At 49.6% G+C, this 285,978-nt stretch overlaps 3 protein-coding genes and 1 long non-coding RNA gene across 10 annotated transcripts; 3 read left to right on the top strand and 1 right to left on the bottom strand.

Moving 5' to 3' along the window:
- The first annotated feature begins 6,214 nt into the window (after nt 1-6,214).
- RBM12 (RNA binding motif protein 12) lies at nt 6,215-23,614 on the top strand. Its single transcript, XM_039499421.1, has 3 exons — nt 6,215-6,342; nt 9,931-10,013; nt 17,152-23,614. Exon 3 carries the CDS (start codon nt 17,174-17,176, stop codon nt 19,808-19,810), a length of 2,637 nt encoding a protein of 878 aa, XP_039355355.1. The 5' UTR covers nt 6,215-6,342; nt 9,931-10,013; nt 17,152-17,173; the 3' UTR covers nt 19,811-23,614.
- On the top strand, nt 6,221-104,059 carry CPNE1 (copine 1). Of its 5 annotated transcripts, XM_039499426.1 has the most exons (17): nt 47,142-47,186; nt 48,690-48,732; nt 52,714-52,842; nt 54,079-54,258; nt 72,325-72,399; nt 72,673-72,744; nt 86,446-86,529; nt 87,772-87,861; nt 92,126-92,224; nt 92,912-92,998; nt 93,077-93,136; nt 93,835-93,968; nt 96,221-96,275; nt 96,358-96,409; nt 97,767-97,900; nt 99,706-99,942; nt 103,106-104,059. In XM_039499426.1, exons 3-17 carry the CDS (start codon nt 52,714-52,716, stop codon nt 103,220-103,222), a joined length of 1,605 nt encoding a protein of 534 aa, XP_039355360.1. In that variant the 5' UTR covers nt 47,142-47,186; nt 48,690-48,732; the 3' UTR covers nt 103,223-104,059. The 5 variants fall into 5 exon arrangements, with proteins under 5 accessions (XP_039355357.1, XP_039355359.1, XP_039355358.1 ...); XM_039499423.1 differs by lacking the exons at nt 47,142-47,186; nt 48,690-48,732 and adding an exon at nt 6,221-6,342; XM_039499425.1 differs by lacking the exons at nt 47,142-47,186; nt 48,690-48,732 and adding an exon at nt 17,167-17,294.
- LOC120381251 lies at nt 36,366-47,704 on the bottom strand. Its single transcript, XR_005587988.1, has 2 exons — nt 46,736-47,704; nt 36,366-36,818 (listed from the first exon to the last, which is right to left on the bottom strand). It is a non-coding gene; the product is annotated as an uncharacterized LOC120381251 (long non-coding RNA).
- Nucleotides 104,060-153,824: 49,765 nt separating the features above from the next.
- LOC120381247 (fer-1-like protein 4) lies at nt 153,825-273,109 on the top strand. Of its 3 annotated transcripts, XM_039499416.1 has the most exons (45): nt 153,825-153,837; nt 156,482-156,537; nt 162,939-163,027; nt 164,754-164,853; nt 176,603-176,694; nt 177,432-177,473; nt 177,605-177,760; nt 178,313-178,373; nt 179,571-179,702; nt 182,353-182,415; nt 186,828-186,912; nt 191,064-191,223; nt 191,447-191,630; nt 192,555-192,741; nt 193,242-193,621; nt 196,870-196,978; nt 197,897-198,095; nt 200,286-200,406; nt 201,548-201,648; nt 204,340-204,427; nt 206,983-207,099; nt 211,439-211,591; nt 212,276-212,459; nt 213,333-213,457; nt 214,346-214,480; nt 217,536-217,709; nt 218,020-218,136; nt 220,320-220,481; nt 221,000-221,168; nt 223,105-223,208; nt 239,812-239,943; nt 241,067-241,115; nt 242,251-242,357; nt 242,934-243,065; nt 245,021-245,131; nt 245,716-245,843; nt 247,047-247,217; nt 250,403-250,557; nt 251,804-251,982; nt 261,624-261,709; nt 262,522-262,620; nt 263,653-263,894; nt 266,640-266,926; nt 268,687-268,787; nt 271,374-273,109. In XM_039499416.1, exons 3-45 carry the CDS (start codon nt 162,972-162,974, stop codon nt 271,552-271,554), a joined length of 5,916 nt encoding a protein of 1,971 aa, XP_039355350.1. In that variant the 5' UTR covers nt 153,825-153,837; nt 156,482-156,537; nt 162,939-162,971; the 3' UTR covers nt 271,555-273,109. The 3 variants fall into 3 exon arrangements, with proteins under 3 accessions (XP_039355350.1, XP_039355349.1, XP_039355351.1); XM_039499415.1 differs by lacking the exons at nt 153,825-153,837; nt 156,482-156,537 and adding an exon at nt 160,896-160,980; XM_039499417.1 differs by lacking the exons at nt 153,825-153,837; nt 156,482-156,537; nt 162,939-163,027; nt 164,754-164,853 and adding an exon at nt 173,566-173,698 and having other exon boundaries at nt 271,374-273,108.
- Nucleotides 273,110-285,978: the final 12,869 nt, after the last annotated feature.

Genomic DNA, 285,978 nt, shown 5'->3' with positions numbered 1-285,978 from the left:
ACACTCGGATACTTGCACATTCTGCACAGATAACAAGGAACAGGCTGACCCATCCTAAAGATGGGCAAAAGGATAATATGATGGATAGCGTTGTTTTGTTCGAACCAACATGTACAAGGTGAGAGACGGCACCTTTCAGCGTAGAGGGGTTGTATCTTGCTACATAGAGGGTTTGCACCTCAATACGTCAGGAGTGATGTGTAACTTGTTTGTATAAGAATTCACCCGAGGAGTTGTCTTTGTCCAGCCTAGGGGGCAGTGGAGAGTCCCGCCACTGACTCAGCCGGTCCATTGTCAGGGGCACATATTCATAGTACGCCCTGTAGAGTCTGCTGAAAACTATTACTGTGCTTCGTTTGACAATAATCCTGGCCGGGTGCCTTCGTATCTTATTGGAGTCTGTGGTCATTGGGGGTTCTCTCGGGGTCTGCTGTGCCAGCTATCTGCGCAGAGCCGGGGCAGCACACTGAGGGAACACACACACACACGCAGCTGACTGTTATCAACAGTGAATAGAGTAGAGCACCACACCGGTGACGTCTGACAACACCCCCCACCTACAGGAGCAGCTCTCATTGGCTGGGGCAGGGTAGGGGATTAACTAGCACGCAGAGCAGATGGCTGTTGAGGAGTCATGGCACATGCCTCTCCTGCTGCTGCTGGCCCTCTTCTCCTTGCGCTCTTCCTGTGGCTGGGCTCGAGCTGTGGCATATGCCCTGTGGCAAACTGCAGTCTGTCGCCCCATTGCAGGCACCCAGAAGTTGGAGGTATATATCCGTCTCCGAGTGCTGGGAATGGGGCTGCACTCCCATACCCCCTCACTGCATCCCTCCACATCCCAACCCCCCCGCATCCCCAACCCCCCGTGCTCCCCTCCCCCTCCCGGCATCCTCCCCGGCCCACCCCCCAGCACTCCATCCCTGCATCCCTTCCCGTCCCAACCCCCAGCATCCCCATCCCCTCACTGCATCCCTCCCCATCCCAACCCCACATCCCTATTGCTGCATTCCTCCCCATCCCAACCCCCAGCATCCCCATCCCCTCGCTGCATCCCTCCCCCATCCTCACCTACCCATCCTAGCACCCCTTACAGCGCTCTCTTACCCATCCTCTCTGCCTCCCAGAGCTGCCACCTACATGTCCCTCACCCCCCACAGCCCTGCACCCCATTCATCTCCATACACTGCTGCATTCCCATTATGTCCCTGTACACCCCTGTGCCCCCCTGTGATCGGGCAGCCAAACCCCCAAAAGCTGGTGGATATTCTAATACCTAGATTCACCAGGCCAGCATAAAACAGCTTCTTTATTACCTTACTGGTTACTCAGATGTCCAAAAACGACACAGTTCCCTTAAAGTGATCCAGCCTCAGGCTCCATCCAGGTAACAACGTCAAATATGATGAACATTTTTGTAAATCTTATTTCATCATATAAAAGAAAAGGTCCTACCAATCCCAAAGGATCGGACACGTTACCTCCCAGGTTAACGAATGTTTCAGATCTTACCCAAATAAACGCTACCACCAATTCTTATTAACTACAATCTAAAGGTTTATTTATAGAAAGAAAGAAGGAAAGGTGAGAGTTAAAATTGGTTAAAGGAATCAATTACAGTAATGGCAAAGTTATTGGCTCAGGCTTGTAGCAGTGATGGAATAAACTGCTGGCTTAAGTCAAGTCTCTGGAGTACATCCACGGCTGGGATGGGTCATTCAGTCCATTGTTTAGAGCTTCAGTTTGTAGCAAAGTTTCTCCAGAGGTAAGAAGCAGGATTGAAGACAAAATGGAGACGATGCAGCTGCCTTTTATAGTCTTTTGCCATGCGGCCTGTGCTTCCTTTGTTTCAAACAAAAAGCTGCCCAGCACATGGCTTGGAGGCCTTAGAGTTCTGTCCATAGACATGCCCCTGAATGCCTTGCTGAGTCATGAGGTAGATGTATCTGCCTTCTCTCAATGGGTCAGTTGTATAGCTGATGGTCCTTAATGGGCCATCAAGTAGGCTAGGTAGAGCTGACCTGTCTGGGGATGACACCCAGAAGCATAGCACAATTTTGAAATACAGACATACATACAAAGCTATAACTCATCAAACAAAGGGGATACAAACACATAAATGAGATTATCATATCTGGCAAGTTATAACATTTTTGCAGATACCTTACATGGCATATCTGGCATAACACATTACAATTTTACAATATTAATATTCATAATATCCTCATGTCCCCCAGATTCCATAGTGTCACACCCCCACATCCTCATGCACCTGTAGCCTTCTGCCTCCCGATCCACCCCACATACTCCCCATGCTCCCTCCTCTCTCCTTCACTGCCCCCTCTCACTCCCACCCTGCTCTCGTCCTTGACATCTTTCCCTCCTCATCCTTTCTCTTCCACGCCCCCCCACATCTTTTCCCCTCCTCCCTTCCCGACTGGGTGTGTCTGTGTTGGAAAGTGTGTGCATGCATGCATTGTATGTAAGAGACTGTATGTCTTTGTGTAGGGGTGTGTGTGTATTGCCGCATGGGTATATACCTGTGTGAATACAATTTGTAGTCTAACTCTTTGACTTTAATTCCTTTTCGTGGCTCGCACACAAAAAAATTAATGACATAAAATATGTGTATTCATTTCATAACAAATTTTTAAAAGAGAGGGGATCTCTAAGATAAATGTATTATTTCTTAAAAAGTGGTGATGGTTGTTGACTAGTAATTGCAGAAGAGCCAATGTATCATACATTTCTCCCCACCTTTGTCTAGCTACATTATAAACTCTTTCTCGCAGACTCTCTTTTTATGTGTATGTCCAGCATCTATCACCCTGGAGCCCTGATCTTAGGTGGGGTCTCTAGGCATTAAACAATAATTATAATTGGGTTATGTACTACTCTATGGAAGTATATGTGTCAGTACATGAATACATGTGTGTATCTGCATGTAGGTGTGGGCGTCAGTTTCTACAGATTTATTTATATAGGGATATGGACAGGTGTGCATTTCTGTGGTTGTGCTCTATGGATTTGTATTTGGGCTTCAGGGGTGGGCCTTTAATGGAAAGAATAATGAAAACCTTTGTGAAATTTCATTTTTTTAAATTACCCTTTTTGACTATTTCACTGCCAGCTCTAGCATCCTGTAACAAATAAAACCTGAAATTAGCATAATACATCTGTCAAAACAATAAATATGCCTGTTAGGGCCTTGCAGTGAAAATGAGCATGAGAGCGAGGGCGGGGGAGAGCAAGCAATGGAGGGAAGAGGGATGGAGTGAGCAGGGGGGCCAGGCCTCAGGAAGGGGCAGGGCAGTGGGCAGGACAAGGATATTTGGTTTTCTGGAATTAGAAAGTTGGCAACCATACAATTGGCCGGGGCTCTTGGGCCCATAGGATAATCTGCCCCTGCTTGCCCTCTCATGGGCGGCAGGTTTGTAGAAATTTTGGTGGTGCCCAGAACCCGCCCCTGCCCAAACTCCGCCCCCCCAATTGCCCAAGGCTCTGGGAGGAGGTCTAGGGTGCAGGCGCTGGGAGGGAGTTTGGGGGAGGGAGGGGGTGCAGGGGTGGGGCTGAGGATGAGAGGTTTGGGGTGTGGGAGGGGGCTCAGGGGGAGGGCAGAGGGGTGGGGTGAGGGCTCTGGGGTGGGGCTGGGGATGAGGGGTTCATGATGCAGGAGGGGGCTCAGGATTGGGGCAGACAGGGTGCGGGACGATGAGAGGTTTGGGCTGTGGGAGGGGGCTCAGGACTATGGCAGAGGGTTCGGGTGTGGGGTGAGGGCTGTGGGGTGGGGCTCAGGATGAGGGGTTCATTATGCAGGAGGGGGCTCAGGGTTGGGGCAGACAGGGTGCAGGGGATGAGGGCTGGGGCTGGGGATGAGGGGTTTGGGGGGTGGGAGGGGCTCAGGCGAGAGTAGGAGTGTGGGGTGAGGGCTCTGGCTGGGAGGGGGGGGAGGGGTTTGGGGTGTTGGCGGGGCTCAGGGCTAGGGCAGAGGGTTGGAGTGCAGGGGGGTGTGAGGGCTCTGTCTGGGGCTGGAGATGAGGGGTTTGGGGTGCTGGAGGGGGCTCAGGGCTAAGGCAGAGGGTGGGAATGAGGGCTCTGGCTGGGACTGGGGATAAGGCGTTTGGGGAGTTGGAGGGGCTCAGGGCTAAGGCAGAGGGTTAGGGTGCGGGGGGGTGAAAGCTCTGGCTGGGGGCTCTGGGGTGGGGCTGGGCTGGGGATGAGTTTGGGGTGCAGGCAGGCTGCTCTAGGTTTGAGGCCAGAGACGAGGACTCACCCCAGCCCTTTCCCTGCCAGCAGCAGCGAGCTCTGGGGTAGGGACCCCCTTTCCCGCCGCCTCTTCCCGCCCCCCAGCAGCACACTCACCCCCACCACTGTCACTGCATGTGCTCGTAGGGCCCCTCTCAGGTCCAGGAATCTCCCTCGCCTCCCCCATGGGTGCCGGGGGTTGCTGCGTGCACCTCCTCCACTGCTGTTGCCCCTGACTGTAGCCTCACTGGGGGTGGGGGATGGGGCTGCCTCCTTGCCCAGCATGGGGCAGGAGTGGTGACTGGAGGGAGGGAGGCTGTGCTGCTGGAGGGTCCCGCCAGAAAAGAGAAGGGTCTGAGGAGGAAGGGCCAGTCTGCCCTGGCAGTCGATATGGGGGGTACTAGGACTCTGCGGCAGCAATTGCTGCAGGGAGGCAGCATGGAGCTGCACGGAAGAGGCAGGGACGCTCTGCTCCCTTTGGGGCCTGGGGATATGCACGGGGCCAACAAAGGAGTCCGGGGGACACTTGGGGGAGGCAGGCAACATTGGTGGAGCTGGGCCCCTGGGCTCTGAATATTGCTGGTGCCCAGACACCACGTGGGTATATAACTTGCCGCCCATGCTCCCAGCTGATGTGGTACTGGGGAGGTGAATGGAGAGCAAGGGGACTGTCTCCTGTACGCTCAGTACTTGCACGCGCTGGTATGTGGGCAGTGAAGAGAAGAATCAGGAGAAAGCAGTCTGATCCAAAGGCAGTGATGAAGAGCTGGGTCTTCGGGGGGGGGGGAGGGGTGACAAGTGGGAAGACTTGGCCAAGGGGAGGTAGCAAGGGGGAAAAGTAGAACAGTACTATGGAGATCTGTTGTTGGCGGCCCATACCCCGGTTGGGGTGACGGGCATGAATGAATGAATGATTGCCCTGCCCCAAGGCCCTGCCTACTGCTCACTTCATCCACTCCTCCCTTTGTCGCTCACTCTCCCCACCCTCACTCACGCGCTCATTTTCACCAGGCTGGCTCAGGGGACTGGGGTGCTGGAGGGGGCTCTGGGCTGGGGAACTGAGTTGTTTAGAGTATGTGAGAGCGCTCCAGGCTGAGGCAGGGGGTTGGGGTGTGAGAGGAGGTACAGGCTCTGGGCTGCGGGTTCTGGGGTGGGGCCAGAAATAAGGTGGTCAGGGTGCAGGAGGGGGCTCTGGGCTGGGACTGAGTGGTTCAGAGGGCAGGAGGGGGCTCAGGGTGGTGGTGGGGGCTCAGTGTTGCAGGCTCCAGGCATTGCTTACCTCAAGGAACTCCTAGAAGCAGCATGTCCACCCCCCAATTCCTACACAGAGGTACAGCCAGGCGGCTCTGCACACTGCCCCATCCACAGGTGCCACCCCCACAATTGGTAGCATGTGGGGCTCCCTGGCTGCCCCTACACATAGAAGCCAGAGGCGGGACATGGTGCTACTTCCTGGGAGCTATGCAGCACCGGCAGCTGAACACAGTGGCCCAGTCAGCAGTGCTGACCAGAGCCGCCAGAGTCCTTTTTCTAGTGGGTATTCTGGTCGAACACAGGACACACTATCTGCACCTGCCTGGCACGGCACCGTGCTCGCCTCTCGCAGGGTTGCACAGCTGGAAGGGGGCACAGCTGGCAGGTGGAGTTTTGGGGCACCTGGCTCCGTGACAGGAGGGCTGCAGGTCGTTCCGCCGGCCGGGGATCTTGGCTACGAGGCCCGAGCGCCAGGACGGGGAAAAGCAGCAGCAAGTCGCGCGATGAACATCATTGTCAGCGCCCCGCCCTGCGCGCTGCTGCAGGGCAGCAGGTTCCCTGTGGCCGAGGAGGAGCCAGCTGCGCCGCGCGCCATATAGGCCCGCCCACTCTGCAGCAGGGCAGAGGCGGCGCGCGCGACAGGTCGTCACCAAAGCTCCGCCCCGCCCCCCTCTCTGTTAGGCCCCGCCCCCTCTCCTGAAGCCTCGCCCCCTCCCTCGCGGCGGCGCCTCAGCTGCGGCGGCCATTTTGTGGCGCTGCTCGGTCGGTGGCGCTGGGCTCGCGCGGGGAGCGGGGCCCGGGCGGCGATTAGGTCCTTTCTAACCCTTTTTCCGTACAGATTCCTCGGTAAGAAACCGGCAGCGTCCGGGCCGGGCCCGGCCCCCTCCCCGCGCGGCTGGGCCCTGTGTCGGGGGGAGGCCGGGCCCGCCACGGAGCGTGTCCTCCCAGCCGCACAAAGGGGGGAGGGGCAGGGACTGGGCTGAGGAGGCCCCGGGGCGCGGGCCCCAGCGTGCCCGTGCCTCCGCCCTCGTTCGCAGGGCTCCGTTGTCGCCCGGGGCCTTAAATACCGGCGCCGCTCACGGCCCCGCTGCGGCCCGGAGCGCCCCGCTGCGGCCGCTCCCCGGGGGCAGAGCCTGGCCTTTGCGCGGCTCATGCGAGTTGCGCGGAGTAGGCGGTGCGCTCGGGTGGGCGTGGAGTGCCCGTGGTCGCGGAGCCGTGTTTTCTTCTCGCAGACAGTCCGGCGGCTTCCGCCCCTTTGTGCTCCGGGCTGCTGAATGTGAGCCCCGGCGCGGGGCTTTGGCTCCAGGGGCCTTGGAGCGGAGGATGGGAAACAGGAGTGAGCTGGATACTGACTCGCCTTTAACGTGCCAGCGTCTTGGGGCGCTTTGCAGAAATGAGCGACGGCTCCCTCAGTGCGTGCAACGAGTGTTCTGCTGCGACAGTGACAACAAATTAACGTCAAGCTTGTATGCCTTGGGAGGGGGCAGAAATAAAAGCAATGGCACGATTAAGGTTGTGATGTTGATGTTTGTACCCTCGTAGGCCATCTGGATACAAGGTGTAAACACAACACTGCTTACTTGGTGAGCTGACTACAGCATCTGTGGCAATCAAATTCTCCTTTGCGGTTCACATTGTTTCACCAGTTGGTGTGTGTCAGAGGATCCTGGCATGCCTTCACTCTAATTCCTTCTGGTTTGAATAGATCCACTTCTCAATAATAGGAAATACAACTAATCATTACAGCCTCTCTTAGAGAGACAGTTGGGTTATCCACTGTTGATAGTGGACAGGAAGAATTGTGGGCATCTTTCAGTGAGAGGGCCTGGAGGTTGCCTCTTTGCTCTTAGCTTTACAAGAAGCCTTTTGCTCTTTTCCAAAGTGAATATGCGGCCATGATGAAAAAGGAAGCTGTGCTGGAAAAAAATATAAAATGTGTTTGTATCATTTTTTCCCCTGGAAAATGCGTAGGAAGGAGGAGTTGGCAAAAGTGAAGTTTAAATAGGATAAAATGCCCTTATCACTAACATAAGGAATGTAACTGTATGAAAGGTGTTTATGTAAACTGGTGTTACTTTAATCATAACTGCAGATTGGTGATGTACTCAGAACTACTGTAGCTTTTTCTTAGGTGCTGTAGACTATAGGAAAATGTGCTTCAAAATGGGTCCTAAGAAGAATGCATCTGGATCCTGTGTTAATACAGGAGGTTGGACTAGATAATCTCAGTTGTCCCTTCTGATGTTGGAATCTGAAACATGAATCTATTCTCTGAATTTTCCTCTTTCTTGGGGGGAGAAAATATCTTGGTTCTTGCTGTATTACCTTGTGTCCTTAGCTTGTGTATCGCTTCAAGCTTCCCTTCCCAACTCTCACTGCTGGGGTTAGAGAAGTAGATCAGTGCACCTTTTTCCACCTTTAGAGAACCTCGTTGCTTATTTTCACTTGTGATCTAAATTGGGTCTCATCCTAGTCTCTAGTGGATATTTGTCTACAGTGCAAAACCAATGGGGAATGTGGCAGAATTTGATTTTTTTTCAGGAAAGGCATAAATCTAGAATTATGGGGTGATTCAGATCACAATTGTCAGTTCTGTATGGAAAAGCAGTATCTGCTTCTTTCTTCATTTGGTTGTTTATGTAGGTAACACCCTTGTGAGCACCAAATTCACATGAGAGAATGTCTCTGTGACAGTGTAATGTGGTCTTTTAAATGTTCTGATTCAAGATCTAGAAAATAACTTAGATTTGTCTAAACAAATCATGATGTTGGTTAATGGTAAATGAATTATGCTGGATGGGTACAATGGAAAGTTCAAACATGGTAGACTATTTGAAGAACGCTATTGGGTTTTGCATACTATAATGTGGTATTTTGTAGGATAATGTATCTTTGGCACAATATTACTTTAGCCTATTTTTATTAGATTTAGGTTTCTAGATAAGTGTACACAACTAGAATGCTTTTTGGTCTGTATAGTGGAAACGTTCTGAATTATCTGGAATTTCTTGGTAAAATGTTGCTTCTGTATGAAAGATCTATTCCAAATCTATACTTAAATAGATAAATATTTGTGTGAAAGCTGTCCTTCAGGTTATGTCATATCTTTTTGTATTGGAAATTACTTTTTGAAACTGGCTACTCTTTGGAGCAAATAGCAGATTCCTAATTTGGGGTTGTCTGGTCTTGAGTCCTCTTTTTTTTTTTTTTAAATAAAAAAGCATGGCTCTGTTTTGGAGATGAGTATATTTGTCATTTTAATGAAAAGTCTAACTTGCGGGACTTCAGTTTACATATTTTTCTCACTTGTAATTTTGCTGTTGGTGTCTTGTTTCCTGAAGGTTTTTGAATGTGACTGGTTTGTTTTAATCTTTTGATAGTGAATTCTTCTAGATTATATGCAGTACATTTAACACCAGTTTGTGGATGCATGTCAATACTAAATGTTTACAGCAGATGCCCCCAGTGGTCCAACTTCATGAGAAAAGGGCAACTAATTCATATTTTTTCAGATGACCTGTTTCTCAATTTTTTCTTAATATATTTTTCTATAGGTACCTTCCAGAGAGCCAAGAGTATAGTGTGAGGTGGTCTGTTAGGTAATGGAATAGTTAATGCATGTGTTTGTTTTTTTTCCAGATGTAGACACAAGCATTTCCAGTAAAAACACATAGCTTTTTTGCTCACTCTTGTGATCCCTGGAATAGAAATGTAATAATCTTGAGTACAAAGAATGACTGGGATCTGACTCTTGTATTGCATGTTAGATTAGGGCTGTAGACTGCAAACAAAAAGGCATGGGTTCCCATAGTACAGCATGTGAAAGTGCGAGTTTTCCAAAGATGAGACTTCGATGTGTGTCTTAGCTCAAAAGGTTTTGCTGGTTCTTGGAAGGATGTTGATATGTGTAGTTAAGTATTTCTCAGTAGCAGCATAAAGTACTGTTTTGCTTAGGTGGGGATAGGAAAGTGCAGAATTAAAAAGCAATTGACTTGATAGTGTTAGTAACAAATGGTTTGGGTAAGGTTTTATTATTCAGTATCAGGATTTGATTCTGCATTGTGAGTTTTGGGGGTCAAGGGTGTGACCCTTGCTTTCTAACGATACATTGACTAATTCGGGAATCTGGAAAGGGAAAAAAAACCCTGGAGATGTTAAATACTGTGTAATGAGTGTCTTCTGGCTTTTAATTTGTATGTATTCTTATGAGTTAAAATTTGGTAACAAAGTATAATTAAGCAAGTGCAATTATCAAAATGTAAGAGATTAACAAGTGTTTAAATTTTTTGCACACTTAGTCTTGTGGTTGCTATATGATGCAGTGCTTTGTGGTGGTCTCAGACCTGAACTTTCTTAATATACAGTTCGTTGTGGACTGTTACTGCTGTTGTGTTGCCTGAATTGATTTTTGCCTCCATTTATTCTTTATTGCAGTCTAAAAGTTGGTTTTAATTGGTTGCCCACAGGATTGGCTTGGCTTCTGCTACTTATTAAGAAAAAAACAGCAGTCTCTGCAGGTAAGAGATTTTTGACATGAAGATTTCTTTTTATGCTTATTGACTACATGTTAAGAATATTTCTTAACAATTATGTGGAATATATGAATTGGTATCAAAATATTTTGGTCAGTAAAAATTGCGCGCGCACACAGTTTGGATTTTTTGGCTCTGATTCCCACTGGTAATCGTTGTTATGGCAGTGTTGTCCTTGTAAATGACTTTTCTGCCAAATTCTGAAGTAGTGCTGTTTTATCAGCATATGGTAGCTTTGAATACTCTCTCCAACCAGTCTCCACTGTTTGTAAATGTAGGTATTTGCTGCAGGCAATAGTTCTGCATGTTCCTAAAAGCTATAGATATCAATGTGTAAAATATATACTATTTGGGTTCTTATAACTAGGATTTGCAGAGAGCTCGGATATATTTATTTCTGAGAAGGTATTTAGGCTTTCTTAATGTAATAGGTGAATGCTAGTCCTTGCAAAAAAGTCTGCCACCTGCCCAGTTCTAGCTATAATTAGTCCCCCTAACACTTCTCGAGCTAGATACCTTCAATCCTTCCTTGAGCATCAATGCTGTTCTGCCTTCTAGACTCTGTTCAAGGATTGCCAAACATGTGCATGTGTTGGTGATGGTATTGTAGATTAACACTCAGCAGGGACTAGGTAGAGCCTTCCAAACTTGTGTTTATACCTGTGAACTATATGTAAATTCAGAGGTTAGTCCAGTACCCTTCTCTGTTCAACACTTTTTACATATGGCCTTAAATTACTTACTATTTTCTATGTACCCAGTTTTTGTTAATCTTCCTGAAAGTTGCACATTGTGAGTGTATAACACTGACAAATACTGTCCTCTTATGGGTTGCACACTTATGATAATAGCAATTATTTTTTAAACTGGAAATAGAAATAATTGTCTATCAAGATAGACTTTAAGGCCAGAAGGGACCATCGTGATCATCTAGTCTGACCTCCTGCACACTGCAGGCTACAGGACCTCACCCACCCACTCCTGGAATAGACCCCTAACCTCTAGCTGAGTTACTGATGTCCTCAAATCCTGGTTTAAAGACTGTTACAGAGAATCCACCATTTACAGTAGTTTAAACCTGCAAGCGACCCGTGCCCCATGCAGAAGATGAAGGTGAAAACCCTCCAGGGTCTCTGCCAATCTGACCCAGGGAAAAATTCCTTCCTGACCCCAAATATGGCTATCAGTTAGACCCTGAGCATGTGGGTGAGACCCACCAGCTGGACACCTGGGAAAGAATTACCTGGAGTAACTCAGAGCCCTCCCCATGTAGTGTCCCATCACCGGCCGTTGGAAGTTTTTAATTGAAATGATTTCTTAATTTTAATTTAAACTAGATTTTTATTTGCATGTGGATAATTATTCACTTTCCATTTTTAGTCATAAATTGCTAAAGTGGATTTTATATTTTTTTAATTTAGTAGAATTTCAGATTTTACATAGATGCATCATACTTAAAATGCCCATCTGTACTGCAAAAGTCAGGATGAGGGGATGGATTCATTGTCAGCCTTACAGTGAGAAAAACATAACCCTGAACACAATCGATAAGCCCCACACTATATTTGCAACCATCACCTTTCAGTATTGACCTGGAAAGTAGAAATGCTTTAACCAGGCCGTGCTGCTCCATCACGTTTTGTAGTTTGAATCAATGGGATTTATGCATCTAAATCACTTAGGTGCTTTTGAAAATCCCACCCTTAAGAGCTTAAGTATAGGCTCCTATTTTTTGTGAATTTGGGCCTGAGAGTGGTTTTAGGAGTTTATAATTTTGTTACAGTGAAATTCTAAAATGTTAATATAAATGTTGAAGTCGTTTTGTTTTGAAATGACAGCTGTTATGCATCTTAATAAGCTTTTATCAAAAATACAGTTTTAACCCCTGATGTTGCAAGCACTTATGGACATGCTTTACTTCAAGCATGAGTAGTCTCGTTGAGTCAAAGCGTCTAGCCATTTAAGTAAAGTTCGATTACCTGTTAAGTGTTGTATGATCAGGACCTTAATTTTCAATATTTTAATTTGGTACCTATAGCAGTTTTGTAAAATTCAAATAAGGTATCCTACCAGGAGTGATTTTAAAAAAAAATTCTACTGCATTTATGATTGTAATTTTAAATTACAGAGAGTTTATTCTCTGTAATACATAAGTCTTACTTTTCATCCTTAGGTTTCACAGCTGCCTAAGGGGTTGGAATACCTGACTCCCATTAAAATTAAAGGGAACTGGGAATCTGAATCCCAGTCCATCTAAATAGGTGACTTTGAAAATATCAAGCTAAAGTAAAACTTGTTAAATTAACAGATTATTAGGCAACTAGACAAATTCTGGCCTGTGGGCCAGATTCAGGATAATAAATGTAATTGTCTGACATCCATAAAACATTAGGTCTTCAGAATGGAAACCATAATTTAAAAAAAAAAAAAAAGCTTCAGGCTTATAGTTGCAGTGATAAGCTTCCAAATAGGATACAGCACTGTCTTAACTTGAAATGACAGTTCTAAGAGGTCTGAACCTCCTCAGTCATCTCAATGACATGCTATCTCTGAAACCTACCAATGATTACTTAAGGATCAGATTATAAAGTAGGTATGCAAAAGTGGAGCATTTGAAACAAATTTTTAATTTTCTGATTCAGTTACTGCATTTGAACATGCAACTAGAGTAACTGCATACACACATGAGAAAATAGAGACGCCCACAAATGTGATTTTATATATATATAATATATATTTATTTATTTTAATGATCTGATGTCAATTGTAATTCTGTGAATCACAGGTAGTTATAACCATAATGAAGTGGCCCTTGGTGTAATAAAAATGCTCTCTCTCCACAGAATGAGTTTGTCACTCTTGTGCTCTTTTTTAAATATCTGGTGAGAAATTTAGCTTGGATTCTAAATACATCCTTAAATCTTCCACTGTTTTGGAGAAATTAAAATATATATACTGCACCAAAATATGCAATTACTAACCACTTAAAGTTGTTTAAGTAAAAAACCCATCCATACCACCTCTTTGTGTAAACATTTTTATTTATCAATAGTTAATGCTCTTATCTGTTATTGTGACACTCCTGGTGTATGCTTGAGGAAGTCATTATGAAAAAGTCAATGTTTTCCATTTGACAAAGGATAAAATAAGTAGTGGAAAAACATGTGTGATTTGAGGGTACATGGGTAAAAATAATACAAATATCTAAATTTAATCTCTTTATGCAGCAGATAATGCTGAGGACTTAATGTCTCTTAATATTTTAACGTTTAAAAGTTGGAGTTCCTGAATACCTTAGTTGGCTGTATTAAATGATTTTCAAATCTAATCAGTACTGTAACATGGACACTCTTGGACCCTAGCTTTTTAAAAATAGTTTCCTGTTAAATATTTGTAATTTTGGCACGTATTTAAAAGCATCAGGTCCCTCTAATATGAATATTATCCTGTGACGTGACCCACAAATTCCCTGTTTTATAACAGTTCAGTAATGCTGCTTTCCTTAAATTTGTAAGGATTTTCATTATAAATCACTAGTTTTGGAGATCTGTAGCCTTATTTAAGGATTGGTCAAATTTATGTTTCCTTAAAATTATATAAATAACACTTCCCTTTTTAAAACAGAGAACAAAAATGTTTTAAATGCTAACAAACTATTGTAGAAATCCTAGCAGTTTTTGAGTAATACAGGGTTTGACAAATGGTTTACTTCTATGATGTAAACACTTCTGCTGTTCAGAAGAAAATTACACCATTACCCTTGAAAAATGGTTGAGAAAACGCATTTAATTTTCAGATTTTTTTACTATAAACTTAAACATATTGTAAGACTTCTAGAAAGTATTGAAATGAGACCAGAATGGCCAAACTAAACACATTCCAAAACTTTTTAAAATATATTTTACCAAAAGTCTGGAAAGAGATTTACTTTTAAAAAATACTCACTTGAAAGGTGGTGTATATACCTTCCTTTACAATTACACTTGGTATTTCTGTGGAAGAAAGTGTTCCCTTACTGGTAAAATACCAGTATGTTTTCATGTGTTCCACTTTATTTAGATCACGTTTTCTGTTGCCATAGCAGTTTCAGTCCCTTCAATCTAGGAAATTCTGGTAGCAAAATGTAACCAAAGCTATAGCAGCAGCACAGCAGATAGTGTACCAGTATAGTAGCTAGGGCACTGTTTGTTGCAGGTAATTGATATTTCTGCTGTTGCCTTTAAGGAGACAGGAAGCAGAGGGGGCTAATGCCTACTAGGAATGGGCCAAAGCCTACATAATGTTAAAATCCATTGCTGATGGTGATTAGGAGAGGAAAAGGGCAGACTGCAGAATGCTTCAAAGGATAGAAATGTTCCTTCTCCAGTTAGCGTGAAACACAGACTGCTAGAGAGCATAAACTTAGGTGCCTTTCATCTGTTGGCCATAATGCACAGGACTGCTCATTTCCCCCAAAATGGTGGTAGCTGCCTGTTTTACCTGAATATTTAGTTCAACCAGGTGTCAGTGTGGATAATCTTTGAATTTTCTGTAACAGTGCACAGCAATATTACTAACAGTTCAGAACAGGAATTAGAGAACAAAGTCTTCATCAAAACTGCTGGGGGAACTTAGGGAAGCAAATGTAACGGAGTTTGAATTTTACTTGTACACTGAGAAATAATGCTTTTAGTGTGGCAGAAAGTGCTGTGGGATTTTATGATCACAATTGGTCAGGACTTTAGTTTTATATCCAACTTTGGTGTGACATCTTTGGTAGCACATTGCCTCCTAATGCTGCAGTAGCCCATCTTGTTTGTAATTAATTCCCTTATGAATATCTAACACCACTTACTGTGGCATACAGGAGTTTTCAGAGGTCTTCATTCAAGTATTGAATGGGTTTTCATTGCTTAATGAGGGAGCTAATGGGATTCTAGGGGAGGAGAGGATCAGGTGAAGGATGATGCTGGTAACTACCCAGGACAAGAAACTGACTTCTGAATTGGAATTGGGCTAGGCTTGGCAAATCTTAAAGCACTGAAACCTTATCCTCCTGCTAAGTGTGTGTTCAGGTTAGGAAAGAACTTCAGGAAAACGTAAGGTGTTTGAGATTAGCTAATTCTGACCTAAACTTTTTCCTGGTGTATACACAGGTTAACTCCTTTTATCTAGAGTTAGCAGACTGAGGTCAAACCTAAACTTCCTCTGTGGTTGACCTCAACTAGTTAAATTGAGGTTAACATATTTTACTTGTGGCCCTTGTCTGGAGATTTAAGGTAAAAATGTAAGCAAAAAATGTAAGCATGTCCTAGCTTATATGCTAACTATCATTCTAAGTCTAGTTTAGACAAGACACTCTTACACTTGCAAAACTGAGTAGAGACAAGGAAACCTAGCTATAATGCATGTTAACATCACACCTTTATATATCCTAGGGCCTTTTGTCTATAGTAGCAAAATAGTTAGGGTTAACTAATAAGCATTAGCCAACTCCAACCTAACCTTGATCTCTCTTCCTAATCAAGGCAAAAACCCTAGCACAGGGTTACATTTCACTGTGTAGCCTGTACCACCCTCAGTGGGGTGGGAAGGGTGACCACTTCTAAGCAGTGGTGACAGTTCAGACTGTCCCTCACTATCAGTATGGTTCACAGCCTGCATTGTGGCCCCATCCTTCTCCAGCTGGTATATGAGTTATGGCCCACAGTGAGAGGTAGAAATCTGTTTCTCTTTGCCACTGCCACAGACCTTTAGCTCTAAGGTCCAGAATAGATTAGGAAAATAATGTTTTTAAAACATTCATACTGTTTTTAAATACCATTTATCTTGTGTAGGTTAGGAGGTGAACTTCCTGTCTACAGTAGATTGTTAGGCACCATTTTAAAATGCTTTATTTCCCTAGTCTGGATGGGCCTAAAGGGAGAAGGAAGGATGGAAATGGCTATAGATTTAGGCCAAGTTTATTAACAAATGAGTTAGGCCTCTAAATCCAGAGCTAGTTTTTAAAAAAGTGGCGAGCACAGAGTATTCCTATTGAAGTCAGTGGAAACTATTGAAAACTTAGAAAATGTAAAGCCATTGAGTTAGTGGGGCTGACTTTAGGCACTCATTTTTGAGAATCTTGGCCCTAAGGTTTACATAATTACAGTCACCTGGGATACCATATAGCTGTGCCCATGCCCTGGTTCTGATCCACAGATTATTAGGCCTTGCTCAGGCTTTGCCTTTAGGCAGCAAGTGAAAGTTGGGAAAATACTGTTTATAACTAGTTTCAAATATTGGAGTTTGCAGTGCTGGGGCACGTTCCATTAATAAAGTGTATTTGGAAGCATATTGTTCATACTGGGGTAATGCTCAAAGGTCCTGTTAGGATTGGGACCCTATTTTGGTAGGTACTGCATTAACACAGAGGAAGATAGTCCTTGTCCCAAAGAACTTAACCTCCCCCTCCCCTCTTGTTTTTGGGGTAGGGGGTGATAAATGTGCTGTCAAGAAACACAGTAAAAAGAAATTGAAAACTGTGATTAAAAATTTGACCAAGCTAAATTTAAGGCTATGATCAATTCCAACTAATTTCCTTTCCCTCTCTGTTTGTAAAGATTTTGTATTTAAGATCTGTGCAAAAGAGAAGGTCTTAAACTTTATTCGGTAGTATTGCACTTTTTCTGTTCAGTCGGAGCACGAGTATTTTAAGTATACAAAAGTGTCTTATTGTTTCAGTAGTCTTCCAATATTCAAGGTGTGCGGTATGTTTTTTGCATGTGACCACTGAAGTTCAGTTGCTTAGCTGAAACATTAATTTTTTGTACATTCCACTAAATATTGAACCATCTGAAGTAATAGTTCCGATTTAACCTCACTCTTGGTTTTTGTATTGACACTTGTTTGGGTCTCAGGCTGACTTTTCTTTAAAATCTTGATTTAACAGATTATTTTGGATTTTTTTGGTGCAAACCTTGAGTTAATCTTGTGTTGCAAATGCTTAATATTTTATTTGAATAAAAGTCTAGAACTTAAACATGCTTTAATTTTCAAGATGTCTTTAGGAGTGTGTAAACAATGTAGTAGATGGTGTCTGTAGGTAAATACGTGGTATCATAAACAGTAGTCTGACATAGCCGTTGCCTTTTCTCATCTGCAGGTGTGTGTTGTTTCAGCGCAGCATGGCTGTGGTCATCCGCTTGCAAGGTCTCCCGATTGTGGCGGGGACCATGGACATTCGCCACTTCTTCTCTGGATTGACCATTCCTGATGGGGGCGTGCATATTGTAGGGGGTGAACTGGGTGAGGCTTTCATCGTTTTTGCCACTGATGAAGATGCAAGGCTTGGTATGATGCGCACAGGTGGTACCATTAAAGGGTCAAAAGTAACGCTGTTGCTGAGCAGTAAAACTGAAATGCAAAACATGATAGAACTTAGTCGTAGGCGTTTTGAAACTGCCAATTTAGACATGCCACCAGCAAACGCTAGCAGGTCTGGACCACCGCCTAGTTCTGGAATGAGTGGTAGGGTAAACTTACCTACGACAGCACCTAATTTTAACAATCCTTCTCCTAGTGTAGTAACTGCAGCTACTTCTGTGCATGAAAGCAACAAAAACATACCCACATTCTCAACTGCCAGTATGGGAACGGCACCTCCAAATCTTGGAGCTACCTTTGGTAGCCCAACGTTTAGCTCAACTATACCTAGCACAGCATCCCCTATGAACACAGTACCACCCCCACCAATTCCTCCTATCCCATCTATGCCATCTTTGCCACCAATGCCTTCTATTCCCCCCATACCTGTCCCGCCTCCTGTACCTACGCTGCCCCCTGTTCCCCCTGTACCACCAATACCCCCTGTTCCTCCTGTACCACCAATGACACCTATGCCTCCTATGTCAGGAATGCCTCCTATGAATCCTCCACCTATAGCACCTTTGCCTACTGGAATGAATGGGTCTGGAACAGCAATGAGTATGAACAGTGGCTTGAATCCATTGTTTATGGGTCCTATGAATCCTGTAAATCCTATTCAGATGAATTCTCAAAGTGGTGTGAAACCCCATTCTATCAACCCAGATGACTTGTATGTCAGTGTTCATGGAATGCCCTTTTCTGCAACAGAATCTGATGTGAAAGACTTTTTCCATGGGCTCCGTGTGGATGCAGTACATATGCTGAAGGATCACTTAGGCCGAAATAATGGAAATGGACTAGTTAAGTTTTTCTCTCCTCAAGATACTTTTGAAGCACTGAAGCGAAACAGAATGCTGATGATTCAGCGCTATGTTGAAGTTAGTCCTGCAACAGAGAGACAGTGGGTGTCTGCTGGAGGCCATATAACTTTCAAGCAAACCATGGGTCCTACTGGACAAACCCATCCTCCGCAGACGCTTTCTAGGTCCAAATCTCCTAGTGGACAGAAAAGGTCACGGTCAAGATCTCCTCATGAGCAGGGTTTCTGTGTTTATTTGAAAGGTCTTCCCTTTGAATCAGAGAACAAACATGTGATAGATTTCTTTAAAAAGTTAGATATTGTTGAAGACAGTATTTATATAGCTTATGGACCCAATGGGAAAGCAATTGGTGAAGGCTTTGTTGAGTTCAGGAATGAAGCTGACTACAAGGCAGCTTTGTGTCATCATAAACAGTACATAGGGAACCGTTTCATTCAAGTTCATCCCATAACCAAAAAGGGTATGTTAGAAAAGATAGACATGATTCGGAAAAGATTGCAGAACTTCAGCTATGATCAGAGAGAGGTCATGATGAATACTGAGGGAGAAACAGGCCCGCCAAAGTTGTGTGCACATATATCAAATATTCCATACAATATTACAAAAATGGAAATCCTTCAGTTTCTAGAGGGACTGTCAGTGGAAGAAAACTCTGTACAAATTCTTGTTGATAACAATGGGCAAGGTTTAGGACAAGCACTGGTTCAGTTCAAAACAGAAGATGATGCTCGTAAGTCAGAGCGCCTCCACCGTAAAAAGCTGAATGGAAGAGATGTTATTTTACGTGTAATCACCCTAGAAGAAATGAGAGAAATTGAGAGAAATCCACCATCCCAAGGGAAAAAGTTGCTGAAAATGCCAATGCAAGGGAATGCGGCAATGCCAGGAGTGCAAAATGCTGGTGGGGATGAGCGTTCCTTTATGGGTGGTAACTCAAAAGATGCAAATAATGGCCCTCCATTTAATTTTCCCAGTAATTTTAGTGGGTCTAACACATTTGGTCCCCCTCTTCCACCACCAGGAATGGGTGGCTTTGGTGATTCTAGACCAGGAATGCCTTCAGTTGGAACTAGTGGTTTACCTGGTGCTGGTATTGATGTCCCAGGTTTTGGGAGTGGTCCTAGTAATCTGAGTGGACCATCAGGTTTTGGAGGGGGATCTCAAAACTTTGGGAATGGGCCTGGTAATTTAGGTGGGCCTCCTAGCTTTGGTAGTGGCCCTCCTGGTATTGCAGGTGGTCTTGGACATTTAAGTGGACCTCCAGGGTTTGGACCTGGACCAGGAAACTTGCATATTAGCGGACCCCCTGGTTTTGGAACAGGTTCTGGAAAGCCAGGGCCAACTGTCATTAAAGTGCAAAACATGCCTTTTACGGTATCAGTGGATGAAATTTTGGATTTCTTTTATGGTTACCAAGTGATCCCAGGTTCCGTGTGCTTAAAATACAATGAAAAAGGTATGCCCACAGGAGAAGCAATGGTTGCATTTGAGTCTCGTGATGAAGCAATGGCAGCTGTTGTTGATCTAAATGACAGACCTATAGGTTCGAGAAAAGTCAAACTTGTTTTAGGGTAGCCGTTCATATAACATGTTTGTAGAATAGATATTCATAGTGCTGTGATTAATTCATCCAGATTGTTTTTATAGTATTTCCAGGGTAGAACCTGTGGATTGTTTAAATTGCAAACAAACTTGTTTTGAGAAGGCAGAGCACTGGTTTAACCATTTACAGAAGAATCACTGCAAGGATAAAGTGTGCAGTGAATTTCCCAGTACGGCTGTGTGGAGAAGAAAGACAGATTCTTATTCACCAATAGAAAAAGTTTGCTAAAGCTAAATTGGCCCCATAATGCTTATCAAGGAATCTAGATTGGTTTTATGTAGTTTTGGATTAGGGAAGTAGTTACGTATTAAGATGAAGTCAGTGAGTGGGTGCTATTGCAAGCCACTGTAAAACAAGTTAGCCATTCCTAGATTTGGTTAAAAGCTGGCTGAATTTGCTTTGTTACAGGTCAAAGCTTTGTTTAAAATCTTGAATTTACTTTGCAACTGAATGAATTCTCAGTGTACACAGATTAACTGTTTTGTGTATGTACCTTTATTGTTTTTCAAAGGTTCTTGCTGTATGTGAACAGTCAATTATGCACATTGCTGATGTGTCTACCAAACTAATTCCTATGCATATGAGCAGAACTGTTCTGTAAAATTCAAGCTGTTCTTTGTGGAATAACCTTTAGTTATTTTTATTGTTGCATTTAAAACTGTGCAGAATAAGACTTTTGCCACATAAGTGTAGGTATAACCTCAAATATATTGAGTTGACTGTTTACTTAAAATTGAATTATAAAGTTGATGCCATACAAGCAACAACTAGAAAACACTCATCATTGTTTAAGTAGCTTGATTTGTTAGGATTACATAAATCAGTTGGGATAGGATCTTCAGCACTAGTTTGGATATTTAATGTTGTAGTTCTCACATCTCTGGAACTACTCACATGGAATGTCGCATTTAAGAGAACCAAAGGGATTAATATTACTAGAATATTGGAGTCCAGTCAAAGTTTTAAGAATAGTGTAAAACATATATGAAAGAAATTTTTGAAATTACCAGCTACTCTGAATATTGCTATGAGACACTTCAGAGAGTAAATTTTATTTCCCCCCAAAAAACCTTGAATCTATTTTCATTGAGGAGTTGTGTATTTTTTCAATAAAGTTATGTTTAATTCCAATTCTGTAAAGAATTGCCATTTTCCTTACTGTCCAGTAAAGCCTTTAATGGAGAATAGAGAATCAGAAAGCAATTTTACAAAAGAGTGAAAAGTAGAACTCACAGTTTGTCTACACTTAGCTTATAATAAATTCAGACTCTTCTCTTGGTCTGAAAATCCCACTATTCCCTGCAAATCATTGTACTTAAACACAGCAGTCTATAAACTATTCTGTTTGTTGGTTGAAGAAAAATGGTGCCTTTTAGTGTTGCATATCATGGAACACTGAAGTATGTAGCCTGGCATAATTTAGAGGTGCAAGTGGCAACAGTTTTATTCATGTGGTGTATAGGAGAGATTTGAAAGCCTGTGCAACACTACATCCTGAGAGGATTTCACAGTACAGGATTTTTGGAAGGATTGTATAAAGGTGTACTACAATAAAGAGGCGGTTGCATTACACAGATGCTTTTGTAATTCATGAGTATAAATTTTTTTTGACAGATCACTAGGTGGTGCTCTGACTTTGGAAAAGTGATGTGATTGTATATACTGTTTAAAATTAAGCCTCCTGTTAATAAAACTGTCTCTGAAAATTCATGTTATGCATTTTAACAGTCTTTGGGGATATTGTTTCAACAGCAGATTTTTTTTTTTCCTCCTTGAAAGGCTGAAAGTTCTGTTACTGATGTCAGAAAGATGGGATATTTGAATAGGAGACAAGTCTTTCAGTTTATTTTTTTTATTTTGCTCTGTTCTTAAAACAGTACATTTTTATTAAAATTTCATATTATATTGCAGTTATTATTTGGGTGCTGTTTCTTCATATTTCATACTAGAATAAAAATATTGAAAAGGAAAACCTGCCTTCATTGTTCACAGAATTAATTGAATTAAGAATTTATTAGTATGTGGCTTGCAGAAACTGGTGGTAACTGTATTTCAAGCTTGAATGAATCACAACAAAGCATTTCTTGTTGTGAAATGTAATTAAACTACTGCAATCTGGAATTTGATTCCTTGTGTATCTAAGATTTAATACAGTGCTGTGTATCTTGCTCCTCTTGGTATTTGGGTGTGGGATTTTTGGTATACCTTTCAAAATACTCTAGATATTGCTGTGAAACATGCTTGTACACATGTTCCTTCAGACTTTCTAACAAGTTGCAGGTTTGTGTTGGAAATCTTTCATTTTCTGTTTATTTTTAATTTTCTGTATGGTCTAAAAGATTTGTAAAGCTGTTTCATAAGTTGTGCATTTGTAAATGCTTTAATTCTGTTTTCAAAAATTTATGTAAATGTGTTGTATTTGGAAGAGGAACTTTCTAATGAAGGGTTTGAGTTTTCTTTTCTGCATCTTGCCAAACAGCTGATACGCTCATTGTCCTTTAGTGTAATGGGTTAGTAAATATATCTCTGTAAAATATATACTTGTAAGTATATCTGTGGATTTCTCCATAAATATTAAGAAATCCTATTCGCCTAGAGAGTTTTAAGGTATATTTTGTATATACACTGTAGTTGTGCACTTTTACAATAGTTAAATATATTAATTTCTTAAAGCTAGTGTAAAGTATGCGTTGGGCTAAAATTAGTTGAAAACATCAGTCATACACCAAGTTGCCATAGCAACTTTTTCATGTTAGACAAACTCCTAAGCTGTTAAAATCAAAGTAATAAAAAATTAGGATACCATTTATCCATAATTTAAATGTCATACAGAAAAAATTCAGAGCTTACAGGTGTAAGGTAGCTAGCAACAGTAAGACGTTAGTAGATGGTGGTGGCAGCCTAGCAGACGTTGGTTATTAAAAGTAGGTGCTGCTTGTCAGTTACCTTGGCTAATTTGAAACTGTAAAAACAGAAGTTATTAGTCTGAAGGGTCTAAACATCTGTGTCCCTTCAACTTGTAAAATTATCACTCAGAAAAAATGATCATGTGTAAAAATATGGCAGTTAATGAGAAAATATGAATCTTGGGCTTATTAGTAAACAAGTTCAACAGTGTGTAATATTTTTATTAACACCTTATTTAAAAAGAGGCTTATAATTGACAGGGAAGAATTGTTACTATCAGGTGCCACCATGATATTAAATCTCAGTTTTTTTTCCTGTTTTTAAAGTAGTCTTATTTAATAAACATGTTAAAAAATAAAGCTGCTGCTTTTAATACTCCAAGAAAGAATGTTTCCTTGCACAACAAATCATATTTTGGGAAAGCTAAGACTTTATTAATAGAGGAATACTGTCATTTTAAAAATCTAAATATTAGTGATTGGGGTTCTGTTGGTTTAGAAAATTGAAGGTTATGTCCTTTTCAGTAAAATAAGAGCAAGAGTACCCTTTTCATAATAAGTTTACACACACAAATGTCCATCCTCAGAGTTTATTTGGAGCAAGGAGGGATATGGATAAACCAACAAGATTTTATGCCAGATTACACTGAGCTCTTGAGAGAATTCCACAAATAGACCAAGAGTTTTGCTTGATTTTGGCTGCAGTTTAGAACTCACCTGTGTTCTCCTAAGAACATGTGAAAAAAAATCTTGTCCAATAGCTGTTATGTATATTTCTGTGGGATGTTTTTTGTAGAATAGGGAATGGAGTTCTTAACAAAGGAGGAGTTCATCTCAGTTACCATAATAAACACTTTTATTAATTCCATATCAATTCTGATTTATTTGGTTTTAAATTCTGTGTTGGAGTTTGCTCTCTGATTTCTTAAAGTAAATGATTGTAGCACATGTCAGATCCCAGAATCAAAGGACTTCACTTTTTTATACAAATCTGGAATTTAGTGTAGGTGGAAGTCTGTAGTCTATATGTCCTGCAGTAAGATTGATTGCTTGATTCTAGTTAATTATTTTTAGTGAGATTCAGTAGCTGGACTGACATCTGGGAAACATTTTATATTTAAACTCAAAAGATGCTGTCAGACTGAGATTTTTTTAAATTGACTTTTCTAAAGTATTTGCTTACCCTTTAGATAATATGTATGTGATTTAAAAACGGGTTTTCTGCTCTCCTGCTTGTTTATTGGGGCGGAGCTTTCAGAAAGGGAAAGTGTGTAAGTCTGAGAACAAGGCCCTCTTTCTCCCCCACCCCCTTGCAAGCTCCTGCCTGCTGCCTCTTCATTTTGTTTAGCTGCTACTGGAAAAAAATCTTGCAGAGCCTTGAAGAGTAGTGATGGGGACCTCATATGCACAGAGCAGTGCTTGATGTCATACTAGTGCATGAAAAGGGAGTACAACTAGCCATCAGCAAAACAGGGAAAGTGGCTGTACGCTAAATGGTGTCATGCACAAAGTGAAACTTGAAAACTTTTTTCTAATTATTTCTAGTTATAAGACTTTTCCATTTTAGGTAGGCACAAAATTGTAAAATAGTTTTCAAGTTACCCTTTAAAGATTTTTCCCTCAAAATGAAAAATCTTTATCAGTTGCTAGTATTCTCTCCATAAATGAGTTTTGTATCTCTTCTCCTGCACTGTTCCTGGTGTCTGCTCTGGTGAGTGTGCTGTAGCTCCTTTCCATAGAAATGATTTTCCTGGCTCAGTAGGTCTCAAGGGTTTATTTTTCCCCCAAATGGAAAAGGGCCTGAAATTTCCATGTTCTGGGGAATACTTCCCACTCGCTGCGTCTGGATGTTCTTGGCTCAGGTCTTCCGTCATTTTGAGTCTGAATATTGAATTGTCTGGTAATGATAGTTTTATAAGCTTGCCTCTCCTTTGTTTTAATGCACTTCGCTCTCTCACTGCTCCAGAGTGTCTCAACATATGGTTCATGTGTGTCAAAATGGATGGTTTAGCCTACACCCTTTATTTTCTACATTTGCAAAGTTGTCTGTGCAGGCTCCTGTATGTAGTTACCTTCATTTTTAATGGGCACAGTCCCAGTGGGTCAATGTTGTGTATGTTTGTTTTTCTTTTGCAGGAGGGAGGGGAATGAAACAAGGTAGCTGTTTCTAGGGACGTTACAGCATCATAGATCTGAATTTAAATTTGCTTGTTTTCTCTGCTTTCAAATTGTAGCATGTCCTCATGTTGTATATGAAATGGTCCTTAAGTGCAAATGTAGTTCCCAGATGTTTCCCAAATTTACTAAAATAAGCTTTGGAACCCGGTAAAGAAGATTGACTTGCACCAACTCAATTTTTATAACCCTCCAGTTGAATACCCACTTGAAAGTGAAAAGATGGTTTTATGTTTTCCCCCTTTGGAAACGTATTTTCCTCATTTCTTATTACCTATAAACTACTGTGGCCTTTCCTCACTTCATCATTTGTATATTAGTTCACTACAGAGTTACTACAGCTCTGGGAATAGGGTTTAATGAGTGTTCTCCTGGCTGACTCCAAGGCTGTGCAGCACAGAACTGTGTAAGGAAGACGATGGATGAAAAGTACAATATCTTTGTAGTCTCTACAATGGGAGGTGTGTAGGATCTGTCATATAATGCAGTAAATACAGGAATCTTCTACCAAAGCACTCTTGCTTTTCACGCTTTGCCTTTTGGACCTATCACTATAGAATATATATAAATGGTGACTTGAAAACTTCATGATACAGCTGTTCTCCACATCAGTAGAAACCCAATATTCAACCAAAATTGAAGGCAGGTTTGGGTGGAAACTGAAAGTACAATCTAAGTCTATAATAGTTAAAACAAAACCAGACAAACAAAACTTCTTTGGCTAATTGAGTGAAATTTTGAACTGTGACCACCACCACCCCCTCCCCCTGGTCAAGTTTTTTTCTCGTTTTCAGGTACTTATAAGGCTCTCCTTGCTATAATATCTATTTCCTGATCTTTTAACTTTTAATCAGGACTGTTCCATAGTTGCTGTAATTTGCTCCAGAATCTAAGCTTTTATTTCAGAAATGTTTCTAGCTCTTGTGGATAGTTTAACTAAAGCAATGTTCCCTGCTTTGAAACAATACATACGAAGGGTGTGCAGTGCCCATATTCATTTCAGTGGGAGGTTTAACTGAACTGTAAAGATGACAACCTGTCTTCATTATTTCACTGATTATTTTGGCAGAAACCTCCAGGTACTGTGTCTCATGATACCAGTGTGTTCCATTCTATACATTTGAGGTAGGCAAAAGCCACAACTGTGCCCCTATCTGACAATTACTACAGAGATATGCACTGGCAATTAAAAAACACTGCTGTACAATGAAAGCTGAATGTCGTGATGGGACAGCATTAATGTTTTTTAAAAGCTCCTATTTAGTTTATTTTCATAACTAATTCAATAAAATCTCCATTTTAAAATATAAATAAAGCTGGCCTAGAATTTCCAGACTACCATTCCAGCAGAATTTAGGTTCAGTCTGCCATGGAATAAGTGGAGCCTTGCTTATAACACTGTACATTTACTTAGAGCTTTTCATTTGAGGATCTTAATGTTTTACTGAGGTTGGGTAAGTACAGTAACTCCTCACTTAACGTTGTAGTTATGTTCCTGAAAAATGCGACTTTAAGCAAAACAGTGTTAAGCGAATCCAATTTCCCCATAAGAATTAATGTAAATAGGGGGTTAGGTTCTTGGGGAAAAAAATTTTGCCAGACAGTTTTGAGACTCAGCTGTGACTAGGTAAGTGAATATCCTCTGGCCCCAGAGCTCTGGTGAGGGCCAACAACACCCTCACTCCTAGGCCTGCAGAGTCCTCCCCATGCAAGCTCTGCGGGTTTGGGCTCAACATGAGAGCCAGGCAGAGCAGGCAAGCGGCAGCACATAGGAAATGACACTGCTGCTTACTTCCCCAGCACCCGATGGGGATGTGTCTGCTAGCCTCTGAGCAGCAGATCACACAAATGCCTACTCCAGTTAGTTACTGAACACACACACACTGGGGGCTGGGGAGACCAGTTGACTCCTAAGGGAACCAATCTGCCAGGTTGCATGGTATGCTCGGGACACACAATGCAGAGGCACTAGGCCTCTAGATCCCTGCACAGCTGGAGACAGCCATAGGCTTCTGGGGCACAGGTGCTGACTTTTCAAATGGCCGGGGGGTGCTTGACTCCTGGCTCTGCCCCAGGCCCCACCCTCACCCCACCCCTTCCCCCAAGGCTCTGCCCTCACCTCTTCCCACCCAGTTCTGCCCCTGAGCATGCCATGTCCTTGCTCCTTCCCCCCTCCTTCCCAGCCTCCCTGCACACCACTAAACAGCTGATTGCGGGAGGTGCGGAGAGGGGAGGCACTGGGGGTGGTGGTGGAGAGCATTAGAACATTGTGCAGCTTTAAATATGCATCTTCTCTAATAGAACAGCGACTTAATAACAAAACAACTTTAACCGGGATGACTTTAAGTGAGGAGTTACTGTATTATGAGTCTGCTTCAAAAATAAACCCAGGTGGAGGAGGGTGTGACCTGAACTATTGACACTTTCTCAAGTCAGTGGCAGATTAGGGTATTGAATGCTTTTGTCTTCAAGTTGATGACATTGGTTAAAGGGACACTGGTCAAATGTAGTCCAAAATTTAGGCTTTCTTCATATGAGCTTTAACAAGATTAGTAAAGATGTTAATATATTTGTAAAAACAATGGAATTTTCTTTAAATGTAAACATAGCCCTGCAGTTTTTACAATCTAAATATTGCAGCATTGAGCAAGTGAATGAGAACTAGAAAGCAAAGCAAAACAAAAGTGAAAGGCTAGTTAATATGAGTGCTATTTAACATAGTAATCCAAAATGTAAAAGGGTAAGCTCTGAAAATCCCACATGGTCTATTTTTCATGAGAGTTCATCATTGGCCTAAATCTTCTTCCATTAAGTAAAGGATAAAATATATTTACTTCAGGGGGAGCAGTTAAGCCAGTGCTGAGCACTTTTGAAAATCCTGCCCTAGATGTGGATTTTTTTATTTTTTTTTTAAAGAACAAATGTGTTACTCTCCAAGAATAAAGTCAGTATCATTTCCCCCATATTTTATTTTGTCCCAGGTCAAACACAGTTTGGGTATAAAAAATATTTTAGGTAAACTGGCCACCTTGACTAATATATTTAAATAAAAAGACTTTAAAGCATATACCTAAAAGTGTACCTTTTGGAGTTTGTAGAAATGTCCTCTTTTTTTTTTTTTTTTTTTTTTAAGTTTAATACCTGAAATTTGCTGGAGAACATTGGCACAATCTCTGGCAGATTTGAATGTCACACAAGTGTTTAAACTGAGGAGCAATCCTCTGTACTCACAACTGAGGCAGGTGGCCATACTCATTCTTAAGGAGGGAGAGACACTTTGACATCACTCTTCGTTCCCCTAACAAAGAGGCTGGTTTTTGGAGACTGGGTACTTTTTTTGTTAGCTGTCATTTTTTTGCTCTAAGGTCAGAGTTTTCATTTTAGAATAATTTAAGTCAGTAGTCCTTATGGCTGCAAAGACCACTTCAAAACTGAACTGAGAGTAGAATTATGTCATTACTAGAAAAGTGCATCTGTTTAACTCGATTGATTTAATTAAACTGATGCAGAAACTAACTTAAATTTATTTAACCTTTGTTTATACAAAGTCAGTAACATACTGATTTGCAGGCAACATGAGAGAGCTCCAAAAGATGTAAACCTGCCCCATTCATCTCAGTGGGGTGATTAATTTTGAAAGTAAGGATAACTTTAAGTTTAAACAGTAATTCTTTCCCTGGTGGTCAGAGTGCATGAAAGGAGTAGGGTGATTGTATCAGGAAGTCCTGCACAGACCACTGAGTGGTATCTCAGTTTAGTGTCTTGAAGGGGTGTAACTTGGGAGAGTATGACTTTGTCTCCCTCCTGTTTGGTTCATGAAAGCAAAACGAGGACTGGATATTTAAAACAATAAAAAAAACTATATATAATGAAGAGCAAAAAAATAGTTGATTTACATTTTACCTTCTTGAAACATTAAAGTTGTTGTTCCAAATCTTGATGCTCTTGTATAATGGAAGAATACAGATATGAGGGACATACTGGTGGAGAAAAGGCATGGGCATAAGCAGTAATTGATGTTAAAATACAGTACCTGCCCAGTGTTTTGGCCTGGCTTTTATGATGTGGTGTGACATCTCCTTTCCTGTACCTATACTTTTCATTAATGTCTAGTCCAATAGGTCTCTCTGATCTTGTTAGTTGCTACTATAATGCCAGTAATAAGCCAAAGATTTTCTATTGTGCAACAAATATATCTTGTACCTTTATAAATATTAAACTTTACTCACCCCAACTTAGCTTGATTTTTCTTCCTCAGTGAACACCAAATGAAAAGAGATATGTTCACTATCTTGGAGTTATCAGTCTAATTAATTAAACATTTTATATTGGGATATTTCACCTTATTCTGAGACTAGCTAGTATTACTCTAAGTAGATGCAGTGACACGTGCTGTTTGTTAGGGCCAAATGGAGCTAAGACCCATCAATAATGTCACAACTAAGTACTATGGTGGCTGTACTGCAAGGTGCAGTACCTGCCACTACTGGGGGACTCCTATCCCTGCAAAACACCTCCAGTTGAGGGGGAAGGAATTCATTCGAAAATACAGGTTTTCCGTGACAATACGTTGCGGCGTATTGGGGCTTTCTGCAGCCATATGCCCCCCCTGGAGTCCTTGCAGCATGTGGGCTGTAAGTAGAGGAGGGAGTAGTTAGAGCAGGGAGCACAAGCCTTTGGGCTAGCCTGATTCTGAAACAGGAGGGGAGTGGGTTGTGATGGCAGATTGTGTGGGTGTGGAGTGAATGAGGTGGTAGATTTCCTGGTGTACGTGGGGAGGAGAGGTAGACTGGTCAGGGAGAGATTGGGACTAGAAGAGAACAGCAAAGGGGGGACACAAGGGTAAATACTGTGTTCTCCCATCTTGCCCTTTACTATAAAGTTTTTCCTTTTTTTTCCATTGTGAATGGGGGAGAAGGAAGAAGACAACTTCCCAATAACCTTTTGTTCTCCACCAAAATTCTTCCCTGTGACCCTTTCCACCTCCATAGTGTCAGCTTTTCACTTTGAAAATATGATCAACCTGCAAGGGGTTGGAGTATGTAGATGGCTATTAGTGAGACAACCTCACTAATTCCATGACGGGGCAGTCGTCAGAGAACTCCAGAATATCTCAAAATATTCTAAAGGAAGTGATTCTGGACCTCTAAAGTCACCTATCTCCTTCATTTTTAATATAGTGAAGGACAAAAGAAGAATGTGGCCAGAATATCACACCACAGTTAGGGCTTAATAGCATTACATCACTGATGTTATTGCCAAGGTTAATCCCACAGTTGGCGTCTTAACTGGCATCACTACAAATCTTTTGCAGACTGGGTGCTGCTGATGGACCTCATATGAAAGACTCTGTCTTGCGTAAGAAGTCACTAAAATGGTATTCATGCTGTTTATACAGCATACCCCACTATGAAACGGAGTTCCTGCCCTGAAGCACGTACAGTATAAAGCCATGAATATGGACAATGCAGAACAAACAGAACGATGTATGATCAACTGGAATGCTTCGTTACAAGGATGGCTTTTTTTAAAAAAGGGTTTATTAAAGAGATGGGGTGTGTTTGGCATACATTTAATTGAGGCTGTTCCAGGCACAAAGGATGTCATGAAAAACATGACTTTGGGAATTGTGGGCAGAGAGAATATGGTGGGGAGGGGGGTGGAGAGGGATAGTAGGAGTAGAGTTCTTGAAGTGTTTTGTAAATGAAGTGAAGATTCAGTTCCATATGAAAGGAGGGGAAGCCAAACCAGATATTTTAGAAAAGTGGGGATGGGAATAGGGAAGATTTGTGTGCAAACAAAGGAAGAGCTGCATTTGGGAAGAGAGGAAGTTGCAGTGGTAAGGCAGGAAATTGCCAGAGAAGGATTAATATGGCCAAAAAGACAGAAAGGAAGAACACTGGAAATGTAGAACCACCACCAATGGGATTTGTCATGGGTGTGAATGTGATTGGAGAAAAATCAAGATTATGAACCTGGGTGACTGTAAGGTTGATGTTAATAGAGAATGGGGAGAAGAAAGAATCTGATTCCGACATTGAGCTTAAAGTGGCAGTGATGCTCTCCAGGAGAAGAAATTGGAGATGCACCTATAGGTGCAGGACTGCACAGAAGGTGAGCAGCTGTGATGGAACAGTGTATTTGTAGTTAGCTTCAAGGTAATAGTTGAACTCATGGCAGTAGATGAAATCACCTACCACCCCCAACGAGCGGCGGTAGCTATATTGGCGGGAGAGCGTCTCCTGCTTACATCATGCTGTCCACATTGGCGCTTTTGTCGGTGAAACTCCTGTCGGTCAGTTGGGTTTTTTTCCCCCACACCCCTGACCGACAAAAGTTTTACCAACAGAAGTGCTAGTGTAGACATATCCCCATTTCACAGATGAGAAAATTAGGCTAATACTTCCTTTTCCTCCCCCTTTGTCTGTTTTGTCTATTTAGATTGAAACTCTTTGGGGAAGGGACTGTCCCTTACTACATGCCTAGAACAGTGGTCCTACTGTAATACAAATAATAAGGGCTAACCTTCTCTGGGTCTTTGTTCACTTAGCTGCAGAAAAATTAAATGTAGAGGCTTAAAGCTGCCCTTGATCACATGGATGCCAGATTCCCCAGGTTACACCAATTACAAGTCATGTGGTTTCAATGCTTTTACTCACTCTTAGTTACTAAAAAGAATGGGTCCATTATGGCAACATGCAAACTACAGGTATTCAAAATACAGGGGATTCTGCTTGATAACCCAGATAACTTTTGGTTAATAAAAGCATTTTGCATGGAACAGATACTGTCCAATTGACTATAATGTTAATTGATCTGCATATAAGCAACAGGCATGCTGGCTACTAACTTGTTTTATGGAAAGCCTGGGCTGCAGGTAGATTTGGGGGGCTGAGCGTCAGCTGCAGCCTGGTTTTCAGGGCTGCAGACAGGGAAGCACTGGGGGGTGCATGGTACATCTCCCTGCACTCTCCAGGCTGAGAGCCAGGGCTCAGCACATCCCATCACTGCCTTTCCTATCTAGTCCTGCAAACCTGCCTGTGGCTGTGGCTTTCTATGGGGAACAGGGTTGCTGGGACATGCAGAGCCTGGGTCCCTGGTGTCAGAGTAAGATGCAACCCAGAGAGCACAGGGAGAGGTATGGTACAGTTCTGTATTCCCTTAGCCCCTCCCTCCACCCCCTATGGAAATCCCCAACATCTGGGTGGTGGCCCCCTCCCTGCCACTGCCCACAGTGTACCTTGGGGCCCAGTATGGGCACATCCCAGCACTTCCATCCCTGGCTGCAGTCTGGCAAACCTGCCTTTAGCTTATTGGCAACTATCAGATAATGGCAACTTTTTTCTGTCCACCAAGAGGTTGCTAATAACTGTCTGGGAATTGGTCTTGCTCTGAGCAGGGGGTTGGACTAGATGACCTCCTGAGGTCCCTTCCAACCCTGATTGTATGAATCTACTGGACTATCAAAATTTAACTGTATGCACATATAAGCTTTTAACCTTCAGGCCACTCTGACCATCAGGATCTACTGTTGTACAGGGCTGTGCTAATAAAATGAAGGTTTTCCACAATGAGCTTAGTCAAAGTAAGTCTGCTATATGCAGCAAATCATAAGCTAGGGCTTGCTATAGATACCAATGAATGGCCCAAGTGCAGCTATTGCTCATCCCTAAAAAGCTATTCTCTGTTGGCTTGAAGGATTGGGTAATGACCAGGAACAAAACAATTTACGGATACCCACTGTGACTGTGTGTCCACACTGCTGTTAGACACCTGCAACTGACATGTGCCAGAATATTCTGGCTTGTGGGGCTTGGGCCAAGGGGCTGTTTAACTGAGGTGTAGACATTCAGGCTTAGGCTGGAGCCTTTATTCTAGGAGCCTGCATGGTGTGAGGGTCCCAGAGTTTGGGCTGCAGCCCAAGCCTGAACCTCTACACCACAATTAAACAACCGCTTAGCCTGAGATCCATGAGCCAGAGTCAGCTGGCACGAGCCAGCCATGAGTGTCTAATTGCAGTGTAGAGATACCTAGTGAGTGCTCAATAGCAGACCGCGCTAGTGGAGGATTAGATTAGTGCTAATCTGCGTGATCGGATGTGGATTTCAAACCAGCTGGTCATTATCCATATTATTTAGGTTTTAAAATCTTTACCTGAATTTGAAATGTTGCAGTTTTGTTTTGACTGGTGGCAGAGACATTTTAATTTATATAAAAGCAAGGCCAAGACAAAACATATAAAATGAAGTGAGTCAGACACACTAAAAAAATAAAAAGGCAAAACTGACAAAAATTGTCCAACACCAGTCTTTAGACAGTCAAAACAGGAACATCTTTAATTGAGAGAATAAAACTGAATCCTGAAAATTGGGACAGCCATGTTTTAGAATAACCAAATTTTGAAGACTTTAGCTGCCTGTGCACAAGTGATTTCTAGCTGGTATGATTGTGAAAAGTACTTTCAAAACATGAAAGAAGTGTAACAGCCAATGAAGTCTGAAGAGAACCTGAAACAATATCTGAGTTGCAAACTGCTCCATTCATTTCAGTGGATGTTAACTCGGATGCGAATGATGAAACTTTAAATGTCAACATGTTACTTCTTAAATGAGCAGTAAAATTTATCCTATATTGAAGGGCTACACCAATACACCTATATTGGGGTGTAATTACTGGGGGTGTCTAAAGGACTAGTGTGGGTGTTGCAGATGTATAAATTGAGTAGGCCTTTAACAACATATGGTGGCATTGGAGAAGGGTCAGAGGTAGCTATTAGTTTCCTTTTTCTGAAGTGGGACTCTTCTTTCATGAACTTGGGAAATACTGGACTACAAGAAAGGAGGAAGGAACAATTGAAGGCTTGCTAATGTAAAAACTGACTAAGCTGAGTGGGACAGTTCAAATCTCTGAGCTCCAGGCTCTCTGCAGACACAGGCGGGCACAACTTCATTGGTTTACACTTTAAAACATCAAATTTCTTTTCATAACGATAAGGGCTAGAAGAATTTTTTTTTTAAATGAAAGCTAGAATTTGGTAGCAGGGAGCAGTTGCAGAATTATGAAATAATGTGGGGCCCTGGATATATTATACAAATTAACTTCACCCATAAAATTGATTGAATTTAAGTTTCAGTATCAGAGGTGCAGTGGTATAAATGAAGTGTCCCTTTATATCAAGGAGATCAATTTATTTTGCATAGAAACTTCTATACAAATAGTGTTGAAGAATCCAGAATCTTCTGGAATGCTGTATCAGACTCAAAATGCATTAGACAACTCTTCTAAGCAATGCATGTTCAAGGGTTGCTTCGCTGTACTTTTCCAAAAACATTTTGAGGGTTTGTTTTTTATAAAACTTGATTGCCAAGTCATCTCAATTGGAATGTTTCCAAGGTACTGGTATGTGTGCAATTCAGTTTGGCAATCGTTTGGCATGCTTGAGTTGGCTTGGATCTATGAACTGAGACTAAGCTTCTTGTGCACAGTAGCCCCACTCTTGGAATCGGATATCTTCCTTCCAAGGGAGGATGGCATCAGGGGGAAATGTTCACAGATAAATTAATGCATTCTTCGAGTCGTTGCACATGTGTATTCCACTCTTGGTGTCTGCGCACCCAGCATGTAGCCGTTGGAAACATTTCCCCTCAGAGGTACCTGTTAGGCAGCTCGAGCTCTCCCTGCTTCCACATGCCACTGTATGCAGGTATGAGCACAGAGCTGTTCCTAGTCCCCCTCAGTTCCTTCTTACTGTGACAGTTGTTGGAACTCTTTTTCTATACCAGAACTGTTTGTGTCTCAGCCTTTGTGTGAACAGTGTGTGTGTGTGTGTATATAGTTAGTCTAGTTCTTAGTCTTGTTGGGAGAGTAAGTTTTAGTTCCTGTTAATTTAAAAAAAATTTTTTGGACATTTTCCCCATTTGGAGTTTTTTCTAGATATGGTACTGAGTTATGCCCCAGTCACTGGGTTTCAAGCTGTAGGCTTCTTGCTCCTGGCCTATGCCAGTGAGTAACCCACATAATAGCTGCTTGAAGCGCTTGGGAGCGGCACATGTGAAGGACCAGTGCCCGATTTGCAGAGAATTCAAGCCTATGACAAAGAAGGCTAGTGAGGCTAGGCTGATGGAGGCAGTGCTCAGGCCACTGTCAGCGCTGTCTTGAGGCTCTCCCAATCTGACTTGGTGCTGAGTGCTGCAGCTTCCGTGAGGAGCACACCTCTGGAGTTAACAGAAGTCCAGCACCATTCTCTCTTGCCTGTACCCAGGAAAAAATACAAACCTTCCAGAGAATTCTAAATTTGGGAAGAGGGTCAAGAAGTCGTAAAGTGGAGGGCTGTAGAAACCTGAGCACTCCTCCAAATCTGTGTGCAAGTTGGCACAGTTGGCTCTGGTGCTGTAGGGGACTCTGAGCCTGGTGCCAGAAGTAGCAGGGTCAACCTCTTCCGCACCACAAGAGACTATCTTGGTGTGACTACCCCAGAGGCATTTGCAGCAGCAAGAAACCTGCTTTGCCTCTCAGTGCACGGTGTCTCCATCCTTACAAGAGTCCAGTCCCCGCACACCACTGCCAGAGATTCAATCTCCAGCACTGCTCTTGCCTGCTTCCCAGGGGAAGCCTGCCACAATGAGGTTACTCTGTGCATCACCTGGCTCCCAGCACTCATCCCCAGCACTAATGGGATCAGCTCCACCATAGTCAGAAGAATGGATATCCTCCTAGTTGGATTGGAAGTGGGGTCATATGTATCTCAAACACGAAGGAGCACCTCCTGCTCAGTCTCTGCTCAGATCCTCTCTTCCTGCTGACCACTGTGACACTTCAGTGGGAACTCCCCTGGGAATGTGACCAGGATAGTGGGGCCCTGCTCTGTATCAGTGGCCCTTTTGTAATCCTGGGGGGTTTCCCCCACTTCCAGATCTTCCCCCACACTGTGTGTATCAGTGCCATTGTCTAGAAGAGCGAGTCTATGTACTGAATGGCTCAAACCCCAGAGTGTGGTACTGGGCCTGGTACAGTATCAGGCGGAGGTGCCAGAGCAACAGGCAGTAGAGAAGATTATACCCCCTCCAGTCTTGTCTTCCTCTTTGCTTTCACCAGATGAAGCCATTTCATCTAGTACACTTCACCTCCTCCTGATGATTTTAAAGTTTTATCAGGAATTGCTCAAGAGAGTGGCTGCAGAATTAGGTTTACGGTTCAAAGAGGTGAGAGAGTCTTCACATCACCGGGTTGACATTTTATCAGTGGTGGGTCCCTGCAGCATAGCTCTACCAATTAATGAGGCAATACTAAAGCCTATAAAGACTCGGTAGCAGATTCCATCATCACTGCCTCCCACCTTAGAAAGGGCAGAAAGAAAATATTATGTACTCTCCCAAGCTTTTGAATACCTCTATACTCACCCATCACCAGGCTCTTTAGTTGAGATCATGGCTAATTAGAGCAAACATCAAGGGGCACAAGGCTCCCACTCTAAAGCAAAGGATGCTAAAAGGCTGGACTTATTTGGCAGAAAGATTTATTTGGTGATTCACTAACCAACAGGCTTTGCTGGGGCAGTATGATTTTAATTTATGGGGCTCAATGGAAAAGTTCAGAGAGCTGCTTTCGGAGAATACTAGACAGGAGTTTGGTTCCCTAATCAATGAGGGTAGATTAGTCAGGAGAACACCACTGCAGGCAGGGCTGGATGTAGCAGACTCAGCAACTTGAACCCTGGCTTCTGCAGTGGCCATGTGTAGATCATCCTGGTTGCAGTCTTCTGGTCTCCCCCATGACATACTGAGCACTATCCAGGTCTTGCCATTCAAGGGTCCTTCTCTATTCTCAGACCAGATGGACAGCAAGCTTCATGAACTTAAGGAGTCTAGAGCCACTCTAAAGTCCTTTTCCTTAGCAGGACCTATCAAAAAAGAGGTTCAGGAGTTATAGGTGTAGGGCTCCTGCTACTTGGGCTCTGGGCCACTCAAGACACCTGGGAACTCTGAAGAGGTAGTTTTGATGGACCACTTGAGGTCAGCATATCTTCAGACCCAACCCCCCGACCTTTGCAAGCCATTTGTCCCATTTCCACAGTTCTTGATCTCAGATTAATTTTGGACCAGTGGGTCTTGAGTACTGTGTAAGTGGGACAGACTTTGCTTCTACCCTTCCCTCCATGCCCCTCTTTACGGCCCAATCTCACAAGAAATTCCTTATCCAGGAAGTCCTTCACTTGGGAGCCATAGATTCCATGTGATTTCAGAGGGAAGAGGTTTTATTCCCAGTATTTCCCAATTCCAAAAGCAGAGGGATAAGGTGATCTCGGATCAATTTTAGACCTGCATTAACACAACAGATTTTTAAAAAGGATAAAGTTTTGCATGGTCACACTAGCTTCTGTCATCCCTTCCCTGGATCTTGGGGACCGGTACGCTGACCTCAACTTGAAAGATGCTGAAGGAACAATAATCCACACCGTGTAGAGTCAAGCACAGGAATTTATTACGCACAGTGCTGGTGGGGTGTCGCTTTGCTTATTAGGCTCAGAGACACTGCAAAACAATTAGTTACAGTAAATTATATATGGTGCTTATTGGGCGGAGGAACTTCCATGTAGCAACCAATCAAGCTCACAGGAAGTACCTCTGATTTCTGGTAAATCAAAATCTTTACCAGTTCACTATACTACTTTTTGACCTGTCAGCAACTTCCAGGGTCTTTACAAAGGTCATGGCAATAGTAGCTGCACTCTTCTGAAGATCAGGAGTGCAGGTTTACCCTTACCTAGACAACTGGCTTATCAAGGGCCAGACCAAACAGCAAGTGCAGAGCAGTGTTGCCATGATCCCTCTGGGACTGATAATCAACACAGAAAAATCTGTCCTCACCACAGTCCAGAGGGGGGGCTGTACTGGACTCCTCTCAAGCCAATGCCTTTCTTCCAGTGTCAGGTTTCAGGCAATTCAATTGTCATAGGTTTGAAGGCTTTCCCAGTAACAATAGCACAAAACTGTTTGTTTGAGGGTTCTAGGTCACCTATGTGGTTCAGTACACCAGACTACAACTCAGAATTCTGCAGGACTGGCTGGCTTCAGTTGGACTCTAGTGAGGTGAGGGCACTCTTACCACAGATTGGTGGGCAGATCCAGCTGGTGTATGTTCAGGTGTTCTGTTTGTGGATTACTTATTCTACCTGAAGCACCAAGGTTTGATGGGTAGTGCCATCAAAGTACATCTAGCTGCTATTTCAGTGTTCCATCCTAAAGTGAACAATCACTCTATTCTCTCCAATGACATGTCCATAAGGTTGTTTAAGGTCTTAGTCAAATTATAATCTCAAGTGCCAGACTCTGTTCCCCTATGGGATCTAAACTTTGTATTGTCAAGACCTGCTTTCTACTGCTTTGGTCAATGAAGGTGGCATTTCTGGTGGGCATTCCATCAGCCAGAAAATGGGGGAGCTGCAGGCATTAATTTCAGAACCTCCCTATATGATTTTTTTTTTTTTAAGGACAAGGTTTGCCTGCACCCTCATCCAAAGTTCCTCCCTAAGGTGGTTTCCTCTTTCACATCAACCAGGCAATTTATTTGCCTGTTTTCTGTCTGAAGCCGTCTACAAAGAGAGGTTTTGCATACCTTGGATCAGAAGAGCCTTGACATTTTACCTGGATAGAACCAGACACTTTTTTTAATCTTCCCAGTTGTTCATAGCAGTGGCTGACAGAGTAAAAAGTCAGTCAGTCTCCACCCAAATAATTTTTTCCTGGATTGCATCCTATATAAGCATGTTATGATTTGGCTAATGTTGCACCACCCAACAGAGTGTCAGCTCATTCAACAAGGTCACAATTGACTTTGGCCTTTCTGGCACAAATTCCAATTGTAGACATTTGCAGATTGGCAACCTGGACCTCAGTTTACATGTTTGCCTCCCACTATGCTGTGCTTCAGAACTCTGGAAACGATGCTACAGTGGGTCAAGTTGTTCTATAATCTTGACTGAAATAGACTCTGATCCCACCTCGTGTTCTACAGCTAGTGAGTCACCAAGAGCGGAATCCATATGTACAATCACTTGAAGAGAAAAACAGTTTCTAACCTGTTCTGTAATGGCTGTTCTTTGAGATTTGTTGCATGTGTCCATTCCACGAACCGCCCTCCTACCCTTCTACATCAGAGTTCTGGCCAGAGAGTGGGGGTTAGGGGCGGCTCTACCCTTTAAACCTGCATGCAGTAGCACCAGCAGCAGGGGAGCACGAACCCTCAATGGGTACAACTGAGGGAAAAGGTTTCTGATGGCTGTGTGCTCAACACACAGACACCAGGAGTGGAATGGAAATGTGGTACACATCTCTAAGAACAACAGTTCTGGAGCAGGTTAGTAACTTTTTTTAATTTTGGGGAGTGATCCAGCAATATTCCAGTAGCATACAACCTTTGTGGCACCAAAAGCAGCATTGTAATTTATCAGAAGTCTGAGAGTTGCATTTAGTTTGCATATATGTGCAATTTTTGAAGCACACTAATACTTTGAAGAGTTCAAGTGATTGAGGATCAGTGGGAATGTAGTCCTCCTTAACCAAAAGGTAACTTATTGATTACTTTATTTCTGAGATGGCTATGTACATTATGCTAATGAAATGTAGGCTTGAGTTTGCAAGGTAACTGAAGTATCTTGGTTTCTTACTAAATAAATGTGTACTTTAAAAAGAAAAGAGGAAGGCTACACAAAAAATGGAAAGCCCCTTTTAGTTTAAGTACATAAGGCTTGATGATCATCCTGGTATCACCGCATTCCTGCCTCTTCACCCATGGCCTGGAAGTTCAGAATGGAAGAATCGTAGAGACTAAAGCCTTTATTTCGTAGCACCTGCCCTTTTAAAAAGGTATCCGAGTGAAACTAAGTAGTCCTGCAGTATTTTAGTGTTTGACTAGTGCTGATAGTGAAGCACTGTGGTCTTGAGAGTATGCTGTCTGACTCCTTTGTCAAAGGGCAGTTTTGAGGGAGCAGAAACAATGAAAACTGAAAGAGGGTTGTGTGGGACAAAAGGAAGAGATGTGCAAAACCACCACGTTTTTGAAAAAGGGTGCATGTGTTAGATGAAAGCATAGTGACAAATAAAATGCTGATCCATGAGGAACTGGAGGCCTTCAGGATTCCTTCACTGGCCTCTTAAGGATATTAAGAAGAAGCTTTATGGAAGAGAGAAAAAAGAACTGAAGGGATTGCTATATTGAGATATTGTATCAGTCCATTACTTATCATGGCAAAAGCTCAAGATACAAGTAATACAGTAACTAACTTATACTGTACTGCAGGGGTCGGCAACCTTTCAGAAGTGGTGTGCTGAGTCTTCACTTATTCACTCTAATTTAAGGTTTTGCTTGCCAGTAATACATTTTAACGTTTTTAGAAGGTCTCTTCCTTTGTCTATAATATATAACTAAACTGTTGTTGTATGTAAAGTAAATAAGGTTTCAAAATGTTTAAGAAGCTTCATTTAAAATTAAATTAAAATGCAGAGCCTCCCAGATGGTGGCCAGGACCTGGGCAGTGTGAGTGCCACTGAAAATCAGCTTGTGTGCCGCCTTCGGCACATAGGTTGCCTACCCCTGCTGTACTGTTTTACCAAGAAGAATGGGAGAGTAGATTCCAAAAACATATGGCTTAGGGAGGTAAAGCAAGGAAACCACATTGGTCCCCCAAAATGAACCCTATTATTAAAACAAGTGAAGACTTAAGAATTCTAGGACTTACTGTGGGCTACTCTAGAATTCTGAATGAAGTAGCAAAAGAGCAAGTAGGGTATCTAGCAGAAGTATATTTACACTTCTGTTTGGAGTGAATATACCTTCATCAGACCTTGAGCCCTCTATTCACATACAGGCAGCAGAAGTACAAGCTTCCTCAAACTACTCCAGCCATGTGCTTCCAATCTGACCCATATGGCCCTCCAGTCTCAATAGGACTGTGCAATCTTTGGTCTTCCTGCTGGAACTGATAATTAGGTTGCACGTTATGATGATGATTTTCTGATAGACATGTTCAGGAACTAGACTGATATTTAACTTAATACAGTGCACTGAATAGCTATGAGATGTAGATGGGTTTTGGTCACTGCCAAAATGAACGTAGCAGATGAGGAAACTAGCATGAGAGCTCCGGCGATTTCGGCTGGGCAGCAACAAATAAACATGTGTTGAGCCTCAAGGTTTGTCAATTTAGATAAAAGTGTGGATGTTTATCTGAACCTATGAAGGGGTTACCCTTCCTCTAGTTGGTCCTCTTGTATGCTGCCTCCAGTGGCAATAACATCTTTCCCCTTACTACTAAGATGACAGTTGTTTCAGAAAGAATAGTCTTCAAGGGAAGGCTCCTCTCTACTTTCCTCAGGAGCAGCTGGACTAGGTGTGAGGTCTTGCTGTCTCTCCACTAGACTCTGTTTACTTAACATTACATTTGGTACTCTACTTTGATTAGACCCAGAAGATGATGTTCTCATGGGAAAAGCCACTTACCCTCTGAAAAGAAAGATCTGTTCTGCTTCGGAACTTCCCAGATAAACATGGTTCAATCTGAGATACCTTTCAAGGCAAATCCTCACACCATAGCTCAAAGTGAGCAACAGCTGGGCCCGGTTGAGACTTTGGGTGTGGCCACATCCTATTATGATAACATTTTTAAGTGCCCATCACTGTGGCATCTGAGCTCACGTGGTTTAAATTAAGATATTGGTGATTTTAATGAGAAAGTAGGAAGATGAGGGATCATTTGGGAGGTAGGGCTGAGTTTTACTTTTTTTTTCTTTAAAGATTCAAACAAGTCTTCATTTTGTGAGATGGGGCAGTTTCATATTTGCTTGTCTGCTTTTATTACAATTTTGAAACATGCATTTATGTATTTGATTTGTACTGTGTGCAAACACAAATCAAGGAGTAATGGTTGTCTTCCTGCAAAGGATGCCTGTTACTGAAGCCTAAACAGAGATGTTCTGTTTTGCTGAGCAGCCCCTCCTTCTGCTTCATTAGGCTCTACTTTGTCCTGTATCTCTGAGTGCACTAATAGGACTGAAAGTGGAAATTACTTTTTCTGGTATTTCCTTTTTTGTGTGGCATTTTTACTGCTGGCAATATGTAAAGTTTAAGAATCCTGGCTAAGAAGCCTGGGCTAACTGACCTTTTTACCTTTCTCTCTTTCCTAATGATAGACATTGTAGAAAGTTGTACTGAAGTGTCTGCTCTGGGGGAATCGGAGTAAATATATTAGGGCTGCAAAGAACTACATAGACTTGAGATTAAATCTGTTCTATACTCTATGCTGGGCTGGGGAGGAACGGTATATAGGTGGATTTGGAAAAAGGATCTTGAGTTCTGTTGTTAGCCTGACTTGAGAGAAACTGATTAGTTTGTCAGGGGTAATGGTAGACTTTTGAGGCTGTGTGCACAGCCCATTTGTAGTTGAATGCTACCAAAGAATGTGACACGGAAGGTCAATAATAGCAATATAGGATAATAGCTTACTCACGTGGGAATTAAACTAAGGTGTCTTGTCCACTTTTCCTAACGCTTCAGTAAAATCTACTCTACATCAGTTTTTATACCCTCTCAACACTGTACGATCTGAGTGCTGTACAGTACTGTATTAAGCAACACGACTAATATCCATCACATATGGATTAAATGATGTTCAGTCTTGAGTGATTGGCGAAATAACTGTATTAAATTATAAAACACACTTAAAAGGCAAATTAATTTTTTAAAGAAAATGACTTGCTACAATGAGTTGAATAAGATGACTAATGATTAAATATCTGTAGCTTTATATGTGTACTGACTCAGTCCTCAGAAAGATTAAATAGACCCTCCCCAATTCTGATAATGCTAAATAAATATATATAAGAGAGAGTTTATCCTTTATATATATGTATATTGTTATAGCACTCACTGTAGTAACCTCATTTACAAATACTGTACTTTTGGTTTACTACAGTTTGCAACAACTTTTTGCAACCTGTTAAGAATATATTTTATTAAATCTTAGGCCAAGTCTACACTAGGGGGCGGGGTTTGAACTAAGGTACGCAAGTTCAGCTACGCGAATAGTGTAGCTGAACTCGAAGTACCTTAGTTCGAAGTACTTACCTGTCCTCACGGCCGTGGGATCGAAGTCCGCAGCTCCCCCGTCGACTCCGCCACCGCCGTTCACGGTGGTGGAGTTCCGGAGTCGACGGGAGCGCGTTCGGAGTTCGATATATCGCGTCTAGATGAGACGCGATATATCGAACTCCGAGAAGTCGATCGCTACCCGCCGACCCGGGCGGGTAGTATGGATGTACCCTTAGTGACATTTACAATGCTCAGTTGGGTTACTGGCATGCATCTCTTTATAATTCTTCTGGGTACAGAACATGAACAGAACAGCAATTGCAGATTTAAAAACTGGTAATTTTACCACAGAAGTTAACTAGATTTTTGTTCCAAGACACAAGAAGTATGTCACTCTTCCAAAACTGATCTGTCAGAGATAGTGATCACCTGCCAATGGTTATTCATCTCCCAGAGGATTACAGACAGAAGTCATTCCTTCAACATAATTCTAAGGCTTTTACTCTTTGCTGTGTGTCTCAGCCACTGGTTCTGCCTCACCCTCCACATGATTGACTGGATAGACAAGTTTAGGTATTCCATGTCTTGGAATGACAAGAGGTTAAAGATAGCTTTCAGAGATTTTCCTGTAAGCCTTATTTATCTCATGGCATGTAATAAGGTAGTCAGACACCTTTTGCTCTGCCTTGGAAGCATATATACAGACCAAATAGCATCAAAGGACTCTGAAGACAAACTGTTTGGCAGCTATTTTGTCCAGGGGATTCCCCAAAGTAGCTGTGAAGCCCAAGAAATCCGTGCTATCCTCCATTCCTCATAAATGGGACTTTCATTCTTTTTGCAACAGGACAGATTTCTAGACCAAGCCTACTTGATACCAGCAGAGAGATTTCTATTGCAAAAGCAAGTGGAATAATTTAGAAGATGGAAGAAAATCACCTTAGACAAGTAGGTCTAAGAACAGTTCACAAGGAACACTTGTGTGAGCTGCTGAATATTAAAACAAATGTTCAAGCTTTGTCTACAGTGGGAAACTGAATCATCACTGACACTTTTCAGCAGTGTTTCTCCCTGAAGTAGCAAGGACAACTGCTTAAGTGCTGGTGTAGACATAACTCCTCTCTGTCTACTTAAAAGTTCCCTAAGAAGGATGGCCTTGAGTTTAAAGGCCTGGAGTTGGAAGCAGTAGATCTAAGTAAGATTCCTGGCTCTGACACAGACTTCCTGTGTGAACTTGGGCAAGTCACCAACTTTTCTACTTCAGTTTCTCATCTGTAAAACAATAATACCTCACAGGAGTGTTGGACTCGTGTATTTTCTCATGCTCAGATAATGTAGTGATGAACACCACAGAAGAAGCTAAGAATAAATAAATTTAAACAGAAATACCACAAGAGTGGCACACCTTGGATATACACAAAGGCACTGCAGGATATGTTTAGAGACCTGTCACTCAAGAAAGAAGGACAAGAAAGCTTGAAAATCTTCTGAGTTGAACCGGAGCATGCTGAAGTTCCAATTTTGCTAAGGGTTTATTGGCTAATCTGTGTGAGGATTAATCACTTCACTGGCAGAAAGCTCTTATGCATCCTCCCTAAACACCTGCGTTCCCAGAACACCCATTAGCTTGATTTGAGCCCTAGGATCATTTTAGCCTCTGATTTGTCTGTCTGTTTGTCTCTGTCTGAGGGATTGGAAAGACCTACAAGATCTCTATCAACCCTACAAGGCAGCCATGTGGTGATAGTGGTATTTGCAAGGAGTGTGCCACAACCTGCACTGCCTCAGTAATCTCTTAAAATCTGTCTACATTCAGCATCCTAGTGGCTCTTTTTATTATGTAGTTATCTTCTCTCTTTTAGGCGCTTATTTCACATCCCTTCATAAATTTTGTTGGATGTGAAGGGGCTCTAGAATGGAAAACTTCTTGCTTGCCTGATCATTTTCTTTTTTGTATATTTCATACCCACCAATCTGACCCACAACGGAAGATTAAGATTTTAACTAATTTCTTCAAATTGAAAGACTCAAGAAAGGGAGAAAACTGCTTAAAGTACCATGAAGTATTTGTTGTGGTTAATATTTCAGAGATCTACTCTAGCATTAAGCACTGTAGAGAACTCTGTATGGCCAAGCAGTTTCAGAACATGTATATTTAGTTTTCAGGTACAATCCTCAAATGTTGTGGGGGTTCAGCAGGAGGGATTTTCTACTCCCTTGGAGACAACTCTGCTAGTTGTCTTATCTGTTTTCTTATCTGTACTTGAGGGCTGAAGAAAGGAAACAAGAAAACTTCCCTCTCCCAAAACCAGCTCTGTAAGAAAACTTCATTTAAGATTTCACTTCAACTAGATTTTTCTGCAGTAGTTGACATCACAAGCACTTAAAGAGCTCTACTAAATGCTTTGTTCATCCAGGGCTATATTTATAAGGAGGACTGCATGGCTTCTGGATGACTCTGACACCATCATCACCCTCCTCCCTAAACACCTGTGTTCCCAGAACACCCATTAGCTTGATTCGAGCTCTAGGATCATTTTAGCCTCTGATTTGTCTGTCTCTGTCTGAGGGATTGGAAACACCTACGAGGTCTCTATCAAGCATTCTTAAAACTACAATACCCACTTGCTGAAGTGAAGAAGCAGGTTGACAAAGCCATAAGAATACCCAGAAGTCACCTACTCCAGGTCAGGCCCAACAAAGAAAGTAACAGAACGCCACTAGCCGTCACCTTCAGCCCCCAACTAAAACCTCTCCAACACATCATCAAGGCTCTACAACCTATCCTGAAGGATGATCCATCACTCTCACAGATCCTGGGAGACAGGCCAGTCCTTGCTTACAGACAGCCCCCCCCCCCCCAACCTGAACCAAAAACTCACCAGCAACCACACAACAAAAACACTAACCCAGGAACCTATCCTTGCAACAAAGCCCGTTGCCAACTCTGTCCACATATCTATTCTAGGGACACCATCATAGGACCTAATCACATCGACCACACCATCAGCGGCTCATTCACCTGCACATCTACTACTGTGATATATGCCATCATGTGCCAGCAATGCCTCTCTGCCATGTACATTGGCCAAACTCGACAGCCTCTATGCAAAAGAATAAATGGTCATAAATCGGATGTCAAGAATTATGACATTCAAAAAAACCCCAGTCAGAGAACACTTCAGCCTCCCTGGTCACTCAATTACAGACCTAAAAGTTGCAGTACTCCAACAAAAAAACTTAAACAGACTCCAACGAGAAACTGCAGACCTGGAATTAATTTGCAAATTGGACACCATTAAATTAGGCTTGAATAAAGACTGGGTGTGAATAGGTCATTACACAAAGTTAAAAGGATTTCTCCATGCTAATTTTTCCCCTAAGGTTACTCACACCTTCTTGTCAACTGTGTGAAACTGGCCAGCCTGATTATCACTAGGAAAGTTTTTTTCTCCTGCTAATACTAGCCCACCTTAATTGTTTAGTTTCCTTAGCGTTGATAGGGCAACACCCATTTTTCATGTTCTCTGTGTGTATATATCTTCCTACTGTATTTTGCACACCATGCATCTGATGAAGTGGGTTTTAGCCCTCGAAAGCTTATGCCCAAATAAATGTTAGTCTCTAAGGGCCACATGTCCTCGTTCTTTTTCCTCGAACTAATGTTTATTTAAGTCAAACTGGTCAGTTAGCTCTGGGCATGGAGCGAACAAATAGGCGCGGCTCACTCACTGTCACCAATGGAAGCTGCAACCTTGGCGTTTTCCCCGGCTTCTGCTCTCAGTCTCGGCGTACTCCTGCCCATTCTTCGCCCTTACCGGGATCCTTTCCCCCTCTTCAGCCGCTACCCCGACTGCGCTTCCCAATAGCCTGCCCCTTCTAGTCGCTGTTGGGAGCCGCCCAAGGAGCTGGCAGTGCCCCTCGCCGGGGCTGGAGGGAGTTTTCTGCTGCAGGCAGGACAGACTCTGGAGTTCGTGGCCCCTCGCCGAGCAGCTGCTGGGGTCCGGCGCCTGCGGCGATCTGGGCTAGGGGGCGTTCTCCTCCCCCGAGCCAGGCCGCCTGGAGCAGCGTCCCCGCCCCGGGGAGGAGCTGGAAGGGCAGACGCCAGAGCCGCGCTGTCCCGCCCAGACCCCACAGCTTGTCCGCTGCTGCGCTGGGTGCTGATCGCGCGGGAAGAGCGGAGGTGGGTCGGGCCGGGCCAGGGCGCCCCACAGCGCGGGGGGTGTTGGGGGCAGACGGCGGCGGCGGCCCAGGTCTGCCTCCCCTGCTGCCCCGGGGAGAGCGGAGTGCGGGCTGTGCCCGGCTGCACCCCGGCATGGCAAGGGCCCCTTGCGGGTGTCGGGCGGGGGCGGCCTCCCGGGGCTGGCCGCCGTAGCTGAAGCTGGTTGCGGCTCCGTGTCGGTGCGCTGGGGCGCAGGAGGGGGTGGGAGGCAGCCAGCCTCCCTTTCTGCTCCGGGCTCTCCTCTCCGCCTCCCGGAGCGCGGCGCTGGCTGGGCCTGAGCATCCCGCGAGCACGGGCCGCCTTACGTAACCCGGTTGTGTGCCCCAGGGGTCCCGGAGCGCCGGGTTCATTGTTTGCAGAAGTGGATCTCATCGAGCCCGATGTTTGCCTAGTAGAGGCTGGTGTTAAATTTGTGCCATTCTGCACGGGATTTTCCATCAGTTTATTTGTACTTCAGACCACTCGTGCACCAGGAGGGCTCAGCCTCTGCCAGCTGAGGCTTTGTTTTCCGATGTCACAAAAGGAGTACTTGGCAGGCTGGACAGTTGGCATAGGTCACCCTCGGACTGAAACAACAAAATACTGCAGGGAGAGCAAACTGGGAATTAGATAACTGATTATATTCTACAAAGGATTCTCTAGCTCCTAAAAGAGAGATCTGGAATCCTATAAAATGCAATGTAAAACTGAACACACATAGGCATGGATTGCCAGGTTAGCCTGCAACCCTGTTTTTACATCCTGGCTATCAGTTCAATATTCCAAACAGTTTTGAGCAAGACACTGAAGACTTGTTGCAGGAGGACATAATCTCATTCACTGATTTGTAGAACCTTGAAAGACACACACGCATGCACACACAATTTGATATATAAAGGGAAAAGATTAGCTTTGACTGAATTAAACTTGTCCAGACACACACAGTTGAGAGCTCTTAGTAACAGAGCAACATCAGAAAAAATGTAAACTCTGGGGTGGAAAAAGATTCTTAGACTATAAGCATCCATAGGTAGAGGATCGTCTTTCTCCTTTTTCTCAGGAGGAATGGGAATAAGCCTGGTATGTGAATTTACAATAAACAATCTCAGACAAGGGGATATTTGCTTTTAAATTATATTTATTCCTGTACTTTAAACATTGTATTGTCTATAGATTTTCTTCATCAGTGACAGTATAAGAGATTTTAAAAAGATTGCTAGCAGAATTTTGGTTGTAAATTTAAGATTAGCTGTGGCTCACTTTGTCTTTAGACTGTATTTACAAGACATGAAATTGTCAAATTTTAAAAAAATCTGCCGGTGTTAATCCTAGCTAGCCATTGCATTCAATGTTTGTGTTTGTTTACAAAATAATATTTTCTTGAATAAAATATTGAGACATTTTATGTTTTAGTGCTTGTGGTGAAAATATATTTAGTAACCCGTAGTTTTACTTTGATTGATAAAGTTGCTTTTATTTTCTTAGAGAATGCAGTGGTTGCAAGGTCTGTTACTGGACCCAAACCGAGGTATCAATTAATACAAATTATATTTACTGTAATTTTTAAAGTAAGGGAACTCTTGTTCTGAAGTTTGTATATCAGAATATTCTGTTGCAATGCCATTCTGTTGGTCTGTTCACTACCTTGTTAATTTTAATTCCTGCCAAATTAATAGATTAGAGAGACAAGGGGGGGTGAGGTAATTTTTTTTTTTATTGGGACATCTTCTGTTGGTGAGAGAGGCAAGCTTACATAGAGCTCTTTGGGTCTAGGAGTGGTGCTCGGGCATGTCTACACTACAGAATTAAGTTGACTTAAGTTAGGTTGACATACAGCTACTGCAGTAATTAAATTGGCTCTTTGTGTCCACACTACGCTCTTTCTGTCAGTGGTGCGCATCCTCACCAGGAGTGCTTGTACCCATTTAAGTGGGGCACTAGCAGCCGGAGCCCCAGAGCAGTGGGGCTCTGGGCAGTAACAAGCAATGTAAGTAACACAGTGTCTGTGCATCACCCCAACTACATCGACTGAAGCGCTACACTGCTCACAGAGGTGGAGTTAAGTCAGTATAGTGGGTGACTTACATCGGCGGAAGGGACATTTTAGTGTAGATGCTTACGCAGTTTGGTCGATGTAAGGTCACTTACGTGTAGTGTAGACCAGGCCTCAGTGTCGCATCTAAATAAAAGGATGGAACAGAAAAGGAGTTAACACATGTTGCAAGAAACGATTCATGTGAAGTGTGCAATTAACATCTCTAGAGTCATAGGACAAAGGAGAGTTAGTGAGTTAGAGAGAGTTTTACAGAGCCATAAATCCAATGTCTTAAGTTCATGGTTTTTGGTGTCGAGCTGAGTTATGAATACAAGTTCAGCTTTTTTAAGGTGTTGTGCAGGTTTCCTTTGAGGCTAAGGACTGAGAGGTCAGGTCTGGAGTGATTTATGAAAAATGTTCACACTTGGGCAATACGGTGCTTGTCTCATCATTTTTCTGTGTGAATTCACTTGAGAGCATAGTGACTGTCTCATTTCACTCACATGGTGGTTGTTGGGGCATTTAGTATACTGGATGAGGCACCACTGACAAAATGGGAATTTTCTTAATATTGTGTATGACTGTTGTGGTGCCTCAGTTTCCCTTGTGTGTTGCACAAGTATCTAGGTAGTGGGACAACGGTGTGTGATCATTGCAGAGACCCCTAGAGAGCAGGTGTGACTGCACTCTAACTGCCTGGGCCCAGACAATGACCAGACAGTCTGTATCCTGGCAATTGATGGCCGGGGCTGATCCTCTGCAAGAAACCAGCCGGTTGCAACACATGGGAAAACAAAGAGAGAGGTGAAGGCCAGGTGACTAGTTTGCTGAGAAAGAGACAAAGGATGGAGATGGGGCAACTGGGCATGACTGAGGCACTGCTAGATGCTGATCAGTCTCCTGGTTGGGACTCGGGGCAGGAGGAGCCTAGGGGTCTCGGTCTCCCCAAGATGGACGTTGCTGAATCTTTCTGCTTTCTGTGCTAACAAGATCTGTTCTACGCTGTATTCCAGACAACTAATAAACCTTCTGGTTTGCAACACTGGCTGAAAGTCACTGCTGACTGCGGAAGTTGAGGGTGCATGGCCTCTTTGGAGGCACGTAAGACTTCTCCTGGTGTCCTGTTGAGGTGGGCTCACTGTGGGGAGCTCACAGCATCAGGTCAGACCCAGAAGGTGCTGAAGCAGAGGAGGCTTGCCCTAGTGAGAGTGTGCCCTGAGGCATTGTCTCACTACAAGAGGGTCCTGTCTGAACATCATTCAGAATTAGGGTTGCCAGGCATCCGGTTTTTGACCAGAACGCCCGGTCGAAAAGAAACCTTGGCAGTTTCGGTCAGAACTGCTGACTGGGCCGTTAAAAATCTAGTCAGCGGTACAGCAGGGCTAAGGCAGGCTCCCTGCTTGCCCTTGCTGTGCGCACTCCCTAGAAGCGGCTGGCATGTGCGGCCCCTAGGCACAAAAGCAATCAGGGAAGCTCTGTGTAGCGCTGGCTCCGCAGCTCCTATTGGCCGGGAAACGCAGCCAATTGGAGCTGCGGGGGTGGCGCTTGCAGGCACAGGCAGCATGCACTGTGCAGAGCCACCTGATTGCCCCTGTGTCTAGGAGTCAGACATGCTGGCCGCTTTCAGGAGCACCCTGGAACCAGGTCAGGCAGGGAGCCTGCCTTAGCCCCGCTACCCCACCCACCCAGAGCAGCCTGAGGTAAGTGCCGCCCAGCCGCCGTCTGTACCTCAACCCCCTGCCCTACGTCGGAACCCCCTCTCGCACCTTAACTTCTTCCCAGACCCCAGTCCCGCACCCCAACTCCCTACCCCAGCCCTGAGCCCCCTTCCAGAGCCCACACCCAATCCCCTATGCCAGCCCCCTCCTGCACCCCTACCCCAGCCTCCTCCCACATCGAGATTCCCTCCCAGAGCTCGCACCCCCTCATGCACTCCAACCCCCTACCCCAGCCCTGAGCCTCCTCCCACACTCCAAACCCCTGGGTCCCAGCCCAGAGCCCCATCCTGCACCCCAAATGCCTCACCCCCAGCCAGAACTGTCACCCCCTGCCCCAACCTGGAGCCTCCTCCTGCACCCTGAACCCCTCATTTCTGGCCCTACCCCAGAGCCCGCACCCCCAACTGGAGCCCTCACTCACTCCTGCCCCAGCCCAGTGAAAGTGAGTGAGGGTGGGGGAGAACGAGCGACGGAGGGAGGGGGGCTGGAGTGAGTGTGGGTGTGGCCTCAGAGAAGGGGAGGGGCAGGAGTGGGGCCTCAGGGCAGGGGGCGGGGCAAGTGTGTTTGGTTTTGTTTAATTAGAAAGTTGGCAACCCTGTTCAGAGTGGTTTCAGAGCACTGAACCTGTGCACCCATGGCAGTGTTGTGATAGGCATGTGTAGGACCCACGAATGTTGAAAGATGTGTTGTGTGGGGTATTGATCATTATAGCAGTGGAGACGTGTCTGGAGGTTTTGTATCTGTTCGGGCAGGGTCTGGTGCCTCTTTGAGTTGGGGTGCCCTGCTCTGTGGGAGGTTGCTTCTTATGATGAGCTTGCTGAAGTTGGGGGTTTGTTTGAAGGCCAGAAGAGGGAGTTGAGGAAAGATTTCTATCAGGATGTAATCCCCATTGAGTATGGATTGTAACTGTTTGATGATACCCTATATGGGTTTCGCTGTGGGGTCGTAGATGAGAACTAGGGATGTGCAATGAGGGAGTTCAGGCAGATTCGGGGTATTTGGGTGGTCTGTTCCATGATGCAATCTACTTCTCTGGTGGAGTGCCATTATTTGGTGAAGGAAGTTTTAAGTGTGTTAAAACGCAGCGCACAGTCAACTTGTGGAACTCCTTACCTGAGGAGGTTGTGAAGGCTAGGACTATAACAATGTTTAAAAGGGGACTGGATAAATTCATGGTGGCTAAGTCCATAAATGGCTATTAGCCAGGATGGGTAAGAATGGTGTCCCTAGCCTCTGTTCGTCAGAGGATGGAGATGGATGGCAGGAGAGAGATCACTTGATCATTGCCTGTTAGGTTCACTCCCTCAGGGGCACCTGGCATTGGCCACTGTTGGTAGACAGATACTGGGCTAGATGGACCTTTGGTCTGACCCGGTACGGCCTTTCTTATGTTCTTATGTAAAGTGTGTATCCCGGACTTTGTAAATTAATTTTTCTAAATGACTGTGTATTTCAAGCCTTGTGTACAATTTTCAAGAACGAAATGGAATCCTTGTTTTACAGGTACCCAGAATATAAACACTGGAATTGAGAATCAACTTGTGAGCTTTGTCCCCTTCTAAAATCATAAGAGAAATTCTTGGGAGATGCTCCCAAGCATCCTCTAGCTGAGGTGTATTTATCCTACTTAGGTTCTGTTTGCTGTGCTGTGTGGCTTGCTATGTGTCACTGTTATGAATGTGAGGGATGTGGTTTTATTGATAAGTACTTTATCAACACTTGCATTTATTCCTTTTCTGAACTCTTTTTTCTGCAGATGGCTCAGTGTGTGACTAAGGTGGAATTGTCCATATCCTGTGAGAATCTCATTGACAAAGATGTTGGTTCAAAATCTGACCCTCTGTGTGTCTTACTCCAAAATGTGGGAGGTGATCAATGGGCAGAGGTAAAAAGTAGCCTATAATCTCCAGTTTTGCATTATCATACAGAAATATGTATTTTCAGAACATGACCTAACTGTAAATATTTCCACTTGTTATTCTTCCTAGTAATTGTGTAATTTGCTTAATTAAATCCTGCAAATATTTACAAATTAATATTTGGTCAAAAATGTTGTGACTTTTAAAGTTCATGTCTCTCAAGTGTGATGGAGTAAGAATCGTTTGCCTTTTAACTTGGAGAAACAACAGGAATGTTTGTTTTTCTGTTAGGATGTGCCATGTGCTGCTGCTTTTCCCCTGGGAGGTGGGCAATCAGCACATAGTACAGGGTTTCTCAAATGCGGCCACCAGGGGCTTTCTTGGGGCCACAACCTCCTGGGCTGTGATGGGGGAGGGAAGAGGGAGCAGCGGCCCCTCCCTCTCCCTGGTGCTCCTAGATGCACAACCTTGGTATTTGATTGCTGGGGCTTCCAGCAGGGGTTGGGCCCTGCCCCCCTCTGGAGACAGCTGAGGCACAATGGTGGAGGAGCAGGCAGCCGGTGAGTTCCCCACCTTTCCAGGGGTGCTGGGGCTCAGGCTTTTAGCTACAGCCTGAGGGGTGGCGGGGGAGGCAGGCTCTGGCTTCAGGCTCCGGCCACGAGGCTTTGGGTTCCGTCCCCCGCGGGGCTTCAGGCTCCAGCCCCCGGCTGCCAAACCACCATTCCCATTGTCCCTGATTCCCTCATCCAGGGCTTAATTTGTCCCCAGACTTGTGGGGCTGAGTAAATCTGCTGTGAAAAGTGATACTTGTATGTTTGTTAATATCACTTTTCATAGCGGACTTATCAGTTAACAATAAATAAATTACAGTGAGATGGCTGTGCGTATTTATTTGTTTTCCTAAAGCTAAATAAATATTTTAGGAAAAAGTGTGATCAAGAGTTGGTGGCTGCACTCTGAAGCCACCAAATAATTTGTCCATAGTATGTCAGTGGCTTTTTCCCTCAAATTTCAGATTATATCTAAGCCAAATTTAATGGTCATTGATTATATAGTTTCTTTATTAACATGCAGGGACTACAAAGTTGCAAAGCTGTCAGGCTCTGTGGCAGTGGCTAGATTTAGCAGCCTGGACCCTCAGATATGGTGCATATAAAGGCCAGTGAAGAAGTGTTTGGGGGTGAGGGATATAAAGAGTTTTGTGGGAAGTGTGGTTAATATGTTTATATATAGTGATCATCTCCATCTCTTTCTTTGCATAGTTGGATCGAACTGAAAAGATAAAGAACTGCCAGAAGCCTGAATTCTCCAAGAAGCTGCTCATTGATTATTACTTTGAGAAAGTGCAGAAGCTGAAGTTTGGCGTATATGATATCGATAACAAGTCCTATGACTTAAATGATGATGATTACCTTGGAGGGGTTGAGTGTACACTGGGACAGGTACTTGCAGAAATTTCATCTCTAATGTTCTGCAGAGTAGTGATAAATGTAGGTTTAAATCTGAAAACAGGAGAAACATAGGTGTCAGAAGCTTTGACATACTTGAAGTGAAAGAATTCAATCCTTTCAACTGATCTTATATAGGCCATGTCTACATTATGGGTGCTATAGTGGCACAGCTACAGCACTGTAGCTATGCTGCTGTAGCGCAGTAGTGTAGACGTTTCCAACAGTAACAAAAGGGGGGTTTCTGTTGCTGTAGGTAATCCACCTAGCAGCAGTAGCTAGGTGCCTACCTTCTGTCCACCTAGCTGCATCTACACCAGGCCTTAGGTCAGCATAGCTAAGTCATTCCAGGGTGTGCATTTTTTAGCCGTAGCTATGTCAACTTAATTAAAAGTAGGGCAGGCCTTAGAAAAAGAGTGTGTGCCGTTAGCTTAAGTCTGAAGTGGCTTGGAGTCCTAAAACCTTGAAGGGCATGGTGACCAGAAATAATCTTCTTTGAGTGCTTGCTCATTTCATTTCCAATTAGGTATGTGTGCAAAGTCTTTGGAAGTATCAGAGGGGTAGCCGTGTTAGTCTGGAGCTGTAAAAGCAGCAAAGAATCCTGTGGCACCTTATAGACTAACAGACGTATTGGAGCATGAGCTTTTGTGGGTGAATACCCACTTCGTTGGATGCATGTCATTGGCCCGGTCAGGGGGTCTCTCCTCGGTAGCCCTTGCTGTAGCCGGCCAAACTGCGGTTAGCCCGGCCCTGGGTTCGGGCTGTCAGTCTTTTGGAAGGTTTTTCCCTAGCAGCACCCATCAGGTCGGCTGTGGAGGGCAGTGAATATAGGTCCCTGCCGACCCACTGCATCTTCAGTTCCTTCTTACCGCCAGTGAGGGTCATTAGAACTGCAGTTGCTTGCTTTCGCAAGTGCTTCCCCATGTCTTCATAGTTTCACAGTTTTCATAGCCTCTTCTGTAGTTGTAGTTACAGTTACAACTAGTTAATGTTAGTAGGAGTGGGGGTTTCTCCCCTCCAAATCCTTCCTTTCTCCCTTTGGGCTTCAGGGCATGCCTCGATCCAAAGGATTTAAATGCTGCAGAATCTGCCACAAGCCTATTGCAATGGGCAGCCCCCGTGACTCTTGCCTCACGTGTCTGAGGGAGGTGCACGAAATAGACCGGTGTAAGATTTGTGACGGGTTCTGCCCAAGGATGAAGAAAGAGCAGAACTTCACGCTGAAGCAGATCCTGATGGAAGCAGACCATTGTCCCCAACCAGCCCTGGGCTGTCAGGATCAGTGTACAAGAGTTCGCCGGGGCTCGACCCTCTCCGGGGCGGTGGGGAGCCACGCCGGCTCACTACACCCCGTTGGTTCCGGGGAATTGGCCCGGCCAGGGGGTCTCTCCTCGGTAGCCTTTGCTGTAGCCGGCTGAACTGTGGCTAGCCTGGCCTTGGGGCAACAACGCTAAGTCTGGGTTTGGGCCCTCAGGCAGGGCTGAGCAGTAGCAATAGTTTTAAGCCCAGGCCCTAGGTCAGGGCGGGGCAACAAACGCTGAGTAAGGGGGCTCAAGCCCTCTGGCAGGGCTGAGCAGTAACAGGCTCCGGCCTCCTCAGGCCAGGGAGAGGGGGAGTCTGCCACCCAGGAGTTAGGTGGCAGGGGGGACGCAGGCCCTCCCACTCCACTGCGTCCCAGCCCGGGGCCCTAGCAGCAGCTGAAGATCCGCTACTTAGTGGGGATCCTGGCCGCAACACACTGATATAGGCTCTGGTAGTGCTGCAGCCAGACTGGGGTCGGCTGCCCCCAGGCTACTTCCACACTCCCCCTCGGGCCCTAACTGGGTCCTGGTGTTGGCCTCTGGGGGATCCAAGAGCATGGGTTCGTCGGGGCAGGGGTTGGTCGGCAGGTCCGGCAACTCCTCTGGATAGCTGACACAGAGCAGGTCTGGCAACTCCTCCGGATAGCGGGCGCAGGGCAGGCCCGGCCAGGCTGGGCAGCCGCCTCAGGCTGCAGGAGCTTCCCAGTCGCAGGCTCCACTGGGGACATCTGCTCTCTCCGGCGGCTGGGCTCCTACTGAGCTCTGAGGGCCGGCCTTTATAGTTCCAGGTCACCGCCTGACCTTCTGAGGGCTGGGCTCAGAGCTCCCTAGTTCCACCCACTCCAGCCACCGGATGGGCTCTTCCTCCTCCGGGGCAGTGGGGAGCCACACCGCCTCACTACAATCAGGCACCGACCATGTCCTTGCGGAGTGCTCTGGCCTCTGTGTGTGTTAGTGCTGAGGAAGGACTCTGGCCATTGAGACCCTCGGCACCAGCACTCCATTGCACCAAAGCCTGTAGAAGCAGCGCGGCACCACTCATGCTCCCCAGTGCCACATAAGCAGCATAAGAAAACATAGGGGCTTGCTCTCGCCCACATTGAGAGCTGCCGAATTGGACAATGCTGCTGGAGTGAATCCTGCGCAGGAGCGCCCAGCACCGTCAACACAGGAGCCAGCACTGTTGACTTGGGGTCCCGCAATGGGCTGTTGAGTCTGGTGCCAGTGGACTCTCCTGACCACGAGTGCCAGGTGAAGAAGCTATAACTCCCTTCCACCCCGGACGCTTTTGAAGCCACAAGGGACTTGATTGCCATGACGGCTCCACAGTCCCCCACCAGCTGGGATGGGCGTCCTGGGCCGCAGTGTGTGGCACGGTCTTGAGGCAAACCTGCTGTGATGAGGCGTCCACCTTCCCTGAGGCATTGCTCTCCGCAGCACCGTTCCCTGATACTGGCCCAGTGGCACCATTCCCCAACTCCATCCACATGGCACCACTCTCTGGCACCAACCGCATGGCACCATTCTCCGGCACCATCCTGCTCTGCACCGCTGTGGTCTTTGCGCTCCAGGTCTCCGTCATCGGACTTGGAAGCGGAGCCCTACTATTCGAGAGACAGTCGGCACAGGCAGGATCCTGGGATGGTGCTGTGCCAGGCGCAGTGGCAGAGAGCTACGCAATGGCAATTTTGGACCCTGTGGGCCTACCATCAGGCCCAGGGCACAGTCTACAGGCATTCCCAGTCTATGGCCTCAGAAGGACGTGCACCTCTGCTAGCCAGGAACCACCCCACACCTTGGGGCTCCAAGACAGTGTCCGTTTGCGGTGCAGAGCCGGGTCCAGCTCCTGCACCCACTACTGGCACCAAGGCTGCGGTCGGCACCGAGAGTCATGGTGCCAAGCAGGATGACTCTGGAGAGCCACAAGGGCCCGGTGCTGCCTCTACCTTCGTCGTCGTCGTTGCCATCGCCTGACGAAACCGTGGCAGGGTCTTCCTCCTCCAGGCCACCCCCTATTGCTAACAGGGTGCAGCAGGACCTGCTGCGCAGTATTGACCGCAATATGGCACTCGAAGCTGAGGAGGTGGTCGAGTCAGAGGACCCAATGGTAGACATTTTAAACCCTGAAGGGCCATCCAGGATAACACTGCCCTTTATAAAGACCATTCCAGCCACTACAAAATCTCTGTTTCAAACCCCTGCCTCTGTCACCCCAACACCCAAGGGTGAGGAGAGGAACTATTTCGTACCTGCTAAAGGGTATGAGTACTTATTCTCTCACCCACAGTCCTGCTTACTTGTTGTGGTGGCAGTAAATGAGAGAGAGAGAGAGACAGGGCCAACAGGGCCCAAGTCAAAAGACTCCAAAAAGATGGACCTCTTTGGCTGGAAGGTCTGCTTGACCAGAGGGCTCCAGCTGAGGATTGCTCACCAGCAAGCAATTCTCATCAGATACAATTTTAATTCATGGGAATTGATGATGAAATTCAAGGAGCTTGTGCCAGCGGACTCTAGAGCAGAGTTTGTGGCAATAGTGGATGAGGGCACGGACTTCTTTACGGGCCTCACTGGATGCTGTGGATTTGGCCGCACTGACCATGTCCTCTGGCATAGCCATGAGAAGGAGCTCCTGGGTCCAGGAGTCCGGTCTTCCTCCTGAAGTCCAACAAACTATTCAGGACCTGCCCTTTGATAGCATGGGCCTATTTGCGGAGCAAACATACTCCAGGCTTCACAGCCTAAAAGATTTGCGGGTGATGCTGAAATCGTTGGGCATGCATACCCCTGCCACCCCATGGAAACATTTTAAGCCACAGCCCCTACAGCATTTCTAACCCCCTGCCCCAGGCAGGAATGGCAGGCGCAAGCCTCCCCATCCTCTGCCTAGCCAGGGCCACGGCTCGACAAGGCCATCGTCAGGCTCTAAGCAAGCCTTTTGAAGGCACGCCTGGGGGCGACGCAGCAGCCTGCACATGTTATACAGACAAAACTACACAGGATCTTTTCAGGGGGCAAGACAAAAATGCCACATTTATTATGATAATTTGATTTATGACCAATAACTAATATTTTAATCCTTATACACACATTATACCTAATACCTATACACACACATTCACGCGCGCACGCACACATCCATCAGATGTTCTGCAGCTGCTGCACAGTTACCAGTTCTGAACATAGCTTGAGTTGATTTTGCAGCTTGGGTTCGTAGCTTTTGGCGGCTAACTGGCCAGGAAAGCCGGGCACAAGGACGAGCTGGTCTCTGTTGGGTATGCACCGATGCCTTTCCATGTTGGCAGCAGAATGTTACCCTCCAAAGTCTTCCATCTCACCCATCCTTTTTGTAGGCTTTAGTTTGAATCCAGAGTCTATAGGTCTTGCTGTGTCATGCTGCCTCTGGGTTTGGTGATTGATCACCCGTCAATTGCAGACCTGACTTTCTGCCTCGGACCTGGCTTTGATCTTCCTTCTATTGTACCTTTTTCTTTTTAGGGTAGACTCTTCTTACTTTGTTAGGGCTCTTGTCTGCATCTTCAGCCGGTGGAGTTTGAACTCTATTTCATCAGGACAAGCTAGGGCTGGAGGTTGATTCCATCATCCATACATACCTCAGTCACACATCTAAACTAAACTAATAAGAGTACAGCAGGATTTGCAAAAATGAAGATTGGAGGTATCAAAATGGAGTGAGCGTTTTAAAATGGGGTTTGAATTACAATATGGCAAACAGTGAACAGAAGTTCTTCTTCGAGTGATTGCTCCTATGCATTCCAGTTAGGTGTGCGCGCGCTGCGTGCACGGCTCTTTGGAAGATTTTTACCCTAGCAACTCCGGCGGGTCGGCTGGGCGCCCCCTGGAGTGGCGCCACTATAGCGCTAGATATATACCCCAGCCGACCCGTCCACTCCTCAGTTCCTTCTTACCGCCCGTGACAGCCGTTGGAACAGTAGAGTGCTCCTTTGACCTCCACATCCCTAGCTTATCTCTGGTTCTTGTTGTATTTAGTGTATATAGTTAGTTAGTTTAGTTAGTTCGTTAGTGGATTAAGGGGAATCGGGGGGGCTTAGCCCCTCTTTTCCCGAACCGGTGCGGGCTCATGCCCAAGTCACCGGGGTTTAAGCCCTGTTCGGCTTGCAAGCGGCCCATGCCGATTGGAGACCCTCACAACTCCTGCCTGCGCTGCTTAGGAGAGTCCCATCGTGCAGATAAGTGCCCTATTTGCAAGTCATTTAAGCCGAGGACAAAGAAAGAGAGAGACTTTAGGTTAAAGCAGCTCTTGATGGAGTTGGCACTTAGCCCTACGGTGCCGGCACCAGCAGCTCAGCAGTCCTGTTCGGTGCAGAGCGCACCAGCGGTCCCGAGCCAGTCCGGTACCGAGACTTTGAAAAAACAACAACCGGCACCGGCGTCCCGGCACCGTTCCCTCTCTCCTGTGAGGAAGCGTAAGACGGTGCAGACGGCCTCCAAGCCTCCTGCACCGGGACCGCTCACGCAGCCACCGCCGGCACCCCCGGCACCGACTGTGGTGGTGCACAAACCGGAGTTGACGGTACTGTGCACGGCACCGCAAGAGCCGTTGAGTCCGGTACCGCCCTGCTCCCCGGTGCAAGCCGTGGTCGAGCTGCCTCTCCCGTCGACGCCCGAAACTTTCTCCACGGCGAGAGAGCTGATAGAGCTCACAGAGCCACCGTGTCTCCAACCCCCGGCACCGCCGGTGCGGGCTGTGAAGTCAGTGGGCAAACCGGCCATCATGAGGCCTCCTTCCCCTGACAGACGGGATAGAAGGCATTCCAGGTCCCGGTCCCGATCCCGGAGACGTTCGCCTTCTCGCCGATCCAGATCCCGGCACCGGTCACAATCCCGGTACCGCTCCACATCGCGGTACCGGTCGCACTCCCGGAGACGATCCCGGTCCCGGTCACCCGACCGTCGGTACCGACGAAGGTCCGGGAGCGGTACCGATCATCTCGCAGCCACTCCCACCGACGTCAGTCGAGATCTCGGTCGACCTCCCGGCACCGGCACGGTCGATGGTCCCGTTTTCGCTCCCGGCACCGCGACGACCGGCACCGTTCCCCAGCACCGGCCAGGGACAGACCGGCGGCATCGACGGCACAGTCCCACAGTGCCTCTGCCCCCCCGTGGCCTTCCCGCCAGCCTTCAGTCTCCTCCCAAGCGGGCAGTGTGGGCGATCTACGCGCCGACCCCCAAGGGCAGGACCACGGCCCCCAACAATGGGGCTTCTGGACCCCCTGGGCCTATCACGAGACTCAAGGGGTCCCCTTCACTCAGCGGCCCAGGACTTCCGACCACAGGGCGCCGGTAGCCACGGTCAGCAGACCTCCTCCATCACCGTTGGTGGAGGAACCGCCGCCACCTGTAGTGGGAGAGCATCCCACAGACGCGGAGGCCTCGCAGCGCATGGAAGAGCCCCCACTGGAAGCCCTGACCCAGGGCCTGTCATCGTCTTCCTCACCAGATGAGGCGGTGGCGGGGCATCGGCATCGGGCCCTCCACCGATTGATCTGCGGGCCCACCAGGACCTGCTTCGACGGGTGACCCAGAACATTAAGCTCCCGGTCGAGGAGGTTGCTGAGGACGATGACCCGGGACCAGCATAATTGGAGCTGAGGCCCCGCTGCAGGTGGCCTTGCCCTTCATTCGGACCATACAAAGAAATGCCAATACGGTGTGGCAGTCATCAGCTTCCATCCCTCCCACCGCTCGAGGGGTGGAAAGGAAATACTCAGTTCCACCCAACGGGTATGAGTATTTATACACGCACCCAGCTCCGGACTCCTTAGTAGTGCAGTCCGTTAATGACCGGGCGTGGCATGGGCAACCAGCTCCAGCGCCAAAATCAAAAGAAGCGTGAAGGATGGATCTGTTGGGCCGGAAGGTCTATTCGGCCGGTGGCCTCCAGCTAAGGATTGCCAATCAACTGGCTCTCCTCGGTCGCTACACTTACGATACCTTGGTGTCACTCTCAAAGTTTACGGAGCTGGTACCAACAGACTCCCGACCTGAATTCTCAGCCCTTATTGAAGAGGGCAAGAAAGCCTCCCGGTCATCCCTCCAGGCCTCTCTGGACTCAGCAGACTCAGGAGCCAGAACTCTGGCCTCGGGAGTGACCATGAGGAGAATCTCCTGGCTGCAGGCCTCCACCTTGCCGCCCGAGGTCCAGCACACTATTCAGGACCTACCATTCGACACCAAGGGCCTCTTCTCTGAGAAAACGGACTCGAGGCTTCAGACTCTCAAAGATGGCCGAGTCGCCATCTGCACCCTGGGCATGCACACGCCGGCTACCCAGCGGAGGTCCTTCCGGCAGCAGCCGTACCGCCAGTTTAATCAGGTCAGGCCACGGCCTGATAATAGCCGCAGAGGCAGGGTGAACCGCCGTAGACCGTCGGGCAACCGGGGTAATCAGTCCCAAGCGCCCTCCAAGCCCCCTCAGGGGCCTAAGCAAGCCTTTTGATGGGATGCCCGAGGACGGCCCATCAGTGTATTCACCGGATCCTTCCCCGTTATTTTTAGACCGTCTTTCCCACTTCCTCCTGGCGTGGTCCCAGATAACAATGGACAACTGGATACTTCGCACGGTGGAGTATGGTTACCGCCTTCAGTTTGTTTCGCCCCCTCCCTCCCACCCACCCTCCCCGTCCCTCTTCAGGGACCCCTCTCACGAGCAATTCCTCTTGCAAGAGGTCGAGACTGTGTTGAGTTTGGGTGCCATAGAGGAGGTGCCGAATGGCATGCGAGGCAGGGGATTTTATTCCCGATATTTCCTAATCCCCAAGGCGAAGGGAGGTCTACGACCTATACTAGACCTCCGAGAGCTCAACAGATACCTACTCAAGCTCAAGTTTCGCATGGTAACCCTGGGGACCATTATTCCTTCCCTGGATCCGGGAGACTGGTTTGCTCCCCTCGACATGAAGGACGCGTATTTCCATATCGCGATTTACCCTCCTCATCGACGCTACCTGCGTTTCGTCGTCAACAACATGCACTACCAGTTTACGGTGCTACCCTTCGGCCTCTCCACCGCGCCGAGGGTCTTCACCAAGTGCAGTGGTTGCCGCAGCCCTCCGCCGTCGTCGCATACATGTGTACCCGTATCTAGACAACTGGCTGGTCCGCGGACCATCCCGCCAACTGGTAGCAAGTCAACTGGCCGAGATCCTAGCCCTGTTTCAGCGCCTAGGACTTATGATAAACGCCGAGAAGTCCGCTTTAGCTCCATCACAGAGGGTGGAGTTCATCGGAGCGGTACTGGATTCTAATTTGGCCAGGGCCTGCCCCCCTCGACCTCGGCACCAGACTATGGTTTCCTTCGTCCGGGACCTACAATCCTTTCCCACAACAACGGTGCGGTCCTGCCTCCGACTCCTGGGCCACATGGCGTCATGCACGTTCATGGCCATGTACGCGAGGCTGCGTCTTCGCACATTTCAAACTTGGCTTGCGTCGGTGTACCGCCCGCACCGCGACTCCATAGACATGGTAGTCACAGTCATGAAACCGACCCTTGATTTGCTCAACTGGTGGCTAGACCGGAGGTCGTGTGTACCGGAGTCCCATTCCACCCTCCTTGCCCGTCGGTCACCCTGACCATGGATGCCTCGGCATTGGGGTGGGGGGCACACCTCGGCGACCTACACACCCAGGGTCTCTGGTCGCCTCGAGAGCTCTCCCTCCATATCAATGTCAGGGAGCTGTGGGCGATCCACTTGGCGTGTCAAACCTTCCACGCCCATCTCCAAGGGCGCTGTGTGGCTGTTTTCACGGACAACATGACGGCGATGTTTTACGTCAACAGACAGGGCGGGGCTTGCTCCTCCCTGCTTTGCACGGAAGCGATGCTCCTTTGGGACTTCTGCATAACCCACTCTATTCACCTGGTAGCGTCGTTTCTTCCAGGAGTGCAGAACATGCTGGCCGACCATCTCAGCAGGTTATTCCTCTCCCACGAATGGTCCCTTCGTCCCGATGTGGTGTACACAATTTTCCAAAGGTGGGGGTTTCCCCTGATAGACCTGTTTGCCTCCAAAGAGAACAGGAAATGCCACCAGTTCTGTTCTTACCAGGGTCGCTCCCACGGCTCCCTATCGGACGCATTCCTGCGCCCCTGGACGGGTCACCTGTTATATGCTTTCCCTCCGTTTCCCCTCGTGCTCCGCGTGCTACTCAAGCTCCGGAGGGACAGGGCCTGCCTCATACTCATCGCTCTGGCCTGGCCGAGACAGCACTGGTACACCCTGCTGCTCAAGCTCTCCGTACGGGATCCCATTCCCCTCCCATTATGGCTGGACCTGATAACGCAGGACTTCGGCAGGCTCTGCCACCCGGACCTGCAGTCCCTCCATCTTACAGCTTGGTACCTACGTGGCTGACCTGTGCGGAGCGTGATTGTTCGGCTGCGGTGCAGCAAGTCCTGATGCAAAGCAGGAAGCCTTCCACTCGCTCAACCTACCTCGCGAAATGGAAGCGTTTCGCACTCTGGTGCGATCAGAGAGGCCTCAATCCTTTCGTGGTCCCTATTCCTATGATCCTGGACTACCTCTGGTCCCTTAAGGAGCAAGGACTCGCGGTCTCCTCCTTGAAAGTACACCTAGCGGCCATGTCCGCCTTTCGACCGGCCGTAGGAGAACGGTCCCTCTTTTCCAATCAGATGGTTTCCTGCTTCCTTAAGGGTCTAGGTCGCCTGTACCCGCCGATACGGCGTCCTACCCCGTCCTGGGATTTGAACCTAGTTCTAGCCAAGCTTATGGGAGCCCCCTTCGAGCCCTTGGCCACGTGTTCCCTGCTCTATCTGTCATGGAAAACGGCTTTTCTCGTCGCTATAACTTCAGCGAGACGAGTTTCCGAGCTTCGTGCCCTAATGGCTGGTCCACCATATATCATCTTCCATGGAGACAAAGTGCAGCTTCGCCCACACCCGGCCTTCCTCCCTAAGGTGGTGTTGGCCTTCCATTTGAACCAGGACATTTTCCTCCTGGTCTTTTTCCCGAAGCTGCACGCCTCAAGTCGGGAACAACAGCTTCACACCCTTGACGTCCGCAGGGCCCTCGCATTTTACATAGAGCGAACGAAACCCTTCCGGCGTTCGCCCCAGCTATTCGTAGCGGTTGCTGATCTCATGAAAGGCAAGCCGGTCTCCTCTCAGAGGATTTCCTCCTGGGTAACATCATGTATCCGGACATGTTACGAGCTTGCTCGAGTGCCAGCTAGCCGCCTCACCGCTCACTCTACGAGAGCGCAAGCCTCGTCTGCCGCCTTCCTGGCCCATGTCCCCATCCAGGACATTTGTAGAGCGGCCACCTGGTCTTCTGTCCACACCTTCGCTTCCCACTACGTGTTGGTGCAACAATCTAGAGACGATGCAGCCTTCGGCTCAGCAGTCTTGCACTCTGCCACGTCTCACTCCGACCCCACCGCCTAGGTAAGGCTTGGGAATCACCTAACTGGAATGCATAGGAGCAATCACTCGAAGAAGAAAAGACGGTTACTCACTGGTGTAACTGTTCTTCGAGATGTGTTGCTCCTATCCATTCCAGACCCGCCCTCCTTCCCCACTGTCGGAGTAGCTGGCAAGAAGGAACTGAGGAGCGGACGGGTCGGCTGGGGTATATATCTAGCGCTATAGCGGCGCCACTCCAGGGGGCGCCCAGCCGACCCGCCGGAGTTGCTAGGATAAAAATCTTCCGAAGAGCCGTGCACGCGGCGCGCACACACCTAACTGGAATGGATAGGAGCAACACATCTCCAAGAACAACAGTTACAACGGTGAGTAACCGTCTTTTACAATGTAGGCACGTGTAATAAATGGTGAACAGAAGTTACAATACTAAAACAGTGCAAGTCTCAGTGATTTAAGTAGGAATTGGACTGATAGTGAAACTTACAAAGGCAGCTGACTGAACAGCTATAGCTCTTAACAAGCATTTTTATCGTCAATTAGCCAGTTATTGGGGTAACCAGTTTTATGAAATAAAACTTATGAAGTTACATTAATAAAGTGAACAATTAAAAACAATTTCATTCATCAGTTTGACACACTCCGGATCCTTCTCCCCATTTTCTCAACTGTCCGTTCCACTTCTATCATGCTTGGGCACAGATTCAGATAGCTGGGTCCTTTGCATGGTGGAAATGGGATATTCTCTCCAATTCTGCTCCTTCCCTCTCTCCCAGCCCCCTTCCCCATCGCTCTTCAGGAACCCTTCTCATGAGCATCTCGCCTGTTGCTGGCCCCCATGTCCCTCCCGGACCCCGGTGCCCCTTTTGCCCTGGGGTGCTGCCCCATGGCAGTGTCCTCACACTTTGGGTCTCCCCTCCCAGGGGAACCCCCAACCTACCTTGCCTCAGTGGCTACTGCCAGTCACTGCCTAGCCCCGCTCACTGGGGCAGACTGCAGTCTGTAATCCACTCATCATTGGCAAGGGGGGTTTGGACCTGCTGCTTTTGCTTATCCCTGGGCTGCACCTCTGCAACCCAGTACCCTTCCCAGCCTTTACCAAGGCTTGCAGGCAGGGATTTTCCAGCCTGAAGCTCCCCAGCTCCTTTGGCCTTTCCCCAGCCCTGCTCCACTCTAGGTACCCTGCTGTGCTCCCAAGCAGCCAGGCCTGACTATCTCCACAGCTAGAGAGAGACTCTGTGTGCGAGCTCCTGGCTCACAGCCCTTTTATAGGGCCAGCTGTGGCCTGATTGGGGCATGGCCTCAGCTATGGTGTTTTAAGGATAGACGTAGCCTGAGATGCTTAGTTATGTATTTTCATATGTACAGTACATGAGTTTCAATGCACATTTTAATTGCAATAATTGTCTTAACTCTCTCTGCTGGCAGAGAATATTTTACATTTTGTGACTTGTTTAAAGATGACCAACCATGGAAGGGGGTATGCTGGAAGCTGGGCTTTTGCCTAAGTAAAGTTTTAAAGTTGTTATAGTATAGTCTTCTGCATTTTTTTAAATTAGAAATTCATGTTCTGTCTGACTGGAAAACTAGTGAAATTATTGCATCTGAAGAGGAGATGAGATTTTAAGTCAGACTGTGGAAAAACTATTTTTTAATTTTTTTAACACCTGTTTAGCTTCAGTGATTAACACTTTGAAGAGAGGAGCTCTTTAATTAAAAATCCAAACTTTCCTGCTCTTTCCATTAAAGTGTGAGAGCTAACAGTGTACATGTGCTGTGACCCCCAACATGTCCTCTAGCAAAACCAGGGGATAAGATACTCCTATTTTTTTTCTTAGGTACAGAATAAGCAGAAAAAAATCTTAAAACCCCAAACAAACAACTTCTTTCAGGCTTTCTTTGTTATAATAAAGCAAAAAGTACAGGTATGGAAGGGTATGTGCTGTTTAGGAAAGACCGATGCAAAGGTAAAGGTGGGGGAGTAGCACTGTATATCAATAATGAGGTAAAATGTAATGAGATAACTAGCGCTGCAATGGACAATACAGAGTCTGTTTGGGCAATGGTCACATTGGGGAAGAAAACTACCAGAGCCTCATCCAGGATAGTGATTGGGGTGTGCTATAGACCGCCAGGATCTAGCTTAGAGATGGATAGAGAGCTCTTTAATGTTTTTAAGGAGGTAAACACTAATAGGAACTGCTTGATCATGGGGGACTTTAACTTCCCGGATATAGATTGGGAAACAAATGCTAGTAATAATAATAGGGCTCAGCTTTTCCTAGACGTGATAGCTAATGAATTCCTTCATCAAGTGGTTGCTGAACCGACGAGGGGGGATGCCATTTTAGATTTGATTTTGGTGAGTAACGAGGACCTTGTTGAGGACATTGTTGTAGGGGACAACCTTGGCTCGAGTGATCATGAGCTAATTCGTTTCCAAATAAATGGGAGGATAATCAATAGTGCATCTGAGACTAGGGTGTATGATTTCAAAAGGGCTAATTTTACTAAATTAAGGCGACTAGTTAGGGAAGTGGACTGGGCTAACATATTTAGGGATCTAAGGGCAGATGACGCCTGGGGCTACTTCAAGTTGAAGTTGCAGGAGTTGTCAGAGGCATGTATCCCGAGAAGGGGGAAACGGCTCGTAGGTAGCAGTTTTAGACCGAGCTGGATGAGCAAGCGTCTTAGAGGGGTAATTAAGAAAAAGCAGAAAGCGTACCAGGAGTGGAAAATGGGAGGGATCAGCAAGGAAACCTACCTTATTGAGGTCAGAGGGTGCAGGGAAGCTGTGAGAAAGGCAAAGCGACGAGTGGAGATGGACCTAGCGAAGGGGATTAAAACCAATAGCAAACGGTTTTTTAGCCATATAAATAGGAAGAAAACCAAGAAAGAAGAAGTGGGACCGCTTAAAACTTTAAATGGAGTGGAGATTAGGGATAATCTTGGAATGGCACAATATCTGAACGAATACTTTGCCTCGGTCTTTAATGAGGCTAATGAAGGGCTAAGGAATAGTGATAGAGGGACCGATGGGAATGAAGATATGGGGGTAGACATTACGGTATCTGAGGTAGAAGCCAAACTTGAACAGCTTAACGGAAGTAAATCGGGGGGCCCGGATAATCTTCATCCTAGAATATTAAGGGAATTGGCGAGGGATATTGCTAGCCCGTTAGCGATAATCTTTAATAAATCCCTAAATTCGGGATTGTACCGACTGACTGGAGATTAGCTAATGTAGTTCCTATATTCAAGAAGGGGAAAAAAGTGACCCGGGAATTATAGGCCTGTTAGTCTAACATCTGTAGTATGCAAAGTCATGGAAAAATCTTAAAAGAGAGAGTGGTTCCGGAGCATGAGGCGATGGCAACTGGGATAGATTACAGCATGGATTTACGAAAGGTAGATCGTGCCAAACCAACTTGATCTCCTTCTTTGAGAGAGTAACAGATTTTTTAGACAAGGGAAATGCGGTGGATCTCATATATCTGGATTTCAGTAAGGCGTTTGATACGGTACCGCATGAAGAATTACTGGTTAAATTGGAAAAGATGGGGATCGAAATGAAAATCCAGAGGTGGATAAGGAGCTGGTTAAAGGGGAGACTGCAGAGGGTAGTATTGAAAGGGGAACTGTCCGGTTGGAGGGGGGTTACCAGTGGAGTTCCTCAAGGCTCGGTTTTGGGTCCGATTTTATTCAATCTATTTATTGCTGACCTGGGAACCAAGAGTAGGAGTGGGCTGATAAAGTTTGGATGACACCAAGTTGGGGGGTATTGTCAATTCGGAAGAGGATCGGGATATTCTCCAGGGAGATTTAGATGACCTTGTAAACTGGAGTATTAGTAACAAGATGAAATTCAATAGTGAGAAGTGTAAGGTTATGCATTTAGGGATGTCTAACAAGAACTTTAGTTATAAGCTGGGACGCGCCAGTTGGAAGTAACGGAGGAGGAGAAGGACCTAGGAGTCCTGGTTGATCGCAAGATGACTATGAGTAGGCAATGTGATGTGGCGTTAAAAAGCTAATGCGGTCTTGGGTTGCATTAGGCGAGGTATTTCTAGTAGGGATAAGGAGGTGCTAGTCCCGTTATATAAGGCGTTGGTGAGACCTCATTTGGAGTATTGTGTGCAGTTTTGGTCTCCCATGTTTAAGAAGGATGAATTCAAACTAGAACAGGTACAAAGAAGGGCCACTAGAATGATCCGAGGAATGGAAGGCCTTTCGTATGAAAGGAGACTTGAGGAGCTCGGTTTGTTTTCCTTAACCAAAAGAAGGATAAGAGGAGATATGATTACACTCTTTAAATATATCAGAGGGATAAATACCAGGAAGGAGAAGAATTATTTCAGCTCAGTGCTAATGTGGACACGAGGACGAACGGATATAAACTGTCAGTCAGGAAATTCAGGCTTGAAATTAGACGAAGGTTTCTAACCATCAGGGGAGTGCAATACTGGAACAGTCTACCGAGGGAAACAGTGGGGGCGAAGGACCTCCATGACTTTAAGATTAAGCTAGATAAGTTTATGGAGGGGATGGTATGATAGGATAACGGGCTTAGTCAATAGGTCAATTATGTGCCTGGTATGATATAACCTTTTCCAGAGGGTTTGGCTGGAGAGTCTTGCCCGCATGCTCGGGGTTCAGCTGACCGCCATATTTGGGGTCGGGAAGGAATTTTCCTCCAGGGAAGATTGGCAATGGCCCTGGAGGTTTTTCGCCTTCCTCCGAAGCATGGGGCAGGGGTCACTTGCTAAGGAGTGGGTGGATCGGCTTATGTGGCCTGCATCTTGCAGGAGGTCAGACTAGATGATCATAATGGTCCCTTCTGATCTTGAATTCTATGATTCTATGAAAAATAAAGGTCACAAGTCCAATATTTTTAATAAGGCTGTAAAGCGATTAAAAAAATGAATCACGATTAATTGCACTGTTTAAAAAATATTGAATACCATTTATTTAATATTTTTGGATGCTTTTTAAATTTTCAAATATATTGATTTCAATTACAACACAGAATACAGTGTACAGTGCTCACTTTATGTTTATTTTTATTACAAATATTTGCACTGTAAAAAAACAAAATAAATAGTATTTTTCAATTCTTCTAACACAAGTACTATAGTGCAATTTCTTTATTATGAAAGTTGAACTTACAAATGTAGAATTATATACAAAAAATAATTGCATTCAAAAATAAAACCATGTAAAACTTTAGAGCCTACACGTCCACTCAGTCCTACTTCAGCCAATCACTCAGACAAACAAGTTTGGTTACAATTTGCAGGAGATAATGCTGCCCGCTTCTTGTTTACAATGTCACCTGAAAGTAAGAACAGGAATTTGTATGGCACTGTTGTACCCGGTGTCACAAGATATTTACGTGCCAGATGCACATGTCCCTTTATGCTTCAACCACCATTCCAGTGGACATGCATCCATGCTGATGACAGGGTTCCACTTGGTAACGATCCAAAGCAGAGCGGACTGACGCATGTTCATTTTCATCATCTGAGTCAGATGCCACCAGCAGTGTGTTGATTTTCCTTTTTGGGTTCAGGTTCTGTAGTTTCCACATCGGAGTGTTGCTCTTTTAAGACTTCTGAAAGCATGCGCCACACCCTGTCCCGCTCAGATTTTGGACAGCACTTCAGATTCTTAAGCCTTGGGTTGAGTGCTGTAGCTATTTTTAGAAATCTCACATCGGTACCTTCTTTGCGTTTTGTCAAATCTGCTGTGAAAGTGTTCTTAAAACAAACATCTGCTGGGTCATCATCCGAGATTGCTATAACATTAAAATATATGGCAGAATGCAGGTAAAACAAAGTAGGGGACATACAATTCTCTCCCAAGGAGTTCAGTCACAAATTTTAATTAATGCATTTGTTTAACAAGTGCCATCAGCATGGAAGCATGTCCTCTGGAATGGTGCCTGAAGCATGAAGGGGTATATGAATGTTTAGCGTATCTGGCACGTAAATACTGTGCAACGCCGGCTCCAAAAGTTCCATGTGAATGCCTGTTCCCACTTCCAGTGATATTGTAAATAAGAAACAGGCAGCAGTATCTCCCGTAACTTGTTTCTCTTAGTGATTGGTTGAACAAGAAGTAAGACTGAGTGGACTTGTAGGCTCTAAAGTTTTACATTGTTTTGTTTTTGAGTGCAGTTATTTATCAAAAAAATCTACATTTGTATGTTACACTTTCATGATAGAGATTGCACTACAGTACTTGTATGAGGTGAATTGAAAACTACAGTTTCTTTTGTTTATCATTTTTACAGTACAAATATTTGTAATAAAAATAATGTGAGCATTGTGCACTTTGTATTCTGTCCTTTATTAGAAATTAATATATTTGAAAATGTAGAAAGACATGCAAAAATATTTAATAAATTTAAATTGGTATTCTATTGTTTAACAGTGCAATTAAAACTGTGATTAATCTTGATTAATTTTTTTGCGTTAATTGCGTGAGTTAACTGTGATTAATCGACAGCCCTAATTTTTACATATCTTTTGCAGGTCCCTTTTAAATCAATGGGAGAAACAATGTTTTCCATCCTGATTAAATCATACATTTCTGATGATCGCACAAGAATGTGTCCTGGAAAACAAATATCTGGAACAAAAATTCTTAAAACTTCTAAGTTCAGAAAATAGAGATGGTGTATTATAAATTGCTCAAAATGGAAGAAGCATCAAACATAATGGAATATGATCTAGCAAATGAGTATGGGGTAACTGGAGAACTCTAGCAGTGCTACTTCTCTGTGTTTAGTTGCCTTTGTGTGGAAAGGGAAGGTGATTGCAGCAGAGATTGAATGAGTATTGGAGACCCCTTCTACTCCTCCATTTCTGGAGCAGAGGGTTGGATGTTCAGCCTAGGGGTAGGAAAGTGGGGTTCAAATCTATTAAAACAGGACCTGGCTTGTTGAATGGCCTCTTCCTATTTTTAGAATTTCTTAGATCCTTACAGTAAAATATCAGTGTCTCAAGGTGTCATTGGGAGTCAAAAATTAGAGGTGAAAGGAATGCAAGGATTAGATTTCAGGGAGTGTCAATGGATGTCAGAGCTGGAATACTGTAGCCTCAGAATGTATAGCTTTAGGATAAGTAAAAATTGCAAAAAAAAAGCCTTAGTGATTTAGGAGCATAAGTCCCATTGACTTTCAGTGATGCTTAGGCTCCTAGGGGAATAGGTTACTTTTGAAAATGGAACTTAGGGACTTAATCACTTAGGTGATTTGGGGAAATTTACTCTTCAAGAGTTACCATGTTTTCTGGATATAACTCCATAATTAAGTATGCCTTCATTTGCCTTTAGATTGTTTCCAGTAAAACACTCACTCGGCCTTTGGAGTTGAAGAAAGGAAAGCCAGCAGGAAAAGGCACCATTACGGTAACTGCTTTTTGTATATCCCTAAAAGAATGAATGAGCTTGTCACTTTATGTAGCGTTAAATTTAGCTGGTTAAATTAATTAGCTTTGTGTAAATTAATTTCAAAGTTTGTCTGCTTTTTGGCAGTGTTAAATTGTGTTACTTGATGCATGTGTGAGTATGCGCGTGCGCAAGAAAACATATTTACAACCAGAAGCAAAGTGTCTTTCATATGCCTGAGTGTCTGCTAAGCTCCATTGGAAATTAATTTGTCTTTACATTCTTGTGACACAGATTTCTGCAGAAGAGATTAAAGACACAAGAATTGTCAGTCTAGAGATTGAAGCACAGAACTTAGACAAAAAGGTAATTGACTCTTACAGAGTTACACATGTTTCTGTAGCTATAATCAGGACTTGCAGTAAGATGGAATTCAATTCTACTCGCTGTGTGTGTTCACCAATTTATTTATTTATTTTTAATTGGGAGAACAGTGTAGAAGAGGAAGTACTCACATTTAGTAAATGCTTGAACTGGAAACATGCTTATGTTCTGAATGTGATGTCATATAGGAAGTTATCAAACCACACTTTTGGGATTGGCCTTGCCTTTCATTCAAGGTGATTTAATTGAGATGTGTCTTTGATAATGGGCAGTTTACCTGAAAAAACATCCTTGAGATAGAATTGAAAGTTGATTTAGGCTAAATATTAAATGTATTGGACTACAACTGGAGAACTTCCAAAGGTTCAGTGTTGAATTTTGAATTCTTATTTGTAGCTTCCCCCAATTATCCAGACTTTGGAGTCCTCCCCCACATGCAATACTGCCCATCATCATGCAAAATAGTGATCCACCTTCTTCCTTCTAATGTTTCCAGACTGCTCCTTTCATGCTATGTTGGGGTGAGCCTGACTGATCCTTTGGAAGCATGGGAGTAAGTCTTCCTCAAAAGCAAAAAATGTGACCGCTCCTTCCATGAGTTTGAGCCATGGAGATGTGTGCACACAGAACCTGATTGACATGACAAGAAGCCCCACAAGCAGGGGGATCCAGCGGTTCTGAATGCTGGTTCATTGGTATCGACAGCCCTGGTGTCCCATAAGATGCGGGATCCAAGGCACTGAGTAAAGAGAGGGTACCTCTGACACCAGGGAGAGCAGGAACTGTGTGACCCTCTTAACATATTTGCTTTAGCAGAACCGGGATCACTCCATTTTTCAGACCCATCTACCTCTAGGGAGACTATTTCTCCCCCTTGTGATGCGCCCCCAGTGTGGGTCCCCTCACCTTCCACACAGATGATCTACCCTCTTCCACTGGCTCCAATGGTACTTCCAATGGAACTGGATTCTGCCTTCTCATCCTCCAACAAATTGAATACTGGAGAGGGATTATTGGCATTGTACCACCTGCACATGCATTCACGGAGGCCATCCCGGTCTTGGCGCCCGTGGAGCCACCAGTACCCTATGCCATGGGGATCACCTCAACATCCCCTGGATCCGACCTCCGGGCCATACTGTGGACTCTGGTCCCGATGTCCTCCCTCAGAACTAGCCTGATCCACAAAGGAATTTTCATCTGCCTCCCCATTGAGGGCCCCTTCTAACAGGCACTCGGAACTGTTAGAGGAGGAGGTATCCCTTAGCCTAACTCTGAGGGTGCTTCTGGAATCAGCGAGATTTCCCTCCTCTTCTCCAGATGAGGCAGTGACTACAGCATCCCCTTTGCCTCCGGATGACTTCAGACAGCTCAAGAGCTACTGCGCAGAGTCACAGGGGAACTCTGTATTCCCCTAGAGGAAATCCAAGACACCCAGCATAAACTCCTGGATATCCTCCACTCCTCAGCACTGTGACGAAGTGGGACTGTTCTTAATGTTTCCTCTGAATACTGTGTGGGTGCCTCAGTTTCCCCTATGCATTTCTTAAGTCTCCAGTGTGCATAAATGGCTGACACTCTGTCTCCTGGCAACAAATGGCTGGGGCTCTTTCCCCCTGCAAGGGGATGGCTAAAGGGGAACAAAGAGATCAGGTGACCTCCTGGCCCGGGAAAGAGACAAAAGCCAGAAAGGAGGGGCTGGAGGGGGTTTCAGTTCGGAGCTGGCTGGGGACGGGAAGTGAGGGCAGATGGGGTTGTCTGGCTCGCTGGGCCCCAGAATGGACCCGGCTGAGGGGTCCCATTCTCTGTACCTACAAGCTCTGTTTTAGACCATGTTCCTGTCATCTAATAAATCTCTGTTTTACTGGTTGGCTAAGAGTCACATCTGACTGCGAAGTGGGGGTGTGTGTGCAGGACCCTCTGGCTTCTCCGGGACCCCACCTGGGCAGACTTGTTGTGGGAAGTGCACGGAGGGGCAAAGGATGCTGAATGCGCCAAGGTCAGACCCAGGAAGGTGAAGCCGTGTGAGCTTCTTGCCCTGAAGACAGTCTGCTCCAAGGGAGAGGAGGCTCCCCAAAGTCCTGACTGGCTTTGTGGGGAGCAGTTCCAGAGCATTGCCTGGGAACTCCGTGACAAGCACCAACTATTAATGATGCCATTCTTGAGCCTGCCAGAACATTATGGCACACCCCGGCTACCTGCATGCCTACCCCCAAAGGGGCAGAAAGACATAAGTACATCCTGGCTAAGGGGTTCAAGTTTCTCTCTTTGCACCCTCTTTCTCTCCCCCCCACTCCTCCCAACTCCATGGTTGTGCAAGCAGTGACTGAACAAGCCAGCCAACAGCATCCTCGTTCTATAACATCTGACAACGAGGGCAAGTGTTTGGACCTTTGGGGATGTAAGATCTTTTCCTCATCCAGTCTCCAGTTCCAGATTTTGAACGATCAGGCTTTACTAGCCAAATGCAACTTCCTGAATTACAGCAAAATTGAGGAATTTGCTGATAGCCTCCCACAGCAGGACCAGACTCGTTTTCAGGTGTTTATTGAGGAAGGGAAGCTGGTGGCCAGAACAGCATTCCAGTTGAGGCTGGACACAACAGATAGTTCTTCCAGGGCCATGGCTATGGCCATAATTATACATAGGGAGTTTTGGCTCCACACTTCTGGTTTTCCTGTGGAGGTTAAAACGCTATCAAAGACCTTCCCTTTGATGAATCCCATCTCTTTAATTAAAAGACAGACAATTCCCCACATACCCTCAAGGACTCCAGAGTGACCCGTCACTCTCTGGGCATCTACACTCCTGCCCCAAAGCTTAAATTACAGCCACCTACTCAATGCTACAGGTCCCCCCAATTCTGTCCTCAGAGACCTTATGAGCCACCAAGGAAGTGACAGAAAACCCAGAGATCATGCCTTCTGGGACCCCCTTTACAGGCTTCCATCTCAAAGCTGCATCCTCCATCCAAGACATATTTCTGTTACCACCTAGAGAGCTGCCAACTACCTTGCCTACCACCTTACGACCGCTACCCACTTTGGGGTCATTTAGCACTATTTTTTTCCAAACTTCGAGTGCAATAACAATGGACAAATGGGTGCTGCATGTCATCTACCATGGCTATATGATCAAATTCATCACACTACCTCATCTAACCCCCCGCCCCCCCAATTCCTCTTCAGGGACCACTCTCACAACAGCATTCTCACCCAAGAGGTGAATTCCTTATTACAGCAGGAAGCAGAAGAACACATCCTCCTGGAGTCTCAAGGAACTGATACCTAAGAAAAAAGGCAGGTTTTGACCAATCCTTGATCTCTGTCATCTCAATCGCTTCATCCGCAAGCTCAAGTTTCGTATAGTCACATTGGCAGTGATTATCCCATTGTGACGTTGTGCAGTCTATATGGTTTTATAAAAATTTAATAATCAGTGATGTGATAGACCCAGGCCAGTTGGGAACAGCAGAGTAGTAGAAGGGAGATATACTGGCCACTGGATAAGCAGTTTTCTGTTCCCTGAGTGACCAGCTCCAGGCTAACGAGAACACCTGACTGCAATTAATCTGCTAAGAGTCACGTGAGGCTGTTAAGTACCTGACTCTAATTAAGGCCCCTCTGATGCTATAAAAGGGCTCACTCCAGTCGGCCAGAGGGAGCCAGGGAGCCAGAGGAGAGGAAGTGCGTGCGAGGAACTGGGAGCAAGAGGCATACAAGAAGCTGAGAGTGAGTAGGTGTACTGCTGGAGGACTGAGAAGTACAAGCCGTTATCAGACATCAGGAGGAAGGTCTGGTGATGAGGACAAAGAAGGTGTTGGGAGGAGGCCATGGGGGAAGTAGCCCAGGGAGTTGTAGCTGTTGTGCAACTGTACCAGGAGGCACTCTAGACAGCTGCAGTCCACAGGGCCCTGGGCTGGAACCTGGAGTAGAGGGCAGGCCTGGGTTCCCCCCAGACCTCCCAACTCCTGATCAAACACAGGAGGAATTGACCTAGACTGTGGCTTCTACCAGAGAGGAAGGTCTCTGGGCTGTTTCCCGACCCACAGGGTGAATCTGCGAGGCGAGCAAATCCGCCAATAAGCGCAGGACCCACCAAGGTAGAGGAGGAACTTTGTCACACTGTGGGGTTGGTAAAGTGAAAGTATGTGCATTAATGGAGAGTACTGGAGCATTGCCAGCAATGGGCATTATCAGGGGGGAAGGATAGCTCAGTGGTTTGAGCATTGGCCTGCTAAACCCAGGGTTGGGAGTTCAATCTTTGAGGGGGCCATTTAGGGATTTGGGGCAAAAATATGTCTGGGGATTGATCCTGCTTTGAGCAGGGGGTTGGACTAGATGACCTCCTGAGGTCCCTTCCAACCCTGATATTCTATGATTCTATGAAGTGCAGGAGGGATGGGGTGCACTGGCAGAGCTCTGAGGCCTGCAGGGGGGGTTGGGGTGCACTGCAGAGCTGGAAGGTGCAGTTGGGGTGAACTGACAGAGCTCTGGGGTACAAGCAGGTTGAGGTGCAGGGGGGTTGGGGTATCCTGGAAGAGCTGTGGAATGCATGGGGATTGGGGTCCTGGAGGCCAAATTTAGGCTGCTAGGGAAGAGACTGAAATCCAGGACCTCTATGGATGGCATTCTCAGAAATGCTCCCAGTTCCACGTGCAGGGCCAGGTAGGCAGGCAGAGCTTCAGCGTCTCAATGCGTGGATGAGGCGATGGTGCAGAGAGGAGGGGTTTAGATTCATTTGGAACTGGGGAAACTTTTGGGATGGGGGGAACCAGACTGCTGGCACTTAACGTTAAAAAGGTTGCAGAGCAGCTTTTAAACTAGGAGATGGGGGAAAGCCAACTGCTGTAGAGGAGCACGTGGATCAGACGGAGACTTATCTTAGAGGAGAGTCTATTGATAGAGATTCTCTAGGTTATAGGCAGAAGCAGAGGATGGAAGAGGATAATGTAAGGGCCAGATCAGACAAGAAACATTCACATAAAGAATCAGACACATCAGAAAAGGGCAGACAAATCGTGATAAGTTTTTAAAGTGCTTGTACACTAATGCTAGAAGTCTAAATAATAAGATGGGTGAACTAGAGTGCCTTGTGATAAAGGAGGATATTGATATAATAGGCATCACAGAAACCTGGTGGACTGAGGACAATCAATGGGACACAATCGTTCCGGGGTACAAAATATATCAGAAGGACAGAACAGGTCGTGCGGGTGGGGGAGGGTGGCACTATATGTGAAAGAAAATGTAGATTCAAATGAAGTAAAAATCGTAAGTGAATCCACATGTTCCATAGAATCTCTGTGGATAGTAATTTCATGCTCTAATAAGAATATAACATTAGGGATCTATTATCGACCACCTGACCAGGAAAGTGATGGTGATGATGAAATGCTAAGGGAAATTAGAGAGGCTATCAAAATTAAGAACTCAATAATAGTCGGGGATTTCAATTATCCTCAATTGACTGGGAACATGTCACCTCAGGACGAAATGCAGAGGCAAAATTTCTCGATACTTTAAATGACTGCTTCTTGGAGCCGCTGGTACGGGAACCCACAAGGGGAGAGGCAACTCTTGATTTAGTCCTGAGTGGAGCGCAGGAGCTGGTCTAAGAGGTAACTCTAACAGGACAGCTTGGAAATAGTGACCATAATATAATAACATTTAACATCTCTGTGGTGGGAAGAACATCTCAACAGCCCATCACTGTGGCATTTAATTTCAAAAAGGGGAACTATGCAAAAAGAGGGGGTTAGTTAAACAGAAATTAAAAGGTACAGTGACTAAAGTGAAATCCCTGCAAGCTGCATGGACGCTTTTTAAAGACGCCATAATAGAGGCCCAACTTAAATGTATACCCCAAATTAAGAAACACAGTAAAAGAACTAAAAAAGAGCCACCGTGGCTTAACAACCATGTAAAAGAAGCAGTGAAAGATAAAAAGGGAGGTAAATAGAAAGGAGCATAAACACTGCCAAATTAAGTGTAAAAATGTAATAGGAAAAGCCAAAGAGGAGTTTGAAGAACGGCTAGCCAAAAACTCAAAAGATAATAAAAAAAACGGTTTTTAAGTACATCAGAAGCAAGAAGCTTGCAAAACAGCCAGTGGGGCCCCTGGATGATTGAGATACAAAAGGAGCACTTAAAGATGATAAAGTCATTGTGGAGAAACTCAATGGATTCTTTGCTTCAGTCTTCGCGGTTGAGGATGTTAGGGAGATTCCCAAACCTGAGTCGGCTTTTGTAGGTGACAAATCTGAGGAACTGTCACAGACTGAAGTGTCACTAGAGGAGGTTTTGGAATTAATTGATAAACTTAACATTAACAAGTCACCGGGACTGGATGGCATTCAACCAAGAGTTCTGAGAGAATTCAAATGGAAGTTGCGGAACTATTAACTATGGTTTGTAACCTGTCCTTTTAAATTGGCTTCTGTACCCAATGATTGGAAGATAGCTAATGTAACACCAATATTAAGGGCTCTAGAGGTGATCCCGGCAGTTACAGACCGGTAAGTCTAACGTCAGTACCTGGCAAATTAGTTGAAACAATAGTAAATAATAAAATTGTCAGACATCTAGAAGAACATAAATTGCTGGGCAAATTTCTAAAGGGAAATCGTGTCTTACTAATCTTAGAGTTCTTTGATGGGGCCAACATACATGTGGACAAGGGGGATCCAGTGGACATAGTATACTTAGATTTCCAGAAAGCCTTTGACAAGGTCCCTCACCAAAGGCTCTTACGTAAATTACGTTGTCATGGGATAAAAGGGAAGGTCCTTTCATGGATTGAGAACTGGTTAAAAGACCAGGAACAAAGGGTAGGAATAAATGGTAAATTCTCAGAATGGAGAGGGGTAACTAGTGGTTCTTCTTTGAGTGGTTGTTCATGTCCATTCAAAGTAGGTGTGCGTGCGCTGCGTGCATGCCAGCCGGAAGATTTTCCCCTAGCAGCGCCCGTAGGGTCAGCCCTGGCACCCCCTGGAGTGGCGTCACTATGGTGCCCTATAAAGGGGCCCGCCAACCCTCCACCCCCTCAGTTCCTTCTTACCGCTGGTGATGGCTAGCTGGAACTTCGCTTGCTGATAGCAAGTTTAGCAGTGTCCATAAACTCGTGTATATAGTTAGTTAGTCTATCTAGATTAGTTGTACATAGTTCTTTGCTGTTGGGGGGGTCAACACCTACTTGTCGCCCTGCTGGGACATGCCCGGATCTCCCGGGTTTAAACTCTGCAAGGACTGTGGAAAGTTCATGCCAAAGAGTGACCCGCACTCTGCTTGTTTGAGGTGCCTCGGGGAGAGCCACCAAGGGACCAGTGCACTATTTGCAGGGGCTTCCGTCCCAGAACTCTCAAAGACAGAGCACAAAGACTTAGAGTTCTTCTGATGGAGGCTGCCTTGCGGCCACCTTCGGACCCGGAGCCAGCCGATGTGGTGCCCAGCACGTTGTTGTCGGTGTGGAGTGCCTCAGCACTGGCATCAGGACTTAGGGCCTAGCCCAAATCCTCCAAAACCCGGCACCGGAGGGAGTCGGGTCATAAGAAGTCGGCCTCAGTGCAGCACCGCTCACTCTCCCCGGTGCCCGCTAAGAAGAAGAGGTCAGTGAGGGAGTGATCTCCCCACCAGGACCTCCACAGGCCGATGCCGTCCGCCAGTACAAGTGGACAGGCTGGGCTACAGCCCCCGGCTGCTCTGTCAACTCCCGCACCGGAGAGAGGGCGGTCGAGTCCGGAGTGACCAACATCCCTGGGCCTTAGCGGAGACGTGTGTCCCCCCTCGACTCCGGAGACATTTGAGGCGGCCTCATACCTGCTGACACTCCTGGTACCGGCCTCCCCGCATCGTGGCAGGGAGTTGCCGACGATAGCTCGTCCCCCAGTACAGTCTAAGGGCAAGCCAGCCATGCTGTCGCCTCCCTCTCCATCCTGCGCCACCCGGGCGGCACCGGACCAGAGACACAGCTCCCCGCCTCCGCGCCGCTCTCCGGCGATGACGGGTGCCGCTCCCCACAGGTCCTCTTATTCAGAAACCTCAGACTCAGAGGCGGACTCCTACCGCTCCAGCCGGTCGCGGAGCAGGAGGTTGATTTTGGGGGTGAGCCACCAGCGGTACCCAACACAGTGGCAGCAGCAATGGCAACCGCCCTCCCAGTGGCCGTTTTGGACCCCCTGGGCCTACCACCAGTCGGTGGGCCAGGCGTTTGGTCCTCGCTCCAGGTCGGCCTCGGCATCGATGGCCCTGGCGCAGTTGCCTCCTCCTTCACCGGCACCATCGCCGGGCAGAGGTGTGCCGCATCTAAGTTCAGCACCCCCTAGCCGGGCATCAGCACTGGCGGCGACCATGGTTCGGGCTCAACAGGTGCCGCCAGACACGCCAAGCCATTCATTGGCGACCCTGGTACCGGCCGCGGTGCCGCATTTGGAACCGGCACTGGCCCCACAACCTCGGTACTGTGTGCTGCCGGACCCCGAAGGGCTGGAAGCGCCGGAGGACGGGCCAATTCAAGTGATTTCCTCCTCTTCTTCCCCGGATGAGGCGGTCGCGGGCACGGCCACGGCACCGGCCCTGGAAGACACTAGGGTTCTTCAGCAACTGCTCAGGTGAGCGGCTCAGAGCCTCGCAATCCAGGCTGAGGAAATTGAAGTGGACATAGATCTGGTAGTGGACATCCTGGCTCCATCGGGACCATCTAGGGTGGCCATACCGTTGATCAAGACCGTAGAGGACACATCCCGCACCTTATGGCAAACGCCAGCCTCATTGTCCCCTACTGCCAAGAAAACAGAGAGACGTTATTTTGTGCCCTCTAAGGGGCATGAGCATTTGTACACCCACCCTTCCCTGGACTCCCTGGTGGTAGACGCGACCAACCAAAGGGAGTGTCAGTGGTTTCAAGGGTCAACGCCAAAGAACAGGGACGCCAAAAGGCTCGACCTCTTTGGTAGAAAGGTGTACTCCACGGCAGGCCTTCAACTACGAATAGCCAACAATAGGCTGTCGTAAACCGATATGGTCATAACACATGTTCAGCCATGTCGAAGTTTACCGAGCTCCTTCCCCAGGATTCGAGGGCAGAGTTTTCGGCCTTGGTGGAAGAGGGAAAGCTCATCTCCCGAGCCTCCCTTCAGGCTGCCCGGGATGCAGTGGACTCGGCTTCACGCTCCATGGCAACAGGCCTGGTCATGAGGCGGGGAGCCTGGCTCCAGGTCTCAGGCCTTCCCTATGAGGTCCAGCAGACTATCCAGGACCTCCCCTTCAAAGGACAGATGCTGTTTTTGGACAAAACGGACAAGTGTCTGCATAGCCTAAAGGACTCAAGGGCTACGCTTCGCTCGCTGGGCCTGCATACCCTGGCAACCCAACGTAGGCAGTTTAGGCCGCAAGCAGCCCCGTGCCCTTTACCAGCCTCAGAATCATCCAGAGGTTGGGTGCAGACGGGGCAGGAACGGCAGGAGGCGCCACCAATGCCACCCCTCCGGCCAGGCATCCGGCCAACCGAGACCGACGTCGGGGCCTAGGGCCCCCTATTTGATGGTACGGTCGAGGACGGCCTACTGATCAGGACTCCGGATCCTTCTTTCCCTACCTTTTGGGTCACGTCTGTCCCCCTTCTACCATGCCTGGTCCCAAATCACGTCGGACAGTTGGGTGCTTCGCACGGTAGAGAGGGGATATTCTATCCAGTTCTCCTCCCTCCCGCCCCACCAGCCCCCCTCCCCCCCCGGTCCCAGAATGCGTTCAGAATGCTACCCACCTGATGGCGTTCTACCTCCCGGGGGAACAGAACAGCCTGGTGGATGCCCTCAGCCGCTCTTTCCGGGGTCGCGAGTGGTCCCTTCGTCGGGACATAGTGCGCTCAATCTTCCGGCTCTGGGGTCGTCCCCAGTTAGACCTGTTTGCTTCAAAGGAAAACAGGAAGTGTTGGCGGTTTTGCTCCCTCCGGGGCCACAGCCCAGGGTCTCTGTCGGACGCCTTCCTCCTGTCATGGAGGGAAGGGCTGCTCTACGCCTTTCCTCCAATTCCCTTGATACACAGGGTAATTCTCAAGATCGGCAGGGATCACGCCCATGTAATCCTGATAGCACCGGTGTGGCTGCGCCAACATTGGTACACGTCGCTCCTGCACATGTCCACCCGAGCGCCCCTGACGCTGCCCCTGCTGCCGGACCTGATCACGCAGGACCAGGGCTGCCTCTGCCACCCGAACTTGCAATCACTCAACCTCACTGCCTGGATGCTCCATGGTTGAACCTGGTGGAGATGCAATGCTCCCAAAGATCAGACAAGTGCTGCTCGGTAGTAGGAAACCTTCGACCAGGGCCACCTACCTGGCCAAATGGAAATGCTTCTCCATCTGGTCCGGTCAGCGAGGGCAGGAGCCATTGCGGGCCCCAATTCCCGTTTTCTTAGACTATCTGCTCCACCTGAGACAGTTGGGCCTTTCCCTCTCCTCGGTTCGAGTTCACTTAGCGGCCATTTCGACTTTCCACCTGGGAGAGAGGGGCACCTCGGTGTTCACAAACCCGCTGGTTGGTTGTTTCCTCAAGGGCATGGACAGGCTGTTTCCGCATGCCCGTCAACCAGCTCCTACCTGGGACCTCAACCTGGTCCTCTCTGCCCTCATGGGGCCTCCCTTTGAGCCCCTGGCTTCATACTGTCTGCTGTACCTGTCATACAAGGTCGCTTTCCTTGTAGCGATCACCTCAGCCAGGAGGGTATCGGAGCTCAGGGCGCTGACATCCGAACCCCCGTACACTGTCTTCTATGAGGACAAGGTCCAACTTAGACCTCATCCGGCTTTCCTCCCCAAGGTCGTCTCCCAATTCCACATGGGACAAGATATCTTCCTACCGGTGTTTTATCCAAAGCCACACTCTTCCGGTAAGGAGCGGAGGCTGCATTCCCTGGATGTCCGCAGGGCCCTAGCCTTTTATGTTGAATGGACAAAGCCGTTTAGACGGTCGACCCAGCTCTTCATCGCGGTGGCGGATAGAATGAAGGGGCTCCCGGTCTCCTCTCAGAGGATCTCTTCGTGGATCTGCGGCCTGCATACGGGAATGCTATCGTATAGCTAGAGCCCCTATCCCTCTGGTTACGGCCCACTCTACCAGGGCGTGGGCCTCCTCTGCGGCGTTCCTGGCTCAGATCCCGACTCAGGAGATTTGTAGAGCTGCCACGTGGTCCTCCATCCACACGTTCACGTCGCACTATGCCATCACGCACCAGGCTAGGGATGATGCTGCCTTCGGTCGTACAGTGCTTCAGTCGGCAGTGACCTCCAACCCCACCACCTAAGATTAGGCTTGTGAGTCACCTACTTTGAATGGACATGAACAACCACTTGTAGAAGAAAAAACGGTTACCCACCTTTTAGTAACTGTTGTTCTTTGAGATGTGGTGTTCATGTCCGTTCCAATACCCACCCTCCTGCCCCTCTGTCGGAGTGCTGGCAAGAAGGAACTGAGAGGGTGGAGGGTCGGCGGGCCCCTTTATAGGGCGCCGTAGTGGCACCACTCCACGGGGCACCAGGGCCGACTCTACAGGCGCTGCTAGGGGGAAAATCTTCTGGATGGCATGCATGCGGCGCGCGCACACCTACTTTGAATGGACATGAACAACACATATCGAAGAACAACAGTTACTAAAAGGTGGGTAACCGTTTTTGTTCCCCAAGGGTCAGCCCTAGGACCAATCCTATTCAACTTATTCATAAATGATCTAGAGAAAGGGGTAAAAAGTGAGGTGGCAAAGTTTGCAGGTGATACTAAACTGCTCAAGATAGTTAAGACCAAAGCAGACTGTGAAGAACTTCAAAAAGGTCTTACAAAACTAAGTGATTGGGCAACAAAATGGCAAATGAAATTTAATGTGGATAAATGTAAAGTAATGCACATTGGAAAAAATAACCCCAACTATACATACAATATAATGGGGGCTAATTTAGCTACAACGAATCAGGAAAAAGACCTCGGAGTCATCGTGGATAGTTCTCTGAAGATGTCTACACAGTGTGCAGGGGCGGTCAAAAAAGCAAACAGGATGTTAGGAATCATTAAAAAGGGGATAGAGAAGAAGATGGAGAATATATTATTGCCCTTATATAAATCGATGGTACGCCCACATCTTGAATACTGCATACAAATGTGGTCTCCTCATCTCTAAAAAGATATACTGGCACTAGAAAAGGTTCAGAGAAGGGCAACTAAAATGATTAGGGGTTTGGAACAGGTCCCATATGAGGAGAGATTAAAGAGGCTAGGACTTTTCATCTTGGAAAAGAGGAGACTAAGGGGGGATATGATCAAGGTATATAAAATCATCAGTGATGTGGAGAAAGTAGATAAGGAAAAGTTATTTACTTATTCTCGTAATACAAGAACTAGGGGCCACCAAATGAAATTAATGGGCAGCAGGTTTTAAACAAATAAAATTAAGTTCTTCACACAGCGCACAGTCAACTTGTGGAACTCCTTGCCTGAGGAGGTTGTGAAGGCTAGGACTATAACAGGGTTTAAAAGAGAACTGGATAAATTCATGGAGGTTAAGTCCGTTAATGGCTATTAGCCAGGATAGGTAAGGAATGATGTCCCTAGCCTCTGTTTGTCAGAGGGTGGAGATGGATGGCAGGAGAGAGATCACTTGATCATTACCTGTTAGGTTCACTCTCTCTGAGGCACCTGGCATTGGCCACTGTCGGTAGATAGGCTACTGGGCTAGATGGACCTTTGGTCTGACCTAGTACAGCCATTCTTATGTTCTTATGATTGGGGCTGGGGGGATTGAGATGCAGGATGTGGGTGCAGTGCTGGAGGGTGCGGGACAGTTTCAGGTGCAGAATTGGGTGCACTGGCAGAGCTGTGGAGTACATGAGGTGGGGGTGTGCTGGCAGAGCTTGGGGGACCATGCCTTCCACATCTGAGTCCCCAACCTCTCTTGCCTCACCTGTCATCCATCCTTATTTATCCCCCTCTCTCCCCTCCTCGCTGCAGTCCAAAATCCCTCTTCCTCCATTTCCCCACTTCTCTGTCCCCTAATATCCCCCCAGACATTTACACTTGTAATCCCCCCCCCTTTTTCCCCCCAAAGACATGGATTACATTCCCTCCAAAATACAACTCTCACATTGCAGCATCCTCAAGCCCCTCAGTGCAGAACTCCTTTTGTCATAAGGGAGGGCTGTGATAACTGTTTAGTTATGTTAATGCAGCATGAGTTCACAGCAAAGAGGGCTGTTTCATCTAGTCATTAGTTTCTCAGTTTAACAGTACAAGGCAGCAGAAGGAAACTTGTTTTTGGGGGGACCTGTAACCTGGAAACGCCTTGATCAAGTGACCCCATATGTGTATAACTAAGGCCACCCCATACTCCCATGAGGCACACCAGATTTCAACAAATCTGCCTAAGCATGTCGATTTTAAAGGACTTAGGAAGGTTGACCCTGTAAACAGCTATCACGATGCAACCATAGCTATAGTGATGCACATGTGCCATTGTAATATGTGCACTGTCACACAAACTTCTCCGTGCTTTCTGTCCCACTGGGGATGCCCCCCTTCCGTCATTTCCATCCCCAAACGTGACATACTCCTTACCCCAAATATCCACTGCTAAGTGTTTTGGTATTTATTTGGGTAAAGCATGGGGGGTTGATTACTCTTATTTTTTATTTTTACAGGATTTTTTGGGCAAATCGGATCCGTTTCTGGAATTTTACAAGCCGAGTGATGGTGGAAAATGGCAACTGGTCTACAGATCAGAGGTAGGGTTTCCACACTGACACAAACTGTTCTAGCATTCGGTTCTGCTGAGGTCCCTTCCAACCCTAATAATCTATGATTCTATGATTCATTGCCTGAAAAGGGAGAACATATTGTGCTGTGGGGAATAGGCTATAGCTGTGATTTCACAGAAACTAGTTTTAGTGTCTACTGAACTCTTGCACCACTAATGCTAACTGGTGCTTCATTAAGTGTGTTTCATTTCAAAGGATTCCAAAGTATTTTCCAAGCTAACTCATAAGGGTAGACAGAATGTAGTTAGCCACACTGGGATTTTTCACAGCATACTAGGGTTAGGACCTATGGCACTTTAACAAGAGTAGAGACTCCTTAATGGCCATGTTAGGACCTTTTTTAATGTTTAATCCGAAGAAAAAAAAATGCAGTGTCCCTTAATGGTGTTGGAGCATTGGTTCAGTCCTGACTTAGAGGAAAGAGTGGCACCTACTGAGCTGTGAGCTCTTTTTGCATTACCTATGTTTTACAGGATTTCTCCTCCAGGGATTAATCAGGCCCAACCTTGAATATATTTAGTCTGCACTTAAAATTTAGGCCACCCTAGCTACGTCGCTTAGGGCTGTGAAAAATCTCATGACCCGTGCAACATAGTTAGGTTGACCTAACCCCCACTGTAGCTACTGCCTCTCGAGGGGGTAGATTTACTATAGTGATGGAAAAACCCCTTCTGTTGCTGTAGTAAGCATCTGCCTACAGCCTTGTAGCTGCAGCTGTGCCACTGTAGTATTTGTTGTGTAGACATGTTCTTAGCATGCAAAATCTGAGAGGTTCGCAGCCTGAGGCTTGATCTACACTTAAAATTGATATCAAGATAGCTGTGTCAGTCAGGGGTGTGAAAACCCCCCACATCTCCGACCCACATAGCTCTGCTGGCAAACCCCTCAGCATAGATGCAGCTACGTCGACAGAACAGTGCTTCTGTCCACATAACTAATGTTGTTCAGGGAGGTGGTATTCCTATACCAGCACAAAAACTCCTTAAGTCATTGTAAGCTATGTTGACTGTAGGGGACTGTATGGACAAAGCACTGCCTGCATAGGCTCTGTAGAGTAGACATAGTCTGAAACACCATACCTCCAGCTCAAGAATTGCCTCCAGATCCTCAGCATGGTGCAGAACTCTTGATTTTGACAATGTTAAAGCTCTTTTATTTGCATGTGGCATCCCCCATGCAAGATTATTTATTGTATCTGCTATCTTGCAGGTGATTAAGAACAATTTAAATCCATGCTGGAGGAAGTTTAGTGTTCCCTTGCAAACGTTCTGTGGAGGAGACTTCAATAAACCAATCAAGGTAAGGTCTTTGGAAATGCTTAAGTGATTAGATTCTCTTTCTTATTCCTTGCAATTGTAAGTCACTGCCTCTGGGTTGACATTAACTAACTATGTGGTTATCAGGCTGCTCAATCTTTGCTTATCTAGAAAAGTTGTTTAAAAATTTAAATATTAGCAAATAGGAGATCATTTTTATTAAATGCAAAATCTATGTGAATGCAATAGCACGTGTCAAATTTAAAATAGGTCAAGAAATGCAAAAGTGAAGTTTCCCATGCTCTTCCCTAACAACTGATCCATAGACAATTATCAGACTTTCAGTCATTGTCTGGAACGTAGCTGAGAGGCTGAACCAAATTGATGGTGCTGAGGAAGGCGATGGTACAATGTAAACCTCAGTGCCATCTTTGGTCACATCCATTCATATTAGCGGGGACCCTTTCCCTATTGCTAGCTTGAGCAGAGGCTTTTCCTTGAAAAGGGTCTGGTTTTGGGTCTAGGTTCTAACTCCTTGAGCTCTTACATACAATAAATGACTCTGTCTGACTCAAGGTCGTGAGTAGATCTTCAGCATAATACTCCACGTTCATAAGACAGTTTGCTGTGTCCTAAAACACCCCATGTAGTTACCTAATCTTAATTCACTGAAGTTTCTGATTAGAGGTGCAGTCTAAAAATATACTCTTTTCACAATAAATGAATTCAAAACCACATGCTGTTCTTCCTAAACCAGCCTTTTATCTGGTCAGTCAACCCAAAAAACATTTCTTTCTAGGTTTTCCTGTCTCACTGTGCCTGTGAGGAAGCCTTGTGCTGGGAATCAGATCTTAAAGGTTTAGCAAAAGGCATGCATGCCAGTCAGTATGTGTGTGCAGCATGGTAAATCCAAAGAATTACTGAGATTGTTAAAAAGGAAAAAAGGTTTGAAGTATGACTTGGGGTGCTAAATATGGGGTAAAAGATTTCAGTGATAAGTTAATGTACTTCATAATTGGGGAAAAACCTGACCATATCCAAAAAAGAGGAATCCTCTTGGCCTAAAGACATTTGAGACGTGAGAGAGACACTGACTAGGCCCATGTTGGTAATGTTTGTTGTCCCTGTTTGCCAAATTGATGCTAGATTAAAATCCTCTGTACTTTGCAAGCATGGCATAGAGTGGGGACATTTCATTATGTTCGGTTTTGTGTGCTAGGCTCTGAAAGCTGTGCTTTACAGTAGGAATCCATATTTGTCACTTCAGGGCAACTGTATGCTAATAATATACTTCCACATAGTGCCTTTCAGTCAAGAACCTCAAAGCATTCACAAACATTTAAACAAACTCCACAACATGCCTGTGAAGAAGGGATGTATTATCCTTTGATTACAGGTGGAAAGGTGAGTTTGGGTTGAAGGACAACTGTGGTTTAATAGCACTGAAGAAGACAATATCACGTCAGAATTTGGTGAGGCACTGTGGGGAAATGTCATAGGATCTTTAACAATCTCAAGTTGTCAAGCCCCTGATTTTAATCTAATTACATCCTGGTGAGAGAGTGATTGGGCAAGATGTGTGCCCCTTTTTTGACTCATTGCCATCATGTCCAGCTTTTGCTTCACAGAACCCTCAGTCAGTCTACTTTGGGGGCTTCCTAAGCTTCATGTAGAAACTGCTCGTAGCCATTATTATGACTACATGCTGCATAGCAATCACTGAATCAGGCCTCCACACTGTGCTCCGGATACACTAGTATAACTGTTCAAATGATTTAACATGGGCACCAAAGTCTTATTTGTTTGATTTGGCTTCTGGACATCAGCTTTGCAGGTCTTTTGTGTGAGGATATTTTGGGTCAAGAGTATTTAACCAAAGTTCAAGATAAACAGATGTGGTTTGATTTCCTCAAATTAGTGCTGACACTAACTAATATTTCAGTAATTCTTTTGCACACTGCACTACTATCCTGCTGCATTGTGATGCAGTGAGTGACCTTGACAGGGTTTTCTTGCTTTTTTGTTTTTTAAAAGAAGTAACTCGTTCAACTTGTGACAAAAATTGGTGTCCTTGTTTGTCTTTTTTCCATCAAAGTCATCTTTCATTGGAATTAGTTCTTCGTGTAAACGTAAAACAAGATTTTAAAGAAGAAAATAGCTACCCATCAATCTGATGACACAAGGGGTAGAGCAGAAGCCACTGCCTTCTGTGAATTATGGTAGTTTCATTTTTAGGAGGCCGAGCATCCTTTATTCACTTTGAGGACCTCTTGGGTCCCACAAAATATTGGACAAAATGCAGGGATAAATATTTGCTGACATTTGGGTTATGGCCTGTTCCCTACAATATTGCTAGCTGGTCACTGATGCAGTCAGTGTTGACAGCCTGTAACTGCCCATTATAGCTCAAAAGAGCATGTTTCAGAAATGTTTTTTCCTTCTGAGCATCATAACAGTCTAGCAATGGTAGCCCATGTCTATACATACAGCGCTGCAGCGACGCAGCTGTACCGGTACAGAAGACGCTCTATCCTGTGAACATGTGTGACTCTTTTCCTAGTAAACTAAGTGGATTCTGATGACTCACTGGGCTTCTTTCCCCACCAAGATACAAGGGAGAATAGAGTAGCTCTTTAAGTGGAGAGGATATAAGGTTCTGAGGTGAGAACTCCCTGTCCTGTTAGCTCATCAGGTTGGTACTTCTGCAGCCTCAATGGTTTAAGGGGGGAGGGACAGCTCAGTGGTTTGAATATTGGCTGCTAAACCCAGGGTTGTGAGTTCAATCCTTGAGGGGGCCAGTTAGGGATCTGGGGCAAAAGTCTGTCTGGGGATTGGTCCTGCTTTGAGCAGGGAGTTGAACTAGATGACCTCCTGAGGTCCCTTCCAACCCTGTGAAATGTGAGCATTATCTGTTTAATTGCAAATGGTTTTAGCAGATGGGGTGATGAAAGGGATGGGAGAGAAGCTCATGGTGAAAACTGAAAGTGGCTGCAGAGTGGGGAATGCAGAGGAAAGGAGGAAACAGAAGGAAGAGAAGTAAAGGGAAGAAATAACAGTGTTCTTAAAAGGGAGCATGCTTTTCCATTGAGTGAGGTTGAATGTGACTATAAGACACTTAACTGAACTTTTGGTTATTATTTATTATGTAAAGGCACATTTCACCCTTGATTTTTGTGCAAATTTCCCAGTGACCAGTGGGAAAAGCTGCAGTGGATCAAGGGGCGTTTGTGAGATCTGAATTTAACCCTGTAGGCTATAATTACAGATGTAATTTGGGCCTCTCCAAAGAATGAGTTTGACACCCTTATATAGAATGTTCACTGAGCAATCCTGAGAGCAGAACACTGGGATAAGCTGATTGTGAGGAGATGGCTTGTGCTGAGCTATGTCTTATGTTGGTTGTAATTTTTTCTTTATAAAGCCAGACCACCAAAAGTCAGTAAGTTTTGAAGTCTGTGGAGCATATGGAGTTTGTTTTTGAACAGGTGGGGAAAGGCACCAGTTCGTAAGCATTGGTTTTCGATTGCTTCCACTGGAGTACTTGCATTCTGTGATTTTTAATATGCGTTGTGTGTTTTGTGCATATTAAAACCTCATACATACCGCTTTCTAGTGGCTAATGTCATGTGGTGCTATAACTGATTTAGATCTTAGCATGTTCTAAATGCCATGATCCCTTGCATTGGCATTAGCATTTGGGAATCAGGCTGATCTAAATGTGATTAATAATTCAGATATAGATAGTCTGCTTGATACTGTGCAAAATACAAAAGAAGATAGGCTAGGTTTCTGCTTTGTGGAACTGCCAATCTCCAATACAGTCCATGTTACTATTTTTATGTAAGCAAACCTGAAAGACTTTGGAAGATGTTGGGTACAGCATTCTCACTGCTTCTTTCCCCATATTACAGTTGAGTACCTTCTGCAGAATAAAATCATGTTTATACATCTGAACCTATATAAAAGTAAACAATATTCAGTAGTCTAGCAAAGCAGATCAATTTAGTTGGGGAGAGATCCTGATTGAAGCAAAACTTATGCTGTGCATGTGAGTTGCATCTAATTGCCGGTTAGCTAAACAGCTGAGTAGCGGTATTTCTCTGTCTCTAACCAGGATTCACTTTGAGTGTCTCTTTTACTGTCAGGTTTCAGTTAGTGATATGGATGACAGCACCAGTTCTGATTTAATAGGGGAGTTCACTTGCATCACTGCAAAGCTGCTGGAAGCGAGAGATCATGTGGTGAGCCGCTGTAATTCTCCCTGATACAATACCCTTGTCCATTGCCTGCTGTTTCTTTCCTTTCAGGTACATTGTACAGATTATGATAGTGATGGGTCACATGATTTGATAGGCAGTTTTGAAACTAACCTGTCTCAGCTGCAGAAAGCAGGTGGCAGCTCTCCGGTGAGCTTTTTCTGTTTCTTCCCTATTTTTTTTAGCTGAGGGGGCCATAACTCACTGCAAAGGGTTTGCAAGAGATTGTTGGGTAGCTCTAGTGTAGAGCTCTGCTCCACATTCAGAAGTAATTTTATTTGTGCTCTAATGTCATAAACACACATCCCAGAAAAGTAAATACATTTTGCACCCCGAGCACCCCAATCTGTAACTCCTGGTTGCCATTGCATCTCCTCCTCCTGAAGATATTTTGGTGCCCTTTGTCTAGTTCCTGTGCCATGCTTTCATCAGCTCCATTTTCCTTTGTCTCTGGAGAATCGGGCAGAAGCAGAGTAGCTTCCCCCTCTTGTTCACTCCAGCATAGCAGACTCCAGGAGACATACCAGGAGTGTTCTTGCTGCATAGCTGACTTATCCCTACCATCAGGAGGCCAGTTTTCTAGAGCAATAGACTTTTTTTGGAAAGTCTGACTATTTTTAAAATATGGTTGTTGAAACAGAGCATGTGGCAGAGCGGTTAAAATCTATGTCTGTTTACTGTGTGTGTGTTTAAAAATCCCATTAATTTCACTATTTTTGGAGGGGAGGGCTGGATTGGATCACATCCTTTGCACTGCTCTGGTTTAAACTCCTGAACTCTGCTTTCTTCAGGTGAGTATGTCAGTAATCTGGCTTTTCTGTGCATTGCGTCCTGTAGGTGGAATTTGAATGCATTCACCCTGGGAAGAAACAAAAGAAAAAGAGCTACAAAAACTCTGGAATTGTTAGGATAAAATCCTGCAAGGTAAGCTTGTGTTCCAAACTACCAGCTTTTCTGTCCCTGCGGGAGAGGAGGTGTAACCCTGAGTATTTGTTCCTTTAGATTGAAACTGAATACTCTTTCCTGGATTACGTCATGGGAGGCTGCCAGATTAACTTCACAGTGAGTTGCTCACCTGCTTTATGTCTTTGTGAATGACAACATAATAATTCAGAGGTTTTATATAATAGACATTTTCCTCTCTAATATCTCTCAAAGTAATTTCTTTGGTTGATTGTCATTAGTGTTGCTCTGTATCTCACAGTAAGGGGGGAGGGATAGCTCAGTGGTTTGAGCCTGCTAAACCCAGGGTTGTGAGTTCATTCCTTGAGGGGGCCACTTAGGGATCTGGGGCAAAAATCAGTACTTGGTCCTGCTAATGAAGGCAGGGGGCTGGACTTGATGACCTTTCAAGGTCCCTTCCAGTTCTAGGAGATTGGTATATCTCCAATTATTACATTTTTTTAATTACAACTCTAATGGGCAGGGAGCTTCTTAAACCCTTCTCAGGTAATTTATGTTTAGACTAGCAGTAAACAAGCTGGTGTCTGTCCATCCCCTAGGAATAGGGTGCCAATACCTACTTGTGCCCTGGGGGGTATGTCACAGGTGCCAGTGCCTGCCTACGACTTCCAGGGAGTGGAGGGGGCCCAGAGCAGTACTGTTCATTGGTCCTGGGGAGATTTGGTGCCAATCTGCATGTGCACAAGTGTTGGGCTAGGCGTGAGCTTCAGTTTCTGGATAGAAGTGTTTTCTTTCTCTTGCTTACCTGTAATGCTGGTGACACTTCAGCGGCCTGCTGTTCTTATCTTCTTAATCAGGTGGGTATAGACTTCACTGGCTCCAATGGAGATCCAAAGTCACCAGATTCTCTTCACTACATCAGTCCAAATGGGATAAATGAATACCTGACTGCCATCTGGAGTGTGGGGAATGTGGTCCAGGATTATGACACGTATGTAAGAGGTTCTTTAACTCAGAGGTTCTCAAACTTTTGTACTGGTGACCCCCGTCACATAGCAAGCCTCTGAGTGTGACCCCCACCCCCCATCAATTAAAAACACTTTTTAATGTATTTAAAAAGTATTTAAAACCATTATAAATGCTGGAGGCAAAGCGGGGTTTGGGGTGGAGGCTGACAGCTTGCAACCCCCCCATGTAATAGCCTCACGACCCCCAGTTTGAGAACCCCTGCTTTAACTGATTCATCCACAGGCTTCTGAAAAATGTGCTGGCAGTCAAGGGCTATAGGTTAATGTGTAATGCTGCTGTCAAGTGTTAATCTTTTGTTGCCGGTGACGCATTTCATGCCTGAATGCCGTGCTTGTTCAAATCTCAGTTCAGTGGGAAACAATTGCTAGCAGCTCTCTAGTTTTGATGAGCTCTGTCTGGCTTTAGTCCTCTCTTAACCTGAAATATCATTAGTTTTTTCAGTGAGACAGTGTGTGTCCTGAGAGAGATACTGGAATTCTCAACCATCTTTCTGCAGTCCCTATAGCCCCTTGCTTGTTGTGACCATCCCTCTCGTTAAGTAGGGTCAGACAAAGGCCATTCTCTGACCAGGATTGAGTTTGATCTCTAATGATCCTTCCACAGTTCCGGAGTATATGAGATCACTGGGCTACTGGATCATCTAATTATGTGTGCCACAATTCTGCACCACAGCATGAGCCGGGAAATGCACCCCTTGCCACAGAAGTGTGAACTTTTATTACTGAATTAGAGATGGTAGGTAGGGTGGGGATTGGCTGTGAAAGGCCTTGAAAGTGTAGACATCTAGCTTGTGTTTGATACAGTAGAAAAGAGGGAAGCAGTGGAAGGATGCAAACAGAGAGATTACATAGTCAGAGCACCGGGCTAGGACAATGGTCTTTGCAGCAGCATTCTGAATGGGTATCAATGGGACAAATTTGCATTTGTCCAGGCCAGAGAGAAGGATGTGGCATTAATTGAGCTGTGGAGAGCCTGGAGAAGAGTTTTAGCTTCACGGATGGATAGGAGAGGCCATATCTTAGTGATGTTATGCAGAAGAAATTAGCAGGATGTAGACAGCCAGGATGTGAGGACCTAGAGAGAGGTTTGAGTTGAAGATGGCATCCCAGTTATGGGCCTGAGTGACAAGAAAGATGACAGTGGTATCCACAGTTATTGAGAAAGGAGGTAGCAGGGAGGCGCTTGGTGGGGAAGATCAAGAGCTCTATTTTAGCCGTGTTGAGCTTGAGCTGATGGCTAGACATCCACAAGGATGTGGATATTTGTCCAGTTCTGTTGTCCACCCTTCAAAAGGGAGGTTGTAAAATTAGAGAGGGTTCAGAGAAGAGGCACAAGAATGATGTAAGGACTGAAAAACCCACCTTACAGTGAGAGACTAAAGGAGCCCAGTTTATCAGGGAGAAGATTAAGAGATGACCTGATCAATCTAAGTACCTACATGTGGAGAACTTTAATTTCTGCCAGATTAAAGCTAGACAAATTGAAACTAGAGATAAGGTGCAAATGTTTAGCAGTGAGGGTAATTAACCATTACCAAGGAATGTGATGGATTCTCCATCTCTTGAAGTCTGTAATCCAAGCGGAAAGAAGTGCTTTGCTCTAGTTCAACCAGATTGGTTGGGCTTGATACAGGAATTGCTGAGTGATATTTTCTGGCTTGTGTTTTGTGGACATCAGACTAGATGATCCCATGCACCTGTGCTGATCTGCCTGTACTGGCTGGTTTTGCTGCATACTTGTATTCCTTTATACTGTGCAAATAAGCTGCACTTTGGAAATGACATGGGGCTGCAGCTCTCTCTCTGTCTTTCAAAACTGAGAGTCGTCTTGGTGCTTATGAAGGTGAGGAACGAATATCTCTGGATAATTGTGCGCTCTTAGCTCTGTCCCTGAACACCAGTCCTGTCCTGCAGCGTCCCTGCTGTTAAGTTGTAGGTAGGCCTTATGTGAGCAGAAACTGCTGATAAGGGGTTTGGTGTTCTGAACGGGGATTTGAGCGCCTCTTTTCGGTGACCCAAAGCAAGCTTTGCAGCACTGAACCCCAGCAGCATGCTTTCACAGGACCTGCACCACCTTCTGCTGATTTCAGCGGGAACAGGATTGGGTCCTGTGCAGCATTCGTCTTCCATCAATTGAAGCAGCGATAAGGGGAGGCAATGTGGGGGTGGATATCCCAATTTTTCAGGCTTCTTATTGTTTCCCTTTCTCCTGCAGAGATAAGCTGTTTCCTGCGTTTGGGTTTGGAGCTCAGGTTCCTCCAAACTGGCAGGTAGGTTTCTCCGAATTCTGCCAGCACTTCTTGTGTGCGTGTCAGTGTTTCACTAAATGGATGTAAATGTTCTCTCTTCCAGGTGTCTCATGAATTTGCCTTGAACTTTAACCCAAACAACCCCTATTGTCAGGGTAAGCACACCTTTGACTTTGTTAATGTTTCTTGAATAGGAGAACTGCTGGTTTAAATTGTTCAGTTTTTTTATCCCCACAGAAATTGGAAATGGAACAATCGTTCGCTCTTTTTGGCAGCAGAGGTCTTAGTTTGTGGATGATTCATTCCAAATACTCTGGATTCATATGTATCATTTCTTCACCCAAATGTTCACTAAATATTCATCCTTTTGCAAATGTAGCTTTTAAAAGTATTGAAGTTTATTTCTTTTGTTCTCAAAAGCTGTGGTATTAAACAGTAGCTTGTCTACGATCCTCTTTTTAATTGTTGTTCTTTCATTTGAGTTGGTTTATAAAGTCCTTGGAGGTAGGACTGTCTCATTCCCTCTTTATTCAGTACCTAGCACATGCTCATTAAATTTAAGAAACTTTAGTTTTTCTATCTTGTCTGGGGCCAGCAGAAAATTGCAAATCTGCGAGTTTTCCTGTGTGAATCCAAGTATTTGTTCCCAGAGTGAATATGGTTGCCCACTGCATGGCTAGGATCTTTCCTTGCTACCTCAAGGTTGTCCCTTTAAGCCAGCCTTGTGGAAAGCCTTGGTCCTGCAGTTACGCAATTAAAACCAGTGTGACAGGCAGTGTGAGTGTAGCATAAATTGCAAAATGAAGCCAAATCAATAAACCAGTTTAAGTGTCCACACAAGAGTTTGTAACAGTTTCACTAAATCAATTTTTACAACTTGGTTTTAGTTAAACCAGTGCAAGTGTCATGCGTAGACAAGGTTTTCAATAGTATTTCTAGCCTAGTAGTGGCTAAGGACCCTAAATGAGGACATGGTTCCACTGAACTAGGCACTATACAAGCAAAGAACGCATAATCTTTGCCCAGAGACTTCACAATTTAGGATTTAGACAATATGCAGTAGATGCGTAAGCAGGAAAATGCGGGGAGGGAGACAGCAGAAATAAATGTGTTTGCACAAATTGGTAGTCGCAGCTGGTCACCAGCCTAAGCACACACCAGCCCATCAGCGGCAGACGTCCTTTTGTAGAGGAAACTTACATCAGCTGCATTATGTTAGTAGCACTAACCAGTGTTGTTTCTTGGAAAATCATTTGGCAAGTACAAGATGGGAGGAGTCTGCCGTATACCCGCCACTTCTCTGCAGGTTCCCACTGGCCACGCTGACTACCACCTTGGGCAAACACTGCCCCCTTGCTGCTCCTGTGTAATCGGTCCAGTATGATTTTCTGTATGCACCTTAAAGGTGTCCGGTTATCGTAACATGCCAGAAGGATAATGCTCATAAAATAATTAGCAAGATAGGTAAAATGTTAATTTTTTTCTGGTAATTCAGACCTTCTTGTTGCATAGGAATCCAAGGAATTGTGGATGCTTATCGCCAGGCACTGCCCCAGGTCCGACTCTATGGGCCAACAAATTTCTCTCCTATTATAAACCACGTGGCAAGGTTTGCAGCTCAGTCAGCACAGCAAGGAACAGCTGCTGTAAGTCCATGTTTATTGGTTACAGACCTGCACTCTCAACCTTTCCACTTTCCCTGGATGCGATTGAATGGAATCGCAAAGAGATTTCTCCTTCCCTGCTTGGACTCCTCTAATTTGGTTCCTCCAACTTGCTCAGATCTCTGGTATTTCACTCAGCCTGTGGTGGCCAGGTGACCTTTACTCCACCTTGTAATGTCTTGGTGAAACACTGGCTCTGTGCTTACTGCTGAATAGGGGTGGGGTGCAATGGTAGGCGCTTGATGGAGGTGACATCTAGTTGTTAGAGGGCGGTAGGGGAGCCCAGGTCTTCCCACTCCGCTGGACTCTGGCCCAGGGCTTGTGAGGGTAGCCAAGCTCAGGTACCCAGGAGCACCTTAACACAGTCCTACCTGGGTCACTTCCTACCCCTTCACTCTATAGGTCAAGTGTTTTCAGTCTGTAACCAAGGTAATGTAGAACAAACAGTGCCTTAAGTCAGTCTGGGGTCTAGTGGATTTGTTCCTCTTTGCAGAGGAGCAGTTTCCATGTTCTTCCTCAGTAGCTCCAGAATCAGGTCCTTCTCCCTGCCTGGTCAGCTCCCTTCTGAGCTATCTGGGTGCCTTTTAGGCCCCACTTCCACCTGGCGCATGCTCTGCAGGTGAGGCTGGGTGGGGTTGTCTGGGTCCAGAGTTGTTCCTTAACCCTACTCCTACTACTGGCTTTATACACCCTGTCACAAGGGGTCAGTGTGAACTACCTCCCTTCTTGGTGCAGTTCCAGTGAATTGAAGTAATTGAGTAATCTTCCCTGGAGAGGATGCAGGTCAGCACGGGATGCACAAAATGAGGCAGTAAGGAGGCCCTTAAAAGTTTTCAACCCTTTCTAGTGCACCACTTTCATAGAATCATAGAAGATTAGGGTAGGAAGAGACCTCAGGAGGTCAAAGCAGGACCAACCCCAACTAAATTATCCCAGCCAGGGCTTTGTCAAGCTGGGCCTTAAAAACCTCTAAGGATGGAGATTCCACCACCTCCCTAGGTAACCCATTCCAGTGCTTCACCACTCTCCTACTGAAGTAGTTTTTCCTAATATCCAACCTAGACCTCCCCCACTGCAACTTGAGACCAATGCTCTTATACAGTTGCACACACATTGCATTTGTATGCCTAGCTTGTTTAAAAATCAGACCATTAACTTGTACAGTTTCATTTATTCAATTTGAAAACCAAGTCTCACCAACACAAAAGCCTTATGTTGCCTGATAAAATTACTTGTTCTTAGAGTGCTTGCTCATGTCCATTATTCTATTGTAGGTGTGTGTGCTCGCCACATGCACCAGGGCTGGAAGTTTTCCCCTCAGTGGTATCCGTAGGGGACCGGCTCTGGCACAATCTGGTACTCTCTTGGGTGTAAAGTCACTTTAAAGTTAATTTCTTTATCCTTTGTAACAATACCACCAGCAAGGAAAACAGCATCAAATAGCAGGTTCTGCAGCCACTGTACTTGCTTCAATAGTACTTTGTTGTTCCCTACTGTTTTCTGTCCAAGGATCTTAAAATTCTTTACAAACTTAATTGAACTAAACCTCCCAATCCCCCCGCCCCCTTTAAAACTAGATCCAGATTATGAAAATCTGAGTTGCAGAGGGAGAAGTGACTAGCCAGGGGTCACACATATATTGTGTGACAAAACTGGGAACAGTCTTGTGCCTTATCCACAACACCATCTGCTTTCCCTTCCTCAAAGGAGCAATGGCTAAGGCAGGGGCTTCTTTTGCATTCGGTTTGATGTTAAACTCGCTGGTTGCCTGATTTAATGTTTTGCAGCAATACTTTGTACTACTGATCATCACAGATGGTGAGATCACTGATCTGGATCAAACCAGGCAAGCTATTGTTAATGCCTCCAAACTGCCTATGTCTGTTATTATCGTTGGAGTTGGCAATGCTGATTTCAAAGCCATGGAATTCCTCGATGGGGACGACGGCGTATTAAAGTCCTTGACAGGGGAGCCAGCTGTACGAGACATTGTCCAGTTTGTGCCTTTCAGACAGTTCCTCAATGTAAGTTATCTTTTATTTTAACATGAGGAAAAAACCCAGCCTGTTAATCCTGATCCCGTTGTACACAATTGTCACAGGTTTGATCTGAGAGAGGAGTGTTTTTGTAGAGAATCTGTTAACCATATAATTAGTGTATGAAGCCAGTGAGCTGTCTGCGAGGAAGTGTGGCCCAAAATTGCTCTGGAGACTGTTCCTCAGAGAACTGAGAGATGTTACCTGCCCATCAGAAGCTGAGCACTCCCAGCTTGTTGGGTTGAGGAGCAAGAGACTTAGGGTATGTCCATACTACCCGCCGGATCGGCGGGTAGCAATCGACTTCTCGGAGTTCGATATATCGCGTCTCATCTAGACACGATATATCGAACTCTGAACGCGCTCCCGTCAACTCCGGAACTCCACCACCACGAACGGCAGTGGCGGAGTCGACGGTGGAGCCACGGACTTCAATCCCGCGCCGTGAGGACGGGTAAGTAGTTCGAACTAAGGTAGTTCGACTTCAGCTACGCGCGTACCTTAGTTCGACACCCCCCCCCCCAAGTGTAGACCAGGCCTAAGTGGAGGTACTTCCATTCAACCAGGGGCTTAGCATGTTGCCTCTGCTATGTTCTCAGCATCCAGGAGATCAGAATACTGAGCGCAGTATCTCCCCTGGAATGTGAGTTAAATTCCTGTCACCTCACTAGGCCTGACCTCTTTGCCTCCATAACCTCGGTGGCACAGGAGTGAGGTATCCAGCAGGGCGGAGCATGTTACCACCTCAGCCCTGCCTGCCTGGTTCCTGGTAGATTGCACTCTGAACAATCCATGGGAGCACATTGATTTGCCTGTAGGCTGTCATTCAGCCTCACCTTTTCCCCAAGTTTTGAGTTGAAATTAAACTTGTACTATATGGAGTTTGTCCAGAATGGCGTTCTCAATGGCGTTTTAATTTTAACATGGATAGCAAAGCGTTTTTCAAAGAGCATAGAAACAGTGACAAGCTGAGCTGTCCCAAAGTACTGTGAGAAGATCTCCTGGGGCTGTGTCTGATGGCCACCCCCAGGGAATAGTTCCAAGTCGAGCACAGCAGGGCCTGGTCCGTGGCTGGAGCTCCTTGGCTCCTTGTACGAGAATACAAATAATAATAAACCAAAACCGCTCTTGGGAAGGATCCCTGTTTGATGTAGCCTGGCCCGTTGTTCTTGGAGCACCCTCCACCTCTGGATTAGCCCATCAGTTACTGGGAAGGCTGGTTCCTCTTGGGCCTTGCCCCCACAGGGATTTTTACCAGTTGTACCCATGTAGTTCTATTGGTATGACACCCTGTTTGGACTCTCCTGTTGTGGTGTAAGAGTGGCTGCTGCTTTTTGTGATTAATTTCTTATTGATTTTCAGAAAGAAACAGGCAATTAAAAGTGCAAAAAGGTGAACAACTTACAGCTTGTGTGGGTCCAAATATCTCCTGTTTTATAGGGTCTGCAATAACATTTTGCAGCTTTACAACTTGTCAAAGGTGGAAAACCAGATACTACCACATAGGCATATGTTAGGGTGAGGGGTAAAATAAACATACATGAATATTGCAAAGGAGGGAAGGAGGCACCAGGGGGAGGAAGTGGAGGGGTTAGGTGGAATGGAGGTCTGGCATTCTTATAGCATCTCAATATTTTTTATCTAAATATATCTAGAAATGGGTCCAAATTTCTTCAGATTCATAGAATTGCTGTTGACTGCAATAAGCTGCTATTTCTTTGGCTGCACAGTAGGGAATATGAGGTTCTCCATATGATTTAGTTTAAAAACCTAGAGTGTCTCTTTTCAGGTTAGCTTCTGTTGCCTGAGAAAAGGTTTATGCTAAACTGAAAAGGGCACTTTTCTACTGAATAAGAGTGGCCACATTTGTGGGGGAGGACGGACTACTGGTACAGTGGTATTCAGTTAATTCACAACTTAGGTTATACAGAAAAACTTTCTTGTATAGAAGAGGCCTCAATGTCAGGGCTGGGATGTAGGAGGCTGGGTCTAGCAATTGGAGCAGGAGTTGGAGTTGGGAGGCAAGCCAAGGGTCAGAGCCGGAGGCAGAATCAGGAGCTGGAGTTGGAGACCGAGGGCAAGGATCAGAAACAAGGCAAGGAAGCAGGGGTCAGGAGTCAGATAAGTCTGCAGGGTCCAGTGTGGCAGCCAGGTAAAGCCCAGTTGTTCAGACAACTTCCTATGCCTCTCTTTAGATTTAAATAGGATGCCCTGCTCTGACCAATCAGAGTTCCTGGTTTTCTTCCAACCAGGGCCCATGGAAGCCCTCCCTGATGTTGTTTCAGGTTTCATGGTTTCTCTTTTCTGTTGATTAGTAGCAAGCTTCAGGGTGGGAGCAGGGAGAGGCCAATCAATAGGAATTAGGAGTAGCAGGTATCAATTCCTGATTGTGATTTGATTCCAGGCTTGGTAATCCACACTGAACTGGAGGCTGCCATCTTTCTCTTAATTAAGAAAATTGGTGCTCCAGCCGGTATTGGTGATTTATGAATGAACCTGTTAGATTTTGTTAGAGATAATCTGATAAAACCTAGCGGAGATTCACCGAAATGGAAACAGCACTTTTGGTTGCAGATCTGTTGGGCAGTCTCTGGGTTCGGGCAGGGGAGGATATTTGTGTTTTTTCTTTTCAAACACATCAGCAAACTGTCAGTATTTACAGGGAAGTTCTGCCGTGGGTTCTGAGAGCATACCCGCCTGTGCAGTGACTCTTACCTGAGGTTTTAGTGGGTCAGAGCTTGGATCAATGTTGATTTCAAGGGCCACTTCACGTTGAATGGTTCCTTGAAATATGTGTTAATTATTTGTGCTAAACAATCTGTTCCAGCTTGTATTTAGCTGTGGCACTCTGAGCACATTTCCCAGACCTGAGGAAGAGCTCTGTGTAAACTCAAAACTTCTCTCTGACCAACAGAAGTTGGTCCAATAAAAGATATCACCTCACCCACCTAGTCTCTCTACTGTTTTATAATGTATTTCAGTGAGAGAGCTGTACTGATTGCCCAGAATTCCCTATAATCCCTATTGGACAAGAGCTGAAGCTATAAAGACATCGTTTTGAGTCTTTCCTTGTTTGAGGGGAATTGATGGATAACGTGGCCCTTTATTATGTGCTGTCACGTTGGTTTGCTCACACTGGTGTCTCCTGCAGGCTCCTCGGGAGGCTCTTTCCCAGACAGTCCTGGCTGAAGTTCCGAAGCAGCTGGTGTCCTATTACAAGATGCAGGGCTGGGCTCCTGTGAAGCTACCTGGAGCAAAGCAAGAGTAGAGGAGAGGATACCTGCCGTGCACATCTCCAAAGAAACAGGAAGAGCATCTCTGCTTATGTATCAATCGTATTCAGATTCTGTCGCACATCATTTATTGCCCAGCACCTCTGAAATGGATCACTCTCGGTTCTCTGATTTACACACCATGTATCTCTAGTTTCTGCTGAATGTTAGAAATGAAACATTATTTACAGAGATGCTACACAGAAAGTCAGGGCTGACTCCAGGTTTTTTGCCTCCCCAAGCAAAAAAAAAAAGGGGGGGGGGGTGCGGAGTGCTGCTGCCGAAGCACCAAAAAAAAAAAAAAAAGCTGGAATGCTGCCACTTGACAAGGGCCTCCCCAAGCACATGCTTGGAATCCTGGTGCCTAGAGCCAGCCCTGATTGGAGTGATGTATTATGTAGATGTAGATGTAATTATAAGTAGAGGCAATAAAAACAGCAAACCTGGCCTCCCAAATTCTGAGAATTTATACGTTTGAATCAGTTACTTCAGTACTTACTACAATCCTGACTTATGACTAGATTTCAAAGCCCACATGGTGCATGGAACTGCAGAAAACTGACAACCAAGTAACATTTTTCCATGCTGAGTTTATTGGAATATGAGTTAATTGCTATCATGTTTGCCAATATATGTCTTTGATCATGCATTGCTGGACAGAGGGTTTCTATTCTCTTCCCAAATCAACTTGATAGAAACCCTCATATATTGATTTGCATCAAAGTCCTCCTGCTGCCTAGATGGCTCAGATAATTTTTGTTGTGCCTTTGTAGAGTGCCATGCGATTTTCTATTATGTTTTCTTCATAAAGCAAATATATTTTTTAAACTTCATTTACCAGATTTTGCAAAAGTAATTTTATACGGTTATCTATTTACAACAATTGCTTCTATGGTGCCTTCACTCAAAGCTTGTGTTGTGGGGACTGGACTAGATGACCTCTCGAGGTCCCTTCCAGTTCTATGATTCTATATATAGGCCTCAGTCAGTCCCTCTTTCCCTCCAGTGAGAGCTTCCACAACTACAAGCAGAGAGAGCAGGTAAGTGTAGAGAACAGATGTGCCCAGGAGGGTGGGATTTCCCAGATCACTTGTCTCCTAGTAGATGGCACTGTAACTCTGACAGTCCTGTGTGCCTGTCAGAAGGAGGCTGAATTTCCAGAGAGTAATGTTCCTGCTTTCTCTGCTGTTACAAGATGGGGATAATCCCATGGGTATGTTTGGAGATAACAGAGATGAGAGTTTAGTTCAAAAGGGCAATAAAATAACTTTGCCTTGTTGGTGCTCAGCAAACGTTCACCACTTTCAGTTTTCCAAATAAAGAATCTGCTTTTATTTATAACTGTATGTGGGCTCTTATTTCCTGTTCCTTTCTGTGCTGCTTCTCCTTCTGCCGGTGCCTTTTCAGTGATTACCTTTAGTGGGAAAGTGTTACGCCTCCACTGCAGAGTTAGCCCATGTGATCTACACCCAGGTAAGCCTACCTGGGCATGAGCAGCCACACTACAGAACTCAGAGGTACTGTGTCTCCACTAGTGCTTTGTATGACTAGGACTTCAGGGGGCATATCCCATGGTTCTTTGCGCTGTAGTAGAATGAGCTGCTCTGATTTCCCCCCAGCAAACTGTGGGAGAACTCGTCTGTCCTCTGCACACAAGGGGAATTGTGGGAAGGCATTGGAGGACTACAGCACTGGAGTGAGTTAGCCTGTGTCCTCACCTCAAATGCGGGTGGGTTACCAGCCCAAGTGAAAGTGGCACCCAGGCTCTTACCCATACCACCAGCTAGCCCAGGTTGAAAGCACCACCAAACTTGGGTGTGAGGATTTTGTATGTGAATGGAGGAGGGGTAGGAGCAACAGCTGGTTATGAAACCAACTTTAACGCTTTGCAGTGTAGACAAACCCTTATTTAATCCTTCACCTATTTAGGCAAAGCATTAGTCATGACTGGAAAGTCTGTCAGCCTCTGCTCTAAAGGACCTGTTAATCTGCTCAAGTTTCATGAGCAGAGGGTAGTTTCCTCCCATGGGAGCAAACCAGATGAGCTTTTTGGAATGTTTTTGTTCCACCAGCTGATCTATACCGCCCAACTCTCCTGCACTGTAGGAGTTTGTGGAAGGAAACTGGCAAGCCCTGCTCAATATTATCAATTGGTTGATCACACTGGAAGTTGATAACCTCAATTTGCTCAAAGTAACTTCCACACACTTATCTCAGCAGCAGTAGTTAGGATTGGGATTGGGATTGGGGATAGCTCAGTGGTTTGAACATTGGCCTGCTAAGCCCAGGGTTATGAGTTCAATCCTTGAGGGGGCCACTTAGGGATCTGGGGCAAAAATCAGTACTTGGTCCTGCTAGTGAAGGCAGGGAGCTGGACTCAATGACCTTTCAAGGTCTCTTCCAGTTCTAGGAGATAGGTATATCTCCTATTATTATTATTTTATTATATAATTTTCTGGTTCATGGTACTTAAGGCAAATACAAGTCTTGTGTTCCCAAAGGGCTTTACATAGCCAGCTGGGATCTAAATGAACAAAATCATTCAAATTGCCTGGTGCCTTCACTCTGCCGAACGTGCCGGCCAATCTTCGCCTTAGTGCATAAATATCATGAGGACTCCATGAACGCTGCTCTTGGCTATTGACTTTAACAGCAACTGACAGCCAGAAAACTTCAGTACACCTTGCCCACCCCAAACAAAAGGTCTAGTAAAAGCATTGGCATAAAGTCCATGTTCCAACCAAACTTCAGCTCATGCTTCTACCTGCAGTCTGAAGAACAAGTGAGATGAGCTAATACTTACAAGCCAGGGATGGACTGTGGTGCCCCAAAATTAGGAAGTCCAGACAACAGCTTACGGAATTCAGTCATGCCAAGACTCAACATCATGTTTGCTTGAGCTGAGAACTTCAGGACCATAAGGAAGCATGTTTGACTCCAGAGAAATTCTACTGAATTAACTCTCCAAGAGTTGTGTGTGAAAAACACTGGCTACATTAAACACAAGGCTGCCTGGATACAGCAGCCAGGCTGCCGAGTGCTAACTGGCCACAGGACGCATTCTGCATGTTTTACAGTGCAGTCTTTAATAAGTTGAGCTACACACTGAACAAGGAAAACAGGACTAGAAAGTACTACAAATACTATTGCCAAAATTGCAATAAGTTGGGACATGCAAATGTTTCAGCTTTTAGTGTAAAACCTTCATCCTGTTACTTTTATTTGCATTTAATTTCTGATTAAGGAAAACAGGCTATTCAGAAAGCAAGCATGAGACCACACACCTGCAAGCTTAAACAGGCAGGCATATGTGTAGGGCGTAACTCCGAAAGCAATTTACTGAGCATCCTCAGTAGCTTGCTTTGAAATGTTCTCAGCAGCTAAATGAAAGGTAGTTTATTCAAGCTTAGGAAAGTGCACATTCCTCACTGAGGGCTGGCTACATGCCAGCTTGCAAAGTTCAGACACTTTTGCTGTAAACAGGTTAAAGGAGTTAGAATGTTTTTACAGTTGGATGAATGTGCCTCCTTTCCCATAACTCAGGAGGGCAGATGGATCCCTTCTTTCTTCTTGAGACTTCCCCAGAATAATTAATCTTTGGGCAGAGATCAGCCACAGAAAGTTTCACTCCAAAAGGTGAATGTTTGCAAAGTTCCAAGTGCCTGAAACATGAGGAGCTAGGGAAGCTTTGCAAGGAAATAGTTAATTATAATGCTTGCTACTGGCAAAGGTACCAAAGGAAGGAATGCAATATTGCTATACTATTTTGCGCTTCTATTTGGACCTGGACAGTGATTGAGGATCTCAGTGAGCTTTAGACTGTTTAGGTAATTAATTATATGGATCTCAAAGCTTTCCAGTGGCTTCAAAGGTCTAGCAAACAGCATGTCAGAGTTCCAAGGTGGCGTATTCTACTCTGGTTAAATAACTTGGCAATTATACATGGAAAGGGTCTCCTGCCTGGGTGTGCAAAACACACACACACCCTCCCTCCCTCCCTTTCACTGAATTAAGACCTAAAGGTTGTGTTGTCTGTCTACATCTCTCACTGATAGCTAAACTACTGCTGTAACTGTTTAACCATTGGAGTGGGCTTTCCTGCTCTGGAAAGGAGACAGGCCCAGCCATGCCAGATGATGTGGAAGGGAGATGAGAAGGAATCCAGCGGAGAATCTACTTGTCCAGCTGGGGAGCAAAGCGTGAAAGCTGCAAACATAAGTGAGCGAAGGGCAAGGTGACTGAGTGTGGATAGCTGCCTTTCCCTGAGGCCAGACTCCCAAGGGACGGCGAGTAGGGTGTGACCATATTTTCCCCAAAGGAAAACGGGGCACCCCCGGGTTTCCCCCCCCACACACACACACACGTGTGGCTGGCCCAAGCCCTCCCTGCCCAGCCTGAGGTCCCCCCTCCCCACTGGTGACCAGGGCTGGCCCGAGCCACACCGCTGCCTGCCTGTGACACCCATCCCCCATCTGAGCCCCCTGCCACCTGCCCACAACCCCCCCACAGCCCTCTTCCCCCCAGGCATGGGCTGGTCCGAGCTGCCCCTGCACGCAGGGCTGGTCCTCCAAGCCCTGCTGCATGCCTGCCTGCAGGGTGGTGGTCTGACCCCCCTCCCAGCCGCATGCCCGCGTGCAGGGCTGCCCAAGGCCCCCTCGTCCCCCTGCTCACAGGACGGGCCAGCCAGCCCGAGCTGCTGTCCCTAGCCCTCCCTCCAGCGCAGGGCTGGTGTTGCTGCTCCCCACCCCAATGTCACTGTGTGCCCCACTGGGGTCCCACATGCAGGGGGAGGGTTGGCAGTGAGGTGAAATGAGGGCGTGAGCAGGGACCCCCTTCCCTGCAGGCTGCCCCAGGCTCTGGGCAGGGGGCACAGGAAGAGGGGGGGGACACGCCTTGCCCTGGCTTCTCACCCAAGCAAGGCAGGAGCTGACAACGGTGCGGCGGGAGTGCTGCCTGGGAGATGTGGGATGGTGGAGCAGGAGCTGGGGGGGGCGGTGGAGCTTGGGGTGCTCCTGGGCGATGCTGCTGCTGGAGGAGGCAGCAAGGGAGATTCTGGTGTGGGCAGGCACTGGGGAGAGCAAAGGGGGGTGGGGCATGGCCGCTGGCTGCCCCCCACTGCTGGCTCTGTGCTGCGATCCCAGGAAATATGGGACAGTTTGCCCCTATATAACAGCAAGTCGGGACGCCTGGAAGAAGGTTTAAATACCGGACTGTCCTGTTAAAAATGGGGCATCTGGTCACCCTAATGGCGAGTGGTAATAATTGGAGATATACCAATCTCCTAGAACTGGAAGGGACCTCAAAAGGTCATTGAGTCCAGCCCCCTGCCTTCACTAGCAGGACCAATTTTTGCCCCAGATTCCTAAGTGGCCCCTTCAAAGATTAAACTCACAACCCTGCATTTAGCAGGCTAATGCTCAAACCACTGAGCTATCCCTTCCCCCAAGGGAGGAGGCCAAGATGGTGTTAGTGAGAGCCAAGACCGGGTTTTCAGGCAGGCTGGTTTATCTGATCTTGCCAGCCGGGCCTTGCACAGCATGTTCTAGTTTCTCTCATTTAAGGATTGAATTCTGCTCCCCAGACAGCCCTGTCCTGTGACACTGGCCTCACGTTCTTTGACTCAGGAAGTACCTAAAATGCAGCTAGTTGTGCTATGAACTCCTGTTTGGAGGAGATGATGCATTTGGCCTCCTCCTGTGTGCCCCACAGCTGACCCTGGGAGTGGCTGGAATGCAGCGGCACAGCATGTTTCTAGCCTGCAGTGGGACTGTCTCAGAAAGCACCTGCTGTTCTCTGGCACTGACAGCCTGGAGCCCCACGTTTGGAACCCCTGTACAGCTGTGGCCATTGGGGGCACCTGAATGCTCCTGCTCAGCAAAGCGATGCAGCCGGACCCTTCCCACCCTGGTTCCTCTTGGCCACTGTGCAGCAAGGTCTCCTAATCCTCAGGCCTGGTCCACACTACAGAGTTAGGTTGACCTAATTCTGTGAGTATCTACACTACAATGTTCCTCCCACTGATATAAGCAGGGGCGGCTCCAGGCCCCAGCACGCCAAGCGCGTGCTTGGGGCGGTATGCCGCGGGGGGTGCTCTGCCGGTCACCGGGAGGGCGGCAGGCAGCCAGCCTTTGGCGGCATGCCTGCGGAGGGTCTGCTGGTCCCGCGGCTCCGGTGGACCTCCCGCAGGCGTGCCTGCGGAGGTTCTGCTGGTCCCGCGGCTCCGCCGAAGCCACGGGACCAGCGGACCCTCCGCAGGCACGCCTGCGGTAGGTCCACCAGAGCCACGGGACCAGCAAGCGGCAGAGCGCCCCCTCGCAGCATGACGCTGTGCTTAGGGTGGCGAAATGTCTAGAGCTGCCCCTGGGTATAAGTCGCCCGCTACACTGACCTAATAACTCCACCTCAGCGAGAGGCATAGCACTTAGTTCAATGTAGTTAGGTCGACACAGTGGCAGTGTAGACACCGTGTTACTTATGTCAAATTCAGTGGCCTCCAAGAGGTGTCCCACAATGCCTCACTGTGACCCCTCTGGTCACCGTTTTGAACTCTGCTGCCCGGTGACCAGGTACACAGGAACATGTCTCTTCCCTCCTGCCCTTTTAAAGCCCCACGAATTATTGAAATTCCATTTCCTGTTTGGTCGGCGTGGAGAGCTCACATAGCAACTGCCCAGCTGACCATGCCGGCTCCATGCAGTAAACATGTGCCTGCCCGGAGTACACAGGAGGTGGTGGATCTCCTGGGTCTGTGGGGGGAGGAGGCTGTGCAGGCACAGCTCCGATCCAGCCATAGGAACTTCGATATCTATGGCCAGATCGCTTGGGGCATGGGGGAGAAGGGTTACAACAGGGACACGTAGCAATGCCATGTGAAAATCAAGGAGTTGTGACAGGTGTACCAGAAGGGAAGGGAGCCAAACAGTCGCTCTGGTGCGGAGCAGCTGACGTGCCGCTTCTTCAAGGAGCTGCATGCCATCCTCGGCAGTGACCTCACCCCCACTGCCCTTGTGGATACTTCGGGGGAGCTGGAGTCACAGGCCACTGAAGTGAACCCAGAAGAGTATGGGGGACAGGCGACTGGAGAGTGTCCAGTGGAGCAGCAAGCCAGGACCCCTTTTTGACTCCTGAGCAGAAGAGCCACTCCCAGCAGTCCAGCACTGGCGAGCCTGATGCAGAGGAGGGGACCTCTGGTAAGTATGCAGTTTGCTTCAGTATTGCAGGGACATCTGTTCAGGTACAATTTTTTAAATCAGGCTAGAAGAGGTTGTGAAATAAACAGTGGAGGTAGAGTGGCTATCTGCTTCTCATTCCCTGTACAGCTAGGCAGAGGGGGCCCTGTGGAACAGTTTGTTTATGTGCACCAGGACGCCCCGTGAATACTCCATAGAGATCTCAAGGAAACTTTGCTGGAGGTAGTCTGCAATCCTCTGCCAAAGGTTTCTGGGGAGGGCTGCCTTACTTCTATCACGGCAGTAGAACACTTTCCCATGCCAGTCAGCAGTTACTTCAGCAGGCACCATTGCAGCACACAGACTAGCAGCATATGGACACAGTCTGTAGCAGAACGACCCCTCTCCACCGAGCTGTACTCACCATGGCTGGGACTGCCGGTGTGCTCTGTGAATCCCAAGAAGAAGTGAGAATGTTGCGCTTGTAACTTGTGTAGATCAAGGGGAGTGAATGCACTCACAATAGTATCTCTGTCCATTGTTTCTTTAGCAGTTGCAAATGTGGCCTTGAGGGTCCCTCCCTCCACACTAGTGAAGCAGCTTGGCCAGATATGGAGGAGAAAGAAGAGGATAAGGAAATGTAAGCAAAAAATTACTTTTATTTTTAATTTTTTGCAATATCACCCATTGGTACATCTTTTCTCGTAATCTTAGGGCATCGGGTTAGTCTTCGGTCACTTGCTTATGTCAGCATCTCTTAGCTCCAAGGCCTAGTATGGCTAAGTCAGCATGGCAGCTCTGCGTGCTGCCTCTGCCTGTAGGCACCGCCCCTGCAGCTCCCTTTGTTAATGGTTCCTGGCCAATGGGAGCTGCAGAGCGGGTGCTCAGGGCGGGGGCAGTACACAGAGGCCCCCTGGCTGCACCTCCGCCTAGGAGCTGAGGGACATGTCGCTGCTTCTGGAGAGCCGCGCGGAGCCAGATAGGGAGCATGCCAGCCTCGCCAGCCACCCTCCCCAGCAGCATCAAATCCTACAGTTTAACCCTGTTTAACATACAATGATGATCTATGACATAATATGTTAGTTAATCATAACCACACAACAAACTAAAATTGAGTACAGAAAGAAATGTACCAGAAGGTCTTGCAAGCCTCTGGAGCTTCAGATTCTGAGCACAGGGGTTGAAGGGTCACACTCAAGGACAGAATGTAGAGGGATAGCGAGGTCAGGAGAAACAGGCAGTATGAGATGACAGTGCTGCTCAGGGAGCACACAGACATGCTGTGGTCTCTGATTGAACCTCAGGCTGAACAGATCTGTGCTTGCCTCCTCCTGCAGCCCATAGAGAACTGCATTACGGGACCTCCCTAAACTCCCCCCCCCACATTCCACATATCTTTGAGGCAGCAGCACTACCCCTACCACTCCAGCCGGCGGGAGAGTACACGCAATCACAGCCACACATACCGACCTGTGAGAGAGACGGTGGTGTATGTGTTTGTGAAATGGAAATGACTATTCTTTCCCCTGCAAAGGTACTTTCCCTGTACTTAGACACATTTAAAACTGAACAAAACCTTATGTTTGCCTGGGTTTGGAATAAAAGTCTGTTTATGGAAACTTAATTCATCTTTTAGTCCACTGCATGTGGTGGCTGGGGCTGATGTTCACCGATAACAGCAATAGGTGCATTTGGCTTGGCTTATTTAGCCTAACCAAAAGAAGGCTGAGGGAAGATATGATTGCTCTCTATAAATATATCACAGGGATAAATATCAGGGAGGGAGAGGAATTATTTAAGCTCAGTACCAATGTGGGCGCAAGAACAAATGGATATAAACTGTCCATCAGGAAGTTTAGACTTGAAATTAGACGAAGGTATTTAACCATCTGTGACAATGCGGTTCTGGTGGGACCCACTGAGAGTGCCAGTTCAGGACCAATTGCTTAAACAGGGCAAATACAGCCCTAGGCTGGGGTTTTTCCACCTCTAAGGCAAACCAAACCAGCCAGACAAAAAGGACTTCAGTTTCACCCCACTGGCTAACCCCAAGTCACACACGCAATTCCCTTAGACACTCCAGTCTCCTAGTATCAGCACCAGTCCCACTCGTCCTGGGGATGAATGGTTATGAAAACCAACACCCCAATAAAAGAAAATGGTTGTCTTGATTCCAAAGAATCAAGCCCCAGACCCAGGTCAATATACATATCAGATCTTACCCACAAATCACGCTGTTGCCAATTGTCACGAAGTGTAGGGGAGTCAGGCCCTGCACCCCCCGGGCTCCCTGCCGATTCACCAGGACTCTCAGCCAGCCAGTAAAGCAGAAGGTTTATTTAGACGACAGGAACACAGTCCAACACAGGTCTTGCAGGCACAGATAACCGGATCCCCCCGGTTAGGTCCATCTTGGGGCCTCACAGCCCCCCTTGGGGATCAGAGCCCTCTCTCTCTACTTCCCCTCTTTCCCCAGCCAACTCCAGTCTGCCCAACCCCCTCCGGCCCCTCCTCTCTGCTCAGCTTCTTTCCTGGGCCAGGAGGTCACCTGACCCCTTTGTCTTCAACACCTTTAGCCAGCACCTTTGCAGGGAGGGGCCTGGCCATCAGTTGCTAGGAGACAGAACGTCAGGCACTTGCTGCATGGACTTTTGCTGCTAGAAACTTAGGATCTGTACCCAGCCCCCAGTAAGACCAGTCCCACTTCGTCACACCTTTCCCCCCTTCGAGACCGAACTGAGCGGGGTCACTCCAGCCAGTGACCTGGGGAAGTTTGAACCCACCTACATTCCCATGGCTGCCCCAGGGTCCCCCCCGTTCTGGGGGGAGAGTTACCCCAGGTCATTCCAGTTTCCTGTCCCCCTGTAGGTCGGGGGGACTCGAGGGCACTTGCAGGTTGCAGGGGGGAAGCCTTATGCCGCCCGTGCCCTTTCCCCACCCCAATACCCCTGGGGTGCACGCTGGGTTGGGGCCTTCTCCCCACATTCCAATCTGGGGGGCTGTGATTCTGGCTTTCTCGGTTCAGAGCCCCCCTTTTGACCCTGGCCCCCCTCTGGACAGGCTTCTCGGGGCGGGGCAAGGGTCTTACAGCCATCTTCCCCCTCTGGCAGAAATCACAGGAGCGGCAGTGCTGCCGGACATGGGCAAAGACCCCAGGCCAGTAATAGTTCTGTAGCAGCTTCTGCTGGGTACGCCAGGCTCCCTGGTGCCCTGAGGGGGGAGTGTCATGGGCCTGGCACAGCAGCTGGTGGCGATACTCCTGGGGTACCACAAGCTGCCTCCTGATCCCCCCTGACTCCATCTTCCCTTGGGGAGTCCATTCTCGGTACAGGAACCCCTTCTCCCACAGGAACCTTTTCCGGCCACCTCGTCCCATGGTCTGTCCCCCCCCGAGGCTGGCCAGGTCCCCTATCCTCCGCAAGGAGGGGTCTTCCCGCACCGCGGCCTGGTACTCAGCCCCTGGGGCAGGGACGGGGATCTGCTCTCTCTCACCAGCTGGGTCTGAGGCCACAGCCTCTCTAAGCCCTGTCCCTGGGCGTTCCCTCCCCACCGGGTCAGGGTCCGGTGCCTCAGGCAGAGTACCTTCCCCGGTGTCAGGGTGCAGAGCCCTGCGTCGACTCTGACTACGGTTCATGGCCAGGGCACCCCGGGTGTTACTTGGCCAGTCCTCGAGATCCCCCCCATTAACACCTCCGTGGGCAAATGTGGGTGCACCCCCACATCCTTGGGGCCCTCCTTGTCCCCCCACTTTAGGTGTACCCTCGCCACAGGCACCTTGAATGGGGTCCCGATCACCCCCCTCAGGGTCAGGTAGGTGTTGGGCACCATCCGATCTGGGTCCACCACCTCGTACCGGGCCAGCGTCACCTCTGCGCCCGTGTCCCAATACCCAGTGACCTCCCTCCCGTCTACCTCCAGGGGGACAAGGCACTCGCTCCGGAGGGGCAGCCCTGTGCCCACCCTGTAAACCCAAAACTCAGGGCGGGGAGCATCCAGCCCCTCGGAGGGGCCGACCTGGGGCCCCCCTCCCTCCTTCGCAGGTGGTACGCGGCCAGCCCCCCTTTCCTGTGAACGCTGCCCCTCATCCGGCTGGGTCTCTACCAAGTTGACCCGGTGTGGGGTTGGTCTGCTCAGTTTGTCCCGGAGCTTGGGGCACTGGGCCCGTATGTGGCCTTGTTGGCCACAGTGATAGCAGCCCATGTCTCGTGGGTCCCCTTGAGTGGGACGGCTGGATCTGACGCCAGATGTTTCCCTTTGGTGGGGGTCCTCCCTCAGCCCCTTCTGGGAGGTCCCATGATGACTCTCTCTCTGCGTTGAGGCAGACCTGCTCCTTCAAGACGCCTCCCTATTATCCCTTGCCCGACTGTCCATGTATTGGTCGGCCAGCTGGCCTGCATGCTGCGGGTTCTCCAGCTTCTGGTCCATCAACCACAGCCTCAGGTCCGACAGGCACTGCTCATACAGGTGCTCCAGTATGAATAGGTCAAGCAGGTCCTCTTTAGTTTGGGCCCCAGCCGTCCACTTGCGGGCATATCCCTGCGCCCGGTTGACCAGTTGTAGGTATGTGACCTCCCGGGTCTTATGTTGACTCCGGAACCTCTTCCGGTACATCTCCGGGGTCAGCCCAAACTCGCAGAGCAGGGCCTCTTTGAACAGGTTGTAGTCCCCCGCCTCCGCCCCTCTCATTCGGCTGTACACCTCCACGGCGGTGGAGTCCAGTAAGGGGGTGAGAAACTGGATCCTGTCTGCAGGGTCAACCCTGTGCAGCTCGCAGGCATTCTCAAAGGCCGTCAGGAAGGTATCTATGTCCTCCCCCTCCTTACGCCGGGCCAGGAAGCTCTTATCAAAGCTCTTTGTAGGCTTGGGTCCCCCCTCACTCACCGCAGCCGGGGCCTTACTGTTGTTCAGCTGGGCCAGGTCCAGCTCATGTTTACGTTGCCTCTCCTTCTCCCTCTCGTGTTCACGTTGCTTCTCCTTCTCCCTCTCCTCGTATTTATGCTGGTTCTCCTTCTCCTCCAGCTCACGCTGGCTTTGTCTTTCCTCATGTTCCCTCTGTTCCTTACGCTCCTCCAGCTCTCTCAGTTTTATCTCTCTCTCCAAGTCCAGCCGCCTGCGCTCCACGGAGGCCGAGCGTCACCGGGACGATCCCCGGCTGGGGGGTGAGCTTCGCCGGGCCGACCCCCTGCTGGCCGGGTGGGTCACGGTGCCCTCGGTAGCTGGGCTCCTCCTCCCCCTCCCCCTAGGCCTAGGGGTGGGAGGTCTCGGGAAGCCCTCAGCGGCCAGCTGACCACTCCCAGCGGGGACAGACACTGGTGCCTGCGCTGCATCTGCCCGGCTGCTTCCCTCAGAGACAGGGATCGGTTCATTCACACGATCTGCGTCCTCCAGCTGGGCAATCAGCTGGGCCTTGGTGAGCTTCCCACTGCACAGACCCCTCAGCTTGCACAGCTCCACCAGGTCGCACTTACGCTGCGTGGCATACATCTTCCTGCTGGCCACTCGCAGGCTGGGGTGCTCGCCACTCCCCATGGGTTCCAGGGGGACCCCTAGTGTGCCAGTCCTTCAGGTCACCACCTCTCCCAGGGGTTAATCGCCCCTTCGTTTTACTGCTCCCCAGTCACTTACTGCAGGAAGCGCCGTCCACGGGGTGCAGTCGATCCCACCGCTGCCACCAGTTGTCACGGAGTGTAGGGGAGTCAGGCCCTGTACCCCTGGGCTCCCTGCCGATTCACCAGGACTCTCAGCCAGCCAGTAAAGCAGAAGGTTTATTTAGACGACAGGAACACAGTCCAACACAGGTCTTGCAGGCACAGATAACCGGATCCCCCCGGTTAGGTCCATCTTGGGGCCTCACAGCCCCCCTCGGGGATCAGAGCCCTTTCTCCCTGCTTCCCCTCTTTCCCCAGCCAACTCCAGTCTGCCCAACCCCCTCCGGCCCCTCCTCTCTGCTCAGCTTCTTTCCCGGGCCAGGAGGTCACCTGATCCCTTTGTCTTCAACACCTTTAGCCAGCACCTTTGCAGGGAGGGGCCCGGCCATCAGTTGCTAGGAGACAGAGTGTCAGGCACTTGCTGCATGGACTTTTGCTGCTAGAAACTTAGGATCTGTACCCAGCCCCCAGTAAGACCAGTCCCACTTCGTCACACCAATCCTTTAGAATCTAAAATCTAAAGGTTTATTCATAAAGGGAAAAAGGTAGAGATGAGAGCTAGAATTGGTTAAATGGAATCAATTACATACAGTAATGGCAAAGTTCTTAGTTCAGGCTTGTAGCAGTGATGGAGTAAACTGCAGGTTTAGATCAAGTCTCTGGAGAACATCCCCCGCTGGGATGGGTCATTCAGTCCTTTGTTCAGAGCTTCAGTTTGTAGCAAAGTTCCTCCAGAGGTAAGAAGCAGGATTGAAGACAAGATGGAGATGAGGCATCAGCCTTTTATAGGCTTTACAGCAAAATGGAGTCTAGAGTCACCTGGGCAAGTCCCTGCATACTTTGCTGAGTTACAAGGCATATCTGCCTTCTCTCCATGGGTCAATTGTGTAGCTGATGGTCCTTAATGGGCCATCAACCAGGCTAGGCAGAGCTAACACCACCAGAAACACAGCACAGATTTGAAATACAGATAGTACAGCCAATACCTATAACTTCAACTACAAAATGATACATACATATAGACACCATAATCATAACCAGCAACCCATAACCTGGTCTTAGACACCTTATATGTGACCCCCTTTACATAAGATTTGGTGCCAGTACAGGACCTTGGTTGCAACCATGTTCTATATGGTCCCAGATTATATCAATAACGTCACACCATCAGAGGAGTGAAGTTCTGGAACAGCCTTCCAAGGGGAGCAGTGGGGGCAAAAGACATATCTGGCTTCAAGACTAAGCTTGATAAGTTTATGGAGGAGATGGTATAATGAGAGAGCCTAATTTTGGCAATTAATTGGTCTTTGACTATTAGCAATAAATATGCCCAATGGCTTGTGATGGGATTTTAGATGGATTGGGATCTGAGTTATTACAGAGAATTCTTTCCTGGGTGTCTGGCTGGTGAGTCTTGCCCACATGCTCAGGGTTTAGCTGATTGCCATATTTGGGGTCCGGAAGGAATTTTCCTCTGGGGCAGATTGGCAGAGGCCCTGATGGTTTTTTGCCTTCCTCTGCAGTGTGGGGCACGGGTCATTTGCTGGAAGATTCTCTGCATCTTGAAGTCTTTAAACCATGATTTGAGGACTTCAATGGCTCAGACACAGGTTTGATACAGGAGTGGGTGGGTGAGATTCTGTGGCCTGAGTTGTGCAGGAGGTCAGACTAGATGATCATAATGGTCCCTTCTGACCTTAAAGTCTATGATTCTATGATTTGCACTGTTCTGTTACCACACCCAGAGCACTCATTACAAGGTTCATATCGGGGCAAAAAGCAATGCCAGGCACAGCACACTACAGCAACACACATCATTGTGGCTCATTGTTAAAATGATTCTTGAAGCCCCACTAAGCCATATAGCTCCCCGCTGAGCTCTTCTTATAGCCCTGGTATCTGGCTGCTCTAAATCAGCAGAGAGACTTTTCACCTCCACCCCTGCGGAAACTTCTCCCCCTTTGCCTCACAGATATTATGAAGCAACCAGCAGGTAGCTATGACCATGGGGATATTTTCTTCACTGAGGTCTAATCTCATGAGTAGAGGCATGCAGGGCCGCCCAGGCACAGCACACTACAGCAACACACATCATTGTGGCTCATTGTTAAAATGATTCTTGAAGCCCCACTAAGCCATATAGCTCCCCGCTGAGCTCTTCTTATAGCCCTGGTATCTGGCTGCTCTAAATCAGCAGAGAGACTTTTCACCTCCACCCCTGCGGAAACTTCTCCCCCTTTGCCTCACAGATATTATGAAGCAACCAGCAGGTAGCTATGACCATGGGGATATTTTCTTCACTGAGGTCTAATCTCATGAGTAGAGGCATGCGGGACCTGCCGCCAACGTGCAGCCCGGTCTTCAGCGGTAATTCGGCGGCGGGGGGCCCCCCCGCCGCGGGTCTTCGGGGCACTTCGACGGCGGGTCCCGGAACGGAAGGGCCCCCCGCCGCCGAATTACCACCGAAGACCTGGCTGCACGCCGGCGGCAGGTCCCGCTTCGGCGGTAATTCGCCAGCGGGGGGTCCTTCCGCCCCGGAGCAGAAGGACCCCCCGCTGGCGAAGACCGGGAGCGAAGAAGCTCCTGCGCCCTCTTGCCCCGCCCCCTCTGGGTGGCCCTGACCCAATCCACCCCCCTCAGAACACCCACAATCCAACCCCCCCATTCTCTGACCGCTCCCCCAACCTCTGCCCTGACTGTCCCCAGGGCTCCCTGCCCCTTAGCCAACCCCCCCGGCCCCAGCCTCTTACCCCCGGCTCCCTCCTCACGCGCAGCCTCAGCGCCTCGGCTGAACAGCCGCAGCGTGTCTCCGGCGGGGCCTGAGCTCCGTCCCGCTCAGAGCCACGTGGTGAGGGGGCGGAGCTGGGAGCTCCGGGCCCAGCGGAGGGAGCAGAGCTCAGGCCGGAGCTCCCAGCCCCGCCCCCTCACCACGCAGCGCAGGGCGGGCTCAGGGGCCCCGGCTGAGCCACGCCGCCTGATGCGCTAAGGCTCCAGGAGAGGGGCGGAGGCGGGAGCCTCCGCTGTTCTCTTGGGGGCCCCTGCGGAGCCCAGGGCCCGGGGCAAATTGCCCCCTTTGCCCCCCCCTCTGGGCGGCCCTGAAGGCACGTTGAGCTCAGCTGTCATTCTGCATCTGCTAAGCCTGTTGTTGAAGCGCTCCTTGCTGCTGTCGAGGTGGCCCCCCACTTCTAGGGACCTTCTGGCAGCGGCACTCCAAAGGCAGCGGGCCAGTGCCGGGCCGCATCTAGCATTTCTTACCTCCTGCATGGCCAGCCTCTTTTTGGGGAGGCCTAACCTCTTATACATGCCACCCATGAGAATGGGCAATAACTGGCTGGGTAGCAGCACTGCTGAGAGGGATCTGGGAGTTCTAGCAGATCACAACCTCAACAATGCAAAAAAAGCAAATGCAATTTTGGGATGCAAGTCACCGGAGGTGATAGTACCGCCCTACTCAGCACTGGTTAGGCCTCAGCTGGAGTATTGTGTCCACTATATAGAAAGGATGTAGGGAAACTGGAAAGGATCCAGAGGCAAGTGACAAAGATGATCAAAAGGATGAAATGCAGCCATATGAGCAAAGGCTGAAGGAACTGGGCATGTTTAGTTTGGAAAAGAGGAGATTAAGGGGGATATGATAGTAGTCTTCAAATACTTGAAAGGCTGCCATAAAAAGATGGAGAAAAGTTGTTCTTTCTTGCCACAGAGAGAAGGACAAGAGGCAATGGGTTCAAACTACAGCACAGCAGATTTACAAAAAAAATCAGGAAAAACTTTGTATCTGTAAGAACAGTAGGACAATGGAACAGATGCCTTGGGAGGCTGTGGAAGCACCTTCATTGGAGGCTTTCAAAAGGAGGCTGGAGAGCCATCTGATTCCTGACTGATCGGTAGCAATCGATGTTGCCAGCTTCCACACAGTGCTCACCACTCACTTTTCCACCATGAGTGCAGCTCTCATTTGGTGGTGCTGCGCTTGAGGGCTGGGGCGAGCTTTGCACACAGTTCCATGAATGTGACTTTGTGCTTCCAAAAGTTCTGCCACCACTGCTGGCATCCCACACCTGCATAATGGTGTGATCCCACCGGTCTGCTTGTTTCTTGGGCCCAGAAACAGCGGTCCACTGCATGCAGCTACTCTGTGAATGCCAACAACACCTTTGAGTTGTTTCTTTCCATGGTGTACAGAAAGGCAGCCTGCAGGGTATCATCATATTCTGTCTTGCAGCTCTGGAAACACTTCAGGTTCAGGCGTGTTGTGTTCATAACACATCACAGTACAGCAAAGGTTTGTGGGGCTTTTGAAAAGAGGCGTGAAATGTAACAGAATGCCCATGGAATGATGGGATGGAGAAAACTGCCTCATGGGATGCTTAACCCATGTTCCCACTCCCCCTTGGGACTCGTTTCCCCCAGGAGGCAGTGCAAACCCTCCCAAAACACCTTGGGATGAATTGCACAGAGGGGTAGCTACCCACAATGCACTGTGCTCTACATCAGTGGTAACGCTGCTAGTGAGGACACGCACCACTGACACAAGGAGCATAGTGTGAACATGCAAAAACAATTAATTACTGTGTGGGCTGTACGTCAACGTAACAGAGGTCGACTTAGTTTTGTGGTGTAGACATGGCCTCTGTGAGTAACTCTGTGTGTGCTAAGGTGGGTTAACAACATACCATTTTCCTACTGAAGACAAGGCCTAAAGGAGTCCTGGCACTTGTTCTGATGTGGAGGAGAAGGGGAGGTGGTGCTGTACCCACTGCCTAGCGGAGGAAGACGCTCTCCGGTACTTGAAGTTCTTCTTCGAGTGATTGCTCCTATGCATTCCATGTAGGTGTGCGCGCCGCGCGTGCATGGCATCTCGGAACTTTTTACCCTAGCAACTCCGGCGGGCCGGCTGGGCGCCCCCTGGAGTGGCGCCGCTATGGCGCATGTTATATACCCCAGCCGGCCCGTCCGCTCCTCAGTTCCTTCTTCCCGCCCGTGATGGCTAGCTGGAACTGTGGAGTGCTCCGTTAGTCCTCCACACCCCTAGCAGTTTTCTCCGTTTTTTGTACATAGTTAGTCAGTTTAGATCATAGTTTAGTTAGTTAAGGTAGTTAAGGAATTAGGGGGGGTTTACCCTCCTTTTTCCCCCACCCGGTGTGGGCTCATGCCCCAGACACCGGGATTCAAGCCGTGCTCGGCTTGTCAGCGGTTGATGCCTGTTGGGGACGCTCACGATTCCTGCCTTCGCTGTCTGGGGGAATCTCATCGCACGGATAAGTGCCCCATTTGTGCTGCCTTTAAACCACGGACCAGAAAAGAGCGGGACTCTAGGCTCAAACAGGTCCTGATGGAGTCGGCGCTGCGTCCACCGGCACCGATCCCTGCGGCGCCTAAATCGTCTTCGGTACGTAGCGCACTGGCGGCACCGAGCCGGCACAGCTTGGAGGCGTCCCCTCCGCCGAAACCGGCACCGGCGTCCCGGCACCGCTTCCCGTCTCCGGTGCGCAAGAAGAGGGCACCAGCGGCGGCTAAAGTCTCAACTTCGGGACCGGTCACCCAGCCACTGCCGACACCTGCGGCTCCGGCGGTGATAGTGCACTCGCAGTGCACGGGTCCGGCAGCTCCGGCAGCAGAAGAGCCGTTGAGCCCGGCCACCCCCTGCTCCCCGGCACCACCCGAGGTCGAGCTTGGACTCCCGAACACGCCCGAGACATACTCGCAGGCGAGGGAGCTTATTTCTTTGACAGAGGCGCCGAGCCTTCGGCCCCCGGCACCGCCGGTGCGGGCTGTACCCTCTGCTGGGAAGCCAGCCATGATGAGACGCCCAGGCGCCGAGGAACATCGAGCAAGGGACTTCAGTTGGTCCCGCTCTTGTAGTCGATCACCATCCCGCCGGCCTCGATCCTGGCGCCAGTCAACGCCTCGGGAGCGTTCCTCGTCTTGGCACCGGTCCCGTTCACGGTACCACTCGGCGTCAAGATACCGATCTCGAAGCCCCAGTCGCCGGTACCGGCGGAGGACCGCCTCTCGAGAACACTTACGGCACCGCGGCGACCGCAGTCTTTCCCGGCACCGTGACCATAGCTGCTCTCGGCACCGTGACCGCAGCCGCTCCAGGCGCCGGGACCGCAGCCACTCCAGACGCCACGACCGCAGCGCTTCCCGGCACCGAAGCCACAGCCGGTCGCCGTCCTGGCACCGATGCGACCGTTGGTCCCGGTCGTGCTCCCGGTACTGCGAAGACAGACATCGACCAACGGCACCGCCAGCGGACGTGCGCCGGCCGTCGACGGGGCACTCGTTGAGCGCATCTGCCCCCCAGTGGTCACGCCAGGCCTCTGTCGCGTCCCAGGGCGGCAGCGGAGTGGGTCTCAGAACGGACACCCCAGGTCAAACCTATGGCCCACAACAGTGGGGTTTCTGGGTTCCGTGGGTGCAACATGAGACACAGGGCCCACCCTTGCCCTCGCGGCCTCCGGGTTCTGAGCGTCGCGTGCCAGAAGCGACTGTCAGTAGGCCCCCGCCATCGCCAACACTCCCTGCGGTGCAGCCAGACTCTAACGTTCCTGCTCCACTGGTTGACGAGCCACCACCAGAACCTGCGGGCCCGGGTCTGTCTTCATCCTCGTCGCCTGACGAGGCGGTCGCAGGTTCGTCGACGGTAGACCCCCCACCGATAGACTTAAAAGCGCATCAAGACCTGCTCCGTCGGGTTGCGCAGTCCATAGATCTCCCAGTGGCAGAGGTCGTGGAAAATGATGACCCGGTCACTAACGTCATTGGGTCTGAGGCCCCCGTGCACGTGGCCCTCCCTTTTATTCGAACAATTCAGCGTAACGCCACCACCATCTGGCAAACGCCGGCGTCCATCCCGCCCACTGCCCGAGGCGTAGAGTGCAAATACTCAGTTCCCCCCACGGGGTACGAGTATTTGTGTACTCATCTGGCTCCGGACTCCCTGGTTGTCCAGTCGGTGAACGACCGAGAGCGTAACGGTCAACCGGCTGCAACTCCCAAGTCCAAGGACGCAAAACGCATGGACCTCTTGGGCCGTAAGGTCTATTCGGCGGGGGGCCTGCAGCTCCGCATTGCCAATCAGTCGGCACTGCTTGCCCGGTACACCTACGAGATGCTGCTCTCGCTCTCAAAATTCTCCGAACTTGTCCCGGCGGCCTCCCGCCAAGAGTTCAGCGCCCTCCTCGAGGACGGTAAAAAGTCCGCGCGCTCCTCCATCCAGGCTGCGCTAGACTCGGCGGACTCTGGAGCCCGCACCCTTGCCTCTGGGGTGGCTATGCGGCGTATTTCCTGGCTACAATCCTCCACCTTGGCCCCGGAGGTGCAGTACTCCCTCCAGGATCTGCCGTTTGAAACACACGGGTTGTTCTCTGAAAAGACGGACTCCCGAATACAGACCCTTAAGGACGGTCGCGTAGCTATCCGAACACTGGGAATGCACACGCCGGCGACCCAGAGACAATCGTTCCATAGACAGCCATCCCGGCCGTTTACTCAGGCCAGATCCCGACCCTATAATAGCCGCCGGAACAACCTGACGCGCCGCCGACCATCAGGCAGCAGGCGCAACCAGTCCCAGGCGTCCTCTAAGGCCCCTCAAGGGCCTAAGCAGGCGTTTTGATGGGACGCCCGGGGACGGCTCTTCAGTCTCTCCATTGGATCCTTCCCCTTTGTTTTCCAGCCGCCTCTCCCATTTCCTCCCGGCATGGTCCCGCTTAACATCGGACAGCTGGGTCCTGCATATGGTCCAATCCGGGTACCGCCTCCAGTTTGTTTCACCCCCTCCTTCCCATCCTCCCTCCCTGTCCCTCTTCAGGGACCCCGCTCATGAGCAAGTCCTCCTACAAGAGGTCGAGACTCTGCTGAGTTTGGGTGCCATAGAGGAGGTGCCGCCCGACCGGCGGGGCAGGGGTTATTTCCCTCATCCCCAAAGCAAAAGGAGGCCTCCGTCCAATCCTGGACCTCCGGAAGCTCAACCGGTACCTGCTAAAACTCAAATTCCGCATGGTATCCCTGGGGACTATTATTCCCTCCTTGGATCCAGGAGACTGGTTTGCCGCCCTCGACATGAGAGACGCATATTTCCATGTCGCGATCTATCCCCCACATCGTCGATACCTCTGATTTATGGTGAACGACAGACACTACCAGTTTGCGGTGCTTCCCTTCGGCCTCTCCACCGCCCTGAGGGTCTTCACCAAGTGTATGGCGGTTGTTGCCGCGGCCCTCCGTCGTCGTTGGGTGCACGTGTATCCGTACCTCGACGATTGGTTGATTCGCGGCCCATCGTGTCAGCTGGTAGCAGACCAAGTGACCGATATCCTGTCTCTTTTTCGAGAACTGGGCCTTCTCGTCAACTTCGAGAAGTCCATTTTAACTCCAGCTCAAAGGGTGGAGTTCATCGGAGCAGTCCTGGACTCGCAGTTGGCCAGGGCCTGCCTTCCGCTCACTCGGTACCAGACTCTGGTAGCTTGCATCAGGGATCTCCAATCCTTTCCCACGACGACGGCGCGGTCCTGCCTTCGCCTCCTGGGCCACATGGCGTCGTGCACTTTTGTGACCACTTACGCCATGTTACACCTTCGTCCGTTCCAAACTTGGACTACCTTTGGTCCCTTAAGGAGCAAGGCCTCGCGGTCTCCTCCTTGAGGGTGCACCTCGCAGCCGTGTCTGCGTTTCGTCCACCGGTTGAGGGACGCTCCATCTTTTCCACCCACATGGTCTCTCGCTTCCTCAAGGGCCTGGACCGTTTGTACCCACCCGTACAGAGTCCTACGGGTCTGGGACTTGAACCTAGTTCTGGCCAGGCTTACGGGTCCGCCGTTTGAGCCTCTGGCGACTTGCTCCCTGCTTCACCTGTCGTGGAAGACGGCCTTCCTCGTCGCTATAACATCTGCGAGACGGGTATCCGAGCTCAGTGCCCTGACTGTTGAGCCCCCGTATACTGTCTTCCACGCGGACAAGGTTCAACTTCGGCCGCATCCTGCCTTCCTCCCGAAGGTCGTGTCGGCCTTCCATCTTAACCAGGACATCTTCCTCCCGGTCTTCTACCCGAGGCCGCACGCCTCGCCTCGGGAACAACAGCTCCACACCCTGGACGTCTGCAGGGCCCTCGCCTTTTATATTGAGCGCACAAAGCCCTTCCGGCGTTTGACCCAGCTCTTTGTCGCAACTGCGGAGCGTATGAGGGGCGAACCGGTCTCCTCACAGAGGATTTCCTCGTGGGTGACAGCTTGTATTCGAGCATGCTATGAGCTCGCTCGGGTACCACCTAGTCGCCTGACGGCCCACTCTACTAGAGCACAAGCCTCTTCCGCTGCCTTCCTGGCCCATGTTCCAATCCAGGACATCTGCAGAGCGGCCACCTGGTCCTCCGTCCACACCTTTGCGGCACATTATGCGCTGGTGCAACAATCAAGAGACGATGCAGCCTTCGGCTCAGCAGTCTTGCACTCTGCCACGTCTCGCTCCGACCCCACCGCCTAGGTAAGGCTTGGGAATCAGCTACATGGAATGCATAGGAGCAATCACTCGAAGAAGAAAAGGCGGTTACTCACCGTAGTAACTGTTGTTCTTCGAGATGTGTTGCTCCTATCCATTCCAGACCCGCCCTCCTTCCCCACTGTCGGAGTAGCCGGCAAGAAGGAACTGAGGAGCGGACGGGCCGTCTGGGGTATATAACACGCGCCATAGCAGCGCCACTCCAGGGGACGCCCAGCCGGCCCGCCGGAGTTGCTAGGGTAAAAAGTTCCGAGATGCCGTGCACGCGCGGCGCGCACACCTACATGGAATGGATAGGAGCAACACATCTTGAAGAACACCAGTTACTACGGTGAGTAACCGCCTTTTTCTTCCATCTAGCAAACAAAGGCACAATGAGATCCACCAGCTGGAAGTTGAAGTCAGCAAAATTGAAACTGGAAATATGATGCCGCTTGTGCAGTGAGGATAATCAGTCATTGGAACGGATTGCCCAGGAACGGGGTAAATTCTCCATCAGGTTAAATCCAAATCAGAGGGCTCTTGCTACAAGCTCTGCTCTGGCTCAGCCAGACGTTCTGGACTGGCCGCAGGAATCCCTGGGGCAGGTCTCTGGCCTGTGTTCCACAGGAGGTCAGAGCAGATGATCAAACTGACCCCTCCTGCCCTTAAAAAAAACTATCAAGTCTGAGCATTTCAAGGGCAAAAATGGGTTCTTCAAAGGCTCAGGGCTAAGTCGTGTCTGGCCCAGGAGATTCACTGAGGAGGGGGCTGGTGCCATCACAAGCACAGAATCTCACCCCCAACGCCTCCTGCAACAAGGGCCCCTTTGGCCACAGCATTGCACTGGGAGCTTCTGTTCAGCTCATTATCTAGTATATAGTCCCCCAGCTTGTAAGTACGGTCGATATTTTTTGTTCCTAGATGAGAAACCATTCAAGTAGAAGGTGACCATAAGCTGCTAGAGAGCAGTTTTTAAAAGTCACTGCTAGAGGCCCCAATATGCCTTTAAGCACATGCTGCTGAAACTGCAACTTAGATGCACATTGCAAGAAAGGGATTGAGATGTACATAGCTGGGTGCTTATCCAGACCTGCCCTGCGGCATGAAAAAATGGCAACTGGACATGAATATGAGATCCTCAGCCTGATAGAAAGCAACACTCAGTGATCACCTGTTCTGTTCATTCCCTCTGAACCATTTGGCACTGGCCATGGCAGGATACTGGGCTAGGTGGACCATTGGTCTGACCCAGTATGGCCGCATAGGCGGCAGGTTTGTATAATTTTTGGTGGGGCCCAAAATGGTGGTGCCCCCCCGCTCCCGCCCTGTAAGCCGATATAAAATGAAGCTACAATGCGTCAGTGCCACAAGATTACAAGGGTCAATTAAAAGTGGAAAGTCAGAAGCAGCACTTGCCTACTTCAATATACAGTATTATATTTTGTTGCACCTGTTGTGATTAAGTGGGAATGTTCTTAATATTTTCTCTGAATACTGTGTGGGTGCCTCAGTTTCCCCTGCAAGGTGCCAACTGACGGTGTTGGGGACAAAGAGATCAGGTGGCCTCCCTGTCCGGAAGAGACACAGAGGCCAGAGGAGGGAGTGTCAGTTTGGAGCTGGCTGGGGAAATGGGGAGAGACCCAGAACTTGGTTCTGGGCTCCCCACCCCCCAAGATGGACCTGACAGAGGGGTTCTGTTTTCTGTACCAACAAGCTCTGTTTAAACTGTGTTTCCGTCATCTAATAAACCTTCTGTTTTACTGTCTGGCTGAGAGTCACATCTGACTGCGGAGTTGGGGTGCAGGGACCTCTGGTTGCCCCAGGACCAGCCTGGGCAGACTCGCTGCGGAAAGTGCATGGTGTGGAAGGGCATGCTGAATGCTCCGAGGTCAGACCCAGGAAGGTGTAAGCTTCTTACCCTGGAGACAGTATGCTCCAAGAGAGGAGGCTCCCCCAGAGTCCTGACTGGCTTTGTATGGAGTTGTTCTAAAGCATCACAGCATCCCCTTCCACACCGTGCACTTCCCAGAAGTCCGCACAGGCACTGACACTCCCTCCTCCGGCCTTTGTCTCTTTTCCAGGCATTAGGAGGCCACCCGATCTCTCTGTTCTCCAACACCTTCAGTTGGCACCATGCAGGGGAAACTGATTTGGGAGAAATGAAGTAAAAGCTGCCCAAACCGAGCTTGAACACTCCTGAATTTTGAGGTGTTCAAATCTGGAAGGCAGGTGCTGGGGGTGGGAGAGGGCTGTGGGCTCCATGGGGGAGCATGGCAGCAACTGTCTGGAGCTGCACGGAGCCAGACACACTGGTCTGAGTGGCACAGTAAGCGGTTTGGGGGTTGGAGAACAGGTAGGGGGTTCCGGGGGGCAGTCAAGGGACAAGGAGCAGGGGGGGTTGGATGGGGCAGCGGTTCGGAGGGGCAGTCAGGGGACAGGCAGCAATTGGATAGCCATGGGAGTCCAGGAGGTTTATCAGGGGACAGGTAGGAGGGTCCTGGGGGGAAGTTGGGTGGGGTCTTAGGAGGGAGCAGTTGGGGACAAGGAGAAGGGAGGTTTAGATAGGGGCTGAGGTCCCAAGGGGCAGTTAGGGGCAGGGGTCTTGGGAGGGGGTAATCGGGGGACAAGGACCAGTGGTGCTTAGGGGGTGGGGGTCCTGGGGGGCAGTTGGGGCAGGGGTCTGGGGAGGGGGCAATCAGCGGCCAGGGGCTGGGATTCAAAGGGCTCTGGGCTGCTGGCAGCCGTGGGGAGCCCAGAGCCCTTTAAATCCCAGCCGTGGCTGGGAGTCAGAGGGTTCTGGGCTGCCTGCAACTGTGGGGAGCCCAGAGCCTTTTAAATCCCAGCTGCAGCTGAGATTTAAAAGGCTCTGGGCTCCCCACCGCAGCTGGCAGCCCAGAGCCCTCTGATTCCCGGCTGCGGCTGGGATTTAAAGGGCTCTGGGCTCCCCGCCGCAGCTGGCAGCCCAGAGCCCTCTGATTCCCGGCCACGGCAGGGATTTAAAGGGCTCCCAGCCACGGCTGGGATTTAAAGGGCTCTGGGCTCCCCGCCGCAGCTGGCAGCCCAGAGTCCTCTGATTCCCGGCCGCGGCTGGGATTTAAAAGGCTCTGGGCTCCCGGAGGCTGCCGGCAGCCCAGAGCAGGGGAGAAACCTAGCTCCAAATATTGGTGGAGCAGAGCCCCTGACTGTGAATATTCCTGGGGCTAAAGCCCCAGGAGCCCATATAAGTTGGCGCCCATGTATGGCCGTTCTTGTGTTCTTAGCAACTAAGCCAGTGTTATATGCCAATTTCAAGGCATGGCTAGACAGAATCTGAGGACAAACCAATACAGGATTTACAAGTGCTCACGTCTGCCCTTCTGTCAGGATGGCCAGACACCAAGGGAAAGTCCCACCTGGTCTCTGAAGAACCCCAGAACTAGCAAGATGAGGTGAGCGTACAAGACAGCATCGTATAAAAGGCAGCTGAGCCTTGATCCACAAAGGGACTTAGGAATTGTGATGCTGAGCAACACTAGGCTCCCTGTGCAACCCATGGGGAGAGAGAGGCACCTTAGCATGTGACTTACACAGTCAGCATGTCTAAGCTACCCAGCGGGGGACCATGATGAGGGATGTATTAAAAACCCCACTCATCTGAGAGAGAGGCTCCGGAGCCAGGGCTGCAAGCAAGCGTCTGTCTCTGGCTGTGATCTATGAAATGGGGGAAGATGACGTTTACCTCTACAGGATTGAACCCTGCAGGGAACATAGATGGGTATTCAGAGGCCACTTAACTCCATGCAAAATAGCAGGGGGAGCCGCCCTTACAACCCCTAGTCCAGTGGCTAGGATATTGCCCTGGGTTGTACTCCAGACCCCCTCTGCCTACTGAGGAGGACGGGTTTGAACAAGGGTCTCCTCTCTCTCAGGTGAGGGCATGAGCCGCTCATTGTCTCTGGCCCAAATTGTATTTAATGAAAGTGGAACAATATCGGTAGGTGAGAGAGAGATCCCAAGGAAGGGCTCCTGCAATCCCTCCTGCTGACTTGACTCCACTAAACATTTACATATTAATTGAGCCGGAGGAAGACAATCCTTTTACAGCCCAGTGGTTAGTGCTTTCAGCTGAGAGGTGGCAGATGCTGTTCAAACCCTTCTTCCCAGGCAGATGGGGGACCTGACCCAATGGTCTGCCAAATCCCAGCTGAGCACCTCACTACTGGGCTAAGGGAAAGCCTTTCTGTCTCTCTTCATCCTCCTTCGTTCCACCCCTCCCGCCTCCACCAACTTGTGCCTGTGCAGTTAGGCAACCCTTACTGGCTGGGGCCTGCAGGGTGGATAGTATTTGCCTGCCTAGCTTCTTCTGGGTCCTGGATCAGTCTGGGGCTGAGGTGTCTGGGTGCCTGCAGAGAGGCAGCAGTGCCCATGCCCAGAGGCAGAAACACAGGAGCCTATAGGTGGCAGCTGAGAGGGAGTTTTGTGAATTGCAGTGCACCTAAAAATGGGACTTAGGTGCCTAAATCTGGGGGTTAGGCACCCGAGTACCTTTGTGGATCTAGTCCTAGAAACATCATACCCAGATCACTGAGAGAAAATACCCTGAAGAACACATCTGAACCATCCTGGACTAGAAGGCTGTATCTGGAAAACCAAAGATGCTATATACTGGCCAAACATGACCAAGGATGTCTGAGAGCTGGTGAGCAGCTGTGATTCATGTGGGGAAATGCAGGCCAAGCAGCAAAACCAGACAATGAAAATACACAGTATTCCTAACAGACCTTGGAGCAAAGGAGGAATGGACCTTTCAACACAAACCACAGAAGCCACCTCATTATTGTACTAGTCAGACTTCCGGGAACTACATGAACTGTCCCAGTCAAAGCAATGAAGCATTTCCGCAGACCCGGGATCCCAAGCCATGTAGTTTCAGATAACACATTCCATTTCACTTGCTGGGAGTGAGTTGGTACAACTTATCTGGTAATGGGAATTCAGTCATATCATATTGTCACCGTACCAGCAACAGGGAAATGACAAAGCTGAACTGGCAGTTAAAATCGCTAAAACTGTTTGGTGTCCCTAGACTGTGGTTGCCAGAAGCTGGGAATGGGCAACGGGATGGATCACTTGATGATTACCTGTTCTGTTCATTCCCTCTGGGGCGCCTGGCATTGGCCACTGTCGGAAGACAGGATACTGGGCTAGATGGACCTTTGATCTGACCCAGTATGGCTGCTTTTATGTTCTATAAAAGAGATCGGCACAAAGTAAAGAAAATGTGTAGCAAGCTGTTCCTGAAGGGAGAAACATAGTGCACAGAACAACCCAGTACAGCACTTGATGCCAGGATGCGTGCATCCCTTGGTGCCGAGAGCCTCAGCATCACTGCAACCGGCAGTAGTGGAAGGAGCAAAAAGGAAGAGTGACACAAAGGCCAAAGGCTAGTACGACAAACAAGCTAAAGACTTCCCAGAACTACAACTGAAGACCCTGTCAAGATCAAATGATTTCCTCAGGACAAATCATGCACTTGCAAACAAGTTACACACGTTGAAGAGATGAACCCTTGTTCATATAGCCTAGCAGTGGAAGAGCACGTTTCACTGAAACTGCACATATGAACACAAGACCAAACCAGGGATGTGAAGGATGGTGAAATGCATCCTCCACTGAGACTGGATCAGCAGGACATGGAAGAACCCCAGATCAGTTTTGGAACAGACCCTCAAAACACCACCCCACCAGAGATCCAGGAACAAGTAGATTATCTGTTGACTCACCCCTCTCCAACATCAAACTGCCTGAAGGGATATGCAAGACTTGGTACAACACTAAGACATGACAGAACAACCCTCCCAGAGGAAAAGACCTTAGTTGCCAAGCACGTTACGAGTGAGTGACAAGAGTTGCTGTCCAGCCATAGACGCGCTATGAACAGTAGGGTCTGATAGAATGGGACATATGAAGCAGGTTATGGGGTTCATGTTTAATTTTACTAACTCTGATAAAGGTGACAAAAGGAATGTCACAATAAATGACTAGGGGGCACTAGAGTCTGGCTATGTCTAGGGACTTGGAGAGCTCAGCTTCCAGGAAGTGCTTGGGGGAGAGTTTGGTGGGTGGGTAAGGAATGAAGCCCCTCGGTGGGAGCTGGTCTAGTGGGTCAGTGGAATCAGTGCCTTCTGTACCCTCACCAGACTGATACCGCCCTAACCAACGCTGTGCTGGTGTCAGGACACTCCATAGTGCCACTCTAGCTATAGCCCAGACTGGAAAAGCACCACAAACCCCGGGGGACCAGTGATTCCAGCTTAGAGCTGGCACCACAGGCACGACCACAGTGCTCTGTCAGCCCTATCAGAAAGAAGGTCTGCTGCCCTCTGGGGGTTCAGGCCAGGCAGGATCCTGCCCCTCCACCCGCTCAGTGTTAGGGGCAGTCAGAATTGTCAGGATTGGATCAACTTGCGTCTGTGCCAGGACCCAACGGCAAATCCAGCAGGAAAGAAGCTGAGCTCAGGGCCGCCCAGAGGGGGTGGGCAAGAGGGGCAATTTGCCCCAGGCCCTGAGCCCCACAGGGGCCCCCACCAGAGTTTTTCGGGGCCCCTGGAGCGGGGTCCTTCACTCGCTCCGGGGGGCCTGGAAAACTCTTGCGGGGCCGGGCGCAGGAGCTTCTTCCGCTCCCGGACCCCCCACTGGCGATTTACCGCCGAAGACGGAGCGGGACCTGCTGCCGAAGTTCAGCCCGGTCTTTGGCGGTAATTCGGCGGCGGGGGGCCCTTCCGTTCCAGGACCCGCCGCCGAAGTGCCCCGAAGACCGGGCTGCACTTCGGCGGCGGGTCCCGCTTCGGCGGCAATTCAGCGGAGGGGGGGTCCCGCCGCGGGTCTTCGGGGCACTTTGGCAGCGGGTCCCGGAACAGAAGGGCCCCCCGCCGCCGAAGACCCCGGGCCCCTGGAATCCTCTGGGCGGCCCTGGCTGAGCTTGAATTGCTTTCCTAGGTGGTGCCGCATTTACAGCTGGCTGGCACAGAGACTGGTCCCAGCACAGCAGCTGGTGTCAATTAAAACTGATTTCATTCGTCTAGTGCTCGCTTGTGTGCAGACCAGCCCTGGTGTATTCACCCGTGGACCGGCACCAGGGCGGCTCAGTCAGGGTCGGGAAACTGGTGCCAGGTTGGGTATAGACCAGACCTTCTGTGCTGCTCCCCTCCTGGTTTGGAGGGGGCGCCACAGGCACTGCTGCCAGTGCATTATTCCCCTACCGCAGGTGACAGCACAGGCCTTGGCATTGCCTTTGTGGTGTTCCAGGAAGTGCTTGTGCAATAAAAGAATAAAAGGAAATAACCACAGGCCACCTGCAGGGTGATTCACTCCTGAGGAATGGGCAGCTCCGTGTATGCGGAGCAGGACTGTTTACCTGTGACGGACTATTCTGTGTGGGCTGCTGCTGTCATCCTTCACCGCTAGCCTCAAGGCTAGGCTCTGGGTGGGAAAGCAGGTGAGAGGAGGGGGAGGGCATGACCAGCACTCAGGGTGGTGCATTTCCCGTGGCCTGGTGACAATGACCGTCCCTGCATTTCTCAGCACAGGAGGTGGAAACTAGAGGGAAGAGCGGCCAGGCCTGGCCTCTGTGTACAATGCAGATTTGGGGCAATCGGAACAGTGTGCAAACTCCGGTCAAATTCCCCAAAATGTTTCAGTCAAAAAACCCATAAAACAAAATTTAAAAAATTAGAAAAATTCAAACTGTTTTTCTCTGAAGAGACTTTTTGTTTTAAATTTTGTTTCAATTAAAAAAATGGGGAAAGGGTGCCCCAAATTGAAGGCTTTTCACGCTGAACTAACCCCATTCAAAAATAAACTTCTTGTAACTGGCAGCGACCAGAAACATGAGTTACTCGCAGCCCGCTGAGGAACTGGGTGCAGCCCAGTGCATTTAGAAATGACATTCCTAGTCGGTGACAAGGACTGGGGCATCCTGCAGGCCACGTCCCCCAGGGAGGCCAGCTCTGGGCGTGTAACTAGGCTGCAGTCATGCTGTGTCTTCCAGATGCCCTGTTTGTACCTTGTGGGGGTTTGCCCAAAGCAGGAATATTTTGGTCTCCGGAGGGAGCTGCTGTGAGAAGTGGGCTAAGCCCCGGGGCTCAGGCTGCCTCTGAAGTTATGGAGCTGACCCTCCACGTGGCCACGGTCACAGTGGCCATCCAGCACTGAGGCTATCTCAGAATTAGCCAGCCAGCTCCTGACGTCAGGGGAGACAGACCCTTGGCCCCGGGATTGCCCCCCCCCCAGTGCAGTTTCTCCCTGCCCCCATTCCTGTGTTAGATCCTTTACAGCAGAGAGCTGCTGCAGGCCTGGGGTTACTCAGCGTTATAGGGTTGCCAACCCTCCCAGTTTTGCTGGGAATCTCCTGGAATCAGGCTCTATCTCCTGGCTACTGAAGCCAAATCGGGAGATTTTAAGCAGCTAAAAGTCCGGTGCTGCAGCAGGGCTAAGGCAGGTTCCCTGTCTACCCTGGCTCCGCGCTGCTCCTGAAAGTGGACGGCATGTCCCTGCGGCCCCTGGGGTGGAGGCCAGGTGGCTCCGCACACTGCCCCTGCCCCCAGCACCAACTCCGCAGCTCCCATTGGCCAGGAACTGCAGCTAATGGGAGCTGCAGGGTTGGTGCTTGTGGGTGTGGCCAGCGTGCAGAGCCCCATGCCCTCCTCACCCAGGGACATGCCAACCGCTTCTGGAAGCAGCACGTGGCCAGGGCAGGCAAGGATCCTGCCTTAGCCCCCGCTGCGCTGCCGCCTGGGAGCCGCCCCTGGGAAGAGCCTCCCAGATGGAGCCTGCACCCCTCCCCCCATCCCGCACCCCAACCCCCTGCCCCAGCCCTGATCCCCCTTCCTCACCCAAACTCCCTCCCAGAGCCCGCACCCCTCAACCCCTCCCATAGCCCAGCCCCCTCCAACACCCAAACTCCCTCCCAGAGTCTGAACCCCACCACCCCCTCCTACATCCCAATCCCTTGCCCCAGGCTCAGCCTGGAGCCCCTCCCACACTCCAAACCCCTTGACCCTACCCCCCATCCCAGAGCCTGAACCCCTTACTGCACCCAACCCCCCTGCCCCAGCCCGGTGAAAGTGAGTGGGGGGGGGCAAGCAACAGAGGTGGGGGGGTGGAGCAAGCAGGGTGGGGCCTCAAGGAAGGGGTGGGGCAAGGGTGTTTGGGTTTGTGTGATTATACAGTTGGCAACCTTCCTCAGCAATAACGGTAATAGGTCTGGCCATTAAGGCCTTGGCTTCATGGCTAACACAGGTGTTTTTTCCCACAAGGTAACTAATGCGTGTGAGCTAACCTGAGGTCAGCACAGTGAAGACCGGGCACTTTCCTTTTAGCATCAGGTAAACAGTCCAGGGCTAACCACAATGAGTTTACCTCAGGCTAAAGCTAAAGTACCTGGTCTTCATGGTGCGTTTACCTCAGCCCAGCTCACCTGCATTAGCTGCCCCTTAGTAAAGACACCTTTTTCTAGCACTGACATGCCCACTGAGGTGAAGGGATCTGTAATGATTTGCTTGCAGTCACATGGTTCTGCCACTAGATATCGCTCCAGAAAAGTGTGGGGGGTCTGACAACAGGCAAAGGTAGAAGGTGGCTTGCTCTGGGTACGACTACACTACAAGACTATTTCGAATCCACTTAACTCGAATTTGTGGAATCGACCTTATGAAGTCGAATTTGTGTATCCACACTAAATACACTAATTCGACTGTGTGAGTCCACAGTAACGGGGCCAGCGTCGACTTTGGAAGCGGTGCACTGTGGGAAGCTATCCCACAGTTCCCGCAGTCCCCGCTGCCCATTGGAATGCTGGGTACAGCCCCCAATGCCTGCTGGGGGAAAAAATGTGTCAAGGGTGGTTTTGGGTAACTGTCGTCATTGAACCGTCAATCACGCCTTCCCTCCCTGAAAGCGCTGGCGGGAAATCTGTTCGCGCCCTTCTCTGGTCGGTTACAGCGCGGACGCCACAGCACTGCGAGCATGGAGCCCGCTGCGATCATCGCTGCACTTATGGCCGTTGTCAACTCCTCGCACCTTATCGTCCACCTCTTCCACAGTCAGCTGCTGAGAAATCGGGCGAGGAGGCTCCGTCAGCACGGTGAGGACAGGAAGTCACAGAGTGGCGCAGACCTCTCACAAAGCAGGGTACGCCACGCAGTGGAGATCATGGTGGCAATGGGTCAAGTTCATGGTGTGGAACGGCGATTCTGGGCCCGGGAAACAAGCACGGACTGGTGGGACCGCATAGTGCTGCAGGTCTGGGATGAATCACAGTGGCTGCGAAACTTCAGGATGCGTAAGGGCACTTTCCTTGAACTCTGTGACTTGCTGTCCCCTGCCCTGAAGCGCCAGGACACCCGGATGCGAGCAGCCCTGACTGTGCAGAAGCGAGTGGCCATAGCCCTCTGGAAACTTGCAACGCCAGAACCACTTTGGCATGGGCAAATCTACCGTAGGGCTTGCTGTGATTCAAGTAGCCCACGCAATCGTTGAGCAACTGCTCTCAAAGGTAGTGACTCTAGGAAACGTCCAGGTCATCAGAGATGGCTTCGCCACGATGGGATTCCCAAACTGCGGTGGGGCTATAGATGGGACTCACATCCCTATCCTGGGACCCGCCCACCAGGCCAGCCAGTACATTAACCGAAAGGGCTACTTTTCTATGGTGCTGCAAGCTGTGGTGGACCATAGGGGACGTTTTACCAACATCTACGTCGGGTGGCCGGGCAAGGTTCATGACGCGCGTGTGTTCAGGAACTCTGGTCTGTTTAAACGCCTCCAGGCAGGTAGTTTCTTCCCGGACCACAAAATAACGGTTGGGGATGTGCAGATGCCTACAGTGATCCTCGGGGACCCAGCCTACCCACTAATGCCCTGGCTCATGAAGCCCTATACAGGCGCCTTGGACAGTGAGAAGGAACTCTTCAACTACCGGCTGAGCAAGTGCAGAATGGTGGTGGAGTGTGCTTTCGGACGTCTCAAGGGGAGATGGCGGAGCTTACTGACTCGCTCGGACCTCAGTGAAAACAATATCCCCGTTGTTATTGCTGCTTGCTGTGTGCTCCACAATCTCTGTGAGAGCAAGGGGGAGACCTTTATGGCGGGATGGGAGGTTGAGGCAAATCGCCTGGCTGCTGATTACGCTCAGCCAGACAGCCGTGCTGATAGAAGATCCCAGCGGGAAGTGCTGTGCATCCGGGAGGCTTTGAAAGCTAGGTTCCTCGGAGAGCAGGGTAACCTATGACTGTCCACTTGATTTACAGAGAAGCTGAACCTGAGCCTGTTTCAGTGACTGTTGACTTCGATCTGCGGTTACATACCCCGTTCTCCAGGTTTCCCCCCTTCCAACACACGTTTTAAAATAAATTTAATGGAACACTGATTATTAACAAAGTTTTCTTTAATTATGAATTCCTGTTCTAGGGTTGAAACATGGACGCAGACTGTGGTGGGTACGGTGTGCACTGATGTACAGACAGCTTCTACACTAGAGGAATGACAGGCTCCTGCTCCTACAGCGGTCTCTGGGGGGAGGACGGTTGCAGGTGGGTGTGCAGGAAGGGGTGGGTTTGCAGGAAGGGGTGAGGGGTGCCGTCTTTGGGACGGAGTTTGGATGCAGGCTCTGGGCTGGGGGTTGGGGCGTAGGAAGGGGTGAGGGGTGTGTGGGAAGGGTGAGTATGTGTCTGTGGATGAGGGCTCTTGCTGGGGCTCAGGGCATCGGAGAGGCTCGTGGCTAGGGTGGAAGGGCATGGTAAGGGCAGCCTGCCTTGCCATTTGTGGATGGCAGGCGCTAGGACCCTGGGGCAGCATACACCTCACAGACTGACCCGGGGCAGCATACACCTCCCAGACTGACCCTGGTGCCTAGTGACTGCAGTCTGTGTGTGTCCTGCTGTTGATCCTGCCCCCAAGTCTGTACCCTGCTAATGGAGGCTGTCCTATGCAATTAAAAAACCCCTCCCCCCGCTTCACACAAAGTCTTCTGACAAGAAAAACGTGACGGAAACAGTGAATAACAACAAACTACTTTTAATACTCAACTACACAGTGCGGGATGAAACTTGGATTTGGGACTGGGTGATCCAGGAAGGGAAGCACTTCTCAAAATTTATGGCATGAGAGCTGTGTGGTACATGAGCGCTCTGCTGGGGTGCAGTGACAGTTTTCATGGCCCCTAGCGCCCCTCCTTCTTGTTATTTTGGGTGAGGGGGGGACAGGACTTTGTGGCGAGGGATGGCGGTTGCAGATACAGTGCAGGGGGGCTCTCTCCTCCTGCCTGCGGTCCTGCAGAACATCTACAAGGTGCCGGAGCGTGTCCGTTTGCTCCCTCATTAGCCCAAGCAGCGTTTGAGTCGCCTGCTGGTCTTCCTGCCGCCACCTGTCCTCCCGTTCGCTGTGTGAGCGCTGGTGCTGACATAGGGTCTCCCTCCACTGTTTCTGCTCGGCCGCCTCGGCTCTCGAGCAGGCCATCAGTTCCGAGAACATGTCGTCCCTAGTCTTTTTCTTTCGCCGCCTAATCTGCACCAGCCTCTGTGAGGGGGATGCCGGGGCAGTTCGTGAAAGAGCCGCAGCTGTGTGATGGGAAAAAGGAAGTGATTTCCTTGAAAAGATACATGTTTGCGAACACTGAACACAGTCTACTCAGTTTCTGTGAACAAGACCATACAGGGCACCTAGTCTCACGAGCTCTCAGGACAAGTTCAAGATTTCGGAATACGCTTTCATTGGCTGCGGTCTTGCACCGGAGATCGGACAAGCGGGGCGGTACAGCTGAATCCGTGTAGCAGCCAGGCCTGGTAAGCCCTACACTATAGGCTGCTTAACAGTTAATGGATAGCTGTGTCCTCCCGCTGAAGGCAATCTGGAAAGCATAAAGTCTGACCCTGTTCCAGCCCCTCGCGGCTGTGCCTGGGAAAGATCACTGTATGCTTTTCCTCTGCGGCCTCCAACACGTGGCTGTTAAACGAAGGTCATTGCTATGCAAAGTAAAAGTCAAGCATTCACAATAGTAACAGTACACTAATTGCCCTAATTAGATGCAGCAGTCGCCGAACGAGATTACCCTGAGGCGGGTCACTCGGAGAGAGAGAGAGAGGATGCTGCGAGAATCCCTGCACAGACCAGGACCGTATGCTGCCATGCTGGTCGAGGCAATGATTCCGCTGTACGTTAGGATGGCCTGGCGCGGAAGAGTGTGCTTCCACGGAGCACCAAATAAGGCACCTCTCCCCAGGAACCTCCTGCGGAGGCTTTTCGAGCACCTCTACGAGAGCTTCGTGGAAGTGTCCCAAGAGGATTTCTGTTCCATCCCTATATGTGTGGACCTTCTTTTTATATAGTTTTATATGGAAAACTTTTTATATAGTTTTTATATAGTTTTTATTCCTGTTTTTTAAAAAATAAATGTTTCCATGTTTATAGCACTTACCGACTGATCCTTCCCCTGATTCTGAGTCCGTGTTAACGGCCGGGGAGGGTTGGTAGGGGATCTCTGTGAGGGTGATGAAGAGATCCTGGCTGTCGGGGAAAGCGGTATTGTAAGCGCTGTCGCCTGCGTCGTCCTCCACAAACCCTTCCTCATCTTCCCCATCAGCGAACATCGCCGAGGAACTGCCCGTCGACACTATGCCATCCTCAGAGTCCACGGTCACTGGTGGGGCAGTGATGGCAGACCCACCTAGAATGGCATGCAGTGCCTCGTAGAAGCGGCATGTCTGGGGCTGGGCTCCGGAGCGTCCGTTTGCCGCTCTGACTTTTTGGTAGCCTTGTCTCAGGTCCTTGATTTTCACGCGGCACTGCGTTGTATCCCGGCTGTATCCTCTGATACATGTATCCTCTGTATCCATGGCTTTGGAGACCTTCTCGTAGGTCTTTGCATTCCGTTTGTTGGAGCGCAGCTCCGAAAGCACAGACTCATCGCCCCACACAGCGATCAGATCCAGGACTTCCCGGTCTGTCCATGCTGGGGACCTCTTTCTATTCTGGGATTGCATGGACTCCTCTGCTGGAGAGCTCTGCATCATTGCAGGTGCTGCTGAGCTCGCCCCGATGTCCAACCAGGACATCAGATTCAAAGTGCCCAGACAGGAAAAGGAATTCAAATTTTCCCGGGTCGTTTCCTGTGTGGCTGGTCAGAGAATCCAAGCTTGGACTGCTGTCCAGAGCGTCAACAGAGTGGTGCACTGTGGGATAGCTCCCGGAGCTACTAAGTTCGATTTGCATCCACACCTAGCCTAATTCGAGATAGCCATGTCGAATTTAGCGCTACTCCCCTCGTCGGGGTGGAGTACCGAATTCGAACTAAAGAGCCCTCTAGGTCGAATTAAACGGCTTCCTGGTGTGGACGGTTGAGCGGTTAATTCGAATTAACGCTGCTAAATTCGATTTAAAGTCCTAGTGTAGACCAGGCCTAAGTTAGGAGCAAATTGTAGTTCTCCCGAATAGCAGCATTGCCAGTTCATTTGTAGCACAAGTCTCGTGACAGGTGGTGTTTTTCTTCAAGCCCCAGCTTCTGGAGTCAGGTGATTAAGTGAGACCCTAAGAAACTTTCATTAACATTTTATTAGCCCGTTTGACTCTGGAGAAACACTTGAAAATGTGACCCTGAAAACCCAGCCAGCCTATAACAAGTACCCCAATGGATTAGTTTAAAAATCCAATGATTTTGAAGCCAGACTTCTGATTTTTTAACACTGAGGGTATGTCTACACTACAAGACTATTTCGAATCAACTTAAGTCGAATTTGTGGAATCGACCTTATGAAGTCGAATTTGTGTATCCACACTAAATACACTAATTCGACTGTGTGAGTCCACAGTAACGGGGCAAACGTCGACTTTGGAAGCGGTGCACTGTGGGAAGCTATCCCACAGTTCCCGCACTCCCCACTGCCCATTGGAATTCTGGGATTTCCCCCCAATGCATGCTGGGGGGGGAAAACTGTGTCGAGGGTGGTCCTTGGTAACTGTCAGCATTCAACCGTCACTCCCACTGGCGGGAAATCAGTTCACGCACTTTTCCTGTTATAAGTGACAGCGCGGATGCCACAGCACTCCACTGCGATCATGGAGCCCGCTGCGATCATCACTGCACTTATGGCCGTTGTCAACTCCTCGCACCTTATCGTCCACCTCTTCCACAGTCAGATGCTGAGAAATCGGGCGAGGAGGCAATGGCAGCGCGGTGAGGACATGAAGTCTCAGACTGGCACAGACCTGTCAGAAAGCACGGGACGCCGTGCCGTGGAGATCATGGTGGCACTGGGTCATGTTCATGCTATGGGACGGCGATTCTGGGCCCGGGAAACAAGCACGGACTGGTGGGACCGCATAGTGCTGCAGGTCTGGGATGAATCACAGTGGCTGCTAAACTTCAGGATGCATAAGGGCACTTTCCTTGAACTGTGTGACTTGCTGTCCCCTGCCCTGAAGCGCAAGGACACCCGGATGCGAGCAGCCCTGACAGTGCAGAAGCGAGTGGCCATAGCCCTCTGGAAACTTGCAACGCCAGACAGCTACCGGTCAGTAGCGAACCACTTTGGCGTGGGCAAATCTACCGTGGGGGTTGCTGTGATGCAAGTAGCCAACGCAGTCGTTGAACTCCTGCTCTCGAAGGTAGTGACCCTGGGAAACGTCCAGGTCGTCATAGCTGGCTTCGCCGCGATGGGATTCCCAAACTGCGGTGGGGCTATAGATGGGACTCACATCCCTATCCTGGGACCGGACCACCAGGCCAGCCAGTACATTAACCGAAAGGGCTACTTTTCAATGGTGCTGCAAGCACTGGTGGACCATAGGGGACGCTTTACCAACATCAACGTCGGGTGGCCGGGCAAGGTTCATGACGCGCGTGTGTTCAGGAACTCTGGTCTGTTTAAACGCCTCCAGGCAGGTAGTTTCTTCCCGGACCACAAAATAACTGTTGGGGATGTGCAGATGCCTACAGTGATCCTCGGGGACCCAGCCTACCCGCTAATGCCCTGGCTCATGAAGCCCTATACAGGCGCCTTGGACAGTGAGAAGGAACTCTTCAACTACCGGCTGAGCAAGTGCAGAATGGTGGTGGAGTGTGCTTTCGGACGTCTCAAGGGGAGATGGCGGAGCTTACTGACTCGCTCGGATCTCAGCGAAAACAATATCCCCATTGTTATTGCAGCTTGCTGTGTGCTCCACAATCTCTGTGAGAGCAAGGGGGAGACCTTTATGGCGGGATGGGAGGTTGAGGCAAATCGCCTGGCTGCAGATTACACTCAGCCAGACACCCGTGCCATTAGAAGATCCCAGTGGGAAGCGCTGTGCATCCGAGAGGCTTTGAAAGCTAGGTTCCTCAGAGAGCAGGGTAACCTATGACTGTCCAGTTGCTTTACAGAGAAGCTGAACCTGCCCCTGTTTCTTTACCCATTTACTGTTGACTCTCCTCTGCAGTCTCATACCCAGTTCACCCCGTTTGCCCCCTTCCAACACACGTGTAAAAATAAAGATAATGGAGCATTGTTATTTAAAAACCTTTTCTTTAATAATGATTTCGCGTCAAAGGGTTGAAACAGGGTGGGAACAGGGAACAGGGTTGAAACAGACTGTGGTGGGTAGGGTGTGCAGTGATGTAGAGATTTTAGACTCTAGGAATGATAGCCTACTGCTCCTACAGCGGTCTCTGGGGGGAGGATGGTTACAGGTGGGTGTGCAGGAAGGGGTGAGGGGTGTAGGCTTTGGGACGGAGTTTGGGTGCAGCCTCAGGGCTGGGGGTGGGGGCGTAGGAAGGGGTGAGGGGTGTGTGGGAAGGGGGAGGAGGCATAGGGGGTTGCGGGCTGTGGCTGGGGCTGAGGGTTTGGGGCATTGTGGAGGCTCAGGGCAACGGTAGAAGGGCAGGGTGATGGCAACCTGCCTTGCCATTTGTGGATGGCAGGCGCTAGTACCCTGGGGCAGCAGACAGCATTTGTGCCAGTAGCCGCTGTACTGTCAGGTAGGGACACAGCGCGGGGGTGGGGTGGGGGGGAGATGACACGCCGGGGGAGGGATGGCAGGTGGGCGCTGGGACCTGCTCCAGGCAGGGAATTGACGGGGCCGGGGGAGACCCGCGTGGGCCAGGGCCCGATCCAGGCTGGGCCGGGGGAGAGACCTACCCCCAAGTATACCTGGAGCAGGGCACCTGCTGCCTATGAACAGAACATTAAAAACACCTCACAGACTGACCAGGGTGCCTAGTGACTGCACTCAGTGAGTAACCTGCTGTTGATCCTGCCCCCATGTCTGTACCCTGTTCATGGTGACTGTCCTATGCAATTACCAAACCCCTCTCCCCCCTTCACAGAAAGTCTTCAGCAAAGAAACATGACATAAACAGTAATTAACAGCAAACTACTTTTAATACTCGACAACACAGTAAAGGTGAGAACTTTTCAAAATCTAGGGACTGAGAACTTTTGGGTAATTTAGCAGTCCGCTGTGGTGCAGTGACAGTTTTCACGGCCCTTGATACCCCTCCTTCTTGTTATTCTGGGAGAGGTGGGTATTGGAGTGTGTGGCGGGGGAGGGCGGTTGCAGACACAGTGCAGGGGGGCTCTGTCCTCCTGCCTGCGGTCCTGCAGAACATCGACAAGGCGCCTGAGCGTGTCCGTTTGCTGCCTCAGTAGTCCAAGCAGAGTTTGAGTCGCCTGCTGGTCCTCCTGACGCCATCTGTCCTCCCGTTCGCTGTGTGAGCGCTGCTGCTGTGTGAGGTTCTCCCTCCACTGGCTCTGCTGGTCCGCTTCTGCTCTGGAGCAGCCCATAAATTCTGCAAACATCTCGTCCCGGGTCCTTTTCTTATGACGCCTAATCTGCGCCAGCCTCTGTGAGGGGCATGGTGGAGCAGGTCGGGATACTGTTGCAGCTGTGTGAGGGGGAAAAGGGAGTGAATTGCTTACAAAGATGCCTTTTCTTAAAAATGAAACATAGTCTACTCATTGCCTGTGAACCAGACCATGGACGGCACCTATCTCCTGAGCACTCACTCAGGGAAAGTTCGATTTATCTGCATTCGCTTTCATTGCCTGGGGTATTGCACTGCAGACCAGACAAGCGGGGCAGGAAAGCTGAATCCGTGGAGCAGCCAGGCATGGTAAGCCAAAGGCTTTTGGCTGCTTAAAAGTCAATGTCCAGCTCTGTCCTCTTGCTGCAGGCAATCCTGAAAGCATAAACTCTGCCCCTGTTCCACCCCCTCGCGGTTTTCCCTTGGAAAAGATCCCTGTATGCTGCCACTCTGTAGCCTCCAGCACGTGGCTCTAAAGTGACGCTTCTTGTTCTAAGGAACAATGAAGCACTACCAATAGTAATAGTACACAAATCACTCTACTTCCATGCAGGAGTCTGCGCGCGAGATCACCCTGAGGAGGCTGTCACGGAGATACAGGGAGCGCATGCTGAATGAAAGCCAGCACAAGCCAGGGCCCTATGCTGCGATGCTCGTCAAGGCACTGGTCCCGGAGTACCAGCTGAGAGCGTGGCGCGGAAAAGTGTGCTACCTCGGAGCACCCAATAAGCCAGCTCTCCCCAGGAACCTCCTCCATAGGCTTTTCGACTACCTCCAGGAGAGCTTCGTGGAGATCTCCGCGGAAGATTCCTGTTCCATTCCCCTGCATGTAGACCTTCTGTTCGTCTAGTCTATTTTCCTGTTCCATTAATAATAAAAGTTTACATGTTTAAAGCACTTACCAACTGATCCTTCTCCTGATTCAGGGTCCGTGGTAACGGCTGCGGAGGGTTGGTAGGGGATCTCAGTGAGGGTGATGAAGAGATCCTGGCTGTCGGGGAAATCAGCGTTGTAAGCGCTGTCGACTGCCTCCCCCTCCTCATCTCCTTCCTCATCTTCCCCATCTGCGAACGTCGACGAGGAACTGGCCGTCAATACTATCCCTTCGTCAGAGTCCACCCACACTGGTGGGGCAGTGGTGGCAGACCCACCGAGAATGGCATGCAGTGCCTCGTAGAAGCGGCATGTCTGGGGCTGGGCTCCGGAGCGTCCGTTTGCCGCTTTGATTTTATGGTAACCTTGTCTCAGCTCCTTGACTTTCACGCGGCACTGCATTGCATCCCGGCTGTATCCTCTGTCTGTCATGGCTTTGGAGACCTTCTCGTAGGTCTTCACATTCTGTTTGTTGGAGCGCAGCTCCGAAAGCACAGACTCATCGCACCACACACCGATCAGATCCAAGACTTCCCGGTCAGTCCATGCTGGGGACCTCTTTCTATTCTGGGATTGCCTGGACTCCTCTGCCGGAGAGCTCTGCATCGTTGCCGGTGCTGCTGAGCTCGCCCCGATGTCCAACCAGAACATGCGATTCAAAGTGCCCAGACAGGAAAAGGAATTCAAATTTTCCCGGGTCGTTTCCTGTGTGGCTGGTCAGAGCATCCAAGCTCGGACTGCTGTCCAGAGCGTCAACAGAGTGGTGCAGTGTGGGATAGCTCCCGGAGCTACTAAGTTCGATTTGCATCCACACCTAGCCTAATTCGACATGGCCATGTTGAATTTAGCGCTACTCCCCTCGTCGGGGAGGAGTACAGAATTTGAACTAAAGAGCCCTCTATGTCGAATTAAATGGCTTCCTGGTGAGGACGGGTGCGCGGTTAATTCGAATTAATGCTGCTAGTGTAGACCAGGCCTTAGGGTTGGCAATACTGTAAGTGCCTGTGTACACAGAGGGCCCTGGTTCCATAGATCTTAATGTGGTATCAGAGGTGCACCTGTGAAACAACTGCTTGGTGCCGATTATAAATGACGTGCCTATGTGTAATGTGCTGGAGTGGTCTAGCCACGTGTAACAGACTCACAGAAAGACCAGAGTGGCAGCGCAGCAACAGAAGCATCATAGGGTCCCAGCTAATTTTGGGTGAGGGTTCTCAGAGAACCATACTCAGAAATGCTGGCTAAGCTGCGGGCCTCAACATGCTCTTTTTGAGAACAAAGTTGATGGCCAGGTGAGCTGCACCCTTCCGCCAGGGCTGGAGAAACTGGACATGTGTTCCGAGTGTTCACATTTGAGGGGTGAGCACAGCCGACGCCTGGGATGCCAGCTAATGATTAGTTGGTCCCTGACTAACAGCCTGTTTCCAGCAGCATGGCCAAAAGCCTGGAGAATCAGTCAAACCTTCCTCAGAAGCCCGTAGGAAGTAGCAGGTGCTGTTGCTGAGCGCGTTTGGAACACAGTCACAACTGGCATTTCTGTGCAGGATTTTACAGAGAACAGGCCATAATGGTGCAGCACTTTTGAACCGGATACACAAAGGGATGCCAGAGGCTTGGGGGTGGAGCAGGCCTTTTGTCTCAAAGGGGCACTGTCCCTATTTCAAGCACCCAGAAATAGCAACATTGGCAGCACCATGGAATGGGCAGCCCATGGTATAATTTTATTCACAGCCATTGTGTCCTCACTAATACATGCAGCCAGACTCTGCTTCTCTCCAGCACTCTGGATAGTGACCCTGCTGGCACTAAATGCCCCAAGAGGGCTGCTCCAGACAGGGGTTCAGGAAGGCTAAGGAGTCCCAGTTGCTTTCAACTCTGGCCTCTCTGACATCATTGGATGGACGTCTGAAGTCAAGGGGCCAGGATCCATTGGTGATGGTTCCTACAGCGCTAATCACACTGCATCACAGCATATCTCGCAGACGGTGGGTGATGTCAGGGAACTCGGAAGCATGCTGAAGAAGAAGAGCATCCAAGCAATCATATCTGAGATCCTTCCTGATCCTGTCCCACAGGGGAAGGAAGGCAGAAGAGGCGGGAAGTGAACTGCTGGCTACGTCGGCGGTAGAGGGTTTGGGTTTTGTGGAACATTGATCCACCTTCTATGGGGAGAAGTCTCCTCGGGGTCAAGCTGGGTAGAGTAGCCAGGAAAGGGTTAAACTAATAGCAAAAGGGGAGGGTAAAAAGAGGGAAGATATGAGCACTCAGCACAAAATCAAGATGTGGAGAACAAAATTAATCAAGGAGTTGAAAAACCTGAAGCGAGGCAATGCTGGCTGTGCACCAGTGCTGGGAGCCTGGGTAACTAACAAGAGGAACTGGAGCTGCTCATTTACGAACATAAATTCAATCAAGTGGGTATTACTGAAACCTAGTGGGATAATTCACACAACTGGAATGTTAAAATCAATGGTTGTAACCTATTTAGGAAAGACTGAATGGGCAAAAGAGAAGAGGCAGTGGGTGCCACTCTGTCAAAATGACATTATCTGTTTCTGAGTCACTGATAACTCAGAAGAAAATGATCTTGAAATGGTTATGGATAAATGTCCTAACAGAAGAAGATGGGGTATTAGTTGGAGTCTGCTACAGACCCCAATCGCACTGGGAACAGGATGCCTGCTCCTTATGTACCTATCTACAATGTGTAGGGAAAAATGCTGTGTGATCATGGGAAACTTCAATCTGAATGAGGAATTCTGGAGGTCTCAAACTGCCAATTTCCTAACTCAAAAAAGTGTTGCAGCCAGCACAGGAAATCTTTATTAGGCCTTGTCATGACAGATAAAGAGGAACTGATCACAGAACTAAAAATTAATGGCCGCATAGATTCAAGTGCTCATGACTTGGTCCCATTAATAATGTCCAGGTCCAGACCAAGTCATATATATACTTGAGCTGTAATACAGCCACTTTCACAAAGCTAAAAACAATTCTGAGCCAAATCAGCTGGAGGAAGAATTTAATCAGAAAAATATGAAGGATAATTGGCAATCATTTAAGAACACCTTACTAGATGCCCAAAAAGTCAGAATCCTACAATCAAGGAAGAAGGCTGTACTGGGTAAAAAAACAACCTTGTTAAGAAGCAGAATGAAGGCAGCTATAAAAAAAAATACCACAAATGGAAGAAAGGGGAAGTTGACCATAATGATTATAAATCAGAAGTAAGGAATTGTAGAAATTGATAAAGGAAGGAAAAGGACACAAGGAGAAGTCTATGACCAGAAGAGTTAAGAACAATAAGAAGCTGTTTTTAAATATATTAGGAACAAAAAGAATCTTGAAAATGGTATTGTTCCATTACTAGATGATGTGTTGCAACAACACATCATCAGTACGGTAAAACTAACCTGTCTCACGATGGTCTAATCCCAGCTCACGTTCCCTATTAGTGGGTGAACAATCCAACGCTTGGTGAATTCTGCTTCACAATGATAGGAAGAGCCGACATCGAAGGATCAAAAAGCGACGTCACTATGAACGCTTGGCCTCCACAAGCCAGTTATCCCTGTGGTAACTTTTCTGACACCTCCTGCTCAAAAACCCCAAAAGTCAGAAGGATCGTGAGGCACCGCTTTCACGGTCTGTATTCACAACGAAAATCAAGATCAAGCGAGCTTTTGCCCTTCTGCTCCACATAGAATTATCAATAATAAAGCAGAAAAGGCAGAAATATTTCTGTTCCATATTTGGGGAAAAAGTAGATGATATAGTCTTATATTGTAATGATAAAACCTTTTTTTTCTTTCCGCCACTATCTCTGGAGGATGTTAAACAGAAGTTACTAAAGTAAGTAATTTTTAAATTAGCAGGTCCAGATAACTTGCATCCAAAGCTGGCTGAGGAACTTGCTGGATCATTAATGTTGATTTTTCAGTAAGTCTTGGCACATGCGGTGAGTTTCTGATTTCCCAGGGGCAGGGCCGGCTCCAGACCCCAGCGCACCAAGCGCCCACTTGGGGCGGCGGCCCAGCGGGAGGGCGGCAGGCGGCTCTGGTGGACCTCCCGCAGGCATGCCTGCGGAAGGTCCGCTGGGACCGCAACTCCGGTAGACCTCCCGCAGACGTGCCTGTGGAGGGGTCGCTGGTCCTGCGGCTCTGATGGAGCATCCGCAGGCACACCTGCAGGAGGTCCATCAGAGCCGCGGGACCGGCGACCGCTAGAGCGCCCCCCCCGGTGCCGCCGTGCTTGGGGTGGCGGAAATCCTTGAGCCGCCCCTGCCCAGGGGGTGCTCCACCCATGCTCCATCCCAGGCCCTGCCCCCACTCTACCCCTTTCCCCAAGGCCCCATCCCCACCCCTTCCTACCCCACTTTTTCTGTCCTGTTCTGCCCCCTCCCCTGAGTATGCCCCAGCCATAGATGACCTGGAACTGGCCTCCCCATACTGGGGGGGAGGGGCATGCTCAAAAGTGGAGGTAACATGACTGGTCACGTGTCCCTCCTCCCGAGAACTCCTCTGCACTCAGCCTGGGCCACCACACTCTCCTTGCTGAACGCTGCCTCGGGGGGCGGGGGTGCTGTCCTCCCACTGTGCCTGCCCCCCCCCCCCGACCGGCATGTTCTGCCGCTCTCCCTGGTGGGATGGAGACACTTCTAACACCAGCCCCTCCCAGTGGCTAACTGAAAAAGCCTGTCTGAGGAGGAGGTGGCTTCTGTTTCCTGCCTGGGCTTGGCTGCTGGGGACCGTGGTTGAGTGAGCTAGAAACCTACGGGGGGGAGAGGGGCTCCAGCTCGGTCACCCCCACTACCCAGTACCCGAGTCCAGGCGGGGAGCAGAAGCCGTCTCCCCAGACAGGCTCTCTCAGGCAGCCACCTGAGCAGTGTCCCAGGGGCTGGAAGGGGCTGGTCCTACCCCTTCCATTCCACAGCATCTGGGGATGTCCTCTCAACGTGCCTCCCAGTCCCGCCCTCACTCCGCCTCTTCCTGCCCCTACTCCTCCCCCCGCAGTGCCTCCTGCACGCCGCTGAACAGATGATCCTCAGTGGATGGAAGGGGCGGGGGAGAGGCTGATCGGTGGGGCCCACCACGAGCGGGAGGCGCTGGGTAGGAGGGGGAGCCTGCCAGTGGGTGCTGAGCACCCATTTTTTTCCCATGGGTGCTCCAGCCCTGGAGCACCCACAGAGTTGGTGCCTGTGAGCCTTGGAGCCCTAGGGAAGCTCCAGAAGACTGGAAGAAAGCTAATGCTGTGCCAATTTTTAAAAGGGTAAATGGGATGTCCTGGTAATTATAGGACTGTCAGCCTGACATCAATCCCAGCCCAGATAATAGAGCAGCTGATGTGGTACTCAGTTAAATAAAGAATTAAAAGGAGGGTATTTGAGGGGTTCCCCAGGGTGCAACCTGGAACTGGAGTATTGCTCAGCCTTCTGGCATACCAACCTGGGCTCCCTCTCACACTGATGCTGTGTCAAGCTCCAAACCTCTCCAGATCCTGCACTTACACAGACACCCACAGGAAGGGACACACCCAGCTGAGTTTCATGAATGCTTTTTTCAGCCACTCATGAACTGACAATAAAGAGGCTCCAGACAGTTCCCCCCAGCTCTCCAGCCTGGGACCCCAGAACTGTACCATCTTACCCTGGTCAGAAGCCTGACCAGCATAAGTTTGTTACCTGGTCCACCACTTCTACAAAGAAAAGTGGATGTGCACCAGCTTTTGTACACTGAGCAGATTTCCAATGCACTTCAAGCAAAACCCACTGTTTTAGGTAAAATAGAAAACAGATTTATTAACTAAGAAAGGTAGATTTCTTCATTACCTAAGAAATAAAAAGTAAAATCACCATCTGAGTTCTATAAACTTGGCAGGATCTAAATCAAGCCATGTCTCACCCTGGTGGTATAGTTCCTTTAATATACAAGCTGGGATTCTCCTTTCCAACCTGGGACCACCTCCCCAGTTCAGTCTTTGTTTTCTAGATGTGTTTTCAGGTGTTGAGTTGTGGGGGGAATAAGGCCAAGTGATGATGTCACTTCCCCCTTCTATTGCTTCTTCCAGCTTGCTGGAAAGAGCTTTGCTGTGCGGTGAGTCAAGCAGTCTCTCTTGTCTATGCGCTCTCTCTGAGAGGTTTCCATTGTACACAGTTCCTGGGGTAATCCTTGTGAGTCTGTGTATTCCCTGTAATGGGCCACCAATGCTATCTAGCCTCTCCATTGTTGTACCTAAAAGGCTGGCTGTGGGTGTTTCCAACCTTACAACATATTCCAGTAACGTACACATAGAAAAACTTCATAACTTTCCTCCAATGACAGCACATACAAGCCAACAGGATATTAATGTTCAACAGATCAAGACTTTTAGAATGATACCTCACAGGCATACTTTGTACAAAACATATCATAGTTATATGACAGTGGTGTATATGGGAGTGCCAGGGTGTTGCTTTGGAGCACAGAATGTCTCAGGGTAATGTAATTAATGCCAATCAACATAAGTTTATGGAAAATAGATCCTGTCAATCTAACTTGATAGCTTTTTTGATTATTACAAATTTGGTTGATAAAGGTGATAGTGTTGACATAATAAGTCTTCTGTAAGGTGTTTGGCTTGGTATCTATATTCCTTTTTGATTAAAAAATTAGAATGAGATAAAATTAAGATGGCGCACATTAAATGGATTATTGGCATATTGGGCTGCATTAGTAGGAGCATTGCCAGCAGCTCGAGGGAAGTGATTATTCCCCTCTGTTTGGCACTGGTGAGGCTACATCTGGAGTATTGTGTCTAGTTTTGAGGCCCCCACTACAGAAAAGATGTGGACAAATTGGAGAGAGTCCAGTGGAAAGCAATGAAAATGATTAGGGGGCTGGGGCTTATTTAGTCTGCAGAAGAGAAGAGTGAGGGGGAATTTGCAGCAGCCTTCAACTACCTGAAGTGGGGTTCCAAAGAGGAACAGCTGTTCTCAGTGGTAGCAGATGACAGAACAAGGAGCAATGGTCTGAAGTTACAGTGCGGGAGGTCTAGGTTGGATATTAGGAAAAACTATTTCACTAGGAGGGTGGTGAAGCACTGGAATGGGTTACCTAGGGAGGTGGTGGAATCTCCATCCTTAGAGGTTTTTAAGGCCTGGCATGACAAAGCTCTGGCTGGGCTGTTTTAGTTGGGGTTGGTCCTGCTTTGAGCAGGGGATTGGACTAGAGGACCTCCTGAGGTCTCTTCCTACCCTAAACTTCTATGATTAGAAATTGGCTAACTGATGTAACTGCAAATGTGGAATCATCATCAAGTGGCTGTGTTTCCAGTAGAGTCCTGCAGGGATTGGGTCTTGGCCCTACACTATTTAACATTTTTCTCAATGACCTGGAAGAAAACATAAAATCATCACTGATAAATTTGCAGATGACATAAAAATTGGGAGAATGGTAAATAATGAAGAGGACAGATCACTGATTCAGATCGCTCTGGTTTGCTCGCTAAACTGGGCACAAGCAAACAATATGTGTTTTAATAGGGCTAAATATAAATGTGTACATCTAGGAGCGAATCATGTAGACCTGTAGTAGGATCCTCAGTGGGCTGGGTGGCCTAGTGATTAGCATCCACTCAGTCATCGGAGTATTGATAGGGGAGCCCAAGCATTCCCACTCTACCGGGCTCAACCAAGGGCCCTAAGAGGATCAGTAGACCCCTGAGTTACCTCCCTGCATTGCTTCCTACCACTGCTCCCTCCACTTCTGGTCCCAGATAAGGAAAAAGGAAACCAGACCAGCAATCCTAACTGGGCTCAGCATACTGTCCTGGTACTTCAGGGAGGCATCTCTAGCCCCTTTTGGCAGGAACCTCCAGGGTAGGCCTGTTCCTCCCACTTTCTCAGCAGGGTTTGCTCCCTTTTCAACCCTGTCTCCAGCTGGCGTGTGCACTGCAGGGTTGGAGGTGCAGGGCTAGCTTGGCCCAGCACTGTCCTTTAACCCCTTGGTCCCAGTGTGGGGTTTGTATACCCCATGCTACAGAATGAGGGACGCTATCCTGGGAAGCAGTGATGGAAAATGATTTGAGGCTTGTGGTGCGACTGCTGCTGGAATATTGTGTCCAGTTCTGGTGCCCACAATTCAAGTAGGATATTGATAAATTGGAGATGGTTCAGAGAAGAACTACGAGAATGATTATGGGATTAGAAACCTGCCTTATAGTGATAAACTCAAAGAGCTCAATCTTTTAATTTAACAAAGAGAAGGGAACAAATACTTAATAATGGGCTCTTTGATCCAGCAGAGAAAGGTCTAACCCGGTCCAATGGCTGGAAATTGAAGCTAGACACATTCAGACTAGAAATAAGGCATACATTTTTAACAGTCAGAGTAACTAACCATTGGAACAATTTATCAAGTGTCATGGTGGATTCTCCATCACTGTCAATTTTTCATTCAAAATGTTTTTCTACAAGATCTGCCCTAGGGTGGGGGGAGTGCCTGGGGCAGGGGCTGCCAGGAGTGAGTGGGGGTAAGTGTTGGCATGCCAGGGTGAGTGTGGGGGTACAGGGGTGAGTGCAGGGTGTAGGGGAGTGTGCAGGGTGCTGGGGTGAATGTTGGAGTGCAGAGGTGCGGGGGGGGAGTGTGGGGGTGCCAGGGTGAGTGACGGGGTTGCTGGGGGTGAGTGGAAGGGTGTCAGTGTGTGTGCAGGGGTGAGTGTAGGGAGCTGGGGTGAGTGGGGGGAGCCACAGTGAGTTCAGAGGTACAAGGGGTGAGAGTTGGGGTGCCAGGGTGAGTGCAGGGGTACTGGGGTGCGGGGGGTGAGGGGCTGCTGGGGTGATTGCAGGCTGCTAGGGTGAGTGTGTGGAGCCACAGTGAGTTCAGGGGTGCAGGGGGTGAGAGTTGGGGTGCCAGGGTGAGTGCAGGGGTGGGTGAGTGCAGGAGTACGGGGGGTGAGGGGCAGCTGGGGTGAGTGCAGGGTGCTAGGGTGAGTGTGAGGAGCCACAGTGAGTTCAGGGTGCAGGGGTGAGTGTTGGGGGGCCTGGGTGAGTGCTGGGGTGGGTGAGTGCTGGGGTCCGGGGGGTGAGGGGCAGCTGGGGTGAGTGCAGGGTGCTAGGGTGAGTGTGAGGAGCCACAGTGAGTTCAGGGGTGCAGGGGGTGAGAGTTGGGGTGCCAGGGTGAGTGCAGGGGAGGGTGAGTGCAGGGGTACTGGGGGTGAGGGGCAGCTGGGGTGAGTGCAGGGTGCTAGGGTGAGTGTGAGGAGCCACAGTGAGTTCAGGGGTGCAGGGGGTGAGAGTTGGGGTGCCAGGGTGAGTGCAGGGGTGGGTGAGTGCAGGGGTACAGGCTGTGGGGGGAGCGAGGGGCAGCTGGGGTGAGTGCCGGCTGCTGGGGCAGGTGGCCGCGGGCGAGGGGCAGGCAGGGCAGTGCCATGTGTACTTTCCGGGTGGGGAGCAGGCGGCCCAACCTGCTGGGCGCGTCCCGGCGGTGAGTCAGCGGGGACCGGGCCGGGACCGGCCAGGCGCAGCGCAGCACAGGAGCGGGCCGGGGTCTGGGCCGGCGGCAGCAGCATGGCGCTGAGTGTCACCGTGAAGCGGGTCACCCAGCTGCCGGGGGCCGGGGAGCGGCAGGTGCAGCTCAGCTTCCGAGGTGCGGCGCGGGGTCGGGCGGACAGAGCCCCGCGCAGGAGCCGGGGCCGGGGGGCTGGGTGCCGGGGCGCGCGGGGGCAGGGGACAGGGCGCGGGTTGGTAGCCAGTGGGGTCTGGGTGCCGGGGTGTGGTGGTAGCCAGTGGGGTCTGGGTGCGGGGCGCGGGTTGGTAGCCAGTGGGGGTCTGGGTGCCGGGGTGGTAGCCAGTGGGGGTCTGGGTGCGGGGCGCGGGTTGGTAGCCAGTGGGGGGTCTGGGTGCCGGGGGGGTGGTAGATGTGGGGGCTGGGCGCCGGTCCCCAGGGAGGATTGGTGGCTGGGCGTGGGGGCGGGATGCCGGGGCACGTGGGGGTTGGTAGCCGGGGGGGTTCTGGGTGCCGGTGTGCAGGGTGGGTGGGCGGTAGAGGGGCTGGGTGCTAGGCGCGGGGGGGAGTTGGGTGCCGGTGGGGTGCCCGGTGTGCGGGAGGGGGGGTGTTAGTCCGTGCAGCGGGAGCCAGTGTGCAGTGGGGTTGGTAGCCGATGTGCAGAGGTCTATGATAGGGACAGGCCAGTTTCTATGTTCTGCCCCCGCCCGGGGTGCGGCACTGCCCGGTTCCCTCGCTCTCCTCTCACAGGGAGCCCCGTGCTCCCAGGCTCGTCTCGGGCTCAGCTGCCCAGGCCGCCTCACTGCTCTGGGTCTCAATCCCACCTGCCGCTGCGCGTCAGCAGCCCGGGTTTGGTGAGGGGCCCTTTGCACCAGGGCTGGGGCTCTGGCCAGGGATCTTGCCTCTTTTCTCTTCCGTGCCAGCGCCTTGGACTCAGCGTTAGTTTTGGCGCTGCTGGGCTCGGGTGAGCGTATCTGCAGATTGTGCTGTTTTCTCCCAACGGGCTCGGCGCTGTACAGCCCCCGGCAGTGGTTCAGCCAGAGAGGAGAGGAGCCAGCACCCCATCTCCCTGCAACAGCCCGTATCCACTTCCCTGGCAGGGCGTGTCCCTGACAGCAGCCTGCGCCCTTCCCCAGCAGGTTTCATCCCCTTACAGCCTTGCCGCCCCTCCCAGCCGGTCTCATCTCGCTGCCGCAGCCCCCACTTTCTTCCCCCTTCCAGCAGGCTGTATCCCTCTGCCCTACTGCAGAGTTAGGTCGACATAAGGCTGCTTACATCAGTGTCCACACCTCAACGCTGCCTCTGCGACCTAAGGACCCCGCTACACCGACCTATGGTGCGAGGCACAGCACTATGATTGATGTGCTTAGGGCAACACAGTTTCTGTAGAGACACTGCATTACTTCCACTGGCTGCTGCAGTCAGCCCTGAGGTGGGCAGGAGTTCCAGCTGTGAGGCCCCTTCAGGCTGGCAGCTGGAGCCAGAGTCCAGATGTGAAATAACAGCAGCTATGAAACTGACAAGAATGTCAGTTTCACTGCTGGTAGGCTCCCTGCTGTGAAATGAACCCATGCTGGATCACAGCTCAGGCTGCTAGCACAGGGCTGGGGAAGGGAGGCCAGCTGTGAGCCTGGCACCTGCCTGACAGCTCGGGGGGGGGGGGGCAGATGTGAGCCCCGTGCCTACAGCTGAGGCTGTCAGCCCCAGGGCTTCAGCTGTCAGTGCCCCACAATCAGGGGCGGCTCTAGACCGAAGCCGCAGGACCAGTGGACCCTCCTCAGGCATTTCGCCGAAGGCTGCCTGCCTGCTGCCCTCCCAGCAACCGGCAGAGCGCCCCCCGTGGCATGCCGCCCCAAGTACACGCTTGGCGTGCTGGGGCCTGGAGCCGCCCCTGCTCACAATGCCCCACTTCAGTCGGTGAAAGCTCCTGGCGAGGATGGAAAAGAAGGAGGGTAATGGGGACGTAAAGTACCACTGTAATTACTGCGGTGGCTGTACACTGACTTAACTTACATTGACTTCATTTTGTAGCACAGACAAGTCCTGTGCCCAGTGCTTAAATTCTCATAGAGTATTTCCTGGAGCCCTGGGGCTCAGGGCGTCTGGCCTACGGGGGGTGCTGGAGCTTGGGGCTTCTGCCCTGCAGATTTGAAAATATTTACTGGAGCTCTGCTCCAGACAGCTCCAGGTGAATTGAAGCCCTGCCTGTGCCTCATGGCCTGTTCTCTGCAGCCCGTCTTGTGCCAGTCCCAGCATTCTCTCTGCAGGCAGTTCTGTAGGCCTGGGCACTGCAATGTCTGAGCACAGCACTGCACAGCAACCCAGAGCCATTTGGAAACCTTTAAATCATAATGGACTTCTGTTGTACCAGGGGAGCCAGTGGATCCTGTGTCTCATCTATGGGCTTTCCTGCACAGCAGTGCCATTGGGGAAGCTCACTTAATATGGGCTGCGGGGGATCAGGATCAGCTTGGTGCTGAAGGGAGGTGATGGCAGGGAAACACCCCTAGTAAGGGATCTGCCATTTGCTGGGAGATGGAGGAGGAGAGCTGCAGCTCCAGCAGTCCCTGGGTCCCCACACACTAGCCAGCCTGGGAAAGCTGCAATGAACATGAGACCCAGTCCTGAGATGTGCTGAGCACCCCAACGTCTTGCATTGGGCCCTTAATGAATTAGGCATAGATTTGGCGTAGCGAGATGTTCTGGCCTCCCAGCTGGCAGAACCAGGCAGATGAAACCCTGCATCCGACCATTGGCTTAACATTCTGCATGTGTTTTTCCCCAGGGTTTACTCAGAAGACGAAGAAGGTTCGCTGTGGCCAGGATGCTGTCTTCGGAGAGGTAAGGGATCACAGGACAGCAAGTGTCTGCAGCGACTGGAGCTGGGCTGTGCCGTCTCTTTACATCCTTGGTGAAGCCCTGCCCAGGCTCACCCTGAGGGCTGTTCTTGGGTGACCAGATAAGCTAGATCCATAAGAAGCCTGACTCAGTCTTGCTGTCTTGGGGCTCTGAAATGAAGCAAATGGCTGAGAAGGGTTCAGCTCGTCAGTCCTTAAGCCCCTTATTACAACCTCAGGCCTGCGGAGTCCCGGAGCAGGGTGGAGATGGGGTTGCGGGTGTGGGGGTATCAGTTATCATTCAATGGATTTTTGTAAAAGAAAATGACCAGACACAAAAGAATGTCGTGGGCTTGGCAAAGAGGTGCAGCTCCTCAACCTCAGCACCACCCCAGCTGCTGTTCTAGAACAATGGCGTTTCCAGAGAAAGAAGCTATAAATAGAGAAATCAGTTCACCCCCCACTTCTGGGGTGGACCACTGCCATTGGTTGAAGGACCATAGGAGAACTACACAAGAGTCTCAGCCAGGAAGTGAATTCTCCTGAGGGAATTCTGTGCCAAAAATAAATAAATTTCTGTGCACAATATTTTAAAATTCTGCAAACTTTGTCAATAAATAAATGTGGAGGCTCCAGCCTGGCAGTGGGGAGCACAGGCCACTGGCTGCACAGAGGTGGGAGATCACCCTGCACCTTTCCCCCGCTCTTCCTTCCCCAGGACAGGGACTCGGTGGTGAGGCTGTATCTGACCCTGACACAGTGCAAGGGCCAGGGCCTGCCCCAGAAATACCCCAGGGCCCTGCCCCTCTGTGCCAGATGCACCAGGTGTGGGACAAGCAGGCTCTGCCTGACAGGATCCAAGCATGGAGGGGCTTAGTGTGGGGAGATCCAGGTGTGGGGTGAGAGGGTTCTGTATGGGGCAATTTGGATGAGGGTGGCTCGGTGGTGGGGTCTGTGGGGGTGGAGATCTGGATGCACAGGGGCTCATTGAGTGGTTCCAGATGCAGGGGCAATGTGGGAGACTCTGCAGGAGTGTGCAGGTGAAGGTGGTTGTGGTCAGCAGGGGTATCTGAGTGAGGGTGGAATGGGGCTTGGTGGGGAGGTCTGGGTACTGGGGGAGTGGGGCTTGATGGGGTGGGGTCCAGGTGCAGCTATGTTGTGGCTCAGTGGAATGAAGGTTGAGGTGCGGGGGCTAGTTGGGGTGCTCCAGGTGTAGAGGGGTGAGACTCATCGGGGTGGGGGTTTCAGTGCAGGGGTGGAGGTCCAGATGCAAGGGGGAAGGGATTGGCAGGGGTCTGGATGCAGAGAGTGAGGCTTGGTGTGGTGAGGGTTTGAGGGGCTTGGTGAGAGGTTCTGGGTGCAGGTGGGTGAGGCTTGGCAGGAGGGGTCTGAGCAGCTCCCAATATCATTACCCCTCCCCCTGTGGCTGAGGAGCGATGGGGGCAGTAAGTTGGGGGAGGGGTGCAGAGCTTCCTGCAGCCCTGGGAAGTTTCTGGGGTAGGTCTGTCCTGAGCCCAGATGCCCCTTGCAGGGGAAGAGGAAGTCCCATCCTCCCCAGCTGAGCCCAGTGCAGGGTAGGAGCCACTGGCCAGGGCATCCCCAGCCTCCTTCCCACCATGGTGATTTACCTCTCCACTGGCTGCTCCAGGTGCCTGAAACTTCATGTCTATGCTGCTGGGGATGGGCGCATGACCACTCTTGTGGCTTCTCTTTGCTTCCCTGTTAGAAAGTAATTTTTCTTCAGGGAAGCAAAGAAATCTGTGGGGGACATGAATTCTGCGTGCATGCAGGACACAGAATTCCCCCAGAAGGAAAGTGAAGTATGCAGACAGGTGGGAGGTGTGTGCCTTTGTGTTGGTTCTGGAAAACAGAATAGAACTGTCACCACTGGACTGAACACTGGCAGCTTGTCTGTGAGCAGAGGGTTGTTCCATAAACTCCCAGTGGTTGAGCTGTAGGCTAGCTGTGCCTGGCTGAAATGCCCAACCATTTGTTGCACTTTTCACAGAATTCCGTCCCCTCTCATGGAGTCCCAGAGCCCGGGCTACAGCCTGAGCCCAGTTGTCTACACTGCAGTTTTACAGCCCTGTAGCCCAAGCCCCGTGAGCCAGTGTCAGCTGATACAGGCTAGCTGAGGTGTTTCATTGCAGTGTAGACTCACCCTCAGACTCCTGGTCCGGCAGGCATGACTCAGGAAGAGGGGGTTTGTTCCCTGCTTAAGATTCTGTGATGGTTATTTTGCTCACTGTGCTCTCTCCTTGTCCAAGACCAGCAGTGACACCCCCTCAATACCTCCCTTCAGCCAGTGGCCAGGGCGTCAGTCAGGATTGTCCACAACAGACTAACCATGGAAGGTTCACTCTAGGAATTCAACATAAAGAAATCAAAATCGAAAGCAAAAGCTGTTAAATATTAACCTTGTTACTCCAGCTCCTCTGGAAGTCTGGGAAAACGTAGCCCAGTGGTTATGTCAAAGCATAGCTTAATCTGGCCTCCCCAGCAGTCTCGGGGGAGGGGAGGGGGGATTCTTTCTCTGGCCCCATGTGGTGGGGAAGAATGATTCGTGCCTGGGAAGCCTGAGGGAGCTAGGGCTGGATTCACAAAGAGGATTTCAGTGCCTAACAGCCTCTTTAGGTACCTGGTCAGCTGCTGCCTCGCCTTTTAGGCACCTCAAATTGCTGAGATGGCTGCACTTCCACCGGTGACATGTGCACAGTCTGATACTGCCCCATAGCTAACTTGTGTCCTAGCTCATGTCTGAGCCCAGGTGGGATTCCATTGCCCGTCTGCCTGCTGGGCTGATCTGGTGGGTGTGCTCAGAGCGTGGCCTTGCACAAGACACAGCTGAGGGTGGCTATGTGTCTCAGTGTATCCAACAGCCCACCGGTTTGGCCACCCACCTGGGGTGTGGGAGACCTGGGCTTGAGCCCTTACTGTGCCCCATTTGGGGCGTGCTGTGTTGGTTCCAGGATATCAGAGAGATAGAGGCGAGGGGAAGGTGACACAAAATCTACTGGGCCAACTCCTGTTGGTGAGACAGACAAGTTTTTGAACTACACTGAGTTCTTCCTTGGGGTGTGGAGCAGCAATTGCGCTGACTCTCCTGTGACTGAGTCCCCTGATGACTCTAGCCCTGAGGGTATGTCAGCCGTGGGCTAGTGCGCTGCACCCAGCGGTGTGACTGTCGTGGTCCCCATGGCTGCTCAGGCTTTCCAGCCCACCTGAGCTTGGGGTCGGGTGGTTTGAATTCAGGGGGTCAGCCTGAGCCTGTGCCAGAGCCTCAATGCCCTGCTAGCCCGGCTGCTGTGTCCCCCGGCAGACGCACCCCTAGAGACTAGCGCTACTTGCAAGCGGAAGCAAGGGGGACATTGTCTCCCCGTGCTGTCTGAGGGGTGTTGCTGTCTCACTGGGCCATTGGAGGGGTGTGAAGGAACGCGTCCTCCTCCCTGCAGGTTTGCAGCACAGTAATTAACGCTGACACGGTGACTCTTGGAGGGAAGCAACCGCTGACTTTGATAAACACAGGGTTTCTAGTACCCAAGGGCCAGATTTTCATAGGTAGTTAGGCCTCATAGGTTCTGTCTACACTGCGATAAGGCGCCTGCAGCTGACCCTGTTGGCTGCCTTTGGCTCTTGGGGCTTGGGCTGCGGGGCTGGTTAATTGTGAGGGATGGCTGGTGGGGGGGAGGAGATGGGGAGTGAGGGCTGACCAGGGGAGGGGATAGGGAGTGAGGGTTGACTGGGGGGAGGGGATGTGGAGCGAGGGGTGCCTGTGGGGAAGGGGATGGGGAGCGAGGGGTGGCTGCGGGGAGGGGATAGGGAGTGGGGGTGTCAGGCAGAGGGGAAGGGGAGTGAGGGATGACTGGGGGAAGGGATGGGAAGTGAGGGGTGGTGTGCAGGGGAGGGGATGGGGAGGAGGGGTGGTGTGTGGGGAGGGGATGGGGAGCAAGGGATGGTGTGCAGGGGAGGGGATGGAGAGCGAGGTGCTGGGGAGGAGATGGAGAGCGAGGGGTGGTTTATGGGGAGGGGATGGGGAGTGAGGGATGATTGGGGAGGGGATGGGGAGCGAGGGATGACTGGGGAGGGGATGGGGAGCGAGGGGTGGGGTGAGGGGGAGGGCATGGGGAGCGAGGGATGACTGGGGCAAGGGGATGGGAAGTGAGGGGTGGTGTGTGGGGGAGGGGATGCGGGAGGGGATGGGGAGCGAGGGGTGGTGTGTGGGGGAGGGGATGGAGAGTGGGGGATGACTGGGGCGAGGGGATGGGAAGTGAGGGGTGATGTGCGGGAGAGGGGTTGGGGAGCGAGGGGTGTCGGGGGGAGGTGATGGGGAGGAGGAGTGGAGGAGGGGCGTGGGTAGGAGAGGCTCTCTCAGTCACACCATGGAAACGGCAGGTGAGGTCCATGGATGTTACAGGCCGCACAGCTGCCTTTGGCGGGGCAGCCCAAGGTCAGGTTCTCCCTTTCTCGGGGGTTGTTTCACACGCACCTGCCTAGTGCCCGGAGGGCTGGGATCACAGAGCGGCTCTGGCCCCCGGTGCTCCACCCTCTCCTCACCCAGGTCTCTGTGCTGCGAGGGGTGCCTGGAGGTGGGGCACCGGCTCTGCCCACACACCTTTAGTAGGGATGAGCCCGGCGAGCCTTTTCAGTCTGTGGCAGGGTGACCAGATAGCAAGTGTGAAAAATCGGGACAGAGGGTGTGGGGGGGTAATAGGAGCCTATATAAGAAAAAGCCCCGAATATCAGGACTGTCCCTATAAAATCAGGACATCTGGTCACCCTAGTCTGTGGTTGGGAGCAGCCTCGCTGAGTGCATGAGTTGGCCTGTTCGTGGTGAGAGCGACTCCCCATTTCCCTGGGTCTGCGGGAGGCTGAGGCTCCCAGGCAAGAGCGCCCCAAATGTGGCTGTCAGGTGTGGGGAGTGGGGCAACGCAGCCTCCTGCCTGGGCTGGGGAGTCCAGCTGGCCCCAGAGCGTCAGAGGGTGGCAGGAAACCTGCTGCTTTAGAAGCTGCGCGGTGCCCTGGGGGCCCACAGAGGGAAGCAGGGCGCACAGGGCAGCCGGCCCCACGCTGGGGAACAGGCCGCCGTGCCCTGTCTGTGTGAGCTGCTCTCTCATGCCCAGCACAGCGCTCCTCTGTGGCACTCAGCGGGAAAGCCCCCAGGGGCCTGGGCCACGTTCTCAGTACAGCTAGAGTCCCTTGGCAGGGCTTCCTGGCAGCTCCTGTTTGTACTGAACATTACTTCCCTCCCGCCTCTCCAGTGTTTGTTATCAAGAAACTGAAATTGCAGAAGGGAGCAATGCTAAATATAGACAGGAGCGGCCAGAAAGCCCTGCCCAGGGCTGAGTCCCAGAAGTGTCACTGCTGGGACCTGGGGCACGTTCGGGGTGAGGGTGACCGACTAGAGGAGGTGGGGAAATGGATGCACACCCTGTTTTAGGGTGTGAAAGGGGGGGTTCAGCCAAAGGGGGGATTCTGCTTGTTTTTACATTGGGAATTCAGGTCTCACCCCTGGTAGACTCAGCGCTGGAAGGCTTATGAAATCAGAGACACTAAGCAAGCACAGCTAAGCACTGGAGAGGGAGGGAGCTTTAGGCTTAATATTGAAACACTTTGAACTGAATTTGGTTTTGTTATTACCTGTTTAATTCAAGTGCCTGAATAAACAGTGTGAAGGAAAGCTCTGTTCAACACTCAGCACCCAGCCCTTTCCAATAAGGCTAAAGAAGTCCCAGTTCACTTCCCTGCATCCTCCAACTAGACCTCCAGCAAAACCATGGGAACAGGAGACTTGAGACCTAATCAGGAAGAATGTCCCTTGCCCAGAATAATCAGGCTCCCTCCTCTGTCCCCCTGGCCCATGCCTAGCGCTGCAGGGCCCTGGGGCAGTGCTGGGGGCCAGGTGCCCTGGCTCATCCTCCAATTGGCTCACCTCCTTTTCTGCTCTTGGCTGCTGGATGGAGTTGGGCTTATTTTGCAATTTATATTTTAGCAATGTTGTTAATTTTATTTTGTAGCCCTGCCCCCCACTAGCTGTCCTTTGACAGGCCTCACGCCCAGTGGAAGGGCGAGGAGGGGAAGACAATGGGTGTCCCAGCTCTCACATGGAACACATGGAGTCTCCATGTCCTAGGGCTTGGCTAGATGAGGCAAACAGCTCGAGTCCCAGGAGCATCTCAGGTGCCCACTACTGAAAGGCTCTGCCCCAAAGAAAATCTTGTGGGGTGTATGTTCTCACTCACCCAGGGGTTTATTATAGAATCTCTCACTAGAGTGTGAGTGTTAGGAGGAGAATAACTCTAAGCCCTATGGAATGGGGACAAATTGAGAATTAGTGGGGAATCCTCTGTGGCCATGAGGTGCTGCAGAAGCTCTGAAAATTCACTGTATGTTTGTGTTTGTTTATAGCTCTTTCGCTGGCCACATTATGGGAAGCTCATTATGGAAGAGATGCTGCTAGTTAAAGTTTACAACTGCAGTAAAGTTTTCAGTAACAGGTAGGTTCTTGTAAGCATAAGGATAAACTGGATGACCTGGGTAACTAGAGGCTGGTTCACCTGACATTGAGCCTGGGCAAGATCATGCAAAACCTGAGCTGGGATGCAATCAGGAAAGATGGAAAGGATGAGAACATAACGCCAGTGAGTGTGTGTATGTTTAAGGGAACATGGGTCTTGTCAAACAAACTTGATTTTTTTTTTTATGAGATTGCCGGTTTGGTTGAGAGAGGCACCCTAGCGATGTCATATACCTCGACTTCTGTAAGGTGCTGGTCTTAGTACCGCAGAACGATCTGATTAAAAACTTAACATGGTACAAAATCAGTGTAGCACATATTGAATGGATTAATAATTGACTAACTGATAGATCTTAAAATGCAATTGTAAATAGAGAATCATCTACCGGAGGAGTTTCTAGAGGGGTCTTGTTCTTGGCCCAATGGTATTGACTATCTTTATGATCAGGAAGAAAATATAAAACCATTGCTGGTAAAATTGGCAGATGACACAAATACTGGCAGAGTGGTATGTAATAATGGGGGCAGATCGGTTATATGGACTGATCTGGATTGCTTGGTAACCGGGGCTCATTCAGACAACATGCAGTTTATAAATCAGCCAAATATAAGATCATACATCTAGGAGCAAAGAATATAGGTCATGCTTACAGGATGGGGGACTATCTGGAAAGCAGTGACTCTGAAAAAGACTTAAGGACAAGGTGGATAATTAACAGAACATGAGTCCCCATGAGATGCTGTAACTAAAAGGGCAAATGCGATCCTTGACTGTATAAGATGGAGAATATCGAGTAGGATCAGGGCGGTGGTAATGACCTCTATCTACGACATTTTTGGCGAGACCATTACTGGATACTGCACACAGTTCTGCTGTTCAAAAATAATGTTGACACATTGGAAAGGGCTCAGAAAAGAGCTACAAGAATAACCCGAGGCCTGGAAAATCTGCCTTACAGTGAGAGACTTAGGAGAGAAGGTTAAGAGATGTTGTGATCATAATCTCTAAGTATCTGCAAAGAGAGAAGAGTTCTGATATCTGGGGGCTCTTTAATCTAGAAGAAAAAGGCATAACAAGATTCAGTGGCTGGAAGCTGAAGCTAGATAAATTCAGGCTAGAAATGAGGCACAAGTGTTCACCAGCAAGGGTAATTAGCCACTGGAACAGCCGACCAAGTATGTGATGGATTCTCTGTCACCTTCAGATTGGAGGGTTTTTAAAAAAAAATCTGCTCTAGCTCAACCACAAGGCATTAGGCTGCTGCAGGAGCCTCTGGGGGAAGTTCTCAGGCCTGTGCTGTGCCAGAGGTCAGACTAGATCATGGAGGTCCCATCTGGCCTTAACAGCTACAGTTCCTCATTTTGTAATGTTTGGTTCTGAGATAACGACAACATCCCTGTAATGTCTTTATCTTATCTCTTTTCACCCCATCTGCTTGTGAGCAGATATAACACACAATGTCTTTGTTCACACATATTAGTATAAGATATAAGATTATCAAAAGTCAAACCCAAAATTCTATCTCAGGCTAACAAACAGGCCTATATACTAACAGACCTGCAGGAAATACTTTGGCAATATTATATACACAGCCATGTTATGAGTTAGGGTGGAGACTGTGCCGAGCTACCTTCTCTGCTCTGATAACTAGCTGAGACTGAAACCATAATGGAATATTCCCTCTCTGACTGTTGTTTTGTTGTAGACTGCTTGGTACCTTAGTCATCAGCCTTCAGCACCTAGTGACATCTGGACGTCTGACCCTCAGAGAGGCCCTCGTTGACAAGAACCACAGCATTACTGGGGTAAGGCATGTGGCTACTATAGCATTGGTTAGATGGAAAGCACCAAAGGAGAGAGCACCAGGACACCAGAAGGGCCCCAGTTGCACAGCCAGCAAATGTCTGACTTGTTAAAGTTTCTCCTGCTCTCCCATGCTCTGATTTCCTCATATCAGAAAATATCCAGCAACTCTGTGTACCTTGGTTAAGGCCTCATCCTATCAGAGATCAAGAACAGTTTAGACAAGATGTTATTGGGAATGAGGTAGTGAGAAGTCCTGCAGAATGCTGGGCTTGATATGGCCTTGTGGAGTCTTTCCAAGCCTATTGACTAGGACATTTTTCTGTGTGAATATGCACCAAATAACAGTTGTAATGACACGTTCCTGGAGGCTACTCTACCGTGCTGTCCTTTATGATCTGAACTGAGGTAATCCCAGGCATTTCCTGTTGCTCTTACTGACATGTGGCCTTTTTTTGAGGCTCATTAGTTTTCACATTGACAATCTATCATATTAGTTGATACTAAATAGGCCCGAGTGTGTGTGAATCCTTGAATTTACTTAAAGCTGAACCATAGCCCAGGGTTATGAGGTCTTACTTGACAGCCTGGCCAAGCAGGTCGGAGGACTGGGATCTGAGTTAAGGAGAGAGAGGCAGAGCTGTGTGGAGATGGGGATGTCACTGAATCCAAGGCCAGAGGCCAGCCCCTCAGCAGATGTAAGGCAACACCAGTTTATGCCAGCTGAGGACTGGCTGTTTGTTTTTAAAAATAGAAATGGGTACAGAATTGTAATAGAAAATGATTTTGATTGAAAGAAATAGAAAAGTGGGAATTCTGCTCATTTTCATTCTGGGTCTGACTGAGACAGACCATGTGTTCTGGGAGCCAGGGGGCCTCAAAGGAACTAGATGGAAGGTGAATTAGAAACAGGAGCAATTACAAAGCAAACACAGAGAGGATTTATTAATGTGTCAGTTTCGAGCTGGGAGCTCTGCCAGGGGTGGGGCTTAGTGTTAGCTAAGGTATTCTTTAGCGACTGGGAGGCTGGAATGTGGGCAGCCTAATCAGAGAAATGGCTGGGGAGAAGCTGGGAGGTATCACTAATGTGTTGGAGTGTGGGAGCAAATATAGAATGATGAGGCGGCAGCAGAGACAGGCACTGAGAAGACAGGCATCCAGAATGGTTCTCTGGGGACTAAGTAGCCTGCTAAGGCTTATGGGGATCGGTGTTGGCTTCTACAGCTCCAGGGTGGGCTGAGCCCCCAGCAAGCCTCAGGCTCAGGGGTGTGGTGGTGACCCCCCCACTGAGCCTCCATACTACATGGAATATCAGGTTCCCAGCAGCCTTTAGGAATCCTGGACTAAGCTCACCACTGTGGAAAATGTTAACACAATTTGTAATTTTGCATTTGTTAGCTATGTTTTGGGGCTGGCCCTGGATCTGAGGGAGGGGACCCAGAGAAGGACCCCAGTGGTTGGATCTCTCTCCTCCTTCCTGCTTTTTTGTTACAAATGATAAAATAAAGAAGTTACACTGCTGGAACTGCATTTAACACGGTGTTATGGAGCCATTATCCATGAACCCCTTGTACAATTCACTTCTAGCTTATCAGGGAGATTCTACCCCAGTCCCACGGCTAACGTAACAATTTGGAGGCCGATATGACTTTTTGGGTCAATTGTGGTTGCATTGCGGAGTAAAATAGCACTTAGACTGGACACCCAATTGTGGAACACCAGCTGCCACTCCACAACACACAGTGCTGCAGAGGAGCAGGATTTCCCCCACTGAAGTTAAACGCTACATTAACCCCACATGTCTTGAGATTAGCTCATTTAATTTTTCATTCAATCCTGACTGGCAGGTCCCCTCAGCCGGTGCTAAACAGTTACTCTGGACTTGGGAAAGGCCTATTGCATAAAGGTGGGAAATCTCTCCTTGCACTTGCTGTATGGCAACCCAGATTGTCATGATTTAGGGAAAAATACCTGCTGAAATGGACTGCGAGATGATAATGAGCCCTGGGCAAGTGAACAGCTACCGTAGTGATGTTCTCCTCAAAACAGAACAGCCACAGCCTGATCGCCTCTAGGCAGAGCGACCTGGAGTGTGCTCCCCTTGTTTGTTCACATAGTACATCACAGTGGTATTGTCGGTGAATATGTGAACTGCTGAGTCTCTCATATGGTCCTGAGAAGTGCAGCATGCTTTGTAGATGGCCTGAAGCTCCAGCACGTTGATATGGAATGAGACCGTCCTGAGCCATATTTGAAGGGGGCGAAAGCGCAAGCTTGCAAACTGGACCGCCTGCATGCAAGTGGACATGTAGCCCAAGAGCCTCCGACACGTCCAAACTGTCGTGGCAGGCTGAGACTACAGACTGAGGCAAAGCTGGTGGATGGCATGCGGCCCATCAGAGTAAGCTGATCGCAGGCTGCGAGACATTTTGCGGACGTTGACTGTCCTCAGGCACAGCCCACCGCAGCTGCCAGTGGCCGCGGTTCGCTGTTCTCAGCCAATGGGAGCTGCAGGGGACCATACCTGCGCCATCAGCTTACCCTGATGGGCCGCCCGTGGGCCACAAGTTTCCTACCACTGTGGTACTGGGAGGAGCAACGACTGGAACAGTGCTCTGGACCAAGGAGTCAAAATGGACGCTTGGAGGGCACCAGGGGCGTGTGTGTGGGCTGTCCGAACCCTGAAGCGGACTGCTTTCTCCTTTGGGCTCTATCCCTCTTTCTTGGGTTGTCCCATTGCCTTGGATGAGGGCAGGGCTGAGCAAAAGTGCTCTGCAGACGATACTGCTGTTGCTGTTGAATGCCACCAGTGTGCACACCCCCAGGATCAGAGGGTAGCCCTGGAGTCCCTGAAGAAGTGCAACATCTTGTCTGAAACTAGCGTTTGGCTATCGAAGGGCTAATCCTCAATGGCTGTTGGACATCGGGGGCAATGTGCGAATTGTGTAGCCAGGAAGCTGTCCTCACAATGGCCAAGGTGTCCGTGACATGTAGCGTGGACTGCAAGGACGTCTTAGGGCCTGGTCTACGCTGGCGGTGAGGATCAATCTAAGTTACGCAACTTCACCTACTCACTGCAGTGTCTTCATTTCACTGCGGTGAGTCGACTGCTGCCACTCCCCCGTCGACTCTGCCTGCACCTCTCATGGTGGTGGAGTACAGGAGTCGATGGGTCAATTTATCATGTCTAGACTAGATGCAATAAATCAACCCCCGCTGGATCGATTGTGGCCCGCCAATCCGGCGAGTAGTATAGACATACCCTAGCCACCAAGCAGCCCTCAGTGACAAATGCCTGAAATTCCTCTTGAGAGACCTTGGGCAGCTGGACTGCAAACTTTGACACAGCTCGGCAAGTGATGAAATAGTGTGGGGACAGCAAGACTTGCTGGTTAGCAATTCACATCTGTAAGGAAGAGGAGGTGTAAATCTTCTGCCTATGAGGTCCAATCATTTAAAGTCCCTATCCTTGGAGGTGGACTTGACCCTGCCCTGCTGGGCTATGTTATTCATTGCAGTTACGACTAGGGAATTTGGGGCCAGATGAGAATAAAACCCCGCAAATCCCTGTGTGGGAATGAAATAGTGCTTCTGCATGTGCTTAGCCGCAGGCAGTTCTGAAGCCAGTGTGCTCCAGAGGGTCTTAGCTGTTTCGAGGAGTGCATCACTGATAGGAAGGGCGACTCTCCCTGGGGTGGATGGCTGAAGGATATCCACTCATTTTTGGTTGGTATCTGGCAAGAACTCTGCTTGGATTCCAAGGGAAGCAGCTACACTGCACAAAAGATCTTGGTAGGCCTTAAAATTCTCCAGTGCCGAAGGGAAGGAAGAGCCAGCATTGTTTGGAGATGAAGACAAGGCCATTAACTGGGCCAGAGCCAGATCCTGTTCCAGGGCTGATGGACCTGGATGAGACGACTCTGGAGGCTCTGCTGGTGGCTGGCCTGCAGGACTGAGGAGTGTCCCAGGGAATCCATGGAGGCCAGCGACATGGATAAGGTATTTGTGGCCAGTAGGTGCTGGGCCAGTGGCCTCCATCTTGACCACAAGACATGCACCAATTCTAGTACCTGTAATGGTCCGTCAATGGCTCCTGATCCTGGGCAGGTGATGGAGAGCAGGAGGATGACGACCCCGACTCAGATGCAGAGGAGTCTCGGGATCCGAGAGATGAAGGCGGAGCGAGACCACAGGGAGTGAGTCACCGCTTTGACTCCTCCATTGCCAGAAGGAGGCAGGAAGCGGCACTGCTGATGGAAGCAGTACCATTGGTACTGAGCATGCTGGTGCCGGAAGCGGTGTCGGTGCGAAAGTGAGTAGCAGCACTGGAGTGCCTGACGGTACTGATGCTAAGGCCAGTGAAAGTCGCCATGGAAGCTTTTGCAGAATTAACTGCAGCAGTGCTGCAGAGGTTCCCCATACTGAGGTCCCCCATACTGATCCCGGTACTGGCCCTGCCTCCACAGCCTGTGAAAGGGGAAGATTGGGGTGTGGTGCCAACAGACCCAAGGGCTCAGCAGCTCAGTCAGTTGACGGGGCTATAGATCAGTGGTTCTCAGCCAGGGGTACGCATGCCTCTGGAGTACACAGAGGTCTTCCAGGGAATGCATCAACTCATCTAGATATTTTCCTACTTTTACAATAAACTACATAAAAAGCACTAGCAAAGTCTGTACAAACTAAGATTTCATACAGACAAAATGAGAAAGTCAGCAATTTTTCAGTGATAGTGCTAGTGTGCTGTGACACTTTTGTATTTCTATTTCTGATTTTGTAAGCAAGTAATTTTTAAGTGAGGTGAAACCAAAGGAGAGATCATGACTGAAAGGCAGAGCAAGTCTGTAGCTGCCTGATACGCTGTTGATGTGGAAACAGTATTGGCATCTCCCTCCTTGGTACTGGTCTCAATGGACACCTAGAGGCTGGGACCGGAGTCATGGTACAGAGTTTCTAACCTCCCTATTGGTACCAGGGAAGTGTTAGAGGCACCTGTGCCAATCTGTGTGCCAGCACCAACTCCATGCTGGTCCACAATTTTCCTGGGGGAGGTGGAAGAGTCACCCTGAGATCTGGAGTGCTTAGGATTGGTCTTATGTGACCTTTTCCTCAGTGCTGTCAGTGGGGAATGGGTCCTCCATTTCTTTGGAGACTGGCCTGCTCTGGAATGTGGAGTGTCAGTGCTCTCAGAACCTGAGGACAACCTCTGACCCAATAGGGTCTTGGTGCCAAAGCAGGCTGCATGGCCATTCAAGGAGAGTTTGAGAGCATGGTGTGCTGGGATGTTTTTGTCAGTCCTGGTGATCTGGCCGAAGAGCATACAAAGTCGCTTTTGAATGTAGTGAGCGATCTGAGGAGGGCTAGAGCTCTGCAAGATTATGGCATTTCATACAAAGTCAAACCACTTTATGCTCAGAATTTGGTGTGGATGACACATATGAAATGTATCTAGCAGCTCCAAGTCTTCTTCTAGGAGGGTTCAGGTTTCTGACCCATGTAGCAGTACAGGCAGAACCCAGCTTTGATGGATCCTGAACTCTCTCTCAGTGCAGAGATATTTTTTGCATCCACAGGTGACATGGACTTCATGCAGGAGCGGTAAGACCTATTTGTTGGAGGATGTCCAGTTTGCTGTGAACACTTTAATTCTGTTTGCAGTCTATTTAGGTGAACTTGTCAATACTCTCCACAGTGCAAGACAGCATCGTCGGATAGTCTTAGTCCTGGTCTACACTGGGGGTGGGTGGGGAGGTGGGTGTGGATCGATCTAAGTTATGCAACTTCAGCTATGTGACTAACGTAGCTGAAGTCGATGTACTTAGATCGACTTACCGTGGTGTCTTCACTGCAGTGAGTCGACTGCTGCTGCTCCCCCATTGACTCTGCCTGCGCCTCTCACGGCGGTGGAGTACAGGAGTCGACAGGAGAGCGCTCGGTGATCGATTTATCGCATCTAGACTAGACGTGATAAATCGACCCCCGCTGGATCGATTGCTGCCCGCCGATGCGGCGGGTAGTGTAGACATGCCCTTAGTTGGTGAACATTTCTTGACCAACCCTGATTCCAACACATGGAGCGGCACGTCCTAATGTCCAGTTGATAGCTAAACCTAATAGTGCCGGGGTGACAATACATTCCTGTCACATGTGTGAGGTTGTGTTGAGAGTAGTGAACCAATGTCCACTCTTGCACTGGGACTGGTGTGAAAATTGTATGCCAGATTTAGCAGAACATCTGGGATGCCAACTCTTTTTAGTGCAAGCCAAAGCTTTCACCTGTCGATCAAATCAAAAGCAGGTTTGATGTTGATATATGGCACATGAAGTGAGCAGTTAAATTCTTGGTGCAGTCAGAAGCTGGAAGCTAAGAACAGCATCCATTATCAACTGCCCAGCAGTGAAACTTGATTGCTGTGAATGATGATGTCTGTCAAGGAGCTGCTGCATCCTACCAAGCAGGACATGAGTGAAAACCTTTATGGGGACTGTAACAATGAGATTGGCCGGTAGTTGCCACGTTCGGTGCAAGAGCCTGACCCTTGTACAGGGATGCTATGATGCCATCTTTCCATTTTTCTAGCACTCTGCCTGATGCCCACACTTTTAAGAACAGTTGATGCAGGCCAGTGCTCACTGGTTCCGAGGCACTTTTGAGCAGATCAGGTGGAATACTATCAGGTCCAGCAACATGTTGATTTCATAACTTTTGGATGGCCCTTTGTACTTCCTCAAGTGACGGAGGATCAGTATTCATCCCTGGGTGTGCTGCTGTGTGGTTTGCCAGGTCATATAGCTCTGGATAGTCATTGGCAGGTGTGTGCTTTCATCATGTGTTTTCCATCTGTCCAGGTCCTCGTCGGATGATGAGTAGGGAGAGCTGTCTGGTTTTGTGATGAGGATGTTAGAAGATGTTTATGGCTGCCAGCCACATGCACAATAGCTCTGTAGGCATGACAGGTTGTTATACTTCAGGCCATCCTCTGCTTTGTCGGCCAGGGAATTGATGCAGATCTCACCGTCATGTTGTGCTAAGGCCAGGGCCGGCTCCAGGGGTTTTGCCGCCCCAAGCAGCCACAAAAAAAAAAACCAAAAAAAAAACCTGCGATTGCGATCTGCGGCAATTCAGCGGGAGGTCCTTCACTCCAAGCGGGAGTGAGGGACCCTCCGCCGAATTGCCGCCAAATACCTTAAAGTGCCGCCCCACGCACCTGCTTGATAAGCTGGTGCTTGGAGCCGGCCCTGGCTAAGGCCTGGAAAATGCCTTTCAACTGTTTACGTTTTCAGACAGCTCCCTGCTTGTGTACTTCTGCCTTTTTCGCTCATCTATCAGAGGCCTCTTCAGAAAGCCAAGGTGTCTTGTGTGACTTTCTGAGGCTGATTGTTCCAGCAGCAGCCTGTGATATAGTGTTACGTATGCCACTCAATGCGATCTCCAAGTGGTCTGAGAGGGCATGTGCTCTTTAACAGCTGGTGTGTATTTCACAGCTTTAAGTGGATCCTCAGTGAGACACTGGACATTGCTAGTTTGCAAGGGTGTCACATGCCAGCAACTCTCCACCTTTCTCCCTGGTGCCAGGCAGTCAGGCCTGGTGGTTGGAACAGAGGTTGAAGCCGGGTGGTCAGAGTCCGTGGACAAGCCAAATCAGTACCATAGCTGGAGTCCAGATGCAGGCCAAGGTCAGAGCTAGGAGTCAGGAGGTGGATGCAGGGCGGAGCGGGTCAGTAACAGGCCTGGAGCAAGGTCAGGGTAGGACATGGGCAAGGCTGGAACAGGGATCAGGCCAGGAACAGGAACTGGATCTGGAGCAGGCTGGGAGTCTAGAGTGTCTGCTTCACAGTGAGGCCGCAGGAGGGCTCCTGGCTGGGCAGTGCTGTTGCACAGACTAACTTGCAACTCTGGCGTTGGGGAAATATCTGAGTCTGGGGGTCAGTTGACCCAGGCTCTGCTCAGGGATAGGCTGCTGCCGCAGACAGAATCTTAACCTTACTCAATAATACTGGTGGATTTCAACAATCCCCAGTATTGACTAGGTATATGTCATTTCAGGATGGGATGCAGACATAAAGTTTTTGACACCATAAATGACTGCTTGGAGCAGCTAGTCCTGGAACTCACAAGAGGAGAGGCACTGCTTGATTTAGTCCTAAGTGCAGCACAAGATTTGGTCCAAGAGGGGAATATAGCTGAATCTCTTGGTAATAGTGACCATAATGTAGTTAAATTTAATATTCTTATGGGGGGGAGGGGGAAACACCAAAGAAACCCATCACAGTAGCATTTAATTTTAGAAAGGGGAACTACATAAAAATGAGGAAGTTAATCAAATGGAAATTAAAAGATGCAGTCCCAAAGATGAAATGTCTGCAAGTTGCATGGAAACTTTTAAAAAACACCAAACAGAGGTTCAAATTAAATGTATACCCCAAAATAATAATAAAAAAAACATAGTAAGAGAACTAAAAATGTGTCACCATGGCTAACCAGCAAATTAAAAGAAGCGGTTAGAGTCAAAAAGGCATCCTATAAAAATTGGAAGTTAAATCATGCTGAGGAAAATAGAAAGGAGCATAAATTCTGGGAAGTTAAGTGAAAAAGTATAATTAGGAAGGCCAAAAAAGAATTTGAAGAGCAACTAGCCAAAGACTCAAAATGTAACAGCAATTTTCTTTTGAAGTACATCAAAAGCAGGAATCCTGCCAAAGAATCAGTGGGGCCACTGGATGATTAAGGTGCTAATGGAGCACTCAAGGAAGACAAGGCCATTGTGGAGAAACTAAATGAATTCTTTACATCAGTCTTCACTGCAGAGGATGTGAGGGAGATGTCCACGCTTGAGTCATTCTATTTAGGTGAGAAATCTGAGGAACTGTCCCAGATTGAGGTGTCATTAGAAGAGGTTTTGGAACAAAATGATATTCACCCAAGATTTTTGTAGGAACTCAAATATGAAATTGCATAACTGTGGTATGTAACCTGTCATTTAAATCAGCCTCTGTATCAGATGACTGGAAGATAGCTAACATGACACCAAATTTTAAAAAAGGCTCCAGAGGTGATCCTGGTAATTATAGGTCAGTAAGCCTAACTTCAGTACCAGGCAAATTGGTTGAAACTATAGTAAAGAACAGAATGATCAAACACATAGATAAACACAATTTATGGGGAAGAGTCAACATGGCTTTTGCAAAGGGAAATCATGCCTCACCAATCTATTAGAATTCTTTGAAGGGGTCAACAAACATGTGGACAAGGGTATAGCATACTTAGGCTTTCAGAAAGCCTTTGACAAGATCCCTCACCAAAGGCTGTTAAGCAAAATAAGCTGTAATGGGATGAGAGGGCAGGTCGTCTCATGGCTCATTAACTGGTTAAAAGATAGGAAACAAAGGGTAGGAATAAATGGTCAGTTTTCAGAATGGAGAGAGGTAAATAGTGGTGTCCCCCAGGGATCTATATTGGGATCAGTGCTATTCAGCATATTCATAAATGATCTGGAAAAAGGGGTAAATGCTGTTTTGCCAAAATTTGCAGATGATACAAAATTACTCAAGAGAGTTAAGTCCAAAGCAGACTGTGAAGAGCTACAAAGGGAGCTCACAAAACTGGGTGACTGGGCAACAAAATGGCAGATGAAATTCAACGTTGATAAATGCAAAGTAATGCACATTGGAAAACCTAATCCCAGCTATACATATAAAATGATGGGGTCTAAATTAGCTGTTATCACTAAAGAAGAAATCTTGGCGACATTGCGGATAGTTCTCTGAAAACATCCACTTAATGTGCAGCAGCAGTCAAAAAGGCAAACAGAGTGTTGGGAACTGTTAGGAAAGGGATAGATAATAAGACAGAAAATATCATAAGGCCACTATATAAATACATGGTACGCTCACATCTTGAATATTGCCTGAAGTTCTGGTTGTTCCACCTCAAAAAAGAAATGTTACAATTAAAAAAAAAAAACAGTGAGGGGGAACAAAAATGATTAGGGGTATGGAACAGCTTCCGTATGAGGAGAGCGTAAAAAGACTGTGAGTTTTCAGCTTGGAAAAGAGACAATTAAGGGATATGACAGAGGTGTATAAAATCATGAACAGTGTGGAGAAAGTAAATAAGGAAATGTTATTTACTCCTTTACATAACACAAGACCCAAAGGTCACCCAATGACATTAATAAGCAGCAGGTTTAAAACAAACAAAAGGAAATATTTCTTCACACAATGCACAGTTAACCCTTTACCAGGGGATGTTGTGAAGGTCAAAGGCCAAGACTATAACATGGTTAAAAAAAGAACTAGATAAGTTCCTGGAGGATAGAAAGAGATTTGATGTCTATTATAACAGGAAATTAAAGTATTTTTTTACATGGTTTAAGCAAGATGTGGGGGGTTTTGTGGTAAAAATGATGTCTGGATTCGGTTTATATATATATTAATTCAGCCTTTTTCTTTCTGAGGCCCCCCTAACATGCTATAAAACCCCCACGGCCCACCTGTGCCGCCACAACTGGTTTTCTGCATATAAAAGTCTGGTGTTAGGGGGTAGCAAGCAGGGCAACTGCCTAGAGCCCCACATCGCAGGAGCCCCCATGAAGCCACATTGCTCAGGCTTCGGCTTCAGCCCCAGGTGGTGAGGTTAGGTCCTGGGCTTCAGCCCCACGCAGCGGGACTTTGGCTTTCTGCCGAGGGCCCCAGTGAGTCTAATGCTGGCCCTACTTGGCAGACCTCCTGAAACCTGCTCATAGCCCCCGCGGGCCCCGGAGCCCTGGTTGAGAACCACTGTATTAACTGACCCCTCCCCCCCTTTTTTTTAGTACCATGGGGGAATCTGTCTCTCTTGAAGGATCTGAGGGGACTAAGGTTTTGCAGGTGGTAGTGGGATAAAAATGCACAAACCAATGAGGAAGCAGGTGGGAATGGGTATTGTGGGGTGGGACGGGATGGGAGTGGGATTTAAAAAAATAGTCCCACGCAGGGCTCTAGCCTCTACCACCTGAACATACTTTCCTTCTCTCTGTCACTTGTGGGCAGAAGATCTCTCTTAGCTGTCAGCTGTAGAGAGCCCCAGCTGCATGAAGCCCAAAGGAGCTGCAGTATCTCTGACTGGATGTCCCCAAACTGAGTAATTGCTGGTTGTTTCTGAAAATTGTAGCCATAGTGCCCATTCCTGCTCCCACTCCTACTGATGTCAGTGGCAAAGCTGCTCCCTCTTTTGACCTCCGGGAGCTGCAGGTGAAGTTTACTAACAGCATTGCTGGTTAAATCCAGCTCCCCTAGGTGGCAGTTTAGAACAGGTTAGCTAACTGGGTTATTAGCACATTTTCAACCCTATTTTGCATCAAGTGACGGCAAAGACAGTAATGGCTAAAGCCAGATTAGCCCCCTCTCATTTCCAAGTTTGCACAACCCCTCAAAGCCAGTGCACCAAGCCCAGGGGGGAAGCTGCTAGCGGTGCATGTTAAACTTGGAAACCTGAGCTTAGCTTAGCTTCCATTTGTCCCTGGGTTTGGGAACCTGTAGGGAGCTGTGGCTGGAAGGGGGATTGGGCAAATACAGTATCATCTATTGAAGTGTCAGACAGGGATTCTGCACAGCCAGGCTGCTTGTTCCCTGGCCAGCCAGGAACGAAAGCCCTTGACAGTTTTTTTCACTTTTCCTTTCTTATTTGTAATGTCCTTTCTCCTACCCTTTGGTGTGTCAGTGGGCAGCCTCTGGCTGCTGTGCCCTTCATGCATATTGGCTTTGCCTTCCTAGATCTATATCGAGCTAGATTTGCGCTACCAGCCTCCTGATGGCTCAGCGGGTACATGGCTTGAAGAGGATTTTGTCTACCAGATGAAAGACAGGTACTGATAATAATGGAAGAGGAAAAAATCAGGCCACTTCTGCACTTCCATCCTTGTTCCCTTAGGGCCTGTCTGCAGTGGTTTTTTACAGTGTTAGTGGGATGGTTTGAGACAGATTGCCTGGTCAGATGGAACTGTTTTAGCTGTGAGTAAGATCAGTGCAGCAGTCCAGCCTACTCACCTGGACATGGGATTGCAAACCACTTGGCAGGCACGGGGTAGATGTCAGCATCCAACAGAGCTGCAGCCTTGTCTTTACCAACGCTGGGCGGATAGCCTGCACCTCCCTCCAGTGATGGCTGGTCTGTGCTGCCCTGCAGAAGACTATGCAAGTAGGAAAGGCACTAGTCAAAGTGAGACGGGATGAAGCTGTGCACAGTGTTACAGCGAAGACAGGGGTAAGTAATTACTGGTCCTGGCAATCCCCAGAGGCTGTGCGAGATGGCACACAGACTGGCAATGTGGTGTGAGTGCAGCGGAGTCAGAAGGGGGAGTTATCATGGCTGTCCTTGCTCTGAAATTCTGACCCAAAGAGCTCAGAGGTTACAGTGGTGGGTGTGGGGTAAGGAGATGGCCAGATAGTGATGCTGTGCAGAGTCTGTGCAGTCTCTGCAATGAAAAAAAAGGCCTTACAACAGGGAGCTGTTCAGTTAAAGCGAGAGCAGACTCGGAAGCATGTGTTTGGTGAACAGCAGTAATGGGCTCGCTGTTTTGATGAGTGATTCTGTGTCTTGCAGCTCCGAGTTAATCATCCGCAACGTTGGATTCGAGGAGCTGCAGTAAGTAGCCTGTGCCCTCTCGGAGCAATGCGCAGATGCCGGGGATTGGAGAAGCAGTGCTTCCTTGGTCTACTCCCTTCTCTTGCCTGGGCAGTCTCACACGAGGCTGATGAGTATGTATGTGTTTCCAGGCCAGCTGACGTGAAGCAAGCTCATGAGCTGGATAAGAAGGCCACGGCACTGGGCAGGAAGCTGGTGAAGGGCCTAGAGACTGACGAGGAGGAGGAGGAGTATGATGATGAATCTGATATGGAGTTCTTGGGCATCGTCTTCAGCCCTGTCAAGAGGTACCTGGCACATGCTCCTCTTCTTTCCCCCAGTGCTCTGCAGGACCTTTTGCTTAGTGAAGGTGTGTGTCTCTTCACACAGCTGGGCCCAGGGGCCCATCCCTGCTGTGCTGGGGTACGGTGAGGCACCGAGTCTTACCCACAGGGCCCTGGGGGTTCAGTCTAGCCTTGTTTACCCTTCCTGCAGCCTGTGGCTTTGTGTGAAGCCAGGCTGTGGTGTTTCTGCTCTCCAGTAGCAGGACGTGATGGTGCTCTTGAGGAAATGTGGCCTCTTCATGGAGCCTTCACCCTCGCTGACCCACCTATAGAGGAAGTTTGCTTGGAATTGCTGGGCTGTCTGGGAGGAGCGTTTGGAGTTTCCTTTCTCCTTGCTCATGTCTTGGCTGATTGGCCCTGGGTCTCCAGCCATTACAGCTCCCCCGTAGGTGTAACTGTGTTATCAGTGCCAGTGGATAATGAAGCTAACTTCTGCACATGTGCAGGCTGCGGCCCAAGTAAGTTAAAGGAGGGCTTTGCTCAGAGGCCCACTCAGCTGGTTTGTTTCCCTTGCAGCCGTTCCAGACGCCTCTGCAAGTGGGACCTGTTTGCCACTCCTAGACAACAAAGCTTCCAGGTATTGTACTAAACAATCCCCCTGCAAGTCAGGTGCCTCCCCTTGGATCCCTGCCCCAAGCCAGGTCTGCTACAGTCAGGGCAGCTAACTGCCAGGTGAGTGTCTCCCTTCAATGTCTAACAGACAGGCAGGCCCCTCCGCCCTCTCCAAGGAACAGTCTGGCGGTTCCTCTTCGCCACATCCCTGCTTTCTATTCCTCGTTAATCACATACTGGCCTCAGCAGAGCTCTTCTTTCCTTGAATAAGCTCTTAAATGCCTACATTCCCAACCCTGCTGGCCGGGCCCAGATGGGTGTTGATATTTCCTTTCATTGCTGGTGGTGTTCCTCCATGCGGCAGCCGAGAGTCTGTGTGAACATTCTGCACGGGATGGAACTGGTTCCAGAGTGCATCGTTTGAACAGTGTGAGCCAGGATTCCTACTGGGCCATAAAGTGAGATATGAGTTTAAGGGAGATTAGAAACTGCGAACCCAGTATGGGGAGAGCCATCAGCCTCTTGCTGTCTCAGCTGTTAAACAGCGCCCTGTAGTCTAATAATAGCAGCAGTAACAGTGCTTCTGTAGCTTTTTGCATCTGCAGTGCAGATATTAACTGGCCCTCATTGCCCACCTGGGAGGTGTTATTCCCATCTTAGGGACGAGCAAATAGACACATGGAAATGCCGCTGTATCCCAGCAATGAACATGGCCCCAGGAGGTTACGCAGCTGGCCTGAGCCCTACTGCCACTCAGTAGCGGATTCGTGACTCCCAGGCCAGCTTGACCATGCGGCCTCTCTCTGGGTGTAATCTCTGCTGCAGGGGCAGTGCCCATTCAGGCCGTAAATGTTGCAGTTCTCTAACCGCTGGCTATTTTTTCAGTGTTTGTCTGGACGCTCTAGTGAACGTATAGAATATTAGGGGGCAAATGCTCTGCCACACATCAGTGGAAAGGTAACTTGGATTGTAGTAAAGTCTTTGATTTCCTATTTGTCCTGCTCCTCCTGAGCATGCCATCACCTGTTTAAGGTGGGAAGAGATGATAATGACAACAGGGCATTTTAAAAAGCAGCGGAGAAAGGCCAGAGGCTAATGGGCAGGCTGTGTCTCTGGAATAGCTGGCTGCAGGAAGGAAACAGGCAAGCTTTCCTCTCATTGGAGGCACTCCCAGCTGCTCTGAAAGGACCTGTCAGTGGATTCCTTTCCCATGTTTCCACAGATCGGGATCAATGTCATTGAAGCCCAGAAGCTGGTGGGGGTGAACATTGACCCCTTTGTGGTGGTGAAGGTTGGAGAAGAGAAGAGGCACACAGCAACGCAAAAGTCAACGAACTGCCCCTTTTACAATGAGGTACGTGGCATGGGCCAGGAATCCCATTGGCAGAGTGTCCAGAGCCACCTGCACAGGTCATGGTGCAAGGAAGGGACCAGGAACACTGCAGTGTGGCTGAGAGCTGGCTGAGAGCACAGCACTGCTCACCCCCAACCAGTGTCACGCGGAGCACACAGTACTGCTCACCCCCAACCAGTGTCACCGGCACGCACTGCACTGCTCACCCCCAACCAGTATCACTGGAGAGAACAGTACTGCTCACCCCCAACCAGTGTCACCGGCACACACAGCACTGCTCACCCCCAACCAGTATCACTGGAGAGAACAGCACTGCTCACCCCCAACCAGTGTCACGCGGCGCGCACAGCACTGCTCACCCCGACCAGTGTCACATGGCGCGCACAGCACTGCTCACCCCGACCAGTGTCACATGGCGCACACAGCACTGCTCACCCCCAACCAGTGTCACGTGGCGCACACAGCACTGCTCACCCCCAACCGGTGTCACGCGGCGCGCACAGCACTGCTCACCCCCAAACAGTGTCACGTGGAATGCACAGCACTGCTCACCCCCAACCAGTGTCACGCGGAGCGCACAGCACTGCTCACCCCCAATCAGTGTCACCGTCGTGCACAGCACTGCTCACCCCCAACCAGTGTCACTGGAGCACACAGCACTGCTCACCCCCAACCGGTGTCACGCGGCACGCACAGTACTGCTCACCCCCAACCAGTGTCACGCGGCGCGCACAGCACTGCTCACCCCCAACCAGTGTCACTGGAGCACACAGCACTGCTCACCCCCAACCAGTGTCACGCGGTGGGCACAGCACTGCTCACCCCAACCAGTGTCACGCGGTGTGCACAGCACTGCTCACCCCCAACCAGTGTCACTGGAGCACACAGCACTGCTCACCCCCAACCAGTGTCACGCGGAGCGCACAGCACTGCTCACCCCCAATCAGTGTCACCGTCGTGCACAGCACTGCTCACCCCCAACCAGTGTCACTGGAGCACACAGCACTGCTCACCCCCAACCAGTGTCACGCGGTGGGCACAGCACTGCTCACCCCAACCAGTGTCACGCGGTGTGCACAGCACTGCTCACCCCCAACCAGTGTCACGTGGAGTGCACAGCACTGCTCACCCCCAACCAGTGTCATGTGGCGCACACAGCACTGCTCACCCCCAACCAGTGTCACTGGAGCGCACAGCACTGCTCACCCCCAACCAGTGTCACCGGAGCGCACAGCACTGCTTCCTCCCCCCAACCAGTGTCACTGGAGCGCACAGCACTGCTCACCCCCAACCAGTGTCACTGGAGCGCACAGCACTGCTCACACCCAGCCAGTGTCACCGGAGTGCACAGCACTGCTTACCCCCCCCCCCCAGCCAGTGTCACCGGAGCACACAGAACTGCTCACCCCCAACCAGTGTCACATGGCGCGCACAGCACTGCTCACCCCCAACCAGTATCACATGGCGCGCACAACACTGCTCACCCCCAACCAGTGTCACATGGCGCACAGCACTGCTCACCCCCAATCAGTGTCACTGGAGCGCACAGCACTGCTCACCCCCAACCAGTGTCACTGGAGTGCACATCACTGCTCACCCCCAACTAGTGTCACGCGGCGCGCACAGCACTGCTCACCCCCAACTAGCGTCACGTGGCACGCACAGCACTGCTCACCCCCAGCCAGTGTCATGCGGCGTGCACAGCACTGCTTACCTCCCCCTGCCAGTGTCACAAGGCGCGCACAGCACTGCTTACCCTCAACCAATGTCACGTGGCGCGCACAGCACTGCTCACTCCCAACCAGTGTCACGTGGCGCGCACTGCACTGCTAACCCCCAACCAGTGTCACTGAGCACACAGCACTGCTTACCCCCAACCAGTGTCACGCGGTGCGCACAGCACTGCTCACCCCCAACCAGTGTCACTGAGCGCACAGCACTGCTCACCCCCAACCAGTGTCAACGGAGCACACAGCACTGCTCACCCCCAACCACTGTCAGTGAGCGCACAGCACTGCTCACCCCCAACCAGTGTCACCAGAGCGCACAGCACTGCTCACCCCCAACCAGTGTCAACGGAGCGCACAGCACTGCTCACCCCCAACCAGTGTCACTGAGCGCACAGCTCTGCTTACCCCCACCCAGTGTCACGCGGAGCGCACAGCACTGCTCACCCCCAACCAGTGTCACCGAGCGCACAGCACTGCTCACCCCCAACCAGTGTCACCGAGCGCACAGCACTGCTTACCCCCAACCAGTGTCACCGAGCGCACAGCACTGCTCACCCCCAACCAGTGTCACATGGCGCACACAGCACTGCTTACCCCCAACCAGTGTCACTGGAGCGCACAGCACTGCTTACCCCCAACCAGTGTCACAGAGCACACAGCACTGCTCACCCCCAACCAGTGTCACGTGGCGCACACAGCACTGCTCACCCCCAACCAGTGTCACTGGAGCGCACAGCACTGCTCGTTACGTGGAGCACATAGTATTGCTTACACTCAACCAGTGTCACACAGAGTGCACAGCACTTCCACAGGTGCTGAGCCTCATTCAAGTCACACATGACACGGCTGTGTCCAGGGAGAGGGGCTCTCGGGGTTGCGATGGGAGCACTTTGCTCAGTTTTCTTTCTCTTCTCTTGCAGTATTTTTTGTTTGAATTCCATGAGCCAAGGGAAGTTTTATTTCACAGACTCATAGAGATTTCCGTAAGTACGCCCTGCTGCCCACACCCCTTTGGGTCACCTTGGCAAGAATCTGGGTAATGGCCATAACTGAGATGCTGCGCTGAAGTGCCGAGTGTGTACGTGTGTGTGTGTGTTTATGGCAGCACCTTCCACCTGGAGATTGTCAGGCTCTTGCACAAAGTTAGGGCACCACTATTGCCCCCATTTTACAGGTGGGGAAACTGAGCCACAGACATGTTCAAGGACCTGTCCAGCATCACACAGCAAGTCAGTAGAAGAGTTGGGAATAAATCTCAAGGGGTCTGACTCTCATCCCTTTCTTTAGCCAGTAGACAAAGCTGCCTTCCTTGTAGGTGACACAAGCTACATGTGTAGCTATAGGGCCTGATCCAAAGCCCATGGTAGTCAATAGCAGCCTGTAACCCAGTTTCACATCTCGTGTGTTGTTAGGCAAGCGCCTTCAGCAGCCCAGGCAGAGCAGGCATTGGTACTGTTGTTGCTTTTTTAGCCATATATAGCAAGTGTGCCCTCTTACATGTTAGTACTGATTGGGCCATAGCATCTGCCCGTGTCAGTACCCCAGCTGCACACAGCTTGTTAGTCTCCCGTTTTCATAACGCCCCACAGGGTTACATCTGCTTGGCAAATGCACAGTTGTAATTTTATACCAACCATCCAGCTATTTCAGCACAACTGTTCGTAAGGGTCCCCTGACCCCCCAGCTGAGACGGAGAGCCCAGGGAGAGTTCTTCCCCAGCCTTGATTGAGCCCCCAGGGGAGAACCAAGTGCCCCTTCCTCACAGTAAAACATCAGAAGAAATGTGCCCAGATTCTTCCCCCAAGTTTATTTTTTCACTTCCGGCTCACTTACTTGGAGGGAAGTTGTCTGCAGTGTAGTTGTAGCCATGTCGGTCCCAGGATATTAGACAAGGAGGGTGAGGTAATAGCTTTTATTGGACCAACTTCTGTTGGGGAAAGATAAGCTGTCAAGCCACACAGAGCTCTTCCTCCAGTCCGGTCCGGTCTGGTAATGGGGCACTCTGCCTTGAATGGGCCTTAGAATATGAGCTAACTGTGCTAAACAATCTGTTCCACCTGGCATTTAGCTGTGACTCTCCGAGAACCTATACATTGAATGCTTCCGCCAACGTGCACAGACAGAAATTGTGGAAAAACAACATCACTTGCCTCACAACCTAAGTCGTGCAGAACGCAATGCCATCCACAGCCTAAGAAACCATCCTGACATTATAATCAAAGAGGCTGATAAAGGAGGTGCTGTTGTCATCATGAACAGGTCTGACTACCAAAGGAGGCCGCCAGACAACTCTCCAATACCAAATTTTACAGGCTACTTCCCTCAGATCCCACTGAGGAATACACTAAGAAACTGCACCATCTACTCAGGACACTCCCTACACTAACACCAGAACAAATCAACATACCCTTAGAGCCCCAACCAGGGTTATTCTATCTACTACCCAAGACCCACAAACCTGGTAATCCTGGACGCCCCATCATCTCGGGCATTGGAACTCTCACTGAAGGACTGTCAGGATATGTAGACTCTCTACTCAGACCCTATGTTACCAGCACTCCCAGCTATCTCTGTGACACCACTGATTTCCTGAGGAAACTACAATGCATTGGTGACCTTCCAGAAAACACCATCCTAGCCACCATGGATGCAGAGGCTCTCTACACAAACATCCCACACACTGATGGAATACAAGCTGTCAGGAACAGTATCCCTGATGATGCCACAGCACAACTGGTTACTGAGCTCTGTGCCTTTATCCTCACACACAACTATTTCAAATTTAATGACAATATATATCTCCAGATCAGTGGCACTGCTATGGGCACCCACATGGCCCCACAATATGCCAATATTTTTATGGCCGACCTGGAACAACGCTTCCTCAGCTCCCGTCCACTCACGCCCCTTCTCTACCTACGCTACATTGATGACATCTTCATCATCTGGACCCATGGGAAGGAGACTCTGGAAAAATTCCACCACGATTTCAACAGCTTCCACCCCTCCATCAACCTCAGCCTGGACCAATCTACACGGGAGGTCCACTTCCTAGACACCACGGTGCAAATAAGTGATGGTCACATTAACACCACCCTATACCGAAAACCAACCGACCGCTATGCCTACCTTCATGCCTCCAGCTTCCATCCCGGACACACCACAAGATCCATTGTCTACAGCCAAGCACTGAGGTACAACCATATCTGCTCTAACCCCACAGACAGAGACCAACACCTAGAAAATCTCCACCAAGCATTCTCAAGACTACAGTACCCACACGAGGAAATAAGGAAACAGATCAGCAGAGCCAGACGTGTACCCAGAAGCCTCCTACTGCAAGACAAACCCAAGAAAGAAACCAACAGGACTCCACTGGCCATCACATACAGTCCCCAGCTCAAACCCCTCCAACGCATCATCAGGGATCTACAACCCATCCTGGACAATGATCCCACACTTTCACAGGCCTTGGGTGGCAGGCCAGTCCTTGCCCACAGACAACCTGCCAACCTGAAGCATATTCTCACCAGCAACTGCACACCGCACCATAGTAACTCTAGCTCAGGAACCAATCCATGCAACAAACCTCGATGCCAACTCTGCCCACATATCTACACCAGCAACACCATCACAGGACCTAACCAGATCAGCCACACCATCACCGGTTCATTCACCTGCACGTCCACCAATGTAATATATGCCATCATATGCCAGCAATGCCCTTCTGCTATGTACATTGGCCAAACTGGACAGTCTCTAAGGAAAAGGATAAATGGACACAAATCAGACATTAGGAATGGCAATATACAAAAACCTGTAGGAGAACACTTCAACCTCCCTGGCCACACAATAGCAGATCTTAAGGTGGCCATCCTGCAGCAAAAAAAACTTTAGGACCAGACTTCAAAGAGAAACTGCTGAGCTCCAGTTCATCTGCAAATTTGACACCATCAGCTCAGGATTAAACAAAGACTGTGAATGGCTTGCCAATTATAGAACCAGTTTCTCCTCCCTTGGTTTTCACACCTCAACTGCTAGAACAGGGCCTCATCCTCCCTGATTGATCTAACCTCGTTATCTCTACCTTGCTTCTTGCTTGCTTATATATACCTGCCCCTGGAAATTTCCACCACTTGCATCTGAAGAAGTGGGTATTCACCCACGAAAGCTCATGCTGCAAAACATCTGTTAGTCTATAAGGTGCCACAGGATTCTTTGCTGCTTCTCCGAGAACCTTTCCCAGACCTGAGGAAGAGCTTATAAAAGATATTACCTCACCCACTTTGTCTCTTGGAGAGGAGTTGACATTTTGTAGTGGTTTTTCTCCCCCTAGTAGGGGCATGAGCTGCCCTCAGTCTCATCAGATGGAGATTGAAGCCAGTGGCACCCCAGGAATGGTTCCCATTGCCTGTCCCCTGGCCTGCAGAGGGGTGTAACATGCTGGTGGGAGGGAGGGGCTTTCTGACTTGGCAGCCCTTGCATGTGTATAAATGCCAGCGCAAGGGGAAGGCAGGGCAGAATCAGGCCCTTTAAAGACTCTGAGGCCTGAAGCTCAGAAGACTCACCTGAGGCTCTTTATAATAAGAGGATTAAATGCAGCACCTGTTTGTTCAAACGTAGGCCAGAGCCCAGAGATGCTGGTTCTTCTTCTACTGCAGCCTGCCGCCCTCTGCCTGTGGCCCAGCACAGTACCCTTCCCCTGCAGGAATGTGCCCAGCCCTGGCACAAAGGAGAGGCCAGCCTGGCTTGGCACTGGATTGATGCCATCCCAGCTCAGGCCTCCTCCTAGGCATGGATTAGGAGCTTGGCTCAGTTCAGTCCAGGCCTTGGCCCATGGGCAGGAATGCAGTCACTTCAGGCACATGAAAAGTCCACTTGGGCCTCACTGGGCTCGCAGTGTGTTGGGGAGGTCAGCCTGGGCCGGCGCATGAGAGAGGGGTTGGCACATTTCAGGCCTCAGGTGGGTCTGGGCACATGCAGCAGCTTGTCTAGGGCCCAAGGGAGAAGTCAGCTTGGCTCAGGCCTTGGCCTGGGCTCCTTGGGTGGTTGGCCTGGAGTGGGCCTTGGCTCAGGGGAGAGTCAGTTTGGGCATGAGGGAGAGGTTGGCTGGCTGGGGCCTTTGCTCCAGCCCAGTGGGGAGACTGGCCTAATGTCTGGGGGAGGTCACCAAGCTTCTGGGCTGCATGTGTGTTTCACCTGTCCTGTGCCGCCGACAAGCATGCAGCCATCTGTGTCAATGAAGGCTCATCCTGCTGAGCGGAGCTCTGCCTGAGGGATCCTTCTGTTCGTAGCAGCCTGTCTCCTCTGCCCATTCCTCTCTGAGTAGCTGTGCTCTGCCCAGTTGACAGTTGTGCCTTTCAGTGGCAGAATGGGATTTGTTTCTTATGTGCAGGTTTTTCATTCAAAGACGATCCCGTTCCTGGGAACACGCATAGGAACATTCAAAATTGACGCAGAGACTGTGTACAGCCAGCCAGGTACAGTGTGCAGAGCCTTGGGGCTGCTGCTCTCGCTTCCCTGTTTTATTCCTCCATATTGTTTCAGGGGCACCATTTCAGAGTTTTTGCTGGGAGGGGCAATTTTAACCGTGATTCCAGGGGCTACTTGGGCACCTGAAAACGCTTCTTGTTTTGCAGATAATAACTTAGGAATTATCTGACAGCAGCACTGTATCTAATTCCCATATAAAGGAAGAAAAATAAAATAAATATTAGTCTCACTCAGCTCTAATACTAACATGTTCTGACATCTTGTGTCAATTTACCTAAGGGACACTGGTTAGGTTTAAAATTTTCATGTATATTTTTCCTTTGTTACTAACTCTTGAATATAACAACTGAAACAATTGTAGAGCCGTCTAGATTACTCTCTATCACTTTTTTGCAGTTCACCAAAAGCTTGGAACAGATTATTTGACTTTTGGAAACATCCTACTAGGCCAAGGCCTTGGGAGATTATGCTGCACCTGCCTGGGGCTCTAGGGGTGTTACACCACCACAAACAGCAGACTAGAAACTGACCTTAAACAAGAGTGAAACTGACACTTTCAGGTCACTTTCACAGTCTTAGCAGCAAAGAGTCTTGTGGCACCTTATAAACTAACAGACGTTTTGCAGCATGAGCTTTCGTGGGTGAACACCCACTTCGTCGGATGCAAGTCTTGCCAACCCAATATGTTCAAAAATCATGAATCAGGCTCACCAAAAATCATGAGACTGGCTTTAAAATGAGATTATGTTAAAATAATAGCGTTGGGGTTCTTTTTATTTGCCTTCTGCCTACCTTTTATTGAGCCTTTAGGGTGCACTGGGTCACATTTTGAAGCTTTCTTCACAGCCACGAGGGCTAGAAACTTCATTTTTATTTAAGAATCAAGCCTCAAATCATCACACATCCACTTCACTCCGCTTGATACTGGCTGCCAACTAGACATTGAGCCGTTGATCACTACCCGGTGAGCCCGACAATCTAGCCAGATTTCTATCCACCTTATAGTCCATTTATCCAGCCCATACTTCTTTAACTTGTTGGCAAGTATACTGTGGGAAAGTATCAAAAGCTTTGCTAAAGTCAAGATATATCACGTCCACTGCTTTCCCCATATCCACAGAGCCAGTTATCTCATCATATCACCCTCTGCAGTGGGATTCCTGTTTAACAGGTTCATCTAAAGACCTCCAGATCCTTAATTTAATTACCAGCCTTTTCTTCTTGCCTCTGTTTTTAAACAAAACACTGACACCCTGCCCCAGGGGCACAAGCTGGGAGAAGCACCTCCCTGCAGAACTCACATTCTACACTAATATGGTGCAGTTAAGAGCTCTACCTGGGAGCCCACGTCCTGTATGAAACTCAGGCGAGGGGGCGGGAGTTGCCTTACCCCTGTTAAATGGTGCCCCTGCATTATTTGCTCAGGCGCTTTCACGTACACTCACCTCTCTTTAGGAACGGGGACCCCATGCTAACTCAATATCCAGCACTCCTTCCCCTCACCACCATGCTGCTGCACAAGCAGGCCCTTGTGATAAGCAAAAAACCTGTCCAGTGCAGAGGTCTTTGATATGGGATGAAGACATAAAAAGTAGGGCTGTCAAGTGATTAAAAAAAATTAATCGCGATTAATCGTGCTGTTAAACAATAATAGACTATCATTTATTTAAATATTTTTGGATATTTTCTACTTTTTGAAATATATTGATTTCAGTTACAACACAGAATACAAAGTGTACAGTGCTCACTTTATATTTATTTTTATTACAAATATTTGCACTGTAAAAAACAAAAGAAATAGTATTTTTCAATTCACCTAATACAAGTACTGTAGTGCAGTCTCTTTATCATGAAAGCTGAACTTACAAATGTAGAATTATGTACAAAAAACCTGCATTCAAAAATAAAACAATGTAAAATTTTAGAGCCTGCAAGTCCCTCAGTCCTACTTCTTGTTCAGCCAATCACTCAGACAAACAAGTTTGTTTATGTTTGCAGGAGATAATGCTGCTCGCTTCTTGTTCACAGTGTCACCTGAAAGTGAGAAGGTGTTGTCATGGCACTGTTGTAGCTGGCATCAAAAGATATTTAAATGCCAGATGCGCTAAAGATTCATATGTCCCTTCATGCTTCAACCACCATTCCAGAGGACATGTGTCCATGCTGATGATGGGTTCTGCTTGATGATCCAAAGCACAGCAGACCAGCGCATGTTCATTTTCATCATCTGAGTCAGATGCCACCAGCAGAAGGTTGATTTTCTTTTCTGGTGGTTCGCATTCTGTAGTTTCCACATCAGAGTGTTGTTCTTTTAAGACTTCTGAAAGCATGCTCCACACCTGTCCCTCTCAAATTTTGGAAGGCACTTCAGATTCTTAAATCTTGGGTCTTGGAAATTTCCCATTGGTACCTTCTTTGAGTTTTGTCAAATCTGCAGTGAAAGTGTTCCTAAAATGAACAACATGTGCTGGGTCATCATCCAAGACTGCTATTACATGAAATATATGGCAGAATGCGGGTAAAACAGAACAGGGGACATACAATTCTCCCCCAAGGAGTTCAGTCACAAATTTAATTAATGATTTTTTTTTTTTTAAAAGTGTCATTAGTATGGAAGCATGTCCTCTGGAATGGTGGCCGATGCATGAAAGAGCATACGAATGTTTAGCATATCTGGCACGTAAATACCTTGCAATGCTGGCTACAAAAGTGCCATGCGAATGCCTGTTCTCACTTTCTTGTGATTTTGTAAATAAGAAATGAACAGCATTATCTCCCGTAAATGTAAACAAACTTGTTTGTCTCAGCGATTGTCTAAACAAGAAGTAGGACTGAGTGAACTTGTAGGCTCTAAAGTTTTACATTGCTTTGTTTTTGAGTGCAGTTATGTAACAAAAAAATCTACATTTGTAAGTTGCACTTTCAGGATAAAGAGATTCCACTACAGTACTTCTTTGAGGTGAACTTGGCCTTCTGGCTAAGAGGGGTGAAAACGTTATTTACTTTGTCATGGTTACAGTACAAATATTTGTAATAAAAATAATAATATAAAGTGAGCGCTGTACACGTTGTATTCTGTGTTGTAATAGAAATCAATATATTAGAAAATGTAGAAAAACATCCAAAATATTTACTAAATTTCAATTCATATTCTACTGTTTAATAGTGCGATTAAAACTGTGATTAATCGTGATTAATTTTTATGAGTTAATCATGTGAGTTAACTGCAATTAATCAACAGACCTAATAAAAAGCCAACAAACCAGTTCCATCTTGTCTTTGCCCCTGTGGCCAGCGCACAATTATACCTTCATGCTTGTTCTCTGAGACTTTGTCCCACCCAAATGTAAAAATCCCAAGCAAGGGGGTTCTGCCATTTTCCCGAGAAGCTACTGCACAGTCTCAAAGGGATTCTGGGCCTGATCCTTGGCTCGTGTTAATCTGTGTAGCTCTGTTGAATACACTGTAGCTACAGTGAGTGACAGTTGGAGAACTGGCCTGAGAATGTCACAGGCAGAAGCGCCGACTCAGCACCCACTGGCAGCTCCCTGCCCTCCCGCCCCACTCCAGCTTACCTCCGCCTCCTCCGTGAGCACGCCGCCACGTCCTGCTTCTCCCACCTCCCTCCCAGTGCTTGCGCCATGAAACAGCTGATTCGCGGGGCAGGGAGGGAGGGGGGAGAAGGGGGAACGCGGCGCGCGGGGGGAAGAGGTGGGGCTGGGGCGGGGATTTGAGGAAGGGATCCAATAGGGTCAGGGAGGGGGCGGAGTTAGGGCAGGGACTTTGGGAATGGGGTGGGAATGGGGCTGGGGCCAGGGGTGGGGAAAGGGTGGAGTCGAGGTGGGGAAAGAGGCAGGGGGTGTGGGCACCCACTGGCGCCAGAGAAAGTTGGTGCCTATGGTCACAGGAGTGGATGGGTGAGGTTCTGTGGCCTGCTATGTGCAGGACATCAGACTAGATGATCATGATGATTCCTTCTGACCTTAAAGTCTGTGAGCCAGTCGGGGTTTTCCCAGGGCGCTGGTTCAAGCACAGAGGGGTCTCTGATTTCAGAAGTGCAGAGCCAGAGTTTCTTGGAGAACTGGCAGTGGTGTGATTAGAAATTCACAGCTCAGAGTACCTGTCCTTATCTCTTTAGATCACAGGTTCTTTCAGAAGTGGGCTGTTATCAATGACCCGAAGGACACCAGGGCAGGAGTGAAAGGCTTTGTGAAGTGTAACATTTCTGTCTTTGCACGAGGTGATATAATGGGCTCTCTTCCCACTTCCTCTAGCAGCCAGAATGAAGACGTTGAAAAGTAAGTGTGTGTGCTGCAAAGTTTTTGGGCAATCATTGCCCAACAGTTCATAATGGGTTTCTTGCACCATTCTCTGAAGCCCCTGATGCAGGCCATTGTCTGAGATTGGAGACCAGCCTAAATGGGCCCTTGGCCTAGCAGTTCCCACATTTCTGGTGTTCTTGGGCTTTGACTTGCTGTGGTGATTTACTGTGACCAGTAGAACAATGATTATTTCTTCTAGGAACTTACTGCTGCCTAAGAGAGTCCCAGCTGAGAGACCGTGGGCCAAAATCTGCATCAAAGTTTACCGAGCCGAGGGCCTGCCCAGCATGAGTGCTGGGATCATGGGGGGGTTCTCAAAGATTGTGGGCGAGAAGAAAGTTTTCATTGATCCATATGTGCAAGTCTCATTTGCTGGGCAACAGGTAAGTCTCTGCGTGGGCATTTGGGTCTCTGTATCCCACAGGAAGGCCTGGGCAGACCCTCTGTTTTCTGAATGTTAAGCCCCACATCACTGTCTGTGCAGTTGAGATTGGTTTGGAAATGCATATGAATGGATGTTGGGCGCATACTGAAACTTGGAGAAACAGTCTGCGCTAATCAGAGCTTGGATAGTCATATGGTTAGCAGCAGCATGAGCCAGTAATAAAGTAGGAAAGTCGTGATTAGGGAGAATCTGAGCCTGCACAGGTTCATTGTGGAGAGGAGCTGATGCCACAGCCCAAGCTCTGAGGACCTCCCAAGCTGTTGTGATAGTCCAGGTGGCTTGGTTATCAGACACAGGTAGACACAGATGTTTCTAGAACTCCTCACACTGCTGAGTATAGGAAAAAGCTCAAAAGAAATCCCAAGGATGAAATCACACAGACTGTTCCATGTCTGGCTCCCTTGGGTGTGTTCCATGGTGTCTTGATGCATTGAAACTGCCCAGCCAGCTCTGTCCTGTGCAGCCCCAGCCTCTGTCCGCACAGCCTGATGTGACTCTAGGGCTGGAGCCCCTCCGCTCCGACCCTTGCTCAGCTATGAGGTGCTCCTGGCTGAGCCTGGCCTGCATGTGCTCCAGTGTGCTGAACTCCCCCATGATAGGCTTCTGCAGCTGGCCAAGGGTGGTTTATGCAGCATCTGTACCCTGGCTGCTGCCGCCGCTCACCAATGTTTTAAAGTGACTCTCCTTGAGTTTGCAGTGAGGTCAGAACAGAGGACCAAGGCCTCAGAGCCACACACTAACGGGGAATACAGATTTTCCCAGAATGCCTCAGTGATTTCTCTTGAACCTGTGGCTGGCTTTGAAGCCACTTGGAATTCTTTAGCAGTGCGCCGTGCAGTTCTCATGCTTCTCTCTGCCCCAGGGGGAGACCTCGGTGGAAAATGACACTGCAGAACCGGAGTGGAACGAGCAGATCAGCTTCATCGAGATGTTCCCTCCTCTTGCCAGAAAAATAAAAGTCCAACTGTTAGATGATGCAAACATTGGGGACGTGGCGCTCGCTACGCACTTCATTGACCTGCAGCAGATATCTGATCCTGGGAGGAATGGTGAGGCCTTTACCCCCCACGCCTCTGTCCTGTCCCCTGCCATGGAGCTATCCAGGCAGCACCTAGAGCGTCAAATATGATTCTGCTCCCCCACACCCCCTCCATGCACCTGCCAGTCATGTATGCCTCTGTCTGTGGGGTATGCCCAGGTCTGTCTGTCGTGAAGTGCCCAGGTCTGTTTGTGGGTGGGTGTCTGTCTGTGGTGAACAGCCCTTGTCTGTCTGTGGGTGAGGTGTCTGTGGAGTATGCCCATGTCTGTCTGTAGTGAACCACCCAGGTCTGTCTGTGAGGAGGTATCTGTCTATGGTGAACAGCCCTTGTCTGTCTGTGGGTAGGCTGTCTGTGTGGATATGCCCTTGTCAGTGTGTGCGTGGGGTGTCTGTTTGTGGTGAACAGCCCATGTCTGTCTGTGGGTGGGGTGTCTGTCTGTCTGTGGAGGTGTACCTGTCAGTTAAGGCAAATCCTGAACCATTTAATTGCAAGCGTTTCTGTCCCTGCAGGCTTTAACCCCACCTTTGGCCCATCCTGGGTGAATCTCTATGGCTCTCCCCAGAACTCGGCTCTGCGAGATGTCCACAAGGATCTGAACGAGGGCCTGGGGGAGGGCATATTCTACCGTGGCCGCATCCTCCTGGCCATTTCTGTGGAGATTTTCAGCAGCCTCAGCGCAGTAGATGGCAAGCGCAAGGAGGTGCTGAGGGGCGCCCTGAGCAAACTGACAATGAAGAAGAAGAAGAGTAAAAAGGCCAAGGAGAAATCCAAGGCCAGCGCTAAAGAGCAGCGCCAGAGGCAAGGTGGGGATGAGGCTGGCAGCCCCGAGGAGGCAGAGCAGCCCAGCGAGGTCACTGTGGAGGTGGAGGAGCTCCATCCGCTCCCAGAGGTGGGCACTCCAGGGACTGATGGGCCATTCCAAGGGAGGGGACGGGGAAGAGGCCAGGAGCTTCGGGTTTACACTCCGGCTGAGAGTTGTGTGTAAACACGCTGGCGCTGGAGTGACTAGTGACTCACACCTGCTGTTCTTTCAGTGCCACTCGGAGTGTACCCGTATGTGGGATGAGAATTGACCCAGGCTAAAATGCCGTGGGGCCCTTCCTATGCCAAAGGAGTGTGTGCTCTGGAAACTGCAGGTGCATTGCAGCTGGGTTCGTTACTGCGGAGCGCTTTGGCTACCGGCGCTGATTTTCCCTTTTCCCTGGGGGTGCTCAACCCCCGATTCACCCCGATGCTCCGCCCCGTTCCCTCAAGGCCCCATCTTCACTCTGCCTCCTCCCACCCCCACTCTGCCCCTTACCCCAGGCCTCCACCTACCTGTCACTCTGCACCCTCTCCCTACAGCTGTTTGGCAGCAGCATGCTTCCCCCAATCAGCTGAGGAGCGATGGTGGGGAACAGCTGTGGCCGGTGGGTGCTGAGCACCACTATTTTTTTCTGTGGATGTTCCAGCCCCTGAGCACCCACGGAGTCGGCGCATATGGCTTTGGCATAGGCCAGTCCCATGTCTGCAGCTCTGACGCTCTGCTTTTAAAAACTAGCTCTGGTCTCAGAGAGCGGCCGCCGCCATCGCAGGCAGGGCCCTCCTGAGATCTTGCACTGACAGAAAGCCAGTGCAGTAATTGAATAGTTGCATTGTGACTGGGGTCAATAGGCAAGGCCTCTACCCCCACCACAGAGTGTTCCCCTGAGCTTGCCTCCTGCTTGCTAAACCCTTGTCATTGCTGGAACCTACAAACCTGCCGCTCTGTGGGAAGCTGGTGGAGTGAATCCAGGACAGGTTGCTCAGGGCACGAGCACTCAGTCTGCTGGGTCATGCTCCCACTGCGACCAGCAGTGCAGCCCTGCCATGCACCCTGACAATTGCCTCTGAGTCAGCAATGTGGCTGAGGCTGCTATGAGCTCAGCACAGGGTAAATAAAGTTGTAATTCAGAGGAAAGGGGATCCCTGGGACCTGAGGGGCGAGGGGCCTCAGTGCCAGGCCCTTCCTGCCCCCTGGAACCCTCACTTCTGGCCCAAACGGTCATTGCAAACTCCCTCTGTCACCTCTTTTGTGAACTTCTAGTAGGCTTCTCTCTTCCAAGAAGCATCATTTCCATCCTGCCCGCCCTCAGCCTGAGCCAGCCAGCTGCTATCTAGCTCCATGTGTCCATCAAGCTTCCACCTGGCTCAGTGACAAGGGGAGAGAGAGCTGAGTCCATCAGTAGTGTACTGGCACTGTAGCCTTTAGACCCTCTCGGGCTTCCCCTGTGGCATCACATAAGCACGGAACCAGGGGAGAGCCAGGACTGAACTCTGGGAGACAGAGCGATTGCTCCGCAACAGCCTCAGGGATCATAGACTCATAGGACTGGAAGGGACCTTGAGAGGTCGCCTAGTCCAGTCCCCTGCACTCATGGCAGGACTAAGTACTATCTAGACCATCCCTGACAAGTGTTTGTCTAATCTGATCTTAAAAATCTCTAATGATGCGGATTCCACAACCTCCCTAGGCAATTTATTCCAGTGCTTAACCACCCTGACTGTTAGGAAGTTTTTCCTAATGTCCAACCTAAACTGCCCTAGCTGCAATTTATGCCCATTGCTTCTTGTCCTATCCTCAGCAGTTAAGAAGGACATTTTTTCTCCCTTCTCCCTGTAACATCCTTTTATGTATCATGTCCCCTCTCAGTCTTCTCTTCTCCAGACTAAACAAACCCAATTTTTTCAATCTTCCCTCATAGGTCATGTTTTCAAGAGCTTTAATCATTTTTGTTGCTCTTCTCTGGATTTTCTCCAGTTTGTCCACATCTTTCCTGAAATGTGGCACCCAGAACTGGACATAATACTCCAGCTGAGGCCTAATCAGCTTGGAGCAGAGCAGAAGAATCATTTCTTGTGTCTTGTTTACAACATTCCTGCTAATACATCCCAGAATGATATTCGCTTTTTTTGCAACGGTGTTTACACTATTGACTTGTATTTAGCTTGTGGTCCACTATGACCCCCAGATCCCTTTCTTCAGTACTCTTTCCTAGGCAGTCATTTCCCATTTCGTATGTGTGCAACTGATTGTTCCTTCCTAAGTGAAGTACTTTACATTTGTCCTATTGAATTTCATTCTATTTACTTCAGAGCATTTCTCCAATTTGTCCAGATCATTTTGAATTATATAATCCTATCCTCCAAAGCACTTGCAACACCTCCAAACTTGGTATCATCTACAAACTTTATAAGTGTACTCTCAATGCCATTATCCAAATCATTGATGAAGATATTGAACAGAACCAGACCCAGAACCAATCCCTGCGGGACCCCACACGTTAGGCCCTTCCAGCATGATTGTGAACCACTGCTAACTACTCTCTGGGAACAGTTTTTCAACCAGTTTTGCACCCACCTTATAGTAGCTCCAGCTAGGTTACATTTCCCTAATTTGTTTATGAGACGGTCACACAAGACAGTATCAAAAGTCTTACTAAACTCAAGATATACCACATCTACCGCTTCCCCCCACCTCCTCAAAGCTTGTTACCTGGTCAAAGGAAGCTGTCAGGTTGGTTTGACATGATTTGTTCTTGACAAATCCATGCTGTTACTTATCACCTTATTATCTTCTAGATGTTTGCAAATGGATTGCTTTATTATTTGCTCCATTATCTTTCCGGGTACAGAAGTTAAGATGACTGGTCTGTAATTCCCCAGGTTATCCTTATTTCCCTTTGTATAGATGGGCACTATATTTAGGGTGACCAGACAGCAAGTGTGAAAAATTGGGACAGGGGTGGGGGGGTAATAGATGCCTATATAAGAAAAAGCCTCAAATATTGGGACTGTCCCTATAAAATCGGGACTTCTGGTCACCCTAACTATATTTGCCCTTTTCCAGTCCTCTGGACTCTCTCCCATCTTCCATGACTTTTCAAAGATAACTGGTGACACCATCCTGCAGCTTCTCTTTCCTCTCTGCTGGGTCCTGCCAATCAAGGCAGCCACTCCTCATGGCCCATGGGATTAAGGTGCTGCTGTGTGAGGTTTGTGTCAGCCTAGGTCCCAGACCTGGTAACGCTTCTCAGGCCCCAGGGCCCGCTACTCTACTTAGGAGTATTTTGACATGACCCCTGTGATGGTTGGACTGATTGGCGTCTCTTTGTTTAGAACTCACTGGGAGTGAAGGAAGAATTCCTCCTCTACGCTGCCTTCTTTGAGGTGACTATGATGGACCCCTCCATAGGCTCCAAGCCCGTCCGTTTTGAGATCTCAATAGGTAAACGTTTCTGATGCTCCTGTTTTCATGAATTAGAAGAAACAAAATGAAAATATTTCTGAGCCTCATCAAAATATATTAATTACCAGCCAGATTAGTTCACAGTTCTGGCTGTAAAGTGCCCTAACAGGTACACAAAACTGCACAACACGAATGTCACAGCTAAAAGCACCCTCGAGGTTACAGGGTGGAGATTTCTAGTGCAAGTTATGGAGATAAATATTCTAGCTACCTCAGGCCTTTTCAGAATGGATTAGCGATTGTCCAAATTCCCTGGGAACATTCCAGAGTTAGGGTTTGTGGGGGGACACTTATGGTGGGAGTAGGGGAGAGGGATGGTGGAAGGGACTGCAGAATAATGGAGGGTAGTGAGAGAGGGAAATGAGGGAGTGGAGGGAGAGAGAGAAAGAGAGGCTGAGAAGCTAAATGGTTGTGGAGTGATGCCAGGCAGCTGAGGGCATCAGAGGGATGGGGCAACTGGTGAAACAACCTGTGGGAAAAGATTTTTTTTTTTTAAGTCCAAAGTCCCAAACTTCAGAGTTAAGTGAATGACGACGCTAGGAAGCTGCAAAGGCTCCTGACAGCTTCTGCTGCTGCTTCCCACATGGAGTGGGTTGGGTGGAAGAAGGAAGGGAAGCTGCTGAGCCTGGTTGGGTCCTTCTGAGTCTAGTGAGGGTGTCAGGGGGCTAAACGGATCCCTATAGTAAAACTGTGAACTCTGAAGAGTCTAGGAGGAGTGCATGTCTGGCCTTCTAGAGTCTCCAGCTTGTATGCACCACACTCTGATGGCTGGACTTCTAATGCCAGCAACACTGGCACTTGCTTCTAGTACTCCAGTGGCTGGGCAGAAACATTCTGTCACCTCTGTGCTATGGCAGACATTTAGTTTAAAATATGAACAATAAATGTATTTGCAAGGGAACTATGGGAAAGCTGAAGAGGTTGTGACCAAAATGCCTAAGAAAGGTCAGAAAGGAGAAGGGCCTGAAGACAAGCAGCCTTTGCTGGATCCCAGTTCAGACGAGGAGCTGGATATTGAAGTTATGGCCCCGAGTCCAACTTTACAGAATAAATCCATGACAGAAAGCCAAAGGCCAGAGCCCACCGAATACGACAGGTAAGTTCTCTTCATGGTGCTCGCTCACATGAGCCTCCTTCGCAAAGGTGCTTTGGACTCTTATTCATCCCATAAGGCATTAAGAGGTCCATGGGTGTAGATGGTAGGGCTCCTGGCTGACCATGTTCCACCTAGACAGCGAGATTCTCTAGTGAATCAGGAGTTGGGGGCTCCTCACTTCCATTGATTTGAATGAATGTTCGGGGCCTAAGTGCTTTTGATCCCCCAGCCCCAGATTCCATACATAGATAGCTAAAGGCCATTCTCCCCAGGATAGCAGTGGTTCCGCCTATGGTGGCAACAGAAATGCCATGCTGGGTACATTGGGTATTCAGCATCTCAAATGCTGGATATGAAGTGTTCCAGCTGAGGGTGGGAGTGGAGGATTAGCATGTGGTGCATCTCTGGTACAGGGAATCCCTCCGAATGAGCAGGGAGATGATTGCTATGGGACAAAAGACAGGAATTTAGCTTTTCCAATCTGGTTTTGGAGCTGTCTAGGCACCAATGTCTGTTGAGTCTTCACCCCAGAGGGAGTTCAGACCAGCTGATTGCCATAGACACCAGGAGGAACTGCTTTTATTGGGTGGGTTAGGCCATCTTAGCCTCCCCTGAGCTTCATCCTGTTCTGCTGAGGCTCCTTTTACTCATTTGGGATGGCAGAGGACAAATCCTTTGGCTTCAAACTGTGTCCTTGCTGCGATGGCACAATGTCCATGAGAGAGGAGAATGCTCAGTGCCTTTTCTGCTGCAGGGAGGGACACAGCCTTGAGCATTGCTCGGTGTGCTAGGGCTTCACCAACTGCATGCTGCACTAGGGAATTTGCTGTTGGGGGTTCAAGACTGGTGCCAGAGTCTAGTGTCAGTGGCCAGACAAGCTTGACCCCCAAAGAAGGTTCAGTGTCTAGGGTCTTGACAAAGTCATCGTGTAAGACAAGTTCCAGCTACGAATGTCATTCCAGGCTGACCTGGAGGAGTTCTTTGACCTCCCCTGTTGGGGTTGGCTCTGCCATAAGCACTGCATCAGCCCTTGCATCCAGCCCATATGGCAGGATCTCTGAGCCAGATTCATAAATCAAGTATCAGAGGGGTAGCCGTGTTAGTCTGGATCTGTAAAAGCAGCAAAGAGTCCTGTGGCACCTTATGGACTAACAGACGTATTGGAGCATGAGCTTTCGTGGGTGAATACCCACCTCATCAGATGCATGAGATGGGGAAAATGAGGTCTGAACATGGGTCCCACCCCTCTCAGGGGTGAGTTATGGGTTATTCTCATGTGGGGCTCCCTTAATCTCTCCTCTTGATGTTATTCCACTGTGCATTATAGAGTCACTGGGCATGGGGACTGAACGCTGGGTCTCCCACCTCGCGGGGGTGCCCTGGCCACTGGACTATAGAGTCGTTCTCTCTCTCACTCTGGCCCAGTGATGCTAAGTATTTGTCCCCAATGGAACAGCTTCCCCGGAGAGACCGAGGGAGGCCCGCATCAGACGATCCCACAGCACAGTGGTTAGAGCACCCCCCTGAGCACCAGAAGACCCCTATTCAAATCCTTTTATCCCCTCTGGTGGGTCTCCCACATCTTGCGCACATGCATTAACCACTGGGCTAAATGTTATCACGTGACGGCTGTTCCGTGTGGACTTAGGCTCCTGTCTGATTCATTTTCACAAGAAACGCCCTGCGCTCCTAGGGCAACCTGACATCCCAGATCTGGATTGCGGAGACAGGAGCTTCCCTGCAGCCTGGACCTAGGCACTTCTCTCTGTGAGCGGGACGGGGCTCAGCACTCACGCCTGTGGCTGGCATCTCCCATTGGTTAGTCCAAGCAGCTCCTGCCTAGCATATTGGCTGCTGGGAATGGCATTCTAAGGCACCTGCTTCTCCCCATGCATTGTACAGGGAGCCCAGGTGCCTGACTCAGGCTTTGTGGATCCCAGTGTACTCCTGTGATTTTCTAGGCCCCTGAGAGCTAGGCGCTGCAATGCTCAGCATCACCACCCTACGTCCCTTGTGAATCTGGGCCTCTGTTCTTAGCACTGTGCTTCTTCCTTGGAGCTCAGGCAGCAGCAGCAGAGCCATACACCTCTTGGCTTGGTTCCCCAAGGCGACTGACATGTATTAGGGTGGCTCTGAGGCTGCTTCAGTCTCTCAGTGTGAGTTGTAACCTGCTCTGCCTGTTGATCTTAGTTCTTACAGCTGCCTGCCCTTGCTGCATGAGAAGCCCTGTGTGTACGTCTGGAGCTATTGGGAAGATCACACCTGGAGGCTTTACAATTCCAACTGGATTGTCAAAATAGCAGAACGCTTGGTAAAGTATAGCAGTGACTGGGAGACCCCATTGCTTCCCCTCGCACTGCTTCCTCCTATCACTCTTTCTTGGGCTTACTGATTTCTTTTATGACATTTATTTTGAGCAATTTTTGAGTTCTATGTAGATGTCCAATAATTGGGGGTGTCTGAGGCTTTCTCTTTGTATGTACTGTAAGGAGTAATTGTATCTCACATATGTTACTCCTGGCAGTAGCGTATACTGAGAGCGTAATCTCTTTGTAAAGTTCCGCAGCGGACTTTAATAGAGCAGTTCTTCAAACAGCACTACGTTAAAGTGCACTGGACAGACTTCAGTGTGCACAAGCAGGGTCTACATGGACCAATTAATGTGCCACAGGTTACTGTAGACAAGCTCTTAGATACTAATAAGCATTTCTGGTGTGTTCATTGTAAAACACTGGTTTCATTTTTTGGGCGGGGCGGGGGGGCATGTTTCACTGGTGTTGATCAGTTAAAACAGAAAATCAGAAGCCCAAAACATGTGTCGTTAATCTGTCAGGAGTTTAATACCCTCCTCCCCCATTGCAGTCAAGGCCTCTTGCAGGATTGAGCCCTGGCTGCTCACATGGGTTTGATCAGGAAAAGTACAGCATGTGCAATATTGAGATGGTGGGAGCTGGATGCGCTGTTCCATGGACTTTCACATTCTCTTTCTTTGCATGCGAGCAGTGTGCCATCTTTGGACACGTGCTGCATTGTTGTGTTTTATGATGCAGGTTCTTTGGGGGGAGATGTTGCGAACCTCAGCCTTAATTTCTCTAACTGGAGTCAATACTTACTTAGGGCACAATTGCGTCCTGGGAACTGGGCACTGGGGTTTGGGTTGAGAAATCTGAAAGAAGTTACCTATGTGCCATTTGTGACCACTTCTTTTCCAGGACTGGTTTATAGAGTGTAAATATAACAAGTAACACTCGTATACCCGGTTTCCACATCACTGATTCTCCTCCAACAGGAAGCTGACCTGCAAGGCCCTGACATTTGCTACCCCTTGTCAAAGGGGTCCCAAGGTTATTTTAGGCAAATTTTTGGGGACTTGACACAAAGGCACTGCTCTCCCTGCTGCATGTCTGCACTTGCACCTAGGGATAATTTTAACGTGGCACTTGTCTGAACAGGAACATGGACTGGATGACGTGGAGACGCTCATGAGGAGGCCAAAGTCTAAAGCAGAAGACAGACTCAAGCAGGTGCTGGAGGAGTTTGTAGCTGGATGCAGGTTAGTGAGTCTCTGCTTCCTTTGATTTTGTTCTGAACTCTTTGTTTGCATTTCCGTGAATGTTCCCAGACGCCACACTCTCCCCAGACCTTGCCCAGGCTGTTCTGCCCAAGTCACAGGTGTAGGCCAAAACCCATAATTTTTCAGTCACAGTTAGAGGTGAATCGAAATGTCCCAGAACTTGGGAGCAGATCACACCTAGCTCCAGAGCCAAACATGTGGCGAAGGCCCATCATATTAGCTGGCCGGGAACCTAGTGTGACCAACGATGGAGGATGCAGCCCTGGTGAGTTCTCGGTAATCATAGGTGTCTTTAAGAACTGAGGCTTGGATTCACAAAGGTATTTAGGTGCCTAAATCTGGGTTTAGGTGCCTAGATCCCAGCATAGGCTCCACTGTGATTCACAGAATTCCTACCAAACCCCCTAGGTGCCCAAACTCATTCAGCACCTATATTATTGGGGTAAAAATTCCCACAGTGCTGAAGTTTCTAGGAATCATAGAATATCAGGGTTGGAAGGGACCTCAGGAGGTCATCTAGTCCAACCCCCTGCTCAAAACAGGGCCAATCCCCAGACAGATTTTTACCCCAGTTCCCTAAATGGCTCCTACAAGGGTTGAACTCACAACCCTGGGTTTAGCAGGCCAATGCTCAAACCACTGCACTATCCCTCCCCCAAACATGCAGTGCTGAGGGAAAGAGAATGACTCTATAGCCTGGTGGCTAGGGCATGCATCTAAGAGGTGGGAAATCCGTGGTCCAGTCCCTCTGGCTCCAGTGACTCATTAATTATGTATCCCCAGTGGAATAACTTCAGCAGGAGAGGCTGAGGGAGCCATACATGAGAGTATCCTCTAGCTCAGTGCTTAGAGCACCCTCCTGCCAGGTGAGGACCCCAGTTCAAATCCATTCTCCCCCTCTGACTGATGGGGGACTTGAACCTGGGTCTCCCCCATCCCAGGTGAGAGCACTAACCACTAGGAATAAAGTTATAAGGGGTCCAACTTATTCTGGCTGTTTAGCATGGCCCTAGGGTGCCTGCCTCACTCATCCGCCCAAGGATTGGCTTAGGTGCCTGGAATCGCCTGACTCTTGGAGAGGGGTTCCTGTTTGTGAATTGCTGGCAGAGATAGGCTTTCCTCTCATCTGCATCTCCCATTGGTAGTTTAGGCAGCTCACTGCCTAGCTAGCTGGCATATGGCAGTCTAAGGTGCCTGTCTCTCCCCAGTCATTATACAGGGAGCCTAGGTGCCTAACTCAGACTTTGTGGATTGCAGTGTGATCCTGTCATTTTCTAGGCACCTGAGAGCACAGGCACCAACTCCATGGGTGCTCTGGGGGCTGGAACACCCATGGGGGAAAATCGTGGGTGCTCAGCACCCACCAGCAGGTCCCCTGTCAGCTCCTCCTCCAGTCCCCCAGTGTTTGCTGCCCACTGGCAGGTCCCATTGATCAGAGCCTCCCTCTCCCTCCCTGCATCTCTCGCCTGTTTTGAAGTGTGCAGGAGGCTTTGGGAGAGAGGGGGAGGAGCGTGGCTGTGACTTGCTGGGGGGAGGGGATGGAACAGGGTGGGAAGAGGCGGGGGTGGAGCAGGGACCGGAATAGGCAGAGTGGGGGTGGGGCCCAGGGCTGGCTCCAGGCACCAGCGGAGGAAGCACGTGTCTGGGGCGGCACATGCTAAGGGGCAGCATTCTGTCCATTCTTGGGGTGGCATGGTCCGGGCGGCTTTTTTTTTTTTTTGCCTCAGCAGTTTGGGCGGTAGTCCGAGCGGCTTTTTTTTGCTTGGGGTGGCAAAAATGGTAGAGCTGGCCCTGGTGGGGCCTGAGGCAGAGCCGGGTGTCAAGCACCCCTGGCACATTGGAAGGTCGGCGCCTGTGCCTGAGAGTTAGGCACAATTTCCCAGGGAGCCCAAAGCTCTGCAGAGGATGCCCAAGCAGTGACCAAAGCAGGCCTGTGAGCTCCGCAGAGCCAGCAGCAATCAGAGGAAGGGTGTTCTACTGCAAGAGACTGTGTGATTCCTCTGCTGCTTTGCACGCTACACTGAAGCACAACGGTGCAGGCCCCTCCTTGAGCAAAGGGCACTATGGTTTAGGAAGAAAGCCATCCAGCTAGTGAGGCTGGTCAATAAAGACAAGAAAAGAAGGGAAGAGAGGGAAGGAAAGGGAAGCCAAGAAGAGGCAGGAGAGATTGAGTGAGCTCATACAGGGCACCCCATTCCCAGGAAGCCCAGGGGAGAGCAGGCTGCAGTTCCAGAGCTGGCGTTAATGGCTTGCTGGTCGGTTTGCCACAGTAAGGTGAATGTAGTTTCAGGTGCTACGACAGCCACTCTCTGCTTTGATAAATGCCTTTGTGCTTCCCCTCCCTTTCTGCTCAGAAAGACCCACATGGCAGGAGGGAGACTGAAGCTGACTAAGGTCCCATTCAGGGTGACTGCTCAGTGGGGCAGGGGCCCGTTGTGCGGCTAGAGCCTAATTTACTATGAAGGGGACACACAAGGTCCTGTCTAATGCACAACTCAAATGTGGCAAAGGGCTGTTGGTGGCTGGAGAAGGAAAAGCAGTTCAGAGAGGGGGGATGTTAGTGGTTTCCCTTGAAATCCATTAGGTTCACATTTTTGGAGCTGTGCCCTGCCTGAGGGACATGGAGAACATGGTCCTGTCTCAGGGCTCACAGGCTCTCTCTAATCACAGGCAATATTCACTGAATGCTGAGAAAAAAACGATGTCACGTCCAAACAACCTCGACAGATGTCGGCTGAAATTCCTGACACACAACATTGTAAGTGGGGTAGGGCCTGTGGGGTTGAGGGGCGGAGGGGCTTTGGGTGGTCACTGGCTCTGAGAGGTTTGGGGAGGGGGACAAGGTGGAATTGCCATCATGGGAGACGTGTAGTGCTGGTTCTGAAGGAACTGTATGTGTCTGCATGGCCATTGTTATGTGCCCATCACTGCAGCCTCCTTCACGCTGCTCCTGCAGCTGGAGTCTCGGTGCAGTTCTGCACAGGTGTGTGGGTTTTCCCACCTGGAGAGCCCTTGAGACTGATGGGGCTTGGCTGTCTGGAACAGCTTGCAAGGATCAAGACCTTAGCCAGTAAAACTGAGCTACCGGCTGTCTGCAGGAGGCCGTCCCTTTACCTGCCCCAACTCCAGATAATCCCTGAGTAACCTGGTAAGCCGCACACTGTGCCCTGAAGGGCAGCCACCTTGCAGAGAGGTTTGATTCTAATGCTAAAGTCTCTCTGTGACAGTAGCTAATAGTCTGTGGATACTGCCCCTGCCACCCTCCCCTCGCTCAATAGGAGCAGGTGTCCATCTCCCCACGGATCCTGTCCTGGGTAGGGGCTGGCCCCTGATGCTTCAGAGGAAGTTGTCAGGCTCCCCACAAGGGGCAGTTCTGCAGTAAGCAGCCCCAGAGGCAGTTTGTTCTGTGGTTGGTTTGTGCCCTGAAGTCCCGTACTGATTTCATCCTAGCCCTTGTGACTCTCACACACTTAAACATCCGGGTCCTGTGTGTCGTAGCTTGGGGCAGTGTCTGGTGCCCAGCTCAGATTCCACAGGGTTCTGGAATCAGCCCCTGGAACGGCCCCTGAAAGGGGAGCCAGGACAGCTCCTGAAGCTCTGGTGGAACAAGCTCACCGAGGGCTGCTCCGCCACAAAGAAACAGTTGGAGTCCCCGCTGAGGGCAGCCCCACGGACAGTGTCCTGCTCCCAAACTAGGGAGCCGTAGTCAACAAACCAACACTTGCATAAGGCCTGTGGTGCTCAGTTCTTTCAGACACACCACTTTGCTGCTGCGACCAGAGCTGTGCCCTGTGACCACTCAGCCGGCTATTAACCCTTGAAGGGGCAGGGCACAGGGCTACAGCAGTGTGCGGTAAATACCCACCCCGCAGCTGGCAAAGGCCTCGGAAAGCCTGCCAAGGGGAACGTGAGCGGTGACTGCCCCCCGGCTTCTTCACACGCTTGCCCTCACCCTGCCCTCCTGCATGGCCATGGAGAAACCCCTTGCTCACCTTGCACCTGCCCAAGGAGATCCCACTCATCCACTCCCCACCTGCCCAGGGAGGGTTCCCCCTGCCCACCCCAGCCCCTGCTGCTATGCCCATCATACTGACGTTCTGCAAACTCTGCTGCCTCAGGAGTCCCCAAACCTTAGTGAAAAATGCAGCCCCCACAGCCTTTCAAATATTCATTGCTTTTACACTGTCCTGCCCCACTCAGCCAGGGGTGTGGCTGGGCTGTGTGGGGATGGATTCCCCTGCGTGGCTCTGTGTGGGGGTGTGGTTGGGTTGTGTTGGGGCCAGGTTCCCCTGCATGGCCCAGTGATGGGCTCAGGGACCGATGGACCTCCTGCAGGCATGCCACGAAATCCGCGTTACCAGAGGACCTCCCGCAGGCACACCGCCTGACTGCCGTGCTTGGGGTGGCAAAATACATAGAGCCGCCCTTGCTCCCCTGCCCGCTGGGAGCTGTGGAGCCAGGTTCCCGGGTGCGGTTCAGCAACAGGCTCAGTGTGGGGGTGTGGCTGGGCTGTGTGGGGCCGGGTTCCCGGGTGCGGTTCAGCGACAGGCTCTGTGTGGGGGTGTGGCTGAGCCGTGTGGGGCCGGGTTCGTTGGCGTGGCTCAGCGACAGGCTCAGTGTGGGGGTGTGGCTGAGCCGTGTGGGGCCGGGTTTGTTGGCGCGGCTCAGCGACAGGCTCTGTGTGGGGGTGTGGCTGGGCCGTGTGGGGCCGGGTTTCTCTGTGCAGCTCTGCGACGGGCTCAGTGTGGGGGTGTGGCTGGTTCATGTGGGGCCGGGTTCCCGGGTGCAGCTCAGCGACAGGCTCTGTGTGGGGGTGTGGCTGAGCCGTGTGGGGCTGGGTTCTCCGGTGTGGCTCAGTGATGGTCTCTGTGTAGGAGTGTGGCTGTGCTGTGTGGGGCCGGGTTTCCCTGCGTGGCTCAGCCACGGGCTCAGTGTGGGGATGTGGCTGGGCCATGTGGGGCCGGGTTCCCGGGTGCGGCTCAGTGACGGGCTCAGTGTGGGAGTGTGGCTGGGCCGTGGGGGGCCAGGTTTCCCTGGGTGGCTCAGCCACGGGCTCAGTGTTGCTACTAAATTGCTGGAAGTTGTTGGTGACGTTAATTTCAAGGAGACCCGTCCCCGCTCCGTGGCTGCTCCTCTCCCCTGCCCACTGGGAGCTGTGGGGCCGGTGAGAGCTGTGCTACAGATGGACCTACAGGCTTGGGTCCACCCTGCTGAGCACAGCTCCTCAGACAGGCCTAGATGTGACCACATGGCCTCGGGATGCTGGTGTCACCGGCGTTCTTGATGGGCGTCAGGCGTGTGCTTTATGTTCAGATCCTGTGTGCGAAGCAGGGGCTCCGCGTGAGGAGGCGGCTGACTCGAGCCAACGTGAAGGAGAAAGTGAATGACACAAAGAGAATCCTCGGAAAGCTGCGCTCCCTGGCTAAAGAGGTACAATGTGCGCTGGCCGGGACCCCGGGAACCCCCCACTTCTGGACAGGCAGGCGAGGGTGGCCAGGCCCCCATTGGCTGGGCGAGGGGAGACCAGGCTCTCCTTCTCCCCCACCCCCGTGGGTGGGTGGGGGCTGGGCTCTCTCCCTCTCACTAGGTGGGTGGCCTCCCTACTCTGAATTATTTTTTCCAGTTGTAAATACTCCTGTGAGCTTGGAGATCAGTGCCAGCGAGAGCCAAGGTGGCTGGGGCCGCACCTGCTCCCATGAGTAGCTGGACCCTCACCCCGTTTGGGAAGTGTGTAGAGAATGTTAGATTGTATTATCCTGCTCAGCCACTAGGTGGCACCATGTGTCACAGACCTTATTGATGCTCACAACAGCCATTCCTGGCAGTGCATTAGTGTCTTAAGGTGAACACATCCCTAGTGCACCTCTGCGGGTAGGAAGCTCTGTGGCCTGTCCATATCTGGCCCAAGAGCCTGACATGCTAGTAGCAGCCCTGAAACCTGCTCTGTCCAAGGTGTACGTGATAGAAGATGATAGAATAAATGGTTCTAAGTGATGGAGAAATAGTGGATCTGCTGTAATTTGTGAGCAGAACCTAATGATCCCCGGCCTGTATGTGACATCACTGCTTTCTGTCCCTGCCTGGCCTGACACACAGCCAAATCCCGGCCATTTGACAGCAGCATGCTTGAATGGGGAGACAATCTCCATTTCTGCTGTCTCTGGGTCTCTGGGTCTCTCCCCAGGAGGATCCATGTTGAGCACATTCTGTGAATTCTGAGCTTTCATTTAAAACAATTCCGTTTCTTTTTCTGTAGCAGAAATTTGAGCCTTTCTATATTCAAAGTTTCCTCACAGTATAGTTTTAATCAGTTTACAAAACTAATTCAGTAAACCAGTGAAAGCAGTGTGGATACTCTTAACTGGATTAAAACCATATCTGCCTGGATGTAGGTCTTAATTGATTCTTGACTGAATTAAGCTAAATTCATATAAACTAGGCTTAATTTGGGTTAAGTGTGTCCCCAGTGGGTATTGCATGGGTTTAACTCACTTGGTTTGGAATTGCACGTTCAGTGAGATGGATGCAGCTTTGAACACAGACAAGGCCTACCTCTTTGCAGTGTTAACTAATGAGATGCTGCCCTGTTAATCCAGCCAGTAGAGAGCTGTTCCCAGCCAGCAATGAGACAAAGGCAGGAATTTACCTCCCCCCTTTCCTTACCTCAGTGAGATGTGAACTTCAGCACCTGTCATAGCCATCTAAGTGCTAGCACCAAGCACTGCCTGTCTACCTACTGTGACAAAGTTCCTCCTCTACCTTGGTGGGTCCTGCGCTTATTGGCAGATTTGCTCACCTCAGTGATCTTCCCCACAGTCTGGGTCAACTCCTCCTGTGTCTGATCAGGAGTTGGGAGGTTTGGGGGAACCCAGGCCCGCCCTCTACTCTGGGTTCCAGCCCAGGGCCCTGTGGATTGCAGCTGTCTATAGTGCCTCCTGTAACAGCTGCATGACAGCTACAACTCCCTGGGCTACTTCCCCATGGCCTCCTCCAAACACCTTCTTTATCCTCACCACAGGACCTTCCTCCTGGTGTCTGATAACGCTTGTACTCCTTAGTCCTCCAGCAGCACACCCTCTCCCTCTCAGCTCCTTGCACCTCTTGCTCCCAGCTCCTCACACGCACACCACAAACTGAAGTGAGCTCCTTTTTAAACCCAGGTGCCCTGATTAGCCTGCCTTGATTGGCTGCAGGTGATCTAATCAGCCTGGCTGCCTTAATTGGTTCTAGCAGGTTCCTGATTACTCTAGAGCAGCCCCTGTTCTGGTCAGTCAGGGAACAGAAAACTACTCATCCAGTGACCAGTATATTTGCCCTCTACCAGACTCCTGTACCCCACTGGTCTGGGTCTGTCACACTACAAATGTACTCATTTCTTAAAACCGATGTAATTATTTCTGTGCCGGTTTGTGTGTGGACACTAATTTCAGAATAAAAGGGGCTAAAGTCAATTTAGCTAATATTGGTAACAAAATGTTATCAAAAGGGACTTTAGGCACTTTTATTCTGAAATTAGTGTCCACACACAAACTGGCGCCAAAATAATTACATCGGTTTTAATTCACACATTTTTCGTTGTTTCATGCAAGGTTGTGCATAGACCACACCGCTGAGGCAACCCTTTAATTGTCTGTTTTTCTTTAAAGTGTCCACGGAGGAAAGAACTAGTGTATCCTTCTTGTGTTTCCCTCTGAGGAGTGAAAAAACCTGGAAGATTTTGTTTGACAGACTGTGGTTTTTATTTTAGAATTGTCCATCTCATCTATATGTGCCAGAGGACTCGCTGGCCGGCTGGAGAATCATAGAATCATAGAATCTCAGGGTTGGAAGAGACCTCAGGAGGTCATCTAGTCCAACCCCCTGCTCAAAGCAGGATCAAACCCAACTAAATCATCCCAGCCAGGGCTTTGTCAAGCCTGACCTTAAAAACCTCTAAGGAAGGAAACCATAAAAGGCTGGAACCTGAGCAATTAAGAGGAGGAAGAGGTTTTTTAGTTAGTGTTTAAAAAAGCCTCTGTTCTGTGTTTGTCTCCATAGTTGCCTTGGTGCCCCACTCAGTGCCTGTGCCATACATTTACAGTACAGTTTTGCACTGCGGCAACTGCACAGGACACATTGTCTTAACGTAACTTTTCTGCTAGGTGGCGTCAGCAGCAACAAGGGCCAGGTTCAATATCTAGGGGTTCCTCTTAACATTGCAGAACAGAACCGTCTCGAGCCCTGACCCAGAAATCTGGGAAAATTAAACACCATCCCTGGGCACCTCTGAAAGACAATACTTCCCCACTTACAAGCACTGAGTCTGTGTATAACAACCCCTCCCCCGCATTCATTTAGGAAAACATTGCAACAATAATTCAAAAGCACGTAAACCATAAGTAAACACCCACCCCACAGTATGTCGGGCAATGTCCTTTGCCTCAGTTTCCCATCTTGTGCTGTGAAAGTCTGATGGACAAAAGTCCCTTTAACACGCCACTCCCCTTTCCCTCTGCTGCACACAGTTGGAGTGTGTTCATGTGGGTTTGTCTCCCACCCGTCAAGGGAGGGCCACTGAGCAATGCCTCTTGTTGCTGCTGCTGTCCTGCTGCTCACTGCCTCTGTCCACTACTGCTGCTATTATCTCTGCCACTGCTTGCTGCCATGTTCTGAGGTTCCACTGCTTAGCCCAGCTACTGGTGCTGCCTCTGCCTTGTCTTTCACTGCAGTGCTGGCCCCACACCAGGTCTCAGGCTCAGCCCCTAGACATGCTCATCAGTGATGTCAGCTGTAGTCACCACAACAGAAACAAGGCCTCTCATTGAGTCCGATCAACTCCATTTTTAAACACCGGAGAGGAAATGTTTTGAGTGGTCTCTAGGATGCTTTAAACAGAGTGTGGAACACCTGTTCTCACCCCACTCTAACTTTCACTTGGAGTTGGCACCCCTACCCCTATCACTTAGCTAGTGATGTTCAAGTTAGGGTGCTCCCTTCAATCAGGGCAGGCTGACTACGGTTCTGCTGCCTGTTGCTCCTACAGTAAGGACTCCCCCTGCATTTTAACCCAAAACAGCCCAAACGGATCACTTTGGCAAAGCAGCTCTGACTGCTGAACACCTAGGCAGAGTGGATGTGTCTGTGCAAATACCGTCCGCTCCTGAAGTCTTTTCTCCCAGTTCATCACTAGATGGCAGAGGAGAGCTCATCTGACCCTGGCTCACATTAATATAGACATGCCTTGTGTCACAAACACTTGGGAGAAAAGATTCAACGCCCCATTCATCTGAGGTCTCACTCCACTGCTCTGGTCTCCCCAGTAGTCTGTCAGTGAGAACGGAGAAGGCTGGATATTCCAGATACTTTTAATGAAAAAACAAGCAGCAACGCAAGAAATATACAACCCCACGCAAAAATCTTTGCAGGTCACCTTTAAAAACTGCCAGGAAATTAAATGCAAAAACCTAAGTTAGGATGCACATTTTAAATGTCAAAGTCAGGAAATGCAGAAGTGAAGTTCACTAAGCAACATTATCTTTGTATCTTGTCTATTGCACTTACTAAGAGAAATAAAATGTATTACACAATCAAGAGTTCCAAAAAATGTCACCTAAAGTTAGGCCCCTAAAGCCACAGTTAAGCTCTTAGCAAGTGACTTGATTTTCAAAGGTGCCAAGCACTCAGCAGAGTGGGAGTTTTGCCATTAACTTTGGTGGAAGCAGGATTGGATCACTTGTATTCCCTCATGGGGACATTCTCTCTGAGATGCCGCATTGTCAATCTCTTCCAGCCCCAGTGCACGCTCCCCGATGTCCTACTCTGGATGTTCAGCAATAATAAGCGAGTGGCATACACAAGAATTCCTGCACAGAATGTCCTCTACTCTGTAGTGGAAGAGGAGAAAGGCAAGGACTGTGCAAAGATCCAGACCGTCTTTTTAAAGGTAGAGATTATGTGAAAAACCTAATCATATTCCTGCTTCTTTCGCTCCATGTTGGTCTCCCTTCCTTCCCCAGCTCTAATTATTGGTTCTGTATCTGAGAAAGAATTTGTAAGACTAGTAAAAACCAAGCAATCTAATTGCGTAGTGAGAATTTCTATGCCAGGTCCAAACAAGTGAGCTCCTGGACTGGGTAAAGACTAACTTAGCTTCTCCTCTCACAGAGTGGTTGTTTTCATTCAGAAAAAACCCCAGCACAAAGCATATGGAACATTTTGACATGGGAACATTTCATCATTTGCAGAACAGAATGTTTCTGTTTTTGTTTAGAAACTACTTGATTTCAAAATTTCTTTAATATTATAAAAAAGGTAAAGTCAGAAGGAAATGTTTTGATTTTATGGAAACAAAATATTTTGATTTTGAAACACATTTTTTTTAAATTATGTTTCATGTGAAATTTTGAAAGTTTTGGTTTCCTTCTGTAACATAACATTTTTTTTGAGATTGTGGAATTTCCCAAGAAACAGAAAATGTGGTCCCTGCCCAGCTGCCCTTCATACCCATGTGTAAAGCTGCAGGCACAGTGATGGTGCACTGCTAATCACCGGCATGTGATATAGTCACTGCTGGTCTGATGGCCTGTGGCTCTGGATGTGAAGTTAAACTAACATTCTGCGCTCCAAGGTCCCAGGGTCGCGCACCGGAGAGATCTTCGCCAAACTAGAGATCTATATGTGGCTGGGGGTGACCAAGTACGTGAAGAACAGCACTGCAGAATTGCCTGAGGAGTTCAAGCCTGTCTATGAGAGTGGCCAGCAGACAGCACGGCTCCCAGCGCACGTGCCGCCCAGCCGGCTCAGCAGGGACGGTGAGCAGAGACTGCCCTGATTGCACTGTTTACTCTACAGTCCCACCAGAGGCTAAAATGAAAACATATATGAGAGCAGTGAGCTGAGCGAGTCCTGCCTGGGCACCTGGATGTGGGCTTCGCCAAGAGTCTTTTTGGCTCGTGGGAATGTGTGTTTGCCACAGCAGCATTTAGAGTGCTGCCGTCTCCTTCTGTACGGATGGCATGGACCTGCTAGCGTGGGGGGCAGAGAGAGCACAGCACCTCAGCCTGCCATGGACAACCTGTGTCCCTAGGGCAGTGGTTCTCAACCTATTTGCCATTGTGGGCCTCATCCAATGCTACCTCTATGGCCCTGAGGATGTCAGATGGGCCACGGCTGTGTGCTGATTGCGGGTTGAGAACCTCTGCTCTAGGGTTTAAAGTTCTGGCAGAATGTCACAGGGACACCCCCCCCCCACACAGTGAGAATGGGGCACTATGACTTCATAAGCTACTGGAGAGTCATTGACTGGGCTCCGATTTCTAGAGTGTGTGACCTGCTCAAGACCTGTCCAGTAATCCACCGGCTTTGCTGAGACCTGATGCAGCTCTGAGGGGCACATGTTCATAGCAAATCACTCCAGAATTAACCCCGCAAAGACTCTAGAGCACTTGTTGTCACTGGGGACAAAGAAATTAACCAAAAGTGGACTGCCTGGCCCAAGCCATGTTGATATACTGATCCAAAGCACTTCAGCAGACACCTGTAAAGGTGCTGTCCCCTGCCGTCCTCACCTCCAAGGGCCACCCCCTTTCCCTCCGGATCTGCCTAGAAACTCTCTCCCAAGAGTGCTAAGGGCATAACTACTCTGATCCCATAGCAGCCCAGTGATTTCTGCTTTTTCTTGCCAGACTTCAGTTACTTCCAGCTGCGAGCTCACTTGTACCAGGCTCGGGGGATCCTGCCTGCTGACGACAATGGCCTTTCAGACCCATTTGCAAGAGTGGTGTTTTCGACTCAGTGCCAGACCACCAGGGTAAGGTCTCTCTGGTCCCACTGCAGCCCATCTCCCTCACCTCAGGAAACTCACCTGTGGACCAAGTCAGTCACTGCTTGCAGTGTTGGAAGCTGACATCACAGGAGGAGACTTGACTCCAGCTGTGGAGACATTTTCATGCCCTCTTAGTGTTGGGATTTTTCTTTGAGACTTTCCGCACGCTGTTCTCAAGGAATTAGCTCAAATCCGGACTTGTCCCTGAGGGTTTTTTATTGGCATACAGCAGTCCTGTGCTGAGGGGATGGGTGTAGGGGTTTGCCAAAGCACACAGAAATCAATCAGATTGTACACATATTCCAAACCAAAGTGACTCATGCACATTCCATGTTACATTGTGTCACACTTTGTAATTGGGTTACTAATTTTGGTAACCAATCCCTGTACAGATCATGAACTGTCCACAAGCTGCTAGTAAGCAAAACTGTAGATTATCACACGTCATTCTTCTTACTCTTTCTTTATCTACCAGCAACAGGATATTTACAAGGCCACTTGTGAATCTGTGGTTTGTCCACTATTAATCTCTGCTTCCTTTCATTGTTCGTGCCAGCCTGCACTGAGCAGTGTGAATATTTAAGGAATCTTTGGTGACAACAGTTGTATCTGAGGGACACTGGCTAATGCCCAGATCAGCCCCCAGAATTCTCTCATCCCCTGCTCTGGAAGGCATTGGCCATGCACACACTGCACTGAGTGGTGTGCGCATGGGTGCTCTATAATGCCCCTCGCCCTGCTTTGGGGGAGGAATGTCTGCAGCCTCCCCCTCCCCCTTTCCACTGCTTCCTTAAAGGGCCATTGTAAGTATGAACTTGACTGAATTCAAGAGACTCTGCTGAGCTCTATTAATTCTGATCGCTATCCATGCAGACCTTGGAGGAAACCCTGAGCCCGTTGTGGAATGAGCTACTTTTATATGATCAGCTGATTATTGATGGGAGGAGAGAGGATTTGAAGACCGAGACCCCAGTTGTTGTCATCAATATCTTTGACCATAATAAATTTGTAAGTATAAGAGAATGACCCTGGCCCTCTATGTCCATAAGCTCAGTGTGTGCAGGAGTCTGGGGAAAGCTGAGGGAATATCTGTCCAGATACAGGACGTCACATGAACGACTGCACCAATTTGCTCTGCCTCCGCTCCTGTGATTAGATCTTACCTATACCGGCAGCTCGAAGCTGCAGAGAGGTTGGAGTTGCCAGGAGTGGCTCCCTGGGGAAGGCTTTGACAAGCTTCCTGTTGTCAGTCTGCTCTGGTGGTGCCAAACAGTGGAGTTGTGTGTGATGAGTGAAGCCTGCCAAGCTGGCGCCGGCCTGGGGAAGTGAGGTGCTCTTAGAGGAGAGGATGGTTCACATGCAAACACTGAGCTGGATTCTGGTTTGCAGTCTGGAAAGCAGCCAGACCTGCCAAGCTGCAAACTCCACTGTGTGGCAGAGTTCTAAGTCAGTGCCCAGCCAGGCCACTGCACTCCCCAGCTCAGCCCAGGCACAGGAGATGTGGCAGGGGCTTGCTGTGGTTCAGAGTCCCAAAGGTGGAAGTCAGGGCAGGTCTGTAACAGTCTTACCTCACGCGGTGTCAGCCCCCCGACTGCCTCAGCTTCCTCCTTTCTTAGCCAAACCACCTCAACTGGTGCTTTAAGTTACTCCTCCCTCGGGAGCCTGCATTATTAACCTAACGAGAGCAGTTTAACTCTGAGCTAGACTCTCAGCCACCTTCCCCAGGCTCACCAGCTCACTAGGCCCAGCCTGGGTGCCACAGTCCATTTGGTTCCTCTGGGCTCATAATTCCCTTGAAAGGTTTTTGCTGTTGCAGCTCACTGCAGGTAGCTGCAGCCAGGCCTCTCCCTCTGGCTGGTAGGGACGGCCTCTTTCCCAGCCCTCAGTGACCCTTGTATCAGGTCTGGCCCAGGCCTTGCAGTTCCCAGCCCCGATCTCCCATCTCTGAGAGAACAGGCCCCCTCACACGTAGCCCTGCCCTGGGCTACCATCACACGCTCCCCAGTCGCCTGGCCCAAGCCCGAACCCATCACATGGGCACCCCACTTAGGGGGATCACTGGACACAGGTGGGGCTGATCCCAGCACCCTGTTCAGGCCCAGCCCTCCTGTGACAAGCTCTGAGCATGCTCCAACCTGTGCTGCGGTCGGCTGATGCAGACCTGTCCTGATATCTGGTTTGGTGCAGCCGCGAAGCTGGGCTATTTTTCACTTCCAGACCCAAGTGAAGGTGTCGCAGTCTATTCATAACACACTGAATGTGACCATCAAACTGAACCGCAGCATTATCACGCTAATGTGTGTTTCCCACCATTCGTAGCTGCCTCCGCTGGTGCCAAAGCCCAGCTGTCCCCACCCAGCTGCCAAAACCTCCTGGAGAGCTTGATGCGGTGCAGTTATGGGTCTTCACTACTGAGTGCAGCAGCACAATGAAAACTGAAAATGTGCAGGCCTTGTAAAATAAACTGAACTGAATATCAAATTCAGTCCTATTACAGTCCCAAAAAACTTAACATAATGGTGTTAGAGTTGCAAAGTCCAGCTCTTGAAAGCTAGTAAGTGCCAGAACTGGCAACCTGCATTTTGATATGGTCTTTCATTACATGATCACCCACTGTCTTTTTCACAGGACCTTTGCGTCACGCAGTGCACGGGGTGGACGGTGCTCAGGGAATGAGTCAGGGTATGTAGCAAAGGAGGCTGTTGTCTGTAGACCATGCCTCATTCACACTGGAAGTTGAAAGATGTATAGGAATGAGGCAGTGGATTGCAGAAATAAAGGCTGTTGAATGGAGAACTGGATTCCATCCTTATCTTTTCCACTGTCTCTGTGTGATGTTGGTAAAGTCACAACACCACAGTTTTGGCAGGTGGCCACTGTGTGTTCCTCGTTTTGAGGGTGTCCAGCTTGAGACACTTGAGGCTCGATATGCAGAAGTGCTGAGCACTCACAGCTGCAGCTGAACTCATTGGGGGAAGTGGCTGCTCAGCACCTCTGGAAGTAAGGAAGTGTGGCTGAATGGATGAGCAAAGGGCTGGGCATCAGGTGGCCCCGAGTTCTGGTCTTGGTTCTGCCACTGATTCTCTGAGTGGCCTTGGTAAGTCACTTTGTTTTCCTGGTGCAGTTTCCCAACTGTAAAATTGGCCACACACTGAATAATGAGGTTAGAGAGACACTACACAGGTTCCTGAGCACTGTCCAGCCTGTGCTCAGAATAGGACATGGGACATGTGGTAAAAATAGCATGTGCTCACATAACAGAATCCTGTCTAATAATAATGCAAACACACAAGGAGACTGAATTATGGTGGCCGATTCTATCATTTCCTAACTTTTGAGGGCTGGACTTTGCAACTTAAATACCCTTAATTTAACATTTTTTGTATGTAATAATATACATAGATGCACACATTGTCTTACACGCACTGCTTTAATTCTCAGTAGTAGTCATAGGTTTTATTATTTACAGACCACCCTAGATATACAGATAATTTACAAGCAAGGAGACAAGGCCCATACTGGAAATAACTTGAAGTCTAACTCCGGTAGATACAGGGCATGCAATGATTGTTGAAATGCAGGAAGGCAATGCTGCATTATCAGTGAGAGGAAGGAGTTCGTTGTCTTGTTCTGTATTGCACCCATTTCTGTGGTATCTGGTTGCATTTTCCACAGTTCAGATTGGGCTATTAGCATTACAGATAAGAAGAGCTGATCCCTATGCTCTCCTGAAGCTCTCATCTATAAAGATGAGAAGAGGAAGACTGGCTGGTCAGCTAAGTGCCTAGGGTTTATGGTTCTGTCAGTGGAAAGCCAAGGAAGGGAGGTGTGGTTTGATCCCTTTCTGAATGTGATCCCAGTACTGAGTGCCCTGTCGTGGGCTCCCTGCAGCAGTTTGCTGCAGCAGTGCATGGAGGTCAGAGATGGAGAGAGAGTCTTTCCGGTGACTTTGCAGAACTTGCACCTGGTTGGGATTCAGCCCGTTCTGGCATGTTGTACTGGGACCTGATATGCTGTGAGAATGCTGAGGCCGTATCCAATGGCTGCTCCTTCTTGTCTGTAGGGTTCTCCAGAATTTCTTGGCCGGGCCTTTGCTACTCCACAGGTGAAGCTGGTGGATGAACCATACTGCAAACCTGCCCTGCAGTTTTTTGACATTTACAAAGGAGCCAGAGCAGCTGGGGAATTAATTGCTACCTTTGAGCTGATCGAGCTGGATTACAGTGGTTACTTGGAGGTAACTGGCTTCTCTGGGGTAGCAGTGTGGTAAGGGGTGCATGGCAGCTCCTTCCAGCTGCTCCTGCTATCTCGACTTGGTAGATTAACACCTGGGGCATGATGCTGGGCTCCCTGCACTAGCCACATCCTCAAGCAGAGAGGAGCACTCCCATCGCAGGCGGGCCCCCAGTATCAATGGGCAGCAGTGAAAGAGGAGGACAAAGCTGGAGATGGGAGAGAGGGGTGGGAGGGTGGGTGAGGGGATGTTGTGGAGCAGGAGAGACAAGCTCCTTAATTTCTGTGTGGCCTGGCCATTTCCATCTGTCCAGCCTTCAGTGCCCAAAGACGTGGAACCCAAGGAGCCAGACTTCCTGGAGGACCCCCGTTCTGGACGCTTCATTATCCCAGAGGGAATCCGGCCCATCCTCAAAGAATTCCGCATAGAGGTGCCGTGGCTTTCAGTAGAGTTCTGAGCAGAGTTTCCTCTGACTGGTACCAATGCCGTGACTTTATGGCAGGGGCTTGGGTAAGGGCCTGGCACTCAAACATGCCTGTGCTGCCTCCTCTTGCCAGGGACTGTTGCAGGCCAGAAGTGAGTGTGGCTTGGAACTGGGGTGACATCTACCCACCAGCCCTATCACATTTCAGGGTGCAATCTAGGCTGGAGAGGGGCTGTCACCACCTGCACTGCAACGTAGGGTGCCTCACAATGCTTTGCCACTGTATCTCCCACCCTGGGCCCACCACAAACAGCCAGAGAGCATGCAGATCATCCCCTGAGTGTCTGTGATAGCAGCAGCCTGCCAGCAACACTCCACCAGCCTGGGTTTCCACTTGCTGGGTGACCCCAACACACTTCCAGTCCTGGCCTTTCCCCAAATGTATGTTCTGCGCTGTCCAGCCCTCTCCTCGGCAGTCCAGATTTTGGAGATCCCTTGAACCTTGTAAGGGGTCAATGTACAACAGTTTGCTTCCTTAAATGAAGTTACCAAACAATTTAGTTTAAACACACTACTGGATTAGTTTTGATTAGAGAAGACTAGAACGGGTTTATTTAACTACACGGAGAGAGATTTTTAAGTGAGTACAAGTATAAGGTGTGGAAGGCAGAAATGTTCAGAGCCGCTCGGGGGGGGGGCAAGTGGGGCAATTTGCACCAGCCCCCTAGGAGCCCCCATGAGAATACAGTATTCTATAGTATTGCAACTTTTTTTAATGGAAGGGCCCCCCGAAATTGCTTTGCCCCAGGCCCCCTGAATCCTTTGGGCAGCCCTGAAAATGTTTACAAAAGACATAAAGATAAAGTGCTTTCTAGTAACTAAAACTTAACAAATAGACTTGGTTCAAGGTGAAATCCTTAACACATGTTCCCAGCACGAGGGCTGGCCAAATTCTGAGGTCAGGACCCCTCCCAAAGTCCAAAGGCTGGTTCCTTGATCTTCCCAGGTGAAAGAGAGAGCGAGAGAAAAAAACCCTACCAGGGGTGTTTTTGCCCCCACCCTTTGCAATGCATTTTCCTGAGATAAAGTTCCTTCCAGCTGTGAGGATGAAGACACAGGGGTCTCATAGCGGAAGAGCTTCCATGTTGTTTGTTAAAGTGCAGATCGATTTGTTCCTGCCCCACTTCGCTGCCAAAGACTGGCCATGTGACCGGTCATGGTCAATCAACTTTGACGACACCTGGCTAGAGGTGTCAGCTTGTCCTTTGTCTTCAAGAAACTTGTTAGCCCCTCCCCAGGCTTGTCTGCTGAACGCATGTTAGTCACAACTTTAACTTGACATGTCATGTTGCTATATGCGTGTCACCAGTTTATTACTGACGAGAGAGTTACACTGCTACCTCGATATAACGCCACCCAATATAACATGAATTCGGATATAACGCGGTAAAGCAATGCTCCGGGGCGGGGGGGGGGGGGGGAGGCTGTGCACTCTGACGTATCAAAGCAAGTTCAATATAACACAGTTTCACCTATAACGCAGTAAGATTTTTCGGCTCCCAAGGACAGTGTTCTATCGAGGTAGAGGTGTATTAGTTTTCAAATGCTATCTCACAAGGTGTATTTTGTACAAAGACAATCACAGTGGTGTGTAGGGTGTGTATACAGGAGTGCGTTGGGTCACGAGCCCCCATTACATCCAGCATCTCACATGGGAAGTGCCCCATGCTGTTTGATTAGCTCCCGATCAGACTGAACAGAGGAGCCTGGCTGCGAGACAGCGCGTCGGCTCTCTCTCCCCTGCCCCCAAAGTGCTCTGCTGAGCCTGCCCACCTCCACTCCAGCACATTCATTTGTTGTTGATGACGTTTCTAGTGTTTTTCTCCTGGGAGCATCTGGGTGGGTGAGGAGCAGCCCTCACTCCTCCTGTGTTGGAAAGAGGGGTCCGAGTGCCAGGGACGTGGGAAGGGTTAGCAATGGGGCGAGGAGCTGGTGGTGATGCTGGTTACCTGTGGGGATGAGGGACAGTCTGGCAGCTGGACAGGGTGTGGTGAGATGAGCACTGGGATTAGGTGGGTGGATTGGGGGTGATTGTCCCTTTTGGGGGTGAGGGATTGGCGGCTGGGAAGGCGTGTGTGAAGAGTGCTGAGTGCCTAGAGCAGCTGACGCGCTTGGCTCCTGCTGTTTAGATCCTGTTCTGGGGCCTGCGAGACTTGAAGCGGGTGAACCTGTTTGAGGTAGATCAGCCCCAGGTGATCATCGAATGTGCCGGGAAGAAAGTGGAATCAGAAGTGATCGTGTCATTCAAAGAGAACCCCAACTTCAACGAATTGGTCAAATACATCAACGTGGTAAGCAGGGAGCAGTGCTCACTGCCAGGGCCTGGGCTGCAATGCTGACTCCCAGAGCGAGTGGGGGTGGGGGCAGAGGCTTAGCGAGCAGGAGAGAGGCAGAGTTTCCAAGGCCCGTGTTTCTGGAGAATGGGCACATACCTGCAGACTGAGTTCAGCCCCAGCTGGGTTCTCCCGCCGGGGAACTGGGGCCCATTAAAGACCAGCTGCTGATGGGAAAGAACGCTCCATGGCATGAATCCATTCAGCCAGCATCAGGGGCTGCCTGCTGGCCAGGCATGAGCAGGGCTCTAGTTCAGAACTGAGGTGCTGGGTCCCAGCACTGACTGGCGCTGTCAGGATCTACCTGCATAGGGAGCATCAGGGCCGCTATGCTAGGGGCTCACCCGGGTGCAGCTGCTTGGAGCGCAGCCCTTATCTGCCACCTGGACACATGGGTGAGCTATAAGCCAGGCTCTGAGCTGTCTGCAGGACCCTCCCCTGCAGCCCTGGTGACAGTGTGAGAGGCTCTTTTGCAGGATCTCCCAGAGCAAGTGTACCTGCACCCACCCCTAAGCATCTTTGTGGTGGAGCAGCGAGCTTTTGGGCGCACCGTGCTGGTGGGGACCCACGTGGTGTCCCATATCATGAAATTCTCTCCCAAAGAGCTGGAGGAGCTAGAGGAGGGGCCAGAAAATCCGCCCAAAGGTGAGTTTCCTGGTTTGAACTGTGCTCTGAACCCTCACATGGCAGGGTGGCACGGGCAGGGGCAGCTCCAGGCACCAGCGCAGCAAGCGCCTGCCTGGGGCGGCAAGCCGCGGGGGGCAGGCCTGCTGGTTGCTGTGAGGGCGGCAGGCAGGCAGCTTTCAGTGGCGTGCTTGCAGGCAGTCCGCCGGTCCTGCGGCTTCGGCGGCAATTTGGCAGTGGGGACGCTGATGGCGCGGCACCGGCGGACCTCCCGCAGGCATGCCACCGAAAGCTGCCTGCCTGCCGTGCTTGGGGCGGCAAAAAACATAGAGCCACCCCTGGGCATGGGGCTTTGTGCACTGCCAAGTGCTGCGGGGAGGAGAGGGACTGTCCTGCGTTTTCTGCAAGGCTGGCATGTCCCCATTGTCCCTCAACTCGCCGGGGCAGTGCAGCAGAGGTGTGATTAGACACCCCTTGGCTAACCCAGGCAGGGCAGGTCTGATGGTCTCCAGTGTCTTGCTGTGAGGCTGTGGACTCTCTGTGGTGCTGGCCTGAAGGGGCTGCTGACTGAATTCCTGCAGGGGTAATGCCTCACCCCCTCAGACAAGGCCATTAACCTGTGGTGGGGCTCAGCGAAGTCCCCTTTGGGGCTAGGGAACATATTGTGGTGTGAAGCAGAGAGGCTTCTTCCTGTGCTCTCCTGCATCTCCCAGGCACACACACAACATGGAAGCTATTGAAACGAGAGGTATTCAGAAAAACCAGTCCCACGCAGCCTACTGGGGATGAAGTACAGCATGGGGTGGGGAGTAATGCAGGCCGTGGGGGCAGGGTCATGCAGGGTGATACGGTGCAGGGGGTGGGTATGCAGGCCCTTGGGGACAGGGTCACGCAGGGTGACACAGTGCAGGGAGGGAGGGGGTGTTATGCAGGCCCGTGGGGACAGGGTCACACAGGGTAACACGGTGCAGTTGGGGTAATGCAGGCCCGTGGGGGCAGGGTCACGCAGGGTAACACGGTGCGGTGCGGGATAACGCAGGCCCGTGGGGGCAGGTTCGCGCAGGATAACATGGTGCGGTGGGGGGTAATGCCGGCCCATGGGGGCAGGGTCACACAGGGTAACATGGTGTGATGGAAGGTAATGCCGGCCCGTGGGGGCAGGGTCACGCAGGGTAACATGGTGCGGTGGGAGATAATGCTGGCCCTTGGGGGTAGGGTCACGCAGGGTAACACGGTGGAAGGTAATGCTGGAAGGTAATGCTGGCATGCAGCAGTGGAGTCAAGGCTGCACAAACCATTGTGATTGTCTAGCCTGACCTGCATAGCACAGGCTAGAAAATCCCCCTCAGTAATGGCATCTCTGCAGGCAAGTTCCTGCTCTGTTCAGAGGAGTGACCCAATCATATGGCAGGGTCTCTGTTCCTCTGCATTGACCTAAGCCTGCCATCTGAGTTGTCCGGGGCAGGCTTTATCTCCTCGCTTGGCTGCCTCTGGCTCACGGCCAGCGAAGTGTCCAGAACGCCTTTTCCCATTTGCCATCCTGTGTGTGAGAGCTGTGGGTGGGGTTTAGGACCCAGAGCAGACCTCTGTTGGCAGATATTCGCTAAGAGTTTCTGGGCCAGACCTCTCATTCCCAGGATCCAACTGTGGGACACAGTGTGATGAGCGCCCAGAGAATGCGAAAGGCAGCAGAATGCCACCCTGTTGTGAGAATGACTCCTGCAGCTTCTCAACGACGCCTTTCTGGTGTCAGATTTCAGACTGAGAGTGGGTGGGGGTAATGTAGGTAACTTGGGGATTACAGGAATGGCGTCCCTTGCACTGAGGTGCACCTGAAAGGTACGTCTGTGCCCTTGGCTCAGCGGCCATTTGTAATTGGTAATGAGACCCTGGAAGATTCGACAATGAATGAATGATCTTCCTGTTGGAATACATAGTCTCCATCTTTCTCATTCAGCACGGAAAGCCTCTGCTCGACCCAACATCTCCCAGACGGTGATCAACATTGGCCTGACCGCTAGCGACATGGGCAGCAAAGCCAACCCCCTGAATCTGGTGAAGGTGAGTGCGGTGTCATGTTGACAATAACCTTCACGTTACTCTTTGAATGGAGCTGCTGCTTGCCTGAATACCCTCTCTGGCTTTGACTTGGATCCTATCCCTAGGTTGTACCCAAGAATAGTACCAGTTCAGAAGTGACAGTCACCTTCCCTGTTTCAGTGCCGCCTAGCAGATCATATGGCAGCATAATTCACTTTTTGGTATAAGCCTGATTTTGACTGACTGCCCCTCTAATTTCCTCACCCCCCCGACTGTTGTTTCTGCGTGAAATGGCACTTGTCCGCACTGTAGAGAGAGAATACGTAGGGAGGAGATGTTGAGGTTAATCCGATGAGGGGTTTCTGGGATATGAGACGTGCAAAAAATTAGTTGTATTTCACTTTCTGAAAAATTCTTCTAGTGTTTATAAAGTCGTAAATGCCATCTCATTAATGGCTAAGCCTGGAAACATCTGAGCTGGTCATTCAGTTGCCCTGGATGAGAGTTACTGCAGACAAGCATGGGTGCAACATTTCAGAATAATTTCTGATAGATTTGTATACATCTGAGCACTCAGTCAGGTTCCAGCAGAGTTTCCGAGCTTCCCTGCGTGTTATAAGAATTGACTCGGAAGATGCAGCCTGTGGAAGCTCTAAACTCCATCACCATCACCAGTCTGAATCCGGCAGGTCACGGGCTCCCATAGCTGAACTCAATTTCATCAAGCAGGCTAAATACTCCACTGTGGAGTGTTTTATTTGAAAATGTGATTTTCACTGACTCACATATTTCACTTCCCATCACACCAATAATTCTTGCAGAGTATAGTTTCTGTATCAGAAGAGAATCTACACCATGTTCCTACATGTCATATTAGAGATGCCAAACCCCTCTACATTCAGGTGCGAGGAGCGGCGGGGGTTTGCAACCTGAAATCGGATCCCAATCAGAATTGTACAGCTCTGGCCCATATCTAGTTAAGACATAAATAACTTTTCACAAGCTTATCAGTATGTCAAAACAATGCCATTGGGAGGATTTAATTAGAATAAAACAAAAGCTGTTGGAAAACCTAGAAATTCAGTGCCAAGATTCAGGCTGAAAAAGCAATGCATTGAAGTCAGGAAATTCATAGTTGGGATTCCACAAACAGCTTTTGCTCTGACCCATCTGAATAGCCACCTTCTGCCTCTCCACCAGCAGTCTCCCTGCTCCATCTCTTACAGCCATGCGGCACCATGACCTCTGTCACATTCCAATACAAACCAGGGTGCCTGGACTACCAAACTGGAACTACTGGAATGACGTCAGGATTGGAGTTACATTGTTATTTATAGAGCGCCCAAAGTAAACAAGGTGCTTTACAGACAAGGGATTTTGGCCCTGCTTTGTACTGAAAATGTCATCAACTACCATACTGTAGAAATCCCCTTCATACTTGGCCCTAGGACCCCAAACACAGACCCCCCTTTATTTCAACAAAAACTGCACTGACGTGTATCCTCCATTCTGCCACGTCCACCCTTCAAGATGCATCTTGGGCTTGGCTCAGCTGGGAGAACGCATCTTGTTAGAACACACCTTGACTAACACAATGCGTCAGACTGTGTAGATGAGACTTGTGTGTCAAATTGTGTTAGCTGATTGCGGGTTACCAGTTAGTTAACCTTTGTTCTAACTAGATGGCTTTTCCCACTTTAGACAAGCCCCCTGACTGGCCCTTCCAAATATTTGTAACTCTCTGATGTGACTCAGTTGCTGCCCCCTAGTGAACAAGAGCACAGGGTCAGAGTTAAGGGTGTTTGGACAACTTTGCCATTGCATTTCCTGATTTTCACAATCTTGTTTCAGTAATGACAACATCCCTGTAAACACTGTAGAATTTCTAACCTCGTCGAGACTTTTGATCACAGTATTTGGAATCACTTCTAGGGCATCTCACTTCCAGTGGGCTGGATTTTCCTAGACCTTTGTGCGATAGCATGGAGGTAGCAATCCAGATCAGTGAGGGGTTGTGTCCCTGCCTGTCCTGGAACCCTGAATTCCTTAAAATGCTCGGCTGCTGTAGCTCCCTTGTTTGGATGCTCCCAGCCAGCATACAAGCATTCTTTGACTATCGGTGTGACAAGTCATCCTGGACCAGGAGCTCTGACTCCAGCAGCGTGCTTGCTACACCACGGCCACACTCTGGCCACCACAAGCCTTGGTTACACCTGGCAAGGTGACCCCTACTCCCCCTGACCTGAATTTTCCCCAAACCACATGTTGTTCTTAGAGTAATGGTTCCTATTGTATTCCACTGTGGGTTCTGCATGCGCAGCATGCCTCCAGAATAATGTCTGTGGTCCATGCATGCACCCAGGCTCGCCTTGTGCTTCCAACTGAGGTGATAAATGGAGCATTTTAAAGCATTCAGGGTTCCAGGACAGGCAGTGACACAACCCCTCTTCAGTTCCTTCTCAGCACCGCATGGTCTGGGTTGGAACTTCCAGTGTCCTCATCTCTGATGTCATTCTAAATAAACAGTTGTAAATCATTTTATTAATTCTTCTTCAAATGATTACTCATGTTGATTCCAAGTAAGTGTGTGTGCACCGTGTGCACAGTCATCGGAAGGTTTTTCCCCTAGCAGTATCCATTGGATCGACTGTGGAGTGGCTCCTTCATGGCAGTGTATATAGGTTCCTGCCGACCCACTGCCTCTTCAATTCTTTCTTACTGCCAGTGATGGTCATTGAAGCAGCTTCTCTCTTGCAAACAGCAAGCAATCCCGTAGTGGACTTTCATTCAGTGTTACCTGTAAATAGTTAAAATTTTATAGTTAATGTAAATAGTATAGTTAGTTTAGATAAGTTTCAGTTGGGAGTCTCCCACCCATCTCGTTTCTCCTCCCGGGGACTGGGGCAAGTCTTGGTCTCAGGGTTTCAAGCTGTGCAGGTCCTGCCTGAAGCCTATGCCAAAGGGAGACCCACATGACTCCTGTCTGGGGTGCCTGGGAGAGGCACATCAACTGGACAAGTGCAAAAACTGCAAAGACTTGAGACCAAGGACCAAAAAAGAGAGGGACATCAGGCTGAAACTGCTCCTTATGGAGTCAGCCCTTTGTCCCCAGCCAGCCCAGGTGACGTCCAACCCCAAACCCGGCACTTTGGTGCGGAGCGCACTGGCCTTGGTAAGGGAGGCCATGGCACCAAGAAAGGACTCGGGCTCCAGGGACCCCCAGCAGAAGGGCTCCAGGGACTTCCCCAGTGCTGAAGACCTGTTCCGGTGCAAGTGCCTGTCACTGCTTCCTTTTGCCGATGCCACACAAGAAGAAGAAGACGGACAGAGGGCGCTTTCCCACTTAAGTAGTGGAGCGAGCAGGCACCAGTGGGGCGTGTCCCACATCAGGACACCCGGCTCTGACTCTGCCAACACCGTTGACTCCAGCCTCCCAGGGAGGTCTGTCGAGTCCGGTTCTCGTGGACTTCCCAGTAATGGAGCAGGAGTGTAGGGAGGAGGACATAGACCTTCTATACCGGACACCTTTGAGGAGGCTAGGGACCTCATAGCGATGATGGTGCAGTCCCCGGCACCGGCACCACAGAGAGGCACTTTGCCCTCAAGAGGCAAGTTAACAATGATGTGGCAACTCTCGCCCTCACCTCGGCAACACTCTCCGGCACGGTCTTTGTCTGCACCGCCCTGGTTGCTGAGGTTGGAGTATTCATCGGACTCGGAGGCGGAGTCGTATGCCTCTAGGCGGAGCCGGAACCTTTCCCGGCACCGCTCAAGGCAAGAAGAAGGGCAGCCACTACCCGTGATGTTGTGGTCTCGGCCCTTCTGGACCCCAGGGGCCTACCACCAAACCCAAGGGCTGGGGTCCAGATCCGTGTCGGTGGCTTCAGAGGCTTGGGTCCCTCCATCATTGACTTCGGTAGCCTGGGAACCTCTGCGAGGGCAGGCAGGCACCAATGGGCACACAGGTTGGCACCGAGAATGCTGCGGGACCTGGCAGCACACAAGGTGTCTCAATGCAGGGGGATCCCCACAAACCAGAGGAGCAGGAGGACCCATTGCCCCTATGGGAATCGTCCTCACCCTCCCTGGATGAGGCTCTGGTGGGTACCTCCACCACACTGCCTGCAATGGACACCAGGGCACACCAGGAGCTGGTCAGGAGGATGGCTCAGAACCTAGACATGCAGGTTGATGAGACTGATCCCATGCAGGACATTCTGGTCCCTGAGGGCCCTTTGAGGGGGCTCTGACCCTTATTAAAACTATCCAGAACACCACTAAGGTGCTGTGACAAACACCCGCCTCTGTTCCCTTCACGGAGAAAGGGGTAGAAAAGAAATATTTTGTGCCATCCAAGGGGTATGAGCACTTGTTTACCCACCATTAACCTAGTACTCTGGTGGTAGAGGCAGCCAACCAAAAAGAAAGACAGGGAGAACTGGGGCCGACACCTACGTCCAAAGAGGCAAAGAAGCAGGATCTCTTTGGTAGGAAGGTGAATTCTACTGGGGGACTCCAGCCTCACATATCCAACCAGAAATCGATCCTGAGCCGCTATAGCTACAATTCCTTGAACACATTGTCTAAGTTCCAGGAACAGCTGCCAGTGGACTCCTGCTCTGAATTTGCGGCTGTCTTAGAGGAGGGCAAGGTAGTCGCGAGGACCTCCCTACAGGCCGCCTTGGACTCAGCAGACTCAGCAACTCGGACTATGCCAACTGCGATAGCCACGAGATGCAGCTCTTGGCTTCAAGTCTCGGGATTCCTGCATGAAGTCCAAAACACCATCCAGGACTTGCCTTTTGACTGTCCAGGACTCTTTTCAGAGCAAACAGACACTAGGCTCCACAGCCTGAAGTTCCTTGGGCTTCATATGCCAGCCCCCCCAGAGAAAACCCTTCAAGCCACAACCTGCTTCTCACTTCTACTTGGCTCCTCCCAGGCAGGACTATAACAGGAAGCAGGGCAGGAGTAACAGGAGGAGGCCCTCTCAGTCCTCTTCTAGTCAGGGTCAGGGCACAGCAAAGCAGCCCTTAGCCTCTAAACCAAACTTTTGAAGGTGTGCCCGGAGGCGACACACTAGTTCAAATCCCAGATCCTTCTCCTCCCTTTGTGAATCATCTATCCCATTTCTACCGTGCCTGGGTTGAAATAACCTCAGTCCGATGGGTCTTGAGCACAGTAGAATTGGGATATTCTCTCCTGCCTTCCCACCCATCATCCCCGTCCCTCTTCAGGGACCCTTCTCATGAGCAACTTCTAGTGCAGAAGGTGCAAATGCTCCTACAACTTGGGGCGGTAGAGGCGGTCCCTCTGGAGTTCAGGGGTAGGGGGTTCTAATCCTGATATTTCCTAATCCTCAAGGCGAAGGGTGGTCTCAGGCCTATTTTAGACCTGTGAAACCTCAACAGATTAATAAAGAAGTTGAAATTCCACATGGTCTCTGGCTTCCATCATTTCCTCCCTGGATCTGCGGGACTGGTACGCCGCCCTTGACTTGGAGGATGCGTACTTTCATGTGTCCAAAACTCCGTCCCACAGATGGTTCCTCTGATTTGTGGTCAGCAACGTTCACTATCAGTTCACGGTCCTTCCCTTCGGCCTCTCGGCGACCCCTTGGGTGTTCAGCAAATGCATGGTGGGTGTGGCAGCCTTCCTACGGAAGCGGCAGGTGCAGGTATGCCTGTACCTAGACAACTGGCTGATCAAGGGCGAATCTCAGACCTAAGTGGAGGACCACGTGAGCCTGGTGCAGACGAAGTTCCTCTGGCACTGCCTCATCCTGAATGTGGTGAAGTCGACTGTAACTCCCACTCAAAGGATAGCGTTCATCAGAGCCCTCCTGGACTCCAGTCAGGCCAGAGCATTCCTCCCGGAATCCCGGTTCCTCGCCATGAGTGCCATCATAGAGGATCTCAGAAGATTCCCCACCACGATGGCGAGAAATTGCCTAAAACTGCTCGGTTACATGGCGACTTGCACGTACGTGGTACAGCATGCCAGGCTGTGGCTCCCTCCCCTTCAGGCGTGGCTAGCTTGAGTGTACAGGCCAAACCGAGACCACCTAGACAGACTGGTCACAATCACTCCTCAGGTCATCGAGTCCCTCCAGTGGTGGTTCAACCCACAAACAGTGTGTGTGGGAATACCTTTCTCCAGCCCTTGCTGTCACTAGTCACTAGTCACAGATGCGTCAGCGATGGGATGGGGAGCGCACCTAGGCAGACTCAGGACTCAAGGTCTATGGTCCCAGGCAGAACTTTTGCTACACATCAAAGTCAGGGACCTGCGTGCAGTGTGTATCGGTATTGACAGACAATACCACAGCAATGTTCTATATAAACAGACAAGGTGGTACTCGCTCGTCTCCCCTGTGTCAGGAAGCCCTGCAGGACTTCTGCATCGCCCACTCGATACACTTGGAGGCATCTTATCTTCTGGGCTCACAGAATGAACTGGCTGATCACCTCAGCAGGTCTTTTCACGGCCAGAAGTGGTCTTTCCACCCGGATGTCACGATCAACATTTTCCTAAGGTGGGGCTCTCCCCAGATAGACCTGTTCACAACACGAAGCAACAGGAAGTGTCAGCAATTCTGCTCCTTCCTGAATCACAGCCCAGGCTTGCTCGCGGATGCCTTTCTCCTCCCTTGGAAGGGGTGCCTTTCCTGCTCATCCACGAAGTCCTCCTCAAGGTCCAAAGAGAGGGAGCATTAATAATCTTAACAGCACTAGTGTGGCCCCATCAGCACTGGTTCACCACACTGTTAGACCTGTCTGTGGACACACCTATAGCCCTGCCCCTGGTCCCAGACTTGATCATGCAGTACTACGGCCGCCTCCAGCACCCCAACCTGGAGTCTCTCCACCTCACAGCATGGAAACTCCATGGCGAAACCCGTTACATCCTGAATGCTCAGACTCAGTTAGGAAGGTTCTCCCTGGCTGTAGGAAGTCCTCCACTTGGGCCATTTATCTGGCTAAGTGGAAGAGGTTTTCGATTTGGTCTCTACAGAAGAGCACTCCTCCATTGCAGTCATCCATTCCCTTCATCCTGGACTATTTACTTCACCTAAAACAGTAGGGTCTGGCGGTGTCGTCAATCAAGGTGCACCTGGCTGCGATTTCAGCTTTCCATCCTGGCTCAGCTGGCCGTTCAGTATTCGCTAACCCCATGGTTGGCTGCTTCCTCAAAGGGCTGGGCAGGCTGAACCCGCAAGTAGGCTGCCGATTCCCCCATGAGATTTTAACCTGGTGCTCTCCAGGCTGATGGGCCCTCCCTTCGAGCCCCTGGCAACTTGCTCTCTACTTTACCTTTCTTGGAAGGTGGTGTTCCTAGTGGCTATCATGTTAGCCAGGAGGGTGTCTGAGCTCAAGGCTCTGACATCTGAACTCCCTTATACCGTGCTTTATAAGGACAAAGTGCAGTTACGACCGCACCCGGCATGGTCATTGCTCAGCGAATGAAAGGTCTCCCTGTCTCATCCCAAAGGATCTCTTCACGGATCACGGCCTGTATCAGGGTGTGCTATGACCTAGCAAAGATACCAGCCCCAGCATTAACAGCACGCTCCATAAGAGTGCAAGCTTCATCTGCCATGTTCCTGGTGCAGGTCCCTATCCAGGACATCTGCAGGGTGATGACATGGTCATCTGTTCACACCTTTACGTTGCACTACACCATAACTCAGCAGGCTAGAGACGATGCCGCGTTTGATAGAGCCATGCTACAGTCTGTAATTCAGTGAACTCTGACCCCTCCTCTAGGGAACTGCTTGGAAGTCACCTACTTGGAATCAACATGAGCAATCTCTCGAAGAAGAAAAAATGGTTACCTACCTTTCATAACAGTTGTTCTTCAAGATGTGTTGCTCACGTCCATTCCAAGCCCACCTGCCTTCCCTCTGTCAGAGTATCCGGCAAGAAGGAACTGAAGAGGCGGTGGGTTGGCAGGGACCTATATACACCGCCATGAAGGCGCCACTCCAGGGGGCTCCACAGCTGATCTGACAGGTACTGCCAGAGGAAATATCTTCTGACGACTGTGCACGCAGCACGTGCACACCTACTTGGAATGGACATGAGCCACACGTCTCAAAGAACAACAGTTATGAAAGGTAGGTAGCCATTTTTTCTTAGATAATTTATAGATTAGCAGTTTTAATAGTTTTTAGTACCTTTAGTACTTTTAGAATAGATTAAGGGGCTCCCCCGCCCCTTGTATCCCAGGGGGTATCAGATTATGTCCAGAACTCTAGGGTTCAAACTCTGTGTCTCCTGCCCACAATCTTTCTCGGTCAGAGACAACTATCAACACTGCCTCTACTGCCTGGGAGAAGTTCACATCGCAGCTTGGCGCAGTATCTATCAGTCCTTCCCCAACTGTACCCGAGAAGGGTGGGCACTTTGCCTCTGTAAATATCTCATGGCCTTGAGACCCCAATCAGACCCAGACCCAGGGAACCCTCCTCCCCCCGGTACATCGGCCTGAATCAGCAAGGAGTGCTCCTCCTGCTACAAAGTCCAACTTCAGTGCTGGAGAATCCATCCCTACAGACCCCATGGCAGAGCCTAGTCAGGACATTCGGAAGCACTCCCATAAGCATGGGACCAAGTCTTCTTCTAAGTCTTCCCTTTCAAAAAATCAGATACTCCATCCACCAGTTCTGCCCGTGAGGACTTAGTACATCCTAAATCCCTTAGGCATGAGAAGAAAGCCCAGAAGCATTGGGCTCCACTGGCTCCAAACTGGGCTCCATTGGTATCACTGTCACTGGCTCTCACAAGATCCATGACTCTCCAGCACCGGTGAGGACCGACCACCACTGGATACCATCTTTGGCACCAATGGCCCAAACAGAAAGAGTCTCTCTGACACCTGGGAGATCCAGATCTGTGGCTGCGCCACCAGATGTTTTTGCTCTCCCAGATCCAGAATCCCCCTCTCCATCAGGACCTTCAGTCTCCAGGGACCTCATATCTCCTCTGAGAGACCCCCCTGCAGTGCAGAGCTTATTGCCCCTTCATACACAGCATATGCCTCTCCAGTGGCACTGACAGTTCCACCACTGGAGCCTGAACCCACATTTTCTCCCTCAGGAGATTCAGATCCACTGGAAGAACCACCTCTCCTGTACCACTTCTATCCTTTTCCCAGGAGACCTGCATGATCCTGGGAGCAATGTGCCCCAGGAGCCATTGGTATCCCATACCATGGGGACTCTACGACCATCCTTTTATCCCCCCTACTGGCCATATTGGAGACCATGGGACCAGTACTCTCCTTCAGAGTCCATCCTCTCCAACAGGGAGTCACCACCTGCTTCCTCTCCAGGAGAACCACTGAACTTGCCCCCAGATCTGATGTCAGGAGAAATACTGTGCTCCGATTCTGGCAGTTCCACTGGAACCAACTAGATTTACATCATCATAGCCAGACGAAGCAGTGACCTCAGCATCTCCTCACCCCCAGGATGACTTTAAACAATCTCACGACCTGCTTCACAGAGTTGCCAGAGAACTTTAGATCCCACTAGAGGAAATCCAAGACTCTCAGCACAAGCTTTTGGATATCCTCCATGCCTTGGCACCTATGAGAATTGCCCTGCCAGTCAATGAGGCCATACTAAGACCGTGCAGCATACCCTCACCACCTGTGCTCCTACCCCCAAAGGTGTGGAGAGACACTATTATGTGCCAGCTAAGGGCTCAGAATTTCAATTCTCACACCCAGCTCCCAATTTGCTGGTAGTCAGGCTGCTTCAGAGAGATCCAAGCAGCAACATCTTTGATCTATGCGAACAGCTGAAGAGGGGGAAGGCTTAGACCTACCAGGAAGGAAGGTTTCCTCTGGCTCTAGTTTACAATTCTGGATAGCCAGTTATCAAGCCCTATTGGCTAAATAAGACTTCTTTAACTATGCTAAATTTGAGGAATTCATCAATGGTTTTCTATAGCAGGACTGGGCCCATTTCCAAGCTCTTATGAGGAAGGTAAACTAATAGCCAGAATTGCTCTCCAGTCTTCAGCTGATTCGTCTGATACTTCCTGTGGGCCATGGCTATAGCCATTGTCATGTCATATGCATTCCTCCAGATTCCCCAGTGAGGTCCATAACATCCCTGAGGACCTCCCCTTCAATGAATTACATCTTTTCAGTGAGAAGACAGATGATTCTCTACATACCCTAAAGGACTCTAGAGCCACCCTTTGATCTCTGGTATAGGTCTCAAGACTTTTATCATCAGAGACCATATGAACCACCACATAAAAAGCAAAAGGTTGAAAGATCCCGCTTTCCCATGCCTCCCTCACCGGCCTTGACTTCAGGTAGTAAGAAATGCATGCAAATTCTTTCTTTCACTCATCCGCTTTCACCATGTCCTGATAACGTCAGACAACACTACAACTGTATTCTGAAGCAACAAGCAAGGGGGAGCAAAATCTGCCTCCCTGTGCACAGAAGCAGTCAATCTCAGGAACTGGTGCATCAGCAGTCAGATCACCCTATCCACAGCCTACCTTCCTGAGAAACAGAATGTTCTCACAGACTCCCTCAGCAGACCCATTGTGATCGATCAGGAGTGGGAGCTCCATGGTAGGGTGCAACGTGACATTTTCACACAATGAGAAACCCCAGCCAGAGATCCATTCGCTTCTCAGACTAACACCAAGTGCACTACATACTGCTCCAGAGGAGCCTTAGGTTATCACTCCCAGGGCAATGCTCTCCTTTTCTCCTGGTAGGGCCAGCTCAATCTGCTTTCTTCCTGCTACAACTCCTACCATGGGTGCTGCACAAGATCTGACAAGACAGGGTGACGCTAATCCTGATTGACCCCTTCTCCCCGAGACAGATCTAGTTCTCCAACCTCCTGTGCATGTCAGCTCACCCACTGATTACTATTCCAACATTCCCTGAGCTCCTGACCCAGTGCAACTGCACAATCAAACACCCTGATCCACAACTGCTCCACCTCAGGGCATGGTATTTGGAGGGGCATCATCTCTAGAACATGCATGTTCCTCAGTGAGCAGGACATCCTCTCTAATAGCAAAAAGGACTCTAGTGAAAATGTTACCTGGCTAAATGGACATGCTTTTCTTCATGGACACAGTGAAGAGGTGGGTTCACCAGACACTGCAGACATTCCCCTCATCTTAGACTATATCCTGTCTTTAAAGACATCAGGTCTATCCATCAGCTCTCTAGGAGTCCACCTAGCAGCCATCAGTGCTTTCCATCCTCCTATTAAGGGCCACTCTGTTTTCGCACAGCCACTAATCAATCGACTCTGGAAAAGCCTCCTATGAACCTTTCTGTCTTCTCCAAAGATCACAGCCCAGTGGGACCTGAATCTTGTTCTCTCAGTTCTAACAAGCCCCTATTCAAGCCTCAGCCACTTGCTCCATATCCCTTTTATCCATGAAAGTCACCTTCCTTGTGTAGTGGCTTTGGCAAGAAGGGTTGGTGAACTCAGAGCCATGATGGCAGACCCTCCATTCCCTGTGTTCTGCAAAGATAAAGTTTTCTTATACCTACACCCCAAATTTATCCCTAAAGTAGTTTCAGCGTTTCACCTTAATCAATCCATTCACTTGCCTGTATTCTTCCTGAAGCTGCATGCATCTGGAGATGAAGACAGACTCTATACCCTCGATGTGTGATGAGCTTTGGCCTTTTACCTGCAGAGAACAAGACCAATCCGAAAGTCCCCTAGCCTGTTTATTGCGATAGCAGAGAGAGTCAGAGGAGATGCCATCTCCAGCCAAAGACTTTCTAAATGGATATCCGGCTGCATTCTACTCCGCTATCAGCCCTCGAACCTCCCTCCCCCCGCACTCACTCCAAGAAAGCACAAGCAACAACCATAGCAGCTCTCCAGGACGCAGCTCTTTTAGACATCTGTAAAGCTGCCACGTGGAGTTCCATCCACCTATTTGCAACACATTACACTCTGGTATAGGACTCAGTTGCTGATGTCTCCTCTGGCACAGTGGTTCTCCATTGTCCTCATCTTTGCACCCACCTCCTTCTTAGGTACTGCTTATGAGTCACCCACAGTGCAATACAATAGGGGCCAGCACTTGAAGAAGAAGAGGAGCTTACTCACCTGTAACTGGAGGTTCTTTGAGATGTGTGGCCCCTATCTGTATTCCAGTCCCACCCTCCTTCTCCTTCTGATTTGTGGATGAGAAGGAACTGAAGAGGTGGTTGGTCCACCCCACCCTTTATCATCTCAGTTGAAGCACTAGGTGAGCCAGGGCACATGCTCGGAACAATGGACACTACTGTCTAAACCAGAGGTGGGCAAACTATGGCCTGTGGGCCACATCCGGCCCGCAGGACCCTCCTGCCCGGCCCCTGAGCTCCTGGCCCGGGAGGCTAGCCCCCGGTCCCTCTCCTGCTGTTCCACCTCCCCCACAGCCTCAGCTCACTGTGCCACCAGTGCAATGCTCTGGGCGGTGGGCCTGCGAACTCCTAGGGCAGCTGCAGCGCCTGGCCTGACCTGGTGCTCTGAGCTGTGCGGTGATGTGGCTGGCTCCAGCCAGGTGATGCGGCTGTAGCGCCGCCAGCCACCGATGCTCCAGGCAGCGTGGTAAGGGGGCAGGGAATGGGGGAGATTGGATAGAGAGAAGGGGAGTTTGGGGGTGTGGTCAGGGGTGGGGTGTGGATAGGGGTCGGGGCAGTCAGAGGGCGGGAGACAGGGGGTTCAATGGGGACAGGGGTTCCGGGGGGCAGTCAGTAAGGAGGGGGGGTTGCGGCGGGGGGAAGTCAGGGGCAGGGGTTCCAGGGGCGGTCAGGGGACAGGGAGAAGGGGTGGTTGTATGGGGTGGGGTCTTGGAGGGGCAGTCAGGAATGAGAGGAGGGGTTGGATGGAACAGCGGGGGGCAGTCAGGAGTGGAGGTTCCAGAGACAGGGAATGGGGGTGTGTGGATGGGGCAGGGCTCCCGGGGGGGCCATTAGGGGGTGGTGGATAGGGCCCTGCTAGTGAAGGCAGGGGGCTGGACTCAATGACCTTTCAGGGTCCCTTCCAGCTCTATGAGATAGGTATATCTCCATATATTTAAATTTATTTGGGAGGAGGGATAGCTCAGTGGTTTGAGCATTGGTCTACTAAATCTAGGGTTATGAGTTCAATCCTTGAGGGGGCCGTTTAGGGATCTGGGGCAAAAATCTGTCTGGGGATTGGTCCTGCTTTGAGCAGGGGGTTGGACTAGATGATCTCCTGAGGTCCCTTCCAACCCTGATATTCTAGGGGGCAGGGGTTGGGCTACACCTGGCTATTTGAGGAGGCACAGCCTCCCCTAACCAGTCCTCCATACAATTTCCAAAACCCAGTGTAGCCCTCAGACCAAAAAGTTTGCCCACCCCTGGTCTAAACATTATGGCTCCAGGTGCATGATGCACATGTGTAACTCACAGTGGAATACAGATAAGGACCATCACTCGAAGAACCTCTAGTTACAGGTAAGTAACCTCCTCCTCTGCAAAGTCCCTTTTTGGATCATTCAGAGGAATAATAAGGTTTTTTTGCTCCTCTAAAGAGAGGAACTGCACAGCTTATCACTTTAAGTGGAATTAACTATCACTTCAATTCAAACACAGCACTGGGCTGGTTTAGATTAAAAGTAAAGCAAGGTTATTAACAAAAGGAGATGGGATTTTAATTGAGTTCAAGTATAAAGGATAGAGCTAAAATGGTCACATGCAAATAAAAGTGAAAAACACTTTCCAGAGGCTAAGAACAAGCTACAGCCTTTGTTCATCATAGTTTCCTAACCAAACCACCTTCTCACTCCTCTGCTCAGGATCTCCTCCGAGTGCTCGTTCCTTGGCTTTTGGGGTTCTTTGCCCCTCTCTTTTATAGCCCATTGAACCTCTGAAATGGATTCTGCTGAAGGTTGCCCCCACAGCAAAGATCATTCAAGCTGTGAGGAAGGCAACATGCATTCGGGTGATGAAGGAAGTTCTGTGCTGGCTTCTTCCTTTGTTGGTGTTTTCTAAAATGCAAACTGATCTGTTCCTGAAATCCCCTCCCCCTGACGTGATGCTGAGTGGTTATTTCCTCCCCTTGTTGGCTTGATGGTCATTGTCTCTTGATGTACCTTGGAAGTATCTTCAAAGTGAAGGAACCACATTCCTTTGTCTAGGGTGCAGTGACTTCTGCCCTGCCTGGCAGACACACTTCGATAACATGATTTCCAATATGATTGTCAGTTTGCATTTGTCCTCCGTACATGCACCACGCAATAACGGTCAGCTGAAACTCACTCCCAGATACCAGAGAGCCCCTTCCCCTTTTGCATTGGGATGCTGTTAGGGTCACACCCACTTGTTCTCTTTAGTCGGGTGACAGATGACCTTGCGTTGCAGTAAATGTCAGCAGAATCTGCTCCTCTTCTTTCTGGCAGTTCCCCTTAGTGCTTTGCTGCTTTCTCACTGGTTAGGCTCCTGACCATCCCTGGCCTGCTCTTGGCCTGCAGTTTCTCCTTGTCCCTGCTGAAGGGTTCCTAGGCTAAATGGTTCCAGACGCACTTCCTTTCTGCTCTTCCTTGTTGTCAGCCTCTTCTGTTTTCCTATCCCTTCTTCTAATGTCGATCGTCTCCATGGTCTTCACCTTCTCTTCTGACAAGCTCCCACTCAGTGATTATAGACCACTGAGAAGCAGATAGTGTATGAGTCAAGGTTGTTCTGTTGTGAGCAAATTGGCGTTTCTTTATACTTGTTAACAACAATGGGCTGTATTTGCTGCTGTACTCAGCTGAGGGACTTATAGCTTTTTATTTTAAGTGAATTTTGTAATGTGGTGTTACAGCACCGTGGGCTCGGCTCTGGTGGCTACAGTTTCAAACTTAACAGAGTGAAAGCTACCTCTGCTACTTGCTTCAGATCTAGAGTCTCTAGGAACACATAAAGACCAAGGGTAATGGCCACACAGACATTCACACATACAAGGTCTAGTCTGTTTGACAAGTTTTATTCAAGTTACAATTAAAATTATGAATACCCAAGCATATAGGAATTCTATACAGATCTATGCACAAGTTATACTCACATCCTTAACAATAATGTTAGGGACTGATGGGTCTCTCATGGATTGATCATCAGTAGAGGGCTGGTTCCTGATGGAATTTCCCATAGGGAGCTCAATTTTCCTGCTCTGGGCACCCTCGTTTTATAATGTGATTCTGTGTATACCTACATTCTGTGCATGTCCACAAAAGTGTCAACCCTCTTTTTTCCTTATTGGTCTGATATCCCCTAGAAACTTAAGGGACCTCGATTTCTACAGGTTTTGTAGGCTCTCTTTATTCTCATTAGCATTGATGCACAACCGATAGCCTGTGGTTAAGGCATATGTTGAAGACAGATGTGACTTTACAGCATTTTTATGATTTAAAATTAATCTTCTGGCTAATTTTTTGCAATATTGTCACTTGGTATCTCTTTCCCCCTAATCTTAGGGCATCGGGTTAGTCTTCAGTCACTTACTTACATCAGCATTTGTTAGCTCCAAGGCCTGAAATAGCTAAGCTAAAAGCTTGCAGGCCTCAGCCTGCAGGCCTTGCATTTCAACCCTACTTTCTTAGTTACCTAATGCGTGATTATTCCCTCTACATACTGATCAATCTTATACTTCTATAATCCTACAACTTAACTCTATTTAGCATACAATGATTATATATAACATAACATGTTAGTTAATCATAACCACACAATAAATTAATAATGAACTAAAATCATTGGCTATAGGCTGCTGTCGGAGCACTGGCTCTGCCTTCCTGATTCTGTGCCCCGTCTCAATCAAGGAGCAGGTTAGACCAGCCTGGAGGCTGCTCTAGCTTCCATCTGCTGACAACAGTCCACAGTGGCCACCTGCCAGCTGGGAATAGCTAGAGCACAGTTGTGGGTCAGAGGCTGCTGGGGACTCCCTGATGCTAGATGTGTCCCCAGGAAGGGAGTTAGGGCTGAATGCCATCCCCACAGCACTAAGGACGGAGCAGGCCAGAGAGCCTGGCCCAAGGTGCTCTTTAGCTAGCCACCTCCTCGTGACTTGGGGGTTGTGTTTGCAAATGACGTGATCGGGAAGAGCATCACTTTCACTTAGCAGCCTTAGCTGGTGTCTGAAGGGAAGGTTTTGTTGATTGACTGTTAATGTGAAAGAGTACACTGGGGAATGAATGGTACATCTGTAAAGGGCCTGTCCTAGAAAGGTCTAATCCTCTGTCCTGCATGTGGAGATCGCCTTTGTCCATGGTCAGCCTGCGTAGCACCCGGAGGGCTCTCATGTAAGGCAGGTGTACCTGCTGGAATGGAATCCTTTCCGCATTGCTCCTGCCTGTTTGCTGTCCTCCTGCACTTGCCGAGAGAGCCAGGAGCTCGGGCATAGCTAACACCTTGGGTTGTCTTTCTGGTGGGAATAGTGCTGCTTTGGTAGAAATGCACAAAACCTGAGCCACAGGTAGCCATGTGGTGTGGCCTTTGTGAAAGCTGAGCCCCTGGGGTGGTGCGGGACAAAGCCTCTCTAATATGAGGCACCAATACAGTCCACTATATCTGACTCACAGAAACCCATGCTTGGCCCTTTCCTGATTCTCAGCCCTTTGCTGTGTGTTCTTAGGCTCCTCTGAAGAAAATTCCTATCAATAAACTCATAAAGAAAGACGATGAGTTTGTGGAGGAAAAGCCAGAGTTGGAAGAACTGGATTGGTGGTCTAAGTACTATGAGTCCTTAAAGGAAATGAACAACCAGGTAATGGTCTGTCACTTCCTTTGTCCCTTATTGGCATGACAGCCGCAAGATCAATGGGAATTAAATATTGCAGTACTTGTGTGGATCCGGCCCCTCAGCCCTGGCCCTAGTCTCAGCATTTCATTGCTTGTTTGCGTAGGCAGCTCCCTGCTCAGTATGCTGACTGCTGAGAATCCCCTACTCACCCTGTGGGTACCTCGCTCAGGGCTGAGAGTTCGGCTGGGTGGCAGGGTGCTGCAGTGCTGAGAGAATTTGGCCCAAAGTGCCCATGTCACTTCTGAAAATGAGATTTGGGCTCAAAAGTCATGGGGCGGGGAGTGTTACACATGGCTTCACTTGCGCTGGACAGTCGCACTGCAGTGATGGGGATCTTACTGCTCCTTCTTAGCCATCCTCCAATCAGCCCCGAGAGAATAGGAGGTGGCCCCAAGGCTCTTTTTCCTACAGCCTGTCTCGTTGTTCCCTGGGCAGCTTTGGCTAATGAGCTGAACCCAGCAGCATGTAGCTACAGTGCTGTGTAGTCCTGATCCCAGCTGTGCCCCCCCACAATAGTGTTAATCAATCTAGTAATACCAGCACAGGCGCCGACTGCGTGGGAGCTCCAGGGCTGGAGCACCCATGGGGAAAAATTAGTGGGTGCTCTGCACCCACCGGTAGCCAAGCTCCCCTCCTCCCACCACCTCCTCCCCTGAGCGCTGCATCCCTGCTTCGTCACCTACCTCCCAGCACTTCCTGACTGGCTGCCACCAAACAGCTGTTTGGCCACTCCGGGAGGGAGGGGGTGGAGCGGGAACGTGGCGTGCTCAGGGGAGGAGGTGGGGAAGAGGCGGGGCCGGGGCAGGGATTTGGGGAAAGAGTCAGAATAGGGGCAGGGAGGGGGCGGAGTTGGGGCGGGGACTTTGAGGAAGTGGTTGGAATAGGGGTGGGAGGGGTGGGGCCTCATGGAAGGGTGGAGTTGGGGCAGGGCTGGGGGCAGAATGGGGTCGAGCACCCACCGGCAAGAGCAGAAGTCGGCGCCTATGTATGCCAGATAATAATGTTATAAGGGGAGGGGCTACTCTGGCATGAAATGAGCTAGGAGTGTTCACCGGCTGAGCAATGTGGTAACGGGTGTGTGTTTCAGTGCAATAGTGATGAGGAGGACGGGGACAACGACGACCCGAATGAGGCAGGTGAGTTCTTGGACCAGCCAGGCACACACGGAGTTTGCTGGCATTCCCAAATCCTGACCTGATGTCAGATGACACCGCACATGCTGGTGCTATATTTCCACGAGCTGTTCAGTTGGAAGCAGAGTGCAGACCCCAAGCTGATAGTACTGGGGGCTAGAGAGATTGCTGCTGGGCTGTTTCCCTGGCTCACACAGATTATGCCCCTCAGTCTGATAAGATAGATCAGATCTCCAACTGCGTCAGAATCTTATTTTTGTTTTACTATACCCAAGCCCTGACACAGGCCCTCCCCTGCCCAGCCACTGTCATCTCTCCTACTCTTGTGCCAGACGCACCATATGTACAGTCGGCAAATAGTTCTGCTTTCTGTACCAAGTCCTCAGTGACTTTCTGTCGTCTCTGTTGCTGGCCTCTGTGCTCTGCAAATGCCCCATGTTCTTCCATGAAGCTAAATAGTGGAAATGCTTTTTGAGGACAGTTCTTACAAGACATTGATTGTCATGTTGCACAATGATATTTTATCATGTTTTCAAATGACTGTCTGAAAGCCAAAGCTATTGCTGAGATGATGTCATGGAGTGACATACAAATCAGAGAGAAAAATACCTTGTTTGGAGAAGCCAGGACATTTCATGAAGGATGTGGATAAATTGGAGAGAGTCCAGCGGAGGGCAACAAAAATGATTAGGGGGCTGGAACACATGACTTATGAGGAGAGGCTGAGGGAACTGGGATTGTTTAGCCTGCAGAAGAGAAGAATGAGGGGGGATTTGATAGCTGCTTTCAACTACCTGAAAGGGGGTTCCAAAGAGGATGGATCTAGACTGTTCTCAGTGGTAGAAGATGACAGAACAAGGAGTAATGGTCTCAAGTTGCAGAGGGGGAGGTTTAGGTTGGATATTAGGAAAACCTTTTTCACTAGTAGGGTGGTGAAGAACTGGAATGGGTTACCTAGGGAGGTGGTGGAATCTCCTTCCTTAGAGGTTTTTAAGGTCAGGCTTGACAAAGCCCTGGCTGGGATGATTTAGTTGGGTTTGGTCCTGCTTTGAGCAGGGGGTTGGACTAGATGACCTCCTGAGGTCCCTTCCAACCCTGAGATTCTATGATTCTATGATCTCGTTAATGCCCTTTGTAGATGGAGGGAACTTAAATGTGGACTCTATTGATGTGGAAGCAGAAAATGGAGTGATAGTTGAAGCCGAGCCAGTGAGGCCCAAAAGGAAACTCATAGCTACGCTGCAGGTAAGTCTCCAAGGGTGACTGATCTGCTCTGTCTCAACTTATTCCCTCTTGCTTCTTCTTCACTGTCCTGCCAGCTGTGACAGCACAGAGCCTAATAATAATAATAAATCCCTCTCTTCTAGAGCTGCAAGGGACCTTGAAAGGTCATGGAGTCTAACCCCCTGCCTTTACTAGGAGGACCAAGTACTGATTTTTTGCCCCAGAGCCCTAAGTGGCCCCCTCAAAGATTGAACTCATAACCCCAGGCTTAGCAAGCCAATGCTCAAACCACTGAGCTATCCCTCCCCCCTACAGAGGAAAGTTAATCACAATGCCAACACTCAGCCCTGCCATCTGTTCACATGCACAGCTCCCTTTACCTTTGACGGGGATTCCACCAGCACAAAGGGCCTGATCCAGCTTGGTGCTGAGTGCCCTCATCTCCCTTGGACACTGTCCAAAATGCCATAGAACCAGGCCGGAATGGGCCACATGGTCAATGGGGGAAATCATCCTTAGATCACATTAACTCTTTCCTTCCCTTTGGGGAGACTGAGCTGGCAGGAAAGAGCCTAAATAACTTGCAGTTTATTTCAGATCTACAACTCAGAGCTGGAAAACGAGTTCAATAATTTTGAAGACTGGCTGTATATCTTTCCGCTTCATCGGGGGAAGGCAAATGAGGATGAGGATGGAAATGAGGATGAGAACTTTGTGGGGAAGTATAAGGTACTGTGTCATTTGAATGCCATTCTTGTTGTGCGTGAAATAAAAAATGACAGCAATGCATGAAAGAGGGGAAAGCAATTAGCCTCATAAGAACATTTTGGAACATTTTTAGCTGTTTATTCTTCACTAAGAAAAGAACTGGGACACTAAATTCCTTCATTATAGCATGTAGTCAGGAGGAATGCCTTGTAGCATAAAGTCTCCTGCATGAAATTCTCATGGCAGAGCTGCATTGTAGAAGTTTCATGCCATTCCTTGGGCACCATGGAACTGAAACAAACAGTTGTCACTAGGGCAGTGGTCCCCAAACTGTGGGGTGTGCCCTCCCACAGAGCAGGGCCGGCTCCAGACCCCAGCGCGCCAAGCAGGCGTGTGGGGCGGCATTGTCCCGGCAGGGCGGCATTTGGCTCCGGCGGACCTTCCGCAGTCATGCCTGCGGGAGGTCCACCGGAGCTCCGGGAGGAGCGGACCTGCCGCAGGCATGACTGCGGAGGGTCCCCTCTTCCCGTGGATGCGGAGGGTTCCCTCTGCCTGTGGATGCTCCATCGGAGCCGCGGAACCAGTGCACCCGCCGCAGACACTTCTGTCCCGGCCACGGGACCGGGGAAGGGCGGCGAGCGCGTAATTTCTAGAGCCGCCCCTGCCACAGAGGAACATTCGGGGGGGGCATGCAGCGGGGGTGGGGAGGGAGTGCCACATAGTTCTGCTCTGTCCCAGAGCAGCTCCAGTCCCAGCCACAGCTCCACTCTGTCCCCAGCCACAGCTGCAATCCCCCCAGCCCAGCTCCGGCCCCAGTCCCAGCTCCACTCTGCCTCCTGCTCCATCCCCAGCTCAGCCACAGCCACAGCCACAGCTCCGCTCTGCCCCCTACTCCGCCCCCAGGCCAGCTCTGCCCTCATTTGCCTTTAGCCCAAGCTCCTCTGCTGAGCGAGCTGTGCAGTAGTGGAGTGGGGGTGCAGACAGATTCCATTACTGATAAGGGGGGGTGCGACAGGAAGAGTTTGGGTACCACTGTGCTACTAGGGGGTGCATGTGTCTTAACCACAGACAACAGTGGCTCTGCCCACCTCTCCAGTGTCTCAGAGCTCACAAAACCGCCTCTCCCTGACATTTGGTGCCTGCCAGGTCTGTTTGAGGTAGTATTTAGCTGTATTTAGTGCTCTGTTACTGCTGAGTGTTTGTCTGTCACTGGTGAAATTTAGCCTGGATGATGCCGCCCTAAAGACAGCTTAAATAATGTGCATCTCTCAGTATCAAAGTAGTTGGAGGGGAGGGCCTGGGTCTGCTGTGTTGTGACATCCCGGGCTATAAATTAGCAGGTAATCCTCAGTGCTGGCCTGTGTGGACATGTGTTCTGATTGTTCGTTACACTTGTGTCACTAGTCTTTAGATGGGAAGCTCTCTGGGATAGGGGCTCTGTACAGGTCTTGGCTGGCACCTCTGTGTGCTACCATGACACATAATTAGTTATAATTAATTCTATTACTTTGAAAGTCCTTCCTTCAGCAGAGGCATTTTCCACTCACCCATGGTCTCCTGAAGTGTCCACTCCCGAGACTGACTTCAGAGGAGTGAGTAGGAGAGGTAACTGAATAGCCTGGCTCCCTGCCCTCCTCTGCAGCCAGCCCCAGGTTGTCATGGGCTGGGGGTAAGTTCCCTGCAGACTAGCCTGTCTCTTAGGAAAGAAGATCAAGTCTGCTGAGCTGAGTGTGGGGGGGAGGCCCTGACCGTCTCTTTGGGAACATAGCACATTGTGTAGTGCTATCTTGAGAAGCCAGGGGCTGTGTGGTCTGGCACAGGGCACAGACAGACACGTAATCTGCCAGTTTCAATTTGTCACAATTAAGCGGTGCTATGGATCGAAACCTGGGCATTGCAATTTGCTTGAAATATTTTCTGTAGCAGGGTATTGATCACCACAATGTTGCTGTTCCTGTTCAATGTCTCCACTGCAGGGTTCATTCTTTGTTTATCCTGCTGAGGAGGCAGGTACAGAACACAAGATCTCACAGGGGGTTCCCAGAAACAGACCCATCAAGGTGCTTGTCCGAGTTTATATTGTTAAGGTAAGTGACTGCAGTGAGTCGTGGAGACCTTGTCCAGACCAGCAGCTAGAGAATCCCTGGCCATCTCACAGCCTGTATTCAAGGAGCCAGCAAAACTGGGAGTGGAGAAGGCCTTGCTATTGGGTCCCAGCTAGTCACTCCATTTCCAGCCAGCTGTTTGGGCCATAGCAACACTGGTCCCCACAGGATCTTTTCTAGAGCTTTGTCCAGTTTAGAGTCAAATGTCTGAAGTCCTGGGGTTTCCACCATCCTCCCTTGGGAGACTACCTGCCCACTCCCAGACCTCCAAGGGCACTGGAACTGCCGATGGGGCTTTCCCCATGCTCTGCATAGAGGCAGTACCTGGGAGATGACCTGGCAATTCTGCTCTCACTCTCTGGGTAAGGGCTTCCATACTGACACATGACTAGCGTGTCCTTGAGAGATTCATCTGCTGCCTGTGACTGACAGGATCAGAGGTCTCAGTGCTGCATCTCAGAAACTCCTCTGCTGCCCTGTGCCCTGCACTTGCTCTCACTTGGCCTGGACGTCATGGCTGGGGCTGTGAATGGCAGCCCCAGCACCTCCTGTCTTGTGTATTTTAGGCAACGAACCTGGCTCCGGCAGACCCCAACGGCAAGGCAGATCCCTATGTGGTGGTAACACTTGGGCAAGAGAAGAAGGACACAAAGGACCGCTACATCCCTAAGCAGCTCAATCCTGTGTTTGGAGAGTAAGGAGCAGGCTTTACCTTGGGTCAGGTTTAATGGGAACAGCCTTGTCCCTGGTGCATCTTGAAAGGGATGATGGCTGGGTCGCTGCACAGTCAACACGCTGGGCTCAATGTGACATCAGGGGTTCTTTCTCTGTCCACTGGAGACTCCGTTACATTAGCCCGTCAGTCCCACACATCAGCAGCTCTGAGGGGCTCTGCCCAGGGCTCCTGTAGGTGCACTTGTCTGACTGGCCTTCCACTCATCTGGGCAGAACATCTGGGGTGTTGACTACAGGAGCACCCCTAAATTCCATACCTGATATATGGGCAAAGCAGCATAGGAGCCTCACCCCTCTAGAACCTACACTCAGGAGGGATCAGAGAGCAGGGAAACCTCTTCTTCCAGGGGGAAGAAAGGAGAGCCCCAGGCCTCTTCTCAAACAGCAAGAAATGGTGAGGAGAAAGGAGACCCCAGGCCCCTGGCAGCCAAAACCAGGGGAGCATTACACATAGTGACATTGCAGGAACATCTGTGTGTTTGTGCCTCCAGTGGGGACAATCACTGTGTTGCTGCTGCTGACTTAGGATCACGGGATTCGGAGCTTGGCCATGATTTATAGTGTCTGATCTCCAAGGGAATCCTTGGGGCAAACATTTAGAAATGGAGGGCAGAGTTCCACACACACAAATGTGTTCCTGGATGTGCCCCCAGGTTTGCACACGCAGTCAGGGTGAATGTGGTGCAGATGGCTCACTGAATTGTACCCTGGGTGGAAATCTTAGCTTGTCCAAAGTGGGAGAGGTAACAGGAGGTCATTGTAACCCAGCAGCCTATTATAACCCACTGTCATTGAAACACAGAATAGAGTCACCGGAATGATGTACAATGAGCTGTTTGAAGTAATGAGCTGTTTGCAGATCAGGACTGCCTGGCTCGTGCTGAGGTTACAGAACCAGGCGTGTCCAGCCCTGTGCGTGGCAATGTGTTTGGAGCAGGGAATTAGATAGGAGAAGGTGCTGCCCCTTCTAGGTATTTTCTTTCTGGGGAACACCAGGCAGCTTGCTCAGGAGCTGGTGAGTTCTGTGGGGCAGGAAGACCAGAGCCTCACCAACACTGCGCCCATAGACATGGGGTTCTGCCATCAGACCCGGGGCAGGGAGGGAAACATGCTTGATTTCCAGCATCTCTGCTGACCAAGCGTCTCTTTGCTTTGTATTCAGAGTTATGGAACTGAGCATATCCTTTCCGATGGAATCAGAACTCACTGTTTCAATATTTGACCATGATTTGGTTGGGTCTGATGACCTGATTGGGGAGACGAAGATTGACTTGGAGAACCGATTCTACAGCAAACACCGAGCTAATTGTGGAGTGGCCTCCCAGTATGACACGTACGTTCCAGGACATGGGGCTGGCATATACAACTTTCTTTCATAAAATCATCCATGTTGAGGCTAGAAGGAACCCTTATGACTATTTAGCCTGAACTCCTGTATTACACTGGCCAGAGAGTTTCATCCAGTGTTTCCTGCATCCAGCCCATCACTTCTGGATGAATTCGAGCACTCTAGTTACGTAGTATGGAGCCCTGCTGATGTTCTGCTGGGTGGTGCTGATGGCTGCTGTCAGTCATAGACTTGGGTCATGTCTACACTAGCACTTATGTCAGCAAAACTTTTGTTGCTCAAGAGTGTGAAAAAAACTCCCCCCCAAGCGACATAAGTTTTGCCAGCATAAGTACTCGTGTGCACAGTGCTGTGTCGGTGGGAGACACTCTCCGGCCAACTTAGCTACTGCTGCTCATTGAGCTGGTTTTATTATGTTGACAGGAGAGCTCTCTCCTGTCGGCGTAATATGGCTACACGAGCGATCTAACAGTAGCACGGCTGTATTGGTACAGCTGTGCTGCTGTAAGTTTGTAAGTGTAGACATGGCTGAAGGTTAAAGCTTATGGATGAGCTAAGCACCTTTTGTTCAATGTAAACAGAGGGAGCAATTAAATGCTCCCTTGTGTAGTGACAGCTGAAACAATATAAGCCACTGCTCAAGGCACTGGCAGGATGGCAAGGCCTGAGAAGAAGTTATGTGAGCAGTGGGGTTTCCCTGGGGATTGACTGCAAATGCAGGGCCTGGGGCATTGCTTGGTTGTAGCTGTGAGCATGGGTATATGAGAGGCAGAAAGCCAGGAGAGAGTGAGAGAAGCAGTGGGGAGTGTGGCCCTGGGAGGAAGGGCAACAGGACTCTCTGGAAAGATTCTTGGTTCTTTGTCGAGTAGATGCAGCCATGTATTCCACTTAGGTGTTTGTGCGCCCAGCGCACTGAAGCCAGAGAATTTTCCTAGCAGTACGTATGGTGGGGGGGCGGCTCATGCCTTGTGCTCATAGTCCCTTCTCTGGCTATATGACGGGGCACCACCTTAATTCCGCTCAGTTCCTTCTTAATGCTCGTGGCTGGAGTCGAGCTCTGTGGTGCTTAACTTCACAATTCCTATCCCTTTTCATGACCTTTAAGTTGTAGATAGCGGTATATAGTTAGTTCGCAGACCCCTAGCATTAGTATAGTTAGAGTTAGTTAAGTTTTCACCAGGATTTAAACAGTGTCTGTTGTGCGGGGAAGCAATCCCTAACAATGACCCCCGCATGAGGTGCTTGCTCTGTTTAGGCGAAGCGCACATCAAGATGTGGTGTTCAGTTTGCAAATCATTCACCTAACGGACTCAGGGGGTGAGGGATCTTCGTCTGAAGCAACACCTGCTTGAACAGGCCATCCAGCCTGCTTCAGCCCCGAGGCCTGCTTTGGCTCGGAGGTTGCCCTTGGGTTCAGAGCGTGTTGCCACTTCATGCTCTGGAGCTGGCGCCTCTCTCAGGAGATGGAAATGATGCTCTTCATCGAGTGCACTGAGGAAAAGGTCTTATAAGACCAGTTGAGACCACTCCAGGCCTCAGGGAGACTCTTCCTCCTCCTCCTCCTCCTGGAGGAGTATGGACTGACACGGCGTTCCTCCCAGCACAGGGATAGAGCAGGTCCTTCCAACTGCTCCCCACTACTGTGTAGCGAAGGGAGAGTCCCTGAACTGTCGACTCCGGTTCTGGCTCTGGGGCATGCGTTGAGTCTGGTGCCAATAAGGGAGATGCAGACACCAGCTCTTGCCACGCCAACGGTGTATCAGGTGGCAATGGACCTCCTCTGCCTTTCCATCCTGATCTCTCCCTTGGTCCAGGACTTTGTCAGAGCTACGTCATTTCTAGCCCATTGGCTGGGTGGGCTGGTAAATGTTCTGCACCAGGCACACTGGCCGCTGCTGGGGAGCCTACCCCCACCACAGCAGAGTTTGGGTGTGGGAGGGAGCAGGGGGTTGGGGCACAAGACAGGGTGAGGCAGACTCTGGGTGGCACTTAGCTGGGGGCTCCCCGGAGGCGGCGACACACATCTCCCTCGCTCAGCTGCTAGGCAGAGGCATAGCCAGGCAGCTCTGCAGGCTTCACAGCTCCCATCGGCCAGGAAACATGGCCAATGGGAGCTGTGAGGGCGGTGCCTGCACTAACACAGGCTACCATTGAACAAAATGGCTCTACATTAAAAAAAAATTACAACTTTTAATGCAAATGGACTAATTAAGTGACAGAGCAAATGCAAATCAGCAATGCAGAAAACTGGATGTGCCCCAGCAAAATAATGTGTGTATTGGAGTGTGTGCAGAGATCTGCATGTTTACCCATGAGTCTGCAGGAGAGACTCAAACTTGAAATCTCAGGTGTTGCAACATTGGCCAACCCAAGTCTCCTAAGAGCTCTCTCGAGAATTGGTACAGTTTGCATGTGGCAGCCAAGAATTATTATAACATGAACTACAAATACATTCATACTAGTTATTCCTGAATATAATAATGATCCATTGACATCATTCATCATCATGGTCATTCCTTAAACATTTTTGAAACGGGGGTAATTCCCAAGCAAAAAATTCAGTTAAATTTATATTAAGGTTCCTAAACTAATCTGTGCCCCTGACCCCTCGAAAGCCCCCAGTCAGTTGAACTGGGGAAGATTTTGTCTTGCTAAGTTGTTTAGCTCCTTATACAAAGAGCCACACAAGAATAAGATAATGATTTCAATGCAGGGAAGTTTGGAAGTCCGAACAGAACAGGTTGCCTGTGAGCTGGCCATTTCCACAAGAGAGGATAGGATTCTCGCACCTCGGATAGAGCCCCATGTGTATGGACACCCTCCAGCAACTTTACATCCAGAATTTCCCAGTAAAGATCACTGCTGTCATTTCTTCTATTGCTTTTATTGACTAATGGTTGAAGTGAGGTGGGAGTTTTCTCTTCATGGGCCTGTTACTGCCTCGTTATCCAAGAGGGAGAAGTTCTTAGTCTCTTGATAAGCCAACAGCTTGCTTCATAATCTTCCCTAGGGAGCCTATAGGGAGTGCTTCCACAGTACTCTGGCAGCCCCACCTGCCTAGTGGAGAGTCTGCCAGAGGAGGCAGCTCTCACATCCCAGTATAAATATTATCTACCATGGCTACATCAGGGAGAATTCTGCATGTCTGAACACCTCTCCCCTCCCCACAGAGATGGCTATAACATGTGGCGAGATGCTTTCAAGCCCACACAGATCTTGGAGAGTTTGTGCAAGAAGAGCTCTCTCCCCTCCGCAGAGTACAGGCGGGAGGAGGTCAAAGTGAACAACAAGATCTTCAAGGTCCCTCCTGAGGCTTTCCCTGAAGGTACCGTGTGTGTCTGGGGGGAGAGTTAACTCTGGGTGTTTTCAAGGGTGACCAGCTCTTGCCTTCTGTCAGCCTTTCAGCTGTGCGAGGCTCATGTCTTGGGGTGCACGCTGAGCCCCCCCCCCCACTGACCAGACCAACCACTCAGCCACTGTTAGCACATTCTGAGGAGCTCCAGTAGCATGTTCAGAGCTGCACAGACCACACAAGACAAGGTGGCCCCTGAACCAAGGAGTTTACAGTTGAAGGGCTGATTGTGAACCCCTTACTCACTTTGGTGAGCAGTCACTGATGGGAGTTTACCCACTAAATATGAGTAACTGCTCAGTAATGTGAGTGTGGTTCATAATGTGGCCTCGAATTAGACAGAGAATGGAGTTATACCAAGTGGGAACACTGCCCAGACTGTGCAGTCCAAACACAAATTCCCAGCTGGTGCGTGAGCCCCTGGACTAGCTGCCCTGCTGAGCGTCAGCCCGGCACGCAGGCCGTGTGGGCTAGGTTTGGTTTGACTGTTTCTTTTAACACTCCCCCTAGAAAGCTTTGCTTATTTTTCATTGAAGCTACAACCGACAGTCCCTGTATGCAGCTGTTTGTGACTTTCAACACTGACAGTTCTCCTGACTGGGTTTTCTTTGTGCTTTTATTTTCCATTATCCTTCCTCTCATTCAGGCTTATCTAGATTGTGCCTGAGCCATCTGTGCCTCATGCATGCTCCAGTCTCACTAACACATGGAGTGAGGCTAGATTTAGCTGCATAGGCTGAGCTGAACATGCAGAGTTTGTATTATCAGCATACGGAAAACACCACAACCCACTTCTCCCAACACCACACATGCATGTGAAATGCAGCCTCCCATGAGAGCGTCCTGCTGGTCAGCAGAGATCTGGGTAGTTGAACTCCTCCAGAGGGCAGGGATCCTGCTTGGGGAGTTTTGGTTCCCCCACTTCTCCTGTTCTGGGGGCGGGGTAGCAGGTGCTCACTGTCATTTTCCCTTGTTTCTCTTTAGTCGAATCTTTACTGAAAAGATTTCTCCACCACACTCTGCCTTCTTCAAAAGCAGCTCCCTGGGCCTTTTAACCACTTCTCTTCTACACAGTTCTCCCCTTCTTCTTCGTCCCATTCCGTTGTTCTGTATAGATGTTTGGTGTGCTAGGATGCTCCAGCCTTCTCCCTTACAGCTCTAGTAATCATTGTTGGCCACACATCTTTAGATCCTTCTGACTGGCTGTCTTGTGTTCTAGAGGCCTTTGTGAAAGACAAGAGAGAAATGGACGATGAGACTTGGTCAGCATATGATGAGCAGAAGGCTTTGTATGTCCTGCAGCACTGGGATGAGATGCCAGAGTACGGGTACAAACTGGTCCCGGAGCATGTGGAGGTTCGGTCCCTTTACAACGCAGAGAACCCCGGGCTCGTGCAGGTGAGACTAACACGTTTATTCGCACCAGAGTACCAGTGTGTTGTAAGCCTAGCGAAGCTCTTTGGGCCAGCTGGTCACACCCTTAGCCAGAACATGACTGTTCTTCACCGTCTCCTCCCTGGGGCTTTGTCCAGTCCAGCGGGAACTGTCCCAAGCAATGGAGTTCCCACCTCTGCCCTTGGCAAACTGTTCCACACTGGACTAGAGCTCATCAACAGCAAAGGTTTCCTGCCATTCAGCTTCAGTTTCTCCCCCTATCTCTTGCCTGTCTTGTCTATGTTTTCCTTTGCTCCGATTTGTCCGGTGATTCCTAGCTATACCCCCTGCAGCACCATGGGAAATTCCCCACCATATCTCGGGGTCACACCCTTCAATTGTTTGTCATTTTTCTGATAGTGAAATGACCACTGAACACAGTAAATCATTGCCTTCTCCTCAGAGTGCAGGGCTTTTCATCCCACAGACAGCAGCACACTGTACTTGGAGAGCAGTTTGGTCTAGTGAATAGGGCACTGGACTGGGAGTCAGAAGACCTGTATTTTATTCCTGGCTCTGCCACTGCCTGCTGTGTGACCTTGAGCAAGTCACTTCCCCTCTCTATGCCTCATTTCCCCCTCCCAGTCTTTGCCAGTCTTGTGTCTTTAGACTGCAAGCTCTTCAGGGCAGGGACATCCTGGCACAGTGGGGCCCTGAGCTTGTCTGAAGCCTCTAGGCACTGCTGTAGTACAAATAGTAATAAAAAACTATGGACCCAGTGATCAGTTAATAACTTATTGATAAAGTGCAGCCACTTCTGGGGCAGAACCTGGCAGCACTTTAAAGTTAGCAACAGCACTGCTCAGTGGCTTCAAGTAAGGAGCTGAAATTAGACGGAGTGTAATGTAGAGAGGCATACATCATAGATTTTAAGGCAAGAAGGAACTATTGTGCTAATTTGATCTGACCTCCAGCATAGCACAGGCCAGAGAACCTTGCCAGGTAATTTCTGTTTGCTGTATCCAGCCCAGTAACTTGTGACTGAGCTAGTGTAGGTCATCTGGAGAGAGACATCCAGTCTTGAGTTAAAGACTTCAAGTGAGAGAGAACCTGCCACATCCCTGGGAAGTTGTCCCAGTGGTTAATTACCCTCACTGCTAAAAGCTTCCACCTTATTTCCAGTCTGAATTAATCTAGCCGTTGGATCTTGTTCTGACTCTCTGCTAGACTGAAGAGCCCTCATCTATCAGCAGTCTTCTCCTCATGTAGGTGTGTGTAGACCACCTTTTAACATTCTCTTTGTTGAGCTGAATACCTTGAACTCTGTTAGTCTCTCACTATATGGCAGGTTTTTCAGACCGCAAATAATTCTTGTAGCTTTTATCTGAGCCCACTCAAAGTTTTCAACATCCTTTTGGAAGTGTGGACACCAGAACTGAGCACAGTATTCCTGTAATGGTCTCACCAGTGCCATTTAGACAGATAATGTGCACCTCTTTGTCCCTACTTGATTTCCCCTGTTTATAAATCCAAGGATTAAATTCGTCCTCTCAGCCACATCATTGCACAGCGAGCTCCTGTTCAGATGGCTACCCATAAGGACCTCTTCAGTCTCTCTCAGTCCCTGTTTTCCAGGATACAGTCACTTATCTTGATAGTGTGGCCTGCATTCCTTATTCCTCAATGAAGGACCTTATATTGGTTGTATTAAAATTAGGGCTGTCAAGTGATTTAAAAAATGAATCACAATTAATCACATGATTAATTGCATTGTTAAACAATAATAGGATACCATTTATTTAAATATTTTCTACATTTTCAAATATATTGATTTCAGTCACAACACAGAATGCAAAGTGTTTATTTTTTATTACAAATATTTGCACTGTAAAAAAACAAAAGAAATAGTATTTTTCAATTCACTAACACAATTACTGTAGTGCAATCTCTTTATCATGAAAGTTGAACTTAGAAATGTAGAATTATGTAAAAAAAACTGCCTTAAAAAATAAAACAATGTAAAATTTTAGCGCCTGGAAGTCCACTCAGTCCTACTTCTTGTTCAGCCAATCGCTAAGACAAACAAGTTTGTTTACATTTGCAGGAGATAATGGTGCCCACTTCTTATTTACAGTGTCACCTGAAAGTGAGAACAGGTGTTCTCATGACACTGTTGTAGCTGGCATTGCAAGATATTTACGTACCAGATGTGCTAAAGATTCATATGTCCCTTCATGCTTCAACCACCATTCCAGAGGACATGCGACCATTCTGATGACGGGTTCTGCTCAATAACAGTCCAAAGCAGTGTGGACCGACGCATGTTCATTTTCATTATCTGAGTCAGATGCCACCAGCAAAAGGTTGATTTTCTTTTTTGGTAGTTTGTGTTCTGTAGTTTCCGCATTGGAGTGTTGCTCTTTTAAGACTTCTGAAAGCATGCTCCACACCTCATCCCTCTCAGATTTTGGAAGGCACTTCAGATTCTTAAACCTTGGGTCAAGTGCTGTAGCTATCTTTAGAAATCTCACATTGGTACCTTCTTTGCGTTTTGTGAAATCTGCAATGAAAGTGTTCTTAAAATGAACAACATGTGCTGGGTCATTACCCGAGACTGCTATAACATGAAATATATGTCAGAGTGCAGGTAAAACAGAGCAGGGGACATACAATTCTCCCCCAAGGAGTTCAGTCACAAATTTAATTAACACATTATATTTTTAACAAATGTCATCTGCATGGAAGCATGAAGGGACATATGAATGTTCAGCATATCTAGCATGTAAATACCTTGCAATGCCGGCTACAAAAGTGCCACGCAAATGCCTGTTCTCACTTTCTGGTGACATTGTAAATAAGAAGCTGGCAGCATTATCTCCTGCAAATGTAAATGAACTTGTTTGGCTTAGTGATTGGCTGAACAAGAAGTAGGACTGAGTGGACTTGCAGGATCTAAAGTTTTACATTGTTTTGTTTTTTGAGTGCAGTTATATAACAAAAAAAATCTACATTTGTAAGTTACACTCTCACGACAAAGAGATTGCCCTAAGGTACAGTATGAGGTGAATTGAAAACTACTATTTCTTTTGTTTATCATTTTACAGTGCAAATATTTGTAATAAAAATAATTTAATTTGATTTCAGTTACAACACATAATACAATATATATGAAAATGTAGAAAAACATCCAAAATATTTAATAAATTTAAATTGGGTATTCTATTGTTTAACAGAGCGAATAAAACTGTGATTAATCACAATTAATTTTTTTTAGTTAATCGTGTGAGTTAACTGCGATTAATCAACAGCCCTAATTTAAATGCTTACTATTTGTTTGAGGCCTGCTTACTAACTGCCCCAGATTGGTCTGTATCAGTGACCTGCCCCTTTGCTGTTTACCACTCCACCAGTATTTGTGTCATTGTCACACTTCATAAGTAATAATTGTATATTTTCCCTTAGATAACTGATAACTTGATATCTTGGCAAACCCAATTCAATATTTTTATTTTGACGAGTCCTAGTTAAAAAAAAATATACCACCACCAAATGTGTTGCTTGGTGCTCGCTACATAACCATCTTTTAGTTCCTTATTGATTGAGTCTGGTATCAGCCGTTCCATGCTTTTGCCCGGGATTGATCTCAGGCTAACCCAGGCCATCCTGTTTGCCTTCTTTAAATATTGGCACAACATCAGCTTTCTTCCAGTTCTCTGGAACTTCCCCAACATCATCTGTCCAGACAGCAGTTGAGCCACTTCTTCTAAAACTCTTGGATGCAAGTTGTTCAGATCTGCTGATTTAAAAAAAAAACTACATAATTGGCCCAAAGGGAACTTATCCAGGATTCCAAGTTATCACCCTGCTTTGCAAAAGTGATGGGAGATCTTTATAGCGAAGAAGAAGAAGAAGAGAGTGAGAGACAGTGAATCTCCTCTGTACAGGTAGTCACTGCCATATATCAGGGCTGCGGGCATGCACACATCTAGTTAGATTCATTGATTCTAAGTGCAAAAGTGAGCCTTGTGATCATTTGTGTGACCCCCAGCATAACAGAGACCATAGGATCTCCCTGAATTAATTCCTGTTTGAACGAGAGCAGATCTTTTAGAAAAACATCCACTCTTCATTTAAACATAGCCAGTGATGGAGAATCCACCACAACTAGAACGAAGCAAATTGGCATCTGAGTCAACACCCACTGAAATGAGTCAGGCGTTCACCCCTCAGAACCGTTGTGTCAGGGTCTCTGCAGATGGAGCACCCCACTCCCAGTGTCACTCCCATCACCTGGTGGAGGCATTCTTTGCACTCTGAACAGCTGGAGACTAGCTGTTTGTAAATGACAGCTGAGACTAGAGAGCCTGCACCTGGAAAGTCCCTCATGCTCCCAGAGGAGCACTCAGGGTAATGCCGGGTGCAGGAAACGAGACAGGACAGCAGAAATCGCACCTTCAGAAGTGGCAGCTGGGGGAGGTGAAGCCCAAAGGGCAGCACCAGGCACTCTGTGTGGCTCCATCGTGGTGTGCTGCTGAGATACTGTACGGGGCACAAGCCCAGCTCTCCATCTCACCCCCAAACGCCCGGTGTACGGCTACAGACGCCACCAGTAACATGGCAAGAACCAGGTCTGATAATGGACCACAAACACACTGGCAGCATAGCCAAAGCTACAGCATCACATCACCGGACAGGGAGCTGAGTCTCTCTCTGTACGGCATGGATGAGACCACACCGAAATACTGCAGCCATGCTACAAGACCTCACAATGGATCTCGCAGGCTGGCTGGGTCTGGGCAGAACTTGGGTGAGCGCCCTCCAGCGAGGAGGAAGTGGTTGCGGTGACTCAGCAGGCAGCATTAGTCCTTAGCCAGGACAGATTCAATACACAGGCACGTGGCTGGGGCACTCAGCTCTGGATGAGCTGTAAAATTGAGAGCCTTATCTGATTCAGTAAGGCCAGTCTTTCAAAGGCAGCGCCTCACTTGCTGATGCTACAGAACTGCATTGGTGTGTGCAGATGCCAAATGGCTAGCTGGATATCACAGGAGGCAGGGTGGCCTAGTGGCTAGAACACTGGCCTGGGACTCAGCAAACCAGAGTTCTTTTCCTCCTTCTAGTCTGATGGGTGATCTTGGGGAAATCATGTCACCTCCATGGGCCTCAGTTTCCCATCTTTAAAATGGGGCTAATTATACTGATGTCCTCAGTAACAGCCAATTGATTTCCAAATTGTCAGTGACGGAGAATCCACCATTACCCTTTGTAAATTGGTCCAATAGTTACTCATTCACTATTAAAAATGTTCACCTTATTTCCAGTCTGAATTTGTCTAGCTTCAACTTCCTTCCATTGGATCATGTTAGACCTTTCTCTGCTAGATTGAAGAGCCCATGATTAAATATTTGCTCCCCATGGTGGTACTTATAGACTAATCAAGTCACTCCTTAACCTTCTCTTTGTTAAGCTAAATAGATTGAGCTGAGTCTCTCATGATCAGGCATGGTTTCTAATCATAGAATATTAGGGTTGGAAGAGACCTCAGGAGGTCATCTAGTCCAACCCCCTGCTCAAAGCAGGACCAACACCAACTAAATCATCCCAGCCAGGGCTTTGTCAAGCCAGGCCTTAAAAACTTCTAAGGATAGAGATTCTACCACCTCCCTAGGTAACCCATTCCAGTGCTTCACCACCCTCCTAGTGAAATAGTTTTTCCTAATATACAATCTAGACCTCCCCCACTGCAATTTGAGACCATTGCTCCTTGTTCCGTCTTCTGCCACCACTGAGAACAGCCTAGCTTCATCCTCTTTGGAACCCCCCTTCAGGTAGTTGAAGGCTGCTATCAAATACCCCCTCACTCTTCTCTTCTGCAGTCTAAATAACCCCAGTTCCCTCAGCCTCTCCTTGTAAGTCATGTGCCCCAGCCCCCTAATCATTTTCTTTGCCCTCTGCTGGACTCTCTCCAATTTGTCCTCATCCCTTCTGTAGTGGGGGGACCAAAACTGGACACAATACTCCAGGTGTGGTCGTACCAGTGTTGAATATTCAGGAATAATCACTTCCCTTGATTTGCTGGCAATGCTCCTACTAATGCAGCCCAATATGTCGTTGGCCTTCTTGGCAACAAGGGCACACTGCTGACTCATATCCAGCCTCTCGTCCACTGTAATCCCCAGGTCCTTTTCTGCAGAACTGCTGCTTAGCCAGTCGGTCCCAGCCTGTAGCAGTACATGGGATTCTTCCGTCCTAAGTGCAGGACTCTGCACTTGACCTTGTTGAACCTTGTCAGATTTCTTTTGGCCCAATCCTCCAATTTGTCTAGGTCACTCTGGACCCCTTCCCTACCCTCCAGCATATCTACCTCTCCCCCAAATTTAGTGTCATCTGTGAACTTGCTGAGGGTGCAATTAATCCCATCATCCAGATCATTAATGAAGATGTTGAACAAAACTGGCCCCAGGACCTACCCCGGGGCACTCTGCTGCCAACTAGACATTGAGCCATTGATCACTACCCGTTGAGCCTGACAATCTAGCCAGATTTCTATCCAGTTTATAGTCTAGTCATCCAATCCATACTTTTTTAACTTGCTGGCAAGAATACTGTGGGAGACCATATCAAAAGCGTTGCTAAAGTCAAGATATATCATGTCCTTCGCTTTCCCCATATCCACAGAGCCAGTTATCTCATCATAGAAGGCAATCAGGTTGGTCAGGCATGACTTGCCCTTGGTGAATCCATGTTGACTGTTCCTGATCACCTTCTTCTCCTCCAAGTGCTTCAAAATGGATTCCTTGAATACCTGCTCCATGATTTTGCCGGGGACTATAATGAGGCTGACCAGTCTGTAGTTCCCTGGGTTCTCTTTCTTCCCCTTTTTAAATATGGGCACTATATTTGCCTTTTTCCAATCGTCCGGGACCTCCCCCAATCGCCATGAATTTTTAAAGATAATAGCCAATGGCTCCGCAATCACATCAGCCAACTCCCTCAGCATCCTTGGATGCATTAGATCTGGACCCATGGACTTGTGCATGTCCAGCTTTTCTAAATAGTCCTTAACCTGTTCTTTCATTACTGAGGGCTGCTCACCTCCTCCCCATACTGTGCTGCCCAGTGCAGCAGTCTGGGAGCTGACCTTGTCTCTGAAGACCGAGGCAAAAAAAGCATTGAGTACTTCAGCTTTTTCCACATCATCTGTCACTAGGTTGCCTCTCTCATTCAATAAGGGTCCCACACTTTCCCTGACCACCTTCTTGTTGCTAACATACCTGTAGAAACCCTTCTTGTTACCCTTCACATCCCTTGCTAGCTGCAACTCCAATTGTGCCTTGGCCTTCCTGATTATACCCCTGCATGCTCTAGCAATATTTTTATACTCCTCCCTAATCATCTGTCCAAATTTCCACTTCATGTAAGCTTCTTTTTTGAGTTTAAGCTCACCGAAGATTTCACTGTTAAGCAAAGCTGGTCGCCTGCCATATTTGCTATTCTTTCTGCACTTCGGGATGGTTTGTTCCTGTGCTCTCAATAAGGCTTCTTTAAAATACAGCCAACTCTCCTGCACTCCTTTCCCCCTCATGTTAGCCTGCCAGGGGATCCTGCCCATCAGTTCCCTAACGGAGTCTAAGTCTGCTTTTCTGAAGTCCAAGGTCAGTATTTTGCTGCTCTCCTTTCTTTCTTTTGTCAGGATCCTGAACTCAACCATCTCATGGTCAGTACTGCCTAGGTTACCACCCATTTCTACTTCCCCTACCAATTCTTCCCTGTTTGTAAGCAGCAGGTCAAGAGGAGCATGGCCCCTAGTCTGTTACTCCAGCTCTTGCACCAGGAAGTTGTCCTCAACACTCTCCAAAAACTTCCTGGATTGTCTGTGCATTGCTGTATTGCTCTCCCAGCAGATGTCAGGGTGATTGAATCCTTTAATTATTCTTGTGGCTTTCTCTGAACTTTCTACAATTTATCAACATCCTTCTTGAATTGTGGGCACCAGAACTGGACACAATTCTAGTAGTGTTTGCACCTGTGCCAAAACAGAGGTAAAATAACTTCCCTATTGCTACTAGCGATTCCCCTGTTTATATATCCCAGGATCACATTAGCTCTTTTGGTCACAAAATCACACTGGAAGCTCATGTTCAGCTGATTGTCCACCACAATCCCTAAATCATTTTCAGTGTCACTGCTTCCCAGGACAGAGTCCCCCATCCTGTAAGTATGGCTGACTTTCTTTGTTCCCAGATGTATACATTTACAATTAGCCCTGTTAAAACTCATATTAGATTAAATCTCAGGAAAAACTTCCCACCTGTAAGAACAGTAGGACAAGGGAACAGACAGTCTAGGGAGGTTATGGAAGCTCCTTCACTGGAGGTTTTCAGAAGGAGGCTGGAGAGCATCTGTCTGGGATGGTTTACATACAACAAGTCCTGCATCTTGGCAGGGGGCTAGACTAGATGATCTTTGCAGTCCCTTCTAACCCATTGTTCTATGATACTGTTTGCTTGTGCCCAGTTTGCCAAGCGATCCAGAACACTCTGTATCAGTGACCTGCCCTCTTCACTATTTACCACTCCCCCAATTTTTTGTGTCATCTGCAAACTTTATCAGTGATGATTTTATGTTTTCTTCCAGGTCATTGAGAAAAATGTTAACTAAGATAAGGCCAGGAACAGATTTCAGTGGGACCCTGCTAGAAATACACCCACTCAATGATGATTCCCCATTACAATTGTATTTTGAGACCTATCAGTTAGCCAGCTTTTAATCCATTTAATGTGTGCCATGTTAATTTTATATCATTCTAGTTTAATCAAAATGTCATGCAGTACCAAGTCAAGCACCTTACAGAAGGCTATGTATGTTATGCCGTCGCTACTGCATTTATCAACAAAACTTGTAATCGCATAAAAAAAAGATATCGAGTTAGTTTGACAGGGTCTGTTTTCCCTAAACCCATGCTCACTGGCATTGATTATATGAATCAAGTCCCATATCCACCATTTCATAATCTTGTCCAGGCCCAATATCAGACTGATGGGAAGCCAAGCCTGGGGGTGAGATGTTTTAGTAGAGAGCAAATTAAGGTTGCCACTGACAAATATGAAACATCCAGTGAAGTGATGCTATTGTGAGATAGAAAAGAAATGTTCTATTTCAGTTTCACATAGTAAATAACTTGTATTCAACTATTTTGTAAGGATGCTGGTGAATCCCATGGCAACAACGTCCTGAGCAGACGTTATTCCTTAAAATACTCCCTCCCCCCATAAGGAGACATTTTAAATACAAACATTTTAAATACTTGCATCCGAAGAAATGGGTATTCACCCACGAAAGCTCATGCTGCAAAACGTCTGTTAGTCTATAAGGTGCCACAGGATTCTTTGCTGCTTTTACAGAACCAGACTAACACGGCTACCCCTCTGATATTTTAAATACAAGCGACTTCTACAGTGTGGCAGGCCTTTCCTAGCGGTGGCACATGCTCTCTGTATCCTGAGGGGCTTGCTGTGAGGGTTGCTGTGACCCAGAAGTGTGAGGAAGGGTCAGTAGCTTTGGGAAGAGGGTTCTCTGGAGGTCAGGGAGTGGGAGAGTAAATCTGTTCGTGAATTCAGCCTTGGTGAATCCTTTGAAGCAGCTCAGCTCTTTCCTTTCTGCAGGGCTCCCTCCACATGTGGATTGACATGTTTCCAAATGATGTCCCAGCACCTCCCCCTGTCAATATCAAGCCACGGCTGCCAATCAGGTACAGGCCTGGAGGGGACGGGGCGGGGCCATTACAAACCCAGTGTTTATAACTGCAGCCTGGGGTCCTGCTCTGCATGCCTCCCTTGCAGTCTGTGCCCACGGAGGCTGTGACTGGGTGAGAAGGGCAGACTAACTGATCTGTCAGGCTTAGAGGCTCACTGCTAGGCCATGACAGTGGTACTGCTTCAGCCCTGGGCCCCTGGCACATCTCCATGGCTTCCTCTCGATGCTGGTTCAGGGGGGCTGCAGGCCTCACCTCATCCTGCTCTCCCAGGGACTCCCTCTGTCCCCGCATGCCGGGTGGCTGAGCGGAGGGAAAACTGCTCCTGCCCCTCACACAGACGTGGCCGGGAGGAGAGAGGTCCCCTGGGTTTACGTCTGCTCCAGGCGGAGCCCAAACCCCAGACAGCAGCGTCTGAGCTGAAGCAGTACCACTGTCAGCACACAGCTCAGCGCAGGTGCCTCAAAAACCCAAGCCTGGGCCATTCTTGTTCTTCTTGCTACTGTTTGTGCCTGACTTGTGCTGGGCAGATTCCAGTACGCTGGAGATGTGCTTTGGCTCAGACACCTCTTTGTACTAGAATCTGCAAAACTGGGCCCGAGTGACATGAGAGGGGCCTTCTGCGAGATGTCCTGGGCCCCTGGCAGAAGGCACAGGCACAGCACAGCACTAGGATGGGTGGCTGGGCTGAGTGGGTGCTGGTGCCGGCCATTGTCCCGGGGGGAGGAGGTGGTAGCTTCGCCTGGCCCTGACAAACACTGAACTGGAATGTGCTTCTCTTACCTGCCCTTGGCTTTCCCTTCTGGTAGTTACGAGCTGCGTGTCATCATCTGGAACACAGACGACGTGGTTCTTGATGACGTTAATCCAATAACAGGAGAAACCTCCAGCGACATCTACGTGAAAAGGTGCCCGAGTTGATGGGGAATCATATGAGCAGAGACAGCCACAGGGCCAGAGAATGAGTAGCTGGCCTGTCCAGTCTGACCCTGCCTTGACACTGCAGCGCCCCCTACTGCCTGAGTCCCACAGACATCACCAGCCTCTCCTCGTATCTCATCAGCCATGGGGCCTCCACCTCCTGGGGGAGTCTAGCTCCCTGTCCATTTAGCAGGGGCGGCTCTAGCCATTCGCCGCCCCAAGCAGGGCGGCACGCCACGGGGGGCGCTCTGCCGGTCGCTGGTCCCGCGGCTCCGGTGGACCTCCCGCAGGCGTACCCAGCTCGGAGAGGTAGTCCACCTGTGGGAGGTCCACCGGAGCCCTGCCTGCCGCCCTCCCGGCGACCGGCAGAGCGCTCCCCGCGGCATGCCGCCCCAAGCACGCACTTGGCGTGCTGGGGCCTGGAGCCGCCCCTGCCATTTAGTCTACCCACCAAGGCCTTGGTCCTGACACCCAGCCCAGACTTGTTCTTCAGAATGTGTCAGTCCTCATCCCTAGGACTGAGCCTACCCAGGCACTGTCCCCCCTTAACATGGTATGCAGCTTCTGCACAGCTTGGACCAGCTTACCAACACCTGCAATTCCTTCCTGCATTTTTTGCATCAGCAACTAGTTGTGGGCTCAGTTCCTATTATTCAGAAAACCAAGCGCCTGATTTGTCCCCATAATCAGATACTGGACCATCTAAATGGTGGGGGTTGCACCCCCAAAAAAGGGAGACTGGAGAGAGGCCCCTTTAGAGCCCTCATAGTGGCTGTGTCCCAGCATAGACCTGGCACCCCTGACATGCTCCTATCTGCCATTTGAACCAGGTGAGCCTCATGGGCTAAGCCCGTTATTAATCTGAATAAGAGTTGGTTGCTGTGAGGCGCTGTTAAGCAGTGACTGAGCGCTGCCCCTCAGCCTGGGGCCCTTGCTCCCAGCACCCCAGCAGCTTAGTGACGCTGACATTTGGGGCTGCTTTAACATGACGATTGATGTTAATTGAGCTTCTTCTGCAGCTGGATCAAAGGTCTGGACCATGAGAAACAAGAAACAGACGTTCACTTTAACTCCCTGACTGGGGAAGGCAACTTTAACTGGAGGTTTGTGTTCCACTTCGACTACCTCCCGACCGAGAAGGAGATCTCCTATAAGAAGAAGGACTCCATCTTCTCCCTGGAAGAATCTGAGTTCAGGGAACCAGCTGTCCTGGTCCTTCAGGTCTGGGATTATGACAGGATTTCAGCGAATGACTTTCTAGGTACAGTATCCTCCTGCTGAGAGAAGTAGGCTGTTTCTCTGTGCCTTGCCTGCTTCCCTTGCCCAGGCCGCCCACCCTGAGCTTTTCAGGAAATGGTTCCCAGTCGAGATGAGCTGGGGCTGCAGGGAGCTCACTTGCCCTCTGTTGCGTTTGCAGGCTCACTCCTGGCCCACTGGTAGAACTGCTGCTTACAACACCAGGGTCCTACCAGGTTCCAGTTGGTTCCTGACATTGGGATTAAACTCTCTCATTCAAGCCAGTTATTTATCTTCTGACCCATCTCTGCACTGTGCAGTACTGTGCCCCCTAACCACGGAACGGGGGTGAGTGAGCAGCTTCTTCCAAAGCTGACCCCACTGCTGCTCTGCATAGTGCAGGGTTTCTCAAACAGGGGTCACCGCTTGTGTAGGGGAAGCCCCTGGCGGGCCGGTGTGTTTACCTGCCCCGTCTGCAGGTCCGGTTGATCGCAGGTCCCACTGGCCGCGGATCGCTGCTCTGGACCAATGGGAGCTGCTGGAAGTGGCATCCCCACTGGCCGTGGATTGCTGCTCGGGGCCAATGGGAGTTGCTGGAAGCAGCGGCCAGTAAGTCCCTCGGCATGCGCTGCTTCCAGCAGCTCCCATTGGCCCAGAGCAGCGATCCATGGCCAGTGGGAGCCGCGATCGGCCGGACCTGCGGACGGGGCAGGTAATCACACTGGCCCAGCCCACCAGGGGCTTTCCCTACACAAGCAGCAACCCCTGTTTGAGAAACTCTGGCATAGTGACCTTCACCTTCTCTCTGGCTCTTGCATAACCACCTTCCCACTGCCTCTGAGCTCCCCCTGTCCAGTCCTCATGCAGCTTTAGAAATACTTTTGTGTCAGAGGGTCAGCGTGAACCAGGGCTTTTGGTTGAAGGAGGAAGCTTTCAGCCTAGAGGTAGTGGTTGGTGATTCTGATGGCACTTAGGTGCCATGGTGGCAGGTGCCTTAGAAACACCACAGGCAGACTGCTGACAACTCTTCTCTCCTTTCAGGATGTTCCTTTCATTCTCAGACTGTGCAGAAAATGCTCCCTACTTCCGTTAGGCTTAAGTTACCCAAACTTTGAACCTTGGCCCTAAACACTAGGCCCTCTGAGGGGAACATAAGCAGATGGATGTGCTTTATTTAAAGCATAATAATACAGATGGATGGAAATTTTCTGCTGAAAGAGTTTGAGTGGAAAATGCCAATTCACTGAACCTGGAGCGTTTCATAGACACAGCTCAGATTCACCACATTTTCAGTGTTCTCTGGGAAACCTGCCCCCTTGCCAGGCTGCAAAAGGAGCCCAGGGTTCCAGGGGGCACAGCTCTGAGACAGCCCCACCGTATAGGCTGCCCCATGCTCAGGAAACCCCAGTCTTCCAGAGTCGAGGGCTGCGGGGCACACAGCCAAGCCAGGGCTTCCAGGCTCCTGCCTGAAAGCCCTTGGTCAGCTCTTGGTTCCACAGCCGGGAGCCTGGAAAGGCCGAGAACTCCCTCTTCCAGGCTTCCTGCTGCAGAGTCAGGAGCCCAGAGCCAGGGCTTCTTGTCCCCATGCCCCAGAGCTGCAGGCCCTTAGAGCCCCTGGTGCTGTTGGGTGAAACTGACATTCCCGTGGTAGCAGAGGTTCTGCTCACCCCAGCACTGAAACTGACAAGAATGGCATTTGCAATGTTGCTGTAGCAGTGTTGGTCCCAGGATATCCGAGAGACAAGCTTGTCTCTTTCACCAGCAGAAGCTGGTCCGATAAAAGATATTCCCTCCCCCACCATGTCTCTTTAAGAATGTCAGTTTTACTCAGCTGCTGTCCGGAGTCCTGGGAGCTAGTTTTGTGTGGGAAACAGCATGCGCTAATGTTTCTGAAACAGTTTTTATTCAGGATTTCTGGTTTTCAGGAAATTTCTAAAAATTTAGCTTTGTTACGATTTGGAACAAATTTTTAAAAATGAAATTTCCTGTGAGCTGGAAATCCTGCATTTCGTCCAGCTCTAGGTAACACCTTTAACCCCGACAAAAGCTCCTTTTATTAATTAACCCATTGCCAATCAATTCAAAAAGCTTCATTGGCATGGAAAGGCATATAATGCAAACCTGCTCAGCAGTGCCATCTACTGATGGCAAGAAGAGATCATTAGACCCAGAACATCGTGGTATTTCTGGGACATGAGCTGCTTACATTTGTGACAAAGACACAAAACGAGGGAGATAGAACCGGAGGGAGCTGGCGATGGTGCTGGCATCCTGGCTGTAGCCTGAACAAAGTGTTAGTTCTCCCACCCCAGTGTCAAGATTTTATCATTCTATCCTGAACATGAGGGACAAGCTGGGGCGTGAGAAGAGGGTAGATTTAGACCTACTAATGAGAGGCATAATGTGGCACTGCTCAGGGGTGACTCAGTATAGGAGACAGAGTGGTTAAATGGCTAGGCCAGAAGAGTGGGATTCAGGAGATCTGGTTTCTGTTCCAGGCTGTGCCACCAACTCAGCATATGAGGCAAGTCACTTCCTCTCCCTCCGACCCTCACTTTCCCCATCCCTAAAGTGAGGATAACACTGTTGATGGACCTTTCCTTTGAGAGCTACAAACAGAAATCACTGCCTGTGGTGGGAATGTGACTGATTCTCTGGGGACTGGGATGGGTGCAGGCCAAGCAGCATGTTGATGCTGGCCCTAATGTGTTACTTGCATTTACATTAATGATCGATCCCTGAGGTCCTCACTTCCTGCCTGTCTTTGAAGGATCCATTGAACTGAAGCTGAACGACATGGTGCGGGCAGCCAAGAGCTCTGAGCAGTGCACCATTAAGATGGCCAAGGAAAAGGCCACCCCCCGCTTCTCCATCTTCCGGAACAAGCGCATGAGGGGCTGGTGGCCTTTCATCAAACTGAAAGACCAGGAAGATGAGGAGCGAGAGGAGCGAGAGGCCAAGGAGAAGAAGAAGAAGAAGAAGAAGAAGAAGAGGTCGTCGATTAAGCCGGAAGACATTGAGTTCACAGACCCCAGTGGGAACAAGTACATCCTGACGGTAAGGAGCAGGAGAGAGGGGCAGAGCCCTTGTGCTGTGAGGCAGTGCTCAGTGCTGGCCTGCCTGAGCTCTGTGGAGCGTGAGGCCTGCAGCTGGGCACTGGCTAACTGCAAAAGTTTTGTAGTGGGCATGGGGCTGTGTGTCCCAGGACCCGTGGGTATGGCAGAGAGCATCATAGCTCGGTGCTCTCAGCCTCCAGCTCAGCACTGTTCAGAGCTTGTTTGCTTAGCTGAGCGGTCTTCTGGGGGCAGCAGTGTCTATGGGAGATTTTCCCTGCCGTGCAGGTGAGAGGAGGAGGGCTGATGTGAAGGCATTGTCATTGGTGGGAGGGCTGCTGCTTCTCTGAGTCCCCTGTTCCTGGGCACAGGGCAGCCTCCTCTCCTGGCTGGTTCCAGCTTCCTGCCTGGGCTAGCAAGAAGTCAGGCCTGGCTCCCCACTGAGCTCCAGCTGCCTGGATCTTGCAGACGTTTCACCCTTTCCCTGCCTGGTCTATGATTCCTGTCAACAAGCACAGGAGAGGGCGTGGGGTTGGCTGCCCCAGGGTCCCCCTGGGACTCAGACAGAGCCTGACACTGGCAGTTACTGAATCAGCCATAGCAGTGAGATGGGATCCTAGACTTGGCAAGCATTTCCCCCGAAGGCCCTGAGTGGACTCCTGTGGTTTGAGTGAGGACGCTCCCCCCAAGGGTAGGAATATTTGGTAGCCAGGGATGTGGGGCTAGGAGCTGAAATGTCCCCTGACCCTGGCAATGGCTAATTGGAGTTTCCCAGCCGGGAAGAGGGTGGCCAGGAGGTCCTGGGGCTCTGAGGGGCCGTGGACAGGGCATGTGAAAATCAGCAGGTGTGTGGGGAGAGGTGCGGCCAGGATCTCAGTAGAGGGAGGGGGAGGGGGCTGTAGCCTGGCGTGCTGCTGAGATGCCTGCACCAGGTTCCCCCTTTCGCTGCACAAACCAACCAGGTGCTAGCAGCTGCGGAAGCATGCCAGCAATGCGCCCATGCTCACAGCTCCATGCAGCAACACCTAGTGATGTCCCAGTGGGACACGGCCCCACGGTGGAATGCAGGCTGGGTTCAGTGTGCCAGAAGGAAGTTGTGTTCACTCCCGGTGGGCGGCTGGGACAATGCCTCTGGCTTCTCTCACTGGGCCTTTTGTGCCTGATCTCTGGAGAGGGCAGTCATTGTGCCGAGCACTTGTCTCGAGTGGACATTCGCCGGTCCTGTAGCATCCGTGCTCAGGAGGATATGTCTAAAGCACCAGGAACGGCACTGTGATGGGGGGTATCACTGGGCAAACGGGGCAGTGCCGCTCGACACGCCGACCCCCCATGACAGGCACAGTGTGCAGAGCCCTGTGCTGGGCAGCTCCTGCTCTAGGACATGAGTCTCGAGGAGGTGGCTGCATGGGCAGGCAGCCTGCCAGGGCTCTGGGGGCACAGGTATGTCTGGATGGTGCCTTGACTTGCTCCTGGTGGCGCTGGCGAGAGGCGAGTATCAGGAGCTGTGAGAGGCTCCGGAGGCCACTCCGTGCGGGGGACTGGGACAGAGGCCAGAAAGGCCCCGAGGGGCAGATTTTCAAAGGTATTTAGGTGCCTGTAGACGCAGATAGGCACCTGGAGGGATTTTCAAAGTGCCTGAGCAGGTTTGGTGCCTGACTCCCACTGAGCGACCATCGAAAACCTGGCCCTGCAGCTCTAGACGAGAGAGTATCAGTCTGACTTGTCCTGAAGACACCAGTGTATCTCAAGTGTGTTTCTCTGCAGGGCAAAGTGGAAGCTGAGTTCCAGCTACTGACTGTGGAGGAGGCCGAGAAGAACCCTGTTGGTCTGGGCCGAAAAGAGCCTGAACCCCTGGAGAAGCCCAAGTGAGTATCAATCATAGAATCACAGAATTAGAAGGGACCTCGAGAGGTCGTCAAGTCCAGTCCCCTGCACTCATGGCAGGACTAAGTATTATCTAGACCATCCCTGACAGGTGTTTGTCTAACCTGCTCTTAAACATCTCCAATGATGGAGATTCCACCACCTCCCTGGGCAACTTATTCCAGTGCTTAACCACCCTGACATTTCGGAAGTTTTTCCTAATGTCCAACCTAACCCTCCCTTGCTGCAATTTAAGTCCATTGCATCTTGTCCTGTCCTTAGAGGTTAAGAAAAACAATTTTTCTCCCTCCTTCTTGTAACAATGGTTTATGTACGGGAAAACTGTTATCATGTCCCTCTCAGTCTTCTCTTCTCCAGACTAAACAAACCCAATTATTTCAAACTTCCCTCATAGGTCATGCTTTCTAGACCTTTAATCATTTTTTTTGCTCTCCTCTGGACTGTCTCCAATTTGTTTCCATCTTTCCTGAAATGTGGCACCCAGAACTGGACATAATACTCCAGCTGAGGCCTAATCAGCACGCAGTAGAGTGGAAGAATTACTTCTCGTGTCTTGCTTACAACACTCCTGCTAATACATCCCAGAATGATGTTTGCTTTTTTTGCAACATTGTTACACTGTTGATTTATATTTAGCTTGTGAGCACTATGACCCCCAGATCCCTTTCTTCAGCACTCCTTCCTAGGCAGTCATTTCCCAATTTGTATGTGTGCTGATTGTTCCTTCCTAAGTGAAGTACTTTACATTTGTCCTATTGAATTTCATTCTATTTACTTCAGACCATTTCTCCAGCTTGTCCAGATCATTTTGAATTATATAATCCTATCCTCCAAAGCACTTGCAACCCCTCCAAACTTGGTATCATCTACAAACTTTATAAGTGTACTCTCAATGCCATTATCTAAATCATTGATGAAGATATTGAACAGAACCAGACCAAGAACCGATCCCTGCGGGACCCCACACGTTAGGCCCTTCCAGCATGATTGTGAACCACTGCTAACTACTCTCTGGGAACAGTTTTTCAACCAGTTTTGCACCCACCTTATAGTAGCTCCAGCTAGGTTACATTTCCCTAATTTGTTTATGAAACGGTCACACAAGACAGTATCAAAAGCCTTACTAAACTCAAGATATACCACATCTACCGCTTCCCCCCCATCCTCAAACTTGTTACTCTGTCAAAGAAAGCTATCAGGTTGGTTTGACATGATTTGTTCTTGACAAATCCATGCTGTTACTTATCACCTTATCTTCTAGGTGTTCACTAATTGCTTGCTTAATTATTTGCTCCATTATCTTTCCGGGTACAGAAGTTAAGCTGACTGGTCTGTAATTCCCTGGGTTGTCCATATTCCCCTTTTTATAGATGGGCACTATATTTACCCTCCTCCAGGCCTCTGGAATCTCTTCTGTCTTCCATGACTTTTTGAAGAGAATCACTAATGGCTCAGAGATCTCGTCAATCAGCTCCTTAAGTATTCAAGGATGGATTTCAGCAGGCCCTGCTGACTTGTGCCATGTACACGTGCCAGGCAGAGAGGCATTGGAATGTAGGCTGGGGGTTGATACTATGCTTGCTCTCAGCTTGGGGCAGCCTGCGCACAGGCACTGAGGGAAAAGGGAGGAGCTTTCAGGCTTAATGGAACCAAGATCAGAATCCAGAGACACTGAGCTGCTGGGGACGCCGGGGCTCAGGCTGTAGATGGAGTCCCTGTGGTGAAGCCATCTCCACCGAGAGTGTGGGCTGAGTCCCTGGCACTGAGCAATTCCGGCTGAGGCTCCAAGTGGAGTCCCTGGGCAGAGCTGTTCTGAGATATTTACTGAAACAAGCGACAGGGCTTGTGTATCACTGTAGTTGTGCCTGCACTAGGAGGGTGCACTGGTGTAACTACATTGGTTTTAGTGAGCTAGTTACATTGGTGCAAAAATGGAGAACAGCCTAGGCCTTAGTTAGCTGCCAGTGCAGTCATCCTCCAGCACTCTGCAGGCTCTCTGGATGTTTCCCATGGCCTGCAGGTGTGTGCTCTGCATGCATCGGAAGATGAAAGGGGAGGGGGGGGGATGAAAAGTCCCTCCCACCCTGGGAGAGGCTATTTGTCATCTGCAGCGTGGGTGCCTTGCAGAACCCTGGTCTAGTGCAGGGTCCAGGTTCCAGAGAAAATAATACAAAAATAACAACAATGATAATAAGAAAATACAAAGATTTTGTGGTCTGTTCAAAAGTGTCTGGCAGTCTGGATTTGACCCGCAGTCTGCCTATTGACTGCCCTGGTCTAATGTCTGGGCAAGAATCCTACGAAGCCTCCAGATTGTGCTGGCAGTGAAATGAATGCAGGGAATGGGGTCCTGTTTTGAAGGAAGACATTGTGGGCACAGGCATCAATTTGAGTTTGGGGGCTCAGGGATTCAGGCTGATCTCCACTGATCTGGTACCTGGTTATTCGCAGCCCGTGAGTAGCAGCAGCTACAGTATGTTGTAGATTTCCAGGGCACTGAATTGAACTGGGTGGAGCTTTGCTTTGCTTTGTCTGAGCTCAACAGCCTTTTCCTTTCTCCGTTCTAGCCGTCCAAAAACATCCTTCAACTGGTTTGTGAATCCCATGAAAACCTTCATCTTTTTTATCTGGAAGCGGTACAAGAAGTACATCATTGCTTTGATCATTATTGCTGTGGTGACCATCTTCCTGGTCCTTTTACTCTACACAATGCCTGGGTACATTAGCCAGAAGATCATCAATGGATAAGTGCGGTCAGAGACTGGGCTCCCCAGAGGACCATGGCTGTTGCTCCAGAAATTGACACTTTATACCAAAGTTTTTAAGGGCAGTTTGCTGGTGACTGAAGGTGCTGGAACTCTTTGTAAATGCTGCATTAGGAGGAAGAGGAGTGGAGAAGCTGCCCTCTCTGGGTAGTTGTATTTCATGCTTAGAACTTGTGATACGCTGTGGAGCAGACCGATAATGATTTGGGTAAATTGTTTGGTTTTCGTTAGTTGGGAGGAATCTGTCCCAGCTGGGGTTGGCTGTGGGGAGATTTGCAACAAACATCAGCTCTGTACCTCTCTCCCTTGAGCTAAGCAGAGGAGCCTCTCTGAGAGCCGTGGGAGTAGCAGTGCTGCTTTCTCTGCATCGCTTCAGCATAATAACGCGGAGGCTTTTCACCTGGAGAACTTAGTGCACTTTACAAGGTGGCGGCGCGTTCCTGTCCCCTTTGTACAGGTCAGAGAGTCGGGGCACATCTGCACTATGGAGACTACAGTGCCAAGGCTGTACAGACGCAACCTGTCCCAGCAGAAGGGGTTTTCCATTGCCATAGGACCGACAGCTGTGCTGACACCGGGGGTTAGGTTAGAGCTGGGTCAGTCAGGGGGTGTTTTTTCACAGCTCTCACTGATGTAGCCATGTCAGCCTGGTGGTCAAGTGTAGACCAGGCCTCAGGGGCAGAGCTGGGACCGGCAGAGTGACAAGTAGAGACACTAGAGAGGTGCTGCAGCAGGCTAGCAAAGTGAGGCGGGGAAAGAATGAAGGAGCCAAACTGTGTGTGACCCTCCCCACGACTTGGGTAGGGGTGAGGGACAGGCAAAGTCTGAGTCCACTTGTGAGCTGGGGATTCCCAGCCAGGCGTGGCCCTCTCCCCCCGCCCACCCTCCACACTGCTGTTAAACACAAGTCTTCCCACGTAGTCCTTGTGTTAGACCTTTACTCCCTCTGGGCTAGAAAACCCCAAAGGATCTGACCCATTACCTGCTGCTTCTCTCCACTCAGCATTTGCTGGGGTTTCCCAGCGGCTTTCAGAGGCCTGGTGTGCACCCAAACGTAGCTCAGCCTAGCTACATTACTCAGAGCTATGAAAACGTCAGGCTCTGGGCGCTATTTGGGTTCCCTACTGTAGATACAAGAATTCTCCCATTGACCCTGCTGCCGCCGCCCGACGGGGCAGTTAACTAACAACCCCCCCTTGCGTTGCTGTAGTAAATGTCTACACTGCAGGGAGGCAGTGCAGCTGTGCCTCTGGCGCGTCTGTAGTGGAGAGATCCCTGGAGAGCGTAAGGGCCACTTGTTTGTCTGGTTCAGACTCCAGCCCAGGGCTCCTTCTCTCTCCTACTAACTGATCGGGGTGATTAACAGTCACTCCTGTCTTGTTGTGTTTTGCACCAGATTTGTAGATATTTATATGGAGGTTATTTATATGAACAGTGCAAAGTGGCACCAGACTGAGGTAAATCAACTGTCGAGAAATATCCTGAGAGCAGCTTCCGCCTCTGCTGCATTCTTTGTGCTCTGGGTATTGATTTTACTGATACAAGTCAGTGGGGATAAGCTTTTGTCATGGTAAAATTAAGCAAAATTCATTGAATAGTCACGGTAAAGATATACAAATTCAGGGTATGGGTGGAGGAGGGTTGGGCTGAAGCTGAAGCCCAAGGGCGAGGTGGGGCTGACAGCCCGAGTCCCCCTGCTCTGGGGCTGGCACTGAAACACCAAGCCCTGCCCCCCAGGGCAGCCTTGTCACCAGGGGGCTGAAAGCTGAGCCTCGCTGCCAGGGGGCTGACAGACTGAGACCCCCACCCCGGGGGGCTGACAGCCCAAGCTCCACTGTCGGGGGATGAAGCCAGAGCCCCGCCGCCCCAGGGGGGAGGGGTGAAGCCAGAGTCCTGCCGCCGCCCCGGGTGGTGGTGGGGGGGGTGAAGCCAGATCCCCGCCGCTCCAGTGGGGAGGGATGAAGCCAGAGCCCCACTGCCCCAGGGGGATGAAGCCAGAGCCCCACTGCTCCGGGCGTGGGGGAAGGGTGAAGCCAGAGCCCTGCCGCCCCAGGGGGGAGGGGTGAAGCCAGAGTCCCGCCACCACCCTGGGTGAAGCCAGAGCCCTGCCGCCCCGCGGGGGAGGGGTGAAGCCAGAGCCCTGCCGCCCCGTGGGGGGGGGAGGGGTGAAGCCAGAGCCCTGCCGCCTTGCGGGGGAGGGGTGAAGCCAGAGCCCCGCCGCTCCAGGGGGGAGCGGTGAAGCCAGAGCCCTGCTGCCCCGGGGGGGGAGGGGTGAAGCCAGAGCCCTGCCGCCCCGCGGGGGAGGGGTGAAGCCAGAGCCCTGCCGCCCCACGGGGGAGGGGTGAAGCCAGAGCCTCGCCGCCCCAGTGTGCACAGCTGAAGCTGAAGGCAGAGAAGTCACAGAATTCTTTTAAAGTCACTGAATCTGTGACCTCCATGACGAAATCGTGTCCTTAGCGCTACGTGATGATTAATTGTAAAGTGATAGAAGAGCGGAGGTGGGCTAGCCACACCCACCAGGTGTACAATAGCAGCACAAACAGATGGTTACTCATAGCCAGAGATGTGCTGCAGACACAAGTTGTGTGTAGACCTGCTCCCCGGTATCAGTCTCCCCTCAGCTCCGTATGGCACTAGTTGGGCAAGGGATGCTGGCGTCGTTCTGGGGCTAGCTGTGGGCTCTAGTCCCTTTCGGGGCTCTGTGTGCCCACCTCTTGGCCTTACCTGGCTCAGGTGCCATTCACAATTCTCCCCCTCTCAGGGCAGGACCTGGCTACCCTACACTGCTGGGTTTGGCCTGCTGGGGTTTGGGCACCAGCATTTCCTCCCTTTGGAAGCCTGTGGCTAGTGCTGGAAGGACGCCTTAAATGAAAGGGCCCGTCTCTCCGGCGAGGGAGGCCTGGGCCACAGGAGGACATTCGGGCAATTTAACTGCACGGCTTGGGTGTGAAAAATCCACCCCCATGAGCAACGCAGGTGTAGACAGCGGTAGGTTGACAGGCAATTCGCCCCACTACACCTAGCTACACCTAGCTGCGCCCTAGCTACACCTCGAGGGGAGGGGAGAACCTACACTGGTGGGGGAAGCCTTCTTCTCAGCGTCTTCACTGAGGAGCTCCAGCAGCACAGCTGCAGCATTTTAAGGGTAGACACACCCTCATTGTGCGGCAAGCTGGGGTGTAAATCACCAGCGCTCCAGCGTGCTGCACACACGCTGTCCAGGAGGCCGCTGCTGCTGTGCACTGAAAGCGCTCAGCTTGTGCAGACATACGCACGAGTGCACTACAGATAGTGTATCTGGGGAGCCCTGGCAGCAGCTAGTGGCAGTACGGGCTAGCAGTGCCATGTACGTGCCCATGGGGTCCAGGCAGGTTTGCACTCAGAGTGACTGGCCCATGCTGCCCTCACCGCTGCCTGTGATACTATGGCTACACTGCTGGTTTTAGCTCGATGAGAGCCAGTGCGAGTATGTCTGTGCAAGCTGGGAGTCACACCCCAGCGCTAAGGGTAGACGTAGCCTCAATGTTCCTGTGTGCTTTGATCTGCATCTGTTTGAAACAGCAGCGTGCTACACCTCCTAATGCACAGCAGTGTGCTACATCCCACTAGTGCACAGCAGTGCTACACCTCCTAGTGCACTGCAGTGTGCTACACCCCACTAGTGCACAGCAGCGCTACATCTCCTAGTGCACAGCAGCGCTACCCCTTATAGTGCATAGCAGTGTGCTACACCCCCCAGTGCACAGCAGCACTACACTTTTGAGCAGCATAGTGACAGTGCGTGTCCTGAGCGATGTCGCTCTACCAGTCTAAACCCTGCTATAAACGTGGCCAGCTTGATGGGAAATTCTTCCATCAGCTACCACTGCTTGGGAAGGTGGATTACCTACACACCCGGGGAAGCCCCTTTGGTTGCTGTTGGAAGCAGCTGCGGTACGGTGTTACAGTGGTGTAGCTGTGCTGCTGTAGTGCTCATGTGTAGACATGGCCTTAGCGCATGGTAGGCTGGAGCGCGGTAGAGTTACACCCCAGCTTGCCACACACTAATTCTGTTCATCAGAGGATGGAGATGGATGGCAGGAGAGAGATCACTTGATCATTGCCTGTTAGGTTCACTCCCTCGGGGGCACCTGGCATTGGCCACTGTCGGTAGACAGATACTGGGCTAGATGGACCTTTGGTCTGACCCGGTACGGCCTTTCTTATGTTCTTATGTTCTTAATTCGCCATATAGACAACCCCAGTGTAGTTCATTTAGTGGTTGCAACAGAGCATTAGCATTGAAAACAACAAAAATCCAACATGCATATTTAGCCTCATCTAATCTCATGCTTCACTGCAGGCTCAGCTAGCCTGGGTTTGCTCTTCAGTTGCTGGCATGGAACAGCACCACCTCACATTCTCCTGCCCTGCCCAGATCCTCCGGTTTGTGGGTGGGACTCACAACTGGTGTGGGTGCTGCCCATGCAGGCTAGAGCTGGTGAGGCTCCTCCCTCTGGCAGATGGCTGGGAAGTGAAGCTGTTAGAAATGATTAGAAAGGGCCTTCTGCTTGCCCAGGGATTGCCATGAGGCCTGGTCTCTGCTAGGACATTAGGTCAGTAGAACTATGTTGCTCAGGTGTGAAAAATCCACCCACACCCCGCCCCGAGTGACACAGTTAAACCGCCCCGACTGCCAGTGCAGACAGCACTCTGTCAACAGGCAACTTCTCCCCTTACCTAGCGACTGCCTCGTGGGGAGGTGGAGTAACCACATCAATGGGAGAAGGCCTCCCCTTGGCATCGCCAGTGTTGTAATTGTAGACAAGCCCTCAGCCAGACTCCTGGGGAACTGAAACCACCAGCCTAGTGACAGATCCAGAGCCACTGAGCGCATCCCAGGTGCTCGTTAATACGAGAGGTTCCTGCCGCTCAGCATGGGCAGTAATGGGCCAGGGCTGTCAGTGGTTTCCTGCCCTGTGGCTGCAGCAGGCAGCAAAGAAGGGCTGCCTCACTTCCGGAGGGTTCTGTATGAAGCCAGCCAGGGCCTTCCAGCTTGTCTGTGAACTCTGCCATTGTGTGTGTTAAGGGAAGGGCCTGAGACTAGCTGGAGAGTCAATGCTGAGCAGGGAATGTTGGTCTGCAGAGCCCCAAGCATGATTGTGATGCTTCCCCCTGTGACCCCTCTCAGCCTCAGCAGCTGCTAAGCTCTGGCTCAGGTCCCCGACACACTGTCTGCCTTGCCAGCAAACTCCACAGGACTCTGCCAGTCCAACCTTGCCTTGTAGGCGACAGCCAGGGGGCCCAGTTCCCGAGCTCCCCAGAGACATCTCCCTGCAGTGTCCAGTCCCTCTCCCCCGCTGCCTCCAAAGAGACAGGATGCATAGCAGCCTGGTAGGTGAGCTGAGAGCTCACACTCCAGGTTACTACCCTGAGCTGAGATGGTTTTGTAGTAAAACCAGAATCAGTTTATTAACAAAGAGCAGAGATTTAAGTGCTGATAGGAAAGGATGAAAGAGACAGGCAGAGTTACAAATATAATAAACCAAAACACGCTTTCTAGTGACTAAAATGTCATTTCAGCACATTACAGTTTCTGTCTAAGCAGGTTTCTCACCTCTAGTCAGTTTCCAGCTCCTGTTGCCTCCCAGGCTAAGAAGATCCACTTTCATTAAGTCCCACTGCTTGCATCCGAAGAAGTGGGTATTCACCCACGAAAGCTCATGCTGCAAAACGTCTGTTAGTCTATAAGGTGCCACAGGATTCTTTGCTGCTTCTATTAAGTCCACAGGTGCTGCTCCATTTGTCTCCTGGGGATTGATGACTTGAACGTCTCTTTGGCCCCTCTCTCCGTATATTACCTCAAAGTTCATGGTCTCTGGGTCAAGAGCCAGGAGGGCTCCCCAGGGTGCAGGCGCCATCCCCCGAGGTGACTGTTAAGCGGTCATCTCCCTGACTTGCTGGCTTTGTTTACCTTATATGTAAATGTATTTTCAATTGTCCTCTGCAATCAAGCTGGCCAGCAAGTAAATGCCCATTCCTTTGTCTAGGGCAGGCTGGGTCGATGGGCTGCCTGGCAAACACATTTTAAGACCATATTTCCAGCACACGTCTGTAACTCTTCGCCCATGATTTCAGGAGCACTGGATTGCCAGCTTGCAGATGATACTTTACATGATGCCGGCTGGCTACAGTGAGTTGTGGCCTGGTGTGCACTCTGCCAGCTAGCCCTGGGGGGCTCCCAGGAGCAGTGTCACTGAGGACAGACATGTTGCCAGGCTGCAGCTCAGAGCCTGTTACAGTCGGCAGGAATGATCTTAACAGGGACCTGAAAATACTAAAGCAACTGACCTGACGTGTGCTCTCCACTCCTCCCATGAGCCCCACCCCCGGGCTTCTGGCTGCCAGCTCTTGCTCAGTGAGACCCCCAGGCTCAACCCTGCCTAAAGTCTCAGGGGCTGCAGCTTTGGCCAGTTGTGTGTGAATTTCCTGGCGCTTTCTTACGTTCCGTCCCAGGGGAGGATCACAGCAACAGCCAGCCTCAGCACCCACCTTGGGGTCAGCTGCAAAGTCCCTTACCAGCCCCAGGGGCCAGGAGAGACTGGACGGGCCCTTCCCGTCCCACTCCTCTGCCTGCACTGATGCCAGCCACAAGGCCAGGCCGGAGGCAGCAGGGTCTGTGCGCCCCAGAGTGGGGCTCTGGCCTGCTGCAGCCTCTCAAAGAGGGCCACTTCCCAGAGCCCCTGGAGGGATCCTGGCTGAGCCAGGCCAAGTGCCCCTGGACTCCTGCTGCCACATAGCCCCCATCTCGCGCCCCCCCCCCTGCCACCGTGGTGGCTCCAAAGCCAGCATGTGGGGCCTAGCCAGCACGCCAGCTTGGACTTGGTGCAGCCTTCACACCCACCACGAACACACATGCCTGAGCACACACCACCATGCCGTGCACACACGCTAAGGAGGGAGCCTGCATGGAGGCTCCCTGGAATAGGTCCCAAAATCTCAGCCCTGCGGTGGTGGTGGAGTGTGCAGGCTGGGCTTCACCCACCACTGTCCTGGCCACCTCGACCCTGCTGGGACTTCAGCCCTTCCATTCTGGCTGCAGCGCTGAGGTCTGGCCAGCTCCTGGGACCGGGAGATGCTGGGGCCATTAAAAGCACTCATGTGGCAGGGTCTGGGATAGTGCTTGCCTCACGCAGGGCCTTTGTGTTCAGTGCCAAAAGCTCCCTCTTGCCTTATCCCCCTGCCCCTCTGTCCTGGACACAAGGCTCTGCAGGAGGGGCCAGACCCAGTCATGGGGAGGGCAGTGGTAAGTGTGCGGGTGCCTCTAGGAATGGCCAGCATGGCACGTAACCAGAGTGCCTCTCTATACGCTGCTCTGCACTGCCTGCCTGCCCGATAAGAGGGCCGCAGAGGCCTGAGTTCCTGGGGCAGCCCTCAATGTGGCTGTTGTTTCTGGCGGTGTGGGTCAGGGTGCATAATGGCACAGTCCTTCTCCCCAGCACGCGGGATGGTGGGTCAGCCCTGTGGTGAAGGTGGGTGTTGGAGGTGGCATGACAGACGTCTTGAAGAGAACTGGGGGCTTTGGCAATGGGACAGATTTTGTAGGGGCCCTTGGGCTGGGTGGAGTATTGTAGCAGTGGAGGTTGTGGTTCAGAGCAGTGGTGCTAGAAGACCAAAGGTCCCTCTAGCCCAGTATCCTGTCTTCCAACAGTGGCCAAAGCCAGCTGCACCAGAGAGAATGAACAGAACTGGTAATCATCAAGTGAGCCATCCCGTCACCAATTCCCAGCTTCTGGCAAACAGAGGCTAGGGACACCATCCCTGTCCATCCTGGCTAATAGCCATTGATGGACCTAGCCTCCATGAATTTATCTAGCTCTTTTTTGAACACTGTTCTAGTCTTGGCCTTCACAACATCCTCTGGCAAAGAGTTCCACAGGTTAGTAATAATTGGAGATATACCAATCTCCTAGAATTGGAAAGGACCTTGAAAGGTCATTGAGTCCAGCCCCCTGCCTTCACTAGCAGGACCAATTTTCGCCCCAGATATCTAGGTGGCCTCTTCAATGATTGAACTCACAACCCTGGGTTTAGCAGGCCAATGCTCAAACCACTGAGCTATCCCTCCCCACATAAAGGTTGACTGTGTTGTGTGAAGAAATACTTCCTTTTGTTTGTTTTAAACCTGCTGCCTATTAATTTCATTTGGGGTCCCCTAGTTCTTGTGTTATGAGAAGTAGTAACACGTCTTTCTTTACTTTCTCCACACTAGTCATGATTTTATAGACCTCTATCATAGCCCCCTTTAGTCGTCTCTTTTTCAAGCCGAAAAGTCCCAGTCTTATTAATCTCTCCTCAAACAGCAGCCATTCCATACCCCGAATCATTTTTGTTGCCCTTATCTGAACCTTTTCCAATATATCTTTTTTGAGATGGGGCAACCACATCTGCACGCAGTATTCAAGATGTGGGCATACCATGGATTTATAATAGAGGCAATGTGATATTTTCTGTCATATTACCTATCCCTTTTTTAATGATGCCAAGCATTCTATTTGCTTTTTTGACTGTCGCTGCACATTGAGTGGATGATTTCAGAGAACTAGCCACAATGACTCCAAGATCTCTTTTTTGAGTGGTAACAGCTAATTTAGACTCCATCATGTTATATGTACAGTTGGAATTACGTTTTCCAATGTGCATTACTTTGCATTTAGCAACATTGAATTTCATCTGCCATTTTTTTGCCCAGTCACCCAGTTTTGAGAGATCCGTTTGTAGCTCTTCGCAGTCTGCCTGGGATATTACTATATTGAGTAGTTTTGAATCATCTGCAAATTTTGTCACCTCACTGTTTACCCTTTTTCCAGATCATTTATGTTAACTAGGCCAGGTCCCATTACAGACCCCTGGAGGACACCACTATTTACCTCTATCCGTTCTGAAAACTGACCCTTTATTCCTACGCTTTGTTTCCTATCTTTTAACTAGTTACCAATCCATGAGAGAACCTTCCCTCTTATCCAATGACAGTTTACTTTACTTAAGAGCCTTTTCAAAGGCTTTCTGAAAATCTAAGTACACTATAGCCACTGGATCCCCCTGTCCACATGTTTGTGGCCCCCTCAAAGAATTCTAGTAGATTGATGAGGCATGATTTCCCTTTACAAAAACCATGTTGACTCTTCCCCAACAAATTATGTTCATCTATGGGCCTGACAACAGGGCTAGCTTTATGAAGGGTGGGGCCTCATTTGAATACCCAGCTTCGGCGGCACTTCGGCTGGGTGGGGGTCTGCTCCGGGTCTTCCGTGGCACTGGAGGCCCCCCTCACCGCTGAAATGCTGCCAAAGACCCCTGGAGCAGACCCCCTACCACCGAAACCTTGGACCGCTGCCGGGTAAGTAAAAAAAAATAATAAAAAAAGGCGCATAAGAGGCGGGGCCCAATTCCAGGGAATCGTGTGAATCGTCCTAAAGCCGGCCCTGCCTGACAATACTGTTCTTTACTATAGTTTCAACCAGTTTGCCTGGTACTAAAGTCAGGCTTACCGGCCTGTAATTGCCAGGATCACCTCTGGAGCCCTTTTTAAAAATTGGCATCACATTAGCTATCCTCCAGTCATTTGGTACAGAAGCTGCTTTAAATGATAGGTTATATACCACAGTTAGTAGTTCTGCAATTTCACATTTGAGTTCCTTCAGAACTCTTGGGTGAATACCAGCTGGTCCTGGTGACTTATTACTGTTTAGTTTATCAGGTCGTTCCAAAACCTCCTCTAATGACACTTCAATCTGGGACAGTTCCTCAGATTTGTCACCTAAAAAGAATGGCTCAGGTCAGGGGCGGCTCTAGGAATCCCACCACCCCAAGCAGGGCAGCATGCTGCGGGGGGCGCTCTACCAGTCGCCGGTCCCGCGGCTCCGGTGGACCTCCCACAGACGTGCCTGTGGAGGGTCCGCTGGCCCCGCGGCTCCGGTGACCCTCCCACAGGCATGCCTGCGGATGCTCCACCGGAGCCGCGGGACCAGCGGCCCCTCCGCAGGCATGTCTGCGGGAGGTCTACCGGAGCCGCGGTCCCAGCGGACCTTCCGTAGGCATGCCTGTGGGAGGTCCGCCAGAGCCGCCTGCCGCCCTCCTGCTGGGACGCCGCCCCAAGCACGCGCTTGGCGCGCTGGGGTCTGGAGCCGGCCCTGGCTCAGGTGTGGGCATTGCCCTCACATCCTCAGCCATGAAGACCAGATTTTAGGGCCATCGAGGCTAGTTAGGGGCCACTGTTTTTAGGGTTCATATTCACAAGGCTCAGGGCCCCACTGGGCAAAGACACAGCGAGACCTGCTCTGCCCCTGAGCACTTACCATCTGCATGGACAGGGCAGGCAAAGGAGTGAGAAGGAAGCAAAGGCTCAGGTTTTGTTGTGGCAATGGGGAGGACGGGGGGATGGTGCAGGTTGAATTAGGAGCATCTGGGAGCAGTGGTGGGCGAGGGCAGAGGGTATGGGCATTTGCAGGGCACAGAGGGAGCTTTAGCCAGCACAGCTATGAAATAGCCTGTCCGTCAGCTTCACCCGTGCGCTGCACATGTTGGGCCAACCAGTGGTCGCCTGACAAATGAAACATACAGGTAGGAAGAGAGCCTGAGACATTAGCCCTTGTATCAAAGGCCTGGTATGAGGCAGGACCTGCTCACGGAATCTGGCATGAACAGGGCGGATATTGCAGAAATACACATTCCTAAGCACAGAGTATTCATGCAAACACATCCTGCTATCAAGGATGGTATGAAAACATTCCCCAAGGATAACAGAACACACTGACCCCTCCTAAAAGAGAAGGTCAGGATGACAGTACATAATACAGATGTTTTAATCAAACCAACGTGTACAAGGTGATAACTAGCCATGTCAGGGGGCAGTAACTATGTCGGAGGGTCTAAAGATGTACCTCAGGGGGCAGCAGCAGTTCAAATCTGGCAGCAGCCCTGGGGGCTGAAGTGAAAAAGAGACGCCAAGGCCAGAAGGAAGCACTGTGCCCATCTGGTCTGTCCTGGGTAACAGGGGCCAGAGCCCCTCCCGGAATTAACCCTGTTGAACTAGAGCAGATCTCACAGAAAAACATCCTAGCTTGGGATAAAACTTGCCAGTGATGGAGCCCTTGGCAAAGTGTTTTACCTTCACTGTTAAAAATTGGCCCCCCTTTCCTATCCGAACGTGTCTGGCTTCACATTCCAGCCACTGGCTCCCATTAGACCTTTGGCTGCTAGATTGCAGAGCCCATTATTATTATTAAAGGCTAAACCTCATTGACATCATTAAAAAGATACTCAGGTTTTAAATCGCTCTAAGACCACGTTACAGTCTTGGGAGCATTCAAAGCCACCAGGGGCAGCTGCATCTGCTACGCTTCAATGGAGAGGAAAATATAATTAAACATACTTCCTCCAACAAATTATACTGGAAGAAAAGAAACTCACCATTTCGAGAAAAAGCGTATACCAGACCCTAAAAATACAATCCTTTTAATGAAAAACCTATTATGATCAGAACAACTTCTTGTTCTCTATGACAGAATTCTTTATGCACAGAATCAAACAGCCTACACATAAGAAGAAAATGTAAAACTCTAGCATACAGTATCAAAGGAAGAAAAATCTGCTACTATCACACCATCGTATTGGTTTTCCCCTTAACCAATTTCAAAAAGAAATGGTTACTCACTGTCACTGTGGTTCTTTGAGGTATGATGAAGACATATATTCCTCTTAGGTGTGTGTACACCCAGTGTGCTGGAAACAGAGATTTTCCCCTAACAGTACCCATAGAGGAGCGGTGCTCACGCCTCATGGCTGTGGCCCCTTGCTTGGCTATATGAGGTGGCGCCACCCCAGCCCTGCCTCGGTTCCTTCATGCCAAAAGTCCATGAGAGGAGACTCCATTGCAGAGGGGATGGAGGTTGGATTGTGGAATATACATCTGCATCACATCTCAAAGAACCAGTTACAATAAGTAACCGTGTCTTCTTCTTCGAGAAGATGCAGATGTGTGTTCCACTTAGATGACTCACAAGCAGTACCCCAATCTGGAGGCGGGGTTCAGAGTCCACTGAAATAAGGATCACAGGCCTGCCCTTCTGAGGCCTGCAGCCGCTCTATAAGATGTGGTAATAGCATAATGGTCAGTATATGTACTTATGGACAATCACATGGCCGCCCTGCAAATGTCCAGTAAGGACACATCACTGAGGAACACTATCGGTGTCACCTGCACTCTTGTGTAATGAGCTCATATCCTCTGAGGAGACATAGCCAAAGCGCTCTCATACACAGCCCTGATATAGGATATTATCCATCTAGAGATGGTCTGTGCAGGGACCACTTGGCTTGCCCCTTCATGCAGTCCACATGACATGAACAGGCGAGCCGAAACACAAAACAGTTGTTTTCCTGTCTAGATAAAAGGTTTGACATCTCCTGACATCCAGAGTATGGAGGTGCTGTTCTTCCGGGGAAGGGAAAAACATGGGTAACTACACTGAAACTGAGAGCCCACACTCTCCTTGCAGAACACGGTTACTAGGAATACGGTTTTCTGACACCAGAGTAGCAGTAAACAGGAAACTAGGGGCTCAAATGGAGGGCCCAGTACAGCCACCAAAACCATGTTTAGGTCCCACAAGGGGACCGGTTCACATACCGGAGGATATAAATAGAGAAGCCCTTTTAGATGTTCATCACAATAGCATTGGCAAAGACTGATTTTCATTGACTAGGGGGGTGAAACACTATTGTGGCCAGATGTACCCTCAGGAAACTGATCACAAGGCCCGATTCCTGAAGGTGTAACGTACTGCAAGATGGCCAGAATGGAAGTCTGTGTCAGTTGGATCCCATGGGCCAATGACCACACTGAAAACCTTTTCCACTTCGCTAAGTAGGCCACGCTGGTAGAGGACTTCCTACCGTTGAGTAGGACTTGTTGGACAGCCACCAAACGCTGCTCTTCTTCTTCATTCAACCTTGCAGCCACCAGGCAGTGAGGTACAGGGAGTTGAGTGTCAGATGGTGAGTGCAGAGATGGCTCTGAGTGAGCAGGTCAGGCTGGGGAGGAAGCAGTATGGGAGAAGATTGGTGAACCAGCATGGTCTTAGCCACACTGAGGCTATGAGGATGAGCTTGGCCCGATCTGCCTTGAGCTTGAGGGTAACCTGAGGAATGATTAGGATTGGGGGAAAGGTGTACAGGAGAGTCGCGTGCTAGCTGCAGTGAAAGGCGTCAGAGAGGGAGCCTGGACTGAGGTCCCCAAGAGCAGAACACTCCTCCTATGAAACTGTGGACAGCTGCTCTGCGAACTTGGACATAGCTGTCTGAGTAAGGAAGTCATATTTGGATAGCAAAGCCTGTTGGTTAGCGATTTGCAGCTGTAGCGATGAGGATGTCTAGACTTTCCTACCCATAAGATCCAGCTGCTCAATTGAGCCAAGGCTGGATTTTGCCCCAGGGATGACACACCTGGACAAGCGGGCTCTGGAGCAGTGGATTTGAACCTTTTTTTCATTTGTGGCCCCTTAAAAATGTCCAGTGGTGGTGCGGACCCTTTTGTCTGTGTATGGAGTTGAATTCTTTTCAGTCTGTTTTTCGCGGACCCCTTAGGCATAGCCTGCGGGTCACAGGTTGAGAACCACTGCTCTGGAGGCTCTGCAGGGAGGAAGGTGGCTGATGGCTGAGCCTGTGGCTGATCTGAGGATACCACTGCATAGCTGATGAGTGATTTTGCCTTTGTCCGAGATGAAGGGCTGGACCTCGTGAACAAGGGGCGTCCCACTGATTCTAAGGGGGTCAGGATATGGATAAGGCATGGGTGGCCAGAGACCTCCATCCCAACCACGGGACACAAGCCCATCTTGGGCACCATAATGGTCCATTAGCAGTCCTCAGTGTTCATTGCGGAGGACACAGCAGGGGGAGGACAACGATGACCTGGACTCGGATGCAGAAGAGTCTTGGGATCTGGGGACAAGAGTGGAGTGATCCCAGAGGGAGCAAGAAGATGATCCGACGCATCCATAGCCCAGAACGAGGTGGGAAGCAGTGCTTCAGATGGAAGCAGTCCCATTGGTACAGAACAAAGGCACTGTTGGTCCCAACATGAGCACCCGACTGCACCAACGCCGATGGTGGTGCAAGCCACCAGGGAAGCACATGCGGCAATGACTGCGGAAGTGCTGAGGGGGTTCCTCACGGCTCTACTCCCACGACTGCAAGGGGAGCATTGGGATGGGGTCCCAACAGTCATAAAGGTTCAGCAGCTCACTCCATCAGAGGGGCTATAGATGGTGCAGTCGTGGGGTAGGGTTAGGCCTGAGGCCCATTGGGATCCCCCAGCTAGGGTTACTAAAGCTGGGATTCTCTGGACTAGGGTTTGGGTTTTTAA

This window comes from Mauremys reevesii, linkage group 13, assembly GCF_016161935.1.
Source record: "Mauremys reevesii isolate NIE-2019 linkage group 13, ASM1616193v1, whole genome shotgun sequence".
Taxonomy (NCBI): Eukaryota; Metazoa; Chordata; order Testudines; family Geoemydidae; genus Mauremys; species Mauremys reevesii.
The sequence above is the reverse complement of the archived record's forward strand: the minus strand, read 5'-3'. Positions and strand labels throughout refer to the sequence as shown.

Excerpts from the sequence above, each read along its gene's own strand:
- LOC120381247 (XM_039499415.1), top strand. The coding sequence starts at position 160,939 with ATGTTACAGGCCGCACAGCTGCCTTTGGCGGGGCAGCCCAAG. Across the intron at positions 212,460-213,332 it reads CAGCCGGCTCAGCAGGGACG|ACTTCAGTTACTTCCAGCTG; the intron begins GTGAGCAGAGAC and ends TTTTCTTGCCAG. Across the intron at positions 221,169-223,104 it reads GCCAGAAAATCCGCCCAAAG|CACGGAAAGCCTCTGCTCGA; the intron begins GTGAGTTTCCTG and ends TTTCTCATTCAG.
- CPNE1 (XM_039499423.1), top strand. The coding sequence starts at position 52,714 with ATGGCTCAGTGTGTGACTAAGGTGGAATTGTCCATATCCTGTGAGAAT. Across the intron at positions 92,225-92,911 it reads AAGCAGGTGGCAGCTCTCCG|GTGGAATTTGAATGCATTCA; the intron begins GTGAGCTTTTTC and ends TGCGTCCTGTAG. Across the intron at positions 97,901-99,705 it reads CACAGCAAGGAACAGCTGCT|CAATACTTTGTACTACTGAT; the intron begins GTAAGTCCATGT and ends AATGTTTTGCAG.
- RBM12 (XM_039499421.1), top strand. The coding sequence starts at position 17,174 with ATGGCTGTGGTCATCCGCTTGCAAGGTCTCCCGATTGTGGCGGGGACC.